Consider the following 288358-nt stretch of genomic DNA (forward strand, 5'->3'; position numbering starts at 1 on the left):
CTAAACTTGCTACAATATTAGGATGTTAGTAGGGGCAAAGGAATTCTCTAAGTGTCTCATGGAAGGCATTATTTGAAGCATCTGAAGCTACTGGAATATGAATGCAGTCTCAAGGTCTTTAGGTGTGTTAGTATGTGCAAGAAACAATCCATCATGATAAAAGCACGAACTCAGAGAAAATGCTCTGGCCATCTGACAGGAGCCAGCATCTGTCATTAGCTCTGCCACTGCTGACACAATGAACGCAATAATAAAAACACGTTGATGACAGGAAAGGAGCTTATGTGTGGACCCAAACGTTGGGGCTTCTGCTAACCAAAGCAGATAAAATTACTGTCATGGATGATGGCTTATGAAGTCACTGACAGTATATCTTTCAAGGAAACTAACCACCATGTGGTCACAAGTTGTTTACATTGTATGGGTACATCACAACTTATAAATTGCATCTATAGATATAACTTTTTCTTCATATCTGTATGATCTCAGCCAGATTATGGAATGGCTGCTCTTCAAACATGGTATAGTGTGCATGACACTAAATCAGACCAGGAAATACACTTTAATAACTATGTAGCAGACAGCTTCAAGTTCACTGAGATGAACTTCCAGACCAGGCACAGTCATGGAAGAAGGGATATGTATTGAAGCTTACAGATCTAGGGGAAATTCCATAAATGGCAGAAGAAGCTGGCATGCCTTCACAGGTCCAAGCAGAGAGAGAGAGAAGTACAAGCCAAAAAGCCAAAAGCCAAAATGTCAAAAGCCACAGAATACTTCAGGAACTCCAACTACACACACTTTGCATATCTTTAGATTGAAATCTGAAACCCACCACCGCACCTTAACATCCACACAATGATACTGCCTCCAGCCAGGTGGCTGCAGATGCAAACTACAAACAACTGAATATACTGGGGGCCATCTATTCTATTCAAACCACCGCATTGCAAAGGAGAGTTAGCAATAGCACAGGGTATAGAATTATCAGTTCTATCACACATAAAGTATTAAGAAGTTTTTGGAGGGCTGAAGGGATGGCTTAGCAGTTAAAGCACTTGCCTGCAAAGCATAATGACCAGTTTGATTCCCCAGGACCCATGTAAAACAAGATGCAGTGGTGCATGTGCATGTATACGCAGTTTGCTAAAGGCCCTAGTGTGCCCATTCTTTCTCTCTCTGTCTTTATTCTATCTCTTCCTGCTTGCAAATAAATAAATAAAACTGCTTTTAAAAGCTCTTGGTCAGAGGCAGGGATAGAATAACTATTAAAAAACTATTAAACTATTAAAAAGCTATAGCCTGGGGCTGGAGAGATAGCTTAGTGGTTAAGGCACTTACCTACAAAGCCAAAGGATCCAGGTTCGATTCACCAGGACCAACGTAAGCCAGATGCACAAGGTGGCACATGCATCTGGCATTTATTTGCAGTAGCTAGAGGTCTTAGCATGCCCATTCTCTCCCTGTCTCTCTACCTGCCTCTATCTCTCTCTCAAATAAATAAAATAAAAAATAAAAAGTTACAGCCTGGATAGCAACTTATAATTGACCACTAGCAATTAGCATAAGACAAACAGATCTACAAAGGTGTACATGTTTACACATATATATACAGATATACTAATACAGAAAAATTTACATATTTTATATTAAATGCAATAACATTTATAACAAAATTTATTTAGTTAAAATGAATTTAAAATAGATTAAACAACAAATTAATCTTACTTTGTGTTTTTTGAGAGTTGGCCTGGACCTGACCATACTTCCTGCCTTAGCCTCTTGCATGTTCAGAATATATGCAGCATTACATCTGGCATATTTATTATTCTTTCTTAATGATAAGATTCTTTCTCTCACTCTTTAAAAATTTATTATTTTTAGGATCATTTGTGTGTTTATGTGTGTGTATGTATGTATGTGTTGTGTGTACATGTGCATGTGTTCATGGACACGTCAGAGACTCTTACCACTGCATACAAATCCCTGTCCAGCATACATGTGTGGCTGGTGAATTGAATCTGGGCTGGTAGGTTTTTCAAAAAAAACATCTTTCACTGCTAAGCCATTTCCTCAGACCCACTTTCTCTTTTATATTGACATTTTCTCTATAATATAAAAAATATTGTTAATAGATTAGATTCATTATTTTTGAATATCTTAACTTTAAATATTGACATAAAACATAAAGCTTAAGAGACTGCTTTTAAATTAAATTTATGCTTTGCTACAAAGGTTATAAGTAGAGGGAGGCTGGAAAAATAATAAAAATTCTATGTTTTCAAAAAAGTTCCACGTTTTCAAAAATATCACCTTTATCTTGACATAGCATTACCTTTTTTCAGCAAGCCTTTGTTTATGATCTTGTTCGATTTTCTAGACAAACAGGTCTTTAGGTATGTATATAATGGCATATTTACTCACCTCTGGTCCTTCTCTTTTTTAAGTGTGTATATAATGTATGCGTATGTGGTGTGTGTGCATGTGTGCACGCATGTGCACATGTATGTATGCAGATGCATGTTTTCTGTTTGCAGGCAGAGGCTTGAGGGGGATGCCTCGTGTCCTCTTCCACCTTATTTCCCTGCACCAAAGTTTCTCACTGTGCCTGAACTACAATTGGGACTTGCTGTTTTGGTTTAGCCAGGCTGCCCAGTGGGCACAGCGCTCCTCCTCTCTGACCCTTGCTTTCTCTGCTGGATTACAGGCGAGCATGACTGTGCCTGGCTTTCTCTTGCTCGGTGCTGGGGAGCAAAGGAAGATCCCCATGTTTTCATAGCAAATGCTTATTGCTGAGCCGTCTGCCAAGCCCCTGCTGACTTCTGACCTTTCTCTGAAATTATTTATTCGTTTGCAGTCAGAGTGGACAGAGAGATAGAGAGAAGAGAAGAGGAAAAGAAGAGAATGGGTGCACCAGTGCTTTCAATCCTTGCAAACAAACAACAGATGCATACACCACTATGCATCCGGCTTTATATATGTACTGGGGAATAAGAACACTTGGTTGTTAGACTTTGCAGGCAAGCACCTTAATTGCTGAGCCTTCTCTCCAGCCCTTCTGAAATTTTGTATTTATAAAATCTGAAATGCCACAAACGGTTTGCAAATATGCTTAATCTAATTAGCACAAGAGAAATGCAAATCACAACACACTAGGATTACATCTCACCTCAGGACATATAACAACTAATAGGTTTTTATTAGCCATACAAAACAAGTTTGTCTTTTGCATCAAAGTGTATTCAATAGGAGATAATCATATTAAGCCAATCTCTGAAAAACAAATATCATATACTTTCTCCATTTGTGGTTTCTGGATTTTACATGGATACATGAAATCATATATGTATATATGTTCTGAAAGGAGAAGCAAAGCTGACAAGAGGACGTAAAGGAAGGAGAATGGTGAAAAAAGGAGGCTGGGGTGGGCGCAGTGCTGGTGGTCTGCTCAACATACAATCTATACTTGTGTGAAAATTCACAAAAAATACAAATAGAAAATACAGTGTTCTCTCAATATGGTATTTGTTGAACTATTGACAAGTACGTAATTATAATAAGAAATTAGACATTTGTGAAAAGACTGGAGGTTTATTTTTTTCCTGTTTTAGATGCTTAATTTACTCCAGCTTGAAAATTCAAATAATGGGCTTTTCTTAGAGTCAATTCTCATACAAAACCAGTAATCACACTTTTAGTTGACTTGGCTGAACACACACACACACACGCAAACATATGTATGTGTATGTATGAGTGTGTGTGTGTGTGTGTGTGTGTGTGTGTGTGTATTCCACAGGATATGTACAAGAGAACTAACAAATGACTAAACTTCACAGTTCTACCTCTTGGGTGTCGTGAATGATATTTTTCTTTCTTTTTTTTTAAAAAATTTTTTCTTTTTGGTTTTATTTTTATTCATTTATTTAAGAGCAACAGACAGAAAACGAGGCAGAGAGAGAGAGAGAGAGAGAGAGAGAATGGGCGCGCCAGGGCTACCAGCCACTGCAAACGAACTCCAGACACGTGTGCCCCCTTGTGCATCTGGCTAACGTGGGACCTGGGGAACTGAGCCTCGAACCGGGGTCCTTAGGCTTCACAGGCAAGCGCTTAACAGCTAAGCCATCTCTCCAGCCCGATATTTTTCTTTCTTGATCCAGAAAACCCAAACATGTTATTGCTATCAATTTGAAGTCCCATGAGTGTTCATCTGCCTTTCCTACAGATAAAGTTATTCTTGTTCTTAAGTTTGGCCTAGCGTTTCTTGTTTTGTTAACAATTGAGCACCTCTAGAGTTTAGATCTAGCAGTATGTCTATAATGAATAACGCTTAGAGAATCAACTGTCTGTTTTCATTGAATTGGATAACGTAGAAAGATGTTTTGTAAAGTGCTGTATTAAAAGTTCTATTATATGTGGAATAGTGATAATTTAATTATTCTGGCTTTTGCTATATAAACATTGATTTTTCTACATGTGTATTTTAATTACTATTTACATCACTTAAACAAGTATTAGTTACATTTCTGTCTTTTTGAAAAATGGAAAAAATGTCAGCATGGAGAAAGAGAGTAACATCAAATCTGTGGCTTTCAGAATCTTTGAGTAAACAGAAATTTAAAATTCAATAAAAAGTATTGAAAGTTAATTTGTTTAAAGTAGAAGAATGCAATACTGCCAAGGGAAATTATGTTAGACATAGTGATTAGAGAGTCACAGAAAGTTTTAATTTTAGGATTTGATTTTCTTGTTTATGTTTGGATATATTACAAGAATGTCAACCTGCTTTTTCCTTCTCACTGTACCACCTCCTTTATGATAGCTGATGCTTAGGATCTCCCTTACTTTAACGATAGAAACAAAGCAAAGACAAGAGACCAGAAATGTTTCACATAGGGCTGGAGAGATGGCTTTAGGGGTTGAGCCACTTGCCTGTGAAGCTTAAGGATCCAGGTTCAATTCCCCAGTCCCCATGTAAGCCAGCTACACAAGGTGGTGGATGCATTTGGAGTTTGTTTGCAGTGTCTAGGGCCCCTTGCATACCCATTATCTCTCACTATCTCTCTACCTCTCTATCTCTCTAATAAATAATTAAATGTAAGATATTAAAAAAATCTTCCACATAATTCAAAATCTATAATCTTGCACTGATTCTCTGAAATTATGGTTGATTATAATTGACATTTAAAATGGAACATTGCACAGCACAGATCTAATATACCTGGTGTTGACTGGGGCCTCAAAATTTGGTATGGAAGGATAGTAAGGATATTGTGAAATGTGAAATAAACCTAAGGACTTTGCCAGGGAAAGCTGGAGAAAGGGCAATACAGGTTGTGTAGTGGTGAAAAAGCAGAGGCCACCATCTCAACTCCCATAGTGAGGAAAGTATTAACCACACAATAAAGGCTGCACAAGCTGAGAGCTCAGTTTCTTCTAGTTGGCTGGAAATCTGGAGTTCCTGCCACCTCTTCTTCAGGTTCAGTTTGCTAGAGTGCTCCATAGAATTTACCCTTATCCACTAACATGTAGGATATGGGAGAATGGCTGTGGGATACCCTCCACCATCTATATAAGCCATCCTCCAGGTCCATCTAAAAAATCTTGAAAAGAAGATGCTTAAAATGAGATACGAGGGCTGGAGAGATGGCTTAGCGGTTAAGCGCTTGCCTGTGAAGCCTGAGGACCCCGGTTCAAGGCTCGATTCTCCAGAACCCAGTTAGCCAGATGCACAAGGGGGTGCACGCGTCTGGAGTTCGTTTGCAGTGGCTGGAGGCCCTGGCGCGCCCATTCTCTGTCTTTATCTGCCTCTTTCTCTCTCTGTCTGTCTCTCTCAAATAAGTAAAAATAAACAACAACAACAAAATGAGATACGACCTCAGAAAACTCAAATAATTAATATAGTCAGTATGAATAGGGCATCGGATTGAGTCAAAACCAAACCACATTTGCACCTACAAAACTCTGAACACCTGGTTCATTTTTTAAAAAAAATAATTTATTTTTTCTTTATTTATTTGACAGAGAGAAAGAGGGAGAAATAGAGGGTGAGGGAGAGAATGGGCACGCCAGGGCTCCGGCCACTGTAAATGAACTCCAGTCGCGTGCGCCCCCTTGTGCATCTGGCTAACATGGGTCCTGGGGAATTGAACCTAGGTCCTTTGGCTTTGCAGCCAAACACCTTAACTGTTAAGTCATCTCTCCAGTCTCACCTAGTTCATTTTTAAGGTAAGCCTTATGTAGCCTCTCAGCTAAACAGGAAGCACATGAAGAACGTTATCTCAGAAATTAGAATTGTCACAGTTAGAAAAAAGTATGCCTGAGAAAATTATGGCTGTGACTATTAAACTCCCATAAAATTTCTAGGAAATATGCACTTTTGTTTCCTTTGAGAGAGAATATTATGAACCTCCTGCTTTTCCCTCTGAAGTGCTGGGATTATAGGTATAAATCAGCCCTGTCTGAAAGTTTTAAAGAAAATATTCTCAGCGAAAGTCAGGTAACCCAGGCCCAGAAAGCCAAGCGCCACATGTTCTCCCTCATATGGGGATCCTAGCTACAGATGACTGGGCTTCTGTGTGAGAATGAAAATACTTAGTAGCAGAGGCCAGTAAGTTGAAAAGGAGACATAAAGGGTGGAGAAAGGAAGGGAGGAGGATACTTAATAGGTTGATATTGTATATATGTAATTACAATGATTGTAATGGGGAGGTAATATGTTTGAGAATGGAATTTCAAACGGGAAAGTGTGGGGGTGGGGAGGGAGGGAATTACCATGGGATATATTTTATAATCATGGAAAATGTTAATAAAAATTTAAAAAAAAAAATATTCTCAGCGAATGTACCACTGGTTAATCCCCCCACCAAAAAAAAGAAAAGATCCCAATGAAAAGTGGCCATAAATCATCTCAACTATGTTGCAAATAGAGACTTATGTTTTACGGAAAAAGGTATATTTCAGGGAGCCTAGTGGAGGAACTGGATGAAGAGCTGTGGGGGGTAACAATCGTCATGCAATAGCATAGCTGGACTACAGAGGAAAGAAAAGGTATTTCTAGTTCCTGTGGAGTAAGGACAACATGTTACTGGCTGAAATTCATAACTTTTATGGACTGGTAATTTTTTTTTTGTATCTGAATGATGATGCTTGGTATAGGTCAGGTAGCATAGCTTCTTTAAAAAAAATATTTTCGGGCTGGAGAGATGGCTTAGCGGTTAAGCGCTTGCCTGTGAAGCCTAAGGACCCTGGTTCGAGGCTCGGTTCCCCAGGTCCCACGTTAGCCAGATGCACAGGGGGGCGCACGCGTCTGGAGTTCGTTTGCAGAGGCTGGAAGCCCTGGCGCGCCCATTCTCTCTCTCTCCCTCTATCTGTCTTTCTCTCTGTGTCTGTCTCTCTCAAATAAATAAACTTAAAAAAAAATATTTTCAAGCAGAGAGAAGGCTGATGAGAGAGAGACAGACAGACAGACAGACAGACAGAGAATGGGTGTGCCAGGGCCTCTTGCCTCTGCAAACAAACTACAGATGTGTGCATCACTGCTTTACCTGGGTGGTAGGGAATAGAACCCTGGTCGTTAGGTCTTTCAAACATCTCCCCGTGTCTGAACCATCTTTCCAGCCCCAGCTTGGCTTTTTAAATATTTTAGTATTTATTTATTTATTTGAGAGAAAGAGAGGAGAGAGAGAGAGATAGAGAGAGAGAGAGAGAGAGAGAGAGAGAGAGAGAGAGAGAGAGAGAGAGGAAGAACCAGAGAGAACAAGAGAATGTACATGCCAGGGCCTCCAGCCACTGCAAACAAACTCCATACACATGCACCCTCTTGTGCGTCTGGTTCATGTGGGTCCTTGGGCTTCGCAGCAAATGCCTTAACCACTAAGCCATTTTCCTGTCCTCAGCTTGGCTTTCTTAAATTCACAGTTTCCTACAAGAAGAAGAGGAACATTCCAAATCCCATCTGCACCTGTGTCCTCCTGAGGTAATGTAACTGTGCTTGGAGGCTGAAGACCTCCTTGAGTAAACTGTGAAGGGGGTGTGATCGGAGTGGTCAGGTTTGTACAGGCGGCTGCCTGTGTTAAACGGTTTCAAAGATGGCCACTGTTATTTCTAACTACACCTGTGCTGCTCTATTACTTCTTTCCCGCCTGGGAGTCTGGGCTTGTCTTCTTATTGGTTTTGTCCTAAAGCATGCAGGCAGAGGTGAGATTGTGCTCCTTGTGAAACCCAGTCTTTAGGAGGCCTTAGGCTTCCGGTTCTGTTCTCTTATAGCCCTGAACTATCAGTTAGCAAGCCTGACTAGCCCTATTGAACATGTCCAGCCTTTCTGACTCATTTCCAGCCAAGTCCCTGGTCCTTCTAGCTATGTGAGTGACCCAGGCTGACATTTACCAGCAGCAGGACTGTCCAGCTGAGCCCAGCAGACCCACAAAATCATGGGAATTATTTTTAAGTCATTGAAGTTTCTCAATTATAAATTGGCCTGCTTTGCTTCCTAGATAATGGACGCAGAATGCTAATGGTGGTTTATTATTACTCTGAGACACTGGGAATTTCTCAACAGTAACTTCCTTCCATGTGGGTGATACTTATCTAGCTGAATGCCAATGGATCCCCTACTTAGTTTTTGTATTTTATGGTATATCTCCAGACACCTTACTTTGGTTATTTCCCTCTAACAGAATGCCCCTAGGTTGTGTTGGATCCAAGTTATTTGGCAGCTAAATATTTCTGTCTGAATCAAGTGGATGGGAGATTTAGAAATCATGTCATAAAACAGTAATTTTTAATGTATTTCTTGGTCTACTCTCTGCCGTCTTCACGCCTCATTTGCACAGGCATGGATTCTTCTTTTCCCTTCTGTCTCCACATGTTCTCATCTGCCTTCTACAAAGGCTGTAGCATTTCCCCTTCATATATGCAATTTTCTGCCATTTTAATTGTTTTCCTCAAAACCCACTTGCCTTTTTCTTGTTGTCCTGCATCTGAGATTTTCAGGAATAAAATTCTCTATAATTTCAGTAGACAGTAAAATGCCTTAGTAATATACCTGGAATGGGAAAGGCATCAAAGGTGTGCATGTAGTATGAAAAATCAGTGCCGGAATATATTTGTCGTGAATGCACCTGAATGTGAGGATTGAAAACTCATGTGCAGTAGAAAGTGAATCAGGATTTAAAAAAATTTTTTTTACTTACTTATTTGTTTGTTTGTTGAGGGAGAGAGAATGGGAGGGCAAGAATGGGCTTGCCAGGTTTTCTAGCCACTGCAAAAGAACTCCTGACATGTGCCCCACCTTGTGTATCTCGTTTATGTGGGTGCTGGGGAACTGAACCTGGGTCCTTAGGCTTCACAGGCAAGTGCCTTAATCATTAAGCCATCTCTCCAGCCCTGAATCAGGATTTTTAAAAAGTATCATTTCTGTTTTGTGGTTACAAACTAGACAAAGCAAATATTTCTGTACATTTGTTTAAACCCTATAATATCCATTACCAAATTCTGACTGATTTTTAATATATTATATTCAGGTATTTATTTGATTTAGCACGATAACTGTTTCTGAGTATCACATATGGGCATTTGTGGGCATATTCTTAAAATATTTATGAAAAATTGTGAAAGTTTGTTATAATTCTAAATAAATTTCCACTAGGATCATGCAGAAAATGTAGATTTTTAAAAATTTACTTGCAAGTTGTGGTTTTGAATAGAATGTGATTTTTTTTTCTAGGTACTGAACTAACTTATTAATAGATTTTTTTTTTTTTTTGAGGTAGATTATCACTCTAGTCCAAGCTGACCTAGAACTCACTATGTAGTCTCAGGCTGGCAATCCTCCCACTTCTGCCTCCCAAGTGCTGAGATTAAAGGTGTGCACCAATACACCAATCTTCTTTCCTTCCATTCTTAATTATTTATGAAAACATCATCCAGAAATCCAATTGCGGAATAACTGGGGACACATAACGGTGATGGCAGTATGGACTGCTGGTAGCTGTAATTACCGGTGGGCAAAATCACTGCTCACGTGAGCATGGATATGAACCAAGGATTCTATCTATGAATGAAGCTATCTACATCTCATAGGAACTCCATGGGCCAAACTCATCCTTCTGAAGTTCCTGACCCTGATTTTGTTAAATGCCATGGTAAGCTTTCCTGAACAGAGTATGCAAAACTTATTCTTGATGGCTTTTTACCTGAGAAGTCCAGATTGACAAGTAGGTAATGAAGGTGTTTAGTTTTCCTTCCGGGTGGGCAGAAACCTCACACTACTGCTGGTAGCAATACAGCTGTCCTCACCCAAGTCTGGGCCCAAGAAACAGAGATTTATATCTAACAGATACAATTCTCTAAAATAACAGGGAACAAGCATACTGGCTCCTTTGTGCATTTTGAAGCACCATTAAACAGAACAGCTGGGGTAAGTAAAAAGGAAATCCAAGAAACTGAAGATGGAATATACAGCCAGGATATCTGCTTTTACAGCTTGTAGTATGTAAGAAAATTTTCAAACTTGATACAAATTGTACATTCAAATGTAATATCTTGGTTTAGAAATGTTTCCATATTCATAACTTTTAAAGTCTACTGGTATTTTTTTTTTTTTTTTGTTTTTTTGAGATAGGGTCTCACTCTAGCCCAGGCTGACCCGGAATTCACTATGGTGTCTCAGGGTGGCCTCGAACTCACGGCGATCCTCCTACCTATGCCTCCCAAGTGCTGGGATTAAAGACATGCGCCACCACACCCAGTTTACTGTTTTTTATAAAGTATTATTTCTTACCTAAGACACTAAATGCCTTTTATCTCTTTTCAGAGCATATAAAACAACTGGAAGTTATTGAAGGAATATTTTTATTTTGTAAATGTATATGAACTGGTTTTCAAAATTCCAGAAGAGAGTGAAAACTGAAGGGTGGGCTTTGAATAAAATTAACTCATCATTGACTATCTTTCAAAGAGGGGTAGACTTGATATTTCATAGGAATATATCCAAAGATGTATATTTTTTGGTAGACCCATAAATCAGGATTATGCTTTAGATATGCTATGGCATTATCTATCCTTACTACAAGATTTATGGTGCTAGAATTTTTTTTTGTTTTGTTTTGTTTTTAGAGGTAGGGTCTCACTCTAGTCCAGGATGACCTGGAATTTACTCTGTAGTCTCAAGTTGGCCTCAAACTCATGGTGATCCTTCTATTTCTGCCTCCTGAGTGCTGAGATTAAAGGCGTGCACTACCACACCTGGCTTAGATCTTTTCATTTTAATGCTTAAATTATGACAGCATGAAATATATTATAATCTGCGTCACTTGCAAGGACAAATGATAATGAGCATGGAACTGTGCTAATTCAAATGTTTTCCACGTATTCCTTCTGTTTCTGTATTATTAATTTGAGCTTTGAATGATCCAGATCTCAGTCTTAAGATGAAACAACTACTTACATTGCCACATCCTTACCTCATGAAGATGTTATGAAGACTAACAAAGCACTTCAAGGATTTTAAATGAAAAATATTAATATAATTACCAGTGTATTTCATCCATAGTAAAACCATTTTTAGGTAAAACAATGCTTTGCAGATGTTTATGCCCATACGTGGTTTCCAAGTCTATGCAGAACAGATTGTAAAAACTTTAGAAATAGTATCTATGTTTGTGTGGCATTTGAATATGCAATAATTTGGCCATTCCAGAGCTGGAAGAAAATATGATATTTGGAGGGTTATTAGCCAATGAGAATCTGTAAAACAAATTAAGTTGAAGTTATTCAATACAGATGTTTTAATAATCAGTTTGATTTCAGTATTTAATGGTCTTAACCAGCCTTAAAGCTCATATTTGCATTTGTGAGGAAGTAACAGAAATATTGCATATGATTCATATACCTACTTTATGGGATACTTCAGATAATTTTTTCTTGCATTTATGTGAGTTGTGTTTGTGTGTAGAGTGTGTATTGTGTGTGATTTGTGGTTTATGTACTTGTGTGTGCAGATGGATGCCACTCATGTGTGTGAATTGGTGGGACATGGGATATCCTTCTATGTGATTCATCTGCATATCTTCTTGAGAGAGGGTCTCTGGCTCACCCTGGACCTCCTGGTGGTCAGCGAGCCCCAGTGACTCTCCCACCTCCTCACCCTGCTGACTGTCTTTGGTTATAGACATGTGTGGCCACACCCAGCTTTTTAGGTGTGTTCGGGGACTCAACTTCAATGGTCTCTGGCCAGAGAAGCCCTGTACTTAAGCAGCAAGCACTTTTAGCCACTGAGCTGTCTTCCCAGCCCTGATTCTTCAGGATTTTAGAGTATGTGCATTTGATTTCAGAGATAAATAAATTGGCTTAAATGGTGGCAACCCCAACTGATTTACATATTACTGTCCTGGAACAAAATTTATTTGAGTCAAAAATACTGTCAAATGGCATTTATGTGGATAATTTGTGCCAATAAGAAAGAAATGGAAAAGAGGATTTGGGTAATATTTGGTTATATTTCTACCATTAATGTAGCAAAGAAACAATAAAATAAGTATCAAACTGTCCGTTATTCTTTTCAAAAAATAATTGTTCAAAAGATCATGAGCAAGCAAGAAGCCAGTCTATTAAGTTTTCCACAAAAGAATATAATAATGACACGATGATGTGAAACACTATATTTGACATCAAATTGCCTTTTTGTTATTTATCAAATAGTATCAAAAGAAAATTATCTTGTATATTGTCATTTTGCCACAAGGTTGAAGTTTAATACTATATATAATTTATGCATAAATTTTTGGAATAAATAATACAACTAAAGAATCTATAATAGTTTTGGCAGCATCATTAACAATAGCAAGTGTAAAAAAAAACAAAAAAAGAATGATGAGTTTAAGTCCAGTTACTTCTACTCACATGACAGGAGGAATACCATGTGTATAAGACATCACTATTTTAAGTTCTTAGTGTGGTTCTTAAGTTTTGCTAGTACATGTGATCCACTCCTTTCCCTCTGCTTACAGAAATGTTTGAGGGCACAAATATCCTTACGACATTCTTAGAGCATATTAAATGCCAAACTTATGAAAGGCAAACATAATACAGATCAAAAATATCTTGGGCTGGAGAGATGGCTTAGAGGTTAAGTGCTTGCCTGTGAAGCCTAAGGACCCTGGTTCGAGGCTCCGTTCCCCAGGTCCCACGTTAGCCAGATGCACAAGGGGGCACACGCGTCTGGAGTTCATTTGCAGAGGCTGGAAGCCCTGGCACGCCCATTCTCTCTCTCTCCCTCTGTCTTTCTCTCTGTGTCTGTCGCTCTTAAATAAATAAATAATAAAAAATTAAAAAAAATATCTTGACAAATGTACAAAAAGTATCTAAATTATCCTTCACCCTGGGTCATTTTGTTTCCTTTTGCTTTGCTTTTGTCTTTCATTGGAAAACATTGAAACAGAACTCTTATTATCTTATTATCTTGTGAGCATAATTAACTAAAGGACATTTTAAAGAGTGATGAATGCAAAACCATATTCCTTGCATTTTTGAGTTCATTTAGCTTTGGTTTTATTTTAGGTTCCTGTTTCAGGGTGGGTCTGTCATCTGCCACTTGGCTCAGTCAATTTTTCAAAAGTACAAAATTTTTTTTTGAAGATTCTTTTGCATCTGTTGCATAGAAATGAGCTAAATAATTGCAGGTTTCTTTGTAGTTCTGTAAATTATTTCACAGTGGAGTTGCTACATACATGATATATGTATATAAATATAAATTTCCAGTTGACAGTATCACTGTAGGTTCTTATGAGCTTGGTTAGATAATGAAATTAAATATATCTGTCTTGTCTGAGTTGTGTCCACACTTTCTACAACACAACGACACATTTGTGAGGTAAGAGGAACTAACTCATCTTTTACAGACTAATTTGTAACAGTCATGCAATAGGAAGACCATAAAATGAATGTCAAACTGCTCATCATTCTTCTGTTAAAATAACTGACCTGGAGTTCAAAAAGGAACAAGAAAGGCAAACCATTAGGTTTTGAAGAGAAAGGCTACATTACAAATATTTTCTTTTTAAATATTTTGAACATTTCTGACAAGCACGTGTTCCACCAATACCTTTTCATTTAAATAGTCGAATAGTTTGTGCCTATCTATTTACATATATATGTATACATCTGTCTACCAGGATAGGAAAGAGTGGGATATATATCTCAGACTCAATGCCCTTGCACAGCATATGTAAGGTTCTAGATTTTATGCCCAACACCACCTCAAAAGAGAAGAATTCAATAACAACATGACAAAAGACGAGTTAGTCTTGTCAAAGGTGATCTGTCATTTGTCACAATTGCTACCTGATGTACTCCTTTCCCTTAATCTTAAATCATGTGCAGTGATTTAAAAATGATTACATCGCTTTCTGTGCCTCTTAAGTGCCTGGAACTATGAACCATGCCTCCAGCCTCCCTTTGGTTATTGAGGTTTCAATGTATGAAAAGTTGGTTTTGTAGCTATGCTTCTTGATTCCTAGAGATTTGTGAAGACATGAAGGGGGAGGTTATGGACTCCCCACCAGTGTGGAGAGCATTTAAGTTTTCTTCACTTGACCTCCCAATCTATTATCAATTTATTACCTTAGTTTCTCTTACCAGCCAATATAGGCAGAGAGTTCATTTAAAATATGGTTACAGGGCTAGAGAGATGGCTTAGCGGTTAAGCGCTTGCCTTTGAAGCCTAAGGACCTCGGTTCGAGGCTCGGTTCCCCAGGTCCCACGTTAGCCAGATGCACAAGGGGGCGCACGCGTCTGGAGTATGTTTGCAGAGGCTGGAAGCCCTGGCATGCCCATTCTCTCTCTTTCCCTCTATCTGTCTTTCTCTCTGTGTCTGTCACTCTCAATATATATATATATATATATATATATATATATATATATATATATATATATATATATATAGTTACATAAAAAGTGTCTATGTTCCCCTCCCATTTTATTTATTTTTGTAAGACTTGGAAATACCATCTAATACCACAAAGTTAACAAATTGTCTTTCACATTTTAAATTGTGAAAATATGGAAATATATTACTAACTGTGCTTCAAACTAAAGAACTTACATCAATGAAAATGTCACGTTTTATGACAGTTTGAAGCCTTGTATAAACAATTAGCAAAGCCGAGCTGCAAGTTGACCCAGGAAATAGTTCCACTGCAAGGTCCCTGGGATCTCTTCTCATTTGCCTCTGTTCCCTTTTCTGTTCTCATCATTCCTTTCCTCAGGTTCATCTGTAAAGCCATGCACAGGTTTCTTGGAGTCTAAGCAGCTGGCAGTCAGCTACAGACTACAGAGGTTAGACATAATTATACCTCACTATGAATCGACTATGTCTCCTTCCAGAGGCATTAATTCAGACCCTGGTTATGCCTAGTTGGGAAAGGGCCAGAGGAATTCAGACCACAGAGCACAGACAGTATAAGGTAGTAATAACTCCACTCACATAAGGCGCTTTGCCTGAAAGAAACCTTTCACAAGCAGTGTGAAGGTTTGAGATGTGAGCAAAGGGTAGTGGCTGCTAGAATGGCTGTATCATTTCTCACTTTCTAGAAAAGTAGTGGGCCATGGGACTCTCAAGAAATCAAGAAGGGGAAATTTAGAAACCAATCTCTACATGTTACTACAAACACTGTAACTATTGAATGGAGATTTTAGCAAACTCACAAGTAGGTAGTTCTAAACTAGGATGCATTCATTTCACTGTTTACACTAAATGAAGATTTGGAAAGTACATATTTAGGGCTGAATAGATGGCTTAGTGGTTAAGGTGCTTGTTGACAAAACCAAAGGACCCAGGTTCAATTTTCTAGTACCCATGTAAAGCCAGATGTATAAGATGGCACAGGCATCTGGAGTTTTGTTTGCAGTGGTAGGAGGCCCTGGCATGTTCATTCTCTCTCCTCTCCTTCTCTACCTCTTGCTTGTAAATAAGCAAATAAAAATCATTTTTTAAAAAGTACATATTTACATATAGATAGATAAATGATAGGTACAGAAAAATTAGGTTTTAAAATTTATGGGGTGGGCAACTGGCTTATTCTTGTTGGAGACCTGAGAAAGCTTCAAGCCACCTCAGTTTGGATCTTTGGCACCCACGTAAATAGCCAGGGTATCCACATGCTTGTAACCCTAGTCCTGTGGGGAGCTCATACAATCTCTGGGGCTTGGGTAACTGGCAGTAATAGGTTCCTAGCAGAGACTTGTCTAAAGGAACCATGCGGATAAGCAGTAGAGAGAAACTCAGTGTTCTCCTGTTGTCTCCACACGTGTACATAGGGCACATGCATGGACACACACAAGTCTATACACCATCCAAACCACAAAGACTACACACATATACAAGCAAAAAGAATTTTTTTTGTTTGTTTTTGGAGGTAGGATTTCGCTGTAGCACAGGCTGACCTGGAATTCACTATGTAGTGAGGGTGGCCTCGAACTCATGGCAATCCTCCTACCTCTGTCTCCCCAGTGTCGGGATTAAAGGCGTGTGCCACCACACTCAGCACAAAAAGAACTTTTAGAAACCACAAATACATATAAAATTTCCACTTGTGAAAAGAGTAAACATACAAAAGATGGTAAATTGTGTTTATTTCCACAGCAAAGGTCTTAATTTGTAATTAATATTGTAAGCTCAAATGCAATATGATATGAAATTATCTTATTAAAATATCATAATTTGATGTTTAAATTTGAAGAACTGGTTGTTGTCTTAGACATTCCAATGGCTCATTAGAAACAGAAAAAAATGAACACAACTTCTTTCAAAAAAAATTTACTTATTTACTTATTTATTTGACAGAGAAAGAGGGAGAGAAAATGGGCTCGCCAGGGCCTCCAGCCACTGAAAACGAGCTCAAGACATTGCACCACCTTTTGCATCTGGGTAATGTAGGTCCTGGGGGATCAAACCTGGGTCCTTTGGCTTTGTAGGCAAATGCCTTAATGGTTAAGCAATCCCTCCAGCCCAAATGAACAGAACTGCTTGGTGAGAGAAGACTTCTTTGTTCCAGAGAATGACACTCAGGTTGAGTTGTTGTTATTATTATTATTATTATTTATTTTTTTTTTTGCGAAATGGGTGGTGAGTGGGTTCCCCAAGGCCTCTTGGCACTGCAAACAAACTCCAGAAGCATGTGCCACCATTTGCCCCTGGCTTATGTGGATACTGGGGAATCAAACCTGGGTTCTTACACTTTGCAGGCAAGTACCTTAACCACTAAGCCATCTCTCCAGCTCAGATTAAATTTTTCTCCAGCTACTTTTAAAAAATTTACATTCTACATTCTTGTTAAACAATTCTATCCTCGGTCTCAGACAAGTCTCTATCACTTTTCCATCAACTCTTAAACCATATGAAGGAATTTTATATAATTGAATGAGTCATGAATTCATATATTTTTTTAAGTTTTTTATTTGAGAGAGACTGAGAGTGAGAGAGAGGCAAGGAGGGAGGGAATGGGCACATCAGGGCCTCCAGCCACTGAAAATGAACTTCAGACACACGCACCACCTTGTGCATTTGACTTTCATGGGAACTGGGAAATCAAACCTGGGTCCTTAGGCTTCAGAGGCAAGTGCCTTAACCACTAAGCCACCTCTCCAGCTCCTGAAGTCATATTTTAATGACTAACTAAAAATTGGGATTTAAGATCAGTGGCAAACATAGAATTGAACATACATGCCTGATAAAGTTAATTGAAGACCCTTTAAGCATTTATTTATTTACTTATTTATTTATTTATGTATTTTTCTAGGTGGGTCTCATTCTAGCCTAGGCTGATCTGGAACTCAGTCCATAACTGAAGGCTGGAGGTTCTCCTACCTCTGCCTACACAGTGCTGGAAATTAAAGTCATGGGCCACCAAGCCTGGCCCATTTAAATGACTTAAATATTCACCATAGGCTCTGGCCAAGGCTTTTTTTTTTTTTTTTTTTTTTTGTCTCTGTTCACGGGAAAAAATGTATCCAGTCATTGAACACATCTCTATTGAGTGCTTATGTTTGCTGGCACCTTGTTGGGCAGGGTTCCAATTTCTGTCCTCTGAAGGGCCTGCCTCTCAAAAGTTTGAGAGAAGTCGTTCAGAAAACACGAAGGGCAGAAAGGACTACTCAATAAGACGGACTCATTCGTAAGTGGAAAGAAAAGTGACTCAGGCCCAGGTTTACTTGGACTACCTTGAGGATGGAGAGAGGAATGCCCGCCCTCTTTTCCTTTCCCTGCGGAGTTGACTATGTTTTGGGTCTCAGAGGCCCCTGGGTCTGAGCCAGAACCTTGGTGAGAAGATCTGTGAGCCCAAGCACTTGCGAGATTTCTTCTGGTTCCTTTCCTGTGCTTTTCTACACCCTTCTCCACCCCTTGTCATTCAGGTCCAGGGCAGTCAGCTGAAATCTTAAATTACTCATCCTCCAGTTTCAGCGTACAGCGCAGCCCTTTGGGAGGCCAGCCCCGCTGTGACCCTATAGCAGCCCTCTACTCTCCAATTATTATTATGATTATTATTATTATTATTATTATTGGATTTTGACCTTTACTATCCTTCTGTGTAGCCTTCGTTCCTTCCTTTTTTATTTGGTGGTAGTGGTGGTGGGCTTAACATAATAATAATAATCATGGTAATGAAAATAATAAAAATAATGTAAATAAAAACACTTTTCAGGGCCAACAGTGCACAGTTGCCTTGGTCGATCCCACGGCTGCCCCTAGGACGCAGATTTCTGCACCAGGATAAGGTTACCACCGCCGGCCCCACCGAAACGCCGACCTGCTCCCCTCCCCTCCCCCCCGCCCCCTGCGAGGAAGAAGAGCGAGGGGCTAGCAGACTGGTTCAAGTACACAGATCGCTGCTCTTTTTATTATTATTTAATATTATTATTATTAGTTATTGGATGCAGAAGCTCCTGGGACGCTCCGGTGGGCTCCCGGGCTCTCCTGCCATTCCTTTCATTCCCAAAAGTGCAGGAGCCAAGCATGCGCCCTCCCATTTCTCGAGCTCGGGGATCCGGGGGAGGGGAAGGTGAAGGAGAGGAGGGGGCTGACCGCGGGGTGGGAGGTGGGTTTTTTTTTTGGGGGGGGGGAGAGGGGAGGGTGGCTGGTGGGCGGGGCCTGCAGAAGTCCCGATCCTCGTGGTTCTGGGGCTAAAGAGGGGGTGGGGGGCGGGTCCGGGGTGTCCGGGGCCGGTCGTGATTGGGTGTGCCCGCGGAGGGGAGTGGGCGGGGGACGGGGCTGCCCCCAGCCTCTCGTCCGGCCCACTGACGGCGTGAAGCCTTTAGGGGTCCGCAGTGCTCTGAGCTCTTTGGTTTGAAACCCCTCATCCGCCGCCAGGGTGAAGGCAGAGGGACCTCCATCAGACGGAGAGGGGTCTCCCCCAGTCGGAGGGGCCACCCCAGAGGGACAGGAGAGGGGGGCGGCGGCGAGGGGCAGGAAGGAAACGAGCCATCCCATTGAAAAGACAAAAAAAAAAAAAGAAAGAGAGAGAGAGAGAGAGAGAGAAAGGAGCAGAACCAGCCCCCTGACTTTCCACCTCCTCCGCCGCCCCCGATGGCTGCGTAGGGGACCCCGGCAGGCAGAGGCGCGTCCGCGGCGGCGGCGGCGGCTTTCGCGGGCTGAGCGCGCGGCGGCTCTCGCGGGCCGCGGAGATGGAGCCCTGGTCCCCCAGGTGGAAAACGAAGCGGTGGCTCTGCGATTTCACCGTCACCGCCCTCGCCTTGACTTTCCTCTTGCAAGCCACAGAGGTCACAGGAGGTAAGGGGAGCAAGTTAAATATTAAAATAAAATAACAAATTTAAAAAAAAAATAGGTTTGGTGAAGTGGTACAGTGCCAGGAGCGAGGGGCGTGGATCTTTCCACTTTTTTGCCTCCTTCCCGTCTCCCATTCACTTAAATATAAAGCACATTGTGGTTGCCACCGGGTTGGAAGTGTGTGTGTGTGTGTGTGTGTGTGTGTGTGTGTGTGTCTGTGGTGGGTTGGGGGGATGTAGGCGGGACAATAATAACAGGGGAAAAAAAAAGACCTGTCAGACACTCAACTGGCTGAAAATGCCCTGGCCACTTTGCACTGTCTTTGCAAAGAGAAGAAAATATTCCTTTGAAGTGAAGGAGGGCAGTCCGCGGAGCTGCAGAGGCGCTTTTGTCTCGGCCCCCTTGCTTACTTAGCCGGCTCTTGGAACCGATCTTTTGGTTTCTTCAGGTTCTACCTAGCGGGGATATCTATCATTTCAAGGGTGAGCCGAGGAGAAAATATAGAGGAGGGGTATAAAGTGAACAGTGATAAAGTTCTGTGCACAGCATTGAGAAAAGATTTTTTTTTTCTTTTTCTTTTTTTTACTTGGGGGTGGTGGTGTAAGAGAAAGCAGGGTTGAATCTAGATTTGGAAGGACTTTGTGTGTGTGTGTGGGGGGGGGGGTGGTGGTGGTTGAAGAGCTGCTCACCGGAGCGCATTGCAATGACTCTTAAAAGAGGTGTTCAGGACAAGGGGCTGGGGGCACTTCTCGTTTTCAGGTTTGTAGCCCCCTCCTCCTCTGCAACACACGCACACGCTCACGCACACCCCGGTCCTTGCACATTGCACGTGCGCGTGCAGCTAGCTCTCTTGGAGGATGATGAGAAAAAGTCTCCCAGCGAATGAGGTGGGGTGGGGGGGGTGGAGGGGACAGCCAGGGGTGGGCGCCTGGAGTGGGAGGAGAGAGAGAGAGGTAAGGAAAAAGTTCCTACGTGGCACCTCCAAATGTTGAGTGGCCGGACCTGCGGGGAAGCCCAGCAGCCCTGTCAGTACCCGGAGGAGGGAGAGCGCCTGCACCCCTCCCCTCCCCTCCCTCCCCTCCCTCCCCTCCTGTCCCCTCTCCTCCTGTCCCCTCCCCTCCCCTCCCCTCCCCTCCGCCTCCCGGCCCGGCCCGGCCCGGCCCCCGCCCTTTCCAGAAAAGGCATCTGACCGCAGGAGTGGTCCCTTAGGTGCCTTAGACGCATGTGGAGTTCGGGGAGACCAGACGAGTCGCAGAAGAAAGTTAGCTTTGTCTGTCCCGGGACACAGAAATGCTGGAGAACAGGAAGGAGGTTGGAGAAAAAGAGAGAGGGGGGGGGAGAGGGAGAGGGAGAGAGAGAGAGAGAGAGAGAGTGAGGGAGAGAGAGAGAGAGAGAGGGAGGGAGAGAAAGAAGGACGGACGGAGACAGACAGACAGACAAACAAATAAGGGGGAAAAAAAATCCACCTCCCAATTCAGATCATGCAGGTTTTGGTAGAAACTCGAACCTGGCCATGAATCTGGTTGCCACGTCTTTTTCTGAGCTCTCCCTAAAATCTCTGCCACGGGTTCTAAGGCAAGGGGAACACACAACTTGGCCTGCCCCCGGAGCAGCTGCAGGAATGCTCCAAGTGGTCGCTGCCAGAGCATCCGTGGGCCTCTATTCGAGTTAGGGAATGACGTACGTCGACGGTATTCGCTTCCATTTGCTCAAGGATAAGCAAGCATCTTTGAGAGTAGGCACTACGGACAAGCTGGCCCTCGGTACTTGCTCTCCAAGTTGGGTTGCTCAGCTCGGTCAGCACTTCTGCCCTCTGCTGGTTCTGCTCCGTACTTGGAATTCAGAACCGGCTACCTCAAAATGAGGCCTTCGAGCGCGCAAGGAGAGATGCCAGAGAATGGCACTTGGTTAAGGGCAGATATGCCATTTCTTTTTCACCATGACTCTTCTAGGAGCTGCTAATTTATTCCCTCTCCCTCCCCCCTCTCCCTCCCTTCCTTCCTTCCTTCCTTCCTTCCTTCCTTCCTTCCTTCCTTCCTTCCTTCCTTCCTTCCTTCCTTCCTTCCTTCCTTCCTTCCTTCCTTTTTTTTTTTTTACACATTCAGAACCGGAGGGAATCTCTGTTGAAGCTAGATGCAATATAAGTTCAAGGGACATTTTGTAGGAACTTCCTGAATGGATTCATTCTTTTCCGTACAGAGCTTTCCAGTAAGGCTTGAAGGATATTAATAGAGAAGTCATTGAATTTCTTCACTTTTTTGTGTATACTTTCCATCTTCACTATCTGATACTCACTTTTAAGCAAACATCTCAGTAGCACATCATATATGTTGTGGCAAAATAAGCTTTCCTATTGTATACTGCCAAGGGGTAGGAGACGTAGTGAGGTATAAGGATCAGATGTCCCTGGGCTTGTGGTTGTCATGTCTGCTGAAACATCTTGAAAGTTAAGATCTTTAGATGTGCTATATTGCAGGATTGTGTTGTCAACTTACTGAGCACTTTGGCAGTTACATTAATTCATTCTCCTAGGCACCGCATAAGCCTCAAAAAGGAAATAATATTAGGTTACTTAAAAGGGGAACACTGGCCTCAAAGCTTGAATCACCGCTGATGGGAGAAATAACTTCTGAAACTATCCTTTAGAATTGTAGTTGAAGGAATGAGTGAGGTTTCATATGAATTTCTAAATAAAGATATTATATTCTGGTGTATGGCTGTGACTGATTGGTCTCCCTGAGGTATGTGGGTATGGTTCAGTTGCTAAACTGAAAGATAATTAGAAAGAAAAGTGTTTTCCATACAAAATACACAGAAGCTTCAAAAAGTTGTGGGTTAGATTCTAAAGACAATCATGCGGAAGTTGTTTATTGGAAGTGATTGGAGTAAGGAAATTGATTTCATAGATCATTTCACTTTGAATCAAAAGTAACTTGGACATCTTTAGCATAGCAAAAATTTCAGTCCCTGCTAGGATTCAGCATGAAAATGTTGTGTCATTTTAATAGCTATCCACTTATATTAGCTTGCATCTTATGTTTGGTATATTTGCCTATGTGTTACCTCAGCATTTCACGTAGTGTGTGTGTTTGTGTATGTGTATGTGTGTGTGTCTGTGCGTGTGCGCACGGCTAATGTGGGTAGAATCTAGGATTTCAGAACCTGGAATTTATAGTGACTGAGCTATGCCTGTGTAGCAATGTGTTTTAAACAACGATTTAAGGAAGACATAGCTGCAATCAAACACTATGACAGCTAATGTCTAATTAACGTTTTTTTTTTCACTAATTAAAATGGAATTCAGCATTTGGCAGCTAAGCAAATATGTCTTGGAGAATGTTGGTAAACTTTAGGGGGAACCTTGCTTGCCTGCCAGCAGTGGGTGGTGAGGGCTGTGGGAGGGGCACTGTGAGTGCCCGGGATCAGCAGGTGAATTGGTGCCGGCCGCGAGGGTGAGCCCATGCCGCCTCGTGAAGAGTCCGTCTCGCTCCTGAAGTTAGTCAATTAGAAATCAGTTATGAGCTGAGATATGATTTGCTAATAAGTGTAGTATTTACAATAATCTACTAGGATTATTATACTATAACAGGCAACACAGAGGAATTTATAACTGCATGGTTACTTAGATAACTCAGTGTAAGCTGTTTATGTAGACACATTCATCTTATTGTTTTATTAGTTTTACCAGTGGTGTAAAGGGATAATTTGTTTCATAATTAATATGTAACTTAAGAAGATATTTAACAAAAGTCACTCCCTGGGTGGGATGTGTGTAGTTTTAAACACAATTATGAAGTAGCCAAATAGGAAATCACACAAAGATGGTGTGATTGCTTAGTTGAATATTTTTAGAGTTTTATTTTTCTCAGTTTGTGGTTAAAAGAGAAGGACTATATTTTGGCTTAAGTTGCATGCTTAAAATGTAGCAAGGAATTCATTTTATATTTGTGGGTAAAATGTTATTTCTCAAAAAGTTGTAAATAACTTTCTGTTCTAAATATTATCTGAGATAAATTTGATCTGCTTAATTTTCCAAGGCGCTCTCTGCCTTATTTAACATTGTATATTAACACAACAACTCAAGAGTAGTTGTAGTCCTTAGGTTAAGTTGTGCAAAGGAGGGCAAGGCTTTTGTATGAGATTTTTTTTTTTTTTTTTTTTTTTCTGGAGAATGCTGGAGTTAGGAATCAGTAGTAAATCTTACTTTCATCTTTTAATGAGGAAACTGAGGCACAGAAAGTTGTAACCTGAATATTTCTTATAAGACATAAAAACATTCTCATTATGTTGAAAGTTTTCCTGAGTCACTAGGATGAGGACCTGTAATATTGATAAGAAATAGTTTCGGGTAATCCAAGTCTCACACTTGAAGGCTTTAGCTGTGAAGAAGACTGAAAGAAAATCAGATAGGAAATTACTGTAATAATAATCATTTAAAAATTCTTAACTTGTTAAGTTCAGAGAAAGGTAATTTTTGATCATCTTATCATATGAATATTATTATTTATTTTTGATTTTATTATTTATTTTTACTTTCTTATTTATTTATTTATTAGATATAGTGGGAAGAAAAAGGGAATGGGCATGACAGGGCCTCTAGCCACTGCAAAGGAAATCTAATCACATGCACCACTTTGTGCATCTGGCTTTATGTGGGTACTGGGGAATTGAACCCAGGCCCTTAGGCTTTGCAGACAAGCACTTTAACAGCTGAGCTATCTTTCCAGCCCTATTTAAGAAAATATTTTATTTATTTATTTATGAAACAGAGAGAGAGAGAGAGAGAGAGAGAGAGAGAGAGAGAGAGAGAGAGAGAGAGAGAGAGGATGAATATAGGCATGCCACAGCCTTTAGCCACTGTAAATGAACTCCAGACACATGTGCCACCTTGTGCATCTGGCTTATGTGGGTCCTGGGGAATTGAACCTGGGATTTTATGTTTCGCAGGCAAGCACCTTACTTGCTAAGCCATTTCTCCCACCGTCCAGTCCTATTTTTAATTTTTTATTAGCACACAAAGAATTAGGTTTTACTGACCTCTTTCCAATTATTTTTCCTTCTCCATTTTCCTCTTCACCCTGGTATAGTTTCCCCAAAATTAGCCTTATAGGTATACTGTTAATACACCTAGTTAAGTGTCTTTATAAAACTATTTGCATTAAATTGAATAAGTAACAGTTTTCAGCTATTTTGTATATATTCTTATTGGTTGAGGAGCGTTGTGTTATATTCTCTGCTAAGTTTTTGTTGGGAGAAGGCATAGATCTAAACTTTAAAGAATCTAAGAAAAATATACAGTTGCTTCAGATTAGGAAACCAATGTTATCTCTTCTCTTTTCTTATTAGTGTTGATTATATGATGTATATCATATACATCATAAAATCTTTCTGCTTGTCAGGCAGTCATTATGACATACTCTATATGTGTTAACAGTCTTACTCAGGGAGAAAATAGTAGCACAAATTCAAATTAAAGGTTTTATTTTAGATTGTCAAAGCACCTGAAACTACTTAAGTGCCTATTCCTCAGGAGTAAATGGACAGTTAGTTAATAGGAGGTTCTCAGTCTTAATGGATTGCCTTGCTGTCTATTCACAGTGAATGGGGAAACCTTTATTATCACAGGCATAACTACTGGGAAATAAAGGAAGAAAAATTCACACTGATCCCTCAACATTAATACGTAGCAATATTATCCTCACTAGCTAGTATTTCTTCCAGATCTTTCAAGAAAAATCATGTATGCTGTGGCTCTGAAATGATATTCTGGAAGGTTCTACCATGAGTTATTATAATCATGATTAATTATTTATGCAAACATGGACATTTATAAATAATGAACTATTATCTCTATCATTTTACATAATTAAAAAATATATTTATCTCTTTGGGAGAGAGAGAGAGAGTGAAAGAGAGAAAGACAATAGGCAGGCTAGGGCCTCCAGCCACTGCAAACCAACTCCAGATGCATGTACTGCCTTGTGTATCTGGCTTATGTAGGTCCTGGGGAATTGAACCTGGGTCTTTGGATTTCACAGGCAAGCTCCTTAACTGCTAAACTGTTTCTCCAGCCCCTCATTGATATTTTATGTTAAGAAATAAATAAAACAGGGAAATGAAGTTAAAGAAGGTTAACATTTATTTTCATGCTCTGAATTATGAATTACTTCAAATATGAATGTGTGTTTTGAAATACACTATGATCATGTTTAGGTACTTCAAAGGCAGAATTTTATTTATTTATTTATTTATTTATTTATTTATTTATTTATTTATTTATTTTTGAGGTAAGGTCTCACTCTAGCCCAGGTTGACCTGGAATTCACTATGCAGTTCTCAGTGTGGCCTTGAACTCACAGTGATCCACCTACCTCTGCCTCCCAAGTGCTGGGACTAAAGGCGTGCACCACCATGCCCAGCCTTTTCTTTTTCTTTTTTTTTTTTTTCCTGAAGGCAGACTTTTGTTGGATTCTTAGGCTCACCTTTGGGGAAGTAATTAAGGGCAGTGGTTACAATCACCAGGGATTTAAGACAACTGCAAGGTGACTTAGGGTTGTTCTGCATTTCTACTCTTCTCTTTCCTAGTTTAATACTGGGGAAATAAGACCCGAGCTGGAGAAAACCAAACTTATATATATAAAAAAAAAAAAAAAAAGAAGAAGAAGAAGAAAGAGAAGTAGAGACAGATGTCTTAAAGTCACGTTGTTCTGTAAATTCTTTCACTTCATTTAACTTTTAGAGCAGTTTTCAGCGTAGTTTCAGTATACTCCCTAAGTTTTGATTTTTTTTCCAGCTCATGTCTCGTGCAATCCAATTCAAAACCTTAGGACTTTGTTTTTAAATTTTAATCAGCTTTTATATTAGACTGCATCTATACCCATTTCTCTTTTGGGCCTGAATATCACTTTATAATTGTAGGTAAGCATTTCTTTTTATTTTTTCCACTTTCATTTGCACCTGGACAACTTGAATAATACTAGCTCATAGGGAAGATGAAAGGCAATTTTAAAGTGATTTGGAGAGTTCTCTATCATTCGCTGTCTTTGGCCTTCTACTTACTTGGCTAGTGGTTCTCTAGGCATTGGCTGGTTACCAGACCCACTGTTATCTGGTAAAACAAACTCTTTGCTTGCTGCTCATGGAATTAGAGACAGTGCTATTAATTTAGCAGAAAGAACTCAGAGAAAAGAAAGGTTATCATATTTCAGAGTAAGAGACCTGCTTAAATACAGCTTGACAATTGAGAACTAAAACAAACCTGTGTAAAAGTACTTTAGCACAATCAACTTTTGCAATCCTCTCAAACCTCCTTTTTTTTTTTTTTTTTGGTTTTTCTTTAAAAAAAAAAAAAAACATTTCTTTCTCATTTTAACCAAATTTAATTGCTCTTGAATGGCCCGGGACTGTATGGCCAAATGAAGGTCGCTTTTCATAGAACTTGAGCACTTGAGCTCATAGGGTATCAGTGGAAGCTTCCTTCCTCTGTCTCACTGGGAAACTGACATCCGGGCTGAAGGGAATGGACCTTACTTAGACTGTGGACGCTTGGCTTTCCTGCCTATGTGGTTTTCATGAGCCACTTCCTGAAAGGATGCCTGCCAGAAAGAGACATAGATGGTAGCAATCTCTGACAGGGCTAGCGAGAGCCAGCCTGTTAAATTGTTGTGTTCACTTCTCTCTCTAGACTAGTCTTCACAGAGCAGCGTAACCTGCACCATCCTGTCAGAATGGCAGGGCATCTACAGGGCTCTCCACGTTCTTTGGGGATCATCGTCCAAATGGCTCAGCATGGTGTCCAGCACCCAACACCGTGTCCCTTCCCTGTATGTCCAGCTTATACACACCATTTCTTACCTTTCCAGTCCATTGCAGCTGGCCCTGCATCTGAGTCTAGGTGAAACTCTTGCCTGTAGGACTTCTATGCAAAGCTTATTTCCTTTTTATCCCACGTTATACCTCAGGATTTAACTCCAGTGTCCTCCATGAAACTTTCCAAGCAGCTATAGTAGTGAGGGGTAACTCTAAATGCATAGTTATCACTTACCAGGACCTGTTGTAAACACTTTCATACACAAATTCTTTTCATCCTGATCATTTTCATGGAAGTAAGCCAACACCAAAATAACTATTTTACCTGTGAGGAATTTGGAAACAAAGAGATTAACTGGTTTGAGGCCTCATAGGAAGTAGTCGATGCAGGATCCAAACAGAGACAATCTTGCTCAGAGCTCTTGCTTAAAAAAAATATATTTATTTATTTATTGGAGACATATATAGAGAGAGAATGGGCATGTAAGGGCCCCAAGCCACCGCAAACGAACTCCTGATGCACACACCACCTTGTGCATATGGCTTTACATGGGTACTGGGCAATCAAATCTGGGCCATTTTGGTTTGCAGGCAAACTCCTTAACCACTCAGCAATCTGTCCAACCCCAGAGTTCTTTGTTGGATAATGTAATGCTTCCCATGGCATCCTTTATTTTTATTATGATGTTGATGCACTGAAGCCTGAAATTCACAAATTCTGCAGCTGCCCTGGGACAGAGAGAATGTCAACTATGTGAGTAATCTGATTCCTACAAGGAGAACTGTAAAGAGGGCTTGGTAAAGGTCAGTGCCGCAATCCAGAGCCCGCTTCAGCCCACCTTTAAACGTAATGGAGGATTCCCATCACTCTTAGCAGTCTCCGCACCAGTCTAAGTGCAAAACACAACGGGATCCCTACGAAGGGAGCTGTCAAGGATTACTCGGATAGTCACAGTTGCGCCTGTTGCTGTTCAAGGTTTTGATTGGGGTTGACTTAGGTTTTTTGGTAATATTTTTATATGTTTTTATTTATTTAATTGAGAGAAAGGAAGAGAGAGAGAGAGGAGAGAGAGAGAAAGAGAGAGAGAGAGAGAGGGAGAATGAACATGTCAGGGCCTCCAGCTGCTGCAAATGAATTGCAGACGCATGTGCCATGTAGTCCATCTGGCTTAAATAGGTCCTGGGGAATCGAACCTGTGTTCTTTGGCTTTGAAGGCAAGTGCCTTAACTGCTAAGCCATCTCTCCAGCCCCAATTTTTTTTAAGTACTTATTTATTTATTTGAGATAGAGGAAGAGGGAAGGACGGAGAGAGAGAGAGAGAGAGAGAGAGACAGAATGAATGGACACACCAGAGCCCGTAGCTACTGCAAACGAACTCCAGACACATGTGCCACCTTGTGCATCTGGTTTTACATGAACACTGGGTAATTGAAACCAGGTCCTTGCTTTGCAGGCAAGCATCCTAACTACTAAGCCATCTCTCCAGCCATTAACTTAGCTGTATAATTAAAAAGGACACTACGTAGTAGTAATGACTACTTCTAATAAGAATTGACTGCAAAGAACATTAAGTGTTCTACTTTTGGGACTTGGTGGTTGGATGTCATTAAAGTCAATATAAAATATTGGTCTTGATTATTCAAAGGCTGTCTGGAATGACATCAATGAGGAGCATGTAGCTGAAAGCCAGAGTACTCAAAAATATTATTTTTTTCAAGTTACTCATTTTCTTCAAGAAGATTATGGGGTTATAATACCTGTGATGTAGTTTATTGGTGTCTTCAGACTACTGTGATGATGAGATGTGTCATATTCAATATATGAGTTGTTACTTCTCTCTTCATCCAGAAGACTGGACTGAGGTTAACATTTAGTTAATTTGGAGTCAAATGAAATGAAAATTTGAGGAGCTGCTCATGCCCTGGTGTTCCCCGTTCTCATTTGCTTTGCTTAGTCTCTACAAGTAAATCAGTTGGAATTTGCACTGGTATTCATTTCTAGCTTTTTAATTTGGAAAATCATTTCATACTTTTTCTCCCAGATGCTTTGTGAATATGTACAACTACTGATTGACTATGTTGCCTTTAAGACTGTAGCTTATGATGGGATGTGCAGTGATATTTTTGTTGCATAAATCATTTCATTTTCTACTAATGAACCAGAAAGGAAAATTAATGTAAGAATAGAAATCTGTAAGCATGTTACTTGGAAATACTTTGTCACATATTTATTTTTGAACCTTTCATGCTTTTTGCAAGCTATTCAGGATTCTCTAATGTTGCTTTTTAGTGATATGAATGGTGACTTATCTGTAGTTGATCATGTTAATGCATTAAATTTGCACTATAAAATAAATATATACTATGCATGCATTATAGATATTTTATGAAGTATCATGTTCAAGCAAGATGCAAATAAGGATGGAAGTACTTAACACTAAGAGACAATAATTATGAATTGTTTTGGAAGAAAGTTACAAGCCTTTTATATTCTGTTGTTATCAGTTGTATAATCAGTATCAATTAATTGCACTGACGTAGTAGGATAAATATTTATCTGCCTTGTTTAGTCTGTTCACAGCACCTAGAACAGAGCCACGAGAGACACATTGGAGGCGCTTGTTGAATGAAGTGACTGCACTGACTGCAGCTCTTGTGACTCGCTGTTCCATGATCTAAAAGTTTAGATGGGGCATACATAGAGATATGTATAAATTACTATAAATGTTCATAGAACTATGCTGAGCCCAGTGATGACTTCCACCCTGAACAACTTCCCACTTTGCCTCACTTCAGCTGTGAGTGTAGAGTGGATGACTTTGCACCCACATTCAGAAGCACATTCTATGTACCCTAACCTTAAATTCTTGTTCCACGATATTTTTCATGCAACAGCCAAGCATAAAATCCACCTTTTAAAACTGCATAAGAAAAAAAAATTGCTATTTTTACTGTATCTGGGGCAAAGTAGGTGGTCGATACAATATTTGTTGAGTGACTGAATGAGTTCACCCATAACAAGGAATATTTACAAATGTTAAGAGGTTACGGTGATGATTCCTGGCCTAGCAGTACTGTTATTTCACATTGCAGCCTTCAGGAATCTGAGTAGAATTGGAAGGGAATCCAAACACAGGTGTGTTATAAAGTCTCCACAGATGGGTTTGAATAGGAAACAAATATACCCCCAAACAGCAATGCACCTTGCTTGTGCAATAAAACATTGCCAGTCCAGTAGAAAGGAATTAGCATGATGTGAAAAAACTTTAATCAATATCACATTGCCCAATGGCAGTGGCTTAGGAAGAATCAAATTGACCAGACTAATTGGTTACAGCACTGAAAATACCTCACCTAATACTCTTTTCCACAACATTAAATGATGGTGCTTATAGTTCTTAAAAATCAAGTGGTTATACTGGAAGCATTTTTTTAGCTTTAAAAATTCATCCTTAAAAATATTATTCAGGGGCTGGAGAGATGGCTTAGTGGTTAAGCGCTTGCCTGTGAAGCCTAAGGACCCCGGTTCGAGCCTCAATTCCCCAGGATCCACATTAGCCAGATGCACAAGGGGGCGCACGTGTCTGGAGTTAGTTTGCAGTGGCTGGAGGCCCTGGAATGCCCATTCTCTCTCTCTCTTTCTGTCTTTCTCTCTGTGCCTGTCGCTCTCAATAAATAAATAAAAAATGTGCAAAAAAAAATTTTTAAGTATAATTTTGTTAAGGTGGGAGGGAGTAGGACATGGACGAGCCTAACAATGGTACCGACTTGACTGTGTTCACTAAGTACAAACGAATTAAAAAAAGAACAAATCAATTAAAAAAAAAAACTTGAAGTGGGAAAAATTAATTTAAAAATATTAAAAGAAAAAATATCTAATTTTGACCACTGATAAATCAACTATTGTGCTTTTCAAATATCCACTCTCAATTTACACTTGTTTATCTCCTACACCATACTCAGGAATTTGAAGTTATTTTTGCTTTCAACATGCAGCTTGTATAAGTTGTTATGAAGTGACAGAGTTGAGGAATGAGTCCATTCAAGAACTTGCTCTATCAATGACTCCTCCATAGTGATTGGTGTTGTGGCCACAGTGTCCAACAATGTGCCAGTCTCAGGCATTAGTACAGGAGAGACAGTTAGAAGCTTGTTAACATCCCATTTTTCGTTTATTCAGTCAACAAGTGTGGATGAAACCATTATCTATGTGTTCACGATATACTCTAGGCTCATTTATACAATCATAACTGAGCAAGCATCAGCTAGAGGCTTAACATATGCTCAGGCTAGTTGCTGGGAAAACTTAGTTGCAATCCTGTGTCGTTGCATTTGTAGTCTACTCAAGAAAACAGTGGTCAATAAAAGAGTCATATGAGTAAATATAAACTACAACACTTGGAGTTTTGAAGGACAGGTGCATGGTTGGAGCAGAAGAAATAACAGAGCTCAGTAAATCCATGAAAACTTCTTCCCAGAAACAACAATTGAACATTGAATAATATTGTAATGAAGTGTGGAGGAAAGGGAATTTTAGGAAGCTACAGGAAAGCCCGAGACAAAAAGCAAAGTAAACCACAGAGGACTTTAAAGAAATGGCTTCTAAGAGGGCATTGCAGCTAGGCGAGAAGTGTGGGTAGAAAGTAGGATAGGTTTGACAAAGTAAGCATAGGCCAGAAGATTGTATGGATACATTTATTTGCATAGCAGAGAGCCATGTGATTAAATAGTACAACGTGGCTGGTAATTTCACAGGGTCAGTGCATACTTGGTATCACAAAAGAATCCTTTGATGAATAATCAGAATACTCGGCCATGCTGCTGTTTTCTGATTAGACAACCTATTATAAAAGTCACATGGAGTTCTCATCAGTGACTGCTACATTTAATAATCACTCTTTATAAAAAAGGAGTTGTACAAATAATAGACCTGTAAATATATAAATTAATATTTCTATTTTATATGCCAATGGGGAAAATGCACCAATACATTTATAAAATTTTTGTATGCTAGTAAGTAACATAACATTTCTAAATCTTATGACTGCTATTATGATTGTCCAGATTATAGAGTCTTTTAGCACATAAATTAATTTGTGAAGCTTTTAATTTCAGGGGCATGAATGTTGAACCTTGGTCCTTATTTTGATGAAGAGATCAAAATATTTATTGTAAACAGTTTTAAGTCTTTTTTATGGAAAGTTATATTTGAAGTGTTTAAAAGAATTATATAGTTAATTAAATTAATGATAACTTTGAATATTTGTAGCTGGTCAACTCCTAAAGTTCCAGTCTAGCCAGATGTTTATCTTCAATTGTAGGCTTATATAATTTATTCCTATAGGCATTTAAGCCATTCACATTTGGAAATCAGGAAACTTAATTGCAGAATTCTCCTCTCAATCGGATCTTCTCACAGTTTTCAGTATCTCACTTTATAAAAACATGATGAGTAATGATCAAGCAGTCAATCAATCAAACAGTAGCCATCTGCCTTGACCTTTGGTTCCTTTCTTTCCCAGACCAGGGGCAGGCCATCACCAACTCCTGTCTGCTTTACCTTCACGGCACACTCAGCATCTTACCAGCTCCCATCCTTCCATTTCAGAAAGCAACATTTCACATCTGCAAGATTACCAGTGCTTCTTTATTGCCTTATGACAGAAGTCTCCATAGTCTGAAAAACTTATTTGAATGGGGCATCTCCATTATTCCTCATTTTTATGTAAATCCCAAAATTCTATGAAAATAATAGTCACAAACATATGGTGTCATGTCACTTGTCTGCAGTTAGACTTTCGATAACTTTCCATCTCACTTGCCCACTTGGAATCAAATCTCACTTCCTTGGGAAACTCATAGCATTCTTCAACCTAACATTAATATTAAGCTCTCTGGCTTCATCCCTTGTTTTCTTCTTACACTGTTCACATGAAACTTCTGTCTCCTTGTCCCAGCATCCTCAGATGAATAGTACCTTGTGTCTTTGCACTTGTTTTGTTTTCTCTCTGGGGAATGTCTTACTGTTGTGATCCATGACACTGAAAACTTCACTAAAACTTTTTCCTGAATTACTCATTTTGTCCTAGTGCAAGTCAGGTGTCTATCATGAATATCCCATGATGTATTTCAATTAAAGATAGAAATCTTTTTATTTCATATACAGCATAGGTTTATACATTTTTGTTTTTTTGAGATAGGGTCTCACTCTGTTCCAAGCTGACCTGGAACTCACTATTGAGCCTCAGGGTGGCCTCGAACTGACAGTGATCCTTCTACCTCTGCCTCCCGAGTGCTGGGATTAAAGGAATGCACAACCATGCTGGGCAGTTTAGATCATTTTTGAGTATAAATATTACCATACTTTATTTGGGCTGAGTTATTGTCACAGAAGCAAGGTTTCACATATCCCATAATCCCCACGGTTTTGCACTTTATTTTACAAGTTGTCACATAGTGACTATTATAGCATTTTTCTGTTTTAATGGGCACTATGATACACCTAGCTGTTGGGAGATACTGTCTGTGGGCGAATGACCGTGGTCATTTCTATTAGTTTCTTAAGTTTAAGAGAGCACTGATGACAACTACCCGTCATTAGGTGTGAGATAATTCCAGTTGAAGCATTAGAAAACAATTATAAATAAAGATCCATGACCTCATAGTGCCTGACACTACCTACACAAGACCATCATAAGAGGAGGGAAAGATCATGACATCAAAATAAAAGAAAGACTTATTGAGATGGGGAGGAGATATGATGGAGAATGGAATTTCAAAAGGGAAAAGTGGGGGGAGGGAGGGCATTACCATGGGATATTATTTATAATCATGGAAAATGTTTAAAAATTGAGAAAAAATAAAATTAAATTAAATTTTAAAAAGTAAATAAAACAAAAAAAGATGTTTGCCTATATTCTGGTATAAAAATATTCTTAGGATAAATTCAGGAGTTTGTATATCATGCATTTTTCTCTACTCCTGGATAAATCAAAATTCAACTAATAACTAGTCGTGGGATATGGATAATTTGATTTTGATGGAATCACTTTTCTTGGATAGTTCTCTTTGGAACTTATCAATGTATATGATTTTTTCTTGACCTTTAAAGTTTATTGTGCAATTGATTTTTTTTAAAGAAATCATCATTTGTTTATTTGTAAGTAGAGACAGACAAAGAGAAGAGAGACAGACAGAATAGGCATGCCAGGGCCCACTCCCCCTGCATATGAACTCTGGATGCAGGTGCCACTTTATGCATCTGGCTTTATGTGGGTATTGGGGGATGGAACTGGGGTTGTGAGACTTTGCAGGCAAGTGTCTAAATCACTGATAAATCTCTCCATCCCTGATTTTTTTTTAACTTGGTTTTGTTAAAACGTTGTGAGACAGGGATGGAGAGCTTAGCAGTTAAGGCACTTGCCTGTGAAGCCAGAGCACCCAGGTTTGATTCCCCAGGACCCACCTAAACCAGATGCACATGGAGGCAGATGCATCTGGAGTTCCTTTGCAGCAGCTGGAGGCCTTGGTGCACCCATTCTCTCTCTCTCTCTCTCTCCCCCAATCTTTCTTTCTCTCTCACACATAAATAAAAATAAAAAAACTCAAAAGGCATAAAAAGCATTGTAAGACAGAATATTTGCATGTGATTATACAGTTCATATTTTCTAAAATGGTTGAGGTTAGTCAGGTGTTTAGATTGACAGAATTTATTGTAACATTCCAAAAACTTCAGCAATGTGCTCATATTGTCCTAGTTCATGGTATTTTCAACATGGTTCTACTAATTGACTATCAAATCCTCATTTTTCCTCTAGAAAGCTCATCAAAATCCAGTCTGTCAGACACAGTTATTTTATTTGTATTACATATATCTTAGTATAGGGAAACAAGTACACATATTGTTACTAATGGTAATATACTTTAGCTGACAATAGAACTGTGTGGGAGACAATGAACTCTGTTACCACGTATCACTTCTCATGTGCAGAACTAATTGACAGAGGGTTTTTTTTTTCTTACAATTTTTTTAAGTAGCATTTTCCCCACTTTGTACTATTTTGACTAAATTTTTATATTATATTTCTGGATACCTATTAAAGTCTGTTAAGGGTCTGGAGGTATGGCTTAGTAGTTAAGGGACTTGCCTGTGAAGATTAAGGACCCAGGTTCCATTCCCCAGGACCCACATAAGCCAGATGCACAAGGTGGCACGTGCAACTGGGGCTTATATACTAGGGGGCCCTGGCACACCCATTCTCTCTCTATCTGCCTCCTTCCCTCTCTTAAATAAATAAATAAAAATAAAGCATTTCAATTGCTAAGTTTGTTAACTACAGCTAAAATGAGTTGTATTGACATATAGCTTGCATATGTAATTTGCAGCGAAGAAATTTGTGCTGTATAGACTTTCATGTATTATGCACTTGTGTATCCTGCTAAATGTGAGATTTTAGGCCAGCCAATATGTTTTGTTTTCTAGTGCTTCATTTAGGCTTAAAGTTGATATGTGGTTAGTAGACATATGAAATAAATGAAAGATCATCAGTGCCAGAGGAAACACTGTACAATTTTACATTCTGTTTGCTTGTTTATTTGAAGATAGAATCTCACTATTTAGCCCCGGCTATCCTCAAAGTCGAGGTAGTCCTCTTGTCTTTATTGCTTAGGTCCCAGGATTATATGCATGAGTATCACATAAGAGCTGAAATGTTTTTATATTGGTTCTATAAGAGTTTTAGGCAACACAAAGAAGCAAAGGAAAGGAGAAAATGCTATGATATGTTATGATATGTGTTAAAGTCTTGCTGTTCTATGAAGTAGCGGAACTGTAGGGAAAATACGAACATACGGATTTGAGACCTGTTTCACATGTAAACTGTACAAGTTCCAGAACACGTCCTGATGTCATATATGTCTGGAATAACATAGGAACATGCCTGATATATTGTTAAGCAGTATATAATTTTTGTGGATGCTGTGTAATGAACATTTAGAGACAGAAAGCTTTCTATTATTCTAATGCAAAGAGATTTCCCCCATCAGAAAGAAAAGCAGACAGAATATCAATTTAATTAAGGCATTGGGAAAATGTGGCTAGTACTCACTGCAATGATCAAAAGTGTTCAGAAAATTTGGAATTTTAAGGAAGTAGCCATATAGATATTATTTTTGTTGGGTTTTGATATATTTTAGGGTCTAAAGTTCATTATCCTATTTAATTTTCAAAATGAATCAGAGTTACTTGATGGGGCGTGGTGGCAGAAGCCTTTAATCCCAGCCCCATGCGAGGCAGAGATAGGAGGATCACTGTGAGTTCAAGGCCACCCTGAGTGAATTCCAGTTCAGCCTAGGCTAGATGTTTGAGTGTTAAATGGCTATCCCAGCCACATAGGAAATCGTACCAGAGCCTGAGCTGGAAGGTGAATGGTTTCACTAGCAGAAGTGGAGTCATTAATTATTGTCTATGCTACTTGGCAGATGCTAATTGTGAATTTTGTTAAGAGGACTCACTATTCTGAAAAGTCTTCAGATTGTGTGTCGTATATCCATTGTAAATGGTTAGTTTTCTCACTTGGGTTGATCCTAGATCCTACTACCGCCTAAACATATTAACGTTCTTGCCTTTTTAATACTAACTTGGAGCAGCAAAGCATTTCGAGTCTTGGATGGGAGATAATTTAGAATTCTTTTGCATTAAAAATGCATTTCTTTCCATAATGGCATGTTTCACATAAGGTTCTTGGTATGAGGTACAAAGTGTGGTAAATAATTCTGTCAATGTTGGAAAACTGCTCTTTCTTTTGGTGGAGCTGAGACTTGAACTTGTGGCTTCACATAATGGAGGCAAGTGCTCTCCCAGTCTCATGGAAAGTGTATCTATCTATCTATCTATCTATCTATCTATCTATCTATCTATCTATCTATGTGTATACATACATACATACATATATACATATATATATACATATATATGTGTGTGTGTGTATATACATACATATATATATATATATATATATATATTAAAAAAAGAAAGTATATAAGGATATATCTCGTGTGTATAATTAGTACACCTGGATCAAACAGTACACAGTGACCCAACTGGAAATATTTTGAAGGTAATAGTGTTCAACATCCCTTTTCATGTCTTTCTGTCTCAGATTGATGGGAAAGGTGCTCTGCAGTCATGGTGTGACTGCTCATCCATTCACTCAGTATGTCTGTGACTGAGTCATACATAGCGCAGTGCAACAGTAAGCGTCCGGATAAATGTTGAGTACTGTCAGTGGTTAAATATCTGTTAGTGGTAGCAAAAGTTACAAATTTAAGCAACAAATTATGAGAGCAAGAGAGAGGTAAAGAGAAGAATAGAGAGAAGTATTTGAGGTGTATGTATTTGTAACAGGAAAATCATGCAAATATAATCTTTAATTTGGTCCATGCTTGATATACATCCTAGAGAGACACTAAGAACATCCAGCTGAACAAAAGAGTGTGGAGTGACTCAGGGGAACATGGGGCACCACCCACTCCACACGAAGGGGGTAAACAATGACGTCTTGGCTAATGCAAAATTTGTGTGTAAAGCAAAGAGTTAAGTAGCTTTAAATTTCCTGGAATTATCCCTGGCTGCAAAGTAGATTCATCCTGGGAAAATATTAAAACATATTGATGCCCAGCATCCTACTCCTGTACTGACAATTTATTAGGTGTGAGTGTCTAGCTACCCATATAGTTTAAAATTTGTTCAGCTGATTCTAATGATGTTTAGAATTTAATAATCCATCAACTGTTCTTACTCAGTTGAGTGGTGATGGCAATAATATCTCCATAAAGAGGTCAAAGTGCACGTTAGAAACTGATAAGGAAATTTTGTTACAGCTGAACTTAAAAGTTTGTATGCAGGTGAGTAGGGCGGTAGGAAACAGCAGCAAATGAACCTCAGTGTGTCCTTTCCGCTTCCAACCACGACCATGTGGCAGGTCACTGGGGGTTGTGACAGTGAATTCATGATAGACAGGTGATTTATCTTCAGAGTATGTCTGCAGCCATGCTACCTCCAGGGAGACTTTAGTTGGTTGAGTTTGTACATTACTGATGTCTTGCTGTGCAGGCATGACTATTTTCATTTCCTTGAAAAATCATTGAAAAATTAAAACTAAGTATGAATGGTGCTGTGACAGAGGAAGGACACCTAACCTGGCCTTAGGAGGTAGGAAATACTGTCTGGAGTCCATATTGGTTAGTTATATCCTACTTACGCCTCAGGTGGCGCGGGTCTAATTGCTTCACATGACGGGCATAGGATTTATAAAGGCCCCGAGGCAGAACAAGGAGTGTGGAGTTTCTCTGGAAAGTCTGAGCTGGTATTGCAACAGCACTGGCTGAGGTGGAACATAGGGGCCAATGAGAGATCAGAACGGACACGCAGAGGGGGAAGAACAGGAAGGAGTGGTGAACATGCCCAGATCACCAAGAGTTTACGCGAAATAAATGTGGTGCACCAAAGGGATTTAAGCAAGAGTTGTTTGAAACTGGAAAGTTCAATCAAGCAGTCATGTGTAGATTGACGGGGAAAGGCTTGGAAGGCCGTTAAATGTCTTCTGTGGCAGCGCTGGAGCTCCTGTGTTCTAGTTCCCCATTGGATAAACCCGTAGATATACAATAAAAGATACGACAATATTAGCAGGATAAATACTGAATTAGACATACCCAAAGTGCTTATATATGTTCTGTAATTTTAGTTGGAAAGAAAAACAAAATATGACAGGCATTTAACAAGATGGTCTGAAAATTGGAATTTTAATTTTTAGATGCACCATAGCCACAATAAATTACTGTTTTTAATCAGTTGTAGATAACAATAACTGAAGAGTGTTTTCTTGATGTGTATGTGCACAAATGCAAAGCAATAGCTGTTTTAGAGTACTATGAGAGTTTATTGAATCTCATGATTATGAGGATCATAAGATCAAATGAAAGCAGAATGTCAAAGTAGCTTATTGTATCTTTAGTTCAGTTGAAAGCAAACATTAAGACATGATTAACTGTTTCACCTTTTAATAATTTTGTCTTCCTTTAAAATAACTGAATTGAAACCTTTATGAGGCCTCTCTATTTTTACAGTGCTTTTAGGAGTGAATGGTGATTTCATTTCATGTCTCTAGAAAGAACTTTGTCAGACTTTTAAAGTAGAGTTTTATTTTGAATTCTGTAGAGGGAGTGTATTGTTATCATTTAAAATTCAAATTAGAAGGGACAAATGGGGGAGTTTGTGTTGTTAGAAAGGTCATGTGTTGGGCTGGAGAGATGGCTTAGCGGTTAAGTGCTTGCCTGTGAAGCCTAAGGACCCTGGTTCGAGGCTCGGTTCCCCAGGTCCCACGTTAGCCAGATGCACAAGGGGGCGCACGCGTCTGGAGTTCGTTTGCAGAGGCTGGAAGCCCTGGCGCGCCCATTCTCTCTCTCTCCCTCTATCTGTCTTTCTCTCTGTGTCTGTCGCTCTCAAATAAATAAATTAAAAAATTTTTTTTTTTAAAAAAAGAAAGGTCATGTGTTAAAAGATACCTCGCAGAAGGGCATGGGCCATTTTGTGTTCACTGTGGATGCCTCATACTGAGTGCTGTCATAGGTGTGTGCTCCGCTTTTGCTGAGCGAGTTACAACCTTTATGGTTGTGCTTGTATCTACCCTGGAGTCATACCCAGCTAAGAGAAAGATGATCAAATGAAATGAGCATATAACATGCTATGATTTTCAGTAACATTCTCCTTCAGAGTAATTTATGTCCTGAAAAATGAATTGAGTCTAAAATAAAGACCAACATCAGCAATCAATTAGCTGGCCCAAGATAATTGTAGACTATTATGTTTTAAGTTTCCCTTTGCCGAGTTTCTATTTGTGGGGTATAACAGTGAGGATGGAAGTGAAAAAAAAAATCAGGCTTATTGTTCACACACTCTCTGGAGTGTCCATAGTTCGCATTTTGATGCTCAATTCTCTCATTTGCACAGTAGGTCAGACCCTGCTATTTGTGAGGTTAGTGCCTCTACAGCGTCTTGTCAAGGGCAGGGTGTTGCTTTGTAAGAATGAGTTCAAAGCCCCATGATCCATGTACAGATCCAGCATGGTGATGCATGCTTATAATCTCTGCTCTGGGGATGTGGATTCAGGAGGATCCTTTGGACTTGCTGACTAGCTAGCTTAGTCAAATGTTTGAGCTCTAGGTTTAGGGAGAGATTCTTTTTTAAATGGTAAAGGGTGACTGAAGAAGACACTGAAGGTTGGGCTGTGGTCGCCAGGTATGTACAACTGCTTCTCCCCTCCCTTACCTACCCCCACAGTATTATAATATAAGAAAATAGGGCAGTAAGAATGACCAGGTATCCTACTGGTCTGAAAATGTGAGCAGGACTAGTGAAAACAAGGTTTTCAAATACTGCTACAATATTTTTAAATATTCCAAGATTGAACTAAAGACGACCACAAATGATCACTTCAAAATGACTTCCACAAATAATTTTTCTTTGTAATATTTTAAAATGCAGAGTGGGGGCTGGAGAGATGGCTTAGTGGTTAAACGCTTGCCTGTGAAGCCTAAGGACCCCGGTTCGAGGCTCGGTTCCCCAGGACCCATGTTAACCAGATGCACAAGGGGGTGCATGCATCTGGAGTTTGTTTGCAGTGGCTGGAAGCCCTGGCGCGCCCATCCCCTCCCCCCGTCACTCTCAAATCAAAATTAAATATATTAAAAATAAATAAATAAAATGCAGAGTGTTCCCATTAATATTGTGTTGATTTTCATTCAAAAGCTCCATGCAATATAGAGATAGGACTTTATTATAAATGGAAATTGTGTTTATTTTGCCATATAAAACACATTTTGTCAAGCTTATAAAGTACATATATTTGGAGATACTGAAGTCAGCAACCCTTAAATATAATAAAATAAGGATAGGATCAGATGTACATTGCTACAAGCCCTTGTTCAATCATTCTTTTGTATATTTAGTGAGATAATAAGACTTATTCTAAATAAATATTCATTGAGATTATAATTTTCAAAGAGCCAAATAATGCTGGTTTTTTGGCTTGTAATTTGTGAATGGTTGTTTCTGATTCCAAATTCAGCTCCATTTTTTTTGTCCTTAAGTTTATGCTACAATATATTTGCAATGAGAGTTGTATTTTAGAATTTGGTGAAAATACCATGTATTCATTTATGAGCTAAAACTCACATTAGCTGAATCATATTAGCTGCAACTTTTAGCCAGAAATGAAATAAAAAGATAATGTCATTTGTACCCTTGCAAACGTAGCCAATATAAAGTCAAGATCCTGAGTAATATGGGTTCCAACATTCATGGTTAGAACATTAATGATACTGATTTACCCAGGTTTCAACTTGCTTAATGGATAAAAGGTGTCATGTAGATGAGAGAATTTGAAGGTTCGAACAAATCAAATTGTCTGTCTCTGTATGTTTATTTTATGTCATATAGTGTCATGCAGCTTCTCCTGCATTGTGATTCACTCCTTACCCAATGCTGGATTACTCTGCCCTCAACTGTGTTTGTTCCCATCATTGATATCACATTTTGTTAATGCATTTGCCTCTTGGGGGAAACTTTGTTTTTAACTTTTATCATTGATAAATTAAACTGGGGTGAATTGACCTCCAATTATTTAGGCATAAGACCATTGGAATTGTACAATACTTCTATGATTAGTGTTATGAGGAAAATTCTTTGAGAATACTTAGGTAAAATGTCAATAATAGGCAACTTCATAGTCAAAAAATGATTAGTAAGGTACCTTGGGCTATGGAAAGGGCAATAGGAATGACTTGTTATTGCACACAAGTTGTGAGGTTTCTGTTTAAGTTGATAAAATTCTTTCAGAAATAAATAATGGTTATGGCAGGGCGTGGTGGCTCACGCCTTTAATCCCAGCACTTGGGAGACAGAGGTAGGAGGATCACCATGAGTTCAAGGTCACCCCCAGACTGCATAGTGAATTCTAGGTCAGCCTGAGCCAGAGTGAGACCCTACCTCGACAAACAAACAAAAAACCAAAAATATAATAGTTATTGTTGCAAAACACAGTTAATATCACTAATGCTACTGAATTATTTACTTAAAATGATTAAAATGGAATTTGTAGTGTAATATATGTATTACCATATTAAAATTAGTGGTATAATCCCCCCCTGCAAACCATTGAATTGCACAGTGATTTGTGTGATACCTGAAATTTATCTTTTAAGGTCATCACCGCCTTCCCCCAAAAAACCACACATAAAAACAGAAAGTATAAGACTCTAACTTAATTTCATGTTGACTACTCATGGTAACTGGAGAGAGCTGGGATGTATCAGATTTAGAAGATTTATGCTTCCACCATAATGATCCCCATGTCCCATATATTTAGGCTATAGGAAAGTTGGGGCACAGGGAGACATAAATACTCAGCCCCAGGGACATTCATTCTTCATCATGGATTCGTTTCTGTGAAGTGACTGGAAACGTTAGAAGGTAAAAATCAAGAAACATGTAGAAACAAAATACATTTATGCATTCCCATCCACAAAATACATTTATGTTGCATAAGCTATATGAACATATACATTCAAATGCATGTTATCCATAATATTATTCCCAATTTGAGATAGTTTGAGAACTTTATTATTGTTTACATTGCTACTATAAAAATAACAAGGGGCTGGAGAGATGGCTCAGAAATTAAGGTGCTTGCCTGAAAAGCTTAAAGACCCAGGTTCGAATCTCCAGTACCCAAATAAGCCAGATGTAAAAGATGGTACATGTGTTTGGAGTTTGTTTTTAGAGTCTAGAGTTCCTGGAGTGTTTATTCTCTTTCTTTTTATCTCCCTCTCATAATTCTCTCTATATATCTATCATCTATGAATAGATAGATCTCTCTAATCTATCTGCTTCTTTCTCTCTCAAATAAATGCATACAATATTTTTAAAAAATCACAAGTCCCACCCAAATGTTATGAAGGCATGGTAAGTAGTAGATGCAATGGCATTAGTATCTCATATGTTCAAATGACTTATTTTATATTACCCTCTTTTAAATTACTTTCTCCTGTTTTTCCTTATCTTTCAGTTGCCCCAGTTGATGTACTAAAAGCACTAGATTTTCACAATTTACCAGAAGGAATATCAAAAACAGTGGGATTTTGCACAAACAGAAAGAATTCTAAAGGTTCTGATACTGCTTACAGAGTCTCAAAGTTGGCACAGCTCAGTGCCCCAACAAAACAGTTGTTTCCAGGTAAGTTAGTTCCACTTCTTGGTTACTACTACTAATAATACTGTATTTTACTTTGTTGCTAATGAGTTTTTATCATGCTATACAATTCCCATAAATATAATCACATATAATTTCTTGAATTATCAAACACCAAATATATCGTAATCACCAGGGATATAATAAAAATAATAGCTAATCCTAATTGAGTATGGTCATGTATATATACTCTTTGAATATTTCACAGCCATTAATTCAGCATGACAATGGGACCCAACATTTTGTAGCTATCCCATTGTATAGGTAATGATAGAACTTACTGGTGGTGGAAGAAGATTGGGAGGGGAAATTTTACCCTTAATGATCAGCTTGGCTAATTTAATAGGCATGGGGATTCAGGCATATCTAATGCATGTATCCCCACCCCCACAAATATTTACATGTTTCAACACATCTTTAGTATTACTTTTGAACCCTGTTTTGAAATAAAAATGTAATAGTCAGCTCTCAAAGTTACTGGGAGTTCTGAGAGAGAGTGTTAGGTTTTGCTTGGTAGGTTTACATGATACTGAAGAAGTACTTGGTAAATATTTTTTTCTGTGAAAAAAGTAATTTCTTTAGCAGCATTAATTCTATTGGAATCATGAAGTAAGTGGTGAAATGAAGATTCCTGGCATCATATTTTCTAAGCAGGTAGCTCACCACACATACTTGCAATTAACACATGGCAATTATCTAGCCTTCAAGGCAGTTTTTTGATCAGTACTTAACAGATCAGTAAACTAAGTTGCACTTTTGACTTGATCAAGTTATATATATGGTTAATCTATGTCTGGTATGACCTATGGCTGATATTTCATATGTTTAAACTAACTTTTGATGCTTCTAGATTTTCACTGTAGCAAGTTAACTTTGATATTTTTTTTCTTATTGTGCAAGTTCATTTCCATTTTTTTTCTTTTGCTTTTTCAAGGTAGGATTTTACTCTAGTCCAGGCTGATCTTGAATTAACTATGTAGTCTCAGGGTGAACTTGAACTCAAAATGATGGTGATTTTCCTACCTCTGCCTCCCGAGTGCTGGGATTAAAGGCGTGTGCCACCATGCCCAGCACGTGCACCTCTATTTTCCTATAAAACTTTTTTGACATGAAAGTATGAAACAAGATGAACCAAGGAATTAAAACATTATAAAGAAAGCATTCTATTCTATTCTTTCATTTAATGCAAGAATAGTATTTTCATTCTTTCTTTCTTTCTTTTTTTTGCATTTTAGTTTAGATTTTGGTTTCACTCTGTAGCTCTGGCTGTCCTGGAATTCATCAGATAACCTCAAACTAATGATCCTTCTGCTTCGGCCTCCCAAGTCATAGGTGCATGACTTTCCTATTTGACTGTAACTTTGATTGACATGCAGGAACAGTTTCATGGAGTCATAGAGCTCTCCCTCACAACCACTTGCGTGTTAGCTATCAAAGTCACCTGAAAAATTCTTTGCAATCTAGGAACAGTTTGAAAACTCTGGACTTTTAAAAACTTTTTTTCCTCTCCTCAGGTGGCACTTTCCCAGAAGACTTTTCAATATTATTTACAGTAAAACCCAAAAAGGGAATTCAGTCTTTCCTCTTATCTCTATATAATGAACATGGTATTCAGCAAGTCGGGGTTGAGGTTGGAAGATCACCTGTTTTTCTGTTTGAGGACCACACTGGAAAACCTGCCCCAGAAGATTATCCCCTCTTCAGAACTGTTAACATTGCTGATGGAAAGTAAGTCACACCGTGGTCACTTGGGTTAGTTCTGCAGAAGACAATTTTCGTTCCATGAAGTCATTAGGAAGGTTGTGTTGCCTTTTCTTCTAGGGACTGAGGAAGAAAACAGAATGAGCAAGACAGTAAAATTCCCAGCTTGTGTAGTTTTCTTCGTGGTCTAGGGATTGAAATGAAATTTTAAAAAGTATTAAAAATTACTATTGCAAATTTAAGTGAGAGAGAACTTCAGTAGTGAAAATAGACACTGTCATAGGTGTTAGAGTTTAGGAATGAGGTGAGGAAATACCTCACTAAAAGGAGACATGTGGGTGGGGAAGAAAAAGTGTCTTATTGGTTAAAAGCACTTGGTTAAAGAGCCTGATGGCTCAGGTTCAATTCCCTACTGCCTACATAAAGCCAGATACACAAAGTGGCACAGGTGTCTGGGATTTGTTTGTAGCAGCAGAAGTGCCCGGAGGGCCCATGCTCACATTCTCTCTATCTCATAACTAAACAACTAACTTCTAAATAAATAAATAAACTAAGAAAGAAAGGTGACATGTAAGGGATTTCATTATTCTCTTGAGGCTACCATAATGTGACATATTTCTTGAACTCAACTGGCATAACCACAACTTAAATGCAGAGCTTATTAATGTTTGAACAGCTCTTTGGTTTGTGAAGACTGGTCACACCTTTCATCAAGATTGAGCACCCTCTCCATAGGTGTTTATCCATTGTCTACTGCAGTAAGTCACCATAGTAGTTAATGGGTTCAGATGTTCAAACAGTGAGTGGCCCAGGCAAGAGCCCTTGACTCCTAGAGGTTAAAATTTTTTAGGAAGCTCCAACAATAGACACACAGAAACTTAATTTGCAAAGTGCTGTTTTTTTCTATGAATGAAACTCAAAGGACGGGATGCATTTGGTACTGATCTGTGCAGAGTGCTGTGGTTCTATGAATGAAACTCATGAAAAGGAATGGATGCATTGGGTCTTACTTTATGGCCTCAGTTCCTTGGCAATGAGGTTGCCCTAAGCAGGATGCAGGTAGTGAGTAACTGTGTGGGAATGTGGAGGAAGAACATTCTTGCATAGTGAACATCTGCAAGGGTCAGTAAGTAAGGAGGGAAGCACATGGTGGTTGGGGTAAGGAAGTCAGAAAACAAAAGTAAAGCAAGAGATCTGAGAGAGCCAGGAGATGCCTATGAGATAGAGTCACATCTTGAATTGTTCTGGGAGTACTTGCTGGATTTTAATAGTACAAAACTTTACTTGAGATGGAGAGATGGCTCAGTAGTTAAGGACTTGCCTGCAAAGCCTAATAATCCAGGTTCAATTCCCCAGTACTCAAGTGCAGCTAGATGTACAAAGTGGTGCATCCATCTGGAGTTTGTTTGTAGAAGCTAGAGGCCCTGGTATGCCCATTTTCAGCTTCTCTCTCTCTCTCATTCTCTCTGTCTCTGAAAATAAATAAGTTCAAACTTAAAAGAAAAGCTTTACTTGACTCAAATTTTTGGCTTAAACAATTTTAAGTTAGGTAAACTAATTTAATAAATTATTGAACTTATTTCAACATTTATTTGTTTAACTTAAAGCTGAGATTTCAGACTGTTACCTGCATTCCTTCCTAGACCCTCGAATTATGTTTCTAAAACATAGCCTGCAGGATGAAGTCATTTTGCTTTAAGAGAAATATAAGAGGAGGAGGGGAAGGCTGTAAAGTGGTACTTGTTATGCAGAGGACTTGACTTAATTTTTTTTTTTGTTGTTGTTGTTGTTTTTAGAGGTAGGGTCTCACTGTAGCTCAGGCTGACCTGGAATTCACTGTGCAGTCTCATGGTGGCCTTGAACTTGTGGAAATCCTCCTATCTCTGTCTCCTGAGTGCTGGGATTAAAGGCATGCTCCACCACACCCTGATTTGACTCAAATTTTAAATGGTTGCACTGGTAGCTACAGAATGAATCCACAAACCCAGTTAGGTGTCTGAGTGGGAGAGGCAACACTGGGCACTAAGTTTAAAGATAACTGGATTTGGGGTGCAGAGATGTTTCGGTATTTAAGGTGCTTGTCTGCAAAGCCCAGTGATCAGGGTAGCCACCTGGATTTGATTTCCCAGTTCCCACATAAAGGCAGGTGCGCAAAGTGGCACATACATCTGGAGTTCATTTGCAGTGGGTGGAGGCCCTGCGCCCGTTCTCTCTGTCTCTCTTCTATCCTCTCCCTGAGTGCAAATAAATAAATAAAAACATTTTTAAAAAAGACATTGGATTTTGTTTCAACATAAAAATTGATGGTATTTCATTGATAATGAAAATATAATGAAAGAAAGGGAATAATTAAGAAGGAATGTAAAACAAAGTGCAAATTTAATATTATTTTGATTTATTATTTTCAATCTTTTGTGTGACTGTGACTTTGACATACTATTAGCGTAGCTTATATTAGTTCATCAACAGTATTAAGTTTAGCATCCCAGTTGATTTTTAGCCATTGAAATGAGTTCTTGCCCTTCCCTACATGACTAGGAAGGGTTTATGTTAAGACACGGGTCCGTTGGTATGAAGTATGTGTAAATTTTCCTCTCACTGTATTAAGTGGTTCCATGGTTCCTTACATAAATCTGCTGAGTTCAAACCAAGCAGATTCCTCTGCTAGTTGAATGTGTTAGTGGAAAGACCAGTGATTAAGTGTATATGGAAATATACTTGGTCCCTATGATGAGTCATGCCAAGTTTTATGAAACAAACCTTTTAAGAAAGGTTGTGCAATATTTGGGGGTATTTCATTTTATGGATCCACTCCTAGACACTTCTGGAATATTAATCTTACACTATTAATTTGGAAAAAAAATACATATGCATACATATATAACCCACAGTGGGTTGCAGAATCCAAGTGAGCTTTGCTTAGTGGTTTTTGTTCGCACCAGCTATTGTTAATAAAACACTTTGTAGCATCCAGCATGGGTACACGTGTTTCCAGGGGCCTGGCCATATTTCCTCCTCTCAGCCTGTCATCAGTACTTTTAGTGAGTTGGAGTAGTAGCTGCAAAGTGAATCCAGACTCCTGCTCTGCACAGTCACTGGCTGTGCTTTCTTTCAGAGGACCAGGTTCTGCCAACCCTGTAGGGAAGGAGAGATACCATGTCATGGTCTTGGATCCTGCCCACACTAGTGATCTATAACTGTCTCAATATTAAAGTGAAAAAAAAAAAAAAGAAATTGAAAGCACTTGAAGTAAATGGGAATAATGACAGCATAATGCATTGTGTGAGACAGTTAGAATGTTCATTGCAGATGTAGACTATAGAGTTAGTAAACATCCCTTTCTCTAGCCATTCTTGGAGCCTTCATAGAAAGGAATTTTTTGTAAGTGAAATTCTACTTTGGAAGAAAGCGTTTACATACACAGAAACTATTACTTCCCCTGGATCCCATTCTAGCGTCTGTCAAACACACTCATCAGGATACAGCACGATTAAGCTTTTGTTTCTACAACACAAAGGGAAGCAAAAGGCAGGCCCTTCTTATGAAGGTAGACAACTATCCGTGTCCTGCATCTTAGGGGTGTTTGTTCTTTTGATTCCTAGGACTGTGCTGGCTGAACAGTAAGCCATCAGTCACCAGCTAAACAATTGATTCATGACCTTGTCAAGGCTTTTGTTTCATTTCAGCTATTTGAAATTTATAGCACACTTGGTAGGGTGAATGATGGCTTGGCAGCCAATGTGTTTGAAGCTTACCAAAGGGATGACTTTTTTCTTTTTCTTTTTGTTTTCATCAGGTGGCATCGGGTTGCCATCAGTGTGGAGAAGAAAACCGTGACAATGATTGTGGATTGTAAGAAGAAAACCACAAAGCCACTCGATAGAAGTGAGAGATCAATTGTTGATACCAATGGAATCACAGTTTTTGGGACAAGAATTTTGGATGAAGAAGTTTTTGAGGTAAAAATAAATCAAACTTTTTTTAAAAATCTACTCTTGTTGAATCTGATGAGCTGAGGTAATAACCCAAGCAAACAATCTATGTTGTAAGACAAAGTTGAAAACTCCAAAGGGTGACCTACTTTCTTCGGTGAGCACAGCAGTGATATTTTTCTCCTGTTCACTAAGACAAGGATTAGACCATGGTGACTGGGCGCCTGGGAAACCTTTACAGAGACTGGCTTACGTGACCACAGGAGTCCTGTTCTCCTGGGAAGAACGAATGTCTCACTCCCAGACTTTACTCGGTGCATTGGATTGTTTTCTTTTAAGAAAATAACTTTTTTTTTTTTTTTCAGTTGCTTTTTCTGGAAAGTTAACTTAGAGAAATGTCCAAGCCATAGAGTCTGCTTTCCTGGTTCCATTATGTGTGTTCTCAGAGTGGACCACAGATGGTAGAGTTGAACTTCCAGGTTTTAAAATAAATAAAGTAATAAATAAAAGTAAATAAATAAATAAAAGTAAATAAAGGGAAGGGTGTGTATGGTGAGATAGTCTGCACAATGCATGTTTCACTAATTATCACAATGGCTTTTTGTCCTTCAGTCATTGAGTCTGGTGACTTATGCTTGAGTTCTCAGCCATTCTGTGACAGAATAAACAGACCTCAGCCTTGACTCCACACAAGGATATACGCTCGAGGCGTTATTCATTCCATTCATGACTGCTTTCACACCAATTTAGGTTTATTTATTTTTCAGAGTATAACTGAGTACAGTTGTTCAATATAGTATATTGGGTTGTATTTTGTTCATATTTAAATAAAAACATGCCTTTACATATGTGCATACAAACAAGTGTACGCATAGAGATTGCTATATTTTCAGAAAAAAAATGTAAACTTTAGTATCAGGTAGATGATTAAGTTTCTGTGATATATAATTTGTACCATCTTGGACTTTAATGAAATCTTATAAAATTTTAAATAGGAAACTTATTTATTATGAAATGTAATTATCTTTGAGAATGTACACAAATGGCCAGGTGTGGTGGCACGTTCCTTTAATTCCAGTACTTGGGGAGACAGAGGTGGTGGGGTTGCTGTGAATTCGAGGCCAACCTGAGACTACATAGCAAACTAAGGTTGGTCTGTGCTTGAGTGAGGCCTTACTTCAAAAGCAGTAACAGCAACAAGAAAAGAATGTGCACAAATGTATGAACTTTCTTTACTAAGTCTATCTTTTACTTTCTTAACCAATCCGAAAGGTAAAATGCTATTTTTGTTTGCTAAATAAAATATAAGGCAAACTTTAGAACACACATAAATACAAAAGAACCCTTTAAATAGAATGTTTTGCTTATCCTATTCACATATCCACATTCATCCTACCTATGATTTACATTTTATTTGCTAAATGATATTACTATGTGGATACGTGAAATGGCAAAATTGGCTCTTTCCACATGAAAGTAAAGCATAAAGAAAATATATTATTCAAATGTAGACTTTTAAGTTAGAATTACAGCACACACCCTTTTTTATTTTATTTATTTATTTTTTAATATTTTTTTCCATTATTTATTTATTTATTTGAGAGCGACAGACACAGAGAGAAAGACAGATAGAGGGAGAGAGAGAGAATGGGCGTGCCAGGGCTTCCAGCCTCTGCAAACGAACTCCAGACGTGTGCGCTCCCTTGTGCATCTGGCTAACGTGGGACCTGGGGAACCGAGCCTCGAACTGGAGTCCTTAGGCTTCACAGGCAAGCGCTTAACCTCTAAACCATCTCTCCAGCCTGTCACACACCCTTTTTTTTAATGGAGGCAGAGATGCCAGTTTTTGTTCACTTTTATTTATTTATTTGAGAGCACTAGACAGACAGACTGACAGACAGACAGACAGACACACACACACACACACACACACACACACACACACACACACACAGAGGAAGAGAGAGAGAGAGAGAGAGAGAGAGAGAGAGAGAGAGAGACAGAGAGAAAGAAAGAAAGAGAGAGAGAGAGAATGGGCACGCCTGGGCCTCCAGCCACTGCAAACGAACTCCAGACACGTGCGCCCCCTTGTGCATCTGGCTAACGTGGGCGCTGGGGAATCAAGCCTTGAACCAGGGTCTTTAGGTTTCACAGGCAAGCACTTAACCACTAAGCCATCTCTCCAGCCCAGCACTCACCATTTTTGTGAAATTAATTTAACCTTTATGAATATGATATTACTGCATTTTTACCAAAAGTTACAGTTTATTTTTTGCTGTCATTTTGCTTTATATTATGGCAATGATATAGAATGTCACATCTTTCAAGGTGAATATGTAAAATTTACAATAAAGTGACTTAAGTAGCATGTGCACTCTTCTAGTGTTTGATGGCACTTGTGAAATGATGGTGCTATATCCTCAGAGACTCATTGGTTTGATAGCTATTTTTTTGAGCCTTTTCTCTTTAGTTTGTGTGTACTTGTGTGCAAGTCTGTTGTTATCTGTAAGTAAACTTGACATTTATCTTGCTTCATTAAGGTTTACTGAGATATATTTTATGGTTCAGCATGAGATCTTTCTGGGTGGATGTAGCACATGTACTTTTAAAAAGGTATCATGCAATCATTGGGCAGAATTCTTTATTCATTTAAATATGATATTCTCTTTCTTTGTTTTTTTTTTTTTGTCTACTTGTTGTACAGGTTCTGAGATGTAAAAATATTCTATCTTAATAGACAAATAGACCTTTTTCACTTTGCCGCCTGTGCATTCTATTTTACTCTATCTATTACTATATTTTTGATACCTTATTTGTGGGAGGTTAAGAATTCCAAAATATAGGGGCTTGGGAGGTCACTTGGCATTAAGTTTTTGCTGTACAACACTGAAGAGTTGAGTTTGGAACTCTTAGTCCTCATGAAAATGCCAGGAGGGTGTGCCAGTGTCCCTGGAATCACAGCTCCCAGGAGGCAAGATTGGAAAATTCTAGGTCAAGTGGGCCAGCTAGACTGGCAGAAGTAGCAATCTCCTGGGTTCAACTGAAAGTATGTGCCTCTGGAAAAAAAAACTGTGAACAGTGTTCAAGGAAGACACTTGGCATTAACCTATGTGTGTGTCTGCACACAGGTAAATATAAATGCATAAACACACATACCATATCCCCATGCAGTAAATGATTTATTCCATATATATATATATATATATATATATATATATATATATTTATAAATATGTATATATGTATGTATGTATGTATACACACAAAGAACTATTTTTGAGTTGTGTTACATGAAATATAGAATTCTTCCTAATTCCTCATATTCATCCTTGTGGTGTATTTGTTATATACATTACATCTTTATGTAAATATGCATTAAATCTTTAGACATTGAAAATGTCAGTAGATATTTTGTTTAAGCAGGTATAAAAGTATTTAAAAATCTTTCCAGAAATTATTATTTGCCGGGGGGGATGGAAAGATGGCTGGGCAGTTTAGACATTTGCCTGTGAAACCTAAATGCCCAGGTTAGATTCTCCAGTATCCACATAAGGCAGATACACTCGAGATGTGTCTTGAGTTCCTTTGTGGTGGCTGCAGACCCTGACATGCCCACGGTCTGTCTGTCTCTCTCTCTCTCTCTCTCTCTCTCTCTCTCTCTCTCTCTCATTCACACACACATACACACTGTCTCTCTCTCTCAAATAGATAAATAAATAGCATTTAAAATTATTATTTTTATATCCAAATAAATGTTTGCCATTTTTTTAACCTTTCATGTTTGAAGATATAAATTTCCTTGCATATAATTTCCCTCAGACCAAAGAAAATTTGTTAAAGATTATGTCTACTACTGACATGGTTGTTTAGTTTCTTATGCCCTTTATACTTCCTCATAAAGGGGCTTTTCACTCACGATTGAATTATGAACTTGACGGTTTTGTTAGTGTAGTACTATAAAAGTGCTGTCAAGGTGTCTTCTGGCCTCTGTCTTCTCTCATTAAGAATTCAAACTCAGGGGCTGGAGAGATGGCTTAGCGGTTAAGCGCTTGCCTGTGAAGCCTAAGGACCCCGGTTCAAGGCTCGGTTCCCCAGGTCCCACATTAGCCAGATGCACAAGGGGGCGCACGCTTCTGGAGTTTGTTTGCAGAGGCTGGAAGCCCTGGCGTGCCCATTCTCTCTCTCTCCCTCTATCTGTCTTTCTCTCTGTGTCTGTCACTCTCAAATAAATAAATAAAAAATTAAAAAAAAAAAGAATCCAAACTCAGGTTGGAGAGATGGCTTAGTTAAGGTGCTTGCCTGCAAAGCCTAAGGACCCATGTTTGACTCTCCAGGTCCCACGTAAGCCAGACACACAAGGTGATGCAAGTGTGCAAGGTCGCTCATGTGCACAAGGTGGTGCCTGCATCTGGCCTTCCATTGCTGTGGCTGTAGGCCCTGGCATGCTAGTTCTCTCTCTCTCTTTGAGTAAAAATAAATTAAAAAAAAATCTACACTCAAATCAGTGGTGTCGGGTGGATCTTGGACCAATTTCTTTAGCTGCCAACAATATTTTTCTTTGTGCTTATTTTTCAGCAATTGAAAATTTAGGTATCAAGGCATGTGTTTCTTTTAACTGGTTCAAGTGAATGTTTCCTGATAAATTCAGAAAGATTTTAGCCAATTCTTTAATACTTATTATTCAGCTGTTAAGCATTCCCAACTTTTCATTCTTTTTCGTGATATACTAGGTTATTATTCTTCCTTTGGGAGAAGTGTTATATTAGGTGTTTATAGATACTTTGTATGAGTTTCAGTGTCTTATTCATTTCAGGGATGACGTCATCGGAGGGACACCTCCCTTTGTTCCTTGGATTTTGAAGCTTTGGCTTTGGGACCGTGTCATGCTGCTGATAGTTCTCCTAATGAAACTCCAATTCTAAAAGGGCAATTCATCTCAGTACTTCTTGCTTAGACCAGACTACTGTCCTTCTCCAGTACATATTAAAAACCCTTTTGGACTGGAGAGATTGCTCAGTGATTAAGGTGCTTGCCTGCAGTGCCTAACAACTGGGGTTTAATTCCTCAGTACCCACATAAAGCCAGATGCATACAGTGGTGCAAGCAACTGGAGTTTATTTGATAGAGGCCCTGGTGCATCCATTCTCTCCTCCCCTCTCTCTGTCTCTTCTCCCTCCTCTCTCTCACTTTGCAAATAAATAAATAAAATATTTTTTAAAAGAAAGAAAAACCCTTCAATGATTTGTTATCATTGATAACCCGACCATTAACATATCATTCCTACCCCAAAGTTTAGCCTACACCTTGGTTCCCTCTGGATGTTGCATAATCTGTACATTTGGAGAACTGTGTATGGTCATGAGTCAACATCTCATTTGTGTTTACTGTTGAATAATATTCTATAATATAAATGTGCCACACTAATTTATGTGGACACCTAGTCAATGGCATTTTGGTTCATGTCTGATTTTCCAATTTTTATGGGTGATTGCCATAGAATTTGTGTGCAGATATTTTAATGGATAGCACCCGCAAAGAATTTGGGTGAGTACCAATATTGTGGTTACTGAATGCCTAGTTACATGGTAGATATGTAAGTATGTTTAGTTTTGTAGAAAATACTACGTGCCTTCCAAAATAGCAGTGGTGGTTGGATTCAGGTGTTCTCCATAAACTTATGTGTTCTAAATGTCTGATCCCCAGCTGCTGATGACAGTTTGTAAATTGGAACCTTGTTGGAGGTGCATGGTTGCGGGTGGGCTTATGGGTATCATAGCCAGCTTCCCCTTACTATTGCTTGGCTCATCCTCCTGCCAGTGTTTGCCACCTCATGTTGGGCAGGAGGTGTTGTCCACCCTCTGCTCATACAGTTTTCCCCTGCCATCATAGATTTTCTCATGTCTGTAAGCCAAAATAAACCCTTCCTTCCCACAAGCTGCTTTTGGTCATTTTGGGTGTTTTGTGCCAGTATTGTGAAGGTAACCTCAACAATTGCTATGCCATTTTGCATTGTCACTAGTAATGAGTTTTTCTTGGTTCTACAACCTTTCACTTTGTCTCTTCACTGGTTTGAACTCACCATTCCAAAAAGCCTAAGTGTACAGTAGCATATATTTGCTGCTACACTGTGTAATGTTCTAATCACACGTGATGTTGAATATATTTCCCCATTCTCGATTGCACATTGTCATGAGGAATTTTATTGTTGAACGTTTAGGAGCTCCCCGTTTATTTTGGATATCACTGGTTACATGATGTGTCATTTCCAAGTACTTTCTCCTTGTTCAAGGCTTATTTTTCTCATTCTCTTGAGATTATTCTTCACTGAGAAGATATTTTACAGTTTGTGGGTGACTAGTTTAAGGAAGTTCTCATTCTCAATTCTATCTCTCATGGCATAGTACCTTGCCACACCCAAGGTGAAATGGGTTTTCTTCTGCACTGTCTTCTAGGAGTTTTGTAGTTTTTGTTATTTCATTTAGATATAGACCTTTTTTTAAGCTGAGTTTTTTAAAGTTTTGTTTATTTTTATTTATTTGAGAGCAGCAGACAGAGAGAGAAAGAATCAGAGAGAGAGAGAGAGAATGGGCACACCAGGGCCTCCAAGCATTGCAAATGAACTCCAGACAAGTGCGCCCCCTTGTGCATCTGCCTAATGTGGATCCTATGAAATTGAGCCTTGAACTGGGGTCCTTAGGCTTCACAGGCACGCACTTAACCACTAAGCCATCTTTCCAGGCCCTTAAGCTGAGTTTTTGAAGGCATTAAATTATGTACTTAGGTCATGTTATTTTACATGTTAATGCTTATTGGATCTAATATTTTAGGTAGGAAATCAAATAGTGTCATTCCTTTGTCTTTTCTTGTGAACTTTAGAATCAGTTTGTCCAGGTGCAGAAAATCCCTTCCAAATTGTGTGGACTATTAAAAAAAAAAAAAAAAAAAAAAAAAAAAAGGTCAGGAGAGGGCTGGAGAAATGGCTTGGTGGTTAAGGCAATTGTCTGCAAAGACAAAGGACCCAGGTTTGATTCCCCAGGTCCCATTTAAGCCAGCTGCACAAGGGGGTGCATTCATCTGGAGTTCGTTTGCAGTGGGTGGAGGCCCTGGTGCACCTATCCTCTCTCTCTCTCTCCCCTGTCTATTTCTCTCTCTCTCTCTCTTATATAAATAAAGGAAAATAAAATATTTTTAAAAATACTTAAAAGGATCAGAAGGGCTGGAGAGATGGCTTAGCGGTTAAGCTGCTTCCTGTGAAGCCTAAGGACCCTGCTTTGAGGCTCGACTCCCCAGGACCATTGTTAGCCAGATGCACAAGGGGGAGCATGTGTCTGGAGTTCGTTTGCGGTGGCTGGAGGCCCTGGAGTGCTCATTTTCTCTCTCCCCCTCATCCTCTCTCTGTCTGTCACTCTCAAATAAATAAATAAAAATAACAAAAAAGTATCAGGAGAACTGATACTATGATGTCTATTAAGTCCATAATAAACTTCTCCAGTTTTGTTTTGAAACTATCAATATTTTGTATCATATTTTTTTTGTTGTCTCACTTGTCTTAAAGACATCACTTTTATGGACATTTTCAAAGAACCAAATTTTAGTTTGGGGTTTCTCTTCTCTTTCTAGTTTCCTAAGGCTCACAAATGACAGATTTCCACTTCTTTGTTTTTAAACTTTTTATTGATAACTTCCATAATTACAGGCAGTAAACCAAGATCATTAACTCCTACTTTTCCTTTCTCAAGTCCACTCTCCATCATATCTCCTCCCTTTCTCCATTACTCTTTTATTTTGATGTTAACATCTTTCCCTCTTATCATGAAGGTCTTGTGCAGGTAGTGCCAGGCAAGGTCAAGTCATGGATATGGAGGACAATTTCTGTCTGGACGATTGTTTCTTTTTGGGGGGGAGGGGAAAAAGGGGGGGGACAGATAATCCTCCATGTTATTTTGCCAACATGGAAACTGAGGCATGGGTAGGTTGGGAGGAAGGCAAGGGCAGGGGAGAGAAGGTGTTGCAGTCAGGTTTACATGGCTGGCAGAAATCACCTGACAAGGAGCAGCTTGGGAGGGAAAGGGTTTATTTTGGCTTACAGACAGGAAGCTCCATGATGGCAGGGAAAAACGATGGCAAGAGCAGAGGGTGGACATCACCCTCTGGCCAACCTAAGGTGGACATAAGCAACAGGAGATTGTGCCCAGCTTAGAGTGTTTCTATTTTTACATGTTGGCACTATGATATTCTTTTCCCAGCTTGTGTAGTACATTTATATATCCAGTGAAATCACACTTTTTTCTGTTTATTGATATTGATTTATAGAGAATTTTTCTTGCAATAATATAGCTCTGCTTTATATTAGTTATCTGTTCTTTCATATCATTTGCTTTTGAAACTTTCTCTGAATTTATTTTTATTGTTTAATTTTTCCACATGTGTGTTTATTTGATGTGTGTATGTGTCGGGGTCTGGTCATATGGCTGTGACCACACCTGTATGTCTAGAAGGCCAGGGTTGATAGCACTGAATATCTTTCTCATTCACTTTCCACATCATTTTTTTTTAATTTTTATTAACATTTTCCATGATTATAAAATATATCCCATGGTAATTCCCTCCCTCCCCACCCCCACACTTTTCCATTCTCAATCATATTACTTTTTGTCTGTTTTTTAAAATTTTTATTTATTTATTTGAGAGTGACAGAGAGAGAGAAAGAGGGAGAGAGAGAGACAGAGAAAGAGAGAGAGAGAGGGAGAGAGACAGAGGGAGATAATGGGCACGCCAGGGCCTCCAGCCACTGCAAAGGAACTCCAGATGCATGTACCCCCTTGTGCTTCTGGCTTATGTGGGTCCTGGGGAATCCAGCCTCGAACCTGGGTCCTTAGGCTTCACAGGCAAGTGCTTAACCACTAAGCCATATTTCTAGCCCTGCTTGTCTGTTGTTTTTTTTTTTTTTTTTTTTTTTTTGAGATCAAGGCCTCTTATTGAATCTGGAGTTCACTAATTTGCCTTACTTAGTTAGCCAGTAAGCCCAGAAGAGCCTCATATTTCTGTCTTTCCAGTGTTGGGATTACTACCAGGCCACTGGTACCTGACTTTAATGTGGCAGTTAGGATCCAAACTCAAATCCTCATGCCTGTGAAGAAACACTTTACTTACTGGACTATCTCTCTGCCCTCCCTCCCCCAACAAACCTTTGAGTATAGTAATTTTAAAACTTTAAATATAATAACTTTATCCGGGTGTGGTGGTGCAGACCTTTAATCCCAGCACTTGGAAAGCCGAGGTAGGAGGATCACCATGAGTTCGAGGCCACCCTGAGGCTACATAGTTAATTCCAGGTCAGCCTGGACTAGAGTGAAACCCTACCTGGAAAAACCAATACTAATAATATTACTATTAATAATAATAACAACTTAATTTTTTTTCTGTTAACTTCAAGCTTCTTACTCTATCTGATTGTGGCTTTGATGCTTGTTCAGACATCTTAGTTGTGTATTTTGACTTGTAATATGCCTGTAATTTTCTGTGGAAAGGTACACAGGTGGTACTATGTTGGGTAAAAGGAACTTTAGTAACTGTGGTAATTGTGGGGAAGAGGAAGCAATCTGTGGTCTTGTTACTAGGTCTCATTCTTTGGTTGAATCTGAGCTCATGAAATGTGAACTATATGGGTGTTGGTGGGTAGAGTGATTGAGGCAGATGGAGTTGCACAGTTTTCTTTTCCTATGTAAAAGACAAAGGGAGCTACACTTAGGTATTAACATCCTTTCTCTGGTTAGTTTAGCTATGATGCAACCCTAGCAGGATATGTACTGAGTACACTCTTTACCCCTGTAGTAAGGTGTATTGAAAAGAAAAACTGGAATAGCTCAGTATATTTAATATTTGTTAACTTTCCCTCTCTTTTGTAGACACACGAGGGAATTTCCCCTCTGATTCTGGCTATGAAGAGACCCTACAAGTAAAAAAAAAAAAAAAAAAAAAAAAAAAAAAAAAAAAAAAAAAAGTAAGATAACAAAACCATACCACTCACACTCTTTTTAGTTATTTATTTCTTTGAGAGAGAGAGAGGGAGAGAGAGAATGGGTGTGCCAGGACCTCCAGGCACTGCAAACGAACTCCAGATGCATGTGCCACCTTGCACATCTGGCTTACATGGATACTAGGGAATCAAACCTCGGTCCTTGGGCTTCACAAGCAAATTTCTTAATAGCTAAGCCATCTCTCTGGCACCCCTCCCATAATCTTCGAATGATTACTTTGAAGTCTTTAAATCTTGCACATGTGGTCTCAAAGCTTCAGTCTGTCCCACAAGGTTAAGGCTTGGGATATATTCTGAGACATATAGAAGCAGTTTTAATCTCACTTTGCTTTCCTGAAGTATTTCCTATTCTGCATGGATATTTGATGCATGCCTCACTTTTTCAGATAGTTTTAGACTTGTGTAATTCAAATACAAACAATCTTCATTTCTCTCACTTCAATTTCCCTGTCTACTCTCTAACTTTTATCTCCCCCCTCCCCAGTTCTTCTGCACAGAAACACAGGATTCTGTTCCAATTTTTAGCCTGTAAGCACTTGCTGCCTTTGCTCTGCTCCTGAATTCTACACTTGGGGAAAAACCTTGAAAATAGTTTTTAAGAAAGCAAAAGAACATGGGGGCTAGAGAGATGGCTTAGCGGTCAAGTGTTTACCTATGAAGCCTAAGGACCCTGGTTCAAGGCTCGATTCCCCATTCCCCACGAAAGCTAGAGGCACGGGGGGCAATATGCATCTGGAGTTCATTTGCAGTGGCTGGAGGCTCATTCTCTCTCCCTCTTTCTGTTTGTCACTGTCAAATAAGAAAATAAACAAAAAACTTAAAAAAAAAAAAGAAAGCAAAAGAACAAGAAAACAGATGGGTGTCATTTCTCTTTTTTGGCTCTTCCACAATGCTCAGAGGCTCAGGTTGTCATCTATTTCATTTTGTTCAGTCTGCACTGTTGTCATTATCAGCTGCTTGGTGTCATAGGAGGAACAACAAGTTTAGAAAAGGTGATGCTTTTAATTCTAATTCTTTGTGATGTAAAAAAAAATGCACGTGGTGTGGTAAATGCAGCATCATGCGTGGCTTTTGTCTCACTTCCATATTCCCAAAGCCAGTATAATTAATTTATTATCTAGGAATTTATCTCTGAAACATCCATGTTCTGATTTCCCTGTGAAATAACTTTACTACCAAATATAATAATAATAAAAACTAAATGTTCACTGTGATTTTTGGAAATTATCATTATATGCTTCCAGTTTTTCTGAAATAGAATGCTACATTCACTAGTATTTTTTTTTTTACTTTATCTCTAAATATGTAGAAGGTAGTTCATAAAATATGAACGTTAGAAAAGTGGAAGCGACTGGACACTGAGAATGACATAATTTCAGTCATTTCATGTAGGAAATTAAAGATGAAGCTAAGGCATCCATCATTCTCCAAGAAAGATGGTTGATTCAAATAGATTAGGAGGAAGATAATAAGTGTTTTCATCTGAAGGGGTTGCAGACAAGCCTTTCCATAGCCAAAGTGATATGTTGATTATTTCCTGCTGTTACCATCTGAGAAACTTACTGAAGGAAGGGCCATTAGCATTCTTTATTCCCCATGAAGAAAGATATAAAGATTCTTATAGGAGAGGGTCTATTCCATATGAAAGTGCAAAATTAGATTGTAATGGAACTGAGCATATAAATTCTTATATTTATGTATGTTCTACTACCCTACCATTTATCTGTGACATCAAAAGAATTTCTCCTAGTCCAGAGATCTATATGGCATTCCTCCATAAATCATCTGGTGTTTGTCTAAAAAGCATAAAGACATCCTGCAAAAGTTAGCCTGTATACTTAAATATAAGTAACTTGTATTATATTTCCCTACAAATATGCCTTTCTTAACTCTTTTTTGCTTATTCATTTATTAGAGACAGAGAGAGAGAATATGGGCACACTTGGGCCTCCAGCCACTACAAACAAATTCCAGACACATGCTCCATCTGGCTTTACATAGGTACTGGGGAATTGAACCTGGGACCTTTGGCTTTGCCAGAAAATGCTCTAACTATTAAACCATCCCTTCAGCCCCATTGTGCTTTTTATAGAAAAAAAATCATTTACATGCAGTCCTTTGTGGAGAAAATATTTCATGCAGAAACAGTGAAATGTATGTACATGACAGTGACTTTTATCAGTAATTTTATTAAAAAATATAATTATATTATTCACTATAACAAGTTTAACATTTGAACTTTTTCAGAATTTTGCTTTTATATTTGGTGTTAGTAATTATTTACCAAGTTGACATTGTCTATTTAAGGAGAATGTTAGGTTCTATTTTTTGTAAATATTTTTTAAAGTATAGAATAAATTGCTTTATTTATTTATTTATGAGAGACAGAGTTGGGGGAGAGAGAGAATGGGCACATCAGGGCCTTGAGCCGCTGCAAATGAACTCCAGAAGCATGTGCTACCTTGTGCATCTGGCTTATGTGGGTCTTGGGCATAGAACCTGGGTCCTTTGGTTTTGCAGGAAATTGCCTTAACTGTCAGGCTATTTCTCCAGCCAGTAAGTCTATTTCTGGCAATATGTATACAACGTTGGAGTTTTCAGTGCTTGAGATTTATTCATAATGAGGTTGAGAGGAACATCTGCTCTCAGGAATTTGGTGTGTAATCGCATTCCCGCTTGTGGCACACTGGGCAGGACAAATGCGGGTGAGAACAGCACATAAGATACTCCACATTATGTGTGGACAGCTTCCATGATTCTGGAGGGCATCTCCTTTCTAGAAGTGACGACACCTCATTAAACAACTGCGGCGTGGTATCCTGTTGTGGACCTGACCACAAAGGGTCATTTTACATCATACTATTTTGATATCCAGTTTATTGAGAATTTCTGATTCAGTATTGTTATTTCACATTTAGGATGATTTTTGGCAGAGACTGCTTCAGGAAGCCAAATGAAGCATTTGAGATATATTTAGATTTCAGAGCTGTGTCATCATGTGCAAGCTGCTATTAAAAAGAAAGAGAGAGAGAGAGAGAGAGAGAGAGAGAGAGAGAGAGAGAGAGGGAGGGAGAGAGAGAGAGAGAGAGGGAGGGAGAGAAAGAAGGAAGGAAGGAAGGAAGGAAGGAAGGAAGGAAGGAAGGAAGGAAGGAAGGAAGGAAGGAAAGAGAGAGAGAGAGAGAGAGAGAGAGAGAGAGAGGGAAGGAGAGAAAGAAGGAAGGAAGGAAGGAAGGAAAGAGAGAGAGAGAGAGAGAGAGAGAGGGAGGGAGAGAAAGAAGGAAGGAAGGAAGGAAGGAAGGAAAGAGAGAGAGAGAGAGAGAGAGAGAGAAAGAAACTGGGTGGGAAGGCACATGCCTTTAGGAGACAGAAGTAGGAGGATTACTGTGAGTTCGAGGCCACCCTTAGACTATACAGTGAATTCCAGGTCAGCGTGGGCTAGAGCAAGAGCCTACCTTAAAAAAAAAAACAAACAAACAAGAAAAACAAAACAAAACAAAATGCTATTAGTCACTAATTGGAACTCAGTTTTCTCCCACCAACAGCATGCAGTCAACCATGACACATCTTACTTTTCCACATTTAATAAAGCTTGTTTATTCATAGATCACCTTTGAGCAAGGTGACACCTGCTGTACTTTTTGGTTTCCTTTGTAAAGACGATTATTGGTCTGCATTGCTTTGTTGACTGTTAAAGGAATAAATTGTCTTTCATTTCCATTCTTGTTTTGATATCTCAATAACTATGTTTCATACTCACATACATCTTTCCCTTTAGACTACTGATTTCATTTTTTTTTTTTTTTTTGTTTTTTGTTTTTTGTAGTAGGGTCTCACTCTAGCCCAGGCTGACTTGGAATTCACTATGAGACTACTGATTGCTTTTTTTCTTTTTTTTTAAGTTTTAATTAATTTATTTATTTATTCAAGAGCAATAGACAGAGAGAGGGAGAGGCAGAGAGAGAGAAAGAAAGAGACAGAGAGAAAGAGAGAATGGGTGTGCCAGGGCCTCCAGCCACTGCAAATGAACTCCAGATGAGTACGCCCCCTGGTGCATCTGGCTAATGTGGGTCCTGGGGAATCAAGCCTTGAACCAGGGTCCTTAGACTTCGCAGGTGAGCGCCTAACCACTAAGCCATCTCTCCAGCCCACTACTGATTTCTTGAAAGCCAAGTTTATATTCTTCTCACTTTAGATGATCAGCATCATCAGGTATAAAGTTTGTGAGAGCATTTACAGTCAACGCAGATCAATTAAGTAAGGGATCAATCTTCACGGCTCTGTTTGGAGGTAGTGGAGTAGGCAGGGTCCATGTGCCACTTGAAAGTTAATATTTCGTTAATTAGTTGCTTATTCACTGTGGAAACAGAAGAAATATTATTTGTCAAACATTGTGTTTAAATAAGTAATATGCAGGCATAAGTTTTTTTTTTGTTTGTTTGTTTTTGTTTTTGAGGTAGGGTCTCTCTCCAGCCCAAGCTGACTTGGAATTCACTATGTAGCCCCAAGCTGGCCTTGAACTCATAGCAATCCTCCAACCTCAGCTTTCCAAGAGCTGAATTTAAAGGCATGCACCACCACACCTGGCTAAACAAATAGCTTTAATAAAAATGACAGTGTTTTATGAGAAATACATAGAAAATGTTCAGGGGAGGTGGTAATAGCTAAATCAGAGTAAAGAAAAACGAAAGGATTATGTAAAGATGGAAACACATGTGTACAAGATGAGTCATTGGAATAAACACAGCAATTATGAGAAACAATATGTGGTAAAAGGAATTTAGAAAATGATCTGGCTGGACATGTAAAAACCCTTGCCTTTACATTGTACTGAGGAATGGAACTTTCTGCATTAAGTCTTGAGACATTCCTTTATGTGGCACAATTAAGTAGATTTTTAAGTAGATATTTTATTTTATTTATTTGTTTGTAGTGAAGGAAATAGCTTAGTTGCTGGAACAGAAGTAAAGTTGTTGAATAGTAGTTTGAACAAAGCATTAGAGAGAAGGCTGTGATAGAAGTGAACAGATTTGTTTCATCATGTCAGGTAAAACTGGCAAGACTTTGGCCTGATAGGATTGGTGGGCTTCAAGGAAAAAGGAATTTAACTCTTTTAGATTACTAGCCTGGAATCATTACTGATAAACATGCGATGTTTGCAGACACAAAATCTTTGGAATTTTAACTAAATTAAAAAGGGTTTTAACTCTCCTTTTTATGTTATATAAACTCTTTTAGCATCTTTACCATGATTCCTGAGTTTTATAGTAAGTTCACTTCTACTATGTAACTGTTTCTAAATTGAAGGGTACCAGGAAAGTAATGAATTATATCGATGTTTAGGTGTTTTAGATATTCTGTTAAAGCATAGTCTCTCTCTCCCTCTCTATGCATATATTCATTAGATGATTGACATATATGTCATAATACCATATAAATATGGTTCATTGTTATAATGATTAGTACTATGTGTTCTTTGAATTTGAAATTTTAGAAAACCATTAACTTCTGACAGATAGATGCTGCCGGAAACAATGACTATGTGAATGAGGGATGTCACCCCATTGTTCATAACCTTCTAGTGGCTTTTTTTCTGGCGTAGAGTCACATTCAAGTTCTTTTCAAGATCTGCAGCCTCCTGCGTGATCCATCTCACACCCTCTGCCTCCTTTCTTCCCTCCCTTCTTTCCTCCCTTCCTTCCTCCAGCCATTTCTGCTTACAAGCAGAAAGAGAGGGAGAGAGGAAGAGAGAGAGAGAGAGAGAGAGAGAGAGAGAGAGAGAGAGGAGAGAAGAGAGACAGAATAAGTGTGCCAGGGCCCCCAGTCAGTGTAAACAAACTCCAGACACATGTGCCACTATCCATCTGACTTAGGTGGGTACTGGGGAATTGAAACACAGGTCATTAGGCTTCGAAGGCAAGTGACTTAACCCATGTAATTAGGCTTTGCAGGCAAACTCCTTAACTGTTGAGCCATCTCTTTAACACCTGCTGGTCTTTCTTAGTCTGTAAGGTTCTTCTCTAGCGACAGTATTTATTCCCTCAGTTCATTAGTGACTCTGTTTCCGTGTCATTAGTGATGCTTTCTCTGAGCTCACTCTCTCTGGAGCCTCCTACCCTTCTAAGTTGTAGGCCTTATTCTTCATTTATTTATTTATTTATTTATTTTACAATTTTTTTCACTTTGTGATATATGATAGCGTACTTTTTTATTTTTTGTTTTCCTCTAGAATACAGGCTATATGATGGCAGAAGTTCTGTGCTTTATCCAAAAAATTCTAGAGTCAGGCTTGCCATGCAATAGTACTTTGGTAATTAATAAGAAAACTCAACATCCTTTAACTTAAGGAGCCAAGTTATATATGGCCTCTAAGGACGCAGGAGGCAATGCCTAGTGTTGTCTTCAAACGATTTCATTTATTCTACTTTAGTTTACAGTTTCATTATTCAGTTACTGGAATAAATCCATAGGAGCACTTATCCTTAAGTTAAAACCCTTCTTATCATCCATAATTAAGGAAGTACAAGATAAATGTGTACTTTTGTGTGCGGAGGGGTTTAATACAAATTTAGGCATTTCTGTAATGCTTGGTGAATGTTTACTGAATGAGAAACACATTCAAGTAATGTAGGCCATTGCTCATTTTCATAGGATTGGTCTCTTGTGCTGGCTTGGGTCTCTGCAGCATGAGGGCTGTGGAGGTAGTGGCACCGTCTGTGATTATGTGGTTTCTCTCATTGTTTCCTTTGTATGATGTTTCAGATGCCGCTCATGCATTTTTCAGTTATACTAGAATTCTAAGCATCTTGGCAGCTCTCTGTTACCACACAAAATGCTTGAGAAAGAATCATTAGCTGTAGGGAATGTTTGAAATAAAAAGTAAACCTGTGATGAGACTTAATGTCTTGGCACATATGGAAGTCTGAGGAGACAGGAAGTGTAGGTTTGCCATTAGGCTGATAGTGGTGGTAAGTTCTATGCCATGTGTAGGATTTCATGTCAGCATTCTTCCAGGCTATGCAATCAAAGCACTACCAAGACACGCCATGCTTTCCAGAGAAATTCTAATTTCAAATGTGCTTTTGTATCTGGGGAAGGTCTATGGAAATGATGTAGAATTGGGTTACACTCCTGCTTCTACAGGACACATGGTAGACTGCTGAGCTCTATGGATTTTTCTTTCTTTTCTGTCTTATTTTTTTTCCTAATGGGTTTGGCTCACGAGATGATGACTTTCAGATTCAAGAAACTGATTTTCTTGGAACATATTTTTTTTGGAAAAATTACAGTTGAAATATAGAGCAGCATTCCTTAAGTTTAATACTGCTGTTCAACACATTGTCTGGAAATCTGCTACTGAAATGTGTTTTCTCCTTCAGTTGCCTCCAGATACAATGATAAAATGCCTTATAATACGCATAATTTTAAGTTTACACATTGCTTAAAATCTCACTGATTCATTTTCTTCAGACACACAAGCTAAGCCATATTGCCTTTACAAATCCTTGAGCAATAATATATAACAGAAAAAAAGATACCAATCCAATGTCCACAGCAGGGAGAGGTGCCTAGTGCAGGGTGAGGCACATGAGGAGTTTCCAGTCACTCCTAACCAACAAATATTGAAACAGAATCTTCTACTGGTGAATAAATTATTAGCCTAGAGATCCATTTATTTAGAATCAACAATGTGTAAGTCTTTTCTGGGCACTGTGGATACCACAGAGAATATCTGTGAAATTAATTATAAAAATTAGATTAAGAAGGCCAGACTTAGAGCTCTGCTTTCTTTTCCCCCCTTCTATAATGGGCCCAGACCTTTCCTGGCAAGTAATACGCATAGTTCGTAAACTGTAAACACTGTGTGTGTGTCTGCAATTAGAAGATAACAATTGCTATTGTATGGCCTTTAAACACATGGTCTTTGTCCAACTTCAGCAGTAAACAGACTTCAGATGCCTCCGGAGATGCAAAGTGCCAAGCTGGGTAAACTAGTGAGTAGCATCGTCTCCTTATGACTAAAGGGGGAGCAGAGCGTGATCCAGTGACACACTCCTTAGAATCAGCATTTCACTGCAGCACTGAATTGCCCGAGGTGGCTAAATCATAAAAAGAAACAGATGAGTTTGGTTAGTTTTAGAAGGTTGCAGGCCAACCACATGGCCTCATTTGTTTGGCCTCTGGTGAGGGCAGTGGAGGGCAGCACTTCCTGGAAGGAGTGAGCGCTGAGGGGCTGGGGTCATGTCTCAAGTGTAAGCAGAAAGCAGAGTGAGAAGGGCTCTGTGGCTCCTCCTGAGGGAGTGTACACAGTGGCCTGCGTTCTGCCCACTACTGCACATCTCCTGCAGATGCTGCTCCCCTCCCCTGTGGAAGGTGCTACCTGGGAAACAAGCTTCTGATGAGAAGTCCTCATGGGATATTTTAGTATCCAAAGGATAATATTCTGCTATTGGTCTCAAAACACTCCTTTCTATTTAACAATGGGGAAAAGTGTATTACACACAAGACATTTTGTCTAAAATAAATAAATAGGGCTGGAGAGATGGCTTAGCGGTTAAGCGCTTGCCTGTGAAGCCTAAGGACCCTGGTTCGAGGCTCCGTTCCCCAGGTCCCACGTTAGCCAGATGCACAAGGGGGCGCACGCGTCTGGAGTTCGTTTGCAGTGGCTGGAAGCCCTGGTGCGCCCATTCTCTCTCTCTCCCTCTATCTGTCTTTCTCTCTGTGCCTGTCGCTCTCAAATACATAAATAAATAAATACAAATAAAATAAATAAATAAATAAGTAAGAAGGATTGGGGAGATGTCTCAACAGTTAAAGGTGCTTGCATGAAACACTTGCCAGCCTGGGTTTGATTCCCCAGCTACATGCACAAAGTGATGCATGCATCCAGAGTTTGTTTGCAAGAGGTCCAGGAACATCGTTATTTTTTCTCTCTCTACTTGCAAATAAATAAGTAAATAATGTATTAATTGATCCCTGACTGCACAACCTTAGTCCCAAAGTCTTAAGTATCCTGTCATGGCTCAAAGGTCAAGACCATGCTTCATGTTAGACGGGCAAATTCTTAGCTGTGACCCACTGTAAAAGTCAAACATCAAATAAATAAATAAAAATAAACAAAAAAATTCAAAAGCGTACCTGTCCACAGTGCTATGCTGGTTACATCCTGCGTGGCTATCCTGGGCTGATTTTACAGTGCTTTTGTTATTCCCAGCATGCATTGCAGCCTGCTACTATCTTGCTCTTCCTGGGGATTTTACTTCTGTTTCACGTTCACACTCAAAACCTTACTGTGCACCACCGTACAAGGAGCCCCCTGCAGGGCCGTCAGCCCTGGAGAGCACTGCCTGTCTACCCAGGCCGGCGTTGCAATCTCAGCGGAACCTTCTGCAACGCCCTAACTCTCGCCTCTGTTCAGCTGCAAAACTTTGCCCATAGGGATGGTGCTAAGGCTTCCTCCCAGGGCGGGCACCGGGTAGCCACGATGGTGCCCTCTCCTGGCTTTTCAGCACACCCAGAGTATCAGGGCAGGGGATGCTGATGCTCTTTCCCGAAGCGACTATGCCGGGGAAGGTCCCTAAAACAAACCTGCATTTCTAGGATCTGCTTGCTCTATGATAAAAATGAGAGTCTTGAAGCCCTTTTTGAGATTCCCTAAAGGAATCTTCCCTATTGCTAATGGTTAACATTCCTGATATTGTCTTTAGCAAGTGGCCTTCCAACCACACCATGGCCCACCCATTGCTTCCCAAACAAGATTTACCCATTTCTTTTTTCCTGGCCAGGCTGCAGTTTCCCTTTAGGGACTGTTTGTGTGACTAAAACCAGCCAGTAATATCAGTAATATCCATGCCATGGTCTGAATTTTTTTTTTTTTGTTTTTTTTTTACTTATTTTGAAATTTTCTCTGTCAAATAAACTATTCAATCATATTTAAACTTAGCCTTCCACAAGACCAGAGGACATACCCACAATGCCTTCAGAAGTATGGTGTAGGGAAGATGGCCGTTAGTCCAACTCTCAGTAAACAAATCCTCATTTCCATCTGAAATCCCACCAGCCTGGTGTTTACAGTTCTATCAGCATTTTTGATTTCCGGGCCTTGACCAGCGCCATCTCCACTTGGAGATCTCTGCTCTGATCTTTGGCTTTCTTTTTAAAACTCCTTTTTAAAAATAGATGGATCTTATTGCTTGTAAATTAAAACTGAATAGAGATGATTTTATAATGTTATTCTGGAATTTGATGGGTTTTTTTTTTCTTTTTACTTTGTCAGTGTATGTTACCTGCACAAACGTTGGTTTTTATAATACTTTGCATATGTAGCTATATACTTTGATCATAACTATGATCATGATATGAAAGTAACTCTTTCCTCAGCCTCACCTGTGTTCTTCCACACTGCCGTTGACCCTTTTCATGCTGCACAGAACTCTGTCTTTGAATCTTTGCTAAAAATGTAGGTCCTAACATAAAAGAAAACATGCAGTATATCTCTCTATATCTGGCTTAATTCACCTAATGCAATGGTTTCCAATTACATCAGTTTTATGAGAATGACATAATTTCATCTTTCTTTTATGTCTGAATGCTCCATAAAACTGTTCCTGGGGAGATATGAACAAAGATCTATTTATTCCAGATAGGGCATCAACAAAAGACTGAAGAAATAATTACACCAAAGTCCAGTTTGTGGAACCAGTGAGTTCCCTGCAGGAATATGGATGAGGGTGTATACATGAGCGTGGACGAGGAGTTATGTATAGAATCTTGGCTGAGAAGTTACTTACAGAGGGATGGGCGATGAGTTCCTTACACTGGCATGGTTGAGGAGTCACATACAGAAGCATGGGTGAGGACTTGGAGCATGGATGAGGAGATGCTAATAGAAGGATGGGAGAGGAGTTACTTACAGGAGGCCAGTGAGTAGTCACAGGAGTGTGGGAGAGGGGCTAAAAGACAATGGGCAAAGAGTTCCTCACAGGACCACACATGGACCACACAAAGGCAGCAGCAGCAGAAGCACAAAGCTCACCCAGCAAAGGTGACCACTTGCATCTCTTTAGCCCACTGCAGGACTTACAGGCACTTGAGCTGATAGGAGAATCTTTCCTTCCAAGCACTTCTTACTTCTCCTATTTCCTTGGGGAGAGGGCTTGTGGATATTAGAAGTTTCTGGAACTTCAGAAGACTTGTGAAGACGCCCAAGACTTGTTTAATTTCTGAGATGTAAGGAGCTTCATCTGTTTCAATTTCTAGACTGCTTTCAATCAAGGATGAACTGTATCCAGAGGAAATTGTTACACAGAACTAAATCATATGCTATGTACATATTATGCACAAATGCCTCATTCTCTTTGTCCAAATCTGACACTGAGAATTTCATAAACTGGCTACTGTGACTAGCTAAGGCTCATGGGAGTGTAGAAATCTTTCTTGGTGAGTCAAATCCCTTTGTCATCTATCCAAAGGCAGTACAACAGGATAATATGGAAATCTTACTTTAGTTTTTGATAAATCTTCATACTGATTTCCATAACGGCTGAGCTCATTTGCATTCCAACAAACAGTGTAACATCTCCTCCCCATGTCCCTGCTGGTATTTGATGTTGTTTGCTATCTTGAGGATAACCATTCTGACTGGGCTGGTGCTTGTTGCGCTTTTGGTTTATACCCTTTTCATGGCTAAGGATGTGTAGCATTGTTTTCTAGCATTGAATTGGCTATTGTACTTTTTTGAGTACTGGTTATTCAATTCATTTGTTCTCTTATTGACTTGGTTACCTGTTCTTTTGGTATTATACACACACACACACACACACACACACACACACACACATATATTTGTATGTATATATGTATATGTATATATGTATATATATGTGTGTATGTGTGTATAATTGATATGTATATATACTATATAGGAAATATATATTTATAGGATGAGAGATAAGGATGTTTCTTCAGCTTCTTCCATGTAGATAAACAGTTTTCTGAGTACTGTTTGTTGATATAACTGTTTTTACTTCAAACTCCTCAACCTTGTCCAGTTCATCAAAAGTATGTTTGTTGGTGCATGCCCGCCTTCTGAGCTCCCTGTGACAGTTTCTATTGTTTATACTAAAATCCTATTTGTAAAAGTCTGGTTACGCAAACGATACCTTGGAAACAGCAGCATTTGCTGAAAGTTCTGCTAGAAGGTCGGGAGCCAGGCATCTGCAGCTCTTTTCCTGTGAGGCCTCCGGCCATGTTTGCTTATTTGGTGTTCTCACTGAATTTCTGAGTTTGACTTTCCTCTTCTCATGGGAAGTATTGTATTAAGACCCAGTCTAATGACTTTATTTATCCTGAACTATTGGATTAAAGGCCTTAGGGTATCAACATAAATATTGTATTGGACAAAGCTCACCACATAGAACTCCAATGAGTTTATCCTGCCTTTTGTTATCATTGAAAAGCTATAGATTGCTATGGAGAGAGGTCTGGGCTGTCAGAGTAAGGAGAAATTTATTCCTGGTTCCTTATTACTTGTGTGGCCTTCAGTGATATTATCAGACACACTGACGTTTTTCTTAAGCAAAAAAAGTGAACTTACTCCAGAAATGATTAATAATTATTATTTTATGTGTTATAGTTGCAGTGATCTGTACCTAATTTCATACTTGCAAGTTTCAGTCTCCCTTCTTCTCTTTCCTTCCTAATACTAAGACTAGCACCCAGTTCTTCTTGGACAAGCGCCGCACCGCTGAGCTCAGTCCCCAACTTGCTTCTGCTTTTTCTCAGTCTTGGTGCTTCCCGGGCTCCCCTTGCTTACTCAGAACTGGGATGTGTGGCATCTCCCTACCTTGCTCACTCCCACATCTCCAGGGTTTCTCCGTGGCATCCGTTCTCTCATCAACAGCATCCAGTCAACCCAAAGTTCACAAATACTTTCTGCTAATATCGGTACTCTGTGAACTCTCGTTTGCTTCATTCATGCAACAGTTGGGTTGGTTTCAGTTCTTGAGATTTCTCAGATTCCAGACTGGTAGCTTCTGTGTTATGGTCCTTTGCTGTCTCAGTGGTTTTTAACAGTAGAATACTGGTCATCTCATTTCAGTGCTCAAAGCTTAAATGACACTTTGTAATTTTGGAGATATACTTCCTAAGCCAGAGTTTTGAAAACTTCCCTTCTTTTTTTTCTTTTTAAATTGATATCTTGTATTCCCACTTTCTACCTCTCTCTTTAGGTCCTTCTCTTCAGATACATACCTTATACACACATCACTGAGTGCATCATACAGCTTTGTGTCTCAAAATATGTCTTTTTTATTTAATCCAATTCCATAATATCATCTAGCTCTTATTTTCTCATAATATGACATGATGAATTTTTATTTATTTATTTGTAAGGAAAAAGAGACAGACACACACAGAGAGAATGGTCAGGGCCTCTAGCCACTGCAAATGAATTCCATATGCATGAATCTGGCTTTATGTGGGTACTGGAGAATCAGATCTGGGTCATTAGGCTTTGCAGGCAAGTACCTTAACTAATGAGCCTTAACTCCAGCTCCAACATTAAGAATTTTATAAAGAACATCCATTCTCATTGACATACCCACAGGTTTTATGTTAATCAAGACAAAAAAAATGTGCTTCATGAAATTCAGAAGCTAAATAAGTTTGTGGAGCAAGATTGAAGCATAAGTGATTCATTCTACCATAGAGTATTATATAATATTTAATAATAGAAGTTTCTGAAAATTACTGAGATATATAATCATTGTTTATTAAGAATCATCTTTTTCAGATATTATCTTGAGTAAATTGATCTTTCTTTAGAACATAAAAAGTGCAGGAATTTCATTATTACTAACAGTTTAGATCTTCTAAAGTCAGGGTGGAACTGAAAACTTTGTTGAAGACATAGTCACTAGCTGCCTGACATTTGAGACCACTGGACAATTATAATGGAATATTGATCTACCATCTGCATTAGCTATATGTAGTTATATCTGAAATGCTCCTGCCTTTCCTGTGATTGGTTTATGTTGCAAGCATCTAATCCATGCACATGCGATGTCAGTGTATAACATCTTGATCTTGATAGATCTTGAAATATGACAATGTATTTGATGGAATCCTGTTATCTGTTCTCTTCAGCTCACAAGTGATCTGCACAGCTCATTGGATGTCTAGACGTGGAAACAGTGTTTGTTGCATCTGATTGCACAGGCTCTTCCTGTTGACACACATTAGACCAATTTTAAACTCTGCATTCTCTCTCATTCTCTCAATGTATATGATTCTTCATACGTATACAAAATCTCAATCTGTTTTCAACTGTATATTTTATAGTGCACTATAGAATTACCTTCTTACGCAGAAAATACAAATATTCAGCTTCTATGGAGAATCACCATATAAGTGTGTAAATTAAAAAAAAAAAACACCCCAACACAGACAATTAAGAAATGATTTTCTTGTGTACCTTAAATTTTTGTTTGGAAAGTATCAGTATGATCATTTATATAATTAGGAAAGGCAGAAAATTTGGTGAGATTCTTTTGCAATGTATGTGATAGTCATCTATTTGCATGAGTGTGGTTTATACATGTCACTTTGCTTTCCTCTCAGAGGCCCCTTTGGCATCTCAGAAAATACAATAGTGTAGAGCAAATTGACTCAGCCATAAATCACAAAATAATTCCATCAAGTATCCGCTAGCTTTGACTTTTAGGATCATTAATAAAGATGCCTGCCTTTTTTATGTCTTACATGATACACCTGCCAGTTTTATTGGGTCACTCTCCCTTTTTCCAGATGTGGAAATTTTCATAACATTATTGAAGCTAAATACTTCTAGCTTATTCAACCTGTCATGACACTTGGTTTATTTACAGACTGTCTCACAACATGACATATGATTAATATCAAACACTCCAAAATACTTTCTGAGAAAAGTCATACTGGTTTTTTGTTTTTTTTTTTTTTTTTTTTACTGAAATTTCCCCTTTCTTTCCAGTACTATATTTTATGGCTATGAAACACCTGAAGGGTGGATTTATAGTGGAAAAGTTGAAGGCACTCCATTAGTGATGCCACATACCTTAAATAGAATAGTATGAAGGTAGGAAAGCAATATTCCTTTCAAAATATACTTAAAAACTAGAACCTGGATGAGAAGCTATTTTTTGTGTTTCAGCAATTAAATATGAGATTCTAGAATTTTTAGCTATGGACAGGTTATTAAGGGGTGTTAAATATGATCTCTCATCATATTCACTTCAACTATGTTGAAAGAATTCATTCACAATTCTAATTAACTAGTAAATTTAGTAGTTAGTGTTTCTTACTGAAGCTCAGTGATGTGCTTATTTGGTGATGTTCCATGTGGGACTGCAGTGGACTCCTTGTGTTTTGTGATTCTGAAGTATTGGATTTTGTGATTCTAAGGTATTCCTTTAGTTCTTTACTAAATTGTTATCAAACCCATATCTTTACATTTGAATCTTGGGATATTTATGCTGTTTGTCTTTCTCATTATCTTTGTAGACATTTCTTTTGATACTCATTCAATGTAATGAACATAGTTGATTAATACATATGTATAATTTGTATATATGCATGTGTGTGTATGTGTGTGTGTGTGTGTGTGTGTGTGTGTGTGTGTGTGTGTGTGTATGTATGGATGGACTAGAGTGTGGGTGCAGGTGGAGACCAGAGGTTGGTGTTGGATGTCTTCCTAAGTTTCTCTCTACCCTATTCACTAAGACAGTGTTTCTCAGTTGAACCCAGTCTCGCTAGTCTAGCTATCACGCTAGCCCAAGGGCTCCCCTGACTCTTCCTCCCCAGCACCAGGATTACAAAGGGGCTGCTACAACGACTGGGCATTAATTTAGTAACTTTGGTCCACTTGCGTGTATGTAACCACTTTTATCTACTGAGCCATCTCCCCATGCCCAGCTACATAATGTACTGACAAGGTCTCATACAAACTTGCCTAACAATAATTGTCCAGTGTAAATTAATTGACTATACCTTTTTGTATTGGAAGTGCATTGACTTTTACTTGCAATTCATCTGTCCTTTACTAATCAGAGTTAAATATGAATGCAGCCAAAACAAATTTTAAAATATTTATTTATTTGAGAGATAGAGAGGGGTGGGGAGAAAGAGAGAGAGTATGGGCACGCTAGGACCACCAGCCACTCTAAATAAACTCCAGCTACATACGCCACTTTGTGCATCTGGCCTTTTACAGGGGTACTGGGGAATTGAACGGGGGTTTTCAGAGTGTGTCAAGCACCTCTAATGGCTGATCAATCTCTCCAGCTCAGAATTAAATTTTAATGTGTGGATAAATATAGTACAGAATCTCTGAACTGGAAAATTATATGGGGTGGCTTGTTATCTACCGCTAATTTGTAAACCAAGCATAAGTTTATCTCCCAATCCTCTACAACTAATTTTTACATTATAGTAAGTGCGTGCTTTTTCATTTTTGGTATTTGAAAATTATCTCTACTTAGACCTGGAAGACTATCACCGTAGGTGTGCATTTTCGCACGTGCTGACTGCATCCGTGTCTGCTTCTTTGCAGGGGGACATTCAGCAGTTTCTGATCACAGGTGACCCAAAGGCAGCTTATGACTACTGTGACCATTACAGTCCGGACTGTGACTCTTCAGCGTCCAAGGCTCAGGCTCAGGAGCCCCAGATAGATGAGGTGAGGAGGAGGGTGGGGAAGGGCTCTGATTCTCGAATTGTGGACATGGTATAAACTTTGTTATGTCTTTGCTCTGTTACAGTCTGAAAGACTATCACCTATACTTTATATTTCATAGTCTATCTATATTTGTAGCAAGAAGCAATTTAAAAGTACATTGATGTAATGTTCTTTATTATTCTGATACTTAATTTGGTAAGAAACAGTGATATTTCACTTGTGTGCTGTGAATATGAACATACTTTTCAGGAGGGGGGTGTTGGTTTCTTAGATTTCCATCGCTACTCTTTATATTTAGATGGTCAGTAATACTTTAACATGAGGAAGTAGGTCTCTTAGTAGACTGACCATTTCCCCAAACTTTAATAATTTGTACATGTGAGAAAATTGTTATGAGAGTTGTCTTAGAGTTTCTAAGCTTTGTTGTTGAATAATCAGTTTTTTTCTTATCACTTACCATTTTTTTGTTTGCTTGTTTTCCTTTATTCATAGTGAAGCTAAAACTTAAGTGTTTTATTTTTATTCTTATTACCTGTTTTGATTTTTGAGGCAGGGTCTCACTCTAGCCCTTACTGACCTGAAATTCACTATGTAGTCTTAGGGTGGCTTTGAACTCATGGTGATCCTTGTGCCTCTACTCCAAGTGCTGTGATTAAAGGTGTGAACCACCATGCATGGCAGAGTTTTATGTTTTAGTCAATAGCGAAATTATTTTCTGATTGTTTTCTTGAAACTAAGAGCTTTAGATTTAAGACGGGGCTAGAATTTTATTCCTCCTTAAGATATAGTGAGTTATTACTTTGAGTTTTATTATTTATTTTATGTTTTATTTATTATTAAAAGTGAGTTTTAACAATTTGGAGTAGTTTAAGATCTTATTACTTGGTTTATTCTTATCTGTGAACTGGATTAAGGGTAGTTATTTACAATTCAACTTTTTAAAAAATTCCACTTCTAGTTTTAATGTATGCCATGGAATTCTGTTGCACTAATATTTTCCATAACTTAATATTAGTGCTTATTTTCAAATCAGGATAAAGTCTTAAGAAACCAATGGAAGGCCAATATGAAAGGACACAGAAAAAAATACTTGGATATTTTGTTTACCTATTTCATAGAGCTTAAGTCCCTCATTCTTTTGATTTCCTTATAATTCACTAAAATATGTTTTTTGGTAAATTCTATGAGAGGAGAAATAATCAGGTTTTTATATCTGTAAGGTTATGGGATAACTTAATTTTAACATTAATAGCACCTTCTTCCCCATTTTATTGCTACTGTGTTAGTTAAGCTGTTTTAATTTAAATTAAAATTGTTTTATCCAACTTATGACCATTGTAAAGTAAACTTGCCTTATTCTATTTTAGTTGTTGAAACATCAGCTTAACATGATGTTAAGATGTTAAATTTGCTTTTTCTAGATCATTTGATGAGAAAAATAGCACCCTACTATACTAGACACTGTAAGAAAATCTGGCAGTGCCGGGATGAGTCACAGTTGGTATTTGTTTCTGTGTTGAATGCCTCACAATGAAGACATTTATCTTAATTTTCTAAGGAAGAATCATTCCTAACTACATATTACCATATCCTATTAAACATAAGATTTGCATTCCACTGTAGTATTATGAACAAGTTACACTTATTAAGCACTTCCTTATATTAGCTGTGAACTGTAGCTGTTAGCTTGGCATTATATTCTGAATGTGCCTTTTCATCATTGATCTTTCGTGCTACAACTAACCCAACTAGCAATGCCATGTTGTTCGTCTCTGAAGAAATAAAGTACAGCATGGAACATACATCATGTATGTTGTACTTTATAGTGTGAAATATTCTACTCATGAATTTGTGCACTTGTATTTCTTAAGCTAATCCAGTTACTTTTTCCAACTTTTCATTTTGCTCAGATACTGTACTTAAGTAACATATCTAATCCAGGCTAAAAGTTAGTTGTGTGTTTGACACACCTGCCCTCATTGTCTGTCATGGAATTATAGCCATATAAGGTGGGGAGGCCTCACCTTAGTGGTAATATCATGAAACTTGAATTGTATTTTAATCTCCTTGATAAAAATGTGTACTTAACACCAATAGTGTGGTGACTTGGGGCTGATGCTTCCATATTCAACTGTCTTCATACATTGTAATCAATTAGATATTAAATTTACATCCCATTCCTTCATAATGCATCACTCATTTTAGCAGTCCACATATCCAAAAGCAATTGGTATTTTTTCTATTAAGGTTTTAAAAGGAAAATGAAGCAAAGGAAATTCTTTATCAAAGTCTTTAAGAAGGCATTGAGTCCCCAGAATGGCATACTGTGATCACCTTATCACTTAGTGTTAGCTCATGCCACATTTTTTTAACTAAAGAAAATGTGTGTCCTTTCCAGAAGAAAAATCCTACTTCCGTGTCACTGTCTAATTTCTGCCGGCATGCTCACAGATCCGACATGAACTCCTCGGACCCATCATGCTGTCCAGGAAATATTCTTCTCACTGATTACTTCTACATCTCTTCTCTTCCTGTTTTCAGTCCATCTTCAAATTTCTGTAGTGAAAAATATGCCTTAAGGCTTCATGAATACCCAGGCATGACTTAGTCATGCTAAATCTTATAAGAAGGTGTGCTGCGCAGGTAGGGAGGGGAGGGGCGTGAAGCAGCGCTCTTGAGGGTGACTCTAAGGGGAGTGCTGAATGAAGGACGCACCTCAGTGGCTGAGGAGGCACCCAGGCCATTTCCTCCACTTCCCCTCAAGCATCCCAGTAGTTCTTCATTCAGAAATGAGCCCACATCAGAGGGAATTTTGAAGATTAGAGGAGAAAGTGTGACAATAAATTACCTTCTTGTTTTGACAGTGGCCTACAGGTACCTCTCCTAGTACTGGAACTTAGTTTAATGTGCTCACATTGTGCTTTTGAAAACTGGATTTGTGTGCCTCCATCACTTCCTGGTTTTATGAGTTCATAGCAAATGCTCATGATTTTGAAAGCTTGCTTGCTTTTAATACTCGAAGGCACAAAGTGTCACATGTTTTTCCATATTTTATTTTAAGCCAGCAACTCGTACCTATAGACATTCGGTATTTATTTCATCATGAGTGACTATACCTACAGAAATATTCCTAGTTAAATAGATACAACCTCCTTTGATTTGTCCAGTTAATATGTAGCTAAATTTCTTTATGAATTATTTATTAATAAGGGTTACAATGGAGGTTGATGATTTGTTACATGCCTGTTATTCCATGACTTGATAGGTGTAGGCAGGAGAATCAGGAGTACAGGGCCAACTCTTGCTAAATTTCAAGTTTGAGAGCTCCTGGGCTACATGAGACTTCTTAAACATGTGCATGCACACACAACAAAACATATAAAAAATTATAATTCCTTGTTGTAGGTATTTTGTCTATCTTGTAAAGGTATTAAAAAGTGATATTTTTACATTCGTTTTTCTATTCTAACAAATTCTATGTACATTCTAATAAGCTTAACACTTGTTAAAATTACAACCCATGGTGGCACACTCCTTTAGTCCCAGCACTCGGGAGGCGGAGGTATGAGGATTGTCGTGAGTTCAAGGCCACCCTGAGACTATAGTGAATTCTAGGTCAGCCTGGGCTAGAGTGAGATCCTACCTCGAAAAACCAAAAAAATAAAAAAATAAAAATAAAACTACATTCCATATGTAGTCAATGTAAATGAAGTTAGTAGCAGGGTCAATTGTGAACTTGCTTATGAATTTTGTCAAATTATTTTGACCCTTACAAGCATAATAAAGAAATGTGTATGTTGTTATTTAATTAGAACATCTAGCTGGATTTTCCAATAACATTCATTTTTTCAAGCATATGTCATAAAAGGTCCATTGTACCAAACCACCCCAGGCCAGTTTGGACATGTCTCAGTACCTGTCTGAATTGCATTGATTTGCACAGCTATATCTTGTGGCACTTTGTAGAGGGTACCGTGATCAAAACTTTCCCAAAGATTCATCATCAGTCTTGTTGGCAGATTGTAATGCATTAGTTAAAAGCCACAAAAGAAGTTTATGGAGAAATATTTACATTATTACCATATTATTTAGGGAATTATATATAGAACACCTTCAGCATTTATATGTATATATTCTGGGGTTTTAACTCATTTCATTTGGTGCTTAATTTTTATGAAGCATATGACTTTGGTGCTTATAGTTGTTTTAATTACAAACAAATCTCAGGCTGGAGAGATGGCTTAGCAGTTAAGGTGCTTGCCTGCGAAGTCTAAGGACACATGCTCAGATCTCCAGGTACTATACAAGGCATCCTCACAATGACACCAGCACGCAATGCCACCTATGCACACAACATCTGGAGCTCATTTGCAGTGGCTGACTCCCCTGGCGTGCCCATTGTCTGTCTGTCTATCTCTCTTTCTGCCTTTTCTCTCTCTCTTTCTCAAATAAATTAAAAAATTCTTAACCTGGTTCATAGCACTAAATTAGTATTTTATTTATATTTAAAATTTTCATGAAGATAGCACTGGAGGTAAATGCATAATTTTGCTTCATCATTCAATATATACTGGCCATGCTTGATCTCTATATAAAGAAGCGTATTTCTCCCTCAATTACATTATTTATAAGAACCTAGGGGAAAATGTTAGTTTTCAACATAAAATTAATTTAAATATTTAATATATGTAAGTGGGCTCTTGTTTTAATGGAGAGTAATTTCAAATTGATATGATGAATTAAAATATATAATATATATAGTTATTATTATATATATTATATATATATAATTATATATAATGCATATATAATTATATATCATATATAATACATATATAATATATATAATATAATAATTTGAATATTTAAAGCTTCCACAGTACATTGACTGTAGGTAAGTTTATATAGATCAGAGAATTCAGAATAACTTTTAGATCTTATTGTTCCCTGTGGTTACCATCTTCCAAATGTGATGCAAATTTACTTCTTGTTTTTACCTCCCCTTTCACACAATAGATGTGAAAATATATTTATACTTTAAGATATTACTGTTTACATTTTAAGTATATTGTTTACTTTAAAAAGTACCTTTTGAGATCACTCTCGTTGTTATTTTGTTTTTGCTGGACACAGTGCCTTTTGCATGGTAGGTCATGGTCACGCACTGACATATAGACCCAGTGAAGTTATTTTTCTTACTGGGGACCTTCACACCAAAATCTTTATAATTCAAAATCGATATGAGCATTTCACAGCTATGTCCAAAAACGTGGAAGGATATTTAAACTCATATTCAATAATTAATAAAAGTTTGAATCAGTGTTCAAACTTTTATTTTGCTCACCATCCTAATCACTATTCTTCTCTTGGAAACCTTGCTTGGCAAGTTATTATACTCTGTATGTGACAGTATAATACTTTTGTGTTATGCAAGACAACTTCTAAAGAAGTGTCACCCTGTCTCTTAACATTTACTTGAAGTAAAAGTTAAGAAGACGGCTTCCACTCTCTCACTTGCAGCTAACCAAGTTGCCTGGTATTTTCTCCCTTGCGATGCAGTATGCACCCGAGGATGTAATCGGATATGGGTATGAGGATGGGAACACAGAATATGAAGAGGCTGAGGGTGTGACAGGGACACCCACTGTAGCTGAGGAGCCGTTCGCACAAACGGAGGTAACAACAAAGCCGTGTCACGTGTGTGCTGAACTGCTCTTGTCCCTGCTTGTGATTCCTCATGTGGACTCTTCCTCAGTCTTATCCCACACCTGGCATTCATTCATTTTCCTAATAACTAGAATTTTTTTTAACAGAACCTGCCCTGCAGATCGCTGCCTGTTTTTTTTTTTTATTTTTTATTTTTCCTTCTACATAATCCTCCTTTCATCCATGCTCTTTTTCCCCCTTCTCAACTTATGTTTTCCATTCCATCTTTCATCACATTTACAGAAAAGGAAATCCAATTTCAAAAAGAAGACGAGGACACTGGCAGCTAACTCAAAGGCCAAACCTAAAAAGTTTACACCCCCCAAATCTGAAAAGCTTGCATCCAAGAGGAAGAACAATTATCAAGCAACAGCCAGAGCCCAGCTAGGGGTCCAGGTAGCTAAGCTCAGACGATCAAGATCTGTCCTGGATGAGCTGGAAGATCTCTGATGATGCATCTTAGTCTTAGATAAATACTCCTTTGGCTAATCCTGTAGCCCGATTCAATCATGATTTTTATTTCTTCTACAGTTAATTTGCACGTTTATAAATTGTTTCCTTTATGAATTTGTCACTAGGCAAATATTGTGGATGATTTTCAAGATTACAACTACGGAACCATGGAGCCTTACCAGACAGAGGCTCCTAGGCGGGTTTCTGGAACCAATGAGGTAATAAGCACAGGCAGTGTTTTATCACATGAGTAACTCTTCATAACCTTTACTGTGTCTTGATATATTTCATGCTGGGAGAGCCCATAAAGTCTGAGACACTTTTGTTCCATTACAGAGGCAAGAGAAACAATAACATTGATTCATAATTACTAAATCTCTTCATTTGAAATCAATGTCAGTTGAGGTTTTGCATGAGGCTGCTTCATGCAAACAACAAGTCTGTCAAAGTACACTGGTTTCTGTCATGTTCTTGATTGCTGCTAAAACTGAGCAAGCTTTTCAACATGTTACAGAGTACTGACGATATGATCCTTCTGTGAGAAGAGTCCTCTGACATGAAAATTGTATCAGTTGATACAATTAGAATTTTCTTCTGTTTGATGCATTTTGATGACTATAAACATCTTGAGAAAATGTAATCAGTAGATTTTAATAACTACTTACATTTCTAAAATTGTTTAGAATGCAATGTTAACTATAGTTCAAGTATATTAAATGTGCCATTATTTTCTATAAAGTGTTTCTGTTTGGCAGGTACATATTAGTCTTCCTGAATTTTATATTGCACTTGCATATTGATCTTGAAAAAAAAGTCAAGAGAAAAGTAAGCTTAATTGTATTAAATATTGACACATTCTTTAGAATATTATTAAAATAAGGAAAGTATTTATGAACAACTTACTCATTTGAAGTGTACATAAAGTATGTCTTAGTGAGACAGATAAACTCAATAGCACTTTGAATGTAAATGAATAATTCATAATGATAAACATTTAGGATGTGAATTATGAATGGATGGATTTTAAGTTGTACCACATCCAATCAATCACTTTCTAACAGAATCTCCTGAAGTTCCTGATGTTCATTTGCTTTCTCAAAATCCTACAACTCAGTACCAAGAACAGAACTTCCTGGTCATAGATAACACAAAAAGTCTGTGTAAAATGTGCAATCTCTAATAATTAAAGTATGATCATAGTTTATAAATTAATAATCTACCTACATATTTTCTTTCAAATGATGTTAAATAACATTACTTATTTAATTAGTAGTACTTTCATTCTAAAGTCAGTATATTCTACAGAACAAATTATTTAAAACTAAAATTAAAAATGCAATAAGGTAAATTATTGAATTTGAATACTATCCATTTCTTTGTCTTAAAATTTTGAAGAGTAGAATTTAAACTTTATTAATATTGGAGAATTCTGACATAATACTACTTACTTATATACAATATTCAGTGTAATCCCTGCAATAATAAATTTATCTAATATGGGCATTCACATTTCACTTATGGGACTGAATATTAAATTATATGACTTATCGTAGTAACAATTGCATTTTACAATAACATTCCTTCGATTTGAAAACTAAGCCAATGATTAGCTATATGCACAATTTAATTCTTCAGAGCTTATACTATAATGTAAATGCTGAATTGATCAACAAGATTTTTCCCCTAGGGGAAGCAAATACACATGCTGACTCCATGTGAATATTTGCAGTTTATTAGAAGTGCTTTGAAAGCAATATGTCTTTGTACATGCTGATGTACAAGTGTATTTCTTTCAGTGGTACTGAAAGGCCTCCTTTCTTGGCCTTCAGTCTTGCTTGAGTAGTAATAAAATCTTGTCACATGCCATCAAGCTGTGATCATCAGTGCTTACCATGCTTACTAACAGCGGATCTCATGTTCTCCAACCCTTGCCACTGAAAACGCATAGCCAATTCCTGAAGAAGAAGGTTTTATGGAAGAATATCTAACTGGAGAGGATTATGATCCCCAGAGGAAAATTCCAGAGGATCCTCTATACGAAAACAAGGAAATAGACGGCAGGGACTCTGATCCTCTGGTAGATGGAGATGTAGGCGAGTATGATTTTTATGAATATAAGGAATATGAGGAGAAGCCAACGAGCGCCCCTGACGACGAGTTTGGCCCAGGTGTGCCAGCGGAGACCGATTTCACAGAAACAAGTGTAAGTCTGCAACACGCTGTGTCACTGTCTCCCGGGGGAGCGTTTTCTTGTCATCTGGCTGTCCTTCCAGGTTTGAAACGCAGTCTTCTACCAGTGTGAATATTGAGCCTCATGGGACCACTGTGATAGACTCTTCCCAATGGGAGCCTCCAGCTGTTGTCTCGGGTGCTGTACTGCAGTCTTCATTGAAAGTGTAACATAGGACAGAGATAGACCCAAGATGGCATGTCATTATGATTATAATAGTCATTATTATCTCGACTTCTAGGACTAATTCTACTTTTTAAATTGAATCTGATGATTTTATATCTTTAAATATTAATTGTGGCAACACATACCTTTATCTCTCTAGGATGCCTTTTATTGTATTGTCTTATTATTTGTGTAGGATGTATGTGCATGTATGTATGTGTGGATATGTGTGTGTGAACATATGCCAAGGTGTGTGTGTGTCCACATGGAGCCAGAATTTGATGTTGAGAATCTTCCTCAATTGCTTCCCATCTTATTTATTAGGGGTGGGGCAAGACTGAATATGATTGAGGCTGCCAGGGCCTCTTGCCACTGTAAGTGAACTCCAGATGCATGCACTGCTTTGTGTGTTTGGCTCTATGTGCGTCCTGGGGAATCCAACCCAGGTTGCTAGGCGGGGCAGGCAAGCATCAGTACTGCAGGGCCGTCTCCCCAGCCCACTTCCCATCTTACTTATTGAGACAGGATTTCTCACTGCACCCAAGGCTCAGTGACTTGGCAGGTATCCATCTTGCCCTGGAGATCTGCTTGTCTCCACCTCCAGATTATTGGGATCTAAGGCACCTGCTGTTAGGCCTGGCGTTTTACTTGGGTGCTAGGGATCCGAACTCAGGTCTTCACACGGGCTATCTCCCAGTCCTCTGTAATGCATTACAAAGAGGTAGCCGTTCAGTCCTCATTTACTACTTAGTATTAATGTTTAATTTGCACTATTAACATCATTAATAAGCTTCTACTTTAAACAGAACACACATCCTACTAGGTGTTTTAAATACATCCTAATGAATGACTTATCTTTTTTTTTAAATGGAAAATGGCTTCAGTTGTTTGAAGATGTTTTGTTTTGACTCAACAGATCAATGGCCATGGGGCATATGGACAAAAGGGGCAGAAAGGAGAACCAGCTGTGGTTGAGCCTGTAAGTGCTGATGCAAATATAACTTTTTATACATTGGTACAGTTGTTGAGCATATGTTAACAATCACCATTTGCCTTATGTTATTAAGTTTATGCATGTAGTCGTTGGATGTTCTGATGTCCTTGTGTGCATGATTTCTCCCAAACCAGTACATGTGCAATGCCCTTTCTGGAAAGTACAATTTCAAACAACCACCCCCCCAAATTAAAAATGTATTATTTTTTGGAATTTGCTGGTGGCTGACATTTGTCTGGGAGTCTAATTCTCTCATTTTCCATCCAAGAAATAAGAGGTCTAAAGGGTTAAGTATTTATTTTGAAGCCTCAGATATTTGGTTGTTGAAATCTCACATTAGTTTAGCTCTTCTAATTTCTAATCTTTGTAGTTATGTTATTATAAATATAGCCTAATTTGTGCAGATCCAAACTGGTCATATAATGTGAAAGAATATTTTTTCTTAACTCGTTTCTTTTCCTTCTATGCTTATGTTGAGTCCCACATTACTTCAAAATATAATTCTAATTTGTTTTCCCACCACTATCATTAATGGAATTAGTAAGCAGTACATTCTTACAGAAAACAATATTAATATTCTCCTGATCAACCATCACCTTTGGAAAACAAAAAAACATTAAAGTTGGAGGGATGTATGTTTAACTGCTTGCCTCAGAGGCACAGAATTGTTTTGGAAACTAAAAGAGCATATTTTAAAATATAAAGATAAAAATAAAGAACAAAACAATACCTGTAAGGACCTTGTTACCTATTTTCCACATCACTACGGAATCAGAGAAAGCAAACCACATGCTCTTCTTCTCAGAATGAATTTGTATTTGTTACAATTATCAACATTTTAAGACACATTCATCATAGTTCCTACCTGTAGCTTAATCATGAACTATGAATAATAGAGTTCTTATCTTAAAGTAGTGTTCTCTGCCTTATATCATGTTGCCTCCACATTTTGTTTTATTATTACTCTTTATTTATTTTTGTTTCTTTCAAGAGAGAGTCTCACTTTAGCCCAGGCTGACCTGGAACTCACTCCTTCCTGAGGCTGGCCTTGAACTCATGGTGTTCCTCTTATCTCAGCCTCCTTAGTGCTGGTAGTAAAGGCAGACCTAACTTTCAGTATTTTGTTTTTCTGTGTTTTCCTGTCCATTTCTGGAATTGGGCTATTTACATGGCACTTACTTTCAATCATTCATTTTTCCTCTCATGAGTTCATCAGTTCACACACCCAGCATTTACAGAGCTCCTGTTTTGTGATAGTCATAATTCTGAGTACTAGGGACACCTTGGTCACATGTCTTTTGTTCCATTTTGGGGGGCTCTTGAGCATATGCTGCTTTGTTGCATTATTTATCTGAATATTCATTTTCCTTAATTAGTGCATAGGTCCTGTCAGTGCAAAATAATGTCTGCTTTCATTTTTAATTTCATTTCCTCTTGGAATCATATTTATAGTTGATTTATATAATATCAATATAGAATGCACCGCTTTTGGTTTTTGGAGGTAGGGTCTCTCACAAGCCCAATTGATCTGGAATTTACTACATAGTTTCAGGCTGGCCTAGAACTCATAGTAATCCTCCTACCTCTGGCTCCTAAGTGCTGGGATGAAAGGCTTGCGCCACCACGCCCAGCTTAGAATGCACTTTTTAAGGTACGCTGTTCAGTGTTCTCTTATGTCCAGTTAATCTGCTGAGGGTCACATCACCTATCTCTCTGTTTTAGGGAATGCTTGTGGAAGGACCACCTGGGCCAGCAGGACCTGCGGTATGTAATTGATTTTAATTTTTTTTGTTTTGATTTTTTTAAATTATTGAATACAAGAGTTCTGTCTTGTAATTGGATTATTGTAGTTTAGGCTAATTTGAATTCTAGAGCAAACATTTGAACGGAGGAGCTGGCTGACTTCCTGACCTGATGCCCATCAAAGCCATAATCTTTAGAGGACTGGAGTTACATTTTGACCAGTTTTTTTTTTTTTCTGTAATTTAACTAACTCTACCACTTTTCATTTTTCTATGTGAATATTATAAATGCAAACAAGACTTTTTTTTTTTTGAGGTAGGATCTCACTGGCTATGGTAGTGGAGGCTGGCCTGGAATTCACAGTCCTTCTGACTCAGACTCCTGAGTTCTGGATGACATGTGTGTGCCACCATGGCTGGCAGCTTCATTCTTTTTATGAAGGATGTACAATTATAGCTCAGTCATGAAAATGATAATTCTAGGGAAGCAGTAGCTGCCTTGATTATACTTTTATCCTAAGTCACTGTCAGTTTCCTTATAAGGTGGATGTTACTCAGTATGTCATTGCAGGTAGCCAGGTGTAGTAATTGCACACTGATTTGCTGTGTGTGATTAGCTAATTGTTGTGCATATGAAATTACATATTATCCTGATAATTTCAAATTGCAATATAAATATTAAAATAAATACTGACAAGCCAAATGATTTCTGCTTTTAACACTACTACCACAGTTTTATGGTTTCATGAATAACCATTTCCTCAGGAAGGACAGGGCACCAACTTCCATCTGAGGGAACTGTCACGGGTCGGCTCTGCTTCCCGGGTTTCCTTGCAATGCCACCTCACTGAACACAGCTTCATAGAGGAGCCCTTGTGCTGACTAGAGTGGTTCTATATGTTGTCTTTTCACAGCAAGCTAAATAGGGTGATTGTTTGGGAGAAAAGAGTATATTTATGAAATATAAATAAAGTACCCTTTGATTTTTTTTAGTATTCTGAATTTGTCTGAATACTAATGAGTTTGACTGATCATGGTCTGTTTTTCCTGCAGGGCCTTATGGGTCCTCCAGGTTTACAAGGACCCTCTGGACCCCCTGGTGACCCCGGTGATAGGGTAAGTGAAGGGTTGTCCCATTACAAATGTGTGAAATACATACTTAGAATAATGAAAGTGCAGTTTACAACTTTAGCACTTTAGCCTTCTTGTGCACAGGAGGAGAGGAGGACATTCCACAAACGCAGTGTTGGGCAGCGTGTGCATTAACTTTTCAGACTTAAGCAAGGCTACAGAAAGTTTACCCGTGACAGGATTCGACACTTTTGTTTTCAGTTTTCATTTGTCCACAAACCATTTATAGTAAATTCACTTCTTCACAGTTCAATTCGAGATATATTCTCCTGGCATTCTTAGGGGTATGTAGTTGGCATGCTGTTGGAATGTGTTAAGAGAGCTGGCCACAGTGTGCAGAGCATGATTGAGTTATATGATGCTATAAGTCAATATACAAGGTTTCTCCACATGGCCTGTAAAGTTCTTTCCCTTTTTTATTATTTCTGAAAATAGTCATAATTATGTACTTAGTTCTTTTCTTCTAAAAGCAGTAGTTAAGAGATACAACTGATTTATACTTTTCATACACTTATAATGGAAAAGTGAACACTTTGAAATATTTCATTGATCCTAGTCTAAGCGAGAGAGTTAATTAGAGTTAGGGGCATAAACAGTATATTATGCAAAATGCATTTTTTTCTTTTGTGGGTAGCTATATATCATATCTATTTTCATTCAGACCTTAGTTTTTTTAAGTCCCTTTAGTTAATATTTCTTAATTTGAAATTCTACCATTTTTTCATCAGACCTTTTTTTAGGTTCTATAAATTGTTGATTAAAACCTCAATCTCGGTTATCACTTAAACTCTACACTGTGCTTGAGAAATGCAGATGTATAAATGATCTGACAAACTTGGGAATTTTTTGTTAAAAAGTTTTTTTTTCAATAAATTATATTAGACATTTTAGACCATGAAATGATGCTTTAATTATTGAAACTATAATTTAAACTTTCTTAGAAATTTCTTTATAGCTTACAGAGAACCTATTTAAAAATATTTTAAATAATGTATGATCTTGCCCATCTGCAGGCAATGTTAAGTCTGAGAGTTATTTTTCATAATATCATTCGAATATTGCGGCTGCCTTATTATGTCATGTATATTATTTGACTTAGTTCCTTTTAACATAGTTATTATTTTTAGACTTTGTTCCCTTTCCTGCTCTATGTGACTAAAGTCTCCTCTTACTGAAAGCTGGTGGACATACTTCATGCATAGTTGTTTACTGATAGGTTCATATGCTCTTTATAATCACAAACATATGTATTGTTATCATGCATGTTTTTACAGTGTGCTCATGTAGGCATACATATATGCAAGCAATAACTATTGCTTCACTAAGGTTACAAGACAAATTAGGGAATATGACAAACAGTCAACACCTGAAGATCAGTGATTATATTAATAGAATATCTATTTTGAAGACAACATTTAAATAACCAAAATATATACTTATCATATGTATCTTATTTAAAAGATGTCATTTATGAATTTATTAATAAATATTTATACATTGCTAAGATTCATTAATTTAATTTACAAATCATATGTTTATCCTCAACACTTCTGGGTTCACTCTAGGAATCTGATTTGGTTTCATTTGTCTGATGCTCACTGATTCATTCTAGAATATAGTAAAGTCATCCTACACAACTTAAACTCTAAACTTTAAGCAATATTCACATCTTAATTTGATTCTACAATAATATACACGAATAGTTGAATTCACACGAAATTATTCCAGTGGAGGAAAATGCCTTCTACATTCACTTATCTAAAGGATATTACTGGGATGGGGAGATGACTTAGCAGTTAAGGTGCTTGCCGGCAAAGCCAAAGGACCCAGGTTCAATTTCCCAGGACTCACGTAAGCCTGATGCACAAGGTGGCACATGTGTCTGGAGTTCATTTGTGGTGGCTTGAGGCCCTGGAGTTGCCCATTCTTTATCTGTCCCTATGCTTCTCTCTTTTTTTTTTTTCTCTCTCTCTCAAATAAATAAATAAAAATAAAAATGTGTAAAGATTACCCAACCTGAAGAGGAGAGATGTGAATTAGAAAACACATAATCAACTATTACAAGTTACTGTTCTTCTAACATATTTTATTGATTTATTTTGTGTCTTTTTACTTCACTTTATTAGGGGCCCCCTGGACGCCCTGGCTTACCAGGGGCTGATGGTCTACCTGGTCCTCCTGGGACTTTGTTAATGTTACCGGTATGTTCTTTTGTTGTTGTTAATTATGGTTTTTGTAAAGTTGACTTAATGGTACGTCACTGTCTATTCAATCAGAAAATACTGCTTATACAACCATCCCAAAGAAACCTTGCTATAAGGTGAAAATGTATAAATTCGAGCAGACCTTGGAAACTAGGGGATTTTTACCAAACAAAACGGGTAAACATCAATTTTGCAGTTAAAGTGTTTTGTGTGTTTGATTATTCTTTGTCAGTGTCATGTTTCAGGGTTTCATTTCTAATCATGGTGTTAGTCCAGTTTATTCCATTCACACCGTTCCTGTGTCATTTAGTGTTAGCACAGTTTTTAACCACATTATTGACAATCACATTTCTAAAAGAGGTTATGTCTATATTGTCATTATTCATTGCTAAATATAATTGGACTTACTATTTACTAGAGTCCTTTGTAAAATTATCAGCCTAGTGTTATAGAAGGTATATTTATCAGTGTAAATTCAGTAGAGTTTAAAGAAAAATAAGAGTGAAAAATCAATTCATATTGGGTTAAATCAGAGCTTTGTAGTTTTATGCACGAATGATAGGAAAGGTTTGTGCACTGTCTCTCTCTCAGTTTGTGTGTGTGTGTGTGTGGTGCATATGAAATTTTTACCAGTGAATTTTATACTGTAGCTAGTATTTCTGCAGGACAAAAGGACATCAATTTTCCAGAATATCAGCAATAATATGTTTTGATATTGGAAATAGATTTCTAATCCCTTTTAAATTTATAAAATGTAATGCAGAGAATTTCTATAAGAGGTAGAAACAGAATTTAAAACACAAATATAATGATTCATATAGAATTACTTGGAACTTTTGTAACCTGTCACTAACCCCTAATTCCAGGAATTTGACAATGGCCCGTTCTGAGCTTCTGTTATCTCTTCCCAGTTCCGCTATGGTGGTGACAGCTCCAAAGGACCCACCATTTCTGCCCAGGAAGCCCAGGCTCAGGCAATTCTTCAGCAGGCCCGGGTAAGAGAGCGGGGAGCACACTCTTACACCACCTGGTCTACATCACACAGGAGTGTGCATGTCTGCGGAAGACTCCACCATGATGAACTGAATGCTTCAGAACTGCATGTGAAATTTGCTAGGGAACATCACGGAAATAAAGCATATTCTCCCCTCCAGTAATGATACTTACTGGATGAATGAAAACTACTAACCCTTGTGACATTTCCATATGAAATTATGCCAGGTTCCCACCATAACACACAGAATTTCTACACTTTAAAAGATTAGCAACAGATTTACCTGTTTGCATATAGCACTTTTCATCGTATTAGTTTTGTCAGCTAATGCATTGATTATAATTATGCAATAATTACAAGAAACGGTATGAAAGAAAATTTTCCCTCTTACTCTTCTTCCATATTAAGATTGCTTTTATTAGCCAATTTTATTTTATTATAAGAACATATTAAAATATTAAGATTATTTTTATTTTCAATTTTTTTATTTAAATGTACATGAGAAAATCAGGCAATAAACAAGTTAGTTATAATGCATATAACATTTTTATTCATATCATCAGATTTACTTTTCAAGAAAGAAGTCAATGCAAGCTTTATGAATGATATGGATATGAGTACTATGTTATATTTGTGTGATGTCCACAACTATCATTGATTTATGTATGTGTAATGTTTCTATATGTGAAAGGAAAATTTAAATTCATTTCCCATGTTTATTTATGTATTTCCTAAGTTGTTTCATATGAAAAAATATTACCACTTGGTTATTTGATGCTGAAAAATAATAAGAATATGTTTATTAGATAGCATAATATAAATCTAAAATATTTATAATAATTAACTGATGGCTCCAATGATGTATCCCATCACAATGTTCTTTTGAAAAATATATGTGGTGCCTACTTGAACTTAAACATTCATTATAAGCTCACAGAAATCCTCATGTGACTAGTCCTCTTAATTTTCTTTGTATCATAATAAATCTAAGCATCATCTTTCAGACTCACTAATATTCAAAAGCAGCACACCATATTAATTTAACATCTATCAGATGTTTTATTTACACTCTATGTATTCCAGATTTTCAGGTATTCTAATTCATTTCTCTAATATTCACTGTGGCAATAGTCCATACAACTGGTCTATTGTGTTGATGCACGTACATAATACTGTAAAATTGTGTAGTATTAACTTCATGATGTATTCAAAGCACTAGTTTACCATGATACTTCTGATTTTGTTTGTACTACCTAATCTTAATCACCATTTTTCCCCTTTACAATTCTACGAGAAACATTTAACTTAAAATACCTGAAATGGTTCACTTCTAAAAAATATTTTAACAAGAATTATGGCTGCACAATTAGGAAGAAAGATCTATATATACATATTACTGTGTGAAGTAGACTTCATAGTAGAAAGTCATCAGATATATTTTGTCTAAAATCAGTTTTAACTTATTATGGATGAAATCATTGTGATGCATTGTATTTGATAGTAAAGGGGCCGAGAAGTACACCGGGTTCTTAACCTTCTAGCAACTATCACTGTGTCATCAACTTGCACTTTTTCTAGTGTGCGGCTGTTGTGTCTGTGTTAATCACACATTGCTTAAGTGATGTAACTTCCTGGACAGCACTCCTGAGCTTCATCTATCTTATTTTCTAGATTGCTTTAAGAGGCCCACCTGGTCCAATGGGTCTCACCGGAAGACCAGGCCCTGTGGTATGTTATTCAAAAATGTAATGCGCATTAAAATTCCAATGTGAGGGAGTACTTCCTTATAGACTTTATGACAGATTTCATTCTTGCCTCTGAATATTTAAGGTAGTCTTCATGATTGATATTTTCTCCTTTACAAATGTTCCTTCAGTTCTATTTTTAATAAGTCTGATAAAACGGTCTTAGTGAAAGTTCCTCATATTAAATAAATGAAATAAAATATAATGGAGCCACATTTCCAACTATGAATTTCTCAAGCTACATATAAATATTTAAAATCTATTTGCATAATATTCAATTACTAAAATGTCACTTCACATTACATTATTGACAGTCCATCTTAGAGTTTTGTAAGAATATGTTAGTGTTCATGAGTTGCTTCAGACATCAGAGGAATTACTACTTTAATAGGGATTCTTGGAAAACATCAAAATTTTTTTCTTGGTTCATCATAAGCATAATAACAAACTACATTAACTTTTTATAAAACAGCTTTAGTTAGTTTTAAGTTTGCCAAGTTTTATCTTTCTCCTCCAATTTACAGTGTAGGCTTTCTAAAACTATTATTGAAAGGAATTTCATTGGCTTCTCATGCTGTGAGTCACCAGCAGGTGGTGGTGTGCATAAGGAGGGTTGAGACAGCAGCCCAGAGAGTGTGTAACTTCAACAGGTCTTGGAAAGTCACTAGGGCTTGGCAACTTTTACCATATATTGGCAAAGATAAAACATTTACAATGATTTCCCCTATGTAATAGTCAACATTAATTGATGTTTATTTATCTTAATTTTCTTTAAAAATAGTGGTTAAAAATGTCTTCTTGCAAAGCCTTTCAGCCCACATTCAGTTCCCCAGCCACACACATAAACCTATGTGGACATTAATTTGCTGGGGTTAGAGACTCTTGTTCCAGCTCACAAGCAAGTAATATTTTTAAGAAAATTAAAGGATAGATATGGAGAGAAAAAGATTCATCTATTTCTTTTGGCCATATTTATTTTATTATACTTTGATCAAACTAAGTAAGTTATTACAGCCTTTTAAATATCTCTTACTCTAGAGTCTAAAAATGGTTTGTTCATCAAGATTTGAAAAAAAGTACTCTGTAGTTTAACACAAATACTACACTCTTTCAATGAAATATTATTTTTGCAATTGTTTTCATTCTATCATTATTATATAGACAAATTGAGCTGTATACCATGAAATAAGTAGAAAATGCAGAACATGGATTTTTCCTATATTCATTAGCAGGCAATTATTATATGATAGATTTTAGAATAAATGTTTGGACCAAGTAATTTTAATTTATCAAGCAGGTGGTGCTTACACAGAACATAGTATTAGTGACAAATAAGTTTTTTATAATTTTATCTAATTTAGTGATTAATAATTTGATTTGATGTAGAAACCAAAGTTTTTTCTTTTATAAAGTCAGTTACAAAAATTTGTAATGAGGGCTGGAGAGATGGCTTAGCAGTAAAGTGCTTGCCTGAGAAAACTAAGGACCCCGGTTCAAAGCTCAATTACCAAGACCCACCTTAGTCAGACGCACAAGGGGATGCACGCGTCTGGAGTTCATTTGTAGTGGCTGGAGTCCCTGGCACGCCCATTCTCTCTCTTTCTTTCTTTCTCTCTCTCTCTCCTTCTCTCTGTCATTCTCAAATAAATAAATAAATAAATAATCTAAAAAAAATTGTAATGAGAAGCTTGAAAGGGCATCATCATAAGTTTCTCATTTACATATCAAATGTGCTACAATAGTGAAAAGTACATGAAAATTGTTGGAGGTCAGTTAGTAGTACCATAGGCGATGCATTGGGTAGAACTGTTCACATGGGAATTGATGAAATTCTATGGACTTTTTATCATATGCTTGTAATAGAAATTGAGCTCACCTCAGTAGTCAGTGGCTATGAATAGTGCATTATATGACATCTTTATGTCTATTTACCTTTTATTGATTTCTAGTTACACCATGCGTGTTTGTTTAGCCAGTTTTTGATCATTTTAACTTCAAAAATAAAATTTCATATATTTACAGTAAGGAAATTTACAATATCATTTACATATGGCTCATTTATTGATGACATACATATCATTCTAGGTTTCAAGATAAGAACGTTCATGTCTCCTGACTTGCCATATTTTGTGAGAGGCAGATCAATAATTATTTTACTCCTGCGCCACTAAAAGGCTCTATGGTGCTTTTGTAGGTTTAGAGCAATTTTAATATTTGGTGTACTTTGACACAATGCTTAATGTAATGGATTAATTTAAATATATCAGAGACTTCTTAAACACAGTGTGTTCCACAACATGAGGTGAGCTACGACCACTGTGAGCTTTGTAAAGTTCTACAGCTTTTTGGCAGTTTGAATAGTATCATATCAGACTGGAGAGATGGTTTAATGGCTAAGTGCTTGCCTGTGAAGCCTAAGGACCCCGGTTCAATGCTTGATTCTCCAGGACCCACATTAGCCAGATGCACATGGGGCGCACACCTCTGGAGTTCATTTGCAGTGGCCTGAGGCCCTGGCGCACCCATTCTCTCTGCCTCTCTCTCTCTCTCTCTCTCTGTGTGTGTGTGTCTGTCGCTTTCAAATAAATAAATAAAAATAAACAAAAATTTTAAAAAATAGTATCATATTTATTTTTTCTTAATTTCACAACTTCTTTGTAAAGTAATTGTTTCCTCCATTAACAGGTTTCATTGCACTGTTTAACTTACATAAGAACTATTTATTATAATGTGTCATTTTGATGAGGAAAACAATATGGAGAAAAACATATTTTGGTACAATTTTAGGATAAGTATAATGAATGCCAGCAGTAGCATCTCTCTGGGATAGTTCGTTATGAAACAATTCTGTACATGAGAAATATCTGGCCATAAGATTTAAGAAATATTGTGCAAATGAACTCAGTGTGTTCCTGATTCAGTGAAATGTGGTTGTTCTGATACCATATCGCACTTGTAATGATTACCAATTGCTTCTCATCCAGAATGCTATGTTCATGCACACATCCAAGACAACCTCAGACTTGGCCCCTGTGTAGGCCTGATTGGAATATAGACATTATCTTAATTTTTTATTTATTTGAAAGAAAGAGGTGGATAGAGAGAGAATGGGTCCACCAGGGCCTCTAGCTGCTGAAAACTAGCTCCAGACACATGTGCCACCTTGTGCATCTGGCTTTATGTGGGACCCGCAGGTTAGAACCTGAGTCCTTTGGCTTTGCAAGGAAGCATCTTAACTGCTAAGCCATCTCTCCAGCCAAGTACAGACATTTTTAAAGAAAGATCTATTTATTTTATTTTTTAAAATTTTATTTGAGAGCGGCAGACAGTGAAAGAGGAAGAGAGAGAGAGAGGATGGGCACACCAGGGCCTGCAGCCACTACCAACAACTCCAGGCTCATGCACCACCTTGTGCATCTGGCCGACGTGGGTCCTGGGGAATCAAGCCTCAAGGGGGGTCCTTAGGCTTCACAAGCAAGCGCTTAACTGCCAAGCCATCTCTCCAGCCCCAAATATAGACTTACAAGTGCAGCTCATGTTGTGAGTACAGTCAGAGCTGGGGAGATAGGGACTTCAAGTCAAGGACGTGAGCAGCATATTCCACTAAGACTGTAATGATTAAAGAAACACATTAACTTATTTCATGTGAAAATACTGGATAAAATTCATATGATAAATTAGTAAGTTATGTGCTCAACTTTTCTCTACAGGGCGGTCCTGGTTCAGCTGGAGCCAAGGGTGAGAGTGGTGATCCAGGTCCTCAGGTAACAAAAACAATTTTTTCTCTCATCCATTTGTGTTATTGTCTAGATTTTATCTATGATAGCATTAGTGACTGTGGTGATCAAAGAATCACTTACATTAGCATTAATGCTGCATCTTTCCTTTCATTGAAAAGTATGGCCAATTTACTGGCAATAGATCAGTTAACTTAAACGATATTTAAATAATGGTTTAGGACAGGCTTGAAAGTAGTAAGTGTTGAAAATATTTAATTGTCTAGAGGTTATGTGTCACAGAGCAGAAACAATTGCAGTTGTACTTCCAGAAGTTCTTCCTTCTTCTCTGTACTCAGGTTTCTGCAGGAAGTAAGTTGGCCACTTTTTCTCACTTTTTCTCTATTTCCCACAGAAGTTGATTTCAAACTTCTATTGATATTAGAAAATTAAGAGAGATGTTAAACATGTAAATTTCAAAAGATTATATTCACATGCTACTAGATTAAATTCTACCTTTTGTTTCATGATCACTCTAATAGTGTATAATAATTTATTATTATACTACATAGCCTATTTGTGCTAGAAAAGAAAGCAGAAACTGATATTGTAGGTTTGAAATATATTCATTTTAAAATGCATCCTGATATACTGAATGGATGTACATTGGCATTGAGCTGCAAGAGTTTGCTGTTGGCCATTCCAGCTATTTTCTTTCTTCTATCCAAATTGAATTTATAAAAAAAAAACTACTATAAGAAGTACATATATATCATACATATATGTTTTTGTAAGTGGAGTCATTGGGATAAAACTATGCTGTAACTCCAAACAATTTCTAAGCATTACTACTTTACAGTTAGAACCTTGACCAACCTCTAAACACCTGGTCACCACTGATCTATTCTTTTTTTCTTTTGCTTTGGTCAGTGTCTCACTGTATTCCCAGGCTGGTTTTGGTCTCTTGCAAATCCTACCTCAGCCTCTTCAATACTGGAATTAAAAGTGTGTAGGCCCCATGATGCTCTGATAGGATCTGTTCGTTATCACTGCGATTTGTTGTTGTTTCAATAAAATCTTATATGTGATATTGTACATCATTTAATTTCCTAGAGGTTGTGTGTACAGACTACTCTATTGATGCAGCATGGATTTTAAGTTGTGCTCATCAATAGACTTTCCTTTTGTGCCTGGGAAGCATGCTATTTAGTAGATGCATTACAGTTGATGGTAACAAAATCCAAAGAAAATTGCAAAGATATTTTACAAACTCAATATGTGGCAACGTTCTTTGGAATGCTTGGCTGGCATTGCTAAAAATGCATGGAAAAAACTTGCTTGTTCCAGTGAATTGTAAGAAGATGTTCAGAGACACCACAGTCATCATGGGAGCCTCGCTTTGCCTTTTGTGATGCTCTTAAAAATTGAACTCATGTCTCTTTTCAAAGTGAATGGATTTGGAAACATGCCGGGCCAATGTTTGTGAATTCACTGATTGTCCAGAAAGATAATTGATATGAAAGAAGGAGCTTTTCCATGAAAAAACTACTTAGATTTGTCTTATTATCCCCCCTCCCCCTTGCCTTCCAGCTGGGTTCAGTCTTGAGACATCTTACTACAGAGATTTGCCTTACAGCTCCCATCTTTAACCTCTCAGTACTAGGTGATCTTATCCCTGTTTTTAATTCAGAAAGAATAATTTACACACTTAATTTGATCTAGTTAAAAAGCAGTCCTCCCACACCTTATAAATGATTGAAGAATCCCGTGCCAGGCACTGAGTTAATTTGGAAGAGTATTTAGTAGAAAACTCTGTCAATTAACAATCTAATGGGGAACTCAACTGTGAAGAAAAGAGATAAATGTCTATCATAATATTTGGGCTTAAGACATTCAGAAACTGAAGGCAAATATAAGGATAAACATCTCGGAAAGAGAACAAAATTGTGTTGGATGGTATTCAGTGAGTGGGAATGTGAAACCTGTATTTTTGACAATAAATGAGTAATTGATGGTATTTTTTGTGTGTTCAAATAGATCGTATTTCTTCTGTTTAAATGTAATGGCATCTACAAGGAAACATTAAGTAATATGGTCACTGCATATAAAGTTCACTTGGGTAAATTTGTTTTTTTGCTAAATCAGAATTTTGTATAGACACAATCTCCTTTTGATTAGGTAAATTATAGAGAATGTGTTTCTATGTTTCTAAACAACTTCTTGTGATGCTGCTGCCTTTGCTGAGGACCATGCCTGTAACATGATGTAAATGTTTTCCTCTAGGGCCCTCGAGGTGTCCAAGGTCCCCCTGGTCCAACCGGCAAACCCGGAAAAAGGGTAGGGTTGGTTTTCATGGTGTCTTTTGAGGTTGAGCTGTGTATGTTTCTTTCCTTTTACTTTCTCTTAGTAATAGTACCTTTTACTAAATCCTGTTTTTGGTCTTATCAGGGTCGGCCTGGTGCAGATGGAGGAAGAGGGATGCCTGGAGAACCTGGGTCAAAGGTTAGGAATTTGTAAATCTATATGTTCAGACCTTGTATCTTTATCTTGATCAGTTACACATCTTGGTTCTGGGTCTGAAATACTTGACATGTATACTTCAGTCCAGATATGAACTGGGGATCTGATGGTTGGAATGACAATTGTGTTTGTTTTTTTTTTTCAGGGTGATCGAGGGTTTGATGGGCTACCAGGTTTGCCTGGAGACAAAGGCCATAGGGTAAGATTGATTTGTTACTCTTTTCCGCATGTATACACATGAATATATGTGTCGAGTGCATGCTGTGTTATATATGTATTCATGTATGTAGGTGCACATGTTTGTACAGAAGTGTGTATACCACTATGTGTGTGTGTGTATGTATGTGTGTGTATAGGCCAAGACTGATCTTACCTCCCTTTGAATGATTTCCACTTTAATTTATTAAGACAGGATCTACCATTTGAATGGAGAGCTTGCTTATTCAATGATTCTAGCTAGTCAGCTTGCCACGGGGATTCCCTATTCTCCCACGGGCCGCAATCACAGGTAGTTCATGACTGCCAAGCAACATGTACATGGATTCCAGGACTCGATCTCCCACACTTATCCAGCAAGTGCTTTACTGATTAAACCCCCATTTGTCACATTTATCCAGTAACTAAAAGGAGGTTATGATTTTTTTTTTTGTATGGATAACGATCTAGGAAATCAGAAGATAAAGAAAAAGTTAACTTAAATATTGTGGAATATATTTAATAAATTATCAAATCTAAAATATACTGGGGGGCTGGAGAGATGGCTTAGCGGTTAAGCGCTTGCCTGTGAAGCCTAAGGACCCCGGTTTGAGGCTTGGTTCCCCAGGTCCTACGTTAGCCAGATGCACAAGGGGGCGCACGCGTCTGGAGTTCGTTGCAGAGGCTGGAAGCCCTGGCGTGCCATTCTCTCTCTCTCTCTCCCTCTACCTGTCTTTCTCTCTGTGTCTGTCGCTCTCAAATAAATAAATAAATAATTTTAAAAAATAAAATAAATAAAATATACTGGGAAAACAAGATAAAGTTGAATTTGAGATATCAGTATATATATTTTTTTGTTGTTTTAGGCATTGAAATATCTCATCCTTGAAAACAACTATAGGTGATATCTTTATGATCATGTATGTGGAAAAGCTCACATTAGTAAAAAGAGTAGGTGTAGAAATTAAATAGGTATCTTACATCTTGAGAATTGCATTAATCCTTATACTTTGACTGTAGAAATATACTCGAAACAATAAATATGGAGGTAGTCTGATATTAATATAGCTATTTACTGGTGATTTATGGTTTCTTTAAGGGTGTGTGTGTGTGTGTGTGTGTGTGTGTTTTATATGTCTGGTCATAGATGTGCACACAAAAGTCATAGGAGAACATCACATATCCTCCTTAATCACTGGTCGGTCTTATTTCCTTGCGACAAGGTATCCCACTGAACTTGGAGCTTGTACAGTTTTTCACTTAGACAGGCTGATCAGTTTTCTGTCCTCCCCAGTGATCAACTTCTCTCCTTGCTCAGCATTGCAGCTAAAGATGTGCTCAGCCATGCTTTGCCTTTGAAAGGGTATTGGGGTGTAACTCAGGTTCTCTTGTCCACAAAGCAAATGCCCTTTACCCACTGAATAACTTCCCCATCTTCTCCATTGTTGTGTGTGTGTGTGTGTGTGTGTGTGTGTGTGTGTGTGTGTGTGTATAAGAACTTTCACTCAGTGAAAAAGCTCAGATTCTCCTAAGGCTAAACAAGCCATCATGCTGGATAGCAGCTCAGTACATACTTTTTTAACTGAGATAATAAAGACAGATACCTATGTATATGCATATATCTGTGTGTATATATATGTGGATATATACACAGATACACATATATATACACAGCTCAGTATATATTTTTAACTGAGATAATAAAGACAATAATAAATATAATAAATAATAAAGATAATAAAGATACCTATGTATATGCGCACACACACACACACACACATACACACACATTCTCACACACATGTTGAAATGTTGCTTCACCAGAATGAGGAATAAATGTAGGACAACAATTTGGTAAAAAAGAAGAATGAAAGAAAAATCATGTAAGCCGTTGATCATACCCAATCAACAATGATGAATATATAATTACATTTATTGAATGAAATGTAAAATTCATTTAGTGTTCTTGAATTTTACTGAACTGATGTGGATTAGTTAAAAATAAAGAAAAAATGTTTCAGACATCATTAGAGTACATTCCTGCTTAAGGTAATCACTAGCAATATAGATATCTAAATACTTAGCATTATGATTTATAAATATCTTAAAATATTGCTAGTTTTTATTTTCCTTAAATTATTTTTTTTTTTAGAAATTGGGAAAACATTTTCCTTGCATACTAATAGGCAAACCTGGTTAGAGTTTAAAATTCTGCTTACTGGTGAAGTGCCTCTAAGTAGGCATACTCCCTGCTGTGGGCTCTGATGCACCTGGTGACGCTGCTCCCCCAACAGACCTCTGGTGGATCATTCTGCTGATTTCCTACCCTAACCATGTTTGTCTTTCTTCCTAGGGTGAAAGAGGCCCCCAAGGTCCTCCTGGGCTTCCTGGTGATGATGGAATGAGGGTATATTAAGATTTCAATTCTTTGTCATATTTGCAATAAAGGCATCAGAGAAGAAGGTCACATTGAAATGCTGCACTGCCTGACTTACTTGCCTCCCTTTTGTAATGACAGGGAGAAGATGGAGAAATTGGACCTAGGGGTCTTCCAGGTGAAGCTGTAAGCAATGCTTTTCTTCTTATTTAAGTAACAAAATTCCTGGGTTTTTTTTTTTTTTTTGGTTTGTTTGTTTTTGAGGAACAGTAACTGTTATGACTGACATATAGGTAATGCTAATCTTCAATAAATATTGCAGTCATACCTCAGTTAGCCAGTTAATTGTAACATTAAAAATAGAACAATAGGGGCTGCAGATATGGCTTAGCAGTTAAAGCATTTGCCTGCAAAGCCTAAAGACCCTGGTTCTATTCCCCAGGATCCATGTAAGCCACATGCACAGGGGGATGCATGCATCTGGAGTTCATTTGCAGTGGCTAAAGGGTCTGATGTACTCATTCTCTTTCTCTCTTTCAAATAAATAAATGTTTTTAAAAATAAAAAAAACCCATATATATATATATATATATATATATATATATATATATATATATATATATATTCTTTCCTTATAAGGTTACAGTGACTAAAAAGAAAAATGATGTGGAATATAGCATCGTTTTGGTCAAAGCCTTTACCTACTTACTGTTTCATTCTGTTTTTTTTTTTTTTTTTTGAAATATTACCAATAGCTCCAGAATTTATGTTTCTAAATAAATTAATCTTATCAGAAGAAAAATACTGAGGAGGCATGTATACATTGGGATAAAAATATAACTTTTCCCACCAGTTATTAATAATGAATTTTCAGGAAGCATGGTTGGACATGTTTCTTGAAAATTCCCTAGAACAAAGGATAAGTATAGAAAAAAGACTTCCTAATTTTTGTCTTAATTTTCTCCATTATACTGCTTCTCAATCCAATTATGGTAAACCCAGCTGGAAATACAATAAATTGTTGCACTGACATTCCTAAAAAGGGGGAAAGAAAAAAACAATGGAATTAAAGAGGGAGATGGAGAACAGGAGAACTTGAGTTTCTTAAGTATTAATAATTAAAGAAATCTAATAACACATGATTTCTAAAATTGGCATTATGGGTGTTCAGTAGTTGACTCTCCTTTGGTGAAACAGCCTCTGAATAACTCATGGAATTTATGTACAAAGAAAAGAAGTGGATATCTGGGATTTTCTATTTGTAAAATCTGTGTGATGATACAATGTGATTGAATATGGCATTCAAATCAGAAAATAGCACAAAAGTGCCATGTTAAAAAGTATTGATCTATTTTATTGAATTAAAAAGAAAAGCTCCTGTGATGTTCATGTAAATGTGTAGAATCCATCACAGTTTGCTGTTACCTTTTCTGGTTTGAGGGGTCAGTATTGACATTACATATTTGAGTAACATAGAGACATGTTAAACTGCATTCAACATATTGAAAGAAGTTGTGCAAATGTGTTTTTTTCCCACTCCAAATATGTTAATATTTTAAAGGAGAGATCTGTTTTGAAGATATTTCTTGCAGGGATACACTCATCTTTGTCTTTTCCCAGGGCCCACGAGGCTTGCTGGGACCCAGGGGAACTCCAGGACCTCCAGGGCAGCCTGTATGTATTGCTGGAAATATTCTGCATTTCTCGGGTAAAACTGTTGCCAAACTATTTCAACAGAGTATTCATAAAGAACTCAATAGATGCTCAAGAGTTAAGCCCCTTGTTATATTCTAAATCCATAGTATTCCTCTTGTCTGGTCAACTGATCATGCCCTACCATCTTGCTTTTTCCTTCCTTTTCCGTCCCTAATAGTTTGCATGATAAATCCCCAGTGAACAGTAGAAAACAATGCTAAATGATCTCTAGTGTGAATGTAGAAGTGAGCAGATGTGCCCTACATCAGTTTCATTCAAATCCTATATTCTTATTTGTATTTATTTGAAAGATGTTTTAATCATTATGCTAGTGGGTGGCATGTGATTAGAGTGGCCTTTTTAATTTTCTGTTTTAGCATCTAAATTTTTTAACAAACACGCCTATGTTGTTCTTCATTGAAGGGAATCGCAGGGATAGATGGCCCACAAGGACCAAAAGGAAACATGGTAGGTAGGAAGCTGCCATAATCATGTCATCAGAAATCTGTGCACTGACCACATTTGCTTAGCCATCATCATCATGCTCATCTCGTAACACTTTGCTAAGGACATTAGCTGCTGCTAGCACGGAAGTGTCGTAATATTTTCCCGATCCTCTTGAGGGAACAGTGATTTGGGTGCTATCTTTCAGTTAGTGAGAAACAAATCTATTTTGTTAAAAAGCACCACTAAGTACATTATGTCTTCCTATGGCAGGGTCCGCAAGGAGAACCTGGGCCTCCTGGTCAACAAGGGAATCCAGGACCTCAAGTAAGTCTCAGCCACTGTCTCTTCTGGTGTGATGAAATTCATAGCCCTATTTCTGGTGGAAGGCTAAAGTTATGCAAAATTAAATTGTAAATGTAGAAATAAGCTTTTCTTCTTATATTTTTCACTTTAAATTTGAGGCTGCTTTCTTTCTAAAGGAAATGACTTTCTTTTCTTTCTTTTGTGTTTTTGAGGCAAGCCCAACAAACTGACCTTTTATATGAGAGAGAGAGAGACAGAGGGAAGATTGGTGTGCCAGGACCTCCAGCCACTACAATCAAACTCCAGATGCATGCACCCCCCTTATGCGCATGTGTGACCTAATATACTGGTGTCACTTTGTGCGTCTGGCTTCGGTGGGACCTGGGGAGTCAAATATGAGTCCAATGAGGCTTCACAGGCAAGCACCTTAACCACTCAGTCATCTCTCCAGCCCCAGAAATGACTCTTAACATTAGTAGAGTGTCAGGTGAACAGCCTCACGTGCAGGAGGGAGGGTGCCGATTCAGATAGCCACACTGTAGGCCCTTTTGCAAAGAGGAGCTGGTGTAAAACTCAGTAGAGTCCACTAGCCTCTGTGGAGTGCCAGGGGTGTGTGAAATAGGTACTCTTGTAAGTCATGACTATTTCCAGGTACAGAGGATTACAGAGTCAATAATTTGCTATTTCAAAAATGTACTTTTGGAGCAGAGAAATGACTGAGAATTAAAGGGATTGCTTGTAAAGCTTGACGGCCCAGGTACAATCCCCCAGTTCTCACATTAAGCCAGATGCACAAAATGGTGCATGTGTCTGGAGCATGTTTGCAATGGCAAAAGGCTAGGAAGCACTCATACTCACTTCCTTCCATCTCACACACAAATTAATGAATATTTTAAAAATGATACTAATCTGGTTAGTGTAGAAAAGTAACCTTTAATAAAATACTGTTAGGGCTGGAGAGGTGGCTTAGAGGTTAAGGCACTTGCCTAAGAAGCCAAAGTACCCAGGTTCTATTTCCCAGGGCCCACAGAAACCAGATGCACAAAGTGGTGCATGTGTCTGGAGTTCATTTACAGTGGCTGAAGTCTCTGGTATACCTATTCTTTCTCCCTATCTCCCTCTTTCTCTCTTTCTTTCTGACTCTTTCCCTCTCTCAAATACAATAAAATAAAATATTATTAAATTTAGAAAAACCTTAAAAATATATATTCTTGTGAAATGATGTGTAAATATGAAATTTTTTTTTAATAGGGTCTTCCAGGTCCACAAGGTCCAATTGGTCCTCCTGGTGAGAAAGTAAGTTACTCTGTTGTTCTAATAATCTCGTTTCTACAGGACTGCGTTTGTAACCTCAAAGAATTATAAAGCCTGCTTACTGGTTTTAATAAGGAATCAGTATACACAACATACAAAGGATTAATCTTAGGTAGAACAATGATACCACAATATGGATAGAATTCATTCTAACATCTTAAATTAGAAATGGCAAAAATTTGAACAGTTAGCATATAGACATCATCTAACTATGACATCTTCATCTATGCTAACAGCAGAAACGTACTATTAGGAGTGAATCTTCTCTTTGTATCTTGATTCTCCTTTTCATTCTCATTATTTTTTTTTAATTTTTATTTATTTAAGAGTGACAGACACAGAGAGAAAGACAGATAGAGGGAGAGAGAGAGAATGGGCGCGCCAGGGCTTCCAGCCTGTGCAAATGAACTCCAGACGCGTGCGCCCCGTTGTGCATCTGGCTAACTTGGGACCTGGGGAACCGAGCCTCGAACTGGGGTCCTTAGGCTTCACAGGCAAGCGCTTAACCGCTAAGCCATCTCTTCAGCCCTCATTCTCATTATTTAAGAACTATAATTAGGTCTTGTTACAACTAAGGTTTGTTGCCAGCTATGAGGAAGGGGAAATTGTGGCCACAATTTCTCATGTGTAAATGACAATTAATATTCTCATTTCTCATGCAATGTTTGGACCAAAACAAGAATAGATGTTTAATTTAAGTAGGAGCTTTTTCTTATCCACTGTAATTACAGGACATTTATTACTTGGGTCTTCCTAATTTTTTTCTTAGTTTTGTGTTGCAATGAACAAACCAATTTTGATACAAATAACTCCTGTTTTGTAATGTAGCTTACATACATGTATTTGCTTCAAGATAACACGAGTGAATCAGTGTTAGTATTTTTACTAACTTTTAACTAAGAACTGTGCCACAATATAACTTTTAGAAGATGTCAGTTTGCTGTCCGCTACCTGCATCACAGCTCTGGATCTCAAACATTTGCATTCTGTCTTCATAGATTTAATTTTTCTAAATATTTCTTCCTATTGGGGTATGCTTAATATATGAGTTAGATCATATGATTGAATTTTTTTCCATTATTTCCATCTTCGTTTATTTTTTTGTTCACATTTTTTCAGGTTGTAACACGAAACAGTACTTTGACCCTTTGATTGTCAAATATTATTAGATTCAGAGTTCTGTTATGTAGTCACCAATTTCTGGTCACATAGATAATTTATAACTTTAATTATATGGAAATAATTCACTTGAGTATTTGCATACGCATGTTTGATTTCAAGTCCAGGGTCATATAAGTTAATCGTTGACATTTTTAGAAGTTTCCAAATTCTTAAGTGGTTAAACCATTTATTTTGATTTTTTTTTTTTTTTTTTTTTTTTACCAGCAAGATATGGAAATTCTAGTTTCTCTATACCCTCACTAAGTGAGGCTTGCTGTCTCTTTTCTTGATTACGGTCACTCTGGCTGATGAGAAGTGGTGTTACATTGTGGAGTTAGTTTGCATTTCTATAGTGGCCAGTGATATTTTCATTATCTCTTAGGCCATCTCTACAACGAATTTATTTATTAAGTAATGGGAGCATTTGATCTGTCTTTGAGAGCAAGAGTTAATTTTGACTCTTACTTGGGCTTTTTCTAAACTTTATTTTTATTTATTTATATGAGAGAGAGAGAAAGAGGAAGACAGAGGGAGAGAGAGAGAATGGTTGTGCCAGGGCCTCAAGCCACTGCAAACGAACTCCAGGTACCTGCACCCCCTTGTGCATCTGGCTTACATGGGTCGTGGAGAGTGGAACTGGGATCCTGTGACTCTGCAGGCAAATACCTTGACTGCTACACCATCCTTCCAGCCCACTTACTTGGACTTTTAACTTGGGAGCTGATGTGCAGGACACTCATCATCACGCAAAGCTTCCCGTGAGTCCATGGCTGCTAGGTTCTTGTCTTGTGAATATCACCAGTGAAATTCAGGAACCACAGACAGAGAGATTTGCAAAGATTTTATTGTAGCGCTCTAGAGGAAGGGAGAAGATAGAACTCCCTTGTGATCAGGAAGGGTCTCCGGCAGGTAAGCTGTCTGATCAGGGTTTCTTACAGGAATCATGCTTTTGTAGTTGGTCCTGTTCCCATCCCATGTCAGGTGTCTACACACCTTACAGTCCTAGTCACATGCTTAGTCCTGGTTTCAAAGGAAGGGGAAAAAAATCTGAGGAAAAACTAGACTCTTCTTTTGAGGGGGAGGGGTATTTCTGACCTGCAGCAAGGTGGAGGCTGTTGAGGACTTTTGAGGAGAAAAGAGATGAGGGAAACTCAGATATCACCTTTATAGGCTCAAAAGCATTAATAGCTTGTTTTTAAGGAACTATTATTTAAGATTTATTTTTATTTATTTGAGACATGAAGAGGAAGAGGTGGGGGATGGGCACATCAGGGCTTCTAGCCACCGCAAACTGAACTCAAGATACGCACAGCCTTGTGCATCTGGCTCACGTGGGACTTGGAGAATCAAACCTGGGTCCTTAGTCTTCACAGGCAAGCATCTTAACCACTAAGCCATCTCTCCAGCCTAGTGTCAACCACTTTTAACCAAGAGAAAACAAGACAAACACACAACAAATACAAACAAATACAAACTTTTTAGACCATGGTAATTCTGAACTGCTTCACAAGTATCTACTTCCTGGACTTCATCAAGAGAACCTATTGTATTATTTATTTATTTTCATTTATTTATCATAGACAGAGACAGAGAATGGGTACACCAGAGCCTCTAGCCACTGCAAACAAACTCTAGATGCATGAGCCACCGTGTGCAGCTGGCTTACATGGGACCTGGAGAATCGAACCGGGATCCTTTGGCTTTGCAGGCAAACGCCTTAACCACTAAGCCATCTCTCCAGCCCCCTATTGTATTATTTAGTTGAAGGGCTGACATTTGAAATGTAAGGCTTCTATGCGGATGGTTTCTACATTGTGGCAGTAAAACAATTTTTTTTTTTTTTTTAAGTCTTGTGATTTCAAGGCATTAGTTTCTCAGTTGATTTGAAGGCCTTACTTTAGGTAACCATACAAATCCGAAGCCACTATTATAGGTCATTGGTTTTCATCTGTGCGACTCGGATCCTTTAGCACATCATAAACATCAACATCTTACATTTATTAAAAATCTCACTTGAAACATGTACCTGTTAAATTTTCTACCAGGACTATATCATGTCTTTCCTGGATCATTGCGAAGTATTAGCTCCTAGTGAAAATTACTATGTTTAAGCCAAAGCTGAAATACAGGATTTGGGTCACTGGACATCCAGTGCTGAGAGAGCTGTTTCCAGCCCATACCACTTTTCTTTCAGTTCTGTGCATATCAACCTCATAGATTCAAAGACACCCATTTTCCATAAGGAGTACAAGGAACCCAAGAACATGAGAGACATTGTACATAAAAAAGTAAATATTGGGCTGGAGAGATGGCTTAGTGGTTAAGCGCTTGTCTGTGAAGCCTGAGGACCCCGGGCTCGAGGCTCGATTCCCCAGAACCCAAGTTAGACAAATGCACAAGGGGGCACATGCATCTGGAGTTTGTTTACAGTGGCTGGAGGCCCTGGCACGCCCGTTCTCTCTCTCTCTGTGCGTCTTTCTCTCTCTGTCTGTCACTCTCAAATAAATAAATAAAAATAAACAAAGAATTTTTAAAAAGTAATTATTTTGTGCTGGAGGGATGGCTCTTTGGTTAAGGTACTTGCCTTCCAAACTGAACAACCTGGCTTGCATTCCCCATGTACAACCAACTGCACAAGGTGGCACATACTTCTGGGGTTTGTTTCTTTCCCCATCTCTCTCTGTTTGCAAATGAATAAGTAAATCTTTTTAAAGTAAGTATTTTGTTTACTTTTTTATGTGTTTTTCTCTCTTTTTGTTTGTTTGTTTTGTTTTGTTGGTATTTCCAGGCGTGGTCTCACTCTTGCTCAAGCTCACACGGCCGCTCACTCTGCAGTCCCAGGCTGCTGTGGAGCTCACACCCGTCCTCCTAGCTTGGCCTCTGGAGTGCTGGCATTAAAGGCGTGTGCCACTAGCTCTCATGTGTTGCAGGAAACAAACCTTTACCCTGGCGAGATGAGAACACATGTCTTCTCCTCAGTTAGGGCACAGATGACAGACAAAAGGACAATCGTTTCTGAGAAATGATGGGTTTATTGGGGTTACTTACAGGGCAGGGTGAAGGGTCACTTAGAGGAGCTATGAAATGGACTCAAAGGCAGCTACATCACCAGAAAGCCCACCTCCACACAGGAGACACTCAAGAAGCAGTGTTTTTGGGGCACAGTGCACAACCTTGCAGGGACCTCGGATGTCGGGTCTAGAGCACACTACATGACTTGTGGGCAGCTCACTTGGAGAGTCTCACCTCCAAACAATAGTTTGTTTTTTCCTTTCTTTCTTTCTTTCTTTCTTTCTTTCTTTCTTTCTTTCTTTCTTTCTTTCTTTCTTTCTTTCTTTCTTTCTTTCTTTCTCTCCCTCTCTCTCTCTCTCTCTCTCTCTCTCTTTCTTTCTTTCTATAGCCTTAGGAGGGGGTCTTGCAACCTTTACTCAAATTTGTTGACTTCCTGATTCTCTGGAAATTCCTCTCCCACCTACACAAGGAATGTTTCAGTTTCTAATCAACATAACTTTGGGGAGTGGTTGTGTGGCCTTTAAGGCGCAAGTCTCCCAGATTTGACTTCATGATTCACAGCACACTTCCTTGCTTCTGGAGAGAATATTTCGATTAGGAGGAAGATGCTATACAGCATTAACATACGCTCTGATCAATAATTCTGCATCTAAAAACAACTGTTTCAAAATTAGATGAATGGTGATTTTTAAATGTTTTCTGTTGTAATCTAACATTCAAATGCGATTTAATGTTCAATCTCCAAGAATTTTCACGTATCTTGTTTCAAATTATTATAGCTTATTTTTATTATCTTGGTAATAAAATAAAATAAAGATGATTAGTGATTTAAAATGGATAAACCACTTCCATTATTTACTGTCTGACATTTTGAGAAATACTCTGAATATTTCCTGTGTTTTGATTGCTCAGAATTCATACTACTCATGTTTGCTTTAAAAGAAACAAATGCTAATGCTATGACAGTGAGTTTCATATGAATTATTAAGACACAAAATAAACGTCTGCAAAGGCAAGTTTGAACACATGGAAATGTGTCTGGATCCAATCAGACTGTAGCCCTGTCATATCCTACCAGCTGCTATTTCATGGGATTCACAGAAACAGAATGAATCATGAATATAAATTGTTTAACACAATACATCGAAGCGCCCATAAATCTTGACCATTTCATTAAAATCTAAAACATATGACACTCATTCATTTTTTTATCCATCTCTCCTGGGAAAACATAAGATGTTGAAAATGCAGATAAAACATTCCCCTGTCTTGGAACTTCCTCTATAAGAGAGATGTATTGATTTCAATTTTATTAAAAAACCATCTTACCATACCAGATACCCCTTGGTTGTCCTCAAGTATACATGAACAGGTAAAGTTCCCTGCAATGCTGCTCACCCGATTACAGAAATGACATAGCTATTGTCGGTGATAATCAGTGGACTAATTCTCGGTGTGAGCACTACCATTGTGTCTTCAAGGAACAAGACCAGGTTCTTGAAAACATAAGATAATTTAAGTGACAGGAAAAATGCTGCAATTTAATATTTAATGGCTTGTGATAATTACATAACTTTAATTGCATGCTGCAGGCTCACAGAAGGGATTGGAAATTTCATGTCCTTTAAATGATAGGGAATTAACTACAGTTTGAAATCTAATTTTTCTTTTTAATTATTCCTTCCCATGTTTTTTTCATGCTGATTTTCTTCATGTTTTCTCATCAATCTCTGTAGTAATTGGAGAGATAATAGTGCTCATCCTAAATACTCTCTGAGAAAAAAAAAAAGAAAAACTCCAACTATGCCCAGCATTTATACTTGCTCATGCTATACTTGGTTTTTATTTGTTTCAAAGTCCTGCCTATGAGTCAAACAGAAAATAAAAACAGGGATAGGGACTGAACAACATTTAATATTTTCATCAGAATGCCTAATTTCTCCCCAGAAAGAATGCCCTTCCAGCAGTAGTTACCAATCCTATGTTCTAAATTTAGCAGCACTCAGGTTATATGGATTTGTAATTCTTGGTATTTAAAAGTGGGTCACACCAATCCATTGAAGGGTGAGTTTACTTTTTGTTTTATATTAGTTGCATATTTGTTCATGTACTTTTCACATAAAAGTAATCTTATGATTTTTCAAGACCTGTTTGTAACAAACACATGATAATTTACATTAATAAAATAGTTCACATGTGAACTTGCATTTCATCATTAGGACTAGGGAACTGTAGTTAGTGTCTCTTAACAACCAGATGTGCTCACAGAAATATGTCTATAGGCAATTTCATCATCTGTGGACATCAGTGCAAGTATTTATCCAAACCTCTTGGCAATCAGCAGACACAACCGATAGAAGATATGTAGTTTGCTGCCAGCAAAATAGGCTTAAGCTTTTATAGTAAACTTATCTTCAATTAGCAGAAGGTTAGACTCCAATAAAAATACAGAGTGTAGTAAGTGTGACAATCATTAATGTAATCATATATTATCCTAACTAGGAATTGTATGCTAGCTGCAGTTCTGTGTGCAATGCTTTCAAATAAGGGGTCCCAATATGTTTGTGTAACATCCCCTGACAGACTTGGGTAGTGACTTGTCCTTGTTAGCATGTAGTTGTGACAATAGGCATTTTTCATGGATATGTCAATCCTACTGCACCGCTGTCATGTATGTGATCCATCAGTAACCACACTGCTACACTGGGGCTCCTGACTGTGTTTGAATTGACATGCATTAATACACTGATGTTAATAGGAATCGTCAGTGTTTCATTCAAGTGAATGGATTTTTCTGACCTGTGTTATTTGCTCTTTTATTCTTGAACCTTCAATTTACTGTGATACTTAAAAAAATTATTGAGTTTTAAAAATAAACAATCTGGACCAAAAATATGTTTTTCTAAAAAAATACTTTTATTTTTACTTATTTATTTTAGAGAGAGAGAAGTAGAGAGAAGGAGAAAGGGAGAGAATGCAGTGTGTCAGGGCCTGTAGCCACTGCAAATGAACTCCAGATGCCTGCATCACCTTGTGGATCTGGCTTATGAGGGTCCTGGGGAATGGAACCTGGTCCTTTGGCTCTGCAGGCAAGAACCGTAAATGATAAACCATCCTCTAGCCTGAAAAACTGACAAGCATGTTTTTGACAAGGTATCACTCTTTCCCAGGCTGACCTGGAACTCAATCTAGCGGTACTTGAACTCATGACAATCCTCTTATCTCAGCCTCTTTAGTGGTAGAAAAATAGGTGTGAGCCATGATGTTTATCTTCCACTGAAATTGTGCAAAAGTTACATGAATTTTTTTGTCACTTATGGATAGAAGCAATTGTCTCATTGAGCCTTTCAGTATTGCATTACTGTTCACAAAGCTTCTTCATTATTTTCAGTGTCTTAAATAAGATCTCCTCTTTTTGACTAGGGACCGCAAGGAAAACCAGGGCTTGCTGGCCTTCCTGGAGCTGATGGGCCTCCCGTAAGTAACAATGTCCTGCTCATTAAAATTACATATGTAATCCTCAAAAACAAAATTTACCTATGTCTTAAAGTGATGACAAGTAGCCATTCACAAAAGTAAATTGAGCCAGTAATTAAACATTGATCTCCCTGGGCTGGAGAGATGGTTTATTGGTCAAGGAACTTGCCTGCAAAGCCCAAAGACCTAAGTTCAATTCCCCATAACACAGGCAGGCCAATGCATTAGGTAACACCTGTATCTGAGCTTCACTTGCAGTAGCTGAAGGTCCTGCTGCACCCATTCTCTCTATATATCTTTCTTTATTTCTCTCTCAAATCACTAAGGTAAAATTAAAAAAAAAATAAAATATTGATCTCTTGAAAACACCCTTTTACATGTCACTTCTCCGTTGCAAAGTCTTTCATGAGCTCACAGTGGCCTCTAGGTAACTTGCCCAGAAACTGCAGAGCAGATCTCCCAGTCTTCTTTCCCTGCCTCCTTCCACATGGACCAAACACTTTCTCTTGGTGTGCTTTCAATTTCCCATGACTATAGCTTTTCTTGTGTTCGTTTCTGTTTATGGAGAACACGTACCCCTCTCCTCTTCCTTTCAACTTTCTTTTCAGTCATGATTCCAGGTGAACACGAACATCATACATTAATTCCTTCTGACCTGAGAAAATTCCTCTACATTCATGAAGTTCCTCCTCTGGAATATAGAAATAACTGTTATTTTCTCATGTGTAAAATTTTATATGTATATCAGCCTTCAGTAGTTTAAAAAATATTATTTTTGTTTTCTCTTCAAACTACTTAGGTATATGATAAGCAGGATATGAGATTTCAAATCCTACCTCTACCTACTGGTTCACTGAGGTGTAATTTTACATTTTAATTATGGGACTCCAATTGCTCAATTATTAGCACTATTAGTGATTATAATGTTTTTATATTTTCTCATTCACTTACCTTTGTTGCCTTTGGAAAATATAAATGTAATTTAATTGTATATGCAAAATATGTAAGATAAAAGCATCTTTACATAAGATTAAGAGATTGAAGTTGATTTGTTAATTAATGATATTCGTTATTTCTTGTGCTTCCCACCAACAGTTTCACAAATACTCCATATTCAATGCAATCTATATGGAGCAAGTTTACTTGTAGATTTCTTTCTAAATGCCAGTTTCCAATATGATGTAAAACTATAAAACTTGTTATGTAAATGTATCTCGAAAAGTAAAATTATAAGATCTCAATAGATTGAAAAAAGGAACAATTTCATAATGTTATCAAAAACACTCATAGTGCATCTCCTTGTGTGTATTTTTGCTAAATTTAGGGTCATCCTGGAAAAGAAGGACAGTCTGGGGACAAGGGAGCTCTGGTAGGTTATGAAGAATCCTTCAGTGTTCTGTCCACTTGCCTGCATGTAAACAATGACTGAATGTTCTCTCCTCTGTAATGTGTGTATATATTTTCTATACCTCAAGTAATATGAATGAAAACATAAGAATGGGAAACATTTCATCTCTGTGAATTTGACTTTCCCTTCTGAAGAACTTACACCATGATTTTAATATAAATAAAGTTCCTATAAGTATTTTGATGTAATAAACAAGCATATCTTAGACTACTGATAACTTTAATTTTATGTTACTATGCTTCTGAAAGTAGACATCCTATGTTTTAGAAAAAATAGTCCAGTGATCATTAACAGATCCATATTGTGGCTTTAAAAATGTACTTGGGGGCTAGAGGGATGGCTTAGCGGTTAAGGCATTTGCCTGCAAAGCCAAAGGGCCCAGGTTCAATTCCCCAGGACCCACGTTAGCCAGATGCACAAGGGGGTGCATGTGGCTGGAGTTTGTTTGCAGTGGCTGGAGGCCCTGGCATGCCCGACGCCCATTCTCTTTCTCTCTCTCTCTTTCTCTGTCAAATAAATAAATAAATAAACATTTTAAAAAATGTACTTGGGATCAATGATCATGAGGATAATGATGGAATTTGACAAGTACTTCCTAGTATCACTTCATGATTTATGTAACCCTAGTTAAACTTTTATTTCTTAATTCCTGTATTAACCAACTAGGAGGACATTGAGTTGTTATAATCTATCTCATCTAGATGAAATAGAAAATAAAACCTATTCAATCTTAGCTGAAGTTTGCCTTGCTGTGGCAGGGGTAGGGGTGCTTTTGTTTATAGTCATTAGTTGTAAGTTACTGCATCATTTTCAGCATCACTGCAGAAATACTGTTCTATAAGTGATTTCCTTCTTATGTAGTAGACAAAGTCAATTTCAGAAGATAAATAATTTTGATCATCTGTTGATAATGAAAATGCTATAAATTGATAAAAATTTTCCATGAAGATAATCTATAGTTGTCTATTATAGTTGTTAAGCTACACTTATCCCAGTCACATACAGTTATAAACATTTCCCCAAGTGGAGTTTCCCAAGTAAGAATTCCCATAATTAGTCATCTAATTGTTGACATTACTTTGCACATGTATTTATCTAATTAGTCAATTGAGCTTTCGTGTTAGTTCCTTTTCTGATTCCAGTATGACAACATAGCTGAATCCAGGTCCTGTAGCTCACAGTTTTGTGGCTGAAAGTCCATGATCGAGTGATTGATAATTATATCCCCTAATAAGGCTCTTACGGTTACCAAACAATATAACAGCTGTTGTGATGAGAGCATATGCAGTTCGAAAATACGAGACAGAAAACCAGACAGAACTGAGGGACAGATTTGATCTTTTTAAAAAATGGCTGTCACAGGAAGTAGATGAGTTAGGGGTATTTGAGAACTACATTAATCCCTTCTAATGACAAAACCACATTAAGTAAGCTCTGTGCAATACCCTCACCATCTCTCCTAAAAGACCTGCCTCCTCTCAAATGTTTAGCATCAAACACTTTGGGAAACAGTCAGCTCTCATTCAAATGATAGGAGGTATGTTATTCTTAACATGACTACACAATAGAAGAAGTTTGGAATGTGTAATATAGGTAACAATGGTTTTCTCAAATCTGACTCTGAGAATAAATAAAATACACAGGCTATTTTTCAAATATTAGCAGCAAAAGATACCATAGTTGGTAGATTATTTGTGAAAACTGTCGTGTATGAATAGTAGCATCATCAATGCATTACATATTTAAATTATACTGAATTTTTTTCAGGGTCCTCCTGGTCCACAGGGTCCTGTTGGCTACCCTGGTCCTCGAGGAGTTAAGGTAAATGTTAATTTGTTTTCACATTACTTTATTTCCAGATGAGATATTGTAGTCATTCAATATTTTGCATCTATTCCATAGGGGGCAGATGGTGTCAGAGGTCTCAAGGGATCTAAAGGTGAAAAGGTAAAAATCTAATTATTACAGAATTTTAATTCTATGTTTCTATTATATAATGTTTAAGTTTACTTAATATTTATATTCTTTTTGAAATATATTATGGAATTCCTTACCTGCCAAGGGATAGAAGGATAGTGTTGTACTCCCTAGAAACCGGTTCTTTTTGATTATTATTCCCCTAGGTAGGGTCTCACTCTAGCCCAGGCTGACCTGGAACTTACTATGTAATCTCAGAGTTGCCTTGAACTCACAGTGATACCCCACTTCTCCCTCCAGAGTGCTGGGATTAAAGGCATGAGCCACCACTCCCAGCTTGGAAATATTTTTAAGAAATGTTTTGTGCCCCAGCGTAAGGTCAAAATTTTGGAGGAGAAGCAACTGTATGTATGTCATGTATAAAGTTGGCCCAGAGTCCTTTTTTGTATTACTTGTGTTTAACTTGCATAAATCATGGGTTGCCCTTCTGAATGGGTATGTTTTACAATTTGAACAATATCTACTTCTGTGCATGAGAGTAGAATGCCCATGTTTTGTCTCTGCGGGAATCCCACAACTCCTAAACTGCATTATAAAATATAACTATAGAATTTTTTTTATTCTCTATTCTTTATAACTATAGAATTTTAAAATCAACTGTGCAGGGGAAGGTAGTTTCCCTGTGTGGTGCTATATCTAGATTATGAGGTAGGTTTTTCAAGGTAGGGTTTCCTAGCCCAGGCTGTCCTGGAACTCAGGGTGTAGTGTCATGGGAGCCTCAAGCTCCCGCTACTTTTTCCTCCAAAGTGCTAGGATTAAAGGCATGTGCCACAGCACTCAGCTTAAGGAAAAATATACCTGAAGGAAAATAAAACCAGGCATAGGTAGATAAGAGGTACACCATCTTTTTAAAAGTCTTTTGTAGATTAACTAGCTTTATCTAAAGGACATGATAACTATGTTTTTAAAGGAAATAGCACTAATAAGTATCAGTACTGGCCTAATTATTAATAAAATATTACATGAAAAGTTAAATGCACATGGAATTATAATATGGGATACTAGTAATTTTCATGATCTACATGTAGAATTTATTGTAATAGGAATGTGTTACTTTTTGTGTCAAGGATGATTTATTTTCCTCATCATTATACCATCAAAAACTGTCTTGACAGCTGGGTGTGGTGGTTCATGCCTTTAATCCCTGCACTAGGGAGACAGAAGTGAATTCTAGTCACCGTGGGCTATAGTGAGACGCTACTTTGAGAAAGCAAACAAAGAAAAAGTGTCATGGCAATGTTTGGGAATATGCTTATCAAGAAGAGATGAATTTGTTATACCATTAGTATTTTTTTTTGGGGGGGGAGTATTGAGAGCAAAGGTATGCAATATTATTGTTTTGTTTCATTGCTTGAAAAATGTGCATTTTCGACTAATCTTGCAACTGTGATGACAATTATTTACTTGAGACATCATAGGTGCATGTGGTTTAGAGTTCTACATAGCTAAGTAGTGGTTCTGATAATGTTGAGCTTGTAATTATTTCTTAGGGTTTCTGTGCTAAAATAATACTTAAGAATTTATTTATTTATTTGCACTGGGCAAGAGAGAGAAAGAGAGGAAAAATACAGGCATGCCAGTGCCTGTAGCCATTGTGAATAAACACCAGATGAGTTCAGCACTTTGTGCATCTCTCTCTACATGGGTACTGGGGAAGTGAACTTGGGTCCTTTATTTGTACTTGCAGGCAAGTGCCTTACCTGCTAAGCCAGCTCTCCAGTCCCTAAAAACTTTTTTTTTTTTTTAACTTGGTCTTATTTTAATATTAGTTCCTTGCTTGCTTGTTTTCCCAAATAAGTGCTCATGAATGATTTTAAAGTTGGGATGGGTCATGTTTAAATGAAAAGCATGCTGGACTGGAAAGACAGCGGTTAAGGCATTTGCCTGCGAAGACTAAGGACCCAGGTTCAATTCCCCAGAACCCACATAAGCCAAATACACATGGTGGAGAATGAGTCTGGAGTTTGTTTTCAGTGGCTGACGGTCCAGCTGTGTCCATTCTCTCTCCCTCTCTCTCTCTTTTCCCTCTCTCGCTCCCTCTAATAAATAAAATAAAATAAAATTTAAAAACGAAAAGTGTTTGAGATCAAGTGACAGGAAGAGGGGGGCAGTTGCAAAGTGGCAGAGGTAAGAAAAAGTGCAGATGACACGTAACATATGTGTGGGCACCCACACAGGAAAACAATCAACGTCCTATTTATGTGCTGAAAACACCCTGAGATCACTGATCATTGTGAGTAGCATGTACTAACAATGTAGGGAGAGGAAGATATATGCAACTTTAAAGTGGGAGCCCATTATGAGTTTCTCCTCCATACAAAATAGAAGGATTTTTAAACTCTTTCTGAGCCTCCTTTTATATCCACATGTTCCAGTGCTTAGAGGTATTTTCCACCTATCAGTTTTATTCTGTCTGATGTATTAGTCAAACAATATACCCCTTCTCTTAACTTTGAGAGGTTCTACAAAATGAAAACTTTTAAATAGTAAGAATTCTTATTTACAAGTTCTGAGAAGTAGCATTGCATCCTGATGATTTTTAGTGTAGTTTATTTATCTACTTGCTGGAACATGAAAGACAATAGAGTTATATTCTTCCTAAGAGATAAAATCAGGAGTTTAAGGGCAATAGTAGGGTTCTTGACTAGCAAACAAGTAAGAACCTGGGTGTGATCACCTGAACCTAAAAGAAAAAAAATAATAATAACAAAAAAAGTTGAAACTCTTTAATTAGCACTGAGGATTCTTGTTAACAAATGGAGAAATAGCAATTTAGCTTGATAGTTGGGATGAAAATTCTCATTTTTTTTATTCAGATTTCCCCTAATAATTCTAGCAACAAAGCCAAATAAACCAAAATATATTAAGTGAACTGTTTCATACATCTTTCCAAGTTCTGCATCCTTTTTAATTTTTTTTTTATTTTCATAAAATTAATTCAAATCTACTAGTTACCGAACTTGAAATCTTCACAGCTTAATGCATCATTTGCTCAAAAAATGCTAAGGATATGCCTAATAAAATTTAGTCATGCATATTTTTCTTTAGTCATGAATATGCTGAAAACAAAAGCTGTCCCAGATAGCCTCCAACCTACCGAGTTCAGGCCATAAACAAAATGCAAACACACAAACTTGGATTTCCTGAATTAGTCCTAAACTGCCACCAATTCTTAGACACAAGTTGCAGTGTTCTTTAGACTGCACTTGTGAAATGTGTAATTACCTCTGTCCCCGGGGTAAAGGTGATGAAGTCAGAGCTAATAGGACATGAAAGTGTCATGTTCAGCTCTCAAATCTCAGACATTGCCCCAGTGGCATCCTGCTCTTTATAAGGTTGCTATGTTACCAGAATGTTGGATGCAGCAAGCATTCCTCCTCTGGCAATATTTCACTCATGTCAGATTCTTTCACTTAAACAAGGTATACATTTTGTGTCACTGTAGCACTTGGGCTCAGGTAGCTGGGATGAACTTGCAAACCAGGCACAGGTGTGGAAGGAAGAGATTTATTGACCCCTGCAGATAAAGGGGGAAGTTCCATAGTGGCAGAAGTAACTGGCCCCGCTTTCACAGGTTCATGGAGAGAGAGAGAGAGAGAGAGAGAGAGAGGGAGATAAGCTAAAAGCCACCACCACAAGCAGGCACACTTCAGGAACTCCAGGCAAAGCTCAGCACTTTGCATATTTTAGGCTGGAATTCAGATCTGCCCTCAGTGAGGACCTCCTTCAGCCAGGTGGCCAGAGATCTAAATTACAAGCTGAATCTATTTGGTGACATCCAGTCAAACCACCACATTCACTATAGCAAAATACATGAGAGAAACAATTCAAGGAAGAAAAAAAAAAACAAGCAGGTTTATTTTGGCTTTTGATTTCAGAAGGCTTCATTCCATCTTTGTGAGGAGGACATGGGAGAGAGGCAGCCCATAGCAGTGGGCACACAGCAAGAACCAGATTCACAGCTATGGTCTTTCTGAAGGCTTGTTTCTAGTGACCTACTTCTGCTAATGTGGCCCCAACCTCATAAAGGTTCCACAGCCTTCCACCTTCTGGGGAGTAGGCATTTCATGTGAACCTGAGGGATACATTTCAGATTCAAATTATAATAGATCTCATATCCATAGTTATCCACATATCCATAATTACCTGGTATTTTGTGGATTTTTCCATAACTTACCAAACTCCTAATGAGGCAGGCATATTATCCAAATATTCATTTAGTGTTTATTCAGCACTGGAAATGCACTGTCAATGAGGCATCACCTTAGCTTGTACCATTTAGAGGACATGGTGAGCTGTGAATTGCAAAGTGCATATTTTTTATAGCCTTGGGGTTTGTTTAGGAGTATGCAGAAAGCAGAGGATAATTTTAGAAGGAAAAAATCTAAGGTCAGGAAAAATTTCGAAGCAAATTATGAGCTGAGTCTTAACAGAAAAGTTATTCCATATGGGCAGAGAAGAAATAGCTCATATTACAAAGGAAAATGGAATCCCAGGTCTTTTTGATTGGAGATTAAAGAAATGAATGAAGACATGAACAAGGGCTTAAATCATGGATTCGGGAATGGTCATATTGTATTCACCTTGGTAGAATTTTGAAGTAACAATTGATATGTCAAGGTTTCATGTTTTAGGTCATTTTGACAGTGGCATGTGGGTATATATGTGTTTGTCTTTCTTGACTTAATTCTTTAAAAAGAATAATTTAGTATTTATTTGCAAACTGAGTTGAGAAAGAGAAGGAAGAGGAGGTGAAGGAGGAAGAGAGAACATGAATGCCAGGGCTTCTTGCCGTTGCAAACAAACTCCAGACACATGTGCTACATTGTTCATCTTGCTTTACATGGGCACTGGGGAGAACCCAGGCTGTCAGACTTTGCAAGCAAGCACCTTTAACCACTGAGACATTTCTCCAGAACTCTAGCTTGTTTTTACACAAATGTTCATACACAGATGTTCTTCCCTCAAACTTTGTAGACTCTGTACATTTGATACTACTAAAAAAATATTCCCATGTCTCTATTTCATTACTCCTCAAGGTAGGAAAGAGGTTATCACTATATTTGTGAAAAATTCCCTAATTCACACCCAATATTTGTGGATAGATATAGGATTCTGGGCATGAGCAAATGGGCTCAGTGATAGAGACAGTGTTATGACTAGGTTTTGTATTTTCAAGGAATATTTTTATGAATTATTAGTATTTATTCAAATATATTTTAGATTCTTCAGAATGATTGATTAAATGGGTTTTTTGTTCCTTATATTTTTAGGGAGAAGACGGCTTTCCAGGATTCAAAGGGGACATGGGTCTTAAAGGTGACAGAGTGAGTAAAATAAGATTTTACCTATATGCAATTTCACTACATACATATCTATATATTATGTTATCATTAAATATGCAAACATAGGATGAATAAAAGGCATTATAAAGACATTTCACACTTCTGTTTGCTTGCATGGATCAGGCATTATATGCTATTTAGAAATACAATACTGTCAATGATTCTCTAGATGTTGTTTAGGTTTTTAAAGGGCACAACACGCACATGCACATACTGGTCACTTCTTTTCCTATGATGGGGTATGTCCCAGTAAACAAATCAGGTAGAAAGCATTGACATGACCTATTAAATAGCATAGCTCAGCGATAGCAGTGTACTTTTAGAGAGTCTGTTTGGCCCTGTGATCACATGGTTGACTAGGAATCTGTCCTGTGAGACTGCCTGGCATTGGGAGAGAATGGCATAGCACCTATTACTAACCTGGAGACAGATCATAACTCAGTTTTTTGTTTTGTTTTAGTTTCAGTGTGTTTGTTTGCATTACTGTTGAACAACAGAAGACCATGCCTACTTTCTATTTCAGGGAGAGGTGGGTCAAGTAGGCCCAAGGGGAGAAGATGGCCCCGAAGGCCCCAAAGGCCGTGCTGGCCCAACAGGAGACCCAGGTCCTTCCGGTCAAGCAGGAGAGAAGGTCAGTCAGCATTAAAATCGGGTGTCCTTGCTCAAGGTGATTTCATGTCACTTAAGTACACTTCCTCCATTCTTTCTCTGTGTCTGCCTCTTTCTATCTCTCTCTCAAATAAATGAGTAGATCAGATATTTCACAAGCACTTCATTACTGATGCCAGAGCCTAGGAGAGTTCTATTAAATTTGAAACATGTTCATGTGCTGATAATATAAAACTCATGGGGTGAACACACTTGCTCCTACTCTCCATGCGTGTGTCTTTCCAGTCCCCCTTAGCATTCCTGCGCCGAGCAGAACCAGGCAGCCTGAAAGCTCATCTCCATGTAGAGAATAAGGGACCAAGGCTCAAAGAAACAACAGTCTTCTTGGGCCTCGTAAGACCTAGCCGAACTGTCTTTGTGCCCCCAACCAGAATGAGTGTTTCCATTCTATGTAGGTAAACAAAAAGAAAATGTATTTCCAAAGTGTATTTTGAAAAGTACTTGTGCTCAGACCCATCTGCAAAGAGATATTTAATTTTAATCTGGTGGTGTCATAGCACCACTGTTTGGAAACATTTGCAGATAACTCTAACGTTCACTGGTTTGAGGATCCCTGGACCATAATTGGTACAACAAAGTGCTTGTAACCCATTTACCTTGATCTTTAAATGTGGTATTGGGGAACCGTTAACATTCTGCCTCATGGAGTCTTTGGCATTATAAAAGGATTACGTAATTAAGTTTATAACATCAAAAGATATAAGTTAATTTATCATGTAACTAAATATTAATTTATTATGGTTTTGGGGATTTAATCCAGGGCTTCTCCCTTGCCAGTAAAACTCTCTACCCCCCACCTTTATCCTTAGTCCTACGTGTTTACATTAAGAGGAGGAAAAACTTCTAATGTGAACAGTAAACATTTTCCTATATGTATAGAATGAAGTACAAGCAGCAATATTATCCTGGTGATATAATTAATATGATTCTATTCTTAATATGCATATTTTAGTCTATATTGAACATTTATAGAACATGCTCTTGTTCTACAAAATTGTTATTTTGGAAAACTGTAAAATTCATACCTCCACACCATCCTATCCAGAAATAAAATCCACTGGTACTATTCAGAGTTGGAGATGAACAAGTGGTACATTTCCCCATGACATCAGGAAGCATCTGGTATGGCAGGTCTATCAGTCCATCATTGAGGAGTTTGCCTTGGTGCACTGGACTTTAGACAGGGGAATGAAAAGACCTGGAACCTAAGAGCTAGAAATGCCTTTAGATTGTCTAGTTAATACTACATATTAGTACATATAGGTTATTTTGTGACCATCATCTATTCCTAGCTGCATTCTGTTAGGCACAAATGGTCTCAACAAGAATCCCAAAGCAACAGCCATCTCTTCTATGCCACCTTTATTCCTACTTCATTTATGGAAGTGGTATTACACCATTTATAAAACACAAGCAAGTTTTCTCTCTGGATTCATTTTTAAATGTTTCTAAAATGGACAAGGACATATACTGAGATGTAGTAATTAACAGAACACAGATATCTCTGTGATCATAATTAGCAAGTTCCACTGACCTTGAAACCAATAACATAAAACAAGTTATTGATAACTCAGTGTATCCAAGGGGACATCATTATACATGTACTTCATAGTTATTGTTTGCATATTTTTCATCTGAGGATTATTTATCTATGCAGCATTAATCATAGCCCATACAGTTCTTCACTTCTGTCTATAACAAGGTCATCAAATATGTTCTTAATTTCATGTCCTGCTTCATTCAGCAACAATTTTGTTCATATAATTGTTGATATTTTAATATTGCACATCTGTTATCTTTGGATTTTGGATAACATTACACATACAACTGTATTGAGTGAAATACAGGGCTTAAGCTACATTCTTTTAAAAAATGTACATTGGAAATTGTGACACTTTATGCTTTTAATGTTTAAGACTTTAATGTTCAAATTTTGTGCTATTTACTCTTATCTTACAAAAATGAACACTATCGAATACCATGAATATTTACTCAATATATTTATTTGTACCTTCCTACCAATATAAGACATCAATGAGGACTGATACTTTAGTATAACTTGTAAAGCCCAAAATGGAATAGTTATATGTTCAAGTACTCACTTGGAATAATAACACTCCACAAAAATGATCCTTATTATCTGTGGTTCTCAGCTCATAAGAAATTCATTAACCCAGACTTACCTCCATTTAAACTGGTAAAGAATTTGTATTCAAAATTCAATTCAGAGTTTCCCTATATGGACATTTAAACTTTACTTTGTGAGAAACAGTACATAAACTAATCATGTGATTTATCCTTACAAAAGTAATAATTGTATCATAAAGAGTTACTTTACTTGAGTGATATAGCTAAATATATTATTCCCAACTATATCTACTAACTTGAATTTGTATTGTGTTAAAAGGCTAGTTTCCCTTGGCTATGATTTATAATCCAATATGTTGTGAGAGTTCTATTTACCCAGGAACAATACATGCAAAGAAGGAATTGTCACTTATGCAACAAAGGTTCTTAGGCATCAGTAAAGCATAAAAATATATCCAACAATGAAGAAATATAATGAAAGTAGAGTAGAATGAACACTTTCAAATCTTCAAGTGAACAAATATGTTGATCTAATACATAAAATAATGGTTTGTCATTGAAAAAATTTACATATTGTTTATTTTTATTATTATTATCACTATTGTCAATTATTTTTACTTTAGGGGAAACTTGGAGTTCCAGGATTACCAGGGTATCCAGGAAGACAAGGTCCAAAGGTAAAATAATTAGTTTAATTTTTTACAGCTTATTGTGTTAGAAAAAACATTCAAAATATTCATATAGTTATAAGCTTAATTTATAGAAGAAAAGGAAGTATTTAAAGTTAATTTTCTTCTTTGCAGTTCTCAGCAGTGCAGGAAATAAACACACATATATTGATTAGATGTATTTATATATAATTTTAATATATATACATATATGTGTGTGCATGCATGCACACACACACACACACACACACACACACATATATATATATGCACACACACACACACACACACACACACACACACACACACACATATACACATATATATTCAAATATTTCCACAAGAAAAATCAGAGTGAGTATTGGACAGGACACTTCTCACAGATCCTGATTAGTGTAGACTGGGGAATCTCAGAAGACAGTTTATAAAGGGAGGGCACAGTTGGCTACATTCTTGTTACTGGAATAAGGGTTTTTCAGGAAGAAAACTTAAATATTATAAAGTATATATATAAAGTATATATCATATGAAAGATAACTACATTTGAATTTATTTCTGTTATCATTGGATTGTTACTTGATTTCTTTAAAAAAGAACTATAATGTCATTTCATCCTCTCTATTGACAGTCATTTCCATTTGTATTCATTTCCCAAGAGTGTCATAACAAATCTCCACAATCTTGGTGACTTGAAATAGAAGTTTTCATTATCACAGCTCCTTAGGCCAGAAGCCTGACTTCATCTGCTCTGGTCTCCCTGTGTGTCCTGTGTGTGAACTTTAAAGAAAGAGAAAACACAAGTGCTTGTATACAACTGTATAATATATAATTAAATATACCTATATATCAACTATATATTTGTTTAATTGATATATAGCTTTAAGATTGTTGGTTTAAGCTGGGAATGATAGCTCCACGTTTAATCCCAGTACACTTGAGGCTGAGGTAGGAGGATCCTTGTGATTTTGGGTCCTGGGTTCTCCTGGGCTACAGTGAGGAAAACTTTGCCTTAGAACAACAAGAAGTCAAACAGATAAATACTGGCTTATTTCAGTGTCTCAATATGTCTTCCAGTTTATCATAAAACTTCAGTAGGGCTCTGCTTGATCCATTGACATTAAGATAATCCAGTGAATTAATATGTAAATTTTGATTGTTAATATGAGAGAGGTTATTCCTTTTGTAAACAGTTTTTAGGTAAGGATCTTGCTATTAGCATCATGACAACCTGATATTCTCAGTTCTTCTCCTTCTTTCTCATACATGCTAGGAGTATAAGCATGTACCATGATGCCTTGTTCATTTCATTAATTATATGTGTATGAAGTCTTATTTGATGTTAATTTCTTTCTTCATCTTTGACATTTTAATCACAAGGAACATAGGTATAGCTGATAGGGCTAATTCTACTTGCATCATAACCTAAAGTATATATTTATTTAATCAATTTCACCAAATTCCAATGAAGACAAAACTGTTCCCCCAATACAAGTAAACTACATATACTTGTTCAAATTCACAGTCATGTGATGTGTGCGTAATCACAATCGAACACAAATTACAGTTGTGGAGGATGGGTATCAATGTCCATGACTTAATCCAGTTTTTAAATTTTGAAATACATTCTAGTGAAAAGTGGGAAGTACAAAAGTATATTAATTCAAGAAAGATATTTTAAAGTATTTGGCTATTAAAGACTAAGAAAACATGACTTCAGATTTGAAGAGAATAAGGAATAATTAAGCTAAAATATAATTTACATAAAATCCTTCCATTGCTTTTTAATAGCAGGAAATGTGATATATAGATATATATTTGATTATTTTTTATTAAGGTTAAATATTATAATTTATCAATCAATTCATGCTTTCAATGTATCCTGGATTTCAGCTGTCACTGTAAGTTCACTTTCAAGTATGTGAAGGGGGCTGGAGAGATGGCTTAGCGGTTAAGTGCTTGCCTGTCAAGCCTAAGGACCCCAGTTCGAGGCTCGATTCCCCCGGACCCACGTTAGCCAGATGCACAAGGGGCGCACGCATCTGGAGGTCCTTTGCAGTAGCTAGAGGCCCTGACATGCCCATTCTCTATCTATCTATCAGCCTCTTTCTCTCTCTGTCTATCACTCTCAAATAAATAAATAAAAATCAAAAAAAAATTTAAATGTTAAATATGTGAAGGGCATTATAAGTGAAATTCAGATTATTCATATTTTATTTAAATTATGGGTTTCTTTGACTTAATATCTGTGCCTTACAAGTGAGCACATACTTTTGATTTAAATCATCCTAGCTCTATCAGAATCCAGAGAAAGTGAATCTGTGGCCTGCAAACATGAATGTACTAGTTCACTGTTGATTATATTTATAATTTCAGGGTTCCACTGGATTTCCTGGGTTTCCTGGTTCCAATGGAGAGAAAGGCGCTCGGGTATGACCTCTACGCATATTGTCTATGGCTAGCCACTGATAATAACCCCCACTTCTCAGCACTGGTCTGACTGACTGACTCCTGCTGCATAGTGAACTGTTTGTCTTTGACAGGGAGTGGCTGGAAAACCAGGCCCTCGGGGCCAGCGGGGTCCAACGGTGGGTATCATGATTTATGATAATGATTTCATCTGGATTGATTTTTCTTCACACGGGAGCTCTTGGATTTCCTGGCTGTTGGGTCAACAACTTCTTTCGCTCTCACATGCAGGGTCCTCGAGGGTCCAGGGGAGCAAGAGGTCCCACTGGGAAGCCCGGGCCAAAGGTATTGGACTCACTTACTGCCCCTGTTACAAGTTCTTATTCCATAAAGTGATGCTGTGGGGGTGAATCGCAGCTGAACTTTCATGCATTCTTACTGCCTTTTCTCTTTTCTTTTTGATGTCAGGGCACTTCAGGTGGCGATGGTCCTCCAGGTCCCCCAGGTGAACGAGTACGTATGTCTCATCACTCAGAATCAACAGTGCTTTTCCATGGTTTGAATTTCTGGAAAAGGATTCCACATGTGTGTGAAAATACATGCACACGCATTCATTTACAAAATCTACTTTATGTTAGGAGACCCCTCCCTGTTCATTAATTCCTACCCAGTGCCAGTTTAGAAAAAGCTTAATTATTAGTTATGCAGAAATAATTTTGTGCTAGAAAAGTGAGAAATAATGTGTGTTATAGGCCTAAGGTATTACACTACTTAAATTCAGACCATATAAGCTTAAATTCCTATACAATACTATCCTCCTTTGCTTCCCGTATTAATGTTGTATTAGTTCTTGGAGTTGGCACAACAATATGATGGTAAAATGCACGTGCACATAGCCATTAAGCCACAATCAATACACATTTAAGTCAAGATAAAACAGCTATTCCAGTAAATAGAAAAAACTATTTAGCACATTGATTTTCAATTGATATAAAAAATAAAGTCCAATATAGATGAGCAAGCTAGCACTTTGTACATTATTTTTCAATTTTTTTGGCATAATATGAAAGTCAGGATCATGGACAGATTTTATGAAAGCAATCATCTTGCAAGAGTTTTAAGTACTAAACTTTGTAATATGTTCAAAGGTATTTAAATCATTTCATCTTAATCTATAACTAAGTCCTGTGAAATTATGCTTACATATTCTTGCATATTATTATTGAAACCTATAAATATATTTTTTAAGGAAGGAAAAACTTTATTATGGCTACCATAAAACAACATGAGAATTTTTATTTTTCTGTGTAAATAGTATAGTGAAGCTTATTTTCTGTGGGTAAGAAAAGTGAAAGTTGATCAGATGCAAGAATAAACATTTAATTAGAATTTCTTTATGTTCTGGGCTCATATTTAATTAAATTAAATTATCCATAAATTGTTTTTCTCTCTAAATGAACTCTTCCTAAATTAAGTCTGTAAATCTTATATATTTTGAATTCATCAATGATGCTTATATTTGGGATATTTATGTTCATTTTCATTTTATTAAGAGGAGTTAAATTAATGAAAAAAAATCACTGAATCATTAAATTAATAGAACAGTTCAACAAATGATAAAACAACCATGTTATATTGTGCTTTTAAAGTCCCAATAGTTTTCCCTCTATGTGTTTTATTTATGCTTTCAGCATTTCATGATCAGTGGTTTGTTTCCTAGTGATACTGTGATTGGATTTTGGAAAACTATCATGATTTGCCAACATGAGTACTTGTAAAGACATTTTGAGAGTGAGAAACGTACATGTTGATGTTCAGAGTAAAGTGATTTTTGTTTGTTTTCAGTACTCTGGAAATATATCTTTCCAATAAATATTAACAGTTGTCTTTTCACTGCTTGGAGACAAACAAAAGCATGTGAGCATAAATATCTAAAGGAAGGAAAGAGTTTATTTTGGATGATCGTTTCAAGGGAATGTTTTATCATGGCAGAGGAGACAGCTGGGGAGTCACATTTGGTCATATTAGTGGGGAGGAAACATCACGAGTCAGATGGTCCTGGATACCCAGTAGGCTGGTCTGATAAGCCTCAGGGTCCACAGTGTGCCTCCTCCAGCAAGGGTCCACCACCCAAAGTTGTTTCTAACTTTTATAAAGTGCCATTATCTTGAGACCAAAATATATTCAAAATACACTATACTACAGATGATATTTCACATGCAGGTCACAACAACATGCACACATAAATGCCTTTAATTCCCTGTAACCTTCAAGTTCTCTTTTCTTTCCTTCTTCCCTCCTTCCTTCCTTCCTTCCTTCCTTCCTTCCTTCCTTCCTTCCTTCCTTCCTTCCTTCCTTCCTTCCTTCCTTCCTTCCTTTCTTTACTTTTCTTTCTTTCTTTCTGTCTTTCTTTTTTGTTGTTGTTTTTTTGAGGTAGGGTTTTATGATAGCCCAGACTGACCTAAAATCTACTATGTGGTCTTAGGGTGGCCCAGAACTTACTGCAGTCCTCTTACCTCTGCGTTAAAGGTGTGCACTACCATGACCAGGCCTCCTCCTCCTCCTCCTCCTCCTCCTCCTCCTTCTCCTTCTTTTAAGTAGAATCTTTGATGGTCACATCATGTGTTGGTACCATCTTTTCCCTCCTCTCTGCTCCCATTCCACTGAGGGACCCCTCTTTCACAAAAATCCCTGAGCTGTGGCTGGTGTGTTTTAAGTCTACTTCAGTGTTGAGTTCTCAGCAGACTCTGGATTTCTGCTTTGGAACTTTTTGAGTCTCCTCAGTGTCTGTCTCCATCATCCTGGTGCAGGTTGTCAGGCTCACTGTGGAAGCAACTCATCTTGTCAATTCCTCTGTGGTTTCATATGGGCCCTAGCTGATGTGAAAGGGCTGGTTTGCTGCTTTCTGAAAAAGAAAAACAGGCCCCCAATGGAGAGTGAGATTAGCATAGGCTAAAGGAGTACGCATTGTTAATTTAGAGAAATTTTTATGAGTGTAGCCTCTCTTTCGGCCAAAAACTAGTGGCAGCTCTCGTTGGAGTCCATAGTCTTGTTTTCCACTTCCATCTGTGGGCTCTTTTCCACTGAGTGGATCTCTTAGCCAATCAGAAAGCCATTGGTCACCCACCTAGGCTGGCTTCCACCTTTGCACAGGTGTGTAGGTCTTGCCAGGCTGGTTGCTTTTGCACAGCAGGCTCCCGTGCTTGCTCACATTGTTGATCATTTGTCCCCAGAAGCTCCTGTAGCGTTTTTCAGCACTGTAGGGACTAATCTGAGAACTGGCTTCCTTCCAAATTCCAGCTGGATGTCTCAATGCTCTGCATCAGCAGCATGTGGTGTCTTCAACGATAGGGTCTTACCATTTACCTCAGGCAGGTAATAAAGCTCTTTGACAGAGATTTCTCTTTGTTTTGGTGACCAATCAACAGCTTAGTGTGGGTTCTAGTCCTGGGAGTTACAAGCCAGAGCCACACGTTTTAGGGTTAGGCTTCATCCCACCCTCTTCAGGGCCCTTATTATCTGACAATTCCCCCCATATTCCTATTGAGGGGTTATATATTTTAGTTTACTATCCAGAAGGAAGGCTTGTGGGGTACCAATTCATTTTGGATTTAGTTTTGTGAATATCTACCTCTCACATTCCTTTTCCTCTCCCCCAAAACCTTTTCATCTCTGTTATCTGTTCATTGTGTTGCCCATCAGGTATGCCTGGATCTCAAGCTTTCCCAGGTTAGGAAGCACAGATGAGAGAAAACAGGTGGTATTTATATTGCTGTGCTTTGTGAGTTTGCTCAGTATGATCTGATCCAAATCTGTCTGTTTTCCTACAGATTTCACTATATCATTTTTCCTTACTGTTGAGTAGAATCCCATTGTGTAAATGCACCACATGTTCATCATCCATTTATCAAATGATGGACATCTGGGTTAATTCTAGTTCTTAGGTATTGTGAATTGAGCAACTGTAAACATGGTTGAGCAAATATCTCTACGGCGAAGAATGGATCATTTAGGGCAGATGCCCAGTAGAAGAATAGCTGAGTTAACTGTTAGCTCTATTTTTATCTTTTACAGCAGTCACCATATTGCTTTCCATAGTGGTTGTACAGTTTGTTCTCCCACCAGCAATGAGTGAGGGTTCCTCTTTCTCCACATCCTTGCCAACATTTATTGCCATTTGCTTTTTTTTTTTTTTAAATGATTGCCATCTTGAGTGGAGTAAAGTAGACTTCTCAGTTGTTTTAATTTGCATTTCCCAGGTTAGTATTAGCTGTTTGTATTTCTTCGAGCATTCACTATTCAATTTTCTGCCCATTTATTTTATGTTTTTAATATTTTATTTTCATGTATTTAATTGAGAGGGAGAGGCAAGGAGAGAGGGGGGGAAGAGAGACTAAGAGAGAAAGAGAGAGATTGGCCACCATAGGGCCTGCAACTGCTGCAAACAAACTCCAAATGTGCATATCACCATTTACATCTAGCTTAAGTGGGACCCAGGAAAACAAACCAAAGGATGCCTTTGACTTTGCAGACAAGTACTTTAAACACTAAGCAATCTCTCCAGCCCATCTACCCCATTTTTTTTAGTGGATGGTCTGATTACTTTATAGCTTAGTTTTTGGAGTGCTTTGTAGATTATAGATATTAGATCTCTGTATAGTTGTCAAAAATTTTCTCCCATTCTGTGGGTAGTCTTTTGGTGCTGTTTATGGCATATTTGTCTGTTCAAAAGCTTTATAGATTCATAAGCTCCCACTGGTTGGGTGATTGTTCCATTTCCTGGGCTACTGGGGTATTTTCAGTAAGTCAATCCCATTCCTGTATTGTGGAGAGTTTCCTCAATTTTTTTCTTCCAGTTATATAAGAGTTTCAGATCTTACATTGAGGTCTTCAATGCATTTGGAGTTGATTTTTTAATGCATGGTGAGAGGAGTGGGTCTAGTTTCATTTTTTCCCACATGTAGTTACCCATTTTGTCCAGCACCACATGTTGAAGATGCTGTCTTTTCTCCAGTGTATGTCGTTGGCACCTTTGAAAAAGACTAAGTCGCTGTAGTTATGAACTAAGGGCCTGATCTTCAGTTCTGTTCCATTGGTCTATATGTCTTTTGTAGGCTAGTACCATGCTGTTTGTGTTATTGTAACTTTGTAGAATAGATTGAGATACTTCCAAAGGTGTTTCTTTTGTGGAGAATGTCATTGGATATATATGGCCTCTGCATTTCCATACAAATTTTGAGATTTTTTTTTGTAGCTCTGTGAAGGATGATTTTTTTTTTCTTAAAGGAATGTAAATTCAGAATGAATTCATCTGAAAACTAGAAAAAATATATAAAGAGAAGGTAATTTAGGATATTAGTAAAATAGTGTGTTCCCTTAAAATACATCCTTAAAATATATCTCAAGCTTTTACTAGAACATGAAATTGTGTTTATAGTTGTTTAAAGTTACAAGGTGGTGTTCAGGATAATGGCTTCATACTTTAATGAGTATAAGATATGTAAATTTTAACATTAACCCAGCATATTATTAATTCTATGTGACAGTAATTTTTAGACTGTATAAATAACTGAAGTTTCTTTTGGATTTTAATGTAACATGCTGATAACAGAAAGCTTATACTGATTTATGAAGTAGTATCAGCTTAGAATTGGTAACAATGAATGAAGGCAAAATTTATAACTTAAAAAAGCAAATTCCATTGAAGAACTACTTCAGTAATCCCTATCTTTGCTTAGTAAAATTGATAAATGTACCTTGAATTATATGACTAAAGACATTTTATTTACACTATGTTCCATTTTATAGATCTTCCTCTTTGATACATAATTAAATTCTGGGCAGATGTAAGAATATCTTTTAACAGTCTTTTTTCTCCTCCCAATTACTGTAACAGAGTGAACTTTATGGGTCTGTAAATAAGTGAATTGAGTAATATAGCTAATTAAGAATCAAGGGCTGGAGACATGGCTTAGCTGTTAAGCGCTTGCCTGTGAAGCCTAAGGACCCCAGTTCAAGGCTCGGTTCCCCAGGTTCCACGTTAGCCAGATGCACAAGGGGGCGCACGCGTCTGGAGTTCGTTTGCAGTGGCTGGAAGCCCTGCTGCGCCCATTCTCTCTCTCTCCCTCTATCTGTCTTTCTCTCTATGTCTGTCGCTCTCAAATAAATAAATAAAAAATGAACCAAAATAAAATAAATAAAAAAAAGAATCAAGTTAGGAGGCTGGAGAGATGGCTTAGCGGTTAAGTGCTTGTCTGTGAAGCCTAAGGTCCCCAGTTCAAGGCTCAATTCCCCAGGACCCACGTTAGCTAGATGCACAAGGGGGTGCATGCATCTGGAGTTCGTTTGCAGTGGCTGGAGGCCCTGGCGTGTCCATTCTCTCTCTCTCTCTCTCTTTCTATCTATCTATCTGTGCCTCTTTCTCTCTCTGTCTGTCACTCTCAAATAAATAAATAAAAATAAACAACAAAAAAGCATCAAGTTAGGGATGAAATTATGAATGCATATTTAAGCCAAATGTGAACCAGAATAATTATAGAATGCAGTTCTTTGCATATACAAAGTGGCTGACACATTTGGGACAGAGTTGATAAAGGATGGAAGTAATGCCATGTCTTCCTTTGCACAGTTAAACATGTTTCCTCTTATGTGTTCATCAGACTCATCACTTGTCTTCCCTTTCAGATGCAAATTACTAGATTTCTGCTTCTGCATGTCTGTGTATGCATGTGTGCATGTGCCTGTGTTCTTGTGTGTGTGTGTTTGTGTGCACATTGTATTTTACAAAGAGCATAGAGTTGTATCCTTGAAGTTATAGTGTTAAATTTTCTTTTCTACTTTTTACCTTCAGGGCCCTCAAGGACCCCAGGGTCCAGTTGGGTTCTCTGGACCAAAAGGCCCTCCTGTAAGTACTGTAATTTATCTTTTCTCTTTTTCTGCCTTATTTGATAATAGTTTCACATGCTTCTTGAAAAAACTCCTTATAAATAAAATTTCATTTAAAATGTTATGGAATAAAGTATTTTTTTAATGTGAGGGAGTGAGAGTCAGAGAGAATTGTGCCAATCCATCCATCCACTGCAATTGTACTCCAGATGCATGCGCCCCCTTGTGCACATGTGCAGCCTTGCACGCTTGTGTCACTGTGCATCTGGCTTATGTGGGACCTGATAAGTTGAACATGAGTCCTTAGGCATCACAGGCAGGCAACTTAACTACTAAGCCATCTTTCCTGCCCATGGAAGGAATCAATTTTTAATATTAAAATTCATATAATCTTTTAAAATATAATTTACACATCTCTTATCAAGCATATGTTTAAATACAAAACTGGAATAATATGCTACTCTAACAATTATAATAATATCATATTTTAAGTATTCCTGTTTATTTATATGTGTGCAGAGAGACAGAGGAAGGAATAAATAGAGAGGGAGGGAATAAAGGAAGGAAGGAGGAAGGGATGGAGAGAGAGATAGAAGAATGGTCTTGCCAGGTGCTCTTGACACTGTCAATAAACTCCAGATGCACGTGCTTCTTTGTGTATCTGGCTCTGCTGATACTGAAGAGTTAAACCCAGGTGAGCAGACTTTGTAAGCAAGTGTCTTTAACTGCTCAACCATATCCTCAGCTCTCAATATCATTTTGACCCTGAAAATTATTACTAAATAGAAAATAGATGGTGCATTAGAATTTTTCAGTTATCTTCCATCAACAAATGGGAACTTCCATCCCTTTTTGGTGTTCACTTCCTAAATACCTGCTAACATTCTAATACTGCTACAGCACAGATTTGTTTTCATTGCTTAAATCTCCACAGAACATAATTAGAAAAACACAATGAATATTATCTATCCCTTTAGTAAAATCTGTGTAGGGCAATATCGTTTTGAATTGCTCATGTCAATCACAACTCTGGAAAGAGGCCCTGCCCAAGCTTTAAAGCCTTCCCAAGAGCCATGATTTTTGCTAAAGTTTGCAAAGCACTGTTGTTACCTAAGCTAGACATTTCTACTCAGACTCTAAAGCTTATATAAATCACGTTAGTGAGCCAGACATAGTGGCTTACACCTTTAATCCCAGCATTTGAGAAGCAGAGGTAGAAGGATCACTGTGAGTTTGAGGCCAGCCTGAGACTACATAGTGAATTTGAGGTCTACCTGAACTAAAGTGAGACCCTACTTCAAAAAAAAAAAAAAAATAACATCAGTGAATGAGTCATCTTGAAATAGCAGTTTGAATTAGTGTTAAATATGGAGGTAAGTTATTTACACAATAACTCAGATGCTGATTAGACTATATTTTAAAAATGAGAAGTAGTTATTTTATGACTTGAAACATATGAAGAGATGATTTTGTCTGTATCACAGAGATACAGATAGGAACAATTAAAAAATATAACAATTAACAATGTAACAAGCTTCTAATAAATATAACAGTAATACCCATGTATTGACTTTTCAAGGTACCATCTGTTGTCTTCCAAATGTATCACAGAGTTTGAGTAAAGTTTCATAAAGATGTGGAATATTGCTCATATAAGAGACTTTACACACTTTGTGAACAATTCCACAATAATATGGATGTGTATAGGTCATTGTTTAGCAGCCAAAAAAAAAAAGAAAACTCAGGAGAGATATTTCAACCCAGTGTTTCCATACCATTTATGTTTGCATGTGTCACTACAAATTGTTCTCCCATGGGATACAATTGTCACAGAAAGCATCCACACGCATTTTTTTTTCCCAGAACTTTTCAGTGTATTAATCCTCATGTATCTTTCAGCAAGTTGTGAGACATTGACTATGCACTCATTTTTTTTCTTGTGGACATTAAAAATACAATAAATGCCTATACTTCTGAACATATTCCTGTCACAGAACAATGCTGTCACTGTGAAACCATGTTATTTCCTATTGCTTTCTGCCCATTCTATGAAAACTTGAAATAAATGTACCTAGCACTCCCTAGCAAAGCTTAATTAAGATTGGGAAGGAAATGACTCTCTTTGAGGGAGAAATAGGATTTTGGTTAATAAAACTAATCAAAAATTAATTAATTTTCATTGTACAAAGAAAACCATATGCAGAAATCCACATGGAAAATTTTGTAGTTGGAAATTTCCATTTAGAGACTTTTAATCTGCAAATTGTTTTCTTATCTATTTGTTTTTTGAGGCTGGATCATAGAAGGCCTGAACTCATGGTCATCTTCCAATTTCAGCCTCCTGCGTGCTGAGATTATAATCATAAGCCATCAAAGGCTTATGATTTCCTAATGCCAACATTACTTATTTGAATAGTATACAGTCTTCTTTAAGCAGAAATATATTATGAAGTCATTAAAAATTATAACACGGAGGCACATGCCTTTAATCCAAGAGGTAGAATGGATCGCTGTGAGTTCTAGGCCAACCTCGGACTACAGAATGAGTTCCAGGTCAGCATGGACTAAATTGAGACTCTAACTAGAAAAAAATAACCATAGCAAGGCTTCTGTGGAGAAATCATAGTTCTAATTCTAACTAATTAGGATGGAGGAAAGATCCTTGAACCACTATCCATAGATATCTTTGCAAAGAATGCTTCGCCACATGGACAAATCTTCATACAGGTGAAATTTTCATTCTTTTCCAACAAAGTCAAGATGAAACATATATTAATATTTTAAAATAAATGGCACAAACCTATTTGGGAATTTGTTCTATTTTATTGAATAGTAGGATAGAGTCATTATAATTATTCTGGACTTTATAATTTTAGAAACAAATATTTAATTCAGGAAATGCTGATGTTATTGATTTTTGAGTATTGATTATTGCTTTTAGACCATTAACTCTGTTCCCTCCAAACTACCCAGCAACACCTTTAGAAGTTGTGATGCCTTCATCCTGAGACCACATGGTTTAGATCTAAGATCACTATTTAAAAGGATGATCATTTACAATGGAGATATAATCTACACCAGTAGAGTATGGTGTTTAATTTTTATGCTCATAAAATTTGTTAGAGACACATGTAGGTCTCCTATCATTCATAAGAACATCCTATGATGAATATTCTTGTCCTGTGGGAGAAAAGACCAGGGGCATTTATTATCCCTCACCTGAATACTGTTTTTAGTAAAACTTTGATTATACCTTCAAATTGATAGCACATCCATGTCAAAGAGGGTGTGTGAGAGTATTTTAAAAATATTTTTAAAATACTTTTTAAATAAGAAAGAGAGAAAGAGAGAATATGGACATGCCAGAGCCTCCAGCCACTGCAGTCGAGCTCCATACACATGTGCCACCTTGTGCATCTGGCTTACATGGGTTATGGGGAACCAAACCTGCATCCTTTGGATTTGTAGGCAAGGGCGTTCAATGCTAAGCCATTTCTCCAGCCCAAGAAATTGTTTTTAATTTGCTGTCTTGCAAACCTAGATGAATCTACTAACAGTCAGGTCTGTATTTCTGTGATTCACCTCTGCACTGAGGGCAATGCTACATCTTCTATTACTGTGCACCTAGAGCCAAATGCAGTGATATGCAACATGCTTTTGAAAGAAAAGACAAAGCTCTAGTTATGTTCAAACATTTTTTGAGTAGTTGGGAAAGACAATCAGGCTTTTTTTTTTTTTTGCGGGGGGCAGAATTTCCATTGGATTACTGTGGAGGTCTTAGATTACATGAACAAAACACTAGATAACCAAGGATGTGTGAAATAGCCTAATAACAGTTTTTAATTGAGTTAGTTGGTAGTTCACACAGCGAGCCCTGTGCCTGCACAGATGAGATGAGCGAGCAGAAAAAGGTTTGGAACAATGCCAGCAACAGTCCTAAGCATGCTGACCGCTGTGGGAGTCTTGGTCATCAGGAAGGGAGATGTTCGTGAAAATGACCTATTTTGAAACAAAGCCGTTGTTCAAACTCACTTCCTAGTAAGACATATGAGATGTATCTTTGGATATAAAATCATTTACATAGTCAGCATGCATTGAGAGGTGGTGTGTCTGTTTTCTTTAAAAACGTCAAAATAAGCCCTCTGCATTCTTCAGGATGGTGAGAATATAGCTACTAACCATGCTTTGAAATTCAAATTGATACTTAATTGCTCCTGAGGAGCATGAGTAATCTATAAAGCAGTCTAGGGAAGCCATCAATCTCTGCTAAGTACTTAAAATGTAGGTACCTCACAAAGTTGATGCTTTTAAGAACTTGGCTAATTGCTTTACTTAGTTCTTCAGACAAGACAAAAACGCCGTCCTGTACAAAAAGCAATAGCATAGGGAATTTCTAAAAGAATATTTAAGATAACCTAAAGGGACACTTCATCCTGATACCTTGTAGAATTGCATATTACACACAGTTTTCTTTACTTGAAGCAATTTTCTCTGGTAAAGTGACACTGTTTTTGCAAGGAAGCGTCCCTCTCATTTTTGTCAGACTCTCATATGACCACTAGAGGGCACTAGCCTTCTTCTCCTCACATTTCCATGTGCGTGGAATTAAATAAGAACAAATCACAAAATAAATAGCAAGAGAGGAAAAATATGACTTTCAAGTAGAAAGAATGAATTATACATTTACAAAAGTAAAAACATAAACCCATGCGTATGTTTTTAAATTATAGATCAAGTAAAATAATCAGTTAAATGTAAAATGGTCAGGAAATCCATCTAATGTTTTACCTTGTCTCAATTTTAGGTATATATTTAGTACTCATATTCACACACTATCATTTATAATATCTGAGCATCATCATGTATGAAATAAACATAACATCAAAATACAATGGTCCATTAAAACCAAGATACTTGTCTAATATCTGACAGTTATGAAATGAGAATATATTTGTGATTTCAGGGTCCCCCTGGGAAAGATGGACTGCCAGGACACCCTGGACAACGGGGGGAGACAGTAAGTACCTGCTTTTGGATTAATTTTTTCCATTTCTTACACAGATAGAGATTTCATATTTTGATACCTCCGTAAGATAGCCACCTCTATTCTTTCATTGAAGTCTATTTATAGTTACATGCCATCCAAACCCACCAGCCTCTCTTTCTCTGAAGAAAAACATATTACTATAAGCCATGCATATAAAACGGTATTCTACCAGAACTAGAGAATGAGATATGTTCTGAAGTTGTAAGTATAAGGAAATAGTTGACCTGGGACTATGTAAAATTCACCCTCTAATGTCTAATAAGAAAATGTGTGTTGAAAGCACAATTTAATTATATTTTAAAATCTTAAGAAGTGTAATGGTAAGTGAATTGACCAGCAAGTCCTGTGTCGAATGACTTGGACAGAGAGGAAGTGAAGCTCCCTGGGTGGGCCTGCTGGGCTTGTTTCTTTATTTCACTACTGCTAAACTCCATGTCTGGCTAGGCCAGCAGGTTGTTATTCTAAGAACACATCCTCTCAGGTTTCCATGATTCCTTAGAATCCATCTTTTGTTCTCTCTATTTGTTAATTTTACCCAGCTTTTATTTATTTAGGAAACAAGAACACAGACTCTCTTTGAGTGTTTTGCTAGGACATTCTGCTAGCATAATGACATACTTGAAATTACATAACAGTATGTGATAACAAATCTTAAAATGCTCCCTGTTTCCCACCATGGAAAAAGCCATCTCAGCAACAACCCTGTCCATGGCAATGTCACTCACCACGTGACAACACCTGGTTTCACCAGTCGTGATATTAGCCAGGCTAGAAATTCAGCCTTGGCTTTTAAAAGGCAAATCAAAAACTACTTAGTGGTACTCAGAAGGCCCAGGAAGGAGGATCTCTGTGAGTTAGAGGTCATCCTGAGACAACAAGGTGAATTCCAGATCTGCCTCAGACTACATAGTGAATATCCAGTTCAGCCTGGGGTTGAGTGAGACCTTACATCAAAACAAAAACAAAAACCAACAACAAAGTATCTAGCAGGAGCAAAGAGTAGTTATTCAGAATGAGATCCACATGAGAAGAAAACACACTCTAAAGAAGATTCCACACCATTTTTGATTTCCTCTTTGGTTTCTTTGAACATACTTATCATCATTCTTTTGAAATCTTTCTCATGCATTTCCTCTAAATTGGTCTCACTGGAGGTCATTTCTGTTGTGTTAATACTTTTTGGTGGATTTCTATTGTCTTGATTTTTTTGTGTTTCTTGTGTTATAATGTAGATTTTTTGCATCTTGGATTAATTTAATGCTTGGATTTTCTACTTATCTATAGTATTATTAGATGTATCAATCAATCTGATAGTGTATATCTTCAGGGTAGGAGCTTAAAGTGCTAGGTGTGGCTCTTAGGACTCTCAGATTAACTACAAAAGTGGCCCTAGGTGTTGGGTTTGTCTGCTGTGAGAGTATTCAAGTAGGCTGAGTGGAACAAAATGGAGGCAGATTCTAAAATTTAACTAAACAATGTACACATTCAATGAAAAACAGCACAGAGTATTTATGCAAGAGTAGGTGTTATAACAACCAGGTCCTCTAACAAAGTCACAGTCCCTTAGGATGTATGTTGCCCCACACCCTTAATTCTGTCAACTAGGAGCCTAAAATTCCTGGTCTGTATAGGGTTCCAAATCAGCTTTTGACCAAGTGAGACCCTTCCCTAAGGAATGACAGAGGAGGAAACAAAGACACTATAGATCAGGAAATAACAAACGACAAGCCCATAATACAGTTTATTTAAGAATGGCCAATCTGACCATCCCTCAGATTTAACATATAATTTATCCTGACATGGAAGGTGAATTTAGCACTTTATTCTCAAAGACTGGAAAACATTAAATTGGCTTAGATTATTCTAAAATTAATTGATAGATGTAGCCTCATAGGGCAAAATCAAATCTTAACTCAAACTTCATTTTAAGCTCTGATATTTTTCCTATTGTGTATTTGTATGATCTTTGTTTTCGAATTTATTCCATACTTGCCCATAGCCTGATTGTCTTGATTGAGCAGATATGCAGACAACCTACTTTCCCAGCTTTCTTCAAACCCATTACTTGCACCATTGGGCCAGCAGCCAAGAGGCTACATGTTTGCAAGTATAAATTATCAATTCTCAAGGCTTTCTCAGCAGAGCAGTAAATTTAATCAATTAATTATAATCAGTTGTTAGTCTAATCATATTGTATACTATTCATGCTTTCATAATTACTAAAACAAAAATATGTATATATAGATATTGTGTGTGTGTGTGTTGGGGGGGTGGGTGTTTAAGTTCAGAATTTCAAGTCAAACTTATTGATGAGAAGTTGAAGGATAGGTACTCCAGACCAAAGGAGCAGCCAAGAAAACATAGTGACAGGTCAGCGGTGCTAGAAGCTAGGATGCACTTTGAAAGCAAGAGGGCTTTGGCATTGCCATCTATGCTAATGCTCTATTGAATCTTGTCACGGATAGAGATCCTGATTGCTGTGCTTAACAATGAGTAGATTAGATTAGTGCCTGTGAGGTGGTGCTTCTGGGTAATGTGGTGAAGAAAGGAAACTTGATTTGAAAATCTACAGCTGACCTGGGAAAAACTGGCTACAGTTTCAATGGGACACATGTTTTAGGACAAAACAGAGAAAACAACAACAACTGTGTATTAAGAGAATGTCTTAGGTGACATGGTAGCAATAAATTTCTGAGCATGCAAACTGAGAAAACTTGGGATCAGAAGACAATATGCTAAGAAAGGGAGGGAAGCCCTGTGGAGACTCACAGGAAAAATAGTCAGAGAGCTCCTTGTTGGGAACATGGGAGTGAGAGCCCAAGAAATGCTTAGAAGTGTGTGCCTATGTGAAACTTACTAAAAGAGCCTCACGGAGAAGTATGGATCAGAGATTTAGAAATAGTTTGTGGCATCCATCAGATTTACCAGCATAAGGGAAGGAATTATCACAAGAGGTTATTGACATACTCCAGGAATTGTATACAGTAAGCACAAACATATGTTATACATGTGCTGATATGGCTACTTAGATGTGTGTCCGTACACATATTATCTGATCATATATTTCCAAATGAGCCAGCTGCTTATAAATTTAAATTAAGTAAAATGCTACTTTGATTATAAAACATTAAAAGATTTTATTGATAATTTACCTCAGAATAACTTGATTTTGTTATCAAAATTATGTATCCAGTAGAATGTTTTGGTCTAAAAATAAGTTAAAATTAAAAATAGGAGACATCTTGTTTATTTTCTGTAATATTGACTATAATAACAATGCAATAGTTATTTTCTTAACTACTTTCAAAGTTCGGAAGGTTATTATGCAATCACAGAATGTCTAGTTTCTACCTGTATCTTGCTGAATTTATCATTTCCTGTCTAAATACATTCTGAAGTGATTAAAAGTTTTGCAAATTCTTTGTTTTTAATTCAATTGTTTGAAGTACTTTCAGCATTATCTATCTACTTCTCTGCTAAATGTAAGTTACCTCACTTGAGAAAGAAATCTATCATAATGAAATCACACAGAATAAGTATTCCACATGCCTTGACAAACACAGATATGAAATGTGAAACTATAGATACCCAAGCTTGATTCAATGAAAACAAGCTGTTTATATCATCTACATGAATTTTTATGATAGCATTATTCCTCATAGTACATTTGTAAACTTATTATTTTTGGAGTTTAAAAATATTTATAAAGGTTGAAATGATTACTAGGCATGAAAATCATTATTATTATAAATTTTACATCATTTATGAAATTATAGCAATATGGTAAAAACAAAGACTTAAAAAATATTTTATTTTTATTCATTTATTTTAGAGAGAAAGAATGGGATAGGAAGAGAAAGAGTGGGCATGCTAGGGTATCCAGCCACTGTAAAGGGCCTCCAGACACATGTACCACCTTGGGCATCTGGCTTATTTGGGTCCTAGGGAATTGATCCTGGGCCCTTTGCTATGCAGGCAAGCAGCTTAACTGCTGCCATCTCTGCATCCCCCAAAAACCTTTTTTATTTTTAATCACAGAATACAAATTACTTGTGTATAGGGAAGTAGACCATCTTGAATAATGTTTCACTGTTTCATCCATAAACATTCCAGGTAAAAATCTTATGTGTTATTTTTTTGTGGTAGAACAGGGCTTGAAATCCATTTTTTTTAACTCCAGCATTATCATATTAATGTATCACTGTATCTTTATGCTATTGTATATAGTGCTTACATTGTAGTGTGAAATAGTAAAGTTATAAAATTGTGAATTAAAATAATCTGGGGCATAGGAACTAATGCCCCACTTTTTTTTAATACCTCACTTTTGAGAAGAAGCATTTTTAATCAAAAGACTTATTTTAAACATGTAACTTAATTTTAATACAGTATTCAGCTAGATTTTTCCTAGCTAGAACATTTAAAGACTTTTATTTGCTTTTTTAGGGATTTCAAGGCAAGACCGGCCCCCCTGGGCCAGGAGGTGTTGTTGGCCCACAGGTATGTTTTTACATTTTTTTAGTAAGATGTGCATTTATGTTCACATTTTCAGCTTAGTAAATTGTGATTGAAACATGGTAAGATTTGTAACACACTACATTTTACGGCTTCCATTCATCATAACAATTAGTTCCATATAAGTAAAATGTTACATTATTTTCTTTGAGCACATGTGCAATATTGACAGAGACAAACATCTCTCAGTAGGTGGCAGGCAGCCTCAAGTATTGGGGCAATATCCTGAATTATAGTGTTACACAGTCATACCTGAAAATTCATGGGAATAGAAAATAATATGGAATTGATATAATACTTTATTTACTTCTTATTTTGCCTTTGATGATGACAAATTGCAGCAAAAGTATAATACTTTGGTGCATTTTAATTATTCAGTTGGTTTAAATAGCCTTTTCCTTTGCCTTGATTTCAATGCATTTTCAACGTTATCTCACATTCAAAAATAAACATGCTTTCAGAGAAAGAAAAAATACATCTTCTTTCCATGAATTTCTGTATTTTTTATTTTAATTTTTTTGTATTATGTTTATTTATTTATTTGAAAGTGACAGACAGAGAAAGAGTCAGAGAGAAAGAGAGAGAATGGGCGCGCCAGGGCTTCCAGCCACTGCAAACAGAACTCCAGACGCGTGTGCCCACTTGTGCATCTGGCTAATGTGGATCCTGGGGAATCAAGCCTCGAACCGGGGTCCTCAGGCTACACAGGGAAGCGCTTAACCACTAAGCCATCTCTCCAGCCCTGAATTTCTATATTTGTGTGTTTCAATTGGTATCAATCTTTCGCTGCTGAAATTCCATTGTTCTGGGACTAGGGAGGTGGATCAAGGTGTAAGAGCACTTTCCTGGCAAGTATGAGGGCCTGAGAGTTCCTGGTTCACTTTGAGCCCTATTCCACAACAGCCATGACAAAATAATAATAATAATAATAATAATAATAATAATAATAATAATAATAATAATAATAATACAATAAAAGCCAGTTCATTTTCACAAACATGTTTATTCCTAGTCCTATGGGAAGCTGAGTTGGGAGAATCACTAGGGCTAGCTGATCATCAAGGTTGAGTGGAAACAGCACTCTGTGTTCAGTGAGAGTCACATCTTTAGAATGTTCCTAAGGAATAGAGGAAGCGTGATAGAGGAGAACACTGGGATGTTTTCTGGTGTCCCCACATGTGTACATGGTGATCGTGCATCTGCACACAAAGCCGAACAAACCACATGCACACATGCACAAGCGCACGCACTCTTTTAAAGCTAAAGGGATTATTGGGCTGGAGAAATGGCTTAGCAGTTAAGGCACTTGCCTGTAAAGCCTAAGAACACAGGTTTGATGCCCCAGGACCCACGTAAGCCAGAAACACAAAATGGTGCATGCGTCTGGAGTTACGTTGTGGTGAGCAGAGGCCCTGGGGCACCCATTTTCTCTTTGCCTCTTCTCTCCCTCCCTCTCTCTCAAATAAATAAATAAATAAAATATTTAAAAATTAAGGAATTATGATGCTCAGATACTATAAAAATCCTTCTTGGGAAAAACCGCACGTTAATGAAAAGATCTGCAATTACAAAGACAACAGAATCAAAATCTAACGTGTATACCCTAATTTGGAGCACATGTATCCCTTTTCTAGGAACAGTAGGCAGAAACAAGCTGTATTTTTGTACATTAAAAAAAGAGCAGAGAATGATTACACAGACAACTTCACTAATGCATTCCAACGTTTAACAGCCTCAGCATCTGGAAGTTTCTCTGCATTTGTCTTTAAGGGCAATCCTTCGTTTTGCTTCGGTGACAGAGAACAACTGGTCACCATGACTGTTTACACTAGCAAGCTTTTGTACTCTGACTGCACACCACAGTGTCCCTTGGGGGACACTTAAACTCCCTGACATTTTTCACTCTGGCATTTACTGCAGCTGAAGGTAGCTGCCTATTTGTTACAGCCTTGGCCTGGAGGAACTGCACTTCCACACTTGCTCGCAGCGCTCAGGACCACCACGCATCACTCCTTAAACTTTGTCAAATGAGCAGAAATTTACAGCCTGGTGCAATGGTCCACAGCCCATGAATGTATTAGAGAGAACCATTTCAGTTGTTTGGGTCACCAGAGAAACTGGGTGGTAATCAAGGGGTGATTCATTGAGAACCCACTGATGGGGCTCAGTTCCTCTTTATCTTAAAGCTGATTTGACACTTCATGTAAATAAGAATGAGATAAAACTGTATTAAAAAAAACACACAGTTTGAACCCGTACTTAGCTGTTCCTACACTGAAGCAATTATTTTAGTAAAGAAATGATACATCTAGTAAATTTGGGATTTATACATCCCTCTGGTACATTTGGCTATTCCAACCAAAATTACATGTAACGTTTTCAAATTTTTTTTGTGAGACGAGCTACTTCCATGAAGTTATGGGAAGTGTTTCATAGGATGTCATGTAAATAAAGGAGAATATGTAATGAACTTTTGAGTGAGGGAATAGTTGTTGAATTTCTGTTTTCCTTATTTATGTAGCAAAAACAAACAAACAAAAACCCATAATAACATGGTTTTGCTTGTTTAATTTAGGGACCAACTGGTGAAACTGGTCCAATAGGTGAGCGTGGGCATCCTGGCCCCCCGGGCCCTCCTGGAGAACAAGGCCTCCCTGGTGCTGCAGGGAGAGAAGGTGCTAAGGTAAAAAGAGTTCCAGGGTTTTCCCTAGCTCAGAGCATCTGCTTATATCCCACATAATTCTTACCACATGGCCATAGGCGTTACTCTATAGCATTTAAATTAAAGTCACAATGATGTATCAGAAAGATATCTCATATGAGGTGAGTTCATTTTAAGACATTACTGAATAATAATGGAGAATCAGTTAGCTGACTGTCCACACAATACCACAAATTTATGTATACCGTCAAACCTCATTGTCATTACTTTAGTTTAACATCTGCAGTATTTCCCACACTAGTCTCATAATTAAATGCTATTCAGGTTCTGCTTCCAAGTCTTACTTAATTCAAGACTGGAAGAAATCAAAGTTTTGTTCCTAAAAGACTCAATAGAAATGACTCTGTATTAATGGATGTGTACTGTATTTTTTTTTCAGGGTGACCCAGGTCCCCAAGGTATTTCAGGGAAGGATGGACCAGCAGGAATACGTGGTTTCCCAGGTGAAAGAGGTCTTCCTGGAGCTCAGGTATGATCAATCAACACCTAGGCAAAGGATAAGAATGAGATTTCTGCTTGGAAGGATGTTTCTCAGCTTAAGAGATATGAGTATAAATTAAGAGACTATGTATAAACCTATGCATTTGATTATCATAATATACATGTGTGTATGTATGCATTTTACGCTTCCTGACATTCTCATTTTGCCTTTGATACATCTCCTATTTTCTATTCCATTCACATGGGTTTATGTTCTTTCTGTCTCTCTTTCTCTTTAACTTTTCCCAGGGTGCACCTGGACTGAAAGGAGGCGAAGGTCCCCAGGGCCCACCAGGTCCAGTTGTAAGTATGGACATGTTAGGCAGCTGAGCTCTGCGTGGCTGTGATTCACAGCTCCTCTGTCATTAGCCTCCTGCTGCGACCCCACAGCGTGCAGGAGAGAAAACAAACACATGTCAATCACATTACTCAATGCCTGCTTTCTGCTAATTGTGTGCACTAATGAGTGCAGAAACAGAAGGGTTTAGGTGGTTGGAATGCTTGGCTCTGGTCTATCAGGAAGGAAAAGCAGCTATTTTGCTTCTTACTGTTCCCAATGCAATGAATCATGATTATAGCAAGGAACGATAACGTGGTGATGGGAAGCCTGGAGAGGCTGCAGTTATTTTCAGGTAAACTTTCCTCGGCATTAATAGTATTGCCTTAGCGATACATACAGCCTCGGGACCATAGTTTCCTGTAGCGTGAACTTTCATTTTATAATGATTTAAGACTATCTACATCATTAAACATGTGCCACTGTACATCTGCATTAGCATGTGAAGTATGCATAATATTCAAGAATGCATAGTTCTTTAACTATACAAGTTCATGTTTTAACCTAGATAAAAGATTTTCAGGTATGTCACTATTTTTGACATCTCACAAACCTGATAACAGGCTGTTATTTATGTCCCAAATACTCGAGCCACAAGAAAATTTGCTGAACATCAGAAGAAAGTTACCAGTTCAAGGGCTGGAAAGGGAAAGTTGACACATTCAAGTCACATACTTACTTTGGTTTATCTGGGTTTCTTATTTTGCTGTGTGCTCATGACTACAAGTTCTGAGTCATTGAGGGGAACTAGCAGAAATTCCCAAGATTGAGGAGCTAAATATTATCTATTTTTTCTACCTTTAACCCTAAACATTTCCTGATATATATAACTGTTAATCTGACATTTATATAACCTTCAATCTGTGTAAGAAAACTCACCTGCAGTGTGCTTTTCTAAAGAGTTTCTGCATAAGGTACGCTATACTATACTAATACAGTTTGTATTCCCAGTTCCTCAAGAAGATGAATTTTTTAGTCTTATTATTATTATTAACAAAATATTTCATATGGATACTCCATATGTTGATATTCTCTTTTCCCTCTTCCTTCCCCCCATTCCTGTGGGGATGCTCCTCAGTGGGGTTGCAGGTATTCCCTATGGGGTTGTGGGTTATGCTCTGTGAAGCAGCAGTCAATTATTTTTGTGAGCGGGGGATGCCTCTGGGCATGATGTCTCAACCTGTAGCTCTTATAATCTTTCTGCCCCCTCAGTGATAAGTTCTTAGGAGCTTCTGGATCTCTGCTTTGGTAGGTGATGAGTAAGAATAGACTTTTAATATATCTGTGCTGACTATGTACATGGGAACTTCTTCTAATATTAGCTTGAAACTTACTTTGTGAGAGGGAGAGGGGGAGGAGAAGAGAGAGAGAAGGAGGGAGACTTTTCCAGTTGCTAAGTTGAGATTTAAGGAGTGAAAAGCTTATTCTTCTAAAACTAGTCAGGGAATATTTAATATCCACAGCTTTGCTATATAACAGATGTTTAATCAATAAGTACCATCTAAGATTTTCAGTTTTCATGAATTTATGTATAGAGTGAAATCACAGCAGAACGTTCTGTTATTACAAATATTGAGGCTTATAGAATATTTGTGATAACTAGTAAGAAAGGAAATTGTAATTATACTGTTAGGGCAAAAATGCACATAGGAAAAGGCTCTGAGGTTTCATCATCTGTTTCACATTTTATGAGAGATGACAAGATCATGAGCAATATTATAAGTACAGAAAAGTAATATATTTTTGTTATTAATTTTAATGCAGTTTCTAAAAGCAAGATGATAATCTGAAATTTCATCTTATGAATGCTCCAAGAGAGAAATTAAAAGAGTAATGCTTCAATTTATATATATATATATATGTATATACATTTGCCAAATTCAAACCAACATTTTTTCTTTATTCGAGATACATTAACTATTTGAGGCATTGGGTTGAATTTTAAATATTAAACATAATTTGCTTTAAACAGCCAAATTACAGGCTTTGAGTAACTTTCATGTAACATGTCAATAATAGTAATACACTATGTAAGTACAAATAATTGTGGCTATTTTCACTACTCTTGTAGTCTTGTGTAACTTGTTCCCTTGCAAATGAAAATATAAATTAGAACTATTTTTATAATCTGTATTTATCAAGTGGTATTATATCCATACATGAAATTATAATACCTGCACATCAGTGCAAAAGTGATACATTCTGTGTGTTTTTTAAATAATTTCCCTATGAGTTTTGAAATTTTATCTTTACATATATGTTAGCTATTAGGGAGAGATACTAGCCATCAAATTTCCTTAATTTTTGCTTGAAATAATATGGCAATTACATTTACCATCATAAAATAATAGGAATATAATATAAAGAGATATGTTATGTTTTATTAAACACTAGTGGAAGTATTAAATAGATTATATCTTATATAATTTAGCATAGCATGTTTGACTTTCCATCACTCAGTACTTTCTCAGTTGGTTGCTTCAGGTCATGTGCAGGAATGCAGTCTTTAAGGCTTTGAAACATTCTTTGTATATGAAATTTTTTGAAAGCAAGTTAGATAAAGCTTATATGGCCTACTTCTTGAATGTCAGTTGGGCAAAATTGATTAGATGGGGATTAACTCATTGATGTTCATAATAAGATCAATGTGGCATAAGAAGACAAGGATGATGTTTAAGGACATTGTGTTGTAAAAAAAACCCAAACTCTGGAATAGTGACTATCAAAATTTGGTTTATTAAAATTTGTTTCTGAGAACATCTGAGCTTACTTTTTGGATTTAGAAATATTGAAGTGAATTCCAGAAATCACTTTTAGAAAATAATGGTGCAGATATTTATCTTTCTCCAATGCTTTACAAGGCCAGAAGAAAACTGGATAAGATGACAGAGCTCAGACATCTTATTTATAAATCACCATGTACAACTAAGTACACAATGTCCATACTATGATACCTATAAAATATAATTGACTTATGTTTTCAACATACTATTTATTCACTTAACATCTGTACTTAATATGGTGACTATATTTTAATCTCTCAAGTTGTAAGGACAGATATTTGCTTTTGAAATCTTAAAATCATCTAAAAGTTATTTGTTATATATTTTGCTAGTTTTATGCTACCTCTGTTAAATAAGTAGCTTTTAAGTCAGTATCACTTTCCCATTATTAATAATGAAATACTTCTTTTCTTGTATTATAGGGTTCCCCAGGAGAGCGTGGTTCAGCAGGTACAGCTGGCCCAATTGGTTTGCCAGGGCGTCCAGGACCCCAGGGCCCTCCTGGTCCAGCTGGAGAGAAAGGTGCTCCAGTAAGTAATGTCTAGGGCAAAACGTATTACACTGCCAACCTGAACATCTCATTATATTTCATGCAAGAATATTAGCTCTTCATACCTCATTGCATTTTCCTTACATATGTGCCTGGCATATAAAGGCACCTCCCTTTACACTTATAACAGAGAAACCTTCAGAATCAATTAAAGGAAATGACATTTTCCCACCCTTTATGAAACCCTAGTACCTGTGAGGGAGTAGAATATTATTAATGTAAAAGACTTCTCATTTTTGCTCTTTTTTAAAAATAAAATTGGGAGTTTTGATTAAAACTGTACCTTGCTGCTTTATGTTGGAATATTTGAACTTCTCACACTTCCAGCAATACAGTTTTATTGTCAGTTGTTCCCATACTCCATAACTGAATATCAAGCAAGCAGCTCGGCTTCTCGATTACTGAGCGAGATGAGAAACATCTAACTAATTATGACACGATATATTCATTGAATACTGAAATTTTTTATACTGCAATTATTATTGAATTTATTTACTAGACTTATGTTTCTTTCTCAAGATTTCTCTTGTTTCATTTCTCCCTTTGATTCTGTTATTTATAACCCCCCAGTGATTTCCATAATCCCATTGACCAGGGCTCACGAGGTAATGGGAGTTGGGGCAAGGAGATAATAGTATCTAACTTGTGATACTAAATACACAGTAAAATTAAAAAATATTCTTTAAGTCTCTATGATCAAAGCACAAAATAGATAGATAGATAGATAGATAGATAGGTAGATAGATAGGTAGGTAGATAGATACTGTTTGTGTGTGTGCTGGTTATGAGACCCAAAAATATGTTTAATACTGTTTTTTAATAAGTCTTGCCATGTGCAGTTCAGTTTAAGCTTGTATTCAAACTGTAACTATCATTGTATCATTAATTCTTCAGTTAGAAAATAAGTTGCACTCATTTTTTTTTTTACTGTTACTCTGATATATTGTTAGACACTTTTTTTGTTCCAATAACCAGCGCCATATTGAGTAATTTGTAAAGAACACAAGTACATTGACTGCCACTTCTGGAATCTGAGATGTCAAAGATGAAGGAGCTATACCTCATGAAGCATGATGCAGCTGTAGCAGTGAGAAGTCAAGAGAGAGGGAAAGAGGGGGAATCCGCCTGCATTGCGCATGTAACTGTGATAATGTCCCTCTCCTCTGACAGTAGCTTGAACTCACCCATTCTGTCCTCACGGCCTGATACCCTCTCCTTAGGCCTCGCTTTCCATCCTGTTTGGTTGGGGCCCAGTTTTCTAACATGCTCTGGGGAAAGCACATTTGAACCATCTCAGTTTCAAAATAAATTTTCTGCTGGGCGTGGTGGTGCACGCCTTTAATCCCAGAACTTGGGTAGCAGATTTAGGAGGATCGCCATGAATTCAATGCCACCTTGAGACTACAGAGTGAATTCCAGGCCAGCCAGCCTGAGTTAGAGTGAAGACCATACCTTGAACCACCCCCTCAAAAAAAAAAAAAAAAAAAAAATCCAAATAAATTTTCTTTGAATTTCTCAGAAGAAATTAGAATATTAGATTGAGGCTATGTGTATGTGTATATAATTTAGGGGATAAATTAAAAACAATATTTATAAATGTGCTAAGAATCTTTCTTAAAGCTCTGTATTTTTCAGTGTGCTGTATATTAGGACATTGGATGAAAATGGGTTCAGTCCCTTTGATGAAAGTTCATTCAAAAATTTAAGGCATATTTAATTTGTGCAACTTGTACAATGAGATAAAGAATGGGTACAGAGAAAGAATTTTTACAAAAATAATATAATTAAGTAAGTTTTGTTCTGTGTTTTATATTGGATAAATATTAAGGCTTTGTAAAGAAGTAAAATATTGAAGTAGGCATTAGAATCAAAAGCACAGATAGCAGTTATAAAAAATTGATTTGAAGAGAGAGATGAAAACTTATTGGTAGAGATATTTTAAGAGGGAGATTTGAGCCTGGATTTTCAATAGTTGACCCTATCCTGACTAGAGAAGGCAAAATGTAATCCTTACTCACCAGTCCTATGTCTATCCTATTCTTTCATTAATGAACTATTTGCTATGAAAATTAACCAGTAAATAATGTTTTTGTTTATCTTTTAGAGAAATGTTCACTCAGGCATACTGACAGAGAGTATTTCTGACAATGTTGACATAGACTAGCCCTTGATATCCATGCAAAAGTTGGTAAAAACTCATGGAAATACTGGCCACAGTGTTACCTGCAGCATTTTCTTTTCACTATTCCCAAATTTAAATTTTGATTTTACCTCCTACCAGTGGCTTAGGTTAACAGTGTCATGGGTGGTGGTGGGGGGGGGGGGGGAGCTGGAGAGACGGCTTAGTGGTTAAGGCGCTTGCCTGAGAAGCCTAAGAACTCATGTTAGAATCTCCAAGCCCCACGTTATCCACAAGTACAGTGACACAAGTGTACAATGTCACACATGAGCACAAGAGAGCACACACATCTGGAGTTTGTTTGCAGTGGTTGAAGCCCTGGCATTCCCATTCCCCATCCCCCTTTCTCTCAAATTAAAATATATATGTGTGTGTGTGCGTGTGTGTGTGCGTGTGTGTGTGTGTGTGTGTGTGTGTGTGTGTAAAAATGTCACCTAGTGTTTAGCAGATATAGGCTTGCACTAACAAAAAGGTAAGATGGGTGATGTGCAACTCAAGCTTTCCATTAACCTAAACAGCCAGCTTTGGAAAGCAAGAGGCAAAAATATCCACAAAGCATTCATATGATGATAATTGTGGCTGACTGATTATTATGGCAAAATTATCACGTTGATGGAAATAGTTTATTAGATGGATTAATTCCTAAAGAAAACTGAATTCTGTTAGTGAGATGTCGTATGCATGCATTGTAGATGCCTTTTAGGGACTGAGATGTTCACAGAGGCCAGTGGAGGATATCAGGTGTCTCCTCTATTGCTCTTGGAGTTTTTCTCTCTGGGAACTGGAGTTCCAGGCATGTGTGGCCACAACCTCACGCTGCGGAACTTAAGAATGTCTGAGGCTTCCTGAAGCCCTCCAACTCTGAGCAGCCAAGTTATTGCAGCTCCACAAAAAAAAGGGGGGGGGGGTGCTGAAGGATAGACAAATTCTCAACTGACTCTGAATTCCTCTTGTGGACCATAACCTGAGATTCATAAAATACTAAAAGTGGTGTTATTCTTAATATAGTGACCTTGTCATTTATCACATTGCAATTGTTTTTCCAGAAACATTAACATTTTCCTCTTTAGATATAGGAATTAACTTGCTTAAAACTCCTAGAAAATAGCGATTTTATATAGATTTCTTACAGAGAATGAATGTTATGTTGGGTTTTCAATGCAGGGAGAAAAGGGCCCCCAAGGCCCTGCAGGCAGAGACGGAGTGCAAGGTCCCGTGGGTCTCCCGGGACCTGCTGGTCCTGCTGGCTCCCCTGGAGAAGACGGAGATAAGGTTGGTGTTCATTATTCATTTCTTCCCAGAAATTCTATAGTTAATTTTTTGAAGATTATATGCTGAGAAGATTAGTTGTTTTTTTTTTATTTTTCAGATTTTTGTACCTTCAGTGAAATCCAAAGTGTTACTTTTCCAGATTGAAAATTCACATATTTTCCATTAATGAAAATATGCAATATAAATAGAAAACTGGATGAGACAATAGTGCCAGTAAAATAGGATACTGAAAATGATTTAGAGTTAAAATTATTATTTGTGTATTATCAGTTCTTAGAAATTTCTTTGTAAGATTTAAGAATGAGTTGCTGCTCAAGGGATAACTCAGTTTTTGTTAACATACAGGTAAAGGTTATAAGCTTTTCATTCCAAATAAAGTGCTTTATCATTCTTAATTTATTTTCTAAGATTATTTAAAATTTTACAATATTTGTGAAATAATACTCTCATAATCTTGGTCTTTGGAAAGCAAGAAGTACATTTTGTTAATATGCAATTATATGTCTATGAATGAATGCACTCTCATTATCAGCTTGTCATGGCTATATTCAAGACAATCAGTTTTTTATTGGAATTCCAATTTTAGTATATCAAAGCTGACTTGGGTTGCCTGTATATTAATCTACTCTAGACTGCTAGGAGCAGAGAGCATGGGCCTTTTACATTAGAAACAGTGTTAGTGAATGCTAGTGTGTAGTTCTAATAAAGGTTAAATGTCTTAAATTCATGATAGTGATGGCAATGAGATGACAGATGTGACAAATTAAAAATGAACTTTCCCTTACATCTTTCAAATACAGGGTGAAATTGGTGAACCAGGCCAAAAAGGCAGCAAGGGTGACAAAGGAGAAAATGTGAGTTTCCTACGCCTTCCCCTGGTAGCATCTTTCTTTGAACACCTTAGGCTGTGACGCTGCAGATACTCAAATTATCACGTAGTTCACTATCCTTGTTATATATCACCACAGTTTGTGTTTAATGTTATAATACTGAAAAATCCTATTCTTGTACTTATGTAATGAAAGTATGATGCTGGTGTTTTTTGTTTGTTTTTTTTTATAACGCCACTATAAAAAAAAATGGAGAGTCGCTGGGCGTGGTGGCACACGCCTTTAATCCCTGCAGTAGGAAGGCAGAGGTAGGCGGATTGTGGTGAGTTCGAGGCCACCCTGAGACTCCATAGTGAATTACAGGTCAGCCTGGGCTAGAGTAAGCCCTTCCTCAAAAAACAAAACAACAACAACAACAAAAAAAAATTGTGTAATGAAACATTTTCATTACCTATATGACCAAGAGACACAGCCAAACACCTCCGACTGTTACCTTGTCCGTGTATACAAACTGTTAAATAGTTTCTGCCTGTCATTCAAATATATGTGTGTTTTGACTTCTAGTATTTTGTCCTAACTACATTAACTTTAAATTATATAATTTTAAAAATTCCTTCTTGGATTTAAGAAATTATGTGATAACTCTTATGTATTTAAATTCCTATGTTTACTGTTTTATACTCTTTAAAGGACATCTACGAATATGTAGTTGAAGGTTTTTAAAATTTTAGCTTTTTTCGCCTAATATACAAATGTATGTGCGATCAATTATTTTCTAATAGGATGCTCTTAATTATAGGATATGACCAGCCTGTCTATCATTTCCATGCTTTTAGAATTGGTATTGTCACTTACATCAACATAGAACTTGTTGTGTGTATGAGCATGTGGTATGGCTGCAAGTGTGAATGAGAGGTACCGTATGTATGAATGTGTGTGTGGACGTGTGTGTGTTAAATACCATTCTTTTTTTGATTTTTAAATTGCCACGTTTTATTTAGATTTTACAAAAGAGTGCGGAAAGGGGGAAGCTGAGAGGTAAGGGGAAAAACAAAGCGATGAGGGGAGAAGTACCTCACGTGGAGCCCAAAAGCCCATGTGGCCGAGTATACTTCAGGAAGACCAGATACGGATTTCAGGAAAAAAAAAAAAAAAAATGTGAGAGGGAATTTTAAAATAACGTGAGCTTTTATGAAGGACCAAAAGTGAAGATGGCAATAAAAGGAAAAATGTGTCTCTTCCCACCCCAGCATGGTAAGCCTTACCTGTCCAAAGACCTTGCTGCCAGCTCTGGAGATAGGAGAAAGCGGGCCCCTCTCTCTGAGGGCCAGGGGAATGCAATGTTTGAGTTATCCCACCTAGGCACACCTACACCATTGTCCCAGCCAATCAGTCTGGGCTTAGGGGAGAAAGCCACCCATATCTGGGCAGGGTGCTCACTTGAGGGGCATTTAATTGGGTGGGCTGGATAAGTGCTAAATCCCAGGATTGGCACAGGTGGAGCAAGCTGCGATAGGTGTGGTATCCCAAGGCCCCTCCTTCTAAGGGCCATCCTGATCCTGCCTAATTAAACTAACTGCCTGTTCTGGCACCCCCCTCAAAAAAATTCCCCCTATACATGTCTTCTCAGGAAGGCTTACTAGAATTGTGTGAGCCCCAACCTGAAGATTGCCAACATCCTATGTGTTGAACATTTCTTAACTGAAGGGAATTTTTTTTACTCAAAACAGACAGCGCTTGTAGATAATTGTAGTACTTAACTCGTAAAAAGGTTTTCATCATTTTTTTTTTTAATTCCATAGAACAGAATCTTGGTAAGTGACCAACAATTCTCATTCACTGGATTTAGAGGGAAACTGCAAAATTAAAGCAAAAAAATGTGTGCTGAAAACCAGCTTCAGTATTGTCATGCAATAGTTACTGGAAAGAAACTTGGAACATTCTATTTAGTATTTCTTTTATTTGTTTTAGATTACTAAATATGAGTAAATTTTATTTTCCCATCAGTATAATATTATGGATTTGACAAAGCCTATGCTCAGAAAAGTTGTTTTTATTGCTTCCTTAAAAGCTATAGTTAAATATGACTGACTGACCATTTTATATGCCAGCAGGGCACCAATTATTTTTTTCAGGATCTTTGTATATTCTAAATATTTTTAAGGACTCCAGAAAGATGGGGCTAGAACTCAGGCCTCATGTTTGGGAGGCAAGCACTTTACCAACTGAGCCATCACCTCAACCTTTCTCTTGCACTTCGAACGATACTTTCCCTCTTGTATCTTTTTTTTTTTTTTAATTTCTTGCATCAGACACTTGGAAGTTATTTGGCTAGTGTGTGAAGCCATGGATATTTTATCAGTCTATCATCTATCTATCTATCTATCTATCTATCTATCATCTATCTATCTATCTATCTATCTATCTATCTATCTATCTATCTATCTATAACATATGAAAGCATAAGCAGTCTGTGGGGCAAAATTTGGCAGATAAAGATTTTTAAAATACTCCTAATTTTACTTGAAATTTAATTATGATCAGCGGTAATACATACTGCCAGCTGGTTTTATGAAGTTACAGGATACCGTTACTCTCTTTAACATAACTACCAAATCCCAGAGCTTTCCACGAGTCTCCCTTTCAACCAAGGGCAGTATTTATCAGAGAAAGTTCCTAGTTTGCTCACAACTCAGGTAGCAGCCCATACACTTCTGTTGACAGAGGCAATGTTCTTAGTTGTTCTTCAGTGTGGAAGAAAAGTGCCTCATGTATGTTTGCCATTTTGCTTTAACAATCTTAAAAAGCAAGTGCAGAAAGTCAATATTTAATAAGATTAGATCATTCAGTGCAGCCATTCTAGCTGGTCTGAAGAGGCAATGATGTCTATCACAGTCTGTAGCTACTGACTTGATAGCTGCTAAAACACCAGCAATTTAACCAGGCCTCCCCTTTGCATCACTAGTTCTGTATTAAATACAAGTAATGCCGGGATGGTAATGTGAACAATTTTGAGCTAGAATAAATTTCTTTAGTATGCCTCAAAGGTCTATATATATTTGCAAAATCCATATTTTAAAAGTTTTATGCCCACAGTATGGCAGCCATGATAAAGGACTATGCATTGCAATGATATATCTTTAGTACTTGAGTTATTTTACCAACTTTGACCAGTTATCAATCATGAAAGAATGCAAACCCATTAGGATGTATCTAAGAATGTATTATTCATTATAGATTTTGAAACCAATGGTTCAAAATACAGAGTTCTTCTCACTTCATATCTAAAACCAGTTTCACATGTGTGTACATACATGAATTGTTAATTTTCACATATGAACATATTCTCTTCAGAAAGGGTTCTCAGACTGTTGCTATACAAATAAAGGATAGTATATTAGGAATTCTTTAGCTGCTCCTTCCAACATATGTATCTCACTAAAGAAATGTGATGTTTTTAAATTTTTCAAATGTGAAATCTTGAAATTGATTTAGGTTATCTTAAATAATCCATTATTTATATATCTGGTACATTACTCAGGAGAGTGTTTTGAACAAATGTCAATCTTAAATTGATCCTAAATATGAAAGTACATGGTTCCAGGGACTAAAATAAGTGATGGTTGAGTTTGTTAAATACAAAAGACTTCTGACAATATTTCCTCTTTGGCCAGTCAAGACTTTTGGTTAATAGAGCTGAGAGTTTTCTAGCTTTAATCATAAGATTTCTCATTTCAGGGTCCTCCTGGTCCTCCAGGTCTTCAAGGACCTGTTGGTGCCCCCGGGATTGCTGTAAGTATTCATTCTAATGTAGTTAGCAAGTTTAAGTATTTTAAACTCTTTACTTTTATTTTTATTTATTTACTTATTTGAGAGAGAGAGGGAGGGGGGAGACAGAGAATGGAATGGGCACTCTAGGGCCTTCAGATGCTGCAATTTTAGCTTTGTGATTAAATTCATCAACTGTCAGTCATAAAACCAGTTGATTTGGGGTGGTAATGTTTCTTTTGCATGCTAAACATGGAGTCTTATTTAAATGATCCCATAGCCAATGTCTCCTTAAAACACACACACACGCATGCACGCACGCACACACGCACGCACATTATATATATATATATCTCCATCCACAGGAACCAGTGGAACATTGTTTCCTGTGTGATAAATTGCGAACATTATTTTGTGTGCCAGACCATTTTTCCTTTGATTTGGTACAATGAGCAAATCAAAAGCCGCCATACTCCAGAAATAAAGAAGATTGTGAAGATTGAGAAGATGATAGGAACCCCACCTGTTGTCTGCTTGATTATTATTTTTTTTATTTTTTGTTCATTTTTATTTATTTATTTGAAAGTAACAGAGAGACAAAAAGTTAGAGAGAGAGAGAGAGAGAGAGAGAGAGAGAGAGAGAGAGAGAGAGAGAGAGGGAGAGAGAGAGAATGGGTGCGCCAAGGCTTCCAGCCCACTGCAAACTCCAGAGGCGTGCGCCCCCTTGTGCATCTGGCTAACATGGGTCCTGGAGAATCAAGCCTCCAACTGGGGTTCTCAGGCTTCACAGGCAAGCGCTTAACTGCTAAGCCATCTCTCCAGCCCTGTCTGCTTGATTATTATGTAGTGCATTATTTCTGCTTGCTTATCATAGCATAGCAGACTTCATTTTATTTGTTTGCTTATTTATTTAGGTAATTTTTGGCTAACTTGTGACAGGTTTCTTTCTGTTCTGTAGGGTGGGGATGGTGAACCAGGGCCCAGAGGACAACAGGGGATGTTTGGACAAAAAGGAGACGAAGGTGCTCGAGGTTTCCCAGGACCTCCTGGTCCCATAGGCCTTCAGGTAAGAAGCAACGGGAAGTTTCTTTCCACCATTCCTACTGGTGCATCCCATGGCGATTGCTGGTGCAGGTACAATGAAGCGTCATTTCTGTGGAAAAGCTTGGGCACAGTATTGAGTAATCAGTATTTTACCTACAGGCATGAAAGATTCAACAGCATTTTCATCAAGAATTAGTTTTTCTGAGGGCTGGACAGATAGCAGTTAAGGTGCTTGCCTGCAAAGCCTAAGGGCCCAGGTTCGATTCCCCGGTACCCATCTAAAAGCCAGATCTCAAGGTGGTGCGTGTGTCTAGAATTCATTTGCCGTGGCAAGAGGCACTGGTGCACCCATGCTCTCTCTCTCTCTTCTCTCTCTCGATTTCTCTCTCTATATATCTCTCTATCTATCTATCTAAAGTAAATAAATAAAAATATTAGCAAAACTATTAATTTTCTGAACATAGGTCTGGCTGGTTTATGTTTCTGACATGTTAGATATTATACTTCCTATCTTTATTCTTATTTGGTTTATAAAGTAAACTCAGTCTTGCAGACCTGATAGTTAAAACTAAGATGTTGGAATAATTTTTTGGGTAAGAATTATAGCAGGAGCAATTAGTACCACAGATAACTAACAAAATTTGAATGCATTTTGAATGGTACTAAATAGCAACCATTTGGTGGCAGCAAGTGTTAATAAGTAAAATAAAAACAATTGTTCAATAGATATAGCTTAAGCTATATACCATGTGAAGCATTTGGGCAAATCATATTTAATTGTCAAGCACTATATGACAAGAAACATTTACTTGAATATGTTTTCTTTGTGTTAGGCAAAACTCTGTATTGTATTATCTTTAGTTGTTTTTAATATTTATATAAGCAACAAAAACATTCTAATATTTTGATGAAATATCATTTTTCAACTTGGTATTTATTTTTTAATGATATATATATATATGATATTTATAGTACATAATAAAAATGATTATTTAGAATTATAAATCTTTTACAAATGTAAAGTCATTTGAATTAATTTCTTTATGTGTCAAGTGGCAAATGATTTTGAAATGAGAGATATCAAATCACAGCCTCTCTATGCATTAAGTAACTCCATAGGAAAAAATTAAGGAATGAAAACTGATTAACACTTGAGTATCATTCAACATGCTTAGTTCCTCTTAACAGGACAATTTGATTCATTATGTCTTTATTGATTTTAATAATAAAACCACCTTGTTTTAATAACCTCAAACTATCATCAAATGTAAAAAATACATTTTTTTCTTTTGCAAAGTTTGGTTAAGCTGATAGAAACAGTCATATGCACAAACTAAAAAAATGATAAAACGAATCTATGCTTGCAGTAACCACAAAGTGACACTACTGTGCAATTACCACCATATACAATGTAGCAGAGTTCTCTCCATATTAAAAGGAGGTGGGGGGGTGGAGAGATGGCTTAGCACTTAAGGTGCTTGTCTGTGAAGCCTAAAGACCCAGGCTCAATTCCCTAGACCCATGTAAGCCAGCTGCACATAGTGGTACAGGCATCTAGAGTTCATTTGCAGTGGCTAGAAGTCCTGGCGTAGCCATGTTTTCTCTCTCTCTCTCTCTCTCTCTCTCTCTCTCTCTCTCTCTTAAATAAATAAGTATAACAAACAAGTTAACTTTATTGCTGAGTACAGCTCTCATAAATAAATATAACATATTAAAGGGAAGAGGAACTGTGAAACAGATTAAGAATGTGATTTTCAAAGTGTTTACAAGAACTTACTAGATTTAAGTTGCAATGCATACCAAAGAAGTTGGTCTTAAAGAGAAATATTTACTTCATTGGTGATAAATTCCATTTACATGTTTAATTTCCTATGTCCTTGGAATCTAAAATTTTAAAGGTTATCTCCTGAAAGATTTTAAGTAGAGTAAAATCTAGGAAAGCCTATCTGGCTATTTCTTCCTAAGATATTCTTTTATTTTTCCGAAAACTGCTATAAGAAGGTCACAGTTTTGGATAGATATATATGTACACCATTGTCTATTCTTACACAGCTTACTGAAAATTGAAAAAAATGCTGATGAAATTATGGTGTATATTTTCAGTTTTAAGTCAGTAATTAATGCCTTCACATAAGAAATGAATTCAAAAGTTTACAAATAAAAAATCTCTCATTTTCCTAAGAATGAGTAGATCATAAAAACAGTTCAATGGACTATAACCTGCATCTACTAAGACATGCTACATTACAATAAATGCATCAGAAGTAAGCGTTCCTGTGACAGCATATGCTGTGTTCAGAAACTCAAGTTTCAGCTATTTTTGCATGTGGATGCTCATTGGTAATAAGAAAATTGTTTTTGATACTCTGGCACAATCATTTCATTTCAGCACCAAAGTCAATGATCAATAAAATTTTAGCTTAGCTATTATGTTTTTACCTCTTGATTAGATTTCATATTAAGTACTTTGGCATAAGCATTAAAATAAGCTATATTTGTTTATAACTGATTATAATATTAAAATAAGTTACAACTAAAAATGATTCATAGTCATACAATATTTAAAGTTGTTTCCATTTTGATTATTTTCTTTCCAATAATTATAACACTTCTTTTAGCTCTACATTTTATATTTTATTTTAAAACTCTATACCATCATACATTTTCTTTTCTTTTTTATTTGTGTTTATTTATTTATTTGAGAGAGAGAAAAAAATGGGCAGAGAGAGAAAATGGGTGCGCCAGGGCCTCCAGCCACCAGAAACAAACTCCAGATGTGTGTGCTCCCTTGTGCATCTGGCTTATGTGGTTTCTGGGGAATTGAACCTGTGTCCTTTGGCTTTGAAGGCAAGTGCCTTAACTCCTAAGCCATCTGTCTCCCCATTTTCATTTCTTTGCATTTTTGTAGGTACTCTTCTTGACTAGATTATTAGTATTTTATTAATGTGATATTATTCTATAAGGTGTAAGAAACATTTTTAAAACATTTTTATTTACTTATTTACAAGGGAGAGAGAGACAGAGAGAGAGAGAGAGTTGGACACACCAAGGCCTCTTAACACTGCAAATGAAATATAGATGTATGCACCACTTTGTGTATCTGGCTTTATGTGGGTACTGGGGAATCAAACCCAGACCAGCATGTTTTGCAAGCAAACCATTTTAAATGCTGAGACATCTCCCCAGCCCAAGAAACTTTCACTTATCAAATTTTTCTGGGATGAAATATTTGGAAAAAATGAGGCTTGCGGAACCATAGAAAATGTTAAAAGAAGCATTTTGTTGAATGTAATCTTTCCTGTTATTTACCTCTTTCAGGATTAGATAAATCATCGTTCATTTTTTGAGATCCTGCTTTTGGTTTGAGTTTGTTACCATGTTTGAGATTAAAAACATAAGAGAGAGAAAGGGGGGTGGGGAGAGGGAAAGATATTATGGGTGTACCAGCACCTCTTGCCACTGCAAACCAAGCCCAGACTCATGCACCCACTTTGTGCATCTGGATTTAAGTACTACTAAGGAATTGAATGTTGCACAGCTGGACTGGTAACCAAGCTCCTTTAATAAGTTTCCTTTTAAATGTCAGCAGCAGGTACATATAGAAATTCTTTGTTTGTTTGCATGTCTGTGTGTGTACTTGGATACATCAGAGCCTCTTGCCACTGTGAATAAAAGCCAAGTGTTTTTGCCACTTTTTGTATCCAGAATACATGGGCAACTAAGAAATTGAACCCAGAGTGACAGTCTCTTCAATCAATAGCTCTTAACCACTGAACTGTTTTCTCAGCATCTCATAAACATTGAAATATGCTAATTTCTGAATTTTAATTTCCATCTGTTTATTTAAATTTATAATTAGCTATTGATTTTATGTTTAAAAATATCAAGATATATCTTTATTGAAACATGGGGTTGACTTTTTCTTTTATATATTTATGTAGGGTCTACCTGGTCCACCTGGTGAAAAGGGTGAAAACGGAGATGTGGGCCCCATGGTAAGAATTTTCTAGTGTTTCAATGACAGTGTACTTTTCCTCTTTATTCATGTCTTCACTCTGATTTGTTAATATGAACATAATTGTCCTTATATTTGTGATACTTTCTATATCAACCTTTCCTTTCGCATTCAGTCTTCATCTGCAGTTATAGAATGTTTATAGTATTCCACATATCTCACTTCAGTGGAATGCTATCTGCAGGCAGGACATGCATGACTTCATGCATTATTTTATACACTCTGTAACATTTCACTAAAGGGTCACTTAGTGACTTGATGTGGTGCAGACCATAGAACTCCTATGTTCACATAGGAGTTCTATAATGGATAATGTAGAGAGAAAACAGAAGTAATTCCTTTACTTTGCAATATAAACTCTACATTTAATAAGTAATGTATTTGTTAAGTAAAGGGCTGGAACTTACAGTTGATTACATTTAATTATGGCTTATTAGTCTAAGAACTCAACCGACAATTTCAAATGTATCTATTTATTTAGTAAATGATGCTGCACATAAGGAAATGTTTCCCCAATGTAATTGTAACTTACGTGTGAGGAATGTACTTACTGTCTTTTACCTTCAACATTACCCTCAAGTTTTACTTCTTTCAAGATACATATTGTGTTAGTTTTTTTTTTTTCCAATTGTAAGTTACATTTTATCCTCTTTAAGGGCTACTCCTGGTTTTATTATATTCTTTAAATTATTCTCTTTTTTTTAATAAATGTTTTTTTTTAATTTTTTTCATTTTTATTTATTTGAGAGTGACAGAGACAGAAAGAGGCAGATAGAGAGAGAGAGGAGAGAATGGGCATGCCAGGGCTTCCAGCCACTGCAAACAAACTCCAGATGCGTGCGCCCCCTTGTGCATCTGGCTAACGTGGGTCCTGGAGAATTGAGCCTCGAACCGGGGTCCTTAGGCTTCACAGGCAAGCGCTTAACCGCTAAGCCATCTCTCCAGCCCTTCTTTAAATTATTCTTATCAAAATTAACCTAAGTGCTAGGAACACACAGTAAACTTTACTGTTTTCAATAAATGATTAACATTCCCTAACAATGCAAGACACACGCCATAAGCCATGTGCTGGACATGGCAATGAAGGTCCATGGATCACTGATACATTTCTCTGTTCTTTCTGAAACAGGAAATAGGAGACTATGTTTTCATTTGAAAATATTATTATGCTGATATTCACTATGAACTTTGGCTTATTTACTTTATATTTTATTGCATTTATTTTGTCACTGTGGCCTTTCTAAATTGCAGCCTTGAAGTAGAGGGTTTTGACCCACAGTATTTTTAAAAAAGTGCCAACAACCAAGAAAGAGAAACTTCATTTAGAGAATGCGACTGAAAATTTATTTCCAATTCTAGCAATAGTTCATCAGAATTCATACTATCTATCACTCACACAAATTAAAAAATATGTGCCTTTATAGAGTTAGTAAATCCTAAATCCAGCCAAGTACTATTTCTGTTCCTATATGTTACCTTTAACTTGTATATCCTTTTATGATTTGTGACTGACTGTGATGTGAAAATGTCTCAGACAAAAGCCATTAGCTTTCTTGGTCCTTTAGGTAAAGGGAACCAACCTTGTTTTTTTTTTTCTTTTTTTCCTTCATTGGCATGTGATAATTTTCCTATGGCTCTGTGCCAGGTATAATTAGTGAACATTGTCTCCATCAAGAATAGTTGATAACCCATATAGGGTTCCCTGCGTGTGATCTCATAGGCTTACAACCTCTTTCTGTTTTCTTACAAAATCAAAATATTAAAAACTCGTCTGTGTTTTATCCTCATAAACTTTACTATTCATCTTTTCTAGGGTCCACCTGGTCCTCCTGGCCCAAGAGGCCCTCAAGGCCCTAATGGAGCTGATGTAAGAACTGCTCATTACTTTGAAGTACTTTCAATGTCGTATTATTTATGGCAGATGTTTCCTGAGATGGCAGAAATATATCATTGTTTAAAATTAGAAGTGAATGGGGGACTCAAGGATTTCCTCCTCTCTCCACTTCATTACACAAGGCACTGTTCACATTCAAAAAAATTATTTACTGATGAATGAGAAGTATCAGTTGTATTGTTGGTGATGTGATAAGTCATATTATTCAGAGCAGCAGACTTACACCATTTCTGGCATATGGCATCTATTTAATCAATGTTGTCTAATTCTGTCCTATCTAAACTTTACCTCTGACAGTGATATGAGAGAGTTTCTGCTGGCTTGGAATGCATTAGTCTAGGTCTTCTCTAAGCACCTTTGATATAGGCATCCACACAAAGACCTGAACACTTCACCTGATGCGTTTCTAGTCTAAAAACATTTCATAGTAATATGCACATATGTGTACCCCTTACCTTTCAGTTGTATAAAGCAGAGATTCCTAATTCCTAAAAGTTGGTCTAGTGTCCTCTTAGGGTCTCATAAAGGATTTGGAAAGGGAAGGTCATATTTATCTTGCTACGCCAGTGAATTTCTAAGCCTGTTTGATCTACTGAATCCATAGTTTCATGATGAAGTAAGCTTTCCTCATACTTTTGGCATGGCTTTTTCCCTCGTTTGCGCCTGCTTTTAGTTTTAGCAGGTCAGAAATGGAAAAAGACAGTGGAAAGTGGTTGGACTAAGACAGATTTGGGTTTAAATTCACTTCAAATAATTAAAAGCCTGACTGCTTACCAGGAGCTAGTTTCACATGTGTATGCCATTTGGAATTGGTAATTCAATCTGCTCTAAAATCATCCCCTAAAACTATTCCTATTCCATGGGCCAAAGGGACAGAAATTGATTCCCAAAGTATCAAGTCCATGACAAAGGCTGAAACATTTCATTGCTTATGTCCAAAGTAATGGTGAATTTTAAAACCATTGCAATTTATTAAATTAATTACAATCAGTAAATACGATGACCCAAAAATCATTGTTTTGAGTCTTCTCTTCAATGTACATGCCATCTTGCATACCTTCATACTTCTTTGAAAAAACTGGGTATTTGCTTATGAGCTCAGTATTCCATTACAAATTTAAGGGTAACTGCTTTTCTTCTTCCACATTTCAGGGACCGCAAGGACCCCCAGGATCTATCGGTTCTGTTGGTGGTGTTGGAGATAAGGTAAAAACATAGTGACCCACAGGTTGAAATATAAGAATGAAAGGGTATTTTAGTATTGGGTAATTTTTAAATGTCCATAACATACTTGTGTCTCAAAGCATTTTATGTATGCTAATATGTCTCACAGACACTTCTCAAATATATACAAATGGAAGTTAAAATGGCGGGAAAGCATGTGTTGTATGGTCAACTACGAGCTGCTTGAGGCACATGAGTTACTCCTGGATGTAGGCACGGCTTGGTGTTTTAATCATTATCCCCTGCATATGTCAACTGGGAAAGCTGGGGCCAGGGAATCATAGTGATATCATCAAGTTGCTTTTTTCTTTTTCACCCCAAAATGACTCTGAATAGAGTGCATTCCCTCTTGTTAGTAATATTAAGAACTGAAAACAGAAGAGACTGTTTGACATAACTGAGTCCCACAGGAAATGAGACTTTCCCATCAGAAACAATTAGTCATTAACTTTTTTTCACCTTTGCTTGCTAAAGCTATGGCTGGTCTCTCTTGTAGTCTTTGAGGTAAGTATTTGACATGTGCGGAGTCATCTGTGCTTACAATAATTCCTTTCCTGGTAAACATGATGTCATTACAGAAGTCTGCTCTTTCTCTTATGAAAACATCAACATGATTCTTGGGTTTCTTATTTATGCATTGCTATTCATGTCTTCATATCTATACAGAATTTTCAAGGGAGGCATCATTGATAATTACTTGATTCAAAAACAAATTATTTACTGTTTTGGAAGAAATGAAGAATTAAAGTTCAAATATTGAAGTATCTTACAATGAAAACTATGTACACTTTCCCCCTAACTATGATGTTTGTTAAAGAATATCAGTAGTACAGAGTTATCACAACCACATAAAAGTGTGAATGGGTCTTCGGAGATGGCCCAGTGGGTCACATGCCTGCCATGCAAGCGTTATGACCTGAATTTAGCTCCCCAGTACCCATGTAAAAAAAAAAAAAATGAAAAACATGTATGACAATAATCCCAGTTCTGGGAAGTGAAGACAGGGGCATCTCTGGGACAAAATATTTTTAAAAAATTATGAAAAAAAATAAGGTGGAAAGCTATTGGAAAACAAACTAAACGAAACGAAACAAAAGCAGTGCTGACCTCTGACACAGTCCTGACCACCCACATGCATATGAACACAGACATGCGTGCATGCCACACTCACACACGGGGACAAACAAGTGATTTTGTTCTTGTTCTTTTTTTTTTTTTTTTTTTGGCGCAATAGATGAGATAACCATCAGAAAGGAAATTTAATTTGATGAGAATGTGCTATTTTGGAATTTACTTTGGTTCATCATTTATTCGTATATTTATATGACATTTCTGTGAGTGCCTACCTAACAGAGTTTTACATTACAAAAAGAAGCACCTGCCCAGCTTTGGTCAATGTTTTTATATTTTTAAATTTATTTTTCTGTAATATTAAAATAGGAGCTGTGTGTTGAACTGGCTCCAGTGGTTGGAAGAGCAATTTCACTGAGTTCAGTTGTCCTAACAATAGCATGAAACAGCGCTAGCCTCTGAGGTGCAGATCATCTCAACCTACACTTCGGCCGTTTATCCTTCTAGGTTTGAGAACTGCTCTAGGTGTGCCAGACATTTCAGTTCATTGTATTTGCTTCCTAGTGGTGTGGAGTGCAGAGGAAAAATATTTAAGTACTATATTTTCTTCTTTGGGTCTTTGTCTTCCACAAATCGCTGAATTGTAAGACCCCATATCAGATGTATGGCGTTTGGGACACATGCACACTACATTTGTGTACTTCCCAGACTGCATAGTAGTGTTTCTTGAATCCCTAGTACTAAGAGAGAATAATTCAGTCAGATTGGTAACTTGACTTAGCTATCTATCTGCTTGTTCTCCATATATATATATACTTATTTATTGTTTTTGTACTAACAATTTGATTCAAGACTTCACACATTCTAAGGAGCTATACCCTGGGCAAACATTCAACAGTTTAAAATACACCTAATTTAAGATCTATTACATGAGAAAACACAGATTTCTTTTTTACCTCGCTTTTTGTCATATTTTCTGTGTGACAGGGAGAACAGTAATATAGCAAAACACTTATTTTTAAATATCTAGGGTAATATAATTTGTTGTGAATTATAGATTTCTGAAATCACGTTTGATTCTGGCTGACTGAATCCCCATTTCTAGTTGGAAATTTTTTCTTAGTCACTAGCAGTAACTAATATATCCTTTAATAATGCTGCCCCTTATAGAAATGCATTAACCTGTTCTCTATGTGGTACATATTTGTTCTTGGCTTCTATACCTCAAAGTTCTTCTTGAAATAATAATCAGAATGTTTCCTTACTTTATGTTTGTGACTTTGGGCATGAGAGCATTTTTTTCTTCCTACTGTAGGAATTTTTACCTAAACAACCTTAAAGTCAGATATTTCCATGAAATGTGAAAACTCTGCATTCACTATCTTCTTAATATACCAGTGTTCAGTCATATAAATGATATACTTATCATTTCTTTGAGTAAGCATTATGTGATTTGCTAGTGCTGTGAAAATGGGCTTAACTTGTTTAATGCACTCCATTCTTGATGCTTTGCTTTATTTTCTAAATTTGTCACATCTACTCTCAAAAGATTTGAATAGACACACTTATAAGGAAAATGCTGACTTTATCTTCACTAGTTGTGATTCATATGTTTGCTTCCAATATACATAAAGATAATTTGTAACATTTGGGGGAAGTAGATACTAATAAATTGTTCATAAACAACTTCATCCTTAAATTTTGACAACTGAGGCAACCTATCTCTTCTCCACCTAGAGTTTCCCCAGTTTTCTAAATTAGGAAAATATTTTCAAAATATCAGTAATTGTAAATGTATATTGAACAATGACAAAAAGGGAAGAACACATCACATTGAGGATGAGTATAAAACAATAACATACATCTCCTTTCTCTCTAGTTTCAACTTCCCACCATAATGCCAGGGGTTAATATGGCACCCAAGAAAACACGTTGTACATAGTCACCAAATTCCCTGTGTTTCCACCTAAATATTGCATGCATTCCATATATAAAATATTCAGTAAGGACATTTTACAGTTCATTTGAATGACAGACTACTTGTTTCATTTCAAATATGTGAATAACAGCTCATAAAAACATAACTTACATACCATTCTATTATACTGAGAGAGCTGAAGGAGTCCTTTCCTCATAAATAATGCAAATGCAATATTTTCTTTTAAAATCTATCCATAATGTTGGATATAATTTATCTTGAGAGAGGAGACAACTCCCACACAATCATACTAATAAATCCTTGGAAAGTACTTGATGCCATTCACCATATGACAGATAATTTAAGAAGTTTAAATATGGGGATATTTTTAAAGACCAGCTAAATTATGTGTACAAATAGTCTCTTTCCCTGGAATGATGTGCATATTTAATATGATGAATTCCAAGCCAACTTAGCAGCAGTGAGTTTGTGCTAGAAATATTGAAAATATTACTGTTTTAAACAAAAACTCAGAGGAGCAACATCATCTTCACAATTTCTATGATTGCTGATTTCTGAGTTGCTACTGCTATGCACGTTCAAAAGAAACATGGCACATTGGCATTCTCTGTTTTTTTTTTTTTTCAGTTATACAATCACTGAATAAGTTGTTATAAGTTTACATGTTTCAAAAGCAGAGGCCTTAGCAGCAGATTGTAATAGCTAAGTCCTGTGAATTACTTTACTTTATTTCTTTATTGGTCTGCTGATAAAAAAAAAAAAAGCAGCCCATCATATTTAAACAGTTCTAATTCACAACACACACGTGACCACTCTGATCATGCTCATTCTGTCCTCTGTAATGTTCTCATGTGCTCCAAACTCTACTGAAAACAGTTTACAAGATAAACAATATGATATCAAATTGATTTGCCCATTTTCTTAATGCATGTGTGTCCACATATTCTTTCATATGTGGGTGCCTGTGGACGTGTATGTTTGGGTGCACGTGTGTATGCATGGGAAGGCTGAGGGCAACCTCAGGGGTCATTATCAGAAATGCTGTCCACCTCCTTTGAGGCATGAGTACACCTGTCAGGTTGGACTGGTTGGCCAGAAACCACAAGCAACACCCTTAGTGTTGACATTAGAGAGGTCTGCCACTACATGGCCTTTCACACGCGTTCTAGGAATCCAACTTTAATGCTCCCACTTGGAAGGCAAACACTTTACCTAGTAAAATAACCCTCTCCCTTATACCCTTGTCCATTATAGGTTTTTTTTAATAGATTTATATTTTAGTCAAGAACAAATTTAGTTTTTTAATCAGTAATCTTGATTATGCTCTGAAAGTTGATACCATGCAAATACATGAATGTGAGAAATGTTAAGGTGTCTGTTGCGGATTGGTGGTAACCTGGGCTATCGTGCTGACTATTAATTAGCCTATTAAAATTGTCGGAGCAGTCTTTCTGGTTTTGTCTCCCGTCTTGAGAAATGCAAATGTTGAGCTCAGGAGTATAAATCTTCCTGCTCCATATTAAAGTTTTTAGCGTCTTTTTAGCAACATAATAAGGGAATAGTTTAAAATGCTTTGGCCCTAACGAAGTCAGTATTGTTAATGGAAAATATCATTTCTCTGCTCTAATCTTCAGTTGATATTTTCTTGATAGGGGGAACCTGGAGAAGCAGGAAACCCAGGTCCTCCCGGAGAAGCGGGCTCTGGTGTAAGTGTTATCACAATTACTGTGTCCCAGTCGTCCAGAAACTACATTTACAGTACTTGAAACATTTACCTTCACTTTTATCTGAAATTCTGTTACTTACTGTTCCTTGCAAACCTATTTAAAGTAACCCAAAATGCAGGTACTTATGGTTCCATAACTTGGCCTTTCTTCTTCATATTTGCATTCACATGGGACTTGTAAGGATATCATGTTTACATAAATAAAATGACTAAAGCTTTAAGCTTTGATTGTATTCACCATCTTTTGGTGCCCCTGTGTGTAAAACAACAAAATGGTTTGCTACATAAAATAAACATTTAAAGCATTAGTGAATTTGCTACCTTCCCCAGAAATAATTTGGACATGTTTGTAGATGTTTTTCATGATGAACCTTTGTAGCATGGTGACTGCTAGAATTTAGTGACTACAGTTTACACATGCTGCTAGAAATTTCATAATATACAAGATACACTATCGCAGTAAAGAATTTTCTGGACCAATGTGCTGCAATCAAAGCCTTTATTCAAAGATGGTAAAATCGGGCTGGAGAGATGGCTTAGCGGTTAAGCGCTTGCCTGTGAAGCCTAAGGACCCCGGTTCGAGGCTCGGTTCCCCAGATCCCAAGTTAGCCAGATGCACAAGGGGGCGCACGCGTCTGGAGTTCGTTTGCCGAGGCTGGAAGCCCTGGCGCACCCATTCTCTCTCTCTCCCTCTATCTGTCTTTCTCTCTGTGTCTGTCGCTCTCAAATAAATAAATAAAAAATAAAAAAAAAAAAGATGGTAAAATCATGCTTTCTTATGTAGGGTCCCAAAGGAGAAAGAGGAGAAAAAGGAGAAGCTGGTCCCCCAGGTGCTGCTGGACCACCGGGGGCTAAGGGACCACCAGGTGATGATGGTCCTAAGGGTAACCCGGTGAGTTTGGTGTTTTTGAAAATGGCATTTATGTTACACTTACTTCAGAGCTTTTCATGGACAAACTCAAAATCTGATACTTCAGTACAGTGATTTTTTTCATTTTTCATTCATATGCATCATTTATTGTGTGTTTATAGTTTCAATCTATAGAGTTTCTGTCACCAGATTTAACCTCAAAATATGTTAACTTAATACAACTTTATTTTAACTTGATTTTTTTTCCCCCTTTAACAACATCACCCTAGGGTCCTGTCGGCTTTCCTGGAGATCCTGGTCCTCCTGGGGAACCAGGCCCTGCTGTGAGTATTCTGGATAAGCAAAAGAATGACTATGGTACAAAGGTTCCCAGTGTCCCTAGTAATGAAATTATAACAAAAAATGAATAAGGAAAAAATAGCGATCCATAATATAATGACAATGAATAACAAAGAAAGAATAATAGAAGAAAATTATTTTCAGTTGAAATCTAAAACAAGAAATTCCAATTCCAACAAAGCAGTTATTACAGCTCTGATAAAGTCCATCTAATTAGAGACTGTTATGTCTACATTACATGATTAAACTCTTCATTTGGACAGTTTTTACAGACTTTATGGCTTGTAAATCTATTTGCTTAGCAGCATTATTGTTATTAAGAATTCAAGATTTTTTTTCTGTTTTCTTAATCTCCTTTGATCCTATCTCAGTGTTCCCTCTTCACGGTTGAAGGAAGCATAGATTTGAGCCCATGGCTTATTCTTCCTTTCTTTATAGAAAGAGCATATTGTATTTTCTGTCAGATACAATGACACTTTTGCAATTCTTTCTGGGGAGAGCAAGGTGCCCACAATTCTAAAAAAAAATGGAGGACTGGAGAGATGCCTCAACAGCTAAAGGCGCTTTTGTGTACATCCTGTCTGCCTAGGTTTGATTCCCCAATACCCACATAAAGTCATATGCACAAAGTGACACATACATCTGGAATTTGTTTACAGTGGCTAGAGCCCCTGGTATGCCCATTCGTATTCTCTCTCTCTCTCTTTCTCTCTTTTCCTCTTTCTTTTCCTCCCTCCCTCCCTCCCTCCCTCTCTCTGCGTGCAAATAAGAAAAACATTAAAAATGATTGAGGATAATGTTGCCTATTTGATAGTAATTTGACTCAGGAATATACTGAAATAACATATCCAAACTTTGTTCCTTGAGAAAGTGAAGTAAAATAAATAAAATGAAGTAAAGGTATCTGGGTCCTTTTTGTGTTTCAGGGTCAAGACGGTGTTGGTGGTGACAAGGGTGAAGATGGCGATCCTGGTCAGCCGGTGAGCAAGCAGTTTCCTGGTGTCTATGTTTTCCTTGTCTGATGTAGACACAGGTATTTTGAAAGGAAAGTAATCAGAGATCAGCCTTTCTTTCACAGGTAAAGCATATGCAGTTTCTAAAATAACTGTCAGAGGTTGTACATTCCAGTTCACAGTCAGTCTTGAATGGAGGGTTTCTGCTTTGAAGAGCATGAAGGAGTGTTCATAGTAAAGTGTTCACAAGTAAAACTGTCAGACATACTGGCAAGCCTGAAATGATTGTAAGATTCAGTTATCTCTCCATCCGGTTAAAGATCTCAATCCTTTAAAACTTGAACAAATTTAAAAGGAAAAAAGGTACCTTTAGTTATTTCAGTTATGAACTTAAGGGAACTTGGAAGACAGACCTTGAATGCTGCTTTTTGAATGACACAGACATGGATTTTGGCAGGCGTTACTCTGAGTAGAATGTAAAGACAGCTGCCGTCCTGACATTGTTTTGTCTCCAGAGCTACCTCGGTGGGGTGTTTGCAGCTGGGTATCGGCTCTTTCTGTGTAGGGAAGACTTCTGGTCCCTATCTCAGAATGTTTTTGTGCTCATCAGCACAACATTTGCAAGTGTATGGAAAGATACTTAGAATTAATTGATTTATTAATCATAATTATAGCTGTATAATTCTATTAAATAAACATATCAGCAAGTGCTTGCTGGGTATAAATATTACTTTTTTAAGAGACTCAATTTTATTTAAAGGGAATCTAAATCACTTTATGGGAGCCACAAGGGACTTTCCTATCTGAATTGACCAGCTCTATCAATAGATATGTAGGGAAAGTTCTGGTATCTACTGGCAAGGAGATTTTTAAGAACATTTTAATGAACACTTTGTGTGTAGAAAGAAGAGTAGCTTCACCTCAGATTGTGAAGAATCATGCATACTATAAAATAATATAAAAATTTCAAATTGTGTGGTTTCATATTTCTCTATGTATTTGTTTATAGGGTCCTCCTGGTCCATCAGGAGAAGCTGGCCCACCTGGCCCTCCAGGGAAGAGAGTAAGTTTCTTTACTTCCTTAGTAGACTTATCCACCACACACTGAAATTGGTATTATGTAAGCTAGCTGTCATTACTATATTCTAAGAAGCTAATAATATCATAGACCACTTTCTACGAAATGTCAAAACACTTCCTTAGATAGAATCAACTTTAACCATTGCATTATCACACTAAAGAGGAGAAAAGTATTTCTGTTTCATGGGATTATCTTTCTCTAACTTTGTTATGGCTTTACATTTGGAGCTTTGGGACTTCTATCTTCTAGATCTTCAGAAAATATGTAATATTATTGTGAAGTATGGCCAATACACTATGCTATAGAATACTATAGGGTTTTTTTTCTTCCTTGTAACTATGTTTTGGTATCTTTTATTCCAATCACTTTTTATCTCTCTCTTCTGAGCCTATAGTAATGAGAATGCTACATTCCGATGGGCTTAAAATTATTAACTCTTAGCTTCCATGTATAAGAGAGACCATCACATTTTTCATTGAGGCCTGTCTTATGTCAGGTAACATATCCTCTTGTTAGATCATTTTCTTCCAAATTATACTATTTCTGTGTGTGTGTGTGTGTAAGAGAGTGTACGTGATGTATTGTGTAGTGCAAAGGAAGAATGTGGGACCCAAAATTACTAGGCAATTATGATACTACTACATCACTCTGTTCATATACTATACATACATGGGATCACTTTGTACATATCCCAGCTCAACTTGAAGCATCTAGTATGGAAAAGAATGGATTCTGTAAATGAAACAACTGAAACATCTGTCTCTGGAACGTTGGGTTCAGGCAGGCAGGATCAGTGTCTGAGTAGTCAGTTTACCATCACCTTTCTGAAAATAGCCAGAACTCTTTCTTACGTTGTAGCTGTAATATTTGACCTACAGACTTATGAAAAGGTTCACTGCTGGGAAAAAAAAAAAAAAAAACACCTTACAAATTGTTTATCTTCAGTCCACCTAGAACATATAGTCTAAGGATATTCTCTATGTATTTTGTGGAAATTAACATTTTTCTTAACTTTTGTTTTCCTACATTGTGAACAAGCAGCAGAAACAAAAATAGCATGTCGGGGGTTAGGATGATGTTGCAGTCAGATTCACATTGCTGGCAGAAATCACCCAACCAAGAGCAGCTTTTGGGGAAAACAAAAGGGTTGATTTTTTTGGCTTACAGCCTCAAGGGGAAGCTCCATGAGGGCAGGGGAAAACAATGGCATGAGTAGAGGGTGGACATCACCCCCTGGCCAACATAAGGTGGAAAATAGCAACAGGAGAGTGTGCCAAACACTGGCAAGGGGACACTGGCTTTAACACCCTACGCCCTCCCCCAACAATACACTGCCTCCAGGAGGTGTTCATTCCCAGATCTCCATCAGCTGGGAACCTAGCTTTCAGATCACCTAAGATTACGGGGGACACCTGAATCAAACCGCCACAGATGAGTAGAACAATTACATTATTGTTTGTTGCACATGTACCGTAGGTCATGAGTTTGTAATACTTGAGAAAATTTTATATTTTCATAAGATGTGAGAAATTGTGTAGCTTCTGTTAGCTAGCCATGCAATTTTATTTTTTTTTTCATTTTTTGATCATGGAATTTTAGTACAGAATATTTTTATTTATTTATTTGTGAGAGAGACAGAGAGAAAGAGTCAATCAGATCCTCCTGCCACTGCAAATGAACTCTAGACATATGTGCCACTTTATGTATCTGGATTTATGTGGGTACCAGGGAATTGAACCCAGGCCACTGGGCTTTGCCAGCAAGTGCTTTAAGCACTGAGCCTTCTTTTGAATCCTTGGATAGTTAGATTCTTTCTCTTTAACTTAAAAATTATGGAACTTACTAAAATTATATTACTAACCTGAAAACACACGCATTATATGGAATTTTAGTATATAACCCATAGTGCCAAAGAAAACCCTATAGAAACAACATTGAAACCTATGTTTTTATTAATTACAAAGGTACATGGAATTTAGCACACATATACATATTATATATATAGTATGTATGATATAATATGTATGTTAGTATGTATGGATACATGCCTTGAATTTCAATTATATAGACATGCATACATATATATCTGTATACTATATGTAAATATGACTATATATAATTGCAAACATCTGTAGTGCATATGAAGTAATATTTTATTAATACCCTATAAATTCAAGTTAAAAATTGAGCCATTTACTTTTATAAATACCCTTGGAAAGTTCCTATGTTATATAAATGTATAAACTGAATATACATGATAATAAGACAGATTATACCTTCAGTTAAGGTTTCTGTTCGGCAGAAAACTACAGCAACCGAGGTCATTATGTGAGCTAGTTCAGCATTTAAATTGTAAACCTCTGCAGCCTATACATGTTCTCGGTAATGCATAGTTAAAAAAGCATATTAAATATTCTGAAAGAATCCTGTATTGAATACATTTAATTTTATTTTTAAATACACTAAACAGTCCCTTAAAACTTGATTTATAAAATCTTACAATTTTAATACAAAAATGAAAACACTGTTATAACATGTTTGCCAAAATATTCAATTTCATACTGTTTGCCAACCTTATTTTGATAAAACTTTATATTCTATTTATTTATTTGAGAGGGGCACAGATGGAGAGGGAGAGAGGATGGGTGCTCCAGAGCCTCTAGTCACTGAATTGAACTCCAGATGCCTGTGCCACCTTGTACCTCTGGCTTACATGGGTACAGGGGAATTGAACCTGGGTCATTAGGCTTCACAGGCAATCACCTTAATGACTAGGCCATCTCTGCAGCCCTTGATAATATTTTAAAAGTTAGGGCCCTTCACAGGTCTTTATATTTCTCCACTGTCTGTCTTCCTGTCTGGATTCTGATGCGTGGCTGCATATATTCATTGTGTGCTTCCCCACACCTCTCAGTGTGCCCAGACACCTAGCTGATCACCTGCCTCACGAGCATCTATGATAGATGCCATGTCACTTTCACCCCATGCTTTTTGCTTGCAGATCAATGGACAGAAGATGAAATGTTTATTATCTAGAAGCTTCTCTTCTTCATCTACCTGTACTCTAAGATTCAGATCACATTCAAAATTTTAGCAAAGTATTGCCTACATTCAAGCTCTGTCAAAGTTCCTATGCTATACCTTGACTTCATGTACTTGGCAATATACTGTATTTAAACCTCCATCTCTGTCTTTGCAGGGAAATGTTGCAAACTCTGTATCATACCAATTATGCTTTGTATTTGTATTCTTCAGGCATAGCACATGTCTAGACACAATCAATATATAAATATTTGTGCCATGAGAGGAAGAAAGAATAGAGTAATATTGTGTGCTTCATGAGTAGTTGAAACATTACCTTAGATATTTTACAGGAAGTATATGTCTCAAAATTAGGACATGCTATAATAGTTAGCATAGGAAATATTATAATGTTAATGTGAAAGCAATTTAATTGTGTCCAGTTTTTGCAAGCACTTGAGAAATGCCTGAGGCCAGAACTTTTTCGTAGGCATTTGAACCTTACCTTTGTTATCCTGTCACAGAAGAACATCATGGACGGTAATATTAGGGACAGAAATAAATTAGTTGACATTTCCCCAGTCTGGGAAGTCCAACAACTTTGCTGTGCTTTATCTTTCTTTACCTCTGTGCAAAGGCATACACAAAGGGCAAGAAGGAGGAAGATGAGATAAGCAGGGGAGGGAGAGAGGGAGGAAGGAAGAAGGAGAAAGGGATATCAGGTGGTTGAGAGAAAGGGTCACATCTTTGTGTTTATATCTGGTATTCATGGGCTTGTGAGGGTTGAGCCTACACACCTACCTACCATTAGGCTCCATCGCTACCCCTTGCTGCTACAGTGGTGGCTAAGTATCCAAAGCAGGCATTTGAAAGTAAAGAGCCTTTTTGTTTTCCAGAGGAAATAACTTCTTCTAGGAAAAAAAAAAAAATATATATATATATGTATATATATATATATGTAACATATATATATATATATACATATATATCTGCTTTCATCCTAGCTTTTCATAAGAAGAAAAGTATATTTATCATTTGAAAAATATGTATTCATAAGGAATAAGAAAAAAATAACATAAGAAAATAAATAAACAGATCCTTTAATAACCATTTTTACCATGCCACGATACATTTTTTTTCTCAGAAAAAATAAATCTTTTTGATGTATAGAAACCTTTTCCTTCTAATTACAGTTTTATGCCTGTGTTATACTTCTGTTGTGTCAAAATTCTCCAGGCCAGGCTGGGGATATGGCACAGTGATTAAAGCCAAGCAGGGTTCTATGCCCCCGTGTGCACCTAATGCCAGATACACACAGTGATGCTTGTGCTTGTAGAGTGTTTGTCATGGCAAATGATCTGGGTGGGCCCATATTTATTTACTAACTTTCTCCTCCCTCCCTACCTCCCTTCCTTCTTTCCTTCCTTTCTTCTCTTTCTCTTTCTCTCCCCCTCCCTTTCTCATATAAGTGAATAAAAATACTTTAAATATGTCTCCAGGCTTTATAAACACAAACACAGTTCTTTACCCCTTTGTCATATAAGTACATTTTTTCTTAGTTTGAAGAAGTTTTGTTTTCAAAAATTAAAAATGACAATTTTTCTGGACTATCAATTCAAATATGCTAATGAGATCCTTGAGGTGCAGTACCCTTAAGTTTATGTCATCATTTTAAGCAAAAGAGTCTTCATCAACTACGAAAATTTTTTACTCCATTGATTTTTCCCTTTTTAAAATAATGATAATAACAATTATTATTAACAGCATATTTTGTATGGATGTGTCATATGTTGTTACCATCTTTTCCTTTGCCCCTGCCCCTTCATGCTCTTTCCAAAACTACAGCCATTATGATTTTTTAAAAATTATAATTTTGCACATTTTAGTACTCCAAAACAATTTCTGATTGAACAGTTCAACACTAGGAAAAATGGCTGCTTATGCTTCAGCTCAGAATTACACCCGAGTAATAAATAAGTTAAAAAGCTGCACATGGGACTGTAGAGATGGCTTAGTCATTAAAGCGTGGGCCTGGAAAGCCTAAAGACCCAAGTTCAATTTCACAGAACCCACTTAAGCCAGAGGCACAAAATTGTACATGTGTCTGGAGTTTGGAGTTCACTTGTAGTGGTTAGAAACCCTGGAGCATCTATTCCTTCTTTCTCTAAATGTCTCTGTCTCTCTCTTTCTCTCTCTCTCTCTCTCTCTTTCAAGTAAATAAATAAAAATATTTTAAAAGATACGCATGACCAGCACAAAGGGGAAGGAGATCAACACAGAGAAAAATTAACTCCTACCAAATCAGAGAGCCAGAGCCTCAGAGGCCCCCAACACCTCAGCACTGAAGCAGACCAAAAATGAACCCAACATGGCTCAGGGAAATTTTGCGGAAGAGGGGGCGGAAAGAATGTCAGAGTCACATGTTGGGTCATGATTTGCAGAGACATTTATCATACCAATAACTGGGGGCTAACGCCATAATGCATGACCCATTTTCATTAACAAGGAGGGTCTAATGGGAAGGGGTAGATCACAGATGAGCCTAAATAATGGTACCAAACTGCCTGTATTTACTGAAAAGAAAACTAATAAATTAAATTGAAAAAAAAAAGATACGCATGGAAGAGTTATGATTATTAGTCAGCATATTTGTTTCCCCATCAGAAACTGCTCATAGAATTTACATATGCTATTTTTGGATTGATATACTATGAGAACAGTGTTGATAATGAAAAAAATAATAATTGTAAATAATACCTTCATTGACTCTTTGTTTCTGGATTTATTTCAAGTTTGAAAAAATACTTGGTATTCATTCTCATTATGGAATTAGAAGAGAATCTGAAAGAGCAGTATGTAGGGACCATTAGAATATTAAGAAAGCACCTAAAAACTAGAGAGGCATGTTCTTGGGCTCACCTTAAATATCACCACTGTGAATATTCCTTCCACTCTCCAACTCCAAACTTGGTTAATGATTTGGAACATGCACAGTGATTGAGAAAATTGAAGTTAACAGATGGCAAGAAAGAGGAACTATGGAAAAATAAACAGCAATTATGTAGAGATCGTTGTGTTTCTTATTTAATCTTTCTGTGAATATGCCTTTATGTGACAAACAATTTTTTAAATAGTTTACCCTCATCCTAGCTTTTTTAAGCTGACAGTACTTATTACATTTCTGTAAATTACATAATTCCAGAAATGAAAATTTTCTACTCAATGATCATCATGACTGCAAATGTTATTTTTTTTAGCTGATATATGATGAAATCTCTCTCTCCTCTCCCTCTCCCTCCCTCCCTCTCTCTCTCTCTCTCTCTCTCTCTCTCTGTGTGTCTGTGTGTTTGAGTTTGTGTGTGTGTGTATCTTCTTAGAATAAGGGGCCAATCCTGAAACACACACAAAGATAGAAGTGATATTTAGTACATTCAAATAACTAATCATAAGTCCATGTAATAAATAATACCTATTATTTAAACTCACAGTAATGACCTTAATTCACCATCCTTTAAGAAGAAGGCTCATTTTACTATTGTCTACTCTCATACTGTGTGATGGTCTCCAGCCTACTTGGTCTGTAGTTTCAATTAGATATACTGAGTGGAAGTTTGTATAAAAGTTAGCTTTGAATTTTCACATTGTTTTAGATAAAATGGTGTAGAACCCTCACAACTTCCTAAAATCTGTTAGGATTGGAAGGTCTGTGACTATGCCCTCACATGCACTGATGTTTGTGGGTGACACATATTTCACATGCACTGATGTTTGTGGGTAACACATATTAAAATGTGAATTTCCGTTGTCAGGGTCCTCCTGGAGCTGCAGGTGCCGAAGGAAGACAAGGAGAAAAGGGGGCCAAGGTAAAGGGAGTATCATGCATGCGAGAAATGTCATGGGTGTGCCGAGAGGCATTTCAATGCACTAAGTTGAATGATTATGGGATATTTTGTCTCGTTGTCAATGTGTCCCCATTTTTTTGTTATCTAAACAGGGAGAAGCAGGTGCTGAGGGTCCTCCTGGGAAAACTGGCCCTGTTGGACCTCAGGGCCCTGCTGGAAAGCCTGGTCCAGAAGGCCTCCGGGGTATCCCTGGCCCCGTGGTGAGTATCTGTGCTAAAAGATGTTATTTTGAAAATTATATTTTATTTCAAATAAATTATGAATGATAATGCTTGTGATTTCATTAAGTTAGAGTATGCTTTTATGAGAATTCAGTGAGTATTATATAATAAAAACTGGATATCCCTAAAATATTTATATTATTATTTATTATTTCCTCACTTCATGGTGATAGTCTTTCATAAAGGCAGATTTGAAAATTATGCCCTAATTTCTGTCATGTGAAGACGTGCGATTTATATATATAGCTTGCCTACATATGATCTGCTTACATATGTATCTATGTATGAATATATGTGCATATCCACACAGGTAAACAGATTAGCTTATGGTAGTTGTAGATATTTTTCGTGGGATGTAATTGATAGGTTATACTCACTATTCTCATTCTGCATGTCTAAAATCAAAAACATTTAAATAAACTCTCCTATAAACTTAAAAAAAATACCAAAAACCAAAAAGATTTATTTATTTTTCTCTGTAGGGAGAACAAGGTCTCCCTGGAGCTGCAGGCCAAGATGGGCCCCCGGGTCCTATGGTAAGTAGACTGTTTTGTCATTATTTATTAAGAAATTTCATGAAATAAAATGATTTATATGCTAGAATTCCTGAATATTTAGCTTATATAAATAGGTTTATATTTTATCAAGCCTTCTGGGAAGCATGTCAGACTTAGAAGAAAATCATCCCACCTGATAGTAATGTGGAAAGTATGCCACATGATCAGAAGAGTTTAACTTTCTTATTCCTCTTGGATGAAAAATATCATTTCCACCCAATAAAATAACACTAATGGCCCCGCCAGTCATTTTCCTACGACAGATAGGCAGTTAAACTTTGTCTGCTTGCACTTCATTTAAATAGTAATGTTGACATAGCTCTGTGCAGCGGACAAACGTGCTCAAAGACAAGACAAGACTCCATGAGTGAAGAAAGCTGCATCCTGCAGCTATGCTTGATAAACCCAATAAAACTTAAGGTGACCAGCATCCCATTCACAGACAAGGTTTCTGCCAAACTCCATCCAAAGCTCTTCTTTCTGAAAGTGGCCACGAAGAGGGTATGCAAGTCCTGCCCTTTAAAAACCACTGTTGACCAGGGAACTTGTTTACTTTATAAACGGCTTCTAATTTCTTGGTAGAGATACTTGAACTCCACTTAAGTTCAGTTGTGCACAAGAGAATCGTCAAAATACCAAGCAAGACTTGGCATTCCTTATGTGAGTGAGTGTGGGAAGCATTGCTTTAAATGGGCGAGGCCCTCCATACAGCCACGGAGCCTCATTCAGGAACCTCTTACCCTGAGCCCACACCTCAGATACATATGCACATGCTGAAATGTCTCAAAACTAAGATTGCTGTCCTGATTATTCAGCTAACCCTTCTAATAAAGGTGCCACGTGAACTTCTAACACACCTATCAAGCAGATCACAGAGTTAGAGAGAAGCTTTTTACACTTTCTATGAATTTAAGATATCTTATTTAATATCTGCCTAAATGTTTTCAAATCCTTAACTGACTTCAAGTGTAAGATTGTCAATTATAGATGACACATACTCTCATTATTGGAGAAATGGGGTCAGCTTCAGGTTTGCACTGTTGGTTTAGAAATATTCCCAGTAAGGTTAAACTCCAAAGTGCATAGGCAGAGCCTAGAAGAAAAATATTTTGCCTTAATATTACCCTAAAATTTGCAAAAGGTTTTTTTTCTTCTTCATTATTTTTGATTTCACAATAAGTATTGTGACCTTTATGCAGATGAAATAAAAAAAAAAAAAACACCTGGCTGGAGATTTCCTTTAGCTAATATTGAAAATAAAACCTTTACACATACCAGCTGATTCTACTTTCTAAAATTTGTATTTCTGACTCTTAAGTAAATGTAAGTTTACAGCATCAGTATTTGGTGCAGTTTACACCCTTTAAGGCATACTGATAAGGATGAGTAAAGCACAATGTGGGCCCAGTCCATGCCCTGGCTACTGGTTTTGTTGGAGACTACCTGTGATGATATAAACAAACTTTACATTGATCATAGTTTCAATCAGACTGATGTCTATGAAATGCGATTCAGTCCTTAGGAACTGTGTATCAGAGGCAATAACGTCTCAAGCATATCATCTATATCAACCTAAAGAGCTCTTCTACTCAGATAAAGAAAATTTTTTTTTTAGTGGGTAACTAAATTAGACTCTCTGCTACAAGATCTAAATGAACATAATTGAAGTATTTTTAAAAACTACTATGTTTGATTCTGTGAGAAAAATTAACAAAATTTTATTGCTGTAAGCTTTTGTTTTATTTTATATTACTTATATGAACAAGCATTTCCTTCTGTGTAGATAAAATTTTATTTAAATTTTCTTTGGTGCAGTTTATTATCAGACCTTCCATCATTCACAAAATGATAAACACCTAAAAGCATTGTAGTAAATCTTATACCTTAATAAAAGGCACAGTGGGTTACTAAATTGACATTTGATTATTTTTACTTTAAGGCTGCCAGTACACTCCCCATTAGAAAAGTTAAGGTGCACAGAATTCCATGATGATTACGTGATTGTTAAGCATGGAGCCATTTAGTTTTAGACAAGCTTAGCCATGTCTCACTGTGTTGTCCTCTAAAATGTGGGCTACACACCATCTAGAACACTGAAGGTTTGAATTGGAGATCTTGGCAGCTGTTCCACATGGCCCAACACTTCAGGAAAAAGTTGTTCGCTTGTGTACTGTATACACTTCAGAATGTGTGGTCTTTTCCTTTTCCCTTTATTGCTTATAAATTATGCATTTCCCTGAAGGCTTACCATATCCTAAAGATGAAACAGAAAGTACATCTACTTGGAATCAGATCTTATAGGCACAGTTGAAAATTTTGTTCTCTTCCACTTTCAGAGGTATATTTATAACTGTCCTCGTTATTATTAGGTTTTCAGTATCTACTTCTAGCTGATGAAAATATAAAAGTGAATCATCCATAAATACAGTGTGTAATTTTAACTGAGTTTATTATCATGAAGGAAATCCTTACCTCTAAACTCCTTCATGAATAGTATTATAGAAAAGACTTACAACATATTTAAAATTTTTATAATATCTAGTGTATTTCTTCTTAAGCCCAAGCCATTAACATTCCCATTATTTCTTCGTTTTTGCCGTTTTAGCTCATACAACAAGCATGGGATGGGAAACTTGATAAATGCCCATTGGTAGTGTGTCTAAAACTATTACTGCATCATTGTTTATTCGATTTCTGTAAACTTGTTACAAATAAGGCTCAGAGGCACTAGATATTTGACTTGAAAATGTGTAAGTGTAATAATTATTGAAATGTTGACACACAGAAAACATCATTCTTATCAGTTCTCCCACAGGTAGAAAACTGTTTATAAATTGTGTCACGTGTGTGAGAGATACTGAATATAAAATGAGAAGTGAAGAAAGAAAAATGTATGGCCTTTTTTAAATAGGTTAATATTTTAAAATTTTTCTTTGTTTATTTTTATTTATTTATTTGAGAGTGACAGACAGAGATAGAAAGAGGCAGAGAGAAAAAGAGAGAATGGGTGTGCCAGGGCCTCCAGCCACTGCAAATGAACTCCAGATGCATACGCCCCCTTGTGCATCTGGCTAACGTGGCTCCTGGGGAATCAAGCCTCCAACTGGGGTCCTCAGGCTTCACAGGCAAGCACTTAACCACTAAGCCACCTCTCCAGCCCTAGGTTAATATTTTAAATCTAGAATGTATTGACATTTAAATGATATGTGTCAAGTTTACCCAATATTCTGAAATATTCAATTTTATCTGTTGAACTGAAAGGTTACCTTATACAATTATGTTTGTCTTAGTACTATTTTGTCTTGCTTTTTCATAATTCCTTAATCTCATCAAAAAGAGTAACACTTGCTCTGATGATGTTCATCTCTGATTTGTCACATCAGCCATTTAGGCAGGTTTGATTCCCCAGTACCTACGTAAAGCCAGACTCACAAGGTGGTGTAAGCATCTGGTATCTGGAGATCCTTTGTAGTAGCTAGAGGCTCTGGTGTGCCCATTCTTTCTACCCATCTACCTCTCTTTCTATCTTGCTCTCTCAAGTAAAATAAATAAAATATGAAAAATACCTTTGAAGAAATAGGCTGTGAGTCCTTCTCTTAGCAGCCTCAAAAGATAAGAAATTTAACACTAATTAAGGATTACCACAGTTAAATTGTGTTTTATAGCTGCCTTAAATTGCTGAATAACAAAGTGTAGTTTTAGCCACATCTATGAGATTCTAAACTTTGACTTTTCATACAACATGGAACTACATAGATTAGGTCCATGTTCGTTAATATTTTAAATAAGCAAAATCTCCTAGATGGCTTATAATATGCTCATTAACACAAGGAGCCTTCATATGCCCAAAGAGAGCAAATTTATTCATAGTAGTTGTGGTGGTTAATCTCTGAATGTTAATTTGACAGGATTCAGAATCACCAAGTCCTTTAGTATATCTGGGGTTTTCTAGATTTGGTTAACTGAAGTGGGAATGTAACAAGGACCCCAAACCCTAGGTTTGTTTCTAATTTTAATTAAAGAATTGAATAAAAATGACTGAGGATAATTCTTAAATTATATTATATTATATATTTATTATTATATATTTATTAAGGGAAGTACAGAGCCAAGGAAAAGCACCCAGGTAGCTAGAGATTCCATGTACAGGGCCAGGGAAAAACATTGGGGGAGGGGAGAGAGCAAAGAAAGTTTAAAAGGCTCCTGCCCTATGGGGAGCTGGAGGGGATAAAAAGTCCACGTGGAGAGTAAGGGTTAGGCAGCTCTCCCCTCTGCTCCACCCTGATCAGGCCAGATGAAGGAAAAGTCACCAGCAGCTAGAAGTTCAGGCAGCTCAGAGAGCATGCCGTTCCCTTGCAAATGTATTTATAACCTTATGGCGGTGTCTTCTGGTTCAGGTGAATCAGAGGGGCAGCTGATTGGTTAGGGCTAGGGGCTGGCTCGGGAAGAGGCTAGCCAAGTTCAAGGGTCTAAACATGATGGATGGTAGTATAAAGACCTACTTCCTAAGAGGGGTCCAGGCTGCTTATGGAAAAACAGGTCTAGGGAACTAGGCAAGAGATAAGGATCCAGATGAACCTTTAATCTGTATGTAGCAAGTGTTGATTCTCCTGCCTGTTTTTACTTTCAGAGACCCAATCACCCTAACTGCCTACTAACTAGATCTCAGGAAGACCTGCCATAACTTTTGGTCATGGCATTCCATGGGCCAGGGTCCTGGACTATATAGAAAGGAGAAAGCTAGCTAAGCACCAGGAGCCGTCACACTCTGCTTCTATACTGCAGACTGAATGTGACCAGCTGCTTCAAGACCCTACCCTCATGTCTTCCCGGCCACAATGGACCGTAACATCAAACTGTGAACCAAAATAACTCTCTTCCTTAGGTAGCTTCCTGTCAAGTATTTGGTAACAGCAGTGAGAAAGTAACTAATTCAGTGTCCTTGTTGAAGGTGCAGAAATAATGACTCATGATGAAGGTTGGCATGAATTAAAACTGTTTACCTTCACCCTGACATGATCAAAATTTGCTGATATCAGACCTAAAATACTCAATTAAGCCACATTGATTAAAGTTCATAGAGAAGTCATTTGAATGATTTTGGTGCCTTATTATTGTCTGCAGCAAAGAAACTATATAAATTACTTTGGATATGATTTGATGAGTCATGTGCATACAAAATATCTTGGGCTCAGTTTCGCTCCTGATGTCAGTGGCCTGGATAATTTCACTTTGAACATTTCAGGAAATGGACTTTTGTTTAAATTGAATTGCAGATAACAGAATCTGAGTTGGAGTATGCCTATTTGTAGATAGACAGTTTATTCCAAGGTCAACAAGACTAGTATCTCCCTGAGAAAAACTGTCTGATAAGAGTTGGTAATATCACGCCACAATGTTCATGAAAATATAACTTAATTGGATAAAGCCACAGCTTTGTACTATGAAATGTTAAATGATTGAATTGCATGAAAGAGATATTTTTATACTTCAATTATGTCACTTGGATATGAAACTCAGTTTAGCAATTACAGTTGAAATGCTCTTTGGGGAGAACAATGAGGTAAAGGCTAATATTTTCCAGTGTTAACAATTTAAACATTGAAGCATGTTTGTACATATCTCCACTGAGAAGCCAGAATTGAACTTCAATTAAGTAACTGGAGAGAAAAAAAATCCTATCTTTTGATGTGTGTGTTTTGTTGTGTGATGGAAAGAGAAAATACTGTTTTTTTACAGAAAGATCATTGAGTCCAATTTTCTAACTCAAGGTAAACTCCTTGCTCTTTCCATTGGAAGCCTTTTGATCTTACAAAATTAGGAAGTTTCTGGCTGCCTGTTTCCATGTCAACAACAAGAAGGGTATCACATCTGATCATTTCTAAAGCTCTATGAATTCTCACCGTTCTGTGAAAATCTACCGGAAGACTAATTCATGCTTGTCCTCGTGGATATCTAGGAACCTAATGGAAAGTTTGGTCCCAAGGGTCTTGCAAGATGATCAGCCCCCTGGGTCTTTCTAGTGGCCCTGGTCTTCATGCATTTTAGTCACAGTAAAATACTAATACAAAGAAAAAATATCTACCATCACCTATTCTGAAATAGTTATAAGGTGGAAATCCAGTGAACTCTGCTACAATTTGCTAAAACCATTTCTGGTTCATGCGTAGGGATTTTCAATTAAGATTCAAGAGGTTTGGGGCTGGAGAGTTGGCATAGAGGATAAGGCGCTTGCCTGCAAAACCCAAAGGACTCGGGTTTGATTGCTTAGGACTCGTCTAAGAGAGAGATGCACAAGGTGACCCATGCTTCTGGAGTTTGTTCGCAGTGGCTCAAGGCCCTAGAGCACCCATTGTTTCTCTTTCTGCCTTTTGCTCTCTCTCTCACTCTCAAACAAATTGAAAAAATAATAATCAATGCAGGTAACCTTTATTTCTGTCCCTATATCTCTCCTAGCCAAGCCACGTAATAGAAATTTTTCTCTGTCCCTCTCCTGTTTTACGTAGAAGCCTTTCCCTCATCAAGCCTCTAAGTTCGTCCCATCCTTGTATATTCCCCTTCTTCAGTCTTTTCTTTACTTCCCTTACTGCTCAGGAACATATTTTGTAACCCTTTTCTATATTCAACATCTTCTCATTGTTAAGAAGTTCAAATTGATCTGGTTGAACGGTTTTGGATGTTGAAGCAGATACCTGGATTTGAATTACAGATTAACACTTGCAAATTAACTGACTCAGTTTCAAGCAAGTTAAAAGGACACAGAAAGCCACTTTATCATATTGCTATGGGTATTGACTATGCAGCCATTGAAATTAAGAGTTTAGCATGAATATATTTTATTGACTGGATATGTAAGCTGGAAATCGCTTCTGCTAAAATTATTGTAATTAAAATTTTATCCTGCCAGCTGAAAATTCATATAAATTGTATCTTATTTCTAACCACATTTATTTTATCAGTTATCAATATGATTAAACTGTGCTTTTTAACAACATATACATTTATACAGAATCCTGAAATAGACACTAATATTTATAATAGTTTGCCATTTTTAACTCTGTATTTCAAAAACGAAACCACTTCTATAAATGTTAGTAAGGTTTTTCTAAAAAAAAAAGTCCATGCATAATATGTTAGTTACTTTCTCATTACTGGGACAAAATATATGACAGAAGCCAAATGGATGAATAAGGATTTATTGTACCTCACATGTCACGGAGGAAGGAGGAGCCTGTTTATGAGGAGCGAAGCCTAAGGCAACTTGTTCCCATCTAGGCAGTCAACCCAGAGGAGAGTGGTAGGGCCTGAATCTGAATCTGGCCACTTACAGTTCTCTACCCTCTATGCCTGTGTCTGCCAGCTTTGCCCCTGTCTAAATAACTCCACATACTCCAATGTAGTATCACCAGCAGGGTATTACATCCTCAGACCCATGGTCCTATGGGGGACCATTTCACATTCAAATCACAATACCTTTGTTTTCTTTTATTTAGGGACCTCCTGGTTTACCTGGTCTCAAAGGTGACCCTGGTTCCAAGGGTGAAAAGGTGAGATTTTTTTAAAAGTATTATAATTTGGTTATATTAATAACTATGACTTTATCATATGAAAGTCATTCAAAAGAAATTTTTAAACTGTATCTTTTTTTATTTTAACTATAGAAATGGATAACATTTCTTAGCTTCCCAGATGTATTTATAAAAGAAACTGTGTGTCAATAATGTGCCATACTGAGTGTTATTTCTTTTTACTGTTTACTTTTAGGAATCATCTGGAGAAAACTTATGGTCATACTAAAATAACTGTTCAAAAAATAGACTGAATGGCAAAATGACATTTTTAATATTTACAAGCATGAAAGTAAAGCTTAAGCTAGAAAGATCTTCTATGTAATAATTTATCTACCAGAATATATGCTATCTTGAACCACATAGAGAAAATAAGAAATCCACATAATGGAATTAATATTGTTTGGATAGTTTTAAATTTCAAAAAGACCTTTGAAAAGCTGAAATATTCCTAAATAATGAAAAACATTTCCTACTAAATAAAATCCTTGCTAAAGTAATGAGTTTTCTGCTGGTTATGCCACCAGTATTCCATAGGGCCCTTACTGTTTTGTTTTTAAGTTGAAAGAACTTCAAATGAAAGCCTAAATATTTTGAAACAGCTCTTTTGTTTCATTTCTTAATAATGACTGCTCTTCTTTTAGGAAGTCAATGAACCACTTAAGTTAGACAAAGGCTCTAAACATTAGAATCAACTCACAAGTATTATTAGAATCTCTACACTTTTGTATTCATGATTAGTGAATGTAACATGTAAATGTGTTATGGCTAGAATTTAATTATGGATACAGGTATAAGTTACAAAGTTTGTTTCTTCTCTCTCCCAAAGGGACATCCTGGTTTAATTGGTCTGATTGGCCCTCCAGGAGAACAAGGGGAAAAGGGTGACAGAGGACTCCCTGGGACTCAAGGCTCTCCAGGAGCCAAGGGAGATGGGGTGAGTAAAGTACAGATGAGTTTTTCACTTCTTCCCAATGCTACACACTCAGACACACTCACATCCTTGTAAACATGTAAACATGGAGTAATTTAGAGCATCTGTATTCTAATAAGATTTATCCAATGGTATTTAAAAGACTATTGTTTTATATATTTTTATTTATTTGAGAGAGAGGGGGGAGAGAGAGAGAAAGAGGCAGATGGAGAGAGAAAATGGGTGCACCAGGGTTTTTGGCCACTGCAAACGAACTCTAGCCACATGTGTCCCTTTGTGCATCTAGCTTATGTGGGTTCTGGGGAATTGAACCTAGGTCCTTAGGCTTTACATCCACGCTCCTTAACCACTAAGTCATCTCTTCAGCCGCAAAGATTCTTATTTTAATAAACAAAATATTATTTAAGTTTGGATGCAGAGATTGCTCAGTGGATATAGCACCTGCCTGCTAATCCTAATCACTCGGGTACAATTTCCCAGTACCCACTTAAGACCAGATGAACAAAGTTGTTCATGCATCTGGAGTCCGTTAGTTATGGCAGGAGGCCCTGGCAGGCTCGTTCTCTGTCTCTTTTTGCTTGCAAATAAATAAAAAGAATATGATTTAAGTTAAAATCAAAAAGCATAGAATTCAGTAAGTGATTGCACAGTGTTTCTTTTTAATAATCATCTTATGTAAATCTTAATGTGAGAGCTGAGGGGATGTCAAAAATGTATATGTATGTAATCTTCATACTATCAACATATAGTATGGATTCTATGCATTGTAGTCAGTGGCTTAAAAAAAAACAAAAAACAAGAATATGTGTACTTTGAAAATTCTGTTGATCAAGTTCCCACTAAAATATCTTCAGTATTCTTAAATATTTTCAACTTTGGTAAGTATTTTGGAGTTAATTAAAATAGTAAAATGCAAAAAATAAAAACCACTCTCTTTACACTTGGCGGTTCTTCCTGTAGGGAATCCCAGGTCCTGCTGGCCCCATAGGTCCACCTGGTCCTCCAGGACTACCCGTAAGTATGAGATCGTAGAATCACGAGGTAAAATTAAAATCATGCTAGAGGTACAGATAACCCTGGTTTTAATCTGTTTCTTCCCTCCCCCCCCCCACAGGGTCCTCAAGGCCCAAAGGGTAACAAAGGGTCTTCGGTAAGTGCTTTGTGTTGGCATACTCAACTTTCAAGGAAGTCTATTAAATTACCTTCATCAATACTTATGTCTTGTCCTTTTGTTTTCTTAACAGGGACCTGCTGGCCAGAAGGGTGACAGTGGTCTTCCTGGGCCCCCAGGGCCTCCGGTAAGTGTATATAAGAAAGAATGAAGTATGTAAGGACAGCAGCAATGTTTCTGTGGATTTATATGAGGGACAAATTTATATATGATTTATATGAGGAAGAATCACATTCTTTCCAGAGTGCTGATCTTTATGGAAAGTGCTACCATGGCAATGAAGTCATCAAATCTGTGTCAGGATTTATCTTCAATTTGATTTCATTTAGAGGTTTCTCAATTGTATACTAATCTTGTTATTAGATTTTCAATACCATTAAATGCTTTTATTTGTATTTAACGGAAGCCAACAGAATTTATATTACAATGATACATTTATAATTCCTGTCACTAACAATGAAGATAAAACTTTATATGCTGGGCCCTTTTTCTTAGTGCATATGAAAAATTCAGAGTAGCTAAACAGCTGTCATTTATTAACACTGGCATTTTCATGTCTTAGTACACTCCCATGTTTTAGAAATAAAATACAGATCTACCAAAGAAATTGCAATATCTTTCCCTTGTGCTACAATGTTTTCTGTTGTATGTGCATTAATTCACTCCTTAAACCAAAGCTAGGTCATATCAGACCAAGTGGTTCAAGACTCTCAGTATGGAGGCTGAGAGCCTGGAATCAAGGTGTTTATCATCTTGGTTTCTTCGGGAGCTGTGTGGGAAGCCTCAGTTCTGAGCTTCTCTCCTCAGTGACAGCCTCCTGTACTCTTGCACTGATTTGTGGTCCTGCGGCCTTGTTTCTCTTCTCACGGGAATGTCAGTTATACTGCATTAGGGTATTCCCCTGGGATTTATATTTTTATGTAATTGCATCTGTAATAATCTTATTTCTAGATTAAGATCAGTTCCTGAAGTGTTGAGAGTTAGGAATCCAACCTACTTGTACATGTGGGACAATATGTCCTGTCACAGTATACATTAGCTATTTGATGTACCTCTACTATTACATATAGATCAATTCAAGTTGTATTGCATTGAATTTAAGATTTTCTTTAAAGTATGTAAGGTATACATATTGAAGTTCGTTAATGTGGGCATATTTTCCAAATCTTCAGAATGGATTTAATTATTAAATAGATCATTAGAAAGTTTAATACCTTTGAAATTGTTGTAAAATCTACTTGAGAAGACAAGACATGTGAATGAATTCTCAATAGTAAATATGATAAATATAAATAAATATAATAAATATATATGATATATGTGTATATATATATGTCAGCAAAAACTGTGCTCTATGAAATATGCTGATAAAGTGCCAGCAAACATCTGATTTGCACAAGTACTTTAAAATTCTCCATCAAGTTCTTTTAGAATGAACGTATACATACAGACATGTACCCACATTCTATAGGCATATATGTGTGACTGTCGTAGATCATAGTTTGTAGCTATTGAGAGGCAACAGATCTTCATTTCTAACAAGAATATAACCAGGAGTAGGCAAGTCTTTCTTGTTAAGAACCAATGGTATTCTTGTTATCTCCTCCCCAGGGTCCTCCTGGTGAAGTCATTCAGCCTTTACCCATCCTGTCACCCAAAAAAACAAGACGGCATGTTGAAAGCACGCAAGCAGACATGGGGGATAACATTCTCGATTACTCAGATGGAATGGAGGAAATATTCGGTTCCCTCAATTCTCTGAAGCAGGACATCGAGCAGATGAAGTTCCCAATGGGTACTCAGACCAATCCAGCTCGAACTTGCAAAGACCTGCAACTCAGCCACCCCGACTTCCCAGACGGTACGTTGACAGTGCATGACATGACCAGTGCATAGGTTCTGTTATTGAAGCACCTTGTGAGCTCATGAAATTTAGTGAACATAGTTAATGTAGTCTAAATAAAACTAAATCAAGCAATTATTCTAGTCTTGTAGATAGAGGTAAAAAGGTATTTGCGCGGTGTAACTTCAGATCTGCTTTGATAAATTATTGCTGTTAAATTAGATTTCATTAAATTTTCATTTTGGGATCATCATCAGTAACACAGATATATAATTGACCTTGTGAATGACTTGCTTGAGAGGTATTCTGTGTGTGTTCTTACGTGCCTGTCACTCCTCCACATTTACTGCTAAGTGACTTTATGCTATTACCATGAATGTTTTATTAAAATGACTACAATAAATTAATATTGAAGTTTTAGTATGATTAGTGCATTAATGTGAATAATATGTGTAATATTAAATGGGAAATAGCTGAATATTTATAGTTAGAAGTAAATCACTGCATCAGAATTCATTTTTACAGTTTTAATACTAACCTAGTCATTCTGAACTTGACTTTGAGTATTCCAATGACATAATTTGAATTAGTGTTTGAAATGAAGGAGAAACATAAACATGGTAGAAAGGAAACAAGGTTATCATCACATGTGTTTGGATTTTTTTTCCTTCTTTTTCTTCTAAATAGGTCTGGCAAAACATATTATTATGGCACATGTCTTTTTTATTTTTTTCCATAAGGTAGGGTTTCACTCTAGCCCAGGCTGACCTGGAATTCACTATGAAGTTTCAGGGAGGCCTCAGACTCACAGTGATCTTCCTACCTCTGTCTCCCAAGTATTGGGATTAAAGGCCTGCACCACCACATCAGGCTAAAACATATTATGAATGCATATATGTTACTCTAATCAACTTTATTCACATTACTCTAAATAATGGTCACTATTAACATAATAAAAGTTGTTCTCTTACATTTTAATATGACTTTTAATAGAAAACTACATCTAAGGGCTGAAGAGATGGCTCAGCAGTTAAGGAACTTGTTTACAAAGCTAAAAAAATAAACCAGATTCCCTCTAGTACCCACATAAAATCAGATGCAGAAGGTGGCACATGTATCTGGAGTTCATTATCAGTGGCTAGCAGCTCTGGAGTGCCCATTCTCTCTTTCTTCTTCTCTCTCAAATAAGTAAATAAATTATTAGGAAAAAAATAGTTTATACAAAAAAAACAACATTTAAATACATAAAGTAGCCCATCTTGTTAGGAAGACATTCAAAGAGTAATTGAAAGTCATATAAGAAGGATTGTTTTTTGCCATAAAATCAGCAAAGACATGGTCACTGAAGCTGAGGAATTTCCATAACATTCATTGTTACACACAGACATGCTAGGAGAAAACAATGCTGAACATAGCGTTCAGATTACTAAAGTGAAATACAAATGTGGCGTGTTCCAGATCCTAATCTGCATGAAGTTTTACTGCCCAGGGATAAACTTAATGTGAATATTTGAAGGGATGACACATAAGCCTAAAACTGAAAGTGACTGAAAAAGTAAGAAATTTAAAAAAAGACAATTTGAGATATGCTATGTGGACTACTTCCAATGAATTGAGTCAGAAAAGGTATGGAGTAACTTGAACTGTTGAAGTGTACACTCCAAAGTGACCAAAAATATAAAAGAAAAGAGATGAATAAGTACGCATTGCTCTTATTTCTCTTTCTCATGAAATATACTTCAAACACATTTGATTTTGTTACCAGCATTTATATATGACATCCTTTCCCTTTCCTTCTAGGTGAATATTGGATTGATCCTAACCAAGGCTGCTCAGGAGATTCCTTCAAAGTTTACTGTAATTTCACATCTGGTGGTGAGACTTGCATTTATCCAGACAAAAAGTCAGAGGGAGTAAGTACCAGTCTGTTTGGTGGTGAATGTTGACAGTTCCTACCATGTTTTTGCAATATTGAGCTAAAACAGGAAGATTACACTGTCATATTTCCATTTATCTGCTTTTCTTACAGAGTAATTACAAGCATTCCATTTGCATAAACATCAATAGGGCACCAACATGATGCAAGTTAACAAATACTTCTTTCCTTTATTTTTTTTTAACCCAGATGTATTCTTTAAACACCTGCTTGCTCTCTAAAATTCTATGGCTTTCCATGACACAGCACAGCTGAATCTCAAATTATAGTGTAAGGATGGTGTTCTGCTGCCCAATTACCACATGGTAGAACAGCTGCATACTGTGCTCAAAATGAGAAATTTTATACAGAGTTAATCTTGTATTTAAATGAGCATTCTCCAACTTTATGTGTAGTTTGAATATTTAACAAATCAGACATTCCTTGATTTCCATCTCATATATATACTTGAGGTCTATCCCCAAAGATACATGCAGATGTTAAATACAAGGATTATCCGCCAACATAATTACATATTTAAGGCATTTTGCAAGTAAGACATTTTCTCTATTGGGTTCAATTAATAAATCCCGTTTATTTTTCTTAGTAAAGGGTGTCATCATAGAGAGGCACAGAAGCTCTTTGATGTAAATCAAACAACAGGCTATGGTTATTTTTTGTTGTTAGGAGGAAAGTTATACTAGTGATTACACAATGGCTGTTCGTAGCAAGAGGCAGAGCATTTTCCATGTTCCAGCCCTCCTGACGTTGAACAGACATGAACGCAGCTGTGCTAGCCCCCGAAGAAACAAGGAACAGTAGAAACTGTCTTCTTGTAGGGCCTTTAGGCAAAATCCATGTGGAGATACCTCCTAAACCTTACTCTTCTAATCTTTGCCAGAATAGAAAACGAGATATGTTAAAGGATTGAAATGTTCTTTACAGCAAGGAAAGACTAGTTCTGCTTGTTGCCAGTGACTTTGCCACAGCAGTTCACCTTTATTTACGAACCAAGTATTTGCAGAATTCTTCTCTTGGTTACAGCTTGCCTTGCTGGTTGAGGCTAAGTGGTTTTCTTTGTGAGTGGTTACTTGAGATTTTTTTCCAATGGTCCCTAAAGCTCATAGTACTCCTTAACGATTTTGCTTCTCATTTTCTTCTTCTTCTTTTTTTTTTTTTTTCTTTTTGACCTGAAAAGAGAGCAGAGATAAAGTGATCCAATCTCCATTGCATGAAACTCATTTTTCTGATATCTAATTTTTAACTTCTGTGACCCTTACTGAGTTTACTGATACATCTGTCAGGGTAGATGTTTAAAACTTTACCACTTTCTAATTTTCTATTCCTTTGCACCAGGTAAGGATTTCATCATGGCCAAAGGAGAAACCAGGAAGTTGGTACAGTGAATTTAAAAGAGGAAAACTGGTATGTTCCTGTCCCACCATACAACAGTTTATCTCACACTCCCTAGTATGAAATCTTGAGTTTCCAGATGCTGGCTGTGAAAGGATAAATAACTCTAGGAGGGGTCTGGGTGTCACAAGTTTACTTTAATATTCATAGCCACTACAGGATCATCAATCAGCCTAAAGCACTGTCATCTACTTGAATGAAAGTATCCTGAATTTACTTCAAAAATATGAGCAAATAAGGAATGTCATTCCTTAAGTAACTCAGACATCATAAAATGGAATTTGCTCCCCAAATTAGGCATAAAATATCATATACATTTAATATCTCTCACTGATGCTTTTACTTTCTGTGTGGAAACACAATATATTCTTTGTTCCTTAGTTTCATGCAATAACTTTTGGTACTTGTGCTTTTCTATTCCTCATTGTTACTTACAGGAATATTGTGAGCCCACTGACCCTTTGCTTAGATTGTAGCTGAAAGTCACTTAATATTTTATACAATTGCCCATTCACCTTAAAACCTTGCTAAATAGAATGCCAGATCAAATGCCAAAAATTAAAATCATATTAAAAGTTGTTAAAATATGCATGTGTTTAAGTCCATAAGGAGTTATTCAAATTAAAGTGTTCCATTTATCCCGATAATGACTCAAATATTTAATATTCTGTTAAAAGTGTACTATCTTCAACTGATAAAAAGTTACATGTTCGTCTTCTGTTTTCTATAGAAGCTTATCCATATCAATTAACAATTTGTAAAAAGTGAAGTTCTTCATTCAACTTTTAATGTTCTAATTCAGTCTTCAAGTTACCATCTAACTAGCCAGGTTGCATTCTATCTGTATGAATTTAAAAGGTCTATGAACAGAACTGTGTGTGAACTGATTTTGATTTGTGTTGTTTTGCCTTACGCACAGTGCATTTCTCAAAGAATTATTTTTTTCTTAACTTCGCAAGACTCCTCATTATGAGATCTGCTCATTGTAAGAAATAAATATGATCAATTATTAGAAATAAGATCACAGATTTTCACTGAGCTAATTTGTATTCTGAAGGATATTTTTAACTTAGGACTGTGTGTTCCATCAGGGCCCAGGTATTTCAAACATATGCAATAGAATTGATTCAGATGACTCAGCACATTTTACTAACTTATAACTAAAACTATTTTCCCTCCATCCCTACAAAGTAAGTCTTAAGAGTTATATTCAGTGAAGTTGTCTAGGACACACATCTGTGCCAAAAATTAGAAGACCAAAAGGAAGATTACGGTCCCAAAGTAAAACATGCAGGGATATGATTAAAGACTAAAGTACAATAAATAGATGTGGGATTTTTAAAAGAGTAAGCAAGACCAGCTAATGTCTGCATCTTACTAAGATTCCACAACTTTGATTGCTTTGCTATTATGCAAATAAAAATGATATAAAACTATATTGAAATGTTTCTTAGAGAAAAAAATAGTTTGCTTATAGTGTTTACTGAATAAGTTTACTGGTTAGAAAACAAAAGCATAAAGATAAAGTGATTTTGTGAAAAAAATTTCTGTGATTAGAGTAATTGAGGTGGGTTTACAATCCTGATATCATAAAAGCCTGTCTCTGGTTTTCTGACTCTCAGGTCCTATTTTATTTATAAGATGAGAACCATCCCTTGATTATCCGCTTGCATTGCTTTCTGTCAGTTATTCTTATATAGCAGAACAAAAAAGGGAGAGAGTCTTTACAAGTACCTTTTTGTTATTTCCTTCCCAGCTTTCCTACTTAGATGTTGAGGGCAATTCTATCAATATGGTGCAAATGACATTTCTGAAGCTCCTTACTGCCTCTGCTCGGCAAAATTTCACCTACAACTGTCATCAGTCTGCTGCCTGGTATGATGCATCATCTGGAAGTTATGACAAAGCCCTTCGGTTTCTTGGCTCAAATGATGAAGAGATGTCCTACGATAATAACCCTCACATGAAAGCAGTGTATGACGGCTGTGCGGTGAGTATCTCCCTGCCTGCCAACCTTTCACAGTGATGAGAGGCCGTGTGAGCTGCCTCAGTGCGGTCCTACGCCACCCGGCATTTGCAGTGGTTAGCACTTTTTTGTGAGATTTGATGCTTGTTAACACTGGCATATACTATACTATGCTAGAAACCACTAAGGTACGCACACATGCACACCAACAGAGACATGCCTATACTCTGAAGTATATGAAATATTTTGACAAAAATCATAGACCATAATGTTATCTACTTTTTATTTTTAACATTTTTAATCTTTCAAATATCATGTTATTCTTGAAATGAGAAAAAAAAAATCAAAACCATTTAGCATTTACTTCCTTAAATCCATGACTTTACAACAATGAAGAAATCTATGTCATTCATATAGCAGATTAATTTTTACACCTGTAAATTGTGAGTAGCTTTTTAACCTGTGCTGTTTCAGGAGCTTGGGAGCTATGAGGTTTGTTGTTTTTGTCACTCATGTGGTAATTCTATATACTAGCTAGTTAGTTTATCTAAGACTTGATGATTGAAGAAGAGAGACAATGACAAGTAAGAAAGTCTTGATTGGACAGTGAGTGTGCTCAAACAACAGTGAAGACAAAATAAAGCAAATTAATGGGATAAAATGTGTGGAAAACTTTCCCAGGTTAGTGTATTGTTATATACTTATGAAATTAATATGGATCAGTAGGAATGTTTTTACTATTCTACCACTGATTATAATTTCTATACTTTCCTCCAATTTTATAAGATATATATTTTTTTTTCCCTTGGGGCTTGAGAGGTTGCTTAATGGTTAAGGCATTTGCCTGTGAAGTCAAGGGACCCCAATTCCCAGTACCCACATAAGCCAGATGCACAAGGTGGCACATGCATATGGAGTTCATTTGCAGCAACTAGAGGCCCTGACATGCCCATTCTCTCTCTCTCTTTCTCTCTATCTGCCTCTATCTTTCTCTGTCAAATAAATAAACTGAAATAAATAAATACATTTAAATATATACATATACATATATATATATATTAACTATAACTAAAACTATGATAGTAAAAAAATGTCTTGTTTATAGAAGATACAATATGAACATTAATTTTCATATTAAATTATATGCAGCAGCCCAGTAAGATTATCTTAACTTTCCACAATTGGGGAATTAAAACTATACATATTAAGTGCAATTGTCAACACTCAGAAATTTAAAGTACATATGGTTATAATGAATTATTCCATAATTATGATAAATTTATATATATATGCATATTTATTTATTCTATTTTCTCTCACCTACTTACTTCCATCCATATTTAAAAAAAATACTGAAATGGCTAAAAATATTAAATGATTGTATAATTTTGAAATTCTGTTTAATTTTACAGTCCAGAAAAGGCTATGAAAAGACAGTGATTGAAATCAATACTCCGAAGATTGATCAAGTGCCCATCATTGATGTAATGATTAATGATTTTGGTGATCAGAATCAGAAGTTTGGATTTGAAGTTGGTGCAGTTTGTTTTCTTGGCTAACATTAGGAATAAGACCATCTGAAGTCAACAGAAAATATACCTTGGTGCCACCAACCCATTTCATGCCACATGCAAGTTTTGAATAAGGATGGTACAGAATTCAACATGTGGGGCATATGTGTACCATTTAGGAAATGTTGATGTCCTTGGGAGGCAGAATCACTTGAAAAGGAGTGTTGGTAATCATAAATATAGAAGGAAGAGTGGCTGAGATGGTGACCTCTCTGGTTCTTGATTCTCAACCCTCATTTCTCCTTTTCCTATTTGGATTTCTTTGGTGCTGTAGAACAAAAAAAGAGAAAATATATATATATATATATTCATAACATATGGTGCTCAATCCCGTCCATCGAGGATATACTAAAAGTGTGTTGAATAAATTGTAATTATTGTATGTACAGGTCTACACTGTTATCTATGTGTCCATTTCCAAAACTTGCACGTGTCTCTGAATCCCACCTGACTCAAATTTTATGACCATGGCCGAACCACAATGACAATGAATCTTGTATTACAAACATTAACGTTGTAATTTCTGACAACTCTAAATCCCCTTTTCTGATTAATAATAAAGTGCCTTTGTATATATTGATGTTGAAGAGTTCAGTTATTTGATGTCACTGACAAATTTCTCAAAGGGAAAACCTGGAGGACTTTTGGGAGCGCACGCCAATCAACTCTTTTCTACTGACAATAACTGTTGAATTACAGCCAAAAATTGTAATGCATTGTGATGCTTTTTTCAATGCTATACCTCATTTTTTCTTCTCGTCAGAATCCAGGATTTCACAGAATACTTGTATATATGGAAATCAAGAAAGTTTATATTTTTGGACAGGAAAGTATGTAAGAGAAACTATTTTAATAAATCAATGCCACCATCAAGCAAATAATCATATGTACAAATTGTTTCTTCACTTAACTTTTCTGATCTTCTTCGGTGTGCTTCAATAATTCAGGATAATATTAATGATTGAAACTAATCAATTATTTATGAATTTGTGCAATGTAGTCTTTGAACTAATGAACTTCATGAATTTTATCTAACTTGGATAACACAGTTATTTTCAAATTTTTTTAACCTGTCCAACAAGTACAATTTCTGCCCTTTCCAATTGTTTTTATTAATGATTTGACCAACATACTAGTTAAATATGTATGGGTAGACTGTTTGAAAGTTATACACAGTCAAGATATTCAAAACTTTTTTCATGAAGGTATTTTCTTTAAGGTAGCTTGAAATAGCAATAATTTTTTTAAGAAAATTACAAACTGAATTTTGTATCTATTTTAAGTAATATATGTAAGACTTGAAAATAAATGTTTTATTATTTCTATATGAAGTGTTAAATTAATTGATACCAGATTCCACTGGAACATTTTCAACTGATAATTTATCACAAAAGAACATACCTGTAATATTGAATTTAGCAAATGAACATTTGTCATTCAGAATTTCTATTATATTTGAAATCAAGTGTGTAAATGTTCTTCGAAGGAGGAAGATATGAATCTTATAAATAAAGTCAAGTCTTGGCTACCTGGATTGGTCATTCTCTTTCTTACACTGATTCCAAATCATTCTCTCTAACAGAAGTGGCCTTTATTTCCTTACTGACCATCCAGAAAGCAATTCTCTTTTACTTTTGAATAAGCACATTAACCTTCAGAGATTATTTAAATTTCCCAAGTGTTTAAAATATTAAACACTACATGGAAATGCTTTAGAAAATCTTGAAATCACGCATAAAATGTTTATCAAGAAGGGTTATATGTATCACTCAACTAACCTACATAAATAGGTAACAATAATAGATTATTGTGCATATAAGTGAGTACCAGATTTATTTGCCTGTATAAATAAATGATCTTAATTTGTTTCATAATAGAGTGGATAAAGAGATAACAGAATGTCCTAGAGTTTTATATTCTTTTCATATTTGGACATGATTTGTTTCATGAATTAGAACTTTTTGTATTATAATTTTGTATCTGGAAAAAAATAGTGAAATAGAAACATATTTTCATTAGATAACATTTTGGTCCAGGTCCCAGCACATGTTACTTACTTATGTGAAAAAACATAAGAGAATCAGATTGACTTTGTAGGTAAGAATGAGACAAGGTCCCAATGCATAGGTAAATCATATAATTTTCTGTAGAATACAATTATAAACATGAAATAAAGTGAGAGCTATATAACTGTTTTGAACATATAAACATGTGTCAGCCAAAATTGTGTGTGTATAACAGAAATATCAGAAAACCTGAGAATTAATGTTGCTAAGTAATACTTAGCTACATTTCAGTGATAGCTTACTATATATATGATCAGGACAGTCCATGGATTACTTCTTCATGAGAAAATTTTATTTTATCATTTGAGAAAGAGTACATTTCTCTAACATACACATGAGAAATATTTTAAATTACCAACAGGTTAGAAGGGTTTCTGCTTCATAGCTGCTTATTGGTATGAGAAAATGTTAGAGTTGTTTTAAATTTTTGACAAAGCTAAGTTAAATTTCTTCATATGTGCATGTAAGATTTACAAGAATTTCCCACAGATGAGTTTCTGATTCTGTGTGTTTACTCCCTCATTTTACCTCAGTTGTCAGCGAATTTCATGGTCAGGTTATTATAGGTTTATGGCGAGCATGCTATGGTGCAAACTTGGTCATTAGACCTTTTCTTTAGTAATTATAATGTAGTTGGTGAAGGATTATTCTAGAAAGATGTTCCTATAGTAGGAGTGCAGCATTAATATACATATAATTAACTTCAAGCCATAAAATTATGTGCCAGTCTGTAAATTTACCATGTAAATGCCAAAAACATGACCTGTGATTGAATGTCTTCCTCAGTGTGGAAATCAACACTACCCAGTACAAGGGAGCATGGAGAGGAAGAGTGAAACACTCATGTCCTGACCTCTTCACACTGTCAGAATATCTCAGTCTGATAAATACTAATAAATATTAATCTGTTTTCCAGAAGCCTTGCTAGGCTTTAATAAAGCCATGAGAAAGAATTGTCTTGAAACTTGTGTTTTGTTGGTTTCATTACAGAGTCTTGTGCATGACTGGTAATTTAAAAATATTTAAGTTAAATAAGGCCCTGCTCACAGGCCAACTGCACAGAGTAGCTGGAGATTTCTTTTTTTTTAATTTTTTTGTTTATTTTTATTTATTTATTTGACAGTGACAGAAAGAAAGAGGGGGAGAGAGAGAGAGAGAGAGAGAGAGAGAGAGAGAGAGAGAGAGAGAGAATGGATGCACCGAACTGCAAACGAACTCCAGACGCGTGCATCCCCTTGTGCATCTGGCTAACGTGGGTCCTGGGGAATCGAGCCTCGAACCGGGGTCCTTCAGCTTCACAGGCAAGTGCTTAACTGCTAAGCCATCTCTCTAGCCCAGGCTGGAGATTTCTTCTTGCTATGATTATCATCACAGTATCAGTCCTGACATGCTGGTTTACACAACAGCATATGTGATACCTAGATCACAGAAATTTTGTACCAGCTTCATTGTTGAAAAGTAAATTCTTATTCAAATTACATGATCACAGAAGTCCAAAACTCTCATAGATTAACCTAGAATCTTCTATTTCAATTGAAAAACAAGACCATAAAGTGACACAAGCCAAGTTTACATTTAGCGGATGTCTCTCGGAACTCAGCATGCAAAATTTTTGAAGTACTGTTTTCTTGGTTCCAAGATGTGTTTGCATTCCAGGAGGATAAGTTTAATAGGTTCAGAGCTCTCACAACCTTTCTACTTGGCTCATCCCACCTCCCTGCACTGGCTGAAGATTAACCATAGTTTGCTGCAGCCTGAGCCCAGAGAACCAGAGATTGCAGAATGATTTACAGCGAAGCATCTCACAGAAAAATATCCTGAGTACAATATTAGCAGCTCAGTAATCAGTACCCAGCAATCCCTCCAGATCTTTGCTTATTGTCCGTCTCATAAATCTACCAGTCAGTATTTATTAGTAGGTTAGTCAGACCATAAGGTAGAGAAAGAGAATAGTTACAGATTTGCTGCTAATGCTCTCCTTCAAAAGCTGTAAATTTAAAGCACACCCCCACCCACACCAAGGCTCAGGGGAGTTTATGGAAGAGGGTCAGGAAGAATGTAAGAGCCACAGGGTGGGAAGGACTATCCAGGGACCTAGACCTTCCACAATGAGTGACTGCTGCTCTAACAACTCATAACCCACAACTCCGTGGCAAAAGCCAGCAATCCCACTAAGATGGCCCTCAGTGGGGGAGCAGGGAGGCGGGAAATGATGGTACCAACACATGATGTCTCTATATAAAGTTTGTACTTAATAAAAAATAAAATAAATACTTTATTGACAACAAAACTGTAAATTAAAGGTCTCATCCAGTCTCTGGGGAGTGGGGGTGTTGTGCCTTTTGCTATTTCTACCTACCCTGTGACTCTTAGAATCTTTCCTCCCCCTCTTCTGCAATGATCACTGAGCCTTGGTGGGCCTGTTAGCTGTCTAATTCAATGTTGAGTTCTGTACAGCCTCTCGATTTTTGCCTCACTAACAACAGTGAACACCAACAACCCCCACTGAGGAGAGCCCTCGGGGAAATTTGACTGGAGAAGACAGGATGTACGGGTATAAATTTTTTAAGTAAGATAAAATAAAAAATTTAAAAATCTTGTAAATTGGAGTAATTTTATAAATGTTTCCTGTCACTTTACTTGGGTCTTTCTTAACGACATCTCAATGATGGTATTTCTGCCTATAATACTGTCTACAGGAAGGTACACAACACTACTGGTCTCTTTTTTCAAATTAGCTTTCTAACGCTTCTCTGTTTATAATGTACTAACAATGGAGACCTTGTTTCTAAGCATAATTGAAAGCTTTACCTTTGTATCAAATAATAGTCAAAAGTTATGTTCCTATACATGCCCTGTTCCAGTGGTAATCTATGACAGAATAAACTGAAACTACTATCTCAAGTCAATAGTATATTAAACTCTCTGGTGAAAATAAAATGTCTGATTACTATTGCTTGACTCCCAAAAGGGAATAAGTATTTCTGGGACACACAAGAAAAGTTACCTGACATGACAGAAACTCCTTTGCTTAACTCTATGAAAGATGCCTCAAATTTAAATGATTTAAAGAAATCAACTAAAAATACATTTGTTTGTAGAAAGTGCTAATCAACAGCGTGTAGATGAGTGTTAAGTCCCTACTAACATATTTAGGACCCTTATTGGTTACAAAATTAAGGTATGTTAAAGCTATTGAAAAGAATTAACAGAATAGCTGCTAACCTACTATGTAAAATGTATTTTGAAACGTGAAATATTTATCTGGGCTATTTTAAAGTTCCCTATCTCTGTGAAAGAAAACTACATCACTTGCTAGATAATACTAGTTATTTCTACATAAACTTAAATATTTTTACATAATTGGTGAAAGAAATATAAATGGAAAAAATGCCATCAACAACAACAAAAAAAATGCTAACTGCATTAGTCATTTGATTATAAGTGGAAAATAATATATTAATATAAGTTCAGCTTTATTTTGTTAGTTTCATTCCTGCAAATCTCATCAAAGTAGTAAGTAAACATTTCTTAAATATATAATCAGGGAGTTTGAAACATTAAGTCATGGAAAATCAATGCCAGAAAAAATGATGACCATGTAATCATTAATGGATCGATGACCTATTATATCAGTAACCCTTACTTTGCCTGTTGGTGTGTAAATTAAAAAAAAAAAACTACAAAAATATGTACCAACTTTCCAAAAGAATTATAGTATAAAACATCTATGCCATATCGATATATCTAATAGACAAAACAAATCCATCACATGTTAAGGAAGAGTTTGTTATCAAGTTTTCCTTTAAAGATGTGGACAGCCGAGAAAGAAGTGACTGCTTGATTGCTGATGACATGTGAACTGCTTGAAGAATCACCAGGTCTCTTCATCTTGGAGCAATTGGCTTATATGTGGAGAAGAGAGAAGGAAAGTCATTTGAGATCTATGACACTATTCCAGAAGCATACATGAATGTTGGCAGAGAGCAGAGCACTCTGGTGAAGAGATACCTTGTATTTTTCCAATGCCTGTATTTTGGATTAGGTTAAATGGCTTGAAATTCCCATAAAGGAATCTAGATAGTATACAGTAAATAATAATAATTGCTATTGTTACAAAGTAAATGTTTGATATTCTAGTAGGGCTAAGCCCCAATAAAAGTAATGTTTCTTATGACTCTGGCTGATCAATTTTCCAGAATCTACCTAGTAGTCATTCTGCTCACTGGACCCTGAGTTGCAAGAGATAAAGAGGAACACGTACCCAGAAGCTGTCACAGGAAGCTAAAGGTGTGCTGATGCAGATTGGGAGTGTGGTGACAACACCTGGTTGATTTAGTATGAAATGACATGTATAAAACTATTTAGGAGAAAAAAAAAAACATTTATTATCATTTAAAGCATCCCAAGGATATTCATTTCAAAACATGTTATAGTTGCCTACATTTTAAATATATATATAGCTCTGTGAAAAAAGCTAATATCATTTTTAATAAAATCTGAAGAGCAAACAAGTGAAATAGGCGTGGGTGCAATGCTCCCATGGGATTCCATGAGTGGGGCTTCCTCTTTTCCTTTCATGTCCATAGTTGGGATACATGGAGATAGGCTGCTGTCACTTAAATCATAGATGGCTCTTGTGTTATCAGCAATGCCCTGTCTCCTGCATCAATAAATCTTTATGTATGTTATCTACCACAGAAGGCATTCATTCATTGATAAACATCTAAAATTCAGACATATATTTATCAATGTTGACATTTCATTAGTAAAAAGAAAACTGACACATAAGAAATAATTAAATAGACTTTAGGGCTAGAAAATAATTTTACATAATTAAGATGAAAATATTATCAAGTTGTAATAGGTTATCTGGCTAGGAAGAAAAAAGATTAGTGTGATGGAGCTAGTGAATATGTATTTAAATATATGCATGAGAAAATAAATTACTTGTATTAGTAGCTCAATCGTCTGCTCTTCTGGCCTAAAGTCATAGGACAATTGCAAACACTACCTTTGTTTTATCACCCTCTATTTACTCTTCAATCAAATACATCTAAATACTGGTCCAACAACATTTTGAAATTTCCCAGCAATATGCATGATTGAGTGCTTAATAAATCCAAGGTGCAAAGTTTTCTGAGGCAGGGCAGCTCATCAAGATGAGGCCCACTCTACCCTTCTGGGCTTCATCTTTAATACCACACTGCCACCATTCTCAGGGCCAAAGATGTTGGGGTCATTATCATCGGTTTGCTGTTAGACTTTTTAAGTCAGTCTCCCTTCACTATCATTTTTTTTCATAAATACTTTTCACATTTTCCCCCTTAATCTCAATTGCAACTGCTTAAATCTATGTAGCAATGACTTTTCACAATATCATAAACATTAAAAAAATTGACTCTATTTTTATTTATTTATTTGAGACACAGAAAGAGAAAGAGGCTGAGAGAGGGTGAGAGACAATGGGCATGCCAGGGTCTCCAGACATGTGTGCCCCTTTATCCATCTGGTTTACATAGGGCCTGGGGAATCAAACCACGGTTCTTTGGCTTTGCAGGCAAATGCCTTTACATCTCTCCACGCCATAATAAACATTTTTTACTTTTACCAAGAACCGCAATCTCATAATGAGGGGGGGGGAATCTATGATAAATGTAGATGTCAATAGTTGAAGACCCTGTATAAAAGTCCTTGATAACTTCCTGTCATCTACATTTAAAACCATTTATAGAAAAACACATCTCACCCTCTTTTCTTCTCCCTTACTGCTTTTCTTTCCTCATCAGGTGTTCCTCAAAAAACTAAAATTACATTTTGCAGCTCCATTCTGATATTCATGTACCATGGGATGTAATAGTTCATTCTACAGGACTGCAATTTCATTCTCAAAAATATCAAACAACATAAATTTGTGGGGGAGGCTTTCGATTATGCTCTCCCATATTTTATACACATCCCTGAATATGTTAACATAATAAATTTTATACCAAGTATCTGCTTAGACCTGAGCATAGAAAACCTAGGTAATTGTGCTACATTCTCAGTAACCCATTCTTGTCTCAGAAATCTAAGTGTCAAATCTTATGATTAGTGTAGCCCAAGCTAAATTGTGAGTGAGCCTTTTGCATTCTTTTACAGAGATGTGACATAAAAGTAGGTAATGTGGGGCTGGAGAGATGGCTTAGCGGTTAAGCACTTGCCTGTGAAGCCTAAGGACCCCGGTTTGAGGCTCGGTTCCCCAGGTCCCACGTTAGCCAGATGCACAAGGGGGCACACGCATCTGGAGTTCGTTTGCAGAGGCTGGAAGCCCTGGCGCGCCCATTCTCTCTCTCTCTCCCTCTATCTGTCTTTCTCTCTGTGTCTGTCGCTCTCAAATAAATAAATAAATAATTTTTAAAAAAACCACTTTGGAAAGCAATATGGAAACTCCTGAAAAAGCTGACTATAGAAATACCAACAGACCCAGTTATACCATTACTGGGCATGTACCCTAAAACCTTCAAACCAAAAGCCAGAGAGATTTGCTCAACCATGTTTGTAGCAGCTCAATTCGTAATAGCTAAAAGCTGGAATCAACCCAGATGTCCATCATTAGAAGAATGGATAACAAAGATGTGGTATATCTACACAATGGAATTCTATACAGCAGTAAGAAAAAACGACATAAAGAAATTTGAGGAAAAATGGTTGAACCTGGAACAGATCATTCTCAGCGAACTTACCCAATCACAGAAAAAAAATCGACACATAGTCTCACTCATCTGCAACACCTAACCTTAATTTGCCCAAGATGCCTTACATACCCAGCAAGTACCTCATGAACTAGACAATAAGATGGATGGGAGGGCGGGGAAGGAATCAAAGGGTGGAAAACAGTAATCCGGACCCAAACGGCAATGGTACCATAAAATTCTACTTCCTAAAAGACAGACCAAATGACTGAACCTTCACTAGTCCCTTACAGGAAACACCTGAACCACAAGACACTGGAGAGGGTAGGATCAAGACTGACCTAAATCTCCTACATCTTCCTTCCCTCCCTCTCCCCCTCTCCCCTCTATCTCTCTCCTCTTTAACTCTTGTATATTAGTTATGTTTTCCTCAATTTCTTAGTGGGCACTGACCTGTAACCCCCACTTCCAGCTTGGGCCTACAATCCACAATGAGCTTTTGATCAGAGAAACCTACAAGGTTTCCCAAAACAATGACAGACTTCTGTCAGAGTAATTGATGACCCACCAAAGGCCAGTGGTAAGACCCTATTGCTGAAGACTCCATACGCAGCTGACATGCAAAATGGAATGACATGGCTGGAAGCCAGGAGAGAGTCAGTCCCCAGACAGTCAGCGTGTCTAGTGCCAGAAGGCGCTACATAGGCGACTGGGGGAAGTGACCACGATCTGTCCAAGCAACACATTGTTTAACCTAAGTAGCAACAATTAACCGGATGTGATACCCATACAAGTGCAATAGTGGTACACAGCCATGGTGAGGAATCAATTGCTCTTGATTTGGCTAACTGATCCACTCAGTGGTACTAGACCCTTAGCTGGAGCTGGGAAACAAGTCAGAACCATACCCAAACACAAGCCCACTCTACAATATCAAGCTACCATCAATCACAGGGTATAAGAGGGCCTACACCTATCAAACTGTCTATCAAAAAAGAAGTGTTATCTCAATTTTCTGGGTGCTAACTTACTCTCCGTTGGAGAATCTGCTTCTCTTTTCCAGATAGATGCAGATCCTAAGAAGAGAGCTGCCCCAACATACCTCAGAAGGGGCCCAACTGAAACTAAGGACAACTGGCGAAATAAGCAAGGGTGATGTTTTCCTGTGAACTGGATACCAGCACAAAGGGGAAGGAGATCAATGCAGAGAAAAATCAACTCCTACCAAATCAGAGAGCCAGAGCCTCAGAGGCCCCCAACACCTCAGCACTGAAGCAGACCAAAAATGAACCCAACATGGCTCAGGGAAATCTTGCGGAAGAGGGGGCGGAAAGAATGTCAGAGTTACATGTTGGGTCATGATTTTCAGAGACATTTATCATACTAATAACTGGGGGCTAAATCCACAATGCACGACCCATTTTCAATAACAAGGAGGGTCTAAAGGGAGAGGGTAGATCACAGATGAGCCTAAATAATGGTACCAAACTGCCTGTATTTACTGAAAAGAAAACTAATAAATTAAATTAAAAAAAAAAAGTAGGTAATGTGCCGGTCTCATAAAAGTATGGTGACTTCAACACTACAGACAAAATCAAGTTAAAAGTGTAAATGTTCTGGAGAGGTAGTTTAGCAGCTAAAGTGCTTGCCTGCAAAGCTTAAGCACCCACATTTTATTCCCCAGGACCCACGTAAGCCAGATGCACAAGGTGGCACATGAATTTGGAATTTGTTTGCAGAAACTAGAGGCCCTAGCATGCCCATTCTCTCTCACTCTCTTGCTCTCTCTCTCTGTTTTTCTCTGTCAAATACATAAATAAATTAAAGTAAAATAAAATAAAACAAACAATTTTTACTTTTAAAAAGGTGTGAACAGGAGCTGAAGAAGGTAGAAACTCAGTAGGAAGGTCTCATGACCAGACCTCGTGTGGAGGTAGGAGATGGTAGTGCATACCTTATTTCTGGCACTAGGGCTTATTGACCATTTTGTGTGGCTGAATATGTGAACTACTATTTCAGTGAGAAATTCTGTCTCCACATAATAATAAGACAGGGAGAAATTGAGGAAGGTACCTCATGTTGACCTCTAACCTCCACATACATGGGCACACAAGTGCCAAGCATCCGCATATACCCCTGTCCACAAACCTATGAACACATAAGCACATGCACACATGCACATATGCCACATGCATATGCATACAAAAAGATGAAACTAAAGTGAAAACAATTTTAATGTTTGCAGTGAAGGATTTTTTAAATTTTATTTATTTGAGAGAGGGTGACAGCGAGAGAGAAAGAAGCAGATAGAGAATGGATATTCCATGGTCTCAAGCCACTGCAAACGAACTCTAGACACATGTGCCACATTGTACATCTGGCCTACTCGCATACTAGGGAATCAAATCTAGGTGCTTAGGCTTCATGGGCAAGTGCATTAACCACTAAGCCATCTCTCCAGAACAGATTTGGCTTTAAAATATGGGATATTTGTAGACTGATGCAGTTATTAAAATCATGTTTATAAGATATAATAGTGAGATGTCATCCTCAATATTTCTTAGTGAAACAAACATCTAAAAGTATAGAAACAATGATGATTCATTAGTGATTATGCATATATTGAAGATATATGCTGCCTTTCTTGTATTTTCTAATTATCTTTTGCCTGAGAATAAGCTGAATATCATAGTCATGTCATGAAAAATACTTATTTATATGAAAAGCCCTTCTTTGTAACAAAAACAGAGAGATTTATCAAATAAACACAAAAAAAAATTGGAAAGAGAAACTTGATCAAACTAATTCATGCTAATCTCATTCAATAATGTCTCTGGAGGGGCCTCAGAGTACCTTGGACACTGTCAGTTAGTATCTCAACCAGAATCTGCACAGTGAGGAAATGCTGTCATAATCATATACATTGTTACCAAAAGCATTAGCATTCCAACAGTCTCTACATTGTCACTAAGCAACTAATCAGGTCAACAAAAGGAACCTAGAGCTTCAGATGTACACATCCTTAGAGGATCCCAAGAACCAAAAACCCAAAGGAAGATAAGGAACACACTACTTTTTATTGCTTAATCTATTTTTATTTACTCACTAATTTCTAACTGAAAATATCTTATGTTTCTTGAATGCTATGTCTGAGAGGAGTGTTTTACAAACAATATCTTATGTTCTGGGGAAGTTTGTTGAAAGGAGCTTATACATAGACCTAGATGAAACCAAATGGCCTGAAGAACAATGAGATGTCAGAGCCACATATTGGGTCATGATTCGCAGAGACATTTCTCCTACCCATCACTGTGGGCTGACTCCACAATGCATGACCCATATACCTCAACAAGGAGGGGCCAGGAGAAGGGGGTAGGACATGGATGAGCCTAACAATGGTACCAACTTGACTGTATTCACTGAGTACAAAACTAATTAATTTTTTAGAAAAGAGCAATGAGATGTCTTTAAACCACCAATGACTGTGATCTTTCTATTCATGACATACAACTTCAAACTATAGTCCCTCAAATGTTAACAAACTTACCTTTATTGCATTGTAACCAAGGATGAACGATAATATCACTGAGATATTTATTCTCACTTTCATTGCAGGACTGAACTCCCTACACTTGTTTTATGAGAAAATTAGACATCATGGGAAGCAACTTGAAAGTGATTAGGCATATTTTGGTAAAGTAATTTAAAAAATGACTTAAGGAAGACATTCATTTGAACCTTATAATAAATCACCTTGACAATATATCTATAGAGCACAAGATTATCTATAAAATTAATATATTTATAGAGCACAAGATTATCCATAAAATCAGTCACAACCCAAATACTACTTTACTTCTCCCCATTCTTTTATTTTTTATTGTATTTGTAAGCACAGGGAGAGAGGGAGGAAGGGAGAGAGAGAGAGAATGAGGGAGAAGAAGAGAAGAGAAGAGAAGAGAAGAGAAGAGAAGAGAAGAGAAGAGAAGAGAAGAGAAGAGAAGAGAAAAGGACCTGTCAGGGCTTTCTGCCACTATAAATGAAGTCCAGATGCATGTACTACTTTGGTTTTATGTGGGCACTGGGGAATTGAATCAGGGCTATCAGTCTTTCAAGCAAGCACCTTTATCTACTAAACCATCTCTCCAGCCCACTCTCTTTTTTAGTCAGATGATTTGCATATCTCCAAAGTGTTTTTCATCATTCCCATGAGATATAACTGATTAACTATTTTATTCTGAGCTCATTAGTAGCCATTTTTCTAATATGTATCATTTATTTTTCTTGTCCATTCTACTTCCTACATAACTTTCATTCTTACTACCATTGTGACCAGGTAAAATTTCCTATCATTACTCAACAGACACATTTTGAATTATCTTCTCTCACAACAATACTGTATAAATGATTTGCATTCCTTTAACTGTTTAAATTTTCTGTAGTTTTATTTTTCATGATTCTATGGGTTAAGGACAAATTTATTCCAGCCTTCACTAGAAGAAGTTAGTCTTGCTTCAGCTCCATCTGAGTTTGCTGGTCATTGCATGGATGGTTGTAGGAAGGTGATCAAGAGAGGATTGCTTGTAGTGGACTTTCTTCACATAGTTTCTCATCATCCAGGAGGTGAGACTAGCCTTCTTCAACCAAGAAGATGGGGGAAAGACAGGGTGAGACCTGGAAGGAGGGAGGAAGGGAGGGAAGGAAGAAGGAAAGGTGAGAGGGTGAGGAACAGAGGGAGGAAAAGTGAGCGAGAGAAGCAAAAAGGGAAGGATACAGAGACAAAGTATTTTATTAAAGTTTATTAAACCAGCCAGGCGTGGTGGCACACGCCTTTAATCCCAGCACACGGGAGGCAGAGGTAGGAGGATCGTCATGAGTTCGAGACCACCTGAGACTACATAGTGAATTCCAGGTCAGCCTGAGCCAGAGAGAGACCCTACCTCGAAAAACCAAAAAATAAAAAATAAAAAATAATTAAAGTTTATTAAACCTTTGATTTTTATTAAAGCCTTCACCATTTTGTGGTTATAATCTGTACATTGCTACTTTCATTTTTAAACTTCTACAGTTTAAACACAAGTTTTGTATAATTTCAGCCCTCATTGCATAGAGGCTTGCAACATATATTATTAATAATGTATAGATTATCCTACATGACCACACTAAAAGTATTTATCTTCTGTCATCTAAAATTTGTTCTAATAGTATTTTTACAGGTGTAATCAAGTTCAACACCAATTACAATAGTGGGGGCCTCATCCATTATGATTGAAGTCCTTATAAGAAAACAGGAATTTGAAATTAGGGCCAGACATATACAGAGAAAAAAAAAATGTGAGAGACAAAGAAAGAAGAAAGTCAGTTGTAAATCAAAAGAGAGTTCCAGGACAGATTTTTTTTTTTCCACCATTGCTCAAAAAGGAATCAACTCTACCAGCTTCTCTCTTTAGATCTTCTTTCTTCCAGAGGAGAATTTTGACTTTTACAGCTGCTCCTTTCTCTGCGTATTCTTACAAACCAGCTGAACAACACATCAATATTCACAAGTCTATGTTCCTAAGAAAGTTTGGCTGATGAGCTAAGGATTTAATCGTATGGATCTTACATTCCCAATAGATGAACAAAGACATTTTGTTTCTAGTTTTATACAAAATTAAACTTTATACCATAAACTAATTGTTTTCCCACATTTCTCTTAGAAATGAGAACAAGCACCTACAGGCAGAAAGGGAAAAGGACCAACATATATTGAATTTACAGAGAAACAAGGGCCATTTTATGCTGTGGAAATGGAAGAGTGTTTGGCAGACAGAAGGTAAATGCAAATGGAGGGTGGGGAATCAGAGTGAATATGTACTGGTGTATATACACACGAAGTAGGTTGTGCTAATAAATGTATGCATTTGTTTCTGCTCCGGTGGATATAGTAGTGAATGAAGAAGACCTAATATCTTACCTTTAAGAATCACAAGTTAGACCAAGCACTAGCAAAAAAAAAAAAAAATCAATAATAGCAATTTGAATGGCAATAACAATGCTAATGAGAGTAATGCATCTTTAGATAGTCAAGACAATTAATGACAATGGCTTTCACCTTAATTAGGAACCCAGGAAAGCATGTGTAAGTCAATGATCATCAGTATGAGGCCCTAAAATGTGTAGAAAACTTCCATTTTAATAGCAATGGAACAGTAGGCACATGAAGAAAAGAAAAAAAAAGTAACAAATGCATCATGAATTTGATAGAAAAATATAAATCTTAAGATAAAGTGTAAGTAAAAGCCTGCATTGGTGGCACATGCCTTTAATTCAAGAATGGGAGAGGCTAAGGTAAGAGCATCACCCTGAGTTTGAGTCCACCACAGGTTACAAATGAGTTCCAGGTCAGTCTCGGCTGGAATGAGACCCTGCCACTAAAAAATAAAAATAAAAATAGAAAAAAAAAGTTGAGTAAAATTTCATTTATAAAATGGATCTCCAATCCCCTCCTCTTATCACACCAAAAAGTTTCCAGAATGTTCTCCAGTACAGTTTTTGAAATTTTCTATGAAGCAGGCTCTAGTTTTTGCAGGCTGTGGGCCATACTGGCCAGACACATTAACCACAAGGCATGAAGCAGAGAAAGGCATGCCTCAGAGACTTGCTGAAACTTTTAGAGGAACGAGAAACCCAGACCTGACCACCATCATTGAAAACCTACAGCCGCACTTCCGAGATGAAATGATGCCAGAATTAGGGGCAGCCCATCACCAAGAGAAAAATTTATCGCACCAAATGACGAGTGAGTCTCACCACCCAATGGCCGGCAGGAGAAAAGTCGATACTGTTCAGTGGAGTAAATAAAGCCTCAAGGAAAATAAAATCCCAGAGCCCAAGATAACAATTGTTTCGATGTCTGCAGAGTCCGGCGCTATCCACTGTCACTGCGCGGTGAGAGAGCCGCCTGTGGCTTGATATTGGCAGATCCTTCCTCAGGCTGGGGTGATGTGGGCAGGTCTCCCCTATTATGTTCTTTAGGGGAGCCCAGGCCTACTGTCAACAGTCAACTGGACAACAATTCTCTTAAGTCAGGGGGGAAATGTTTGCCAGATGGTGCTGAACAAAGAGGTGAGGCAGGATCCCCCATAGGTTGCCCTTCCCCATGTCTCATCAGCGGAGCAACCGAGGGGTCAGTTGTATGAGCTGTAAGACAATGGAGCTGTCCGTGTGCTGGTTCCTGACACCCTCCGCAGAACTCTCTGAAGACATTAGAAGAGAGGCACTAAATTGAGGACCAAAGAGACAAATCTGGCCCTCTAAACTGTGCTATTTCTCCCTAAATTCTACTGGCTCACACATAACTCCTTTTTAAATTTTATTTTATTTTTATTTATTTATGTTTATTTTTTAGTTTTTCGAGGTAGGGTCTCACTCTAGCCCAGGCTGACCTGGAATTCACTATGGAGTCTCAGGGTGGCCTTGAACTCACAGCGATCCTCCTACCTCTGCCTCCTGAGTGCTGGGATTAAAGGCGTGCACCCCCACGCCCCACTTATTTTTAACCTTTAATTACTACTTAACCTTAGAACACCAAACTACGAGCTTTTTTTTTTTTTTTTTTTGGAAAACTTAAAAGGCCTGATGAAAAGAAAGTTCAGTTCCCAGTGTGTCTTTCAGTCAGGGCCGTGCATTCCCTAATTGTGTCTCCTGGACTTAACACCATTTTGGGTAGTCTGCCCAGGCATTTGATGCCTGAATAGAGAAATCATATCTTGAGAGACAAAAGAGCCAAGAAACATGAAAATTAGGAATTGTTGAATAGATAATGGACTTGTTGAAAAAGAATGAAATAATACTAAATTTATAAAGTTGATAGCAATTTAAGAGAAATATTATATATATTTAATAAAAATTGGGGATGTCCCCCAGTGAGTTAAATCTCAAAAGTAGAGAAGATCTAGGGAGGAAAAAAAATTATATGATAGTATTATACTTTTTGAAAATTTATTTAAGAGAGAATGGGTGCATCAGGACATGGGCACCATGCATGTGCAATGTTGAGTGTCTGGCTTTATGTAGGTACGGGGGAACTGAAACCAGACAGGCCGGCTTTACAAGTAAACACTTTTAACCCTTGAGCCATCTCCCCAGCCATGCTTTTGAAATAAGAATAGTGAAGACAGCCAAGAACAGAGCAAGAGAATGCTCAATTGGGGGGCAGGGTTCAGCCCTGAATTTAGTGAAGACTAACCTCTGAAACCTTCCTCTCCAAAAGTGGGTGAACCTCTTCTAAAGGGTGATGGGTGAGAGAGACAACTTTAAGTACACCTGTCCCAAGAGTGGTCTAGCTGCCTCTAGCAGAAACCTGAGGAAAAAAGAACTGGAAGAGTTTCTAGTAAAATTGCTGCATCTGCTGTCACGGCTGTTCTGACGTTACTGCAGCTACGGTTTCCCCTCTCTTACCTATAGGCACTCAGGAATTTTTATTTAGCTGGAAAAAAAAAACAAACAAACAAACAACAACAACAAAAACAATAACCTGAGGACAAGCAGTACATTGTACAAGCAAAAGGTAAGAAACTTTTGACCTGGTACACTGCTTAAACATTTGTTAAAAGAAGGGGTTCAGAGGTATGACCTGCTGGTCTCTGCTGATCCAGAACACACATGCTTTCTGCTCCCCTGAAGAGCAGTCATATTAAACCCACCTGTGGCCTTCAACAGGTCTGTGTGCCCATAGTTACTGACCTCGGCATCTTCGACACCGTGATCAGCACTTTGTTTTGTATTTGCTTTGAGGAGAGAGCCCAGTCAGGTTGCTTTGGAAGGTGGGAAAAGAGTGTAGGTTAAGATCAGTCAGCATCTCTAAACATTGTCAGTGTTGATCAGCTATGCAATCCAGGCCAAAAGGCCCCACCGAGGCAAAGATCCCCTGATCACACAGCGTTGAGTGGATGGATTGCATTAGACAACATGCAAGTCAGGAATTTAGCATTTTACATTAATAATATCAGAAAATTTATTTAGGTCATCCAAAATATTCTCATAGTTCTTTTCCCACAGTTCGTTCTAATAGCTCATTCCCACGGCGTGTTCATCACCACAAGATACAACCAAAGCCGCTTTCCATTGGTGCAGCTTAGACTCCAGTCCTGGTCTGATCTCATGAGACAATGATGACATCATAATGAAAGCATTCTATACACAAAGTGGCCAGTCTCGAGTTTGGCCTGCTTGAGTTGATTGCATATTTAAATATGATGCAGGATGCGGGAAGAGTTTGCGCTATGGGCACACAATGACTTCTTGCAGGAAAAACTAAATATCAATTACATGCATGAGGAGCACAAAAAGACTGAACCTCAAAAAGAGGTTTTCAATCCTGAAATATAGATGTAATACTTAGAGAACTGATAAAGTCAGTGTGGATTAAAAAAAAAAAAACGTCACTCGCATTTTCAAAGAAACCTTTTAAATCTGGAAGTCATATTTGAAGTCTAATAAAGATACCCACCTCCTGGGTTCCGATGTCAAGGCTCAGAGCAATCTAGAGACAATGGTGAAGTTCTGTTCCTTCTGCCTTACCATCAAGGGCAAGCTGTCAGGAAAAGAGCACAGAAATGAAGTACGGTAGACTACAACGTGATAGACATGCTGACGGTAAGAACCTTGAGCTATCAATGCATTTAGCAAGGCTGAAGACTGCGGTGGGTTGAATGCAGATTGTCCTCCACAGCCTTATGTATTTGTGGTTAAGCCCTATTCTTAGTCCTAGCTGATGGAATATTTGGTAAGTGGAGGGTTGCTGGAGGAGATGTGATCGTGGCATGAGGCCTTGGGATTTTTATAATTCAGCCCCTTCTGCCAGTGCTGGCTAGCTCACTGCTGCTTCTCCCCCACTTAGGTGACAAGATGTTAAATCCAGCTTCATGCCTGTGCCATGATTTCCCTGCTACAGTGAAATTTACCCTTGGAACTATAGACTGAAATAAACCCCTTCCTTTTGTAAATTGCTTCTGGTCTGGCATTTTGTTCCATCACTTGTTTCTTTTCTATTTATAATTACTTCAACCTAGGAATGAACATATGTCACTGAAATTAGAAGAAAAATATATCAACTAAAAGTGCTAAAATATGAAAAGCTTGTGGGAAAATCTATTAAAACATAGGCCAGAATTGTGAGCTGAGAATGAAAATGTAATCATTGAAAGAAATCAAAGATTTAAACAAATTAAGACACATAGGCTTTTCAAGGATTGGCATATGAACACTGCAAAATTGCCAATTTGCAATTAATTAATTAAATTTGTGTGAATTTAGTTCACTTCCTATCAAAATCCAAACAAGAAGTTTTAGAAATTTATATGAGAATGTTTTAGGATACATATTGAAAACCTAGGACAGTGATAGCCCCCCCCCAAAAAAAAAGAGAAGGGGAGAAGGGGAGAGTAAATTATTTCAGGTGGTGTAGGGTTACACGCCTTTAATCCCACACTCAAGAAGCTGAGGTAGGAAGATCCTAGTGAGTTTGAAGCCACTCTGACACAACAGCGTGAATAATTTCTTTCCATCTGGAGTTCTTTGGGCTGGATTATTCTTGTTTTTCCAATGCTGTTAGGTAATAGTTAAGTTATTAATTTGGGTTTTATCTTTCTTTTTTATAAAGGTATTAATGCTATGAATTTTCCCCTTAAGGTTGCCTTCATTGTGTCTCATAAGTTTTGGTAATTTGTATTCTCATTATCATTCAATTCTAGATATTTCTCAATTTCTTTTTGTATTTCTTCAACTACCAATTTATTGTATAAAAGTGTGTTACTTAGGGTCCAGGAGCTGGTGCAATTCTTGAAGCATTTCTTATTAATTTCTAGCATTACAACATTGTGATCTGATATCATGCACAAAATAATGTCAATTTTCCTGAATTTATGGAGACATGCTTTATGCCCTAATAAATGATCTATTAAGGAGAAGGTTCCTTGGCCTGCTGAGATGAACGTGTATCCTGTAGAATTCAGTCAGAATGTTCTGTAGATGCCTAGTAGGTCTAGTTGATACATGGTATTGTATTGAACTCTCTTGCTTCCCTGTTGATTTTCTCCATGAATGATGTGTCTACTCATGATAGTGACATATTGAAGTCCCCAACTATGATGGTTTTGTTGGTGTGGTAGTTTGAATATATGGCCCTCACTATGTTAATTGTTTTATTAGCTTGTAGTTTGGATCTGCAGCCACCTGGTTGGGGGCAGTGTCACTGGGCGGGTCTTAAGGTGTGGCGGTGGGCTTGAGACTTCCATAAAGATATGTAAAGTACGCCTAGCTGGAGCTCCTGATGTGTGCTGTGCTATGTGGCTTTTGGTTTTGGGCTTCTCTCTCTCTGTTTGGTCTTGTGAAAGCAGATCAGCTTTTTCTGCCATTATGGAACTTCCCCTGGTTCTGTAAGCTTCAAAAGATTCCTTCCTCTATAACTGTGCCTGGTCTGGAAGTTCAACTCAGTGAATCTGAAGCTGTCTGCAACAGAACATGGTACCAAGAGTGGAGTGAGATGCACCTGATCATGTGGAGTTTGGTCTTTTGGAACTTTGGCTTTGGCGCAATTGACGTGACGCGGACTTGGGGCTTGCAACTGAAGATGGCTTCTGGGTGGTAAGGCAAGTTTTATGGACTATTCTGATGAGAGTTTGCGAATACTAAGTGAAGGCAGTATTGAATTTGGAGTCTTGACTTACGAGCTTTCTAAGGGGAAGGAAAGACTGCAAAGGACTTTGTTAGAATTGGGCCACTGGCATAAGGGAAGGCTGAATTCTGTTGCTGAGGCCCAGAGAGACTGATCCAGGTTAAATTTGTATGGATTGATGGGGAAAACAGAGGCACTGGCCAATGAGCACACACAAGTGCACCTGTAGGCAACAGAGGGTGTTGAGGGCATGCAATCAGGGGGAGTGGAAACAGCCTTCAGGCCAGTCCACCAAGGATGAAAGACAGGGGTCAAGAGCGCAGGTGGGCTGTGGGCTCAGTTAGTGCAGTCTTCAGGAGCCAGATGTGGTCAGAAGCACCGGGGTGGGATCTCCAGAAGCCTGCTCACATAGACACCCAACAGGTGCAGTGGGGGGAGGGCTCCTGGAGACTAGGAAGGGTGCACAGGCCACTGACAGATGCTGTGCATGCCACCAACTGACATAGTGGGAGAGGGCTCTGCTGCAGGAGACAGGGAAGGCACAAGCCACCAACTGACATCGTGGGGGCACCTCTGGGAGAGAAGGGCCATGTTTGGCAGGGGCCTTTGGGAGAGGAAAGGTGTTGGGTCCCCCAGAAAAGCAGTGTGTGGAGGGGATCCAGGGGAGAGGGAAGGCGCCTGGGCCATTGTAGGCGGAGCCTGCAGATAACACAGCAGAGAGCCTGGTCAGGTGTTTGAGGGGACCTGTGGCGCTAGTGGGCTGGCTGAGAGAATGGGAATCAGCAGATTCCCTACTGTGCACCTCCACGCCCACCCCCAGGAGGTCTCATGAAACCTGCTCACGCTCAAGCCCCACGGATCTTACCCGATGTTGCCCCCACAGCTGAAGCCTGGTTTAGGAGGATGCCATCTTGACCTGAAGCCCTCCAGTGCATTTTTAAGAAAGGTGAATAAGTAATTTACTGTAGATAAATATAACTGTCTTAGTCTGAAACATTCTTAGGCAAAATATCCATAGACAAAATCATTCGCAGGCAAAAATAAAAATGAAACCTGCCCTAAGTCTCAAGTTTTCTTGAAAATTAAATGTAACATGAGTAATAAGATAAAAGATGAGGGCTGGAGAGATTGCTCAATGGTTAAAGGTTCTTGCTTGCTAAATCTGATATTGGGGCTTTGTTCTCTATTACCCGGATAAAGTCATATGAACAAAATTGCTCGTGCAGGGCTGGAGAGATGGCTTAGCGGTTAAGTGCTTGCCTGTGAAGCCTAAGGACCCCGGTTCGAGGCTCGGTTCCCCAGGTCCCACGTTAGCCAGATGCACAAGGGGGCACACGCGTCTGGAGTTCGTTTGCAGAGGCTGGAAACCCTGGCGCGCCCATTCTCTCTCTCTCCCTCTATCTGTCTTTCTCTCTGTGTCTGTCGCTCTCAAATAAATAAATAAATAAATTAATTAATTAATTAAAAAAAAATTGCTCGTGCATCTGAAGTTTGTTTGCCATGGTAGGTCCCCTGGCATGCCTATCCTCACTCTGTTTGTGTCTACCCATCCCCTCTTAAATACATAAAATTTAAAAAATTCAAGGTGATTTTAAGAATTTAAGATCTAACCTATGCAGCCCATGAGCAACCATTAAGCTCTTAATGATCATGAAAAAAATCAAGGTAAAAAAGTTATTTTTACAAGGTAAGAAAATTAAATATGTTTGCTGCATTACATGTTCTAAGGGAACAAAATGGCACATCACAAAGTGGGAGAAATAATACTGCAAGTCATGTTTAACAATCTATCCAGAATATATAACTTACTCTCAAAGCTCAACAGAGATGAGCAATCCAATTAGAAATAGGCAGAGGGAAAAGGACAGCTCCTCAGCAGATATGCAGGTGGAAACGCACACTGAATATATCCAGTCCATTAGCCGTTGGTGAAATGCATATGGAAACCACAATGAGCTATTATGGCATTCTTACCATAAGGACGAAAAAAATTTACAATCATGGCACCATACCAAACACTGGAAAAAATTCTGAGCAATTTCTTACATTGCTGATAGCAATGTGCACTTTGACAGGCACTGTGGAAAACCTTTTGGAAGTTTCTTAGACAAAAATCACACATAAAGCTACTATACACTGCAACATAATTTTTTTTACACATTAAGAATTTTATTGCAGGGAAATTAAAACATGTTCTCTAAGGAAACCTGTATACTAATGATAGAAGATACGCTTATAACAGTGATGAACAGGAAATGGAAATTATCTAGTCAATTTAGGGCAACAAGGGCATGACAATGAACATTATTTTCTTTACCCTCTTGGCTAAAAATGGGAAATGTCATTGAATCTGTCTAGGGGATCTAATGTAATTTTCTCTGATGAAGTTCTCAGAAGCCTCCACCTTGCAGGAGACCAGAAATACCAAAAAGCCTTTTTTTTTCCCCCCCCTTTTATCTCTTTTCCCACTAAATATATTCCCCTTTCCTTGAAACCAGATGTAAAGATTGAAAGGTGCCTAGACACCTGACGTGGGAACTAACTACCAGCTCATATCCCCATCCAGAAAAACCTCATTCCTATGAGAACCCACTCTCTATATCAGCAGATTGTCGGCTGGTAACCCCGCCCAACTTTGGGACTTTCTGTTTTACCTTATTTCCTTCTTTTAAGCTCAATATTAAAATCTTTCTAAACCCTGTCCTCTATGATCTGTGTATTTCATTCGTAAAGTTCATGAGACAAGAACCTGAGGCCACTGACTCAGTGTGAGCATGGGAGTTTGTTTAACTTTGAGCATCCGGCAGCCGAACTGCTGGGTTCAAAGCCCAGGTGAGAGCTGAGAAAGGCTCCATTGCTGTGAAGGAAGTGATTGAAATCTCCTACCTCTGCCAAGACTCACACCTAAAGTGATACTATAAGCACAAACATATTGTGTGTAAAGAGATGATGGTATAAAGGCTTTTTCCATTTTCTATGCTCCTACAGAAAAATTGGAGAAAAAGGAGAGATTAGCCCTATGTTGAGGTTTCGCAATGAGCACTCATCTAAGACCTCTTTTCTGTATCTTGTTTCCTGGCAGAGAACTTTCAAGTCTTTACACTTACTAATTGGGAATTATTCTGAGATTAAATGAGGAGATTTTTTTTTAACTTTTTAAAAAATATTTTGTATTTATTTATTTATTTGACAGAGAAAGAAGGAGAGAGAGAGAGAATGGGTGTGCCAGGGCTTCCAGCCACTGTAAACAAACTCCAGACTCTTGCACCCCCTTGAGCATTTGGCTAATGTGGGTCCTGGGGAATCTAACTTGGGTCCTTTGGCTTTGCTGACAAATGTCTTAACCACTAAGCCATCCCTCCAGCCCAAAATGAGATTTTTGCATTTAAAAGATACAGAAGTTATTTAAAGTTTGTGTATAAGCATCTCACCGAGCAACTACATGTTAAAATTCATCTTTAAAAGCCTGCTGTAGTGGTGTGTGTAATCCCAGGACTCAGGACACTGGGACAGGGGTATTACTATGCATTCAAAGTCAACCTGACTACATAGTGAAAAGGCTGCACAAGACATTGTCTCAAAAAATTATACACACACACACACACACACACACACACACACACACACACACACACAAACTTTCATCTTTACAATAAATGGGTAGATCTGATTTGTCCAGGATTAATCAATGTACCATTTACAAAGAGCTGTGGTGAGAATTCTAAGAAGCCCCAGAATTTCTACTTTGATTATAATGTCATGAAAAATCCTATCCCATTGACTATGGGTGGAACTTCTGTCTGGTTTGTAAAGGTTACAATATGGCAAAAGTAATGGGATGTCACTGTATTGATTGGAGTCCTTAATCAGGGAGAGATTACCCCATTCCCTTTTAGCCGATCAGCGTACAAGAGATTCTGTGCTCTAAGAAGGAAGCTGTCAGGATGTGGATTGCTTGTGAAGGTTGACAGTCAGCAGGAACCAGTTGTAATAACCAGCGGCTTCAGTGATTAACCGGCAAGGAAATCAATAAACTGAACATGCTTGGGAGTGGATCCTTCCCCAGGCAATGCCCCAGATAAGCATGCGGTCTAGTGGCCATGTTAATTGTAACACATGCTGTCATGAGGAGGCTCCAGCTAAGTCATGCTTGGACATTTGAGCCCCTGAAATTATGCAGCAGTAAATATGAGTTCTTTTATTTACTCAGTTTGTGACATATAACAAATGGTACGTAATTATCATTTTTAGCTTAGCCATAGTTACTCAGAATTTAAAATAGTATCTATCTTGATAAAATTTAATCATAATATTATGAAATAGGTGAAATTACTTATTTTTATATCAAAATGATAATAGTAAAATTAGTTTCTAGAAAAATCTAAGAATATTGAATATTGATATTTTAGCATTATACCAATGGCAGTTATCAAGTTCTTCCTCCCTGGTCCTAATATCCTAATCATATAGTTTTGTTTTGCTCACTACTAAGCTTTGAATGGGAAAGTGCTCTCTAAGTTAGACCTACAGGCCATCAAAAAGTCATTTTTTTTTCTTTAGAAATTTTATCTGATGGGCACAGCTTCTGAATTGTCTTAATTATTAGAAGGTTCTGATAAACTATTTTGTACATGTTTTACGGAATTACAATGAGATTAGCTATGTTTTTGTTCTGATGAAGTGTATATGTTAAAATATTTTAATAAAATACTATGGAGTTTACTGAATAGCAGAAAGTTATATCATACAAAAGCATTTAAAATCCAGTGGGAAAATAATTTTGGTAGATGAAGTTATTTTCTGATAATTGTTAGATGAATGGATGCAGTCTTCTACTTATTGGTCAGTGTATTTGAAAGATTTTTAAATTGCGGGTGTCAGCTAGTCATATTTAATTAAAATATTTAAAATTTACAATCAAACATAAGGTGTTTTCATTGTTGTAACATATATGTCTGCATTTGACTGGGTTTTTATGCTATGTAAGTTCATCATTAAAGAAGTCAGATATTGGTAACAGAGGTAACATAAAGTTTATTTATATAAACATTCTGAATAAATATATAGTTATCATGCCAGGACCAATTTTAGTCATTCTAAATTGTAATGACTTATGGTTTCAGATCATTTTAATATATTGAGAGGATGAGGATATATGACAAATAAACTGTGTGGTGAAACCACTTAAATAATATCCCATGCATATGGGAAAAATAAAATACAGAAAATAGAACTGAATTAAAGTAAGGGAGAACTTAAATATATGCATGTAGAAGAGAATTTCAAATGAATTTTGAGGGTCATTGATTTATTAAGTACTTTAGCTCTCTGGTACACCGGCTGTTCTAACTAGTAGAGAAAAACAATATTGCTGGGAGAAAAAGTAAGCTTTGTTTGTTTGTTTGTTTTTTCATTACAAGGTAATAGACTCCCATTTTGTCCTGCAAACTCTGCAATGAATTATAGAAAAGATGGAATAAAAAGGGAAATAAAAAGGGAAATCACAGGCCTCAAACTCCTGAGAGACAGAATTGTAATTTCACAGTGTTTTTTTGTTTTAACAATAGCTGGATTTTGCTGCCACCTCTGACCAATTTGTGGCTTGCAAATGTGCATATAAATGTAGAAGAAGGTCTGAAGAAACGGCTCCACAGTTACAGAACTAGCCTGCAAAGCCCAAGGACCCAGGTTTGCTTTCCTGGTACCCATGTAAAGCCACATGGACAAGGTGGCACATGTGTCTGGAGTTCATTAGCAGTGGCTAGAGACTCTGGCATGCCCATTCTGTCTATATATCTGCCTCTTTCCTCTTTCTCAAAAAAAAAAAAAAAACAAAAACTAATAAGTAGCTAAAATATAAAATAAAGAAAACATCTTGTTACTAATGTGATAAATTATATTTAATGATATCAACTTATGGCTAAACATAATATTTAATTTTTCATACTAAAGGTATACAATTCTGTGAGGAGCCTTGTATTCAAGTTAGGAAACAAGCAGAACTCCACGTAGCTGTTATAATGTAGAAAGATGGACAGCAGAACAGCCGGCAAGTGCAGAGAAGGACGCTAACTTGGAAAGAGAGTCGAGGGTGTCTGACAAGTGAGTTTCTTTAAAGGGCTTTTTCAGACTTGAAGAGCCCGTGCTCAGCGGCGTGGGAAAAGGCAGCACTGCTAGGATGAGAAGCCGCGGTGTTCTCTCTGCGACCCATGGGCGCTGCTGCTCTCTTCCCCAAGGAAGGCAGGTCACGCTCCCGTCAGCACAGCCAGGACGGTGGACCAGGAGTTCTGATGCGCAGGCTACAGCAAGGAAAGACAAGCCGTTAAAACCACGCAGTCCAGCTAGTAGGCTTCTCCAGAGACGGGTGTGGCCGGCAGTGCGTCTGGGCTGAGCCTCTCATTCTGATATAGCATAGAAGTTACGCATTATGGAATGGTCTTCTGGAGGATGGACGTTCTCTGCCCACTTAGTGGTTGGTAGGACTCAAGCTCCTAAGCGTGCTTAAAGGCTCATCGCCTCTTTGAGTGAGACTCAGAATTGCCCAAAACATGTAATGTTGTCTGGAATTTAGAGCAATGGTAATGGAATATGTAATACACCTACTGGATTACCCAGGAACACTAACTATGGGGTTAGTTCCTTTTCCAATGGTATGATGATCGGCAGTCAACAGTCTTTACGTAGGTAGACAGCAGGTGTCTTCCATGCCCAGTAGAGGCAGGAATACCCTTTGCCATAAGACCCCACTTCCAATGAAAAGGAAACCCTCCTTTACAATCTGATGCCGAAAAGCTGCAATGATCTATGACAGCCCCTGAGGAAAAGGAGGAATAGCAGTCTCCCTAATTTCATATATGGTTTTGTTACTCCAAAGCCTCCCCCAGCTCTCAGAGCAGATCATTCTGACTGTGGAGCCTGTCTGATTCTTCTTTACAAGCCAGAACGCCTAGCTTTCTGTCCTCTCCTCACCTCCCTCTTCCTGGCATCTGCTCTCTGCATCTTACCAGCTCTAAAAGGTTGTCTTCACATATTCTTCCATTTTTAAATTTCCTTACCCACCTGACCAAAAGCTTGCAAAAGGAATCCACTGCCCCACACAACACCATCACCACGTTAGCTTGCGGATGACTAGGTATGTTCAACTGTATGCGGTTTATGCAACCCACCTAGTGGCACAACATTTATGTGGTGGTTTGAGTCAGATATCCCGCCCCCCCCCCACACCCCGTTAGACTCCTGTGTTTTGAACGCCAGCTCCTAAGCATGTGGCAGTTTGGGAAGTGCAGCCCTGCTGGAGGAAGTTAGGTTGCCAGAGGCTGGCTTAGGGGGGTTATGGCAGCTCCCCCCCGTCAGAGTTTACGTCACCCTCGCCCGCTGCTTTCTGCCAGCCGCTATGGCACAAAGTGCCACACAGCCTCTGCTCTTCCCATGCACTCTTGCCTTGAAACTTCTCTTTGAACTGTAAGCCAACATAAAGCCTGTATTTCTGTTGGGCACTGCCAGGCACAGGCTGGAGTCTTCAGGAGAGGGGCCTGAGCTTCCAGGCAGGGCTAAGGACCCCCGGGCCACAGGAGTCCACTTCCTCTCCAAGCCCGGCACACCTGAACTTAGGCTCTGCCCATAGCCCTGTGACCTTGGGCCAGTTGCCTAGGCAACTCCTTATCAGCCTTCACATAGCCCATCCCCCTGAGACCCTAGGTCACCTGAGCCTCCCCTGCCATTGCCATGTGCAAGAACGAATGTCTCCATATGCTAATTAGGCATCAGAGATGAACTTGAAGCGTCCAATCCTCGTAGGACCCTTCCCCCCACCCTCAGATGCTTATAAAACCCATTTCAATGACAGCAAACTGAGAGAGCTGTTCAACTTTCTCCTGGGAGTGTTTCTCTCATCAAGTTCCCCAGGAGCAAGAATCCAGGAACCCACCCACATATTTCCACCAGCTGGTTTTGTCAGGTGGTTTGTCTCAGCAATGTGAAGGCAACAACAGCAATTTGCAAGGAGACTGAGTTACTAAATAGATATGTACGTATATATTATATTTTATATATTGTGTTTTTTCTCAGTTCTAGTAAGTGAAGGACTGTTGCATGAAAAACAAACTCTATGACTGGACTACATTCCCAACATCAAATGTACACTGTGGCATATTATCTAATCACTATTTTCAAAGTACATGAATATTGATTTGCTAGTAGTGATAAATTACAATTTAAAAAATTAAGACTTGAAGAGTGACTCAGTGGTCTTGTTTGCACAGCATACACAAGTTCTTGATATATGTTACCCGTACTGTAAAGAGAAAAACAAAAGTAGAAAAAGGTTAGATTGGCTCAGGATGAGGTACTAATTATGTAGTCTATTAACTTACTTGCTTATAAACGTTATTTCAGTTTATAGGAACATATTTTTTGTTTGTTTGTTTTTCAAGGTAGGGTCTCACTCTAGCCCAGGCTGAGCTGGAATTACTACATAGTCTCAGGGTGGCCTGGAACTCTTGGCGATCTTCCTACCTCTGCCTCCCGAATGCTGGGATTAAAGGCGTGCTCCACCACACCCAGTTTATAGGAACATCTTTTAAACATTATGTATTTATTTGTTTATAAGTGTGTATCTATACACTTATGCAGTGTGGTGTGTGTGTGTGTGTGTGTGTGTGTGTGTGTGGTGTGCAGATGTACAGTGTGTGCCCTCTCTGTCTCTGAGAGGAGGAATCTCATTAAATCTGTAGCTGTAGTGTTTTCGTTCAGACTGGCCGACCACAGGGCCTTGGCAATCCTCTTGTCTGTGAGCCACACAGGAGTAGGGTTATAGACATGTGTGAACATAAAAGGCATTTTATGTGGGTGCTCCTTTCAGGAACCTTTTGGGCCCTCATGCTTTGGTGGCAAACGTTCTAACTCACTGAGCCACCCAGGAACGATTTTGGTGACGACTTATCTGTAAATGCCGTTCTCTATAAATTATCAACTGTATGAGAACTGAGACTTACGTTTGTATCCCACGGGTAGATAGTGCAGTGAGTTGGGTACATATGTGAAGAATAGGTAAATAAAATATTCTTTTCTTGGCATTATAAAAAAGTTCTGGCTCAAATGTCCTTTTGTGTGTCTTCATATGTGAGTGGGTCCACATGTGTTTGGGCATGAAGTGCATAAGTAGACAATTTTGGGTGCTGTTCCTCATGGATGCGATTCACCTCTTTTTGAAACAGACTTCACATTGGCTTGGAGCTTGTCAATTATGCTAGACTGTCTGGCCAGGCAGCATCAGGGATCCCTTGTCTTTGTCTGTCACTGGGATTACTGACGTGTGTCACCATATGTGGCTTCTGGGTCCTCACGTTTGGGATACAAGCACTATACAAACGGAGCCGTCTCAACCCTGTCACAAACAGGCTCAGTATTTCTTTACTACTTGGCAATGGCGATACCACTTACCTCCTTCCATGTCCTTCACTTTACATTCCGACAACGTTCTAATGTGTTTCTTCTAGCTTGTTTGGATTACCATAACAAAATACTGTAAACTGGATGACGTAAACGAAGGAATTTTTTTTTTGCTTTTCCTTTTGGTCCAGGAGACCAAATGTGAAATTAAGTTAATTCAGTTTGAGTTTTTGATACTTTCCTCTCTACCATCACTGCTTTCTCTCTCTCTACTCAAAAGCATCCTCATGTCTTTCTGTGTGTACCCCAATTCAATCTCTTATAAGAGCTCAGTGCCATGGGGCAGCACTCACTCTAATCACCTCATTTTCAGTCACCTCTTTAAAGGTCCTATTTCCAAACACAGTCGTATTTTGTTATACTGAGGACTAGGAAGAAAACATGTGAATTTTGGCACAATACAATTAAATCCACAACACTGTTTATAACACTGATTTTCTGTAAGGAATTAAGGCAGCGATGACATGAGAAGTTCAATTGTGCCAAAGAAGTGATCGCTGACTTAACTGAATGCAACATAATCACTGGTTGTGTCATCAGTTAATCCCACATTTGCAATGCGATAATGTTAAGTTGGTCAATGGAGTTAGGCTTTTGATGGCATCTACAATGTAAAAATATATGGAAAATAATTCCTTCATATCACTTTTTTTTTTTTTTTGAAGTAGGGTCTCACTCTAGCCCATGCTGACCTGGAATCTACTATGAAGTCTCAGGGTGGCCTTGAACTCACAGTGATCCTCCTATCTCCCAAGTGCTGGGATAAAAGGTGTGCACCACCATGCCCAGCCTTCATATCATTTTTGATAGGTAATCACAAGTAGAAATTCCTCTTATGGGAAATGTGTTAATTTCCTTGATATTTTTGTCCCATAGATTTTGCCTAGTTTTAGAAAAAAAAAAACAAAAAACAAGATAGTCATGTTGCATTTATAAAATTAAGTACATAATAAGTTTTTCATGTACTTATTTGCCATGTTTGGTATAATTTGTAATTACTGTGTATACAAGTACACCATTTAGAAGCATCTGAGATCTGATGCAATTACAAATTAACTGTAATAATTATGATAAAATTAGCTATAAAGAGACTCGTAGAGGTATAAGCCTTTTCCTCATAATCATAAGCTAATCATTCAAACATAGGTAACTTATGTGCATTATACTTGTTAAATATTTTATATCCAGTATTGAATTCAGCATCTGGGAGAATAAAACTTCCCCTTCCCTTTGACTGTTTGGGAGGAGGGTACTTCTACTTCTCTTCCCACGTCCAAAGGTTGCTGGACAGTGACATACAGAACTTCCTGATGCATTCTGAGTTCTAACTGTGCAAAGGAGGGGAAACTAGCTTAAACCCTTCATTCTGTAGGTTGTCTCATTATTTTGCTGACTGTTTGCTTTGCTGTGAAGAAGCTCTTAGACATACTCCCATTTGTCTATTTTTATTCTTTGTACCTTTGGGGTCCTAGCTAAAATCACAATGCCTACTCAATTCTCTTCAAGTGTTTCTTCTGTGTCTAATTATGGCAATACCATTCATGTTTGTTTTGTAGGTATTTGATAGCTTTTGGGTGGATATTTTGTGTCCAGTGGGAGAAACAGGTCTGGTTATAGTCATCATATCCATATCCAGTTGTGAAAATACTACTTAGTGAGGATATTATCTTTTCTCTTTTTTTGTGTGTTCTTTGTGCCTTAGAATAATAACTATTTATCAAAACAATCTACATTTAAAGGTGACCACAAGAGTTCAAAATTCTCAACACATACAAACAAGTAATAGGGCTGGGGAGTTGGCTTAGTGGTTAAGAGCACTTGCCTGCAAATTCTGATGTCCCAGATTTGATTCCTCAATACCCATGTAAAGCCAGATGCACAATGCAGCATCTGGAGTTTGTTTGCATTGGCAGGTGGCTTTGGGGTGCTCTTTATCTCTGTGTATCTTCCTTTTTCAAATAAATAAATAAATAAAATATAAAAATATTATTTCAAGATTTAGAGCCAGCAAGTCACAATTATAATTCTAGCACTTAGGAGGCTGAGGCAGAAGGATTTCTTGTAGTTTCAGGTCATCCTAGGCTACAGAGTGAAACCTTTTTTCATTTTTTTAAAGTTAGAAATGATTATTTATCCTAATGTGAACATCACACACTAAATATATGCATAAACATAAAGTACCTCTTACAGGTGTACAAATATTGTAAGCCTTCAGTAAGACTCTTAGAGAGTTGTGATTTTGAGAGATGTTGTGTTTCTCAGGCTCATGTAGAGCCTGTGACTTTCAATGATCTTTCTGCTTGGACTGCAGACAGGTGCCTTTAGGATGGCATCTCTCTTCTTCTATGTCTTTGTGCAGGATAGAAGCTTCCCTTAACCACGAGTGTCCCATATTTCTACTCTTCCAGCCTGTCATCTGCAATGTCCTTTATAAATATTTTTTAAACAAGTTTTTGGCGACTAACTGGACATCCCCATGGATCACGGTGATGCCTTGGTATATTCTCTTATTGTGCCTTGATAATTATATGATATATTTCTTTGAAACATTTAATATTTTTTGTAAGTTTCCATTTTTATTTATTTATTAGAGACACAGAGAGGTAGAGGATGAATGGGTGTGCCAGGGCCTCATAATTACTGTACAGTCAAAATAACCTTAATTTTACAACATTCTTTTTATTCCAAAAGGAAACATGCTAGCTGACATAAGTCACTCTTTATCTCACTCTCTTCATCCTGTAGCCCTGTAATAACGCCAATTTATCATACATATTTATAGATTTTTTTTTCCCATTCTGGCTATTTTGTGTTGATGGCTAATATAGCAAGTAGGTGCTGTGACTGGTTTCCTCTACTTAGCATGTGCTAGATTATGTAATATAGCATATTAGTATTTCCCATATGTTAGGACACATATAAATGATATAAGAAAACACATTTCACTATGACATTTCATAAATGTGGAGTAATATCCCTATCACGTCCTCTCCTGCCCCTCTGTCTCCTCCTACTGGTAGCCCTTCCTATCTTTGATTAGACCCCTTTCTACTTTCATAATTTTCCTTTCTTCAAATCTGTATTCTGTTTATGAGAGGAAATATGCAATATTTGTCTTCATGAGTCTACCTTATTTTCTTTAACATAATCTCCAGTTCCATCCATTTCCTGAAAAGGATGTAATTATATTCTTTTTTATGGTTGAATTATAGTCTATGGTACACATAGAACACATTCTGATGGTTGAATTATAGTCTATGGTACACATAGAACACATTCTGATGGTTGAATTATAGTCTATGGTATGCACAGAACACATTATGATGGTTGAATTATAGTCTATGGTACACATAGACCATATTCTCAATATCCGTTCATAGGTTTAGGGCATGTAAGATGATTCCACAGTTGAGCGTTGTGAATATTGGACTTGTCTTTTTAGTTGATGGCAACTTTTTTACTGTTTAAGATATATTTTGATAAAAAGAATTTTTATTAATCAGAGAGTCTTCCTGAATGGTATGGAGTGTACAGCCAGGTGTGTAAGTATCTCTACATGTACTTCTAACTACCTTATATAAAATATTTACCTATATTCTCATACATTAATATCCATGATAAGGAGTTTTTTTTTTTGTAAAAGGGCACTCATAGAGTGATTCTGAAAGATACCAGTAGTGTTACTTAACTGAAAGGTAATCACTACAATTACTTAACATCATGTTTTTGACAAAAGAAGGCAAAATGATTTTTCCATTAATATAATAAGACCAATAACTTCTCCAACCTGGTCACAGGCATTTTACCCACAAATTTTGAGAGAAATTTGACACACAAACAACATAGCAAAGATATTTAGTATGGAATTATATTACAAATAACTCTTGTTACACAGTTTAGCATGCCAACTCACACAGAAAACAGACCAAAAAAATTAAAAATTAAAAAAAAAACACTGAAAACTGTAACTAAGTTGTTTCTGAACACACAGTGGTCCACTTTTTGCCAGAGGTTTACTTTGCATGTTTTCAAGTTATGTGGGATTAACTGTTTTTTGAAATGTTACCATAAAAGTTTCAGAAATAAGCAATTAAAAAATTTTAAAGTTTCATACTGATGTAGGCTGATATCAAGGCTCTGTGGGCACCTCCAGAAGGTTCTAGTTCTAGTTTCTTGGAACAAAGACTTGAGCACAGACACCCTCCATGGCTCTGGCAACATTGTGGAAGAGGGAATGGAAAGAACGTAAGAGTCAAAGGATGGGGAGCAGTGCTGTGGAACACATCTCCTAAACAGGAAGTGGTGTTATTCCATGACCTCCCAGAAGCTGTCGCTATCTCTATAAGACATACACAATACACAATGTTGAGATCATTATTTTTAGATGGATGATGGAAAAAGGCAAAAAATTATCAAAATATAAAAGAGACTAGTTGGAAAAAAAGAAGAGGTTCTGTAGGAGAGAAGAGGAGGGAAGACAAAAGGAAGTATCAGGAGGGAGTTATGATGAAATTACATTATGTTCATGTATGGAAATTGTCAATAAAAATGTAAAGTATCTATGCATCGAAATATAATGCTACATTATAATGCTGTAATTATTCACCTCACTTCATCCCCCCAAATAGAGATTGTATCATCTCCCATCTTCATAAGATAATTGGATATAGTAAATACAATAAGACTTGGGGAAACAGGTTGTTATTAATCATGTTCAGTCCTAGTCTATAAATTCATTCACTCATGGGAATGCATGTATAGACACAAAGTCATGCAACACTGTGTCCATGCCATTGGTTCACTTAGGGGGAGGGGTTGAGAATATGTCTTCAGAAAATAAAAGGACATTACTGTATTAGGAAATTAAAACTACTTATTCTATAAAATTGCTGCTTCTGAACAACTTTTTGTGCCCAATAATAAACCACAAATGCTCCAACGAATCTCGTGAAAATAGTTGAATTACTAGTTCATGTCATAGTCACACCTTTAATGTTTAGTTTTCATTACTGATCAATTATCATTTTTGCATGTAATTGAATATCATTTTATTTCCATTATAAGTAATAGCACTACTGAGATTTTGGACATCTTCTTAAGTGAGTTTTGGCAGGATACATTTATCAAGAAATTCATTTATTTCATTTTATTTTTCTCCTTATTTTATTAGTTTTCTATTCAGCAAATACAGGTAGTTTGGTACCATTATTAGACTCATCTGTGACCTACCCCCTCCCCACTGGCCCATCCTTGTTGAGGTATATGGGTCATGCATTGTGGAGTTAGCCCACAGTTATTGGTACAATGTCTCTGCATATCCTGACCCAACATGTAGCTCTGACATTATTTCCCCCCACACACTTCTGCAAAATTTCCCTGAGCCATGTTGGGTTCATTTTTGGTCTGCTTCAGTGATGAGGTGTTGGGGGCCTCTGAGGCTCTGGCTCTCTGATTTGGTAGGAGTTGATTTTTCTCTGTTTTGGTCTCCTTCCCCTTTGCGCTGGTATCTGGTTCATCAGGAAAACAGCACCCTTGCTTGTTTCACCAATTTTCCTTAGTTTCATCTGGGGCCCTTTTGAGGTATGATGGGGTGGCTCTCTCTTAGGATCTGCATCTATCTGATAAAAAGAAGCAGATCCTCCAACGGAAGAGTAAGTTAGCTCCAGGGCAAATGAAATAACCCTTACTTTTTTTAGAGAGAGAAGGTTTAATAGGTGTAGTCTCTCTTGTAGCCCATGATTGATGGTAGCTTGATATTGGAGAGAGGGCTTATGTTTGGATATGATTCTGACTTGTTTCCCAGCTCCAGCTATGGGTCCCGTACCACTGAGGGGATCAGTTAGCCAAATCAAGAGCAGTTGGTTCCCCACCATGGCTGTGTGCCACTATTGCATTTGTGTGGGCATCACAACTGGTTATTTGTTGCTAAGTAGGTTAGACCAGGAGTTGCTTGGGCAGGTATTGTTCATTTCCCCCAGTCGCCCATGTAGCACCTTCTGGCACTACATAGGCTGATTGTCTGGGGACCGACTCTCTCCTGGCTTCCAGCCATGCCTTTCCATTTTACGTGTCAGCTGCATGTGGTGTCTTCAGCAATAGGGTCTTACCACTAACCTTTGGTGGATCATCAAGTACTCTGACAGAAATCTGTCATATACCAAACTATACTAGCATGAATTTGTTCATAATGTCCTGTTAAAATTATTTAAGCTTTAGGTTAAAGAATCTGACAAGGAAATTATATGATAGAACCACATTTCTTATGGGAAAAGATACATTAACCCTAAAATATAATGGCAGTTTAAATCTAATGATATTAAAATAGATAATGAATCACTACCAAGTGGTGTTTCTCCCATAAATCATTTTGAGGGAAATTTGTACTTTTAAATACCATGCTTAGAAAAATAAATCATGAAATTCATGATCCAAGTAAAAGTAACCTTAAATAAGCAGGAGGCAGGATGTCTTCATAGTAAAATATAATAATAATAAACCCAAAAGGTGATTATTCAAATGTCAAGGGAACAGTTAATGTGAGTCAGCTGAGATACTTTACTGATTCTACTGATAGTCTTTATTTTCTTCAATATAAAAATTAAAATAGAGGCTGGAGAGATAGCTAACTGTTAAGACAGTTACCTGTAAAGTCAAAGTACTCAGGTTTGATTCCCCAGGACTCACATAAGCCAGATGCATAAGGTGCCACATGCATCTGAAGTTTGTTAGCAGTAGCTGGAGGTCCTGGTGCACCCATTCTCTCTTTCACTCTCATAAATAAATAAATGAATAAATAAACAAATATTAAAAATAAGGTTGAAGAGGTGGCTTAGCAGTAAAGGCACTTGCCCGCAAAGCCTAATGATTCAGATTTGATTCACTAGTACCCACATAAAACCAGATGCACAAGGTTGTACCTGCATCTGGAGTTAATTTACAGTGGCTAAAGGCCTTGGTATGCCTATATCTGTCTCTATCTCTTTTTCTCCCCTGTCTCTCTTCTTGAAAATAAATAAATAAATAAATAAATACTTAAAAATAAGGGCTGGAGTAATGGCTTAGTGATTATGATGCTTGCCTGCAAAACAAAAGGACCCAGGTTTAGTTCCCCAGTATCTACTAAAGCAAGATGCACAGGGCGGTGCATGTGGTTAGAGCTCATTTGCTAAAGACACAGGTGTGCCCATTCTTTCTACCTGCCCCCCTCTATCAAATATATATATATATATATATATATATATATATATATATATATGTATATATATATATATATATATATATATATATATATATATATATATGGTACATATATAATCAATATAATTTTTATATTTTATTCATATATGTTATATATATATTTATATATGAATAAAATATAAAAATATTAAAAATAAAAATATTGAAAATTAAGTAAGGTCAGGTGAAGAGATTGAGTAAAGGAAAGATGGATGGAGGGCTAACCAAAATCTAAGAAGATATACATAACTCATATGGAAATCTACTTTTTTGGACAATGGATCACATAGAAGCCATAGATTGCAACTAGAAAATTTTCAGTGTCGGGGATGGTATACTTTCCAGTGAGTTGTTGGCCATGGAGGTCCCTGATACCTCCCCAAAATTACAGGTCATTAATGAGGCCCTTGGTTTCCCACCAGGAATAGATAGTAAGATCCTATTGCTGAAGACTCCATATGCTTGGGCTGCAAGGTCACTGAGAAATCCTGAGCTGAGCTGAAAACCTCCTCCATGTAGACCAGCTGACAGAAAGCTGGAAAAAGCCACACTACATGTAGTTCACTGGGAGAGAAAGAAATCACCAGTGGGGATACTCAACAGTGGACAATGCAAGCCTTAAATTTTGCCAGCTAGACCAAATGAGCCAACAGTTGCAATAGTGGCATTTCTGTTATGGGGGAAACCAACCACTTTCTACTTGGACTGAAGGCCTGTTTCATGGGAGGGAATACATCCCTGATACTGAAAATCTACAACAGGGTTAGTCATGAGCTGTAGGGGTGTAATGTCTGCTAGTGTCTGGCTACGTGTATATACTATGCTCACCAAACTGCCCAGTAAGTGCTTCTCTTAATGTTCATACCCATATATTAATGCTACTCTCACTTTTTGTTAGAGAGGCTTCTCTTTTCAGATTGCAGTGTCCTTGGGATGACTCAGAAGGCACCATGGTGCCAACAAGTGACAGAGGAGTGCTCAGCAATGAAATACCTCTATCACACTTTCCAAGGCTGAGTCCATTGTGGAAGAAAAAAATTAAAATAGTCACTAGTAACAAATAATTGTTCCTGAGAGCCATTAGATAATGTATTATGAAATCTTCCCATCCTTTTGCTGAAGATGGTAGATTTTTTCCTAAGCATGTGTTTGGTCATTTTGTCAAAAATCAGGTGGTTAGAGCTGCATTTATTTATGTCTGGGTTCTTTATCTCATTTTGCTGGCTTGTATGTCCACTTTTGTTCCAGTACTGTGCTAAGTGTATCTCTATGGACCTTTAGTACAATTCACAATCAGGTAAGGTGATACCTCTGGCCTTGCTCTTTTTTTCCCCTCAGTATTTCTATGGCAACTCAAGGTCTTTTATGCTTCCATGTAAATATTAAGATGGTCCTGTTTCTTGTTTGTTTCTGTGAAGATTAATATGGGGATTTTGAGGTGAATTACACCACATCTGTAGACTGCTTTCAGTAATACCACTGTTTTGATCATTTGGATTCAGCCAGCCCATGAACATGGGAAGTCTTTCTATCTTCTAAGGCCTTATTCAATTTCTATCTTTAATGTTTTAAGGTTTTTATTGTAGAGACCTTTGATCACTTGGTTAGATTTGTTCCTAGGTTTTTTCTTGAACTATTCTGTAAGGTATTTCCCCCCCTAGTTTATTGCTGGTCGCATTCCTTCTTTGAGAAATTGTGCTGGAAAAACATTGCTACTCACATGTGGAAGAGTGAAACTGTATCTCTCTCTCACCTTCTATAAAAATCAACTCAGAACGGATCACAGACTTAGTGGAAAAGCTTAAAATTTTAGAAGCAGTGGGACTACATTTTAAAATACTGTGATAGGCAATGACTTTCCAGATGTAGTAGTTGGACATAACAAATTGGATGAAATTGCAAAGCTACTTCTCAGCAAAGAAGACAACAGACTCTCTGTGGGATGAGAGAAAACTTTGCTAGCTACACTCTGACAGGATTAATATTTATCGTATATAAAGAACTTAAAAAATTAAACATAAAATCAACATATCCAACCAATTCACTTAGGTGGGCAACTGCAATGGGTTAAACACAAGCATGCAATTCAGATTCTTAGCCATAAGCAAAATGAAAATTGAAACTCCATTGAGATTCCATCTCTTCACAGTCAGAATGGCAATTGTTTACAACACCAAACACTGGTGAAGGTATTGGGCATACGGAAGGCTCACACACTTCTGGCAGCCATGTAACCCAGTGCTGCCTCTGGGGAAATCAGACTAAACAAATGGAATTACCATACACCCCAGGTACAATACTCCTAGGGATTTATATCAGCATGATACATCCATGTTCAGTAGAGCTCTAATTCATAGTTGCTGTGTTAGAAAATGAACCAAGATGCCTATCAGTGAACAGATGGATAAAGAAACATTAAGTATTGGACTGGTGAGATGGCTTAGCAGTGAAGGCATTTGTCTGTAAAGCAAAAGGACCTTGTTTTGATTCCCCAGGACCCAAGTAAGCCAGATCTACAAGGTGGCACATGCATCCGGCGTCTGTTTGCGTGGTTGGAGGCCCTGATATGCCCATGATTGGGTCCTCTCTCTCTCCCTCTTTCCTGCTCTCAAATAAATAAATAAAATAAAATAAAAACCTTGAGTACTATTCAGCCGTTAAGCATAACGAAGTCATACCATTTGAAGGAAATGTATTGAACTCTACATTCATAATGTTAAGGAAAATAAATCAGATTTAGAACAACTAAGTATTGCATGGTTTTTCTTTTTTTTTCTTTTTTTAAAATTTTTTATTTATTTATTTGAGAGCGACAGACACAGAGAGAAAGACAGAGGGAGAGAGAGAATGGGCGCGCCAGGGCCTCCAGCCTCTGCAACCGAACTCCAGATGCGTGCGCCCCCTTGTGCATCTGGCTAACGTGGGACCTGGGGAACCGAGCCTTGAACCGGGGTCCTTAGGCTTCACAGGCAAGTGCTTAACCGCTATGCCATCTCTCCAGCCCTGGTTTTTCTTTCATATGAGCAACAACAAAAAAAATGGCATAGAAGTAAGTGAGGATAATTAAGGAAGAGGAAGGGGAAGAGAAGAAACAGTTGAGGGCTACAGGTGAAACAGGTCTGAGCACAGTTGTCATATGCATGTGTGGAAATCCACCAATGAAATTCACCATTGAGTATAATTAATATATGTTAATAAAATATTTGTCACTGGAAAAGAAGATCAGAAACCAAGTTGTCTCTTTTAGTGTAGGGAATTTTGTTGGGGAAAACTGCTTCTATAGTACATTTTTACTTTGGGCTTCCTCTACTAAAATATAATGATACCCTGCTCCAGACCAATACATGGATTTTCCTGGTAATTAGCAAAACAAAAACAAATGTAATCATTGTAGCTGCCTTGCATAATGCATTTGCAACTCACGACATATTGAATCCTTACAAACAAGATACGTCTCTGTTAAAGTTTAGAACATTTTCAGGTAAGAAATCAGTCATGGAAGAAATCAATAGTAATGAAAAAAACCTGAATGAAATTAAAAATAATATCAAAATAAGGTTGGAAAGATGGCTTAGTGGTTAAGGTACTTGCTGGCAAAGCCAAATGACCCAGGTCCAAATCCCCAGTACCCATGTAAAGCCAGATGCACATGGTGGTGCATGTTTCTGGAGTTCATTTGTAGTGGCTAGAAGCCCTAGTGCACACATTCTCTCTCTCTCTCTTGTTTTCTCTCTATCTGCCTCTCTCAAATAATAAATAAAAATAAACATAAAATATTTTTAAAATATCAAAACAAAATGCCACAGGAACAATAGCAGAGGTATTTACAAAATTATAAAATAAATAAATATAATAGGACCTTAAACATTATTTGCAGGGTATGACAAAAAAGCAAAGCAGAAAAAAAAAGTTAAATAGGAATTCAAGCAACACAGACATCGTGCTCAGTTCAAGTTAACAGAGCTAAAAGATCTTTTATTCTCCTTTTTCCTCTATCTGATGAGGGGTCAAAAATTGCAAAAGTCATGTCAACTTTTATTTCTTCCTTTCTCTCACTCACAAAAGTGGGTGAAACTATGATTCTATTATAGATTTACTGGAATATATAACGTACTAGTTCTTTAAAAGCATGACATGGTAAACGGAGCCTAATGCAATATTTGACAAAGCGAGCATTGAGCTGAAAGGTACATTTTCAAATATCGTCTGAAGTCAGGTTGTGGTGGTGGCGCACAGCTTTAATCCCAACACTCAGGAGGCAGAGGTAGGAGGATCACCGTGACTTTGAGGCCCGTCTGAGATGACAGAGTGAGTTCTAGGCTAGCCTGGGATTAAGTGGCACCCTACTTTGAAAAAAAAAAAAAAGATAAACGGTTATCTGATAGTAACCCTGATCCACAAAACTGATCACAACAAACTTGTACAATATTAAAACACATGATGGTGCTAAAAAAAAGATTAAAGTTGAGCTACTATTATCCAGTTGCTCAATTGTGCATACAGGATGTATACAAGTGAACTGTGCTCAAGGTGAAGTTGTAAGTAGCATTCCTTTCTGCTCTCACCAGCTCCAGCAGCATCTGTGGATGTTCACGATGCTCACAGGGATATCTGGGATGCAGTCTGTGTGGAGACAGGCACTCACCAAAGCAAATCAGCAAAATGAAACTCTCTTTATTTTCCAATCTCAGGCCCCAGGCAATCAAAGAAACCCCTAACATCTGCCTGAATCTTGATTGCCATGTTCCCCGACTCTTTTCACCCTAACAAGCCACGATAAGTCTGTTCTGCATGTGTCAGAAGACCCGTCAAGTTAATTCAAATTAAGACAGAATAAATTGACTCCAGTTGGCATTGTGCATACTTGTACACGCAGTTTCAACAAGCGTCAACTGTGTTCTGTCATCTCGTGTTTGCAAGCAAAACAAGAACATATTGTCACCATAATTCCAGAAATAAACAGCCCTCATCATAATTTTGCTTCTCTCGTTTACAGAATATGTTTTTGAGGGGTTGAACAAAGTTTCTAGTGGGATTACATGAACTTTTCTAGTATATTACATTAAAATAACATCACTTTAAGGCTTTTTTAAATCTCCTCTTGGTTAATTAGACTGTAAGTACACAAACAGATTTTAAAGATTGAGATGTGTGAATGCTCACAATTTATATTTTCAAGAGTGAACTTTCCTCAGGTCAGAGCTTGGTATTTAGTTCTTAAAATTTCAAACAGTGGGAGTATTTTTAATGGTCAATGACAGATTTCCATCCTTTCTACTGGATAGCATCTTGCTGTATTACCTACCTTTCTGTACCTTTAAACTAAACTGGAGAATCTTAATAAGCAAAGAATTAGTGATGTGCAGGAGTCTGCCAGGTTCTTAGCGGAAGACTGTGTCATTACATCAGCATTAATTATCATCTATTCTGTATTACAGTTGTCAGAAGGAAACAATGGTCCATGATCCACCTTTGTTGATGCCTGGTTTGAGTCATGTCACGTGTGTCAAACGCCATTGAGTTTCTACGAATCTCTAGAGCCTTTCCATATGGTTAAGTTGCACACCAGGTGAATCAGAACATGAAGAATATACATATGGTACTTTTGCTTAAATTAAGCTTTTATGTATTCTGAGTGACATCGCCCCCTTGTTGTAGTTAGGTTGGCATTGCCGGCAGAAATCTCCCAACCAAGAGCAGCTTGTGTGACTCACAAAAAAGCTTATTTTGGTTAACAGACCCTAGGGGAAGCTTCATGGTGGCAGGGGGAAATGATGGCATGAGCAGAGCATGGACATCACCTCCTGGCCAACATTAGGTGGACACCATCAGGCAGTAGAGTGTGTCAAACACCGGCAAGAGGAAGCTGGTTATAATACCCATAACCCTGCCCCCAACAATACCCTGCCCCCAACAATACACTGCCTCCAGGAGGCCTGAATTTTCAAATCTCCATCAGCTGGGCACCCAGCATTCTGATCACCTAGGGTTATGGGGGAACACCTGAATCAAACCACCACAACCCCCCTTTCCATACTTCATCAACAAAACAGGGAGACAGGGGTATGAGAATCTGTGGTTTCTGACTGCATTTGGCGATAGAACTAAGAAGGCGGGGCAGGGGGAGACCATCCGAATTTTAAAATAGAAAATAATATAGCCTGTGATTTATCAAAATGATGATGAAGAAAACAGCACCTGGGCGGAGATGGATGAGTATGTGTTTGAGCACTATGGGCTCAGCTGGATCTTCACTGCTACACAGTAAAGCGATCTGGTTCTCAGTGGGCTCCGGGGCACCTCGGCCCTTCCTCTCCTGTAATTGCAATGTCCAATAAACACCTGGTTGGAAAGTTGCATTGCTACACACACACACACACACACACACACACACACACGCGCGCGCGCGCGCGCGCACGCGCGCGCGCATACACCCCTAATTTTATTTGTATATGAGTTAATTATAGTATGATCTGTTTTTTCTAAAAATTTACACTGTTAAGTTAGCATTTCAGATGGGAAAATCCATAAAGATAAATACATTAACAAAAATCATAAACTGGGTAAATAAGTCAACATAGAATTTCTGATAATTGTTGTATCTTTGGGATGATTTCCAACCATAGTAATCTGGAGAATAATGATTTGCCTTGAGAGGGGCCCAGGCTGTCTGGGGGCAGTGCGAAGCATTCCTTTGAAGAGCATTCTCTCATGCTGTGTTTGTGTGTGCCTATGTGTGTATACATACCACTGTAAATGGACTCCAGACACATGTACACCAGTGTCTGGCTTTATGTGGGTACTGGGAAATCAAACAAGGTTCTTAGGCTTTGCAGGCAAGTTCCTTAACTGCTGAGCCATCTCTCCAGTCCTGAATGGTATATTTTTATAACAGACTTGAGAGATTTAAAATTAACACAAATGTAGATTTCACTGATCATATAGTATAAGAAATAAAATTCATTAATATTCAGAGGTAAAATTCAATGGTTCTACTTAGTTTGCTTTGCAAAGACATTATCTAAGTTTCCTTTCATTTTCTTTTGAAACACTAGGATAGTCTTTCTCCTTTGCCTAGTTTATTGACACTGCATATTTGGCAGGTGATCTGTCTTCATTTAGAGCTTCAGTCCAGTGCCTTTAGCACACTGCTGCTAACAAGAACAGGGCTACCTTCATCTACTGTCAAAACAGATCCAGGAGAAATGACAAAGAGGACACGGGGAAATTACATAAACATAGAAAAAGCCACGATGAAAATTAAATATTCAAGCAACAGAGAAAACAATTAATGGGGCTAGAGAGATAGCTTAATGTTTAAAGCCCTTGACTGCAAAGCCAAAGGACCCAGGTTCGATTCCCTAGTACCCATGTAAAGCCAGATGCACTAGGCAGCGTAGATGTCTGGAATTCATTTACAGTGGCTAGAGGCCCTGGTACACCCGTTATCTCCCTCCCTCCCTCTCCCCTCTCTCACATACACAGATAAATAAATAACTCAATTAATGAATTTTGAAAGACAAATACATTACTTATAATTGAGCATTTTAGGAAAATAGTTAAGAATTGCCATGGAAAGAACAATAACTTTTTAAAACTCCTATTTCTTCACCTGGAATACTGATTATTGAATTGGAGTTCTGAGTTATTAAGAATCAAAAGGACCAAGAGTCATCTGGAGCCAAATTTTGGGTTCAAATCAGTTGGTATTATCTGCTGGGATTGCTGTTTATTCATTATTGAATGACAGGCTGGCTTTATTTTCAGATTTTTAAAAAACAACATGAGAGAAAGAGTTGGCTGTGAGAATATTACTGGTCACATCAGAGTCCATTTTAGCACCTCCTGACTTATCCTTGATGCTGCGTTTGACCTTCAGGTTAAACTTCTAGAAGATTATGAATCTTGCTCTTCAAAATGATACAAGACTTACCTTCCTCAACCTCTAGAAAAACTCCATTAAAGCACGTAGTGAGATAAATTATTTTCATGCTATGATTTTGATAACATTCTTGATACTGGTTTCAAATTTGATAGTAAAGTCATTTCTGGAAGAGGCTGGGAGGACGACCAGCAACCCAATCTGTTTTCTAAAAATCAGTGAAACGAGCCATCATCTCATATACATCCTGCATCTAAAAAATGCTTCATTTATTCCATTCCCCTCATTATTCATTGTTCCATCATGCCACAAACACACTCTAAGAAAACCAGAACAAACAAGAACAACAAAACGCTTTGATTATTCTATTTCCCTCCATTACTCATTGTTCCTAACACAATTGCTGCTCATAATGTTTTAAGTTTTGAGTTTGACTTTTAGTAAAAACAACTGAATGACAAATTTATCTTTTCTTATTCTGCATATGTATCTTTTTTTTTTTAACTTAAGAAGAGTACACCGATTGGAGACAATGATTGACATGTTATGTTGAAGGCATTAACTTCCCCATTCTTCTTGAAAGAGTTATTGATGCCATGTTAATAGCATGGCATCAATAACAAGTCCTAAAAACGTTTCACATCTGAAGGTCTATATGAACAAGCTCCTAGGTTTGAGGATTTCCTTGCCAGACTCTCATTTTTGATGGGGATTTCCCAGGTGCTCCTCAAACGAGCCCCTGTGAGGATATTGCTACGATGTTGTGTGCACCGACGCTCACTGAAGCCAAGGAATGATGCCTAGCTGCTCATACAAGCTCTTCTAATTGTTCTCCTATGAGAAACTGAGGATTCTCACAGATGGGTTTATCATAACATTCTGATAGCATTGTTTTGTATAACAACTGCCTTTTCATCCCAAGGAAACCCTGGAGGAAAATGCAACATGCAGATAGAGGACTTGACTATTAATGAATTAATGCCAAAAGTTTTAAGTATTCTTTTTTGATGCGTTGAATGTGCACAGTGAACTGTATTTATAAGGGTATGTCTTCAAATTGTTCACTGTTAGCATGCATTGATTCTTAGGGAATGACTGCATTTGCAAATCTTATGCTTTTATATCTGCTGAAATCATGATTGGGAGATCTTGTATGTATGCTAATATTAATATTTCCAATCACTAACATTTATGTAATTTGAATTTCTTGCAGATAATACAAAATCTGATATACAAATTTTAGTGGTATAAATTTTTAATTTGGAAGATAGTCTGTGACCTGGGGCTGTGGAAATGGCTTAGTGGTTAAAGACACTTGCTTGCAGAACTTGCATGCCAAGGATGAATTCCCCAACCAACGAAATAAAGAGGGACATGCATTCATTTGTGTGGCCAAGAGACACTGGTGTGCAGATAAATAAACAATTTGTTAAAAAGAATATAGTATATGAACTAAGATTTAGATTATTTTTCGTAATTAATTGATAAAATAATTCACTGATAAAAATCAATGAGTAATTTTTGTATAATTTGTTGCAAAAGCTAACACTAAAATTACTAATGTTCTGTTAGGAAGTTGTCAGTTTTATTTTCATATGCATTCTTTCACAATTTTGGTTATTCATTATTATTATTATTATTATTCATTATTATTATTATCATTATTATTATTATTATTATTATCATTATTATTGTTTTAATAAAGAATTATTATATATGTATTTATATGGTAAACATATATATTTGGCACATTTATTTATATGGTAAACATATATATTTGGCACATATATATATATATATATATATATTCCTTGGCTTATATTTATATTTATGTATATATGTATAAATATATATGATATGTATAAATATATATGAGTAGCATTATATATATGTATATATACGTACACACACACACACACACACACACACACACACATATATATATATTTGTGATAAAAACTTTAGAAGATTTCAGATTTCAAATGGGTTTTCAGTTTCTGTGACACAGAGGCCTATGCTTTTCTTGCCTGTCAGTTATTAAATTTTGTCTTTTAAGCTTATGCAACTTTTGTGATGATAGGCAATATTTTTATTTTTCCTAAGGTCTGCTAAAACTATCTTTTTCTGTACTGCATTCCATTTAGCTTGTTAATAAATGAACTACTTTAATGTGAAAAGTGACTCTATACTTCTTTTGTCATCTTCATTTTCTCTTCATGAAAAAATGATTCATCCATTACTATGTTTCAGACGTCCCTTATGGTCACTGTCACTGGATCAACAATATAATTAAAAATTTATTTATATTAATCTACTTCCATTTACTATCTTAGTGGCATTATTTCATTAACTGTAGAAAGTTCATTCATTTCAAACCTCTAAATATTGGTGATATTTATATGTATGGCACTCTAGGAACATTAGAAATGTGATTTTTGCTATAAATGGTTTTCTTTTAGACAGATTTTAAACTAATCTATATGCAACTTTACAGAAATAATAATTAATAGGAAATTTTATGCTTATTTCGAATGCAAGACTTAAAGTCAGGCTGGAGAGAAGGCTTAGTGGTTAAAGCCCTTGCCTTCAAAGCCTAAGAACCTATTTTCAACTCTCCAGATCCCACATAAGCCATACTCACAAGGTGACCCAAATGGGCAAGGTCACACAGATGTGCAAGATGGTACATGTGTCTGGAGTTTAATCGCAGTGGCTGGAGGCCCTTGTGCATCAGATCTTTCTCTCTCTAGCTCTCACTGTCACTTTCTCTCATTAAAAAAAGTCTGTTGAGAGCTGGGCGTGGTGGCGCACGCCTTTAATCCCAGCACTCGGGAGGCAGAGGTAGGAGGATTGCCATGAGTTCAAGTCCACCCTGAGATGACAGAGTTAATTCCAGGTCAGCCTGGACCAGAGTGAGACCCTACCTCGAAAAACCAAAAAAAAAAAAAAAAAAAAAAAAAAGTCTGTTGAGCTTGCCTCCAAAAAAATCACAAAACTTGGGCTGGAGAGATGGCTTAGCAGTTAAGCGCCTGCCTGTGAAGCCTAAGGACCCCAGTTCAAGACTCAATTCCCCAGGACCCACGTTAGCCAGATGCACAAGTGGGCGCACGTGTCTGGAGTTCGTTCACGCCTCTCTCTTTCTCTCTCTCTCTCTCTCTGTATCTGCCTCTTTCTCTCTCAACTAAATAAATAAAAATGAACGATTTTTTTTAAATCACAAAACAACATCAATTAAATTCAAGGTAAAAGATATTTTTAAAAAATGAGAATACAATAAACCAGCTATTTCCAGATATAATATTACAGTGGTGATATTTTTGCCAGCTTTTAGAACATTTATGATCTAAATGAGCTAATTTTCCTGTAACCTCTGTGATTTCATGAAATCCTTTTGATGCAGAAGAAAATGCTACCAGACTCCAGCTCAGTCCCTTCTAGACTGTGTAAAAGGGATGGGTTACACATCAAGCAGGGGGCGCTGCAGTGTCATGAAATAAATTGGAGTGGCCTGACAAGAATCTACTCCAACTTCTTAGACTTTAATTATGGAAAACCACCAAAAAAACAAAGACACACACACAAAAAAAGATGATTTTAATCATGATTTTTAACTTCGTGTAATGTAATTTTGAATGACATTGGAAGACAGTTTTCTGTTATAAGTTTATTCTTGAATCCTAAGTTAAATTTCCCTAATACATGGTATTGGTAAATAAGGTTCGAACTTTGATATTCCATGCAGTAAATGTTTTGTAAGAACATGTGCTTCTATTGAAAATAAAATTTGAAGTTCAGTTTTCTTTAGAATAATTCTTACTTAGGACATATGGTATAACTGTTTCAGTCAGCTTTAGGTTGTTGGTAGAAAACACTTGACCAAGAGCCCCGTGTGGAGGAAAGGATTTATTTTGGCTTATAGACTCGAGAAGCAACTCCATAATGGCAGGTAAAAGTAATGGGTGGAATGAGCACAGGGTGGACATTGCCTCCTGGCCAACATCAGGTGGAGGTGGACAGTAGCAGCAGGAGGGTGTGCCAAACACTGGCAAGGGGAAGCTAGCTATTACACCCATAATCCTGTCCCCAATAATACACGGCTTCAGGAGGCTCTAATTCCCAAGTTGCCACCAGCTGGGGACCTAGCATGCAGAACATGAAGTTTATGGGGGACACCTGAATCGAACCACCACATTTTGCCTTTGGCCCCTATGTACTGATAACCATCCATGATATCAAATTCATTGCAATCAGTCCAACTTTAAAAGTCTGTACAGTGTCTATCTTTTTATTCCAGTGATGTTAAAATATGCCCATAGATCAAGGTCTTTTAACTGAGCCATAATATCAAACAATCATAATGGCACAGAATAAACATTCTCACTGCAATAGATGGCACTGGGCATAGGAAAGAAATATTCATCCAATACAAGACTTAAAACAACCAGGGCAAACATAAAATTCTGTAGCTCCAAATCCTACAACTCTAGCCAGTGACAAGTCTCCATGCCTAATAATTCTAACCAGTAACAAGTCTCTGGAGTTTCAATTCCACCCTTCCAGTTAGGCTACTCACAGTCCTGGAAAATTTCATCTGGTGCCAGCAGCTCTCCTTGGCAGCCATTCGGAATCCAGACATCTCCTTTGGGTCTCTACTGCTGCAAACAGTTCATCCTCACGGCTCCATTGATCCTCCACACAGGTAATCCAATAAACCTGCTTCACACTCCCCATGGCCATTTCAAAACAAACAAACAAACAAACAAAAAAAAACCCAAAAAACAAAATCTTGTTGCAAATTCAATGACTCTCTCTTTCCTGAATTGGTTATACTCTATAATACCTACCAGATGGGATACCAATTTGCTAATCCTGGGGGGAGTAAAGAAGACTTTGAAAAATATGACATTCCTTTAGCATTCAGACACCTTCAAAAGAGTCTGCATTCTTCCTGTTGTCCCAGTGCAGATCAGCTGACCCAGTCCCAATGGATGTAATTTCTCAAACAGTTGCAGCTGAATGGGCCAGCAGTTTAGACCCAAGGATTATTATTATTTTTTTTTTTTCTGTTACATTTGCCTCGGTTCACATAAGTCCACTTCTATGCAATGCAACCCTACACAAATTTTCAGGACATGGGCACAACAGCAAGCTTTACACAGAAACTTCCTTTAGCCCAGTCCAGGCAAAGTGCTTTCTCATCCACATAAGCCGAACCTCACAGTCCACAGTCCTTCCTGCATTCAGGTCTTCTGACTCTGACCATCATAGTTCATCAATCTGTACTTACAGCACTGCAAGGCATCTCTTAGGCAAAGGTTTCAAATTCGCCCACCTTTGTCCTTCAAATCAGTTCCAAATGACCACAGCCCCAGTCTTCTTGCAGCGATGGCCCCAGTTCTCGATGCTGTTTTTACTGCTGTAGGCAGCCTCCACTGGTGCAGAGACCACAACAAAGAGCACCTTGTGGCAGGAACAGGTTTATTCTGGCACCGAGACTCGAGGGGGAACTCCATAACAGCACGGAAAATGATGATGGCACGAGCAAAGAGTGGACATCACCTCCTGTCCAACATCAGATGGACAAGAGCAGCAGGAAAGTATGCCAAACACTGGCAAGGGGAGGCTGTCTGTAACACCCGTAAGCCAGCCACCAACAATGCACCAACTCCAGCATGCTCCTATTACCAAATTGCCCCCAGTTGGGAATGTAGCATTCAGAACACATAAGTTTATGGGGGACACAAAGTAAGCCACCACAATAACTAGCTCTTAATTTAGTTGACATAATTATGTTCACATGTAAAAGGGAAAATTCCATATCTCTTACTTTTTTGTTAGATATTAGAAGGTATTAAATTAAAAAAAAAACACCAGAGCAATATTCTTTCTAAATATAAACTTAGTGAGAATTTTGAAATAAAATATTTTTCTAGAAGCATAAACTATAAATTCCAGGGGTAATTTCTATAATGTTTCCAATTTCAAAAATATCAGGTTTGTGGGATGTGTGGCTGTGTGTCTGTTACAGGGATCATACATTAATTTATTGAGTGAATAAAAAAAATGTTCTTACCCAATATCATCAGTTGTTGATTTCTATACTGGCAAGAAATCAAGGATTTGATTTTATGAATTAGATTTTCTGAACATATAGATAGTGACTCTCAAGCAGCCTACTGAAATGGCCAAGTAACTATTATTCATCATCTCTGTGGAATGTGGAATAAAACCCATAAGTCTGATCAGTGAGAAAAACCAATGGGTTTAACAATTTCTATGCTATATGTTTATGATATAAATTTTCTTTGTTAATTTTCAAATTTTATTTATTTACTTATAAGGGGAGAGAGAGAGAGAGAGAGAGAGAGAGAGATTGATTATGGGTATGCCAGGGCCTTTAGCCACTGCAAAGATGTAGCCACCACTTTGTGCATCTGGCTTTACATGGGTACTGGGGAATCAATTCTGGGTCATTAGACATTGCAACAAAACACCTTAACTGCCTAGCCCAGCCCTGGTATAAATTTTCTAGGTACTTTCAGGCCATCAAGCTGGCTCATCCTTCTGTACTACATTACGTATGTAACCTTTCACCTTCCTTCTACCAGAAGAGATAAGGATCCCTAATTAGAGATTGTGTTGATGCCATTATGTTATTGCAGTTATGCTTGTCCTATAGAGAGATAAAAGTCCCCAGTGCTCAGTTTCATCTTATGAATTGGAAAAGGGTCCTTAGCTGGCAGCCTGTGCTATATTTTACTTTCTCTCCTCTCTCTCTCTACTTCTCTCTCACCTTCTCTCTCTTAAAAACAGCAGATGCCTAGAGCAACCTTAGTGGTATGAGACACACTCAGATCTCTTCATTTTCACTATAAGCCACACCCTCTACATCTCTAGGCCTTCTCTTTAGACTTGCACCTGTAACTTTCTTTAGAGGAATGTTCTTTTGCCATTGAAAGTTGGGAGTACTTGTACATTTGGGGGTATATATCCCTCTGGGTAGCACTTAATCAATGACTGGTCAGTGAATTTGAAAATCTAACTGTGTTGCTTTGGGCAGGTCAAACAATACACTGTAATTTATGTCCTAGAGTTCATTATGGGTTCATACTGAAGCTGAGATTTTTCTTTTTCTTTCCTTTTTTTTCTGCTTTCTTCATTTCTTACAAATATTCTCTGGGGTCACTGCCTTAATAAATCACTTTCGCACATACAGTGTCACAGTATTTGCTACTGTAAGAATGTGACTTGAGCCAAGGAGACTTTCTACAGCAACTTAAAATTGTTACACATAGGGATTACCACCACATAGGGAGATGATCATACATAGATAACTCTGTGTGTGTGTGTGGTGTGTGTGTGTGCATGCGCACACACGCGGGCACCCGTAAACGCATGCATGCATTCTTACACAGAAAACAGACAGTGAAAGAATGCATTGGTATTGGAGACTTGAGGCTTTATAAGTATAATACGCTGGAACAAAGAAGAAACACATGTATTTAAATGGACATATAAGATAAAATATAACCAGAATAGATTTAAAAATACGGTTGTATATGAAAAAGAAAATGTAAATGAAAAAAGATATCTCATGTGTAAGAAATGTGCCTTGACATCATGCCTTGTCTTAGAACTGATATTTTTGTTGTTATTGCTTTGCCAGTTTTGCATGTCTGCCAATGCTACAACATGTGGCTCCTCCACGGGCTCATGGTTTAAATACTTGGTTCTGAGCTGGTGGCATTGTTCTGAGAGGCTCTGGAAAGCGAGGGGGAGAGCAGTGCTAGCTGAGTGAAGTAAGTCTTTGGAGTTGGATTCCGAGGCCTACAGCATAGCCCCATTTCTACCTGAATGTTCCCTCCTTCCTGGTCCCATTGTCACGTGAACAATCAAAAGCTGAAAGTTCCAGTTATCATGGACTGGAGCCGTGCCACCATGTTTTTCACAGACATGTTAGACTGTTTGCTTTCAAACTATGGCCCCCTAAAAATCCTTAAACTAACCATAATCTCCTTAATCTTCTCCTGCTTCTCTCTCTCTCTCTCTGCCCCCCCCCCCCCCCCGCCTTCTCTCTTTCTCTGTTATGTTACCTATCTTTTTCTTCCTTCTTTTCTCTTGATGCTGGCCTGTAACTCCCAGTATCAGCATGTGGTTAACATCCCCAATGAGCTGTTGATCAGAGGCACTTACAGAGGACTTGATGACCCACCAGAGGTCAGTGGTTAGACAGCACTGCTGAAGCCATCACATGCTGTTGGTACGGAACATGGAGTGGCAGGCTGGAATCAGGAAGAGAGTCAGTCCCCAGATAGTTAGCTTGTCTAGTGCCGAAAACTGCTACATGAACGACCGGGAGAAAATGACCAACATCTGTCCAAGCAACTAACTCATGGTCTAAGCTACTCAGCAGCAAACAACCTGGTGTGATGCTCACACACAGCCGTGGCGGGTAACCTACTACTCTTCACTGGGCTGCCTGATCCACTCAGTGGTACAGAACCCATAGCTGGAACCATTTCCAAAACGTGAGCCTACCCTCCAATATCAAGCTCCCACCAGCTGTGGGCTACAAGAGGGCCTGAACCTACTAGGTTCTCTCTCAAATAATAATGGTTATCCCATTTATCTAGTGCTGACTTCAGTCTCCGTTGGAGAATTTGCTTCTCTTTTTCTGATGGATGCAGAATCTGAGGAGAGAATCATTGCACCTCACCAGGGCCCCAGCTGAAACCACAGAGCAATTGGGGAAATGACCAGAGTGCTCTTTCTTGGTGAGCCTGGTACCAGTACAAGGATGAAGGGAGATAGACACAGAAAACTCTCAAATCCTACCAAACCAGCTATTCAGAGACACAGAGGCTCGCTCCTAAGACCTCATCACTGAAGTAGACCTAAAATGAACCCAACATGGCTCAGGGAACTTCATGGAAGAGGGGGTGGAATGATTGTTAGAGCCACAAGTTGGGACATTATGCACAGAGATATTGCCTCTTACCCATAACTGATGGCTACCCCACAATGCATTACCCATATTCTACAACAAGGAGGGTCCCTTCAGAGGAAGGAGGACAGGGAAGAAACTAATGATGGGGTACCAACATAGCTGTATACACACTGTGTACCTAACTAATAATAATAATTATAATTATAATAAATCCTTCTTAAGTTTCTCCTGCTAGGTATTTGGTTGTACTGACAAGAAAAGTAACTAATAAAATCCGTACTGATGTCTGAGGTTTTTATTGTAACAAACCTGACCATGCGGTTTGTAGACCATTCAAAAGAGTTTCCAAGAAGCATGTGGGAGAGTTTGGAGTTGCCTGCTAGAGAGGCCATAGCATGCTGTGAGTAGAATGTAATGATTCTGATGGGAGTGTAGAAGACCAGAATGCTGACAGAAATGTAGCTAGTAAAGATTGTGCTCATGAAGTGTCAGAAATGAAGGGGGATGCCATTTAGCACTTGACAGAGGTCATTCATTTTACATTCTGTGAAAGAATCTGGTTATACTCTACGCATGCCCTAAAAACATGAGTAAGACTGAGTTCAAAACTAATGGACAAGTTTTTAAGCAGAGTTTTAAAGATTTAGAAGTATTTACCTCAAAATAAGTAACAAATTTATACATATTTAACATTTTTTATTATTTATATATTTAACAGATAATATATTAAATGTACAACTAATAATATTATATATTTTAGATACTTGTAAGTATATTTCATATATGCTTTTCCTACTTTTATTCTGAGAATAGTAGAACAATAAATTATGGAATATAGAAAATGCCAGACATAATGGCTCATAAGTATAATCTTAGCACTTGCTAGGGTGAGGCAGGAGGAATGTCGGGAATGGGATTGAGATAATCATGGGCTACACACAATGTGAGCTCCAGGTCAGCCTGGTCTGCAGGGTGACTCCTCAACTCAAAAAAAAAAAAAATAAATAAATGATAATTAAAAATGAAAAAAAAAACCACAGAAATTAGTCATAAATGAAACAAGGTTGTCTATATATCTCTATTTCACTAAATGTCATTTAATCCTCCAAACCACATCAGACAAAATCATGAAGCCACATGCTCCATTGTCTCAGGTCCAGTGAATTCTTGTTGGTTATATAATGGGATTTCCTGAGCATGCTCAGCTATGTCCCTCCTGACGTTCTGCCTCCTTACCCTTAGTCAGGCCGAATCTCTACATTCTCTCCTGCCTATTCTGATTTTCTCTTATGTGCTTTTCATCATCTGCCCATCTCCAAGATGCCAATCTCAGCCCACTGCCCTTTCAGCTTTGCACCTGCCGAGACAGCAGCACCCGTCTCATCTATATGCTAATGACAGACAAAGCTCTGCCAGTCTTTGCCTTCAGTCGGCTCTGGCTTTGGCCTTGTTTAATCAATTGCCTCCTTATCACTTTCAATATCCTGTAGTCACCTCAGACTCAGAATGTGTAAGGCTAAACTTATCATTCTTATCCCTCAAACTTACTTTCTCAACATTGCAAGATAATTATTGGAATATAAATTTTTGAGCAAACTTAGAGACATTATCCCCCTTAGCCACCCTGCCCTAATTTATCTGTAATATTCTTTAACACTGAAAAGTTAAATTGTACATGTAACCTCTATTGATATCCATTTAAAATCTAACACTAATCTTTTATGTAAGGAAGTTAAATCAATAACAGGCTCTCCTTCTGCCTTTTAGGTTCAAATAAGAAAACATAAACTTTAACTAAACAGTTTATAAGTGAATTTTGGTAATTAACATTTCCTTACTGAATTTTCTACCATATACAAATAAAGGAAAGTCTTGGGTCTTTCTGTTTTTTATTCCCATATTAGAACAAAGGTTAATTTATGCATTTTAAACATTGAGTGTATTTGAGAAATCTTTGAATCAAAGGTTACACAAATCACATTTTAAGTTTCTTAGAAGTCTCAGCTGACTTTCTTATCTTAACAAATCGGCTACATTTTCTTGCATATATAATCAGAGAAACTGGAATAAGGTATGCACCAAAAGCTAGTACTTCTATAAAGGAACTCTAGAAATCCTCTAGGAAATCACACAAAGGCAGGGTGTTACTGCAGGACACTAGTTTTAGTTTCATGAGTGGTAATTTCAAAACCACTCTAACAGTGACTCACATATTTATTGGTTCACAGTGGTTTACACATGTGAACTTCGCTTCTCTTAAAAAATAGCTTAGCAAGCGGGTGTGGTGGCACACACATTTAAACCCAGCACTCAGGAAGCAGAGAACATACTGAGTGAGTTCCTGGTCAGCCTGTGGGCTAGTGAGACTCTACCTCAAAAACACAAAAACAACAACAACAACAAGAAGGTAGCTTAGCCATTAAAGGCACTTGCTTGCAAGTCTGCTGGTCTGTGTTCAACTCTCCAGCAAACATATAAAGTACATGTATCTTTGATCCTAAGCATGCCTATAGCAATGGAAAGCCAGCCAGGAGAATCTAGAAGCTTGTGACCTAGCTAGACAAGAATAACTACGAATATTAAAAGGAAACAACAAAAGATAACAAACAAGAGAGACCCTGTCTCAAGCAAAGTGGCCACACACACACACACACACACACACTCACACACACACACTCACAAACATTCTGAAAACATTTTAATGCCTGTATGACTACTAAGTGAAGTCATCAGATACCTGGGCTGTCTTCTACAGGAAAACTCACATAATAACAAGGATGATAACATCACTCTTGTTGGAGTTACCTTCGCGTTGCTAGGGCCAGCCCACCTGATGTCCAAAAGTACCCCATGGGAGGAAAGTTTCTTATTTTGGTTTACATTCTCCAGTAAAACCTCCGTGATGGCAGGAAAAGCATGGCATGGGCAGTAGCTAGATACCATCTCTGCCACAGCAGGTGGACACCCTCCTTCCTTAGCAGGAGGGTGAGCCAGTTAACACTGGTAAACTGAGGCTAACAAAATATCAAGGCCCATCCCCAGAGACACAGCACCTTCAACTTGCCATCAGCTTGGAACCGTGAACTGAAAACACACGAGTTTATGGGGACACCCAACTCAAACCACCACAGCTATACATAAAGCCTTGCTTCCCCTCCCCGCCCCTGCCAGAACTTCAGGCTCCCACAGGCAGGATTCCTGAATGCTCTTCAACCAAAGCTAAGTAATGTTCAGGAGTGTAATAAGTTTAATTTCAAAGTTTTTCATGGACATGGAAATCCTGTCTCTGAACTAAAATATACTGAAAGGTCTACTTTACTAACTAAACTTTATTCTTTTTTTATTAAAACAAAGTCTAATTTGATATTAAGCCATTTTAAACAAAATTTATACAATGGAACTGCTCTTTAAATGTCAATTGATTTACAGGCTTTTATTATATTTTCAAACTAACATATTTGGCACCTTTAAGAGGCCCTTAGAGTAAAACACCTCTGAAATAAACACTCCTAGAATTTTAAGTAATGAAAAACAGCTATAAACTAGAAAAGGAATGAAGGTTAAAAAGAACATATCATCAATGTACATGGTCACATTCTTACAAGGTGACTTGATCTTTAAGTAATCATCCATGCATTTATGACATGTGAAAAAAGACAATCTAAGACTACACTTTCAGGGATCATTTCTATAGTTCCTTACTAGAGAAGTTTCTCTGACTGTGTAGAGCACTGGAAACCACGAGGAGGAGTCGCAGCGTTCTCTCCTGAGCGTGAAGCTGGCGCGGGCATCGCGCGTTGTGACTGCCCGCTGCCATTGATGATCGTTCCCCTCTCCCCGGAGAGGTGGAGGGAGAGAGCGCAGTCTGAGTGGCTCCCATTGTTAAAAAAAAAAAGACAATCTAATATGAACCACATGAAAATAAAATGTTGACCATCATATCTTTTTCACAGTTGTAGAGAAATAAAATTAAGTTATAGGATTATTAAATTAAAATTGAACAAAAAATTAAATTTCTCCTTTAAGAAATAAGACTTACAATATCAAGATCCAGGTAAGGGCAGTGTCATTCTTGACAGCCCACAACAGGGTAAATTATGGCTACTTTGATATGCCATCTCACTTTTATCAGAATGGCTAACATCAAGAAAACAAATCAAGTTTTTAATTTTTTTAGTTTAATTTAATTTTTTTAATAAGTTCTGGATACTACCATCCTATCTACAAAATAGCTAGTGAATATTTTCTCGCATCTTCAGGTTATCTGTTCATGTTACTGATAGTTTCCATATAGTCCCATTTGCCAATTATTGAAGTTATTTCTGTGCTCTTTGAGTCATGTTTCAAACAAAACAACCTCCAAATGAGGAAATGTGTTAGACAGGTCACAAAACGAGAAACACATATGACCAATAAGAATTTTTTTTTTTTTTTTTTCGAGGTAGGGTCTCACTCTAGCCCAGGCTGACCTGGAATTCACTATGGAGTCTCAGGGTGGCCTCGAACTCACAGTGATCCTCCTACCTCTGCCTCCCGAGTGCTGGGATTAAAGGCGTGCGCCACCACGCCCGGCTTCCAATAAGAATTTTTAAGACATGCCAACATCCATAGCCTTCAGGGAAATGCACAGTCAGCTCATCTTGAGATGATATCTCACCTCATTCAAACTGCTGTCGGGAATATGGGGAAAGAAAAAACTTACAGTCACTCCTGGTGGGAGTGCAGCTAGTACAAACTGGCTTCAAATCAGTGTGAAGGTTTCTCAAAATAATTAGAATTACAGCTGCCATACGAGATAGCTGAACCACTCCTAGGTATATCCCTGAGTTGGTTTGATTGTAAATGTCACCCATAACCTCAGGTACTTTCTTAAACTTTCTGCTTAGCCCTTAGCTGGTGTAGCATTTGGCAGGTGGAGCCCTGCTAGAGGTAGTGTGTTGCCTGTGGTAGATCCTGAGTCCAGACCTCGGGTGTGTTCTGAGCCAGCTGAAGCTCTGGCTGTTTGCTTTTTTCTCTCTCTCTCTCTCGCTCTCTCTCTCTCTCCCCTATCCCCCATGGATATATGATGAACTGAGTCAGCTTCCTCAACTATGATGAAACCTGCTCTGGAATCTATGAACCTGAAATCAACCCTTTTCTCCCATAAGCTGCTTCTACTCAGGTGTTTGTCCCAACAATGGGAAGGTAAGTGTGACAATACCCAAATTACTCTATATCCTCCTACATTTATTCAAGCCCATCCATGTCTATTGCTGTTCTGTTTACATTACATAGGAAATAGAACCAACATAGATGTTATCAATTGATGAATGGACAATGAAAATGCAGCATTATACAATGGAATTTTAAAAATATTTTATTCATTTATTTGCAAGGACATAGAGAGAGGAGATAGAGAGAGATAGAGAGAGAGAGAGAGAGAGAGAGAGAGAGAGAGAGAGAGAGAAGAGATATAGACAAAGAGAATGGGTGTTCCATGGCCTCCAGTCACTGCAAAAGAGCAAATTCCAGATGTATGTGCCTCTGTGTGCATCTGGCTTTACATGGGTCCCAGGGAATCAAAACTAGGTCATTAGACTTTGCAAGTAATTCCCTTAACCACTGAGCACTCTCTCTAGTTCTTACAATGGAATGTTAATCAGCACAAAGAACGATAAAACTTGCAGGAAAATGGATGAAACTGGACAATATACTAAGTGACGTCACCCAGACTTAAGATAAACTCTGCATATTCTCTCATATATAGATTCTTGCTTCAAATTTTCACTTTTTGTGTTTAAGTGAGAGTGAGCATCAGTAGAGGCCAGGAAGCTAGAAACCAGACATGATAAGGGGCAAAAAAAAGAAGAGGTGTTAAAAGATGAGAGAGAACACATGTGAAATGGAAGTAGAGGAGCTGGATTCCTAAATGTAGTTCAGACTCTCAAGTTCATTGCCACTTGCTCTTTTATTGAATCAGTACCTTTCCCCTACTTCTGACCCCTCTGGTCACAAGTCATGCTCAAGAAATTAGAAGACTATGAACTGCTTTTTGAGCAATGGCTTGGGAGACCTGAAATTAGCCCTCACCTTCCTATAATAAAGAAGAAAAGCCACACAATAATATTAGCAGATTTTTAAAAAAAAAAAATGACAAAAAAATCCAATATTCATTGAGATAAAACCTTTCATAAACTGGGATTAGAAGAGACTTCTTCAACTGAAAGAATGTCTGAAAAAAATATTTCATAAGAAAAGCAAATCATTTTTACACGTGTCATGTATGTGTGCGTTTTACATGTGTCACCCAGCTCAGATGATAATTTAGCTTTATTCCTGTAGGAATTTACTTGTGTACCAACAAATAGTTTCTGACATCTTCTATATATAGTGAGTCATGATAGCCGTTGAAGATAACATAGTGAAAGGAGTTAATATGCCATCATGATCTTACATTCCAGTTGGGCTACAGGTCACTGCTGTAACAACTGAAATAATAAAATGTGAAATATCTAAGCTGGGAAGAGCACATTCTGCAGTGTAATGAGCATCCTAACATCCTAGGTAGAAGAAAGCACATGCGTCTTTGTGTTCACTGAGAACCATGGGGGCCAAGGGAAGTGCTGGGACCATGAGCTGCTTCAGCACATTGGTGATTTCCACAGGAATGAGGAATTTAGAGGTCAGCCCATAGTCGGGGGAAATTGTCAAAATTATTTAAGCAGGAGAAGGAGATAAGGTAAGGCTATCACATTGGATAAGGTTATATAGACATGGGAAGCATTTTAAATTAGAAGAATGGATCTTCTCAAGAAAAGATAAAGAGAACTATAGTACAAGAGATTCTAAGGGAACATTCAAAGATTAGGAGAGCCTTCAGTATCCTAGCAATGAAGAGGAATTTAGCTGAAATGCTGTCTTCTATTATTTGAATTTGCAGAGGGCTTATAAGAGGAAGAACCCCAAACTCCCAGCTGAGTCTGTAAGGAAATAAACTCAGCAGGAGGCATTGGATTTGTTTATCAGAGTATCAGGTGTGTGGAACTAGGGATAGCTAAATGTCGCTTGTAGGTGATTAAGTAAGGTAAAGAAATTCTTGAGAGAAAACTCTGTTATATATGATGAAAAAGAGTTAAGGGCATAGCCATGGATTACATTAACATTAACTAATGACTGAACATTTGAAAATAAAGTTGGTAAAACCTCAAACTTTGCTACAGAGATGTTTGTAGAATGACAATTTCTAATTAAATTTCATTTCAAAATAACAAATAACAATTTGAGGGGTACAATGAAATATTAATAATACTAAATTTGCCTTTCTTAGTTTAATATTGTACAAACTAAGCCTATCTAATCTTTACCACCTCAAAATAAACTCAGGTTCAGTGCTCTACCTCATCATTTCATGGATACAGATATTTTAGAAATAAATTAAATCCTTGATCATTATGACAAAAAATGTTCCTCTTTCTATCATTTCTTCTTGAATGTTCAGGTTGTCTTTATTTACTGCACAGTGGGTCTCATCTCTTGCAGGTCAGAGGTAAAAGAACATTGAAAAGGTAGACAATGTTTAGGAACTGAAGGGTTACATAAATGTGTCATGAATCTGTGACAGCGTGCACAAACTGCTTTCAGAATGTCAAAGTAGAGGAGTAAAAGAATAAAAATAATGTATAAGAAATACCTTTTTAAATTAAAGAATAGAATTATTTAGCATTTCAGAGTGCTTATATAACAGTAATATAGTACAATTAAGTTAGGGGAGTAAGTTACTTACATGAACTGCTCAGTTCATGGATTTTCATTTAATATTTTTAAAAAATATTTTATTTATATCTTTATTATTTATTCATTTATTTTCAAGGAGAGAGAGAAAAGAGAGACACAGACAGAGAGAATGGGTGCACCTGGACCTCCACCCGCTGCAAGCAAAGCCCGGATGCATCTGCCGCTTTGCGCTTCTGGCTTTACAAGGGTACAGCGAGGGAATTGAACTTGGGCTTTACACGCAAGTGTCTTAAATGCTTAGCCATGCCTCCAGCCTAGATCACTGGTGGTGATGTCAAGTGTCTGGGGTCAGGATTTCTAGGCAAGGGCAATCTTCCCAGAAAAGCTAATTCTCTATGAAAGGCCTTTTAGGGAGAGAGTGGAAGAAGACAGAGATAGGAGATTCCAGACCCTTTTAATATTTTTTACTTGTAGTACATTGTAAGGCCCCTACATATGCCCCTACAGGCCAAAGAACAATTCCCACAGTTAGCCAAAAGAAAGCTATTAACTTTGGGGCCTTGTCACCCCTAAAACTGCCTCATACTCATTGGTTATATCCATTGTATTTGTAGGATCAAGGCTTACATGCTATGATTAAATGAAGAATATAAATGATATTAAAAATCCAAAATATCCAGACTTGAGAGAGTGCTCAGTGATTATGGCACTTACCTGCAAAGGCTAATGAACTAGGTTTGAGTCCCCAGTACTCACAAAAGGTCAGATGCACAAAGTGGCACATGCATCTGGAGTTCATTTGCAGTGGCACTATACCCTGGCTCATTCATTCTCTCCTTCTTTCTCCGTGTGTGCAAATAAATATATGAAATATTAAAAAAAAATAACCACATTGAAGCACAAAAGATTCAGAGTTCCTGTGCCTTTTTGTAGGCACTTGAAAAAAACTACAAGGGGTAAAATGCCATTTGATAAAATAAATACTAGATTAGAAATAACTTGTATCATTTCATTTTTGTTTCTATTTTTGAGGTAGGGTCTTCCTCTAGCCAAGGCTGACCTGGAATTAGTCTCAGACTGGTTTAGAACTCACAGCAATCCTCCTACCTAAGCCTCCTGAGTGCTGGGATTAAAGTCCTATACCCCCACACCCGCCTGAGAGAGAGAGAGAGAGAGAGAGAGAGAGAGAGAGAGAGAGAGAGAGAGGGAAGGAGGGAGGGAGAGAAGGAAGGGGGAATGGGTGTACAAGGATCTCTAGCTCTTGCGAAGGAACTTTAGATGCATTCACCACTTTATGCATCTGGCTTTAGACTGGTATTAGGGAATCAAATTTGGGTCATTTAGAATTTACTGGCAAGCACCTTAACCACTGAGCCATCTCTCCAGCCAAGCTTGCATCATTTTTATATATTAATTTCAAACATTTTCAATTATAAGACCAAAACTCCTTTCACTGACATGATTAAGGGGAAGTTTTTGAGTACCTGAATAACTTTTCCATTCAAATATGTAATTAATACTGATAAATAATGAAGTGATCTTTAAAAAATTACTGAGTTCATTAATTTCTTGGAAAATTCTATCAGTAATATTTCATATATATTGCTCCTTATTTATTTATGACACTGATATATAAATGCAATAAATATGTGATTCTCAATAGGCTACAGGGCTGTTTTCAAAGACAAAGAAGTGTTGTAAATGAAAAAATAGAGAGCTCAATGCTGTTTCAAATATCATGAAAGTTTTTCTTCAATAAAAAACAAAACTTTGATGAAAACATTTAAAGTCTAGAAGTGCATATATAGTAATCTATGAACCAGAAAATACTTGCTCTCTGAATTCTGCAAGATTTTTTTTTTCTGAATCTAAACCAATTTGACATTTCTGAGAAATTATAATACAATAATTTGCACCGTATCACTATTAGGCTTTCCAATACATAACAAATGGCAAAATTCTCTATTAGGTGAAGTTATGGAGTTTGTTATGGCCCATAGTTCCATAAATACTTAAAACTTAATTTCTTACAGTAATATATTTGTCTTGACCAAAGAAAATTGCCATCTGTCCATTCTAACAGCCTTAAACTGATCTGAAACTTGTCTTTGACTGATTTTTAAATGACAGTTCCTGATTTGAAACTAGCTTTTCTCACAAGAGTCCACCGTGGAGGAACCTCTGTTGATAGTTCCTTTTTCTGGTACCATTGGTTAATAGTTAATTTCATGTAATTCTTTCTATTCTGTTTCTTCGCATTCTGTGTTTGAACTTCACATTTATAATCTTTAGTATGATTATTCTGTTTCTTGACAATATGTTCATATGATTTCTTTCTCATTCTTACTACTGAATTAGAAATGTAATGCTATGAATAGCATATCACTTTTTATCTTTGCTTATGTGTCTATGTTAATTTGTGTTTCATTGTCTGGCACACATAAATTTTCTACATGCCACTGATCTGCTTTTCTTAAATCTCTAAGAATATTATTCAACTTATAATTTTCCATGGTTTATTTCATAACATATAATCATATTTAACACTTATTCTTCTGTTCTAGAACTTTATTCTTGAATTTCTAGAGTGAAATAAATTGATGTCTTTTACTTATGTATGGACTAAGTGGTATTCTCAGAAATTTTAATTTCTCTAATTAAAAAAAATCATGGATTCCTATGGTGAGAAAAACTTTCTATTGCATACAGAAAAGATTTAAAAATTTACCTCCACAACAAAATATTTCTCATGATGGGCATTTAGCATAGTAGAGTATGGCATTTCTGTGTTTTGTATCCTTAAGGGTGCTTGGTTTGGAAAGTTTAGTCTTGTCTCTGGTTAATAAATAATGATGTTTGCAGTTTTTGCCATTACAGCTTTTATAGAAAAAAAAAATGCCTGTAATACTGCATATCTCATTTATCTGGCTGGCACATATCAGACAGGCACAAGAGAACAACCACTCTTATTATAATACTAAGTCCAGCCACATTTGCTTCTTCTTGCTAGAAATCGTGCATCTTATTAGTTTATTTGAAGTTTTAATTAAACTATGTAAAAGAGCTGCGGAAATCGAGTCACCGATGATTTTCTTATCAATTACTTGTCAACATGAAATTAAGTTTTCTTTAATAATTTTTTATTTATTTGTTTTATTTCAGAGACAGAGGGCAGGAAAGGAGTAGAGAGAGTGGAGGGAAGGGGAGAGAATGGGTGAACCAGGACCTTCAGCCACTGTAAATGAACTCCAGACGAATGCGCCACCTTGTGGATCTGACTTGCATGGGTCCTGGGGAATCAAACCTGGGTCCTAATTAGGCTTTGCAGGCAAAGGCCTTAACCACTAAGCCCTCACTCCAGTCCTGAAATTAGTCTTGATGGTAAGAAATAGCCGTCACATCAGTCATGCTTTAAAAATGTCAAAATTATTACAGAATATCTGTTTCTACTTAGTGATATTATTCACATATAAAGAAATAGTAATTTTATTCATACTTAGATAAAAGGATAAGTTATCACTTTTAAAGAAGACTTATTTCATCAAATATTTCTTTTAAAATATTGTTATTTTATATTATGGATGCTGGGGAATTGAACCTGGGCTGGTGGACTTTGCAAGCTAGCATCTTTAACTGCTGAATCATTTTTCCAGTCCCTCAATTAATATTTTATTTTTTTAAAATTCCTCTCAGCATGATTATTCAAATTTGCTATCGTTTGACCTCAAACATGAGTGGAAAATCTTAAGACAGGGGAAGTGAAATAGCTACTTTTAAATCTCATTTATGTTAAAGCTAAGCAAAACACTCTATGCTCATAAACACTGACTATAACTGATTTTAGAACTTGATATTGCAAAATGTTTTGACTATATTATTTACTTATTTTAGAGAGAGATAAAGAGATAGATAGAAAGAGAGAGGGAGAGAGAAAGAGGGAGGGAGAGGCAGAATGGGCATGCAGGGCCTCTAGCCACTGTAAAGGAACTCCTGATGCATGCACTACCTTGTACATCTGGCTATACATGGTTACTGGGGAATAAAACTTGGATACTTAGACTTTGCAGGAAAGGGCCTTAACTGCTGAGCCATCTCTCCAATTCTCAAAATGTTTTGGATGATTGTTATGATGGTGGTAATAAAAAGAGAATATGACAGAGATAAAGTCTCTTGATGTGCTCCTTTTTGTAAAAGACAAAATACAATACTTAATGAAGCCTTTTTGTGAATATATGATCTACCTTCCATATAATCTTTTACTTATGATTTGTAAATAATTTTAAAAAATAGCCATTAGCAATGACTTTTTTAGACAAAATAAATAATGCCTATCCCTTTACCTAAAGTGATATTCCTACAACTAAGCATTTCTAAAAAATAATAATCTCAAAGATTTAAAAAAAAATTCTCTAATCTCATAAGATTTGTTACATCAGATTGAACTCATGCAAATTAGGCCATGATAGTTACCCGGTCTAATGATCATACTGGAATTTTTAAGAGGATTATTATTTTTTTCCTAAAACAGTTTTGTGGATCAGATGCAGTTCAGTTGACCAGATAACACATTTTTTTTAACCTAGAATTAGATGACAGCAAATAAAATTATTCCTACAGATATTCAGTTAAATCAGGACTCTATTGAATATTTAAAATCTAAATGTGGCCTAGAAAAACCCCACACTTACCCACGTGAGTCCTTACGTAGCAGTTGCAACCTTTTCCAATATGAAAGCAAGCTGACAACAGGAATTTAGCTGTGACCAGATGCTGAGTCAACCCTCAGTTGAATGAGGTGAGAATAGCAAAAACACAGATTTTAACCAATTAAGCTTTCTGTGGCATTCATGTCCATTTTGTCGCCTTACTTTCCCTTTTCTGTCTGTAAATACCATCTACTTACATAGTAGATTTTAAAACAAAGAATTTGTTCCAGTGTCCAAGATACTAATTTGTGAATCTTTTTTTTGTTGTTGTTCTTTTTTGCCCAAACTCCTTAATTCAAATTTTCCAAAGTTCTTTTAACATTCATAACATGATTTATTTCCTGCTGTTCAACTCATTCCTATAATTTGGATAATTTCTGGATTAGCTATAATGAAATGGGTCCCTTTTGTATGATCACACTGGCCTTTTCTTATCATATTTTAATTAGTATTTTGAAATTTCAATTGTAGTACAAAATAGATTTCCTTAATTCCTTGTGACAATGAAATTTTCAAGAGGAGTCTGATTATTTTAATTAAAAGCCCCTGTTCTTTGAGTGTGAAAGCAACTTTAGCCTAACATGAGCATTTCTTTAAATACATTAACTCATTAAAGCACAACTGTAACGGTAGCTATGAGCCTGAATAACAAAGAGCATGTTAAATATGCCTTTAATCATTCACAGTGAAATCCTTGATGAACTAATATTGCTAAATACTTGGCATTGCAGGCATGCATCATTGATAAGTGAAAACTTCAGCTTAATTCTGTTCTACAAGTACACTCATTGAAAATGTCTTCACTCCTCCATCTTAACCTTACATTAGAACTTGCCAGTCCCCACCCCCAGAAATACAAGAATACTCAAGTTTCAGGCAAACGATTTAAAAGATTTAGAATTGAAATAGCTCTTAATGATAGCTAATGTATTTCTATACAATAGGAACTTTTATAGGATGTGAAGATTCGCAGTTTCCATGAAGTTGAGTGTTTAGAGCATTCCACTCACACATGGGAGCACTCTCTCCCATCTGACTGAATTTTATGAGTTTTGTCTTTTGTTTTTGTATATCAAGATGACATAACCCAGTATCCATTTTTAATACTTATAGTTAATGTAGTGAAACAAATGTGGAATGAATTAATGTCTTTCCCTTATGTTCTTCTGCATTTTAACTGCCCAGGGAGGTAGGACTGTTCCTTGGCTAAAACAGAGGTCATACCCATCATAAAAGAAAGTCTTCTAAATAACCTATGGTTGTCCCCTTTGATCCACACTGCTCTGGCTCATGGCTAGAGAAACTGCTTTTTTGTTTGTTTGTCTTTTTCTTTTTTCCAGGTAGGGTCTCACTGAAGCTCAGGTTGCCCTGAAATTCATTATGTAGTCTCAGGCTGGCCTCTAATTTATGGCTAATATTCTACCTCTGCCTCCTGAGTGCTGGGATTAAAGGCATGTGCCACCACGCCCTGTGAGAAACTGCTTTTTACAGATGGCAGTGAATGCTGGGAAGACTCAAGACCAATCAGTACAACAAAAAAACCCAGCTGCTAGCACGAGAGGAGCCGTCCCTGTCACATCTGCCAGGGCTCAGGAAACACTACAGAGGAAATGGCAGACTAAATACGAGTGCTGGTCTCCCAGCTAGCCTGAGAACCTCCTCCAGGGAGATAGCAGTGGACTTAGTCCTCATCAAAATAGAAAAATCAGAGGCTGCCATGAGCTCATCAGCTCAGGAGACTTACAACATGCCCTCCAAACCTCAGGAAACATTGTGGAAGAGGGAACAGAAAGAATGTGATAGCCACAGGCCAGACAGGCACATTCTGAGCCATTGTCCCTCCATATTCAAGGCCCCACAGAGCAAGGTCCTTAGTGGAATGGAAGCAGGGTTAGATGGAACCGAAGCATAAAACCCAATGAATATATGACTAACACAAAACATGTTCACACAACAAAGTTCTCAGTTTAAAAACAGGGTTAAGGGCTGGAGAGATGGCTTAGCGGTTAAGCGCTTGCCTGTGAAGCCTAAGGACCCCGGTTCGAGGCTTGGTTCCCCAGGTCCCACGTTAGCCAGATGCACAAGGGGGCGCACGCGTCTGGAGTTCGTTTGCAGAGGCTGGAAGCCCTGGCGCGCCCATTCTCTCTCTTCCTCTATCTGTCTTTCTCTCTGTGTGTGTCGCTCTCAAATAAATAAATAAAAATTCAAAAACAGGGTTAAGAGAAACCAAACTGCTTGTTATTCTTACCATTGATTTAAGCACAAACATTTTTCTTTCAGCATCAGATGTCGAGTTTATTTTTCTACCACATATTAAGACATTGCTCAGTAGATACCAGCTGCAAATCATGAAATTCAATTCAATTCTGAACTATTGGCCTGTATTTAGAGTAAGATGCCACAGCTTAAGCGCTCAGCCCTGCAATACCTGTCCAGGCTCAGATGCCAATCACAATACCAGGGTGACAACTACACTTCTCCCTGACCAACTCTATAGCTGGGTTCCTGTTACCCTTCTCTGGGCTCACTTGATATCATTGGATATCTTCTATACATTTGCCAGTTTATTCTATTGAGAGACTATGTCAAGGAGACAGCTGCATAACCACATAAAAAGATGAATGGGAGCTAGGCATGAGGTGCATGAGTTTACTCCCAGCACTTAGGAGGCAGAAGATGAAGGATCACTATGAGTTCAAGGCTACCCTGAGACTACATAGTGAATTCCAGGTCAGCCTGAGCTAGAACAAGGCCCTACCTCGAAAAAACAAAACAAAAAGCAAAGCAAAACAGACAGAAAAGAGATGAATGGGCTTAAAATCAGAGTGGAAGGTTATACCTGAGGAGCTACCATCCTCTAGCATTTGAGGGGGGGTTCCCTCCCTGGTTCAGAAACAGACAACTATTATTGAAATACTGTAAGCTAACCCAATAAATTCCTTTTTAATTTTTATTGTATTTATTGATTTTTACACAGAGAGAGAGACAGACAGAGAAAGAGAGAAACAAAGAGAATTGGTGCACCAGGCTCTCATTCACTGAAATCAGACTCCAGGAGCTTTGCCACTTAGTTGGAAGGTACAACTTTGAGCTTTTAACACCTTTATTTATCTGGCTTACATGGGATGTGGAGAGTTGAACATGGGTCCTTAGGCTTCACAGATAAGCTCATTAACCACTAATCCATCTCCACCCCCAATTCCGTTTTTAATATCAATTAATTTTATCAGATCTGTTCCACTAGAGGACTTTGACTGTAGAGTGGTCCTTGACCAGGAAGCATTTTGCACCCTAAAGTTAAAAGTTATCATTTGGATTTGATTGATGGTTGACTTTACTCTCAGCACTTCTCTGGCTGAAGAAGGAAGTGGAGGTAAAAGCTCCAAGATTCCACATGGTCTGGCCTGTCTGGAGACCAGGCTGTGTACAACAACTCATCAACTTTTTTTTTTATTTACTTATTTTTATGTTTTAAATTAATTTATTTTTATTAACAACTTCCATGAAGGTAAACAATATCCAATGGCAATGCCCTCCCTCACCCTACTTTCCCCTTTGAAGCAGCACTCTCCATAATATCCTTTACCCCTCTCAATCAGTCTCTTTTATTTTGTCGTCATCATCTTTTCCTCCTATATATGAGGGTCTTGTGTAGGTAGTGTCAGGCACTGTGAGATCATGGATATCCAGGCCATTTTGTGTCTGGAGGAGCATGTTGTAAGCAGTCCTACCCTTCCTTTGGCTCTCACATTCTTTCTGCCACCCCTTCCACAATGAACCCTGAGCTTTGGAAGGTATGAGAGATTTTGCAGTGCTGAACACTCCTGTGTTACTTCTTCTCAGCATCATAGTGCCTTCTGAATAATCCCTATGTCACTTCTATCTGAAAAGAGAAGGCTCTCTACCAAAAATGAGAGTAGCATTAACACATGGGTATGAACATTAAGAGAAGTGCTTACTGAGCAGTTTGATGAACATAGTATATACATTTAGCCAGATGGCAACAGACGTTACACCCCTAGGGTTTATGACTACCCCTGTTGTAGGTTTTCAGTATCAGTTGGTTTCCACCATGACAGATGTGCCACTATTGCACCCATTGTCGCATGTGGCCTGATTGGCAAAACACAAGGCTAGCAGTGTCCACTGTTGCATATCTTCATTGGTGATTTCTTTCTCTCCCATTGAACTGCATGCAGAATGGCTTCTTCCATCTTTCTGTCAGCTAGCTGGTCTACATGGAGGATGTTATCAGCTCAGTTCCAGCAGGATTTCTCAGTGGCCTTGCAGGCCAAGTATGTGCAGTATTTAGCAATAGGATCTTAGCATCTATTCCTGGTGGGAAATCAAGGGCCTTGGCAATGGCCTGTAATGTTTTGGGGGCATCACGGACCTCCCTGGCCAGCAACTCACTGGAAGGTACCTAATCCCTAACACTGAAAGTTTTCTAGTAACACTCTACAGCTCCTGAATGTTCCATTGTCAAAAAGTAGGTTTCCATATGACTTATTTATATCCTCTTAGATTGTGATTAGCTCTCCCTCCACCTTTCCTTTACTCAACCTCTTCCCCTTACCTCACTTTGGCCTTTTTACCTCCATTAATCTATCTTTCTATTTACATATGTACAATACCATTATATTAAGTACCCTCTCCCTTCCTTTCTATTCCCTTTATATTTCCTTTCTAGCTTACTGACCTCTGCTACTGAGTTTCTTTTTTTATATTTGAGGTAGGGTCTCACTATAGCCCGGGCTAATCTGGAATTCACTATGTACTTTCAGGGTTGCATCAAACTCACTGTGATCCTCCTACCTCTGTCTCCCAAGTGCTGGGATTAAAGGCATGTGCCACCATGTCTATTGATAAGTACTTTCTTACTATGGCTAGGGGCAGAGCTCAATGGTAAGTAAATTACTTTCCTAGCATTCAAAATGCCTTGGCTTTAATCCCTGCATCACAAAAATAACAAACAAAAACAACAAAAAGACCACATGACTCTCTAGTCTTTCAAGAAATTTGAAGGCACTTGGAAATTCATTGTTAATTGCTTCCACCATCAAGGAAGTACATTGTCTTAGGATTTCTGTAAAAAAATATTGGTATCAAAGATCAAGTAGCAGATGAAAAGTTATCTAAATTCCCTTATGGCTCAGGAAATTAGAGTGATTTATGTGCCAGAAACCAGGAATTGAGACAACTCTTTGTTTTACCATAAACAACATCTTTAAAATACTGAGTAATGGAAACTGCATTCATGGTTAATTCATCCATAATTTATTTGTTCCACAAATATTTGTAGAACACATGTGCCAGGAATCCAGATAGAGCTGAGAGTGAAAGAAATTAGATAATATCTTCTGTGATTCATGCAGCTCAAATTCCACTAGACAGTCCTCCCTCATTTCATCTTTCTCTTTCTTCTCCCCTCCCTTCCTCCCTCCTTCCCTCCCTCCCTTCTTCCTTTCCTTTCTCCTTTTCTTTCTCTTTTCTTTTATCCTTTCCTTTCTTTTCATTTCCTTTACTCCTCCTCCCCTCCCTTCTTCTCCCTTTGCCTCCCCACTCTTCTCTTCCCTCCCTCCTTCCTTCCCTTCTCCCACCCTTTCTCCCTCCCTCCCTCCATCCCTCCCTCCCTCCCATCCTTCCATCATTTTTAGAAACAGCCTTTTACAAACATATACTATATTAAATTTCAAGATTCTTCTTTGACCCAGTGAAAAGAATCCTGTTCTTGTTACTCAAAAAGAAATTAAAGAGTCTACTAAAACAGACTCTTTAAAAAGTATCTCAATGAATTAAGCACAGCAAGCATCCTTCCTGAGCATTTGAATGAATCCATTCATATTTACCCCTTCTCAGTTTTCACAAATTGTGAAAAAAATGCTTTAATGCCAACAGCCATTCCTATGTAATTTGTGTATTAGTTAAACCAACTCATGTTTAATGATCAGTACTGAATAGGCCTAAAATCTAGAATGAACAATTTTACCAAGTAGTATAAGTAACAATTTAGTGAAGCTGTGGGATATGTATGGGAAATAATAGCGCAGATACGAATGCTAAGCATGTATTAATAGATAATTATTATAGCTAAACTAGACCATGTCTTCCTAGGGACTGTCTGTGACAATCCTGTTATGCAAACTTGGGCTTCTGTTGCTTATTCATAAGTTTAGGAAAGCATTTAGTCATTTTTCCTATTCACCTTTCTGTTCTTACCAATTGCACCAGTTCTCTGGCATTTGTTGCTATACAGAGTCACAAGAATGACAGAAAATTTCAGCATGATATCACAAACTCCACCCACAATCAAATCAAGTAAAATAAAACCACAATCTTCAAAGGGCCTCAGCTCTATAATGGTTGCTATTATCTCTCTCTGCATTGGCAGGGGTTAGGTTTGCAGCTCTGGAACTTAGGGTACATGAGACCCTTGCCATGTTAGCTGTGGCAGATCTCTGGAAGTCTTCAACTATCTAGAGCTCATAGTTTTTCTTCTCAAGCCTGATGCTTGTTATCATTCTTCAGCCTCAGCTATCTGACCTATCTTGCTTCCTTCCTACTTCTTCTCCCCCTTGTTCTCCCAACCATATCTAGTCCCCATTGTTGACTTTGGCCAATGTCTGAGACCACTCAGCTGCCCTTTGCTTGCTATGCTTCTGTGACTCCATCTCCAATATGTCCATCACTGCTGCTACTGTGCTATTGCAGCCTCCTCCTCCTCCTCCTCTTCCTCCTCTTCCTCCTCCTCCTCCTCTTCATGCTTCCAGCTCTGCCCAGTCTAATGATGATAAATACCAAAAGTAGACCAAATGGGACAATACCGTTTTGAGACTAATGTTACCACCCAGAAGGCCACACAGCCATCTTCTTCAGCTGGCTTGGAAAGTCAGATGGTCAGATTACTTCTATAGCCATAAGGGGAGTATGGCAAGGCTTGGACAGAAATTCTGGCAATCCTTCATGGAAATAAAGAACTGTCTTTGGGGCTGGAGAGAGGGTTTATCACTTAAGGAACTTGCTTGTAAAGCCTAAGGATCCAGTTAAATCCCCCAATACCCATGTAAGCCTGATGTACATGGTGGTGCATGAGTCTGGAGTTTGCAGTGACTAGAGGTTCCAGCATGCCCATTTTCTCTCTTTATCTGCCTCCTTCATTCTCTCTTAAATAAATAAATAATATTAAAATATTAACAAAAAGTCTTTGCACCAATTGATATGGGAAGCTTTGGTGCCTTTGTGAGGGACAGAACCATTCTCAGCTCTTGGTTGAGCACTAACCCAGAAATTAGGGTGCTGGTTGGTCTTGATCACACAAAGCTTCCACTGATTCACTGGTCTCCTGGTTTTTGTCTTATGAATTCAATGAATGAAGTCCACAGATCACAGAGGGTACAGTGCGGAAATATATTATTATAGAGCTTAAGAGAAGGAAAGAAGGCAGAGCTTGACAGAACAGCAGAAGTTCCTCAGAAGTAGGAAAACCTACTTGTTGACAGTTACCGGGGTCTTTTGTGGGAGTTTATTGGATGGGTCTGAGCTGTTCAGTCCAGATCCCATGCCAGGCATCCAGGAGTTTTGTAATCTTATTCCTTTAGGGAAGAAGAGATATGGAAAACCCAGATGTCATGCCATATACTTAGGCCTCTAGTAATCTTATTCACATACTCCTGACAGATTTTAAAGAGATAAACACCCAAATCATGGACTAGAGAAATGGTTTAGTGACTAAGGCAGGACCCAGGTTCGATTGCCCAGGACCCACAAAATCCAAATAAACAAGGTGGCACATGTGTCTGGAGTTGGTGATGAAAAATAAATAAAATAAAATAAATAAATAACAAAACAAGATCTCCACCCCTTAACCACTCAAAGACATTTCTAGCTTGTAGCCAAGACAGAAACTATTCATGTTTTGGGGAAATGCTGTTACCCTCAGCTGCCTGGCCAATTTCTATCTCCTCATTCCTCTTTTAAAGATGTCACCCTAAGTGCATTACAATTATAGACCGGCCACTGAGCCTGCGGCGGAAGTCCTTCCTGAAGATCGCCACAGCGTCACGGTGTTGTCTTGAGTTCACCAAGGCTTGTGAGAGTGAAAAGATCCAAAGGCTGCATTAACAAAAAGGCACATTGCAAGTGTGCAAAGCAATTGTTGCTGGGTTAATATTCTCCTGTGCTGGCCTGATGTTTCATCAGCAAGGCACTGTCATTGGAGTGTGGCTTCCTTGAGGTTCCTATGGGTGAGCAGTAGACAGAACAAGCTTAGCTGCCTGACCGACAGTCCTTCGTTTGAGATAGCGAGACACTGGGGCAGACTCTCAGCCCTCACAGGAAACCAAATCTCCTAATATATTTGCTGTTGTTGTGACTATCTTGAGACAAGGTCTCAGGCAGCCTAGGCTGGCTCCATATTTGCTAAATAGCCAAGGATGACCATGAATTTCTAAGCTCCTCCTGCCTCTCATCCCCTAAGCCCTGGGATTACAAGCAAGTGCTCTTAAACTCAGTTTTCTGCAGTCCTGAGGATCAAAGCTAGTGCTTCTTGTATGCTACCCAAATATTTTCCCAACTGAGCTACATCCCCTGCCTCTTAGCTTATGTAAAGGAAAAGTAAACAGTGAAGGCATGCTTATGGTAAAATCTTGCATTTAGCATAAACAGTGTTTATGTGTACTCTGTGTTTAACTGATGCTCCCAAACCTAAGGTAAATCCAGGCCTCTCTATTCTGTTTCAATATACCAGATAAACAACTGTCTGGACTTCAGGATGAAAATCACTTGATTTTATATCAGGATAAAATAAATACTTCTTTTTTAATTTCCTGTTTTCTTTTTCTTCAAGGCAGAGTCTCGGTCCAGCCCTGGCTGACCTGGAATTTACTTTGTAGTCTCAGGCTGGCCTTGAACTCACAACAATAATCCTACCTCTGCCTCTCAAGTACTGGGTTTAAAGGTGTGTGCCAATGTATCTGGCTCAAGCATATACATATACAAACATATATAAACTGATGTATTTTTTGAGAAAATGAAGTAGTGTCATGTATAGTAGGAGGCTGCATGAACTGGAGATCCATTGCATCTGCTTCTTTCTCATACCAACTGTTAATTAATAATAAATTCATAGGTGTATGTTGGTTTAAATTTTCTGTGTGACACACGGTGCTAAAACTTAGTAGCTTTAAGGAAAAGAAATCAACCTGTTTTATGCATGGTTCTGTGGGTCGAAATGTGGAGGAGAAATATTGATGATTTTTTTTTAATTTTACTATATACTTCCTGAAGAGAATTCACTATGACCATGAAGTAAAATAATCATTCAACTGTAAAAAGTTCTGAAAAAATTTCTGAAAAATCTGAAAAAATTTCCTTCTCAACTTATTAACTATAGGTTATTGGTGTAAGAATTATGCAGGGACACACGGCTAAAATGTTGTGTGACACTGGGCAGTTGAAGAGCATATTTGTAGGTTATAAACTAGGATGCCAGTTTGAAAGTCCTTAGGGATGCTCCAAGTTCTAACATTTTGTTTTGATAACCTATTTATAACTATTTTCCATAAGCAAGCCTCTTTCTTTCATACACAATGAAATGACTACAGAGAAATAAAAGGAAGGATGCTGGTGTGGAGGAGTCTAAGGTTTATTTCATATCATAATAACCATGTTATTATATATTATATAATATATATAATATCATATATTACACATCCTAGTAACCATAGCTTTATATTAAACATTTACTATATATCACAATAACCACATCCACATTTTGCACATCTATGACTCATCATAATGACTGTAGAAACATTCATTCAATAGTTACATGCATGCTCATTTAATACACATAATATTTTGCAAGTGAGTTATTTACTTTCATTTTACATATGAGGAAAGAGATAAACACAAAAAAATGCTTATTGTTTATGTTTCTTTAAATCACATATGTACTAAGATACCTTGCCTACAATGTGGACCCAAGGTTCTGACTTCTTTTTTTTTTTTTTAATTAATTTATTTATTTGAGAGCGACAGACACAGAGAGAAAGACAGATAGAGGGAGAGAGAGAGAATGGGCGCGCCAGGGCTTCCAGCCTCTGCAAACGAACTCCAGATGCATGTGCCCCCTTGTACATCTGGCTAACGTGGGACCTGGGGAACTGAGCCCCTGGTCCTTAGGCTTCACAGGCAAGCGCTTAACCGCTAAGCCATCTCTCCAGCCCCTGACTTCTTTTTATTGACCCTTCTGGACAAGACAAACCCTACCAATAAAGCTAGGGTAAGATAAAGCCAAGTGCATGACATATAATGAGTTTTAGATTTTGTACAAAGCAGTATGGGTCAAGGGAGATTGGTAGGTACTTTTAGTTATGAGAGAGAACTTTAAGGAAACAGGTTCAGCCTGCTCAGATGACTTGCCTTTTGCAGTAGTGAATGGACATATTCTGGCATATGCATGTGCAGTATTGTGGGATGGTATGCTGTGTGAGTATGCGTGTGGGGGTGTTATGTGCTAATGTATGTATAGATGCGAGTGCCCCTTGGGCATATCTGCAGAGGCCAGAGGAGGACATTCACCATCCCCTATTCTGCTCACCTGGATGTTTCCTTGAGATGGAGTTTTTCACTGATTCTTGAACCTGCCATTATTGTGAGCTCCAGCTATTTCCCAGTCTGTGCTCCTTACACGGTTAGTGTTACAGACTTGCATAGCCATGCCTGGCTTTTTACATGGGATTATGCTGGAATTTAAACTCAGGATGTCCCAGGCTCCCTCATGCTTCCATAAAACATGCTCTTATCTACTAAGTGATTTCTCCAGGATCAAAATAATAATTTTAACATTGCCATGATTTCTTTTATGAAATAGTGGCATTTTCATCTAGAAAGATGGTTGAGTAAAGACTGCCATTGGCATTAAATATTAGCCCCAATGAGTTTGAAATTGTTCTTGCTCACAAGGATGCAGAGACTATTGTAAACATGTTGTAAAAAGGTATGGAAGAATTTAACATGAGTGCCTTTGAGGCCAGAGAGATAACAAGGAAGTCATTAAAATAGCTGAGAAAATATTTCAAATTATTCACAAATCCTAGTTTCTCTTTTTATAGAGGGATATTATTGTTTTGCTTGGCTGCATTGAGCTAGGACTCAGGATCTTGATAAAAAAAGATTTCATTATTAGATAGCAACTCTGCTGATGAACCTATCACATCACTAAAATTGAGTAGGGCATTTATAAAATATGTTTAAATCACAGAAACCACATTTTCTTTAAAGAAATCCCTGATGGTACAATGTTTCTGAGAATAACCTTGGGAATGTTGGTTTGATTATAATTCATGGAGAATAGTGACAGTGAGAAGAGTAGCTAGCGATGTTTCTGTGAGGTAGACTGGCAGCGCAGGGCAGCTGTTCAGAGGAGACAGCATAGAAACATTGTGGATTGGGGAGGTGGCTAAGTAGGCAAAGGTGATGTTTGTAAGCCTGCTGGACTGAGTTCAATTTTCCAGTACCTAGGTAGGGCATGACCCAGTGTTGTAATTGTACTTGTAATTCCAATGTGCCAGGGGAGTTTACAGAGAATTCAGAATCAGAATATCTTGGGCCAGCACACTAAGAGGAAAAAAAAAAAAAAAAAAAAAACTGAAAAAAAAATACAAAAACAAGAGCAGAGAAAACTCTGTCTCAAGTAAAAATGGAAAAGAGGACAAACATTCCAAGGATGTCCACTGACCTCCACATATGTACCAGGGCATATTTGTGTCCATGAATAGATACATATACATACATACATGACTACATACATGTATCATTTTCAAAAACTTAACATTAAGAATATACCAATAAGTTAACAATCAGACAACGAAAGAAATGATTAGTAATATGAAATTATTTCATTTATTAGATAGGACAGGCATGAATGAACATAGGTTCAGTTTCTTCTGCAGAATCTAACTGGGCTCACATTTTTTTATGACTTTTTTTTTTCATTCTTTTAATAAATCTGTATATAGTCTTTTCCTGATGCAACTTTCCATGTGAAGGGTGCCTGGCTAGTGTAATGTCCTTCAGTCTTTCTCATTGCCTGGAGGAGTGGTTATCTGTATGAGTGAGTGTCTGGTTGGCAGGACCAATATACGCTCATATAATCTATAAAAAAGGGGCTCTGTCCTCATGGGGCAAACTTTGCCTGCAGTGCTGTAATATTAGGTGGGGGAGGGTCCCTCGAGGAAGTCATGGGCTATGTGTAGGATAGGGCAGAAACAGTCACGCTCCCCTAAGTCGACTTGTAGCATGGTAATGAGTGCAAGCAAATGCGATGGCCAGCGTGTTTCTGCGTTGTCTCCTTCATGGAGCACCAAGACGTCCACATTAGAGCCTCTCAATTCCAGGCCTCCGCTCTTTGAAAGCCGATTTTTAAACAGAGACCTAAGAATCCAAATTGCAAAATCCAAAGTAGGACAGGCTGGAGAGATGGCTTAGTGATTAAGGTGCTTGCATGAAAAGACAAAGGACCAAGGTTCAATTCCCCAGACCCCACGTAAGCCAGATGCACAAGATGGTGCAGGCATCTGGGGTTTGTTAGCAGTGGCAGGGGCCCTGGCATGCCCATTCTCTCTACCTGTCTTTTTCTTTCCCACTTTCTCTCTCCTTCTTTCTCTCTCTTTCAAAGAAATAAATGAAAATAAAACATTTTTTAAAAATCCATAGTGGGACAGTCTGATCCATCATTTGGTTCAAGTCCTTTTGTCTGTCAAAATCACTTTGTTACCAATATGGTTACTGTGGTTAGAGCTATCCTTAAAAATATGAATAATTTTGCATTACTAATTTCACAATTAGTTAAATAGAAACATTATTTTAGATAATAATAATTTCATAATTCTAATTTTATAATAATAATTTTAAATAATAATAATTAGTTAAATAAAAAGATTTTGTTTTTTTAGTGGTGTACTGGAAAGTCCTTAAGACCAGATAATTTTGAGCTCTATGAAGTGTTGATGAGTTATTTAGTTGTGCAAACTTGGGTAGCAACAAAAGAAAAGTAGCCTTCCATGTTGTGGGTGGGGTGTGAGGGCAGATTTGCATCACTGCTCACTATGGCTTGGCCTACTATGTGTCTTAAGAATTCTTTGTTTGCCTGAGTATGTTGGTGCAAACAAAGAACTCCAGCAATTGCAGGCTGAAGTAGGAAGATCATGAGTTCTAAGATAATCTTAGCTACAAAGCCACAGCTTGTCCATACCCTCTTGGTTACGGGATGTAGAGAAATCAAGCTGGAACTGAACTAGAAACCCTCTCCCTATGGGCTAGTTGTCATAGCGCAGGAAAGTGCTACGTAAGTTGTCACGGAGAAAAGTCCTCAGTGGCCTCATCCCGCAGTGGAGCATGTGAGATACAATACTGAACTCCCACACAAGATGTCGCCACTGGTGCGATAGGAGCAAGATGCCTATGGGAGTAAGCAACTGCTATCTGATGAGATTTGGGAAGAGTTCTACTAGAGGGAATTCATATATAATATGATAAACAAGGCCAAAAGCCCATGGGTGAGGAGGCCATAGGGCCTTGGGGATAACCACTTTTGCTGTTTTTCTGAACAGATGTGATGTTAAAGTGTCTTTTTTAATATTAATAATTATGTTCACAAATTAGTACTGTTCTCAGTTGTGGGCAGAGAAAGCTGGCTATTTATAATCAGCTGAGGTTAATGCATAGTCTAGTAACTGGTCAAAGTGCTGAAAATAGGGGCTAGAGATATATCTCAGCAGTTACGTCACTTGCCTTTAAAGTATAAGGACCCAGGTTAGATTCCCCAGTGCCCATGTAAAAGCCAGATGCACAAGGTGGCACATGCATCTGTAATTTCTTTGCAGTGGCTGGAATCCCTGGCATGCCCATTCTCTCCCTCTCCCTCTGTCTCTCTCTTTCTCTGAAATAAATAAAATACTAAAATAGTTTTTAAAATGTGCTGAAAACAAATGACTGCTGAGTACTATGTCCTATGTGGGATCTATATCACTCTCTACCAATGATCTAGTAAGACTGCAGGCCTGGCAGTGGAAATAATGTGAGAGTTGTGGGGTTGGGAGAAAGACTGACCTGGATATGCTACAGCCACTGCATTCATGAACTCATAGCATCTGTGAATATCTGCACAAGATCCTCACTAGATAGGGCCTGTTATCATCCCACGATGGCCCGAAGTGGGCTTTTGTGTCTTCACTCCACCTAGAAGAGCAACGGGAAGTGTGGTATTTGGAATGGTATATCCTCTAATAGACTTAAGTATTTTATTAAAACGTGGCTTTCTGGCTGGAGAGGTGGCTTAGCGGTTAAGCGCTTGCCTGTGAAGCCTAAGGACCCCGGTTCGAGGCTCGGTTCCCCAGGTCCCACGTGAGCCAGATGCACAAGGGGGCACATGCGTCTGGAGTTCGTTTGCAGAGGCTGGAAGCCCTGGCGCGCCCATTCTCTCTCTCTGCCTCTGTCTGTCTTTCTCTCTGTGTCTGTAGCTCTCAAATAAATAAATAAATAAAAATTTAAAAAACAAAAAAAAAAAAAAAAAACGTGGCTTTCCAGCCACCTGGCTAGAGGAGGTGTCAATGGGGGTGGATTGGGTTTCCATACCAATATTAGGCAGAGTAGTCAGAGCTTTGCATGGATTCCTGCTGCTGGCTGCTGGTTCCCTGCTGTTTGCATTTGAGTTCATGTGGTGCTGGCTGCTAGATTGTATCTCTCTGCTTGGATCTGTGAAAGGGGGCCAACTTCTTTCACCATTATCGAACTTCCCCTGGATCTGTAATTTTCAAATAAATCCCTTCTTCCCATAAACTGTGTCTGGTTTGAATGTTCACCCCAGCAATATGAATCTGATTAAAACAGGCAGTTAATAATTGCTGGGGGAACTGGGAGTCACATTCTGTATTGATGCAACCATAGCATGTGGGGGAAGAGGAAGAGATTTAATAGGAGAGGGAGGTGGGCAAGAGTGGGGTCATGGGGATCTAATATGATTAAATTAAAATATGTATGAATAAAATTGTCAAAAGTTCAAAAAGTAGCCAGATGTAGTGGCACACGCCTTTAACCTGAGCAATCAGGAGGCAGAGGTAGGAGGATCATCATGAGTTCGAGGCCACTCTGAGACTAAATAGTGAATTTCAGACCAGCCTGGGGTTGAGTGAAACCCTACTTAAAAGAAAACAAAAGTACAAACAATTATCTTGATATCCAGACTTCGTTGAATGTCTTCTATTTCCTGTATATACTACAGATGACCAGCTGGCCTTTTTTTGTTTGTTTGTTTTATGTTTATTTATTTATTTGAAAGTGACAGACAGAGAAAGAGGCAAGGAGAGAGAGAGGGAGAGAATGGGTGTGCCAGGGCCTCCAGCCACTGCAAACGAACTCCAGACATGTGCGCCCCCTTGTGCATCTGGCTAATGTGGGTCCTGTGGAATCGAGCCTCGAACCAGGGTCCTTAGGCTTCACAGGCAAGCGCTTAACTGCTAAGCCTTGTCTCCAGCCCCCAGCTGGTCTTATAACAAGGTCAAAGCAGGTACATATCTCCTTTGGACCTGCCTCTAATTGCTAGTTACATATAGCTTTTTATATTAAAATCACCTAAGCAGCCTCCATGTTGAGAAAGCCAGTATCCATAAGTAGCATCTGCTTTATTCTTAGCTAGTTCATAGCTTAGTGTGTCCTTGGCTCACCCCTCTCTTTGGGATGGAAGAAGGTAAATTTTGGAAGTCCTCTGATTGTTGAAGATGATGACGTAAAGCAATGGAGTGCTGCCTTGTCACCTACCCACCTACCAAAGTTAATACCTTCACACCAACTAACTTAGTATACCTCCTTCATGTCTTTATTATTGGATTTTTCTGCAACGTTAACATACATTTTTATAACTTGTATATTTCTCTTCATGTCTTTATTTATTGGTTGTTTTGCAATGTCAGTGTCCATATTTTACAACTCCTATCTTCTTTTATATAAAACAACCTTTAGGAGCTAGTGAGGAGGTCAGTGGTAGAGTGCATGCCTAGCAGATTCAATGGCCTCAGTTCAGTCCTCAGCACCCTAAAAATAGTCCCATCTGTATGTTTTTATATTATGTTTTCCTAGTATTCCATATGAATATATCATCATGTTACATTTGCAACAAACTTTACTCCCAGGATGCCCTTATAAATTTGATTTTTGTTTTCTTCAACTGCATTGATAAGGAAGAGCCATGCCCCTACACATGACAGCTAGTACTGCGTGGTGGCGCACGCCTGCCTTTAATCCCAGCACTCAGAGGCAGAGGTAGGAGGGTCGCCGTGAATTCAAGGCCACCCTGAGACTCCATAGTGAATTCCAGGTCAGCCTGGGCTAGAGTGAAACCCTACCTTGAAAAACCAAATTTACACACATACACACACACACACACACACACATATAATTCAATATTATTTCATATATATATATATATATATATATATATATATATATATATATATATACATATGTATCTGAAATAATGTTGAATTAGTTTGGAAAATTATTTTAATTGGTTTTTTATCAATGGATGATGAAGAATATTAATGAGACATAACAATTGTATGGTACTGTGAATATTATTTCATTACTTTGATATGATCCTCTCAATAAGGAGACCACAGTACACTTACTAAGCACATTTGCCTGCACAGAAACACCTGAAGCTCTGACGCGTGCTTGCTGTTCTTTCTGCCTGTCAGCAGTTGAGATGGTTGTTAAGGCTCACTCTTAGGGGCTGAGCTGACGAGGGAGATCATAATGCTAGGGAATCCACCTTGTGGTGCTGACTCTAAGTCATAGGAAAAGAAATGGTAAATGTGGAATTTTACAACTGTCACATCAATTTGCCATTCTCCATCTGTATAAACATGCTTTTCAGCCTAAAAAAAAAAAAAAAAAAAAAAAAGCAAACAGCATTTAGAAGGAAGAATTTGCTACATTTTGCCTATTTTGCCTTAAAAGCATAAAATGAGAATCTGGCAAAAAACGATGTTGATGAGACGTATTAAAACTGAAGAGGACCTCAAGCGAACCCAACATGGTTCAGGGAACTTCATGGAAGAAGGGGCGGAAGGATTGTTAGAGCCACTTGTTGGGACACTATGCACAGAGACTTTGCCTCTTCCCCATAACAGATGGCTAATACCACAATGCACGAGGCACATTCCCCAACCAAGGAGGAGGCTCTCTGCAGAGGGGGGAGGACAGGGAGGAGCTAATGATGGTACCAACATGACTGTAAACACTGTGTACATAACTGATTAAAAAAAAAAAAAAAAACTAACTTTCTCATACTTAAGTAATTACACAGCTTCAGTGAATAAGTTAGTATCTAGACATTTAGCATGACAGCCATGTCTTTAGGACAAGGATACAGTTGGCTAATTTATTTTTGCTCCATGGGAAACATCCCAGGAAATGAGAAGTAATATCAAGATGGAGCATTGTGGGTATTTAAGTTGTATTTGTGATGAGTTAATCAGAATAACTCTCATAATGTGTTCAGTCTTTTAGTCATCTAAACCTGGCCTAATGTGCTACCTCAATGTGTGCAAAATTCTGGGGATATAACCAACTTGGAAAATGGTATCTCCAAGATTGATTCCTTTCGTATAAATTACACTAATGACAACAGACAAGTTGTCACAAAATATTTTCTTAACGGCTTCTGGCGTGTCTACAATGAGGACGTACCCGTTAATCAGTGTCATAGTTTGACTTTCCTCCAGCCTCAGTTTTAATGTCTTAAGCCTGAGGCTGACCATATGGCTTCTAAAAATGTCTTTTTGCCATCCACAAGGTCACAGTCTATGTTTAGCAACATTTTCAAACTGCTTTGAGCTTATGACTTCAATATCTGAGTGACTTTGAGAAGTGATAAATCTTTGCTAAGAACAAATGTGACAGCTTTACTGAGGAAAAGGCAAGCAAGCTGGTGTGCCCCAATACAATTGAAAGTGATGGAGGAAAAAAAAACTATCCTAGATTCTTAAGACTCTTAGGATGGACAGGTCTTATTTTTCTCTTTCCACATGTATTGAGGAAGAATCAAGATGATTAATCATCTGTTTATAACTCCAAGGATGTCAAAATGAAGGCACTGTGGCATTTTCTTATCTGATAGCTTGGTTTGCTTATGAAGCTGATTAGGAAAAAAATGCAATATATATTCTTTTAAAATGTTTTATTTTATTTATTTGAGAGAGAAAGAAGGAGAAAGAGAGAATGGACACGCCTGGTCCTCCAGCCACTGCACACAGAACACTAGACGCACGCACCACCTTGTGCATCTGGATTACATGGGCACTGAGGAATCGAACCTGGGTTCATAGGCTTCCCAGCCATGAACCTTAACAGCTAAGCCATCATTCCAGCTTGAATGAGTATTCTTAAAACTTCATGTCCTAGAGGACCTACCATATTTATTTATTTAAGATTTATCTGTATGGAGAGAGAGATAGACAGAAGAGAGACATGGGTAATGGGTACACCAGGGTTTACAGCCACTGCCAAGAACCCCACACACGTGCCCCACTTTTTGCCCTGGCTTGATGTGGGTGCTGGGAAATTGAACTCAGGTTGTTAGGCTTTGCAGGCCAGTACCTTCACCCATAAGCCATCTCTCCAACCCTTTTTTTTTTTTTAATATTTTGTGTGTGTGTGTGTGTGTGTGTGTGTGTGTGTGTGTGTGTAGAGAGAGAGAGAAAGAGACAGAGAGAAGAGAGACAGGCATACAGAAAGAATGTATTTTTTTGAGCTACACAATTATATTTATATTTCAATAATAAAAAAAAATTCTCTTTGTGGTATTGGGCACTATTTAACCAATGAAACATCAAGAGATATACAAAATAGCATATTCTTGCTGGGTAGAGTAGCATACACCTATAATGCCAACTTGAGTCTAGGATTTTGGGCTGTATTGCAGTATGCTAATCTGGTGTCTGCACTAAATTGGACATCAATATGGTGACCTCCAGAATCAGGGAACCACCAGGTTGCCTAAGGATGGATGGACCAGCTTAGGCCAGAATAATGTGTATTCTCAGATTCAAGTAATTTTTGCTGTAAGAATTTAAGAAACATGAAATTAATAAAATATATGACTGTTTTCTAAAAACTGACATGTTCTAGACCTAAAAATCAAAGGGTAGATTGAATCTTCTGAGTATCTTCTCTCTAACACCTGTGAACCTTCCTCCTGAAGTTTGAGGCACTCATTCTGTCCTGACAAGAAGCAGTCAACAAACCGTGCAGGTTGGCATCATATATATATAAACTGTAACCTGGCATCCACAGAGGTGCAGCTTATTGATTTCCCATTATTTTTCTCAATATTTTCTTAGTTTATGGCATTCAGTTCTATTCTCGTCCACACTAGAGGTAGTGACCATTAGTCTGGATCGTACTATGGTCATTCCTGCAGGAGGCGATGCTCTGCAAATAGAGCTGTCCACAGGAAAAGTCTCAAGTTAACTCCACAAACTCAGACATTTATTGATTGTCTTTGATATTGTATTTTCACTTCTTTTTCTTTCTCTCTTTTTCGGCCCAATTTTCTCCTTTTTCTTTATTCATTCCTCATCTTTATTTTGTTTCTATTTAAAGCATACAGTATATGCCTCTACACACATACACACACACACACACACACACACACACACACACACACATATAGATGTGCATATATATACATATATATGCATAACAATAATGCATATAGGAAGTAAAACAATATAACTACTATGAAAAGCAAAATAGAGCTTCCTCACAATTTAATAATAAAACTGTGGTAGATCTTTGAACTCTTTCCACTGGGCACAAGCCCAGTGAAAAGGAGATTAGCAATTCTGAGAAATTAGTATACTTGTCCATTTATTTCATCATTATTTACAATAGCCAGGGTACAGAAGGAAAAACATTGTGGAAAGTGCATAGTGATCTCATGA

General features: G+C 37.6%; 1 protein-coding gene and 1 non-coding gene across 8 annotated transcripts; both read left to right on the top strand.

Moving 5' to 3' along the window:
• The first annotated feature begins 19354 nt into the window (after window positions 1-19354).
• On the top strand, window positions 19355-202601 carry Col11a1 (collagen type XI alpha 1 chain). Of its 7 annotated transcripts, XM_045138399.1 has the most exons (68): window positions 19355-19783; window positions 43714-43881; window positions 45411-45624; window positions 49394-49556; window positions 76151-76276; window positions 81836-81952; window positions 82226-82378; window positions 82561-82653; window positions 84384-84638; window positions 85747-85809; window positions 87547-87588; window positions 88620-88682; window positions 90824-90898; window positions 91813-91896; window positions 93567-93623; window positions 97351-97404; window positions 99640-99693; window positions 99805-99858; window positions 100022-100075; window positions 102425-102478; window positions 102590-102634; window positions 104069-104122; window positions 104567-104611; window positions 104861-104914; window positions 106145-106189; window positions 113804-113857; window positions 115182-115226; window positions 117033-117086; window positions 117168-117212; window positions 122516-122569; window positions 123111-123218; window positions 125968-126021; window positions 128386-128439; window positions 128553-128597; window positions 128710-128763; window positions 128887-128931; window positions 135269-135322; window positions 140267-140320; window positions 144797-144850; window positions 147441-147548; window positions 147967-148056; window positions 148317-148370; window positions 151610-151717; window positions 155081-155188; window positions 155989-156042; window positions 159757-159810; window positions 160745-160852; window positions 164772-164825; window positions 166659-166712; window positions 167892-167945; window positions 172626-172679; window positions 173484-173591; window positions 173840-173893; window positions 174836-174889; window positions 175872-175925; window positions 182774-182827; window positions 182959-183066; window positions 183570-183623; window positions 191138-191191; window positions 192042-192149; window positions 193107-193160; window positions 193261-193296; window positions 193391-193444; window positions 194929-195178; window positions 196961-197073; window positions 198432-198500; window positions 200245-200478; window positions 201867-202601. In XM_045138399.1, the coding sequence occupies exons 1-68, from the start codon at window positions 19678-19680 to the stop codon at window positions 202011-202013; spliced, it is 5571 nt and encodes a 1856-aa protein (XP_044994334.1). In that variant the 5' UTR covers window positions 19355-19677; the 3' UTR covers window positions 202014-202601. The 7 variants fall into 7 exon arrangements, with proteins under 7 accessions (XP_044994334.1, XP_004659130.1, XP_004659131.2 ...); XM_004659073.2 differs by lacking the exon at window positions 82226-82378; XM_004659074.2 differs by lacking the exon at window positions 81836-81952.
• Window positions 202602-259602: 57001 nt separating this feature from the next.
• LOC123456190 lies at window positions 259603-259813 on the top strand. The gene has a single exon (XR_006634395.1). It is a non-coding gene; the product is annotated as a small nucleolar RNA U3 (small nucleolar RNA).
• Window positions 259814-288358: the final 28545 nt, after the last annotated feature.

This window comes from Jaculus jaculus, chromosome 19 (assembly GCF_020740685.1).
Source record: "Jaculus jaculus isolate mJacJac1 chromosome 19, mJacJac1.mat.Y.cur, whole genome shotgun sequence".
NCBI classification, from domain to species: domain Eukaryota; kingdom Metazoa; phylum Chordata; class Mammalia; order Rodentia; family Dipodidae; genus Jaculus; species Jaculus jaculus.

Coding starts and splice junctions, on each gene's coding strand:
- Col11a1 (XM_045138399.1), top strand. CDS start 19,678: ATGGAGCCCTGGTCCCCCAGGTGGAAAACGAAGCGGTGGCTCTGCGAT. Junction 88,683..90,823: donor CTGGTGACCCCGGTGATAGG/GTAAGTGAAGGG, acceptor TCACTTTATTAG/GGGCCCCCTGGACGCCCTGG. Junction 106,190..113,803: donor TTGGTCCTCCTGGTGAGAAA/GTAAGTTACTCT, acceptor CTTTTTGACTAG/GGACCGCAAGGAAAACCAGG.